We start from the raw sequence: 288,358 nt of genomic DNA, 5'->3' as shown, positions 1-288,358 counted from the left end.
GAGGATTTGGAGGTAAGAAAAACTGGGCAGGCAGTGCTGGCAAATACAAAACCAGATCTAAAATGCTTGCTGTAGTAAAACCTCTGGAGGTAATGTTTAAATATGAGGTCAGCTGGTGCTTGTTATGCAAAGTCTCAGCATCCTTCTTGGATGTAGGCTAGCGCAAGTTACCTGTCTCTGGTTGGTTGGATGCTACCTCGCTTTCCAGCATTTTAGTTTAACGTGTGCATTTGACAGTACTTTTGGGTGGGTTTCCTTTAATAGCCAATAAACACCTTGTCTGTGCCTTGGGCTATTTTCTTGTTGTGAAGGCGCAAGTCTTCAGCTGGTTATTTAAGCATCACTTTCTCTTGCCTTTCGTAGGTGGTGGTTATGGAGGCTTCTACAACAGTGATGGATATGGAGGAAACTATAACTCCCAAGGGGTTGACTGGTGGGGCAACTGAATCTGCTTGCAGCAGATACCCTACCAAACAAGCTAATATGGAAACCACATGTAACTTAGCCAGACTATACCTTGTGTAGCTTCAAGAACTCGCAGTACATTACCAGCTGTGATTCTCCACTGAAATTTTTTTTAAGGGAGCTCAAGGTCACAAGATGGAAACAAAGGAACAAGTAGCCCTATCTTGAAGGTGGTTTTGAAGACTCTATTGCTGTAGTCAGGATTAACTCCCCTCCCACCCATCCCCACCCAGAAACTGCATTTATAATTTTGTGACTGAGGATCATTTGTTTGTTAATGTACTGTGCCTTTAACTTTAGACAACTTTTATTTTGATGTCCTGTTGGCTCAGTAATGCTCAAGATATCAATTGTTTTGACAAAATAAAAATTACTGAACTTGGGCTAAAATCAAACCTTGGCACACAGGTGTGATACAACTTAAACAGGAATCACTGATTCATCCATAATATTACAAAGAAAAACTTATGCGGTAGCCTGCATTAGGGCTTTTGGTATTTGCAGATTTGAAAAATAAAACATCTTGAAGCATATCAATGCAATTAGTTTCTAATGTGGCAAAACTGTACTAAGTTAAAGTTCTGATTTGCTCACTCTATCCTGGATAGGTACTTAGAACCTGATAGCCTTTAATAAGCCATTCCAGTCATGATGAGATGATGTATGGATACATGCATACATTAAAAGCACTGTTTTTGAAGTTAATGCAAGTAAATACAGCAATTCCTTTTTCAATATTTAGGCAGATCATTAATGTGAGCTAGCCAAATGTGGGCAGAACATTACAGGGAACGTTTAAAGGTCTGATAACTTGAAATAGTTTTTAGGAGAATTCATCTATTTAGACTTTTTAAAAATGCCTGCCATATGAAATTGAAATGGTAGAATGGCTGACCATGGCAGTGATTGGTCCTCCTGAAGGGCCTGACTGAATTTTTGGTCTAATAACGCATGCTAGTGTTGATGTTTTTTGGTCAAGAGGGTATGAACAGGAAGAATTATGCAGCAGGCTTTATTTTAATGCAGATTCACATTACTCTGTTCAAGCTGCGTGGAGATGTTAAACTGGCTTACTGTAGACTTTGTAAAATGGCTCCAGAAGAGTAACAAACAAACCTGAGATCACAGAGGTTGGAAATGTACATAAACTGCACAAGGTTTCAATTCTGCTATTAAAGTGCAGTTTTAGTCAGTTTTAGTTGCATAGGTTTCCATTGTATTTATAGTCTGTTTATGCTAAATCTGGCCAAAGATAAGTATTGTCCACCAGAAAAATGCCTCTGCCACTTGGAATTTCTGTGCTAACTTTGTGGCCAGAGCAGTTAACAACTAATCTACAGTGGCATAGGAAAATGGCAAAAATCTCCTAAAGTGCAATAGATTTTTTCAAGTGTATTGTGCCTTGTTCTAAAACTTTTATTAAGTAGGTGCACTTGACAGTATTGAGGTCATTTGTTATGGTGCTATTTCAAGTCTAGGTTTAGGCCCTTGTACATTTTGCCCATAACTTTTTACAAAATACTTCTTTTATTGCACATTCAGAGAATTTTATATATGTCTTGTGTGCGTGTCCTTAACTTCCAATCTTATTTTGTCTCTTGGAGATTGAACGCAGCTTGTTTAAGGAGAAGGAAATAGATTCTAAAACTTATTTGGGACCATGGGAATGATAGCTGGGAAGAAAACTATTTGCACACGACAGATTTCTAGATACTTTTTGCTGCTAGTTTTGTGTAATATTTATTGAACATTTTTGACAAATATTTATTTTTGTAAGCCTAAAAGTGATTCTTTGAAAGTTTAAAGAAACTTGACCAAAAGACAGTACAAAAACACTGGCACTTGAATGTTGAATGTCACCGTATGCGTGAAATTATATATTTCGGGGTAGTGTGAGCTTTTAATGTTTAAGTCATATTAAACTCTTAAGTCAAATTAAGCAGACCCGGCATTGGCAGTGTAGCCATAACTTTCTGATAGTAAAACAAAAATTGGCAACTTAAAATTAAACATGCCAAGGTTTTGATACACTTGTCTTAAGATATTAATGAAACACTTCTAAACACTGATGTGAAGTGTCCAGATTCTCAGATGTTTGTTGCGTGAGTTTTGTTTAGTTGTGTGTTTTTTTTTTTTTTCAGTGAATGTCTGGCACATTGCAATCCTCAAACATGTGGTTATCTTTGTTGTATTGGCATAATCAGTGACTTGTGCATTTTAGCAAGTTTTATCAGCCAGCAATATTTTCAGTTCAGATACAAGGATTCAAAACAATATGCAAGAATGGATTTAAACTTGCTGAATGTGAAAATTGAACTTCAAGTCACTGTAGGTTTAGAATTGCTTATTGTATTAGTTTAGATGCTAGCACTGCATGTGCTGTGCATATTCTTGATTTTATTAAAATAAAAAAGTTCAACTGCACAGTCTACTCATTTGTGAAGCGTCACTCTTCTGGTTTACAAGATCTGTAGCCCAAGTAGTCTCATTCACGTGCAGCTCTGGAAGCAGGTGAATCTAGTGTGGTACACATCAGCGTGATTATAAATGGCAGCTAGGCTTAGGGTTATAGATGTAGCAACCTTAAAATAACCTGTGCCCCACAATGTTGGATACTTATACCAAGTTTTCTAGAGAAGCTAACAAAACAGGTGTGGGAGAGATGAGGAGACAATCTTCTAATTTTTTTCCTTAGGGGTACCAAGTTTGGCTGTAACAACATAATTAAAATTTATTGAACTCGCATTCAGACTTGGTTCCTCAGCCATTTAATGTTAAGGACTTCATCTCACGGTTGTGCCTCTGAGCTTAGCAAAGGTGCCTTGTAGTAGACAGCTTTAATTTTGACATCTTACCTGTTGTTCCTGTTGTTGCTAGGCAGCCTCGTTGAAAAACAAGCATGTGCAGTTCTGTGGGGAAAAGTGCAGTACATGCCCTCTTACCTCTTCTCCTCTAAAAAAGTGTGCCCCCTCTCCCCCCAGTTAGCAAATGTATACCCACACTCCAGTTCTGAATTAGTTTTCTAAAACTAAGCTATGGGATTGAGCTGTAATTAGGCTGGAATGAGGTTAAGTACTGGGATATCCAAGGGGATATAGTGGAAGAAATAGGTTCAGATGTTTCCAGTCTATCTTTGAAACTAGACAAAAGTCTTGCTTCACTTAGACTGTGATTTAGAAAGAACCTGTGTTTAAAGTTCTGTGCTGAAATGACTGTAGAAACTGGTGAATTCCCAGTGAGTAAGGGAGAGGGGAGAACGTAATGCCTGGGAACTCTGATCCACGAAAGTGTGGTGCTACGGATTGAGGACTGGTAAAGGTGTGATGTGGACTTGCAATCCTGGATCCATATAGTGTACATCTGTAAAAGTAATCTTCCCTACTCGGTACACCACCAATCAGTAATGTGTATGGGCTTTGAAGATCCGTGGAAAGGAGGAAATCGGCATGCTTACCAGGATAGCTTGCTGGAGGATCTGCTTTGAGCACGCTGACTGTGGACCACACTAAATTTACCTGCTTTAGACTTGTACTAATTATCAACCTCATCACGCAGGGCTTTGTGTTGTCATGCTATGTCCCTGGATGTGCAACATGCACTTAAGTATCTTCCAAAAGCTCTAACCTGGCTGTTTTTCCTCCCTGTATATCGTGTAGCTAAAGTCGTAGACGTGCAGAACCACAGTTGGGAGAGTGTGAAGTGTTGTGCACTGTGGAGGTGGCCCGTGGGATCTGGAGGTCAAGCCTCGAGTGTAAAGGTTTGCACTTAGCGCTTAAGCATGAGGTTTGTTCCTGGCAAAGGCTGTTGGGGAAAGTGCAGGCGTGGCAGAAGTCATGAGGCAGCTGAAACTGCAGGAGCACAGTGAGGTGGCTCTAGGCCAGACCTGTGAGCAACGCTCCCTGGACCAGGGACTGTAAAGGTGGTGGAATGGTTAGTGTGAAGCAAGGGGAGCTCCGAGTACAAAGTGAGTGAAAACTGAAGGAGGAAGTCTGGTACTAATGTGTGGCGGAAATGCTTAGGAAGATTCTCCTCCATTGAGGCTGGAGGAAGCAATTTACCTCTGGTGGTATGAGGTTGAAACTGGGCTACTGGGGAAATTGCAGGTATGAGGGGTATTAGGACACTTAAGATATTGTGGTTAGAGAAGTACAGAGTATGTTCCCACAGAGGTGGGAGTTTGTACTTTAGTAGTTCTTGGCATGCTGGGCGGCATAATTTTTTCCATGATAAATGGGGAAAGACTTGGGAATGGGTAGAGAAAACTAACCCTAAATTGTAAGGTAAGGAAAAGGGCTGTGAAGTTAAATGGTGAAAATGCTTACTGATTTGTCTTTGGCTGTGAAGCTGTGTTGTATCAGATGTTCAAAATGTGCAGTACAGTCAGTCCTTATCAGTAAATGGCTGCGTATGCCAATAGTGGCAGAGTTTATAGTAAAAATGCTCTAGTAAAACCTACTCTTGTTTCTGCTGGTGAGATTACTGTGACCTGTGCAGATAAGCAGTGGTCTTGAAACAACATCCATTTGACCGGTGACAAGGGGTGGGAGGGATTTAGATTAACGTCCTATCGTGGATTTTCATAAAGGTTGAGAGAGCAGTGGGGTTACTAGAGGGATTTGGTTACTGTTTTGTTAGGTGCAAGCATAAAATCTAGGCAATGATTGAGTACAGGAAGGATGACTTGCGCAAGCAGGATACTGCTGAGACTTTCACCATGGCTATCAAACAAAAGTTGCACTGTATACCTCATTAAAACTGTGTGTCTGTAGCCTTCTGAGTTTGTGAATCCTCATCAAGTGCAGTGTTTACTGTTGCTCATACTGATCAATGTGTTCATGAAAATAACCTGCAGTTAGTTATTATAGTCTACATTGAATTACAATTCTTAAGTGTTGGAGGAGGGGAGTAAAGGAGAAGTCTGCAGTTCCGCTCCTTTGTTGTGAGCTCTTCCACTGTAGTGAACGTGGCTAGATCTGTTGTGCTAGCACACAAGCCAACCTCACAGGACAGTCATAGCTGGATTACTTTTGACGGGAAGAAAATTGCCAAGGCTATAGACATGACATAAAATATTGCATGAAACTATCTTGGTTACCACTTTGTGTCAGAAAACATACCCATACCAATTGGTTCTGCGGTTCTGCCGGCTGTCTTTTTGGTTGGTTGCTTCATTGAATCATTTACCTCATACATAGCATTGCTCATTCGTAGCACTCACATAATTAGTCGCTGGAAAGTGATCTGTATAATTATCCCCTGTTCACAGAAGTATTACTTACCAAGCTGAAGCAACTTGCTGATGGTTAACAAAGCAGGCCTGGACCAGAGCTAAGAATAGGAAAAGTGTCAGTGGTGGTAGGGCCCGTGTCCACTCATTGATCTACCATAATGTGCTCCTCTACTGCTACCCTTAGTTCGTTCTTGGCATTATTTAGGGCGGTCTGGAAAGGCTGTCAGTGCTATGGATCCCTTAAGTCTTGGCTGTCCATTTAGGGTAAGCGTGGAAGGAAATTCTGTTGTATATTTAGTCATTAGGGGCACTGCATCTCTGCAGAGAGTTTTTGTAAGCAATTGAAATCCTGCTCTAAACTGTTTGCATTTTATCAAGACTAGGTTCACTCTTAGTCCTGCCGTTTCAGGGGAAATTTACCATGCGTATCATCTGATTTGTTAGCAAAAAATATTGCTGCTAAAGGAATTACATTGTTCAAATAGATGTTCAGTATGTTCAGAGCACAGATTATACAGTGCTGAATCTGGTTAGTGATCTGTACAGGTTTCAGTACAGTGACAGTGTCACATTACATACTTGGTGTGATGAAAACTTTGTTCCCACTCATGTTTTATACAAACCAGATTTCTCAGGTGAAGTGTTTATCATTGAGGGGCGTACTCTGATAGGCTAGGACTGTAGGCTTTGCAGGGAAAGCTGTAGTACAGTCTGGACTAAATTGATAGAAATCTGTTGGTATTAGATACTCAGTGCAGCAAATGCAACAGTGTGGTTTCAAGGAGGGACTTGAGTACCAGAGTTTTTTCAGTTGCTAAGGTTCTAATCTTCAGTTGGTGACTCAGTGGGAAAGAAGTAGTAGTGATAAATTGAAGAGGAAACAGAATAAAGGGTTAGGCAAAGACCTAGGCATCTGTTCTCAGCTGTGCTGCTGATCTGGGTTACCTGGGGTCAGTCATATCATCATGCTGCAACTGTTCTCCTTGTCTCTTGTTCATCCTGTCAATGTAAGATGTCAACTTTTTCAAGCAAAGACTGCAGCGCCCTATCCTATCTCATCTGTCATCTCACCTGGGACTTCTAGTTTCTAATTAAAACCAATAATTTGCAGGTTCAGCTTAAGAAAAATCACTGCCCAATAAGAGCATGGGAGGCCTTAGCATATTCCTTGATTATTCTACTGTAACAAGACGATGAGATTTCTGATAGCATTTCTCAAATAATTACTTTTGTGGTTCTTTCTAATACAACTTCCATTGTTTACTTTGTTTTCTATCTTTTTTTTTTTTTGTAAACACTTGTTTGATCTTGCAGCTGAAACAAACATTGCTTCTCCTGGTGCTTGAGATCTCAGAGGATCATATGATTGAAAGCATTTCTTGTGAAGCAAGAGAAACACACTTAGGGCTATTTACAAAGAAAGAATGGCCAGAAATTAAGTGGACCGGGAGTCATAATTGAAGCAGTTTGTTAAATACCACTTGTGTGCTGAGCTTAGTCAGATTAGATTGAGGTTATGGGAAGTGTTCTCTGAAGAAATGTAAGAACACTTGAAAGCTGAGGACTGGCTTATGGAAACTACCTCATTGTCGATCTTTTCCAGCTCTCTCCTCTTCATCTGTGTATGGAGAAGATATGCTAGGGACTCTCTAGGTGAAAAGGCTCTATGTGTCCTTAATTATGTTATTTAGGTTGTGTGGGTCTAAGAATATAATGGGAGCATGTACTGGAAAGCTTGCCTGAATTTTCTAATTATATCAGCTGGTCCAAAGAAGGATACATCCTCTCCTCACTCCTTAAACAGCCAAGGAATCTGATAATTAGACCACTGTCAAATCACTAGGTACTTTATGGACAAAATAGATTAATTCCCACAAGGACTCAAGTACTTGCCTATTTTATGTGGATAAATTAAAACGATAGGCCCACCGCAACCACTAATGCTTCTGCAGTACTTCTCACATGTAAGCCTCAGCATGCTTTAAGAAGGAGGTCAGCCTTGCAAGGAAACTGAGACCCAAAGCAGTCAAGCAAGAGGCCAGTGGCCGAATTAGAATCCAGAAGCCCAGCTCTCCTCTAAGAGAGTGACCCCATGTTGCTCTTGTGCAAACATCAGCTTCCTTTCGTGATAACCTGGGGAGCTGGGAGCAGCGTGAAGCACTCTATCTTAGCGTGGGAATTAACACTCAGACCGCAGCCGTTGCGCTTGCCTCGGAAGTTGTTACTCTCTTAGTAGTAGCTCCCTGGGAATCTGACCGGCTCTATTGTCATTTCATATCGGTGTGCGACACCGTTTTCTTTGTCGCAGCGTGACTCAAAATTTTACCGCGTGTCACCAATTCAGCCTTGGAGCTCTAAGGCTCAGGGCTCATGCGTGGGTGCCATCTGACAATAAAAACGGGGTGAGTCGCTTCGCTCCAGTGAGCAGTAGGGGCACCTGGGCTGCCAGTGATTTTGCCTTGTTATTCACTGTATTACTTCGTATGTTCATTTTACAAAGTTGGCACCAATTTATGAAAGTACAGCCTCAGCAGCCTATGCGTACAGTATATGGATTGTAGAGTATATCTGATTTATAGTCCCATCCTGCTCTCAGAAATGTTGTAGAGAAAATGTCGATTGGATTTTTGAGAACAAAAATAGACCTTTAAACTCCAGGTTTGTTTGTTTCCTTTTGTGTACTATACAGGGCTGATTCTGCTGAGGCCTACAGTAGGGTTGCATCATCTTGATTAACGCTCTTGCAAAGCACTTTTCCAAGCTTGAAGGAGACAGTCGGGGCAGTATTTCCAAAGCATCCTGGCTCTTGGCGTACCTTCGCTGCTGTTTTCTTGAAAGTTTCCTGCTGATGCTAAGTGGGAAGAAAGTTAGTTCAGCAGCTTTCACCTCTTCTGATTCGCTGTTGCCTTCCTCCACTGCTTCATGGGGCTTAGTTGAAGGACAGGCCTTTTTGTAAGCCTTGAGGGCAGCGGGTGGTTAGTAGGAGTATTGTTAGCTGCTACTGGCAATGAGGCTTTTAGTGGGTCTACCACCAGTGGGGGGAACTATGTTTGACTGAGTGAAAGCTGGGGCAGCTCAGCCTTGCTGCAGTAAGCTGTGGCATAGGCTTTGCCCTCCGACGTCAATGGCAAAATGGGAATGGGATCAAAGCTTTGGATCTTCCTGCTTTAAAGACGTGGGAAGAGCGTAACAGATCACAGTCTGCATCCTGATCTGCGAGGCTGTGCTGTGGGGGGCTAGGCTGGGAATGGCGGAGATGCTGGCTTGTGGGGGAGGTAGGAGAGATGGCAGCTGTGTGCGTTGGCACTGGTGCAAGCTGGCTGCTGACGCTTGCGGGCTGGCAGGAGGATATGCTCGATCAGCTTTGCGGGTAGAGAAAATGTCCTGGATTAGTTTGTGCTGGCAGGAGCCAAAGCGAGAAAGATACTGTGAGACTGAAGCGATGGATGTGAGTCTTTCCTGGGCTTTCCATGCAGAGCTTCCCAGAGTCCCCCCTGCTCACAAGCTACATACCACATTTTTCCTTTGAACATCTTTATATATCACTGAATTGGTCCTCTCTCGCTACAGAAATGTCTCAGTTTCCTTCCCAATACGGGAGTTATTTAGCCGTTTAACTTGTGGGTGGCTGGTGTTACCCTTCATTCCTGTTGTCCCTCCTGAATGTCAGATTTGTGTTCCCTCGTCTTGGGAGGCGAGGGAAGGCTGTGGCTCTGGGGTGACGCCTCCCACCCAGCTTGATTTAACCTTTGGTGCTGCCCTCAGAAAGAAACAGGTCTGGGCCAGGTTGTGCTTTTCCTTTTCTCCTAGCGGAAAGTTCCCACCATGTCACTGTTTTGCTGGGATCACTGAGAGCCCCTTGGAGTGCTGGCCTGCAATAGCACTGGGCGCAGGAGGGCAAGCAGAGCAGCAGCTAAAATGGAAGTGTTGATGGGTTTGATTTCTGTTCTTGTATATTGTGTCACCAGTGACTTTCAGAGCACATTTGCAAATACGTTGGGCAGCTTGCCTGTAGGACAGTATTACAGTATTAATAAAGGAGCAGGCAGGAAGGAAAAACGTCCAGGTTTTTCCAAGTCAAACTGGAAAAGAAGCAGATAGGGAGTAAGGAAATAGTGATTTCAGCGCAGGAGAGAAATCTGTCAGGCTTAGCAGGGTGATTGCTGATTGGCAAGAGCCATTAAGAGTGGAATACATTAGCGTCAGAACATTTCCATCCCATGTCGCTTCAAGTCTCTGTAGTCCAACTGGTACAGAATGTACATTTGCATTGTGAAGTGCCAGTAAGCCAGGCTAGAGAGGAGCCAGGCTTATCCTCGCTGACTTAAATAATGTAAAACTACTGTCCTTTAGTGGGAAACACTAAAAATTCCAGAGATAGTGCTCAAGCCCCTTTCATGGGATGAGGAATTAATTCAATTTCTAACCCAGTATAGCCAATAGTGAGATTAATTTGTGCTTCAAGTTCTAACATTAATCTTTAATTTAGCTCAGTGCCTCTTCATCTAGCTCAGAGAGCTCAGTATCTCCTGACTGTGCTGTTTTGATCAAAGATGCTGTTCTTCAAGAGCTGTAACCCCCCCGGCCCCACAATCCAACGTAGCAGTCCCAGATACAGACCTGTACTTATTTGCATGAACAGGCCGTCTAGTAAAGATATTTGCTGTGAGTAGCCCTTCTTCCTTTTAAAGGCAGCGTATGTGTGTGGGAGGGTTGGGAGGCATTTACCTACCCTCCCTTTTAGGCACTTGGCTCCCACGTGTGGTCCGTCCCTTGGGCAGCACCTGCTGCCCATCACCTGAAAGCTCCTCTGCAGAGTCCCCCGCCGCGGCCAGGGCTGCCGACAGCCCTCGGGTGTTTCTGTTGAGCCCACTGCTTGGAGAGCTGAGCCTGTTCAATCTTGACGACTTGCAGATGGGAGAGTGCACATGCTATTAGTTTTGGAACTGGGCACTTCAACAGTGTAGGAGTCTTTCCTTTTTAACTGGTGATAATTCAGTTTGCCTTGGACAAGTATTTTGCACGTTCAAATACAACCTTTCACTCTTCCGTTCCAGCTTTCATGTGTTGGTGTATAGTCATGTGTCACGTATATTATGGCTACTCATGTGTTCCTGTGTATTTTGATGGACTGAAGGAAGTTCAGAGGAAATCTGAGGCCCCTGAGCGCACAGGGGTGTAAGGCAGAGGACTGCACAGGTCCCAGGCTCCAAACTTCTGTCTCTTTCATCGTCTCTCACTTACCTTGTTCCCAGGTACTTTGATTTTAGCACCACAGGACTCCTGCCTAAATGCTTTTTTGGACCATCTTTTTATACCTCGTCCCACCTTGTCAGTTGTGGGATACGTCTCCTTTCCGTTATTTATTTCCTTTACCCAAATGGGATCATCTCTCCCGAGGGTGTCACGGTGTGGCAGTGCACATGCCAGCCACCTCTAGCGATGGACTCGTGGGATAACAGGAAACCTGTGCAGGAACACAGATCCCATCTATGATGTCCTGTAGCCTTTTGTTCCATGTTTGTATAGCATCTAGCGGAGTAGCGTCTTACCGGAATTGCTGTGCAAATACATAGGATTACTCATGAGAGTAGGGAGGATTAACTCCATAATTCATACAGATTGATGCTAATCAGAGCTTCTTAGGGAGGACGCTTCACAGCGGTCTCTTAGGTCTGCTTTTCTTCTGATCTCCCCTAAGTATCACCTGTGGGCTTTGAGAGTGTGGTTGGCAAACTGTAGTGAGACGTTACAGACCTCATCTGATGAAATTCCTGTCTGCGGGGAATAAACAAGCAGTATTGCATGTTTTGCTTTAGGAAATTCAGAGGTTAGTGATGTCTGTGTTTTAAACCTCCTCCATAAACAGACTCCAGCTGTAACAGTCCTGGGATCTGCACCCTCTTGCTCCAAGCTGCAATGCCAAAATAGAAGCAGGCTTTTTCCTGGACAGGCTTTGTCCTGAGATGATCTCTCGGTTTGTGAATGTGTTCTGACTTGGCAAAAAACCAGTCGTTTAAAATATTCAGCGTGACAGCTGTGAAACTGTGCACACCATGGTCTGGTGACTGACCGGAGGAGTAACAAGTGCCCTCTGCAGAATGACACAGTCAACGCTGGCGTCAGTTCTGAAGCTCCAGCCTCGCTGGTTTGTGAACACATCACCCCTCGTCTTTTGTAGCTGAGAGATGGAGGTGCAGCATTTGCCATAAGTTAGAAAAGTGAGAGATAAAAGACAAAAAGCAAAAGACAAAAAGCAAAGGTCATAAAATCCATTGGCAGCCTGGGAATGCATTGGTGTTTGCATTGCAGTCTTCTATGTGCAAGGCTAAAATAGGATATGTCTATGTGTAGCTTTATAGGGGCAGAGTGCTCCAGTGACCTTCCTAGGCTGTAAACTTCAGGTTTGATCACGGTGTCTATTTACAGGTAACCAAATATTTGGGCTGCAAAGGCTTGTTACCAATTTGCCCTGCAGCCCATTTTATTGTATAAATGTTGTCTAAATCTCAACATAGACTTCCCTTTTGATGGTGTCGTGGTTTAACCCCAGCCAGCAAAAATAAACCCCACGCAGCCACTCGCTCACCCCCCCTCCCGTGGGATGGGGGAGAGAATCGGGAGGGCGCAAGTAGGAAAGCTCCCGGGTTGAGATAAAAACAGTTTAATAATTGAGATAAAACGAAGTAGAACAGTAATAATAACAATGAGAACAACAACAATAACAGAATACACAAAGCAGGCGATGCACAATGCAACTGCTCACTGACCGCGTGTCATGAACGGGGGGGGGCGGGGGGCGAGGCCCCTCCCTCCCCCCCCCCCCCCCCCCACCTGGTTTTTATACTGCGCATGATGTCCCATGGTAGAGAATACCCCACTGGCCAGCTGGGTCCACCACCCCGGCTGTGCTCCCCCCTCCCGGTGCAAGCACCACCCAGCAACAGCCAAAGCATCAATGGGCCATCAACGCTCCTTTCACACCGAACCCAAAACACAGCACACCCCCCAAGCTACGGGAAGAAGGTTAACCCTGTCCCAGCCGGAACCAGGACAGATGGAAAAGAAAGGCCAGCACTTACAACAAACCCCATGATAGTGCATTTATGACAGTACAGGTTAGACAGATGAGTAACAGTATTTGGAGGAAATTCTGTAAGGTGCTTGGTGGTTACTGTAGACAGTACTGCACTGTAGAATTACATGCATCATTTGTCCAAGTGGAAGTCACGGCTATGCCCCCAGTTTAAGCTCGTATACAGCACTACAGATATTATGCTAGGATGGCTGGGTAGTAACGATGCCCCTTCTCTTCTTTAGAGATGGGTACCTGCAACTTTCACTTATCCTTTCATGTGGACATGTAAGTCCCAGGTGAAAGCATTGAGTTTTCTGGGCTTATCAGTGGATTAAAGTTGGCAAGAAAGTCGAAAACCCAGTATAGGGATGCTGCCCGGTTATGTAGGGATGGGGTCAGGAATGCCAAGGCGCTGATGGAACTGAACTTGGCAAGGGATGCAAAGAATAATAAGAAGGGCTTCTACAGGTACGTCAGCCAGAAAAGGAAGGTCAAAGAAAGCGTACCCCCCCGATGAGCAAGACTGGCAAACTGGCAACAACAGACGATGAGAAGGCTGAGGTACTCAACAACTCTTTTGCCTCAGTCTTCACTGGCAACCTCTCTTCCCACACCTCTCGACTGGATGGACTGCAAGGTGGGGACTGGGGGAGCAAAGTCCCTCCGACTGTAAGAGAAGATCAGGTTCATGACCACCTGAGGAACCTGAATATACATAAGTCTATGGGACCTGATGAGATGCATCCCAGAGTCCTGAAGGAATTGGCTGATGTAGTTGCCAAGACACTCTCCATGATACTTGAAAAGTCATGGCAATTGGGTGAAGTCCTTGGTGACTGGAAAAAGGGAAACATTGCACCCATTTTTAAAAAGGGTAGAAAGGAGGACCCTGGGAACTACCGACCTGTCAGCCTCACCTCTGTGCCTGGGAAGATCATGGAACAGATCCTCCTAGAAGCTCTGCTAAGGCACATGGAGGACAGGGAGGTGATTGGAGACAGGCAGCATGGCTTCACCAAGGGCAAGTCCTGCCTGACCAACCTAGTGGCCTTCTATGATGGAGTGACCACATCAGTGGACGTGGGAAGAGCTACGGATGTCATCTGTCTGGACTTCTGTAAGGCCTTTGACACGGTCCCCCACATTGTCCTTCTCTCTAAACTGGAGAGGTATGGATTTGATGGGTGGACTGTCCAGTGGTTGGACGGTCGCATCCAGAGGGTAGTGGTCAACGGCTCAATGTCCAGATGGAGATCAGTGATGAGTGGTGTCCCGCAGAGGTCCATATTGGGACCAGTACAGTTTAATATCTTCATCAATGACATAGACAGTGGGATCGAGTGCACCCTCAGCAAGTCTGCAGATGGCACCAAGCTGAGTGGTGCGGTCGACACACCTGAGGGACTGGATGCCATCCCGAGGGACCTGGACAAGCTCAAGAAGTGGGCCCGTGTGAACCTCATGAGGTTCAACGAGGCCAGGTGCAGGGTCCTGCACCTGAGTCGAGGCAACCCCTGGTATCAATTCAGGCTGGGACATGAAGGGATTGAGAGCAGCCCTGCCGAGAAGGACTTGGGGATACTGGTGGATGAAAAGCTGGACGTGAGCCGGCAATGTGCTCTCGCAGCCCAGAAGGCCAACCATGTCCTGGGCTGCATCAAAAGAAGCGTGACCAGCAGGTCGAGGGAGGTGATTCTGCCCCTCTACTCCGCTCTGGTGAGACCCCACCTGGAGTACTGCGTCCGGCTCTGGAGCCTTCAGCAGGACATGGACCTGTTGGAAAGGGTCCAGAGGAGGGCCACGAAAATGATCAGGGGGATGGAACGCCTCTCCTATGAAGAAAGGCTGAGAGGGTTGGGGTTGTTCAGCCTGGAGAAGAGAAGGCTTCGGGGAGACCTTATTGCAGCCTTTCAGTACTTAAAGGGGGCTTATAAGAAAGATGGGGACAAACTTTTTAGCAGGGCCTGCTGCGACAGGACAAGGGGGAATGGTTTTAAACTAAAAGAGGGGAGATTTAGACTAGATATAAGGAAGAAATTTTTTACAATGAGGGTGGTGAAACACTGGCACAGGTTGCCCAGAGAGGTGGCAGATGCCCCATCCCTGGGAACATTCAAGGTCAGGTTGGACGGGGCTCTGAGCAACCTGATGTAGCTGAAGGTGTCCCTGCTCATTGCAGGGGGGGTGGACTAGATGACCTTTAAATGTCCCTTCCAACCCAAACCATTCTATGATTCTATGATATGAAGGAACTCTGAAGTTTCTTTTTCTCCCCAAATGAGGAATGTCAGACTATTTTCTGCCTTTCCTCTCTTAAGAATATGGCGTGGGAGGCCTCGGAAGTATAAAATTGCTTTTGCTTAATCAAAAAGACAAGAGTCTTGGAACTTTAATAGAGACATGTTTTCTTCTCAACGGTTCTCAAACATTTGCGCTACATTGGATTTAATGATACAGGAGTTTTAAAAGGGCTGAATAAATCACTTCTTTTGCTGTTCATCAAGTGACACACTGGTGATATAGCCTCCATTAGAGATCTGGTAGACCTTTCAGGAAAAAACAGCATTAAAACCAGGCTGCATTTACTGTGTTTAAAAAATGGCAGTGGAAAAGCATGCCTCAAATACATAAATGTTACTGTTAAACACAAAAATGTCAAATGCGCATGAGGTCTCTTCTATTTTTGGAGACCTCGGTTCTATTCGGTAAATATATTCAGTTACTAGTGGTAACTTGGAAGACACTTAAGTGTGGGAAAGAGAAGGAGGGATAGCTAAACAGAAGGCTGGCAGGGGTTGCAGCTGTGCAAGCATGCGTTAGCTGGCTGAAGCTGCAGCCCAGCAGCCAAGGGATGAGTTTTAAAGCTCTGGTAGGTCACAGCACAGTTTGTTCTTTCTGATTTATGAATCCCACACTTCGAGTATGTCTTTGCTTTGCTATATTAATGGCTTCAGTACCCAGGAGTGTGTGCGTATCTTAATCAGGCACTGGTATATCATCTATGTCAATCATCAGGCAGCAACAATATGCAAATGCACTGCTACATTCCCACCCGCTTTTGCTTTGCAACATGTAAAGCCAGGGGCACGTCACTGCGCCTTCCAGACTGGACCTTAAAGAGGTGCAGTTGTTAATAACTAGTAAGGACACAAATAGCTCTTACTTGCTTTACAGTTAGATCAAGCTTATTTGCATTACCATGCAAACATTACAACCCGTATTTCCAGCACAGTTGCTCAGCTCTCACGCATAGATGCCATCAAGCCAGGGAGAAGGAAAATCAATGATGACAAACATAAATAAAACAATACGCTCACATGAACTGCAAATACATCGCATCTTGTTTATTACGTACAGCTCTGCTGCAACTCCTCCCACTCCATTAATAAAATGTCCTTAAGGTTTCAAAGTGGAAAGCTCAGCAGTTGCTGATGCAAAATGACAGCAGTAGAGTGATGATGATTTACACCACCTACAGATCAAGTCTGAAGGCTTTATTTAAATGCTGCAAGACTGTTTGCACAAGTCTTTGCCCAGTTTGGTGCATGGGAAATCCGGTGGTGAAACAATTTAGTTGCGTTATGAAATCAAAAAGCGTTCTAAAGATGTAAGGCATTAAGTGCTCTTTGTGTGCTGCTGCATTACATTCATAAAATACCCAAGCCTGGCTCTAATGCTCTTTTCACCAACTAACTCTTGGTGAAAAGTATATCAAATAAAACTACAGACAGCCTGGGAGAATGCCTTCCAGGTTCCCCATAAAGGCTTCATACCAATTAGCAAAGCTAGTCCCAGAGAGCACGTAACAGGTTTTACCTTAGAGCTTGCAGATGCTGGGACAGGACTTTGTTTTTTACAATACCAGGATTTACACCAACCATGGGCTTGAGTGATAGGAAGTGCAAGGTTTGCAGTGAGAGCAAGGCAAATGGTATCGTTTAGAAGGGAGGATAAACAAAATTGTTACTACCAAGAAAGTGGGAAGTCAGGGCTGCGTGGGCTGAGTTCTGTCCTTATTTGGCTTCAGGGAATTATGTGATTTTATTCTATGACTCAGAGTTGTTTTTACAGCATTTGCGTCACCCAGAAAAGTTGAATCTGCATAAGACCCAGCGTGTTCCAGGAGAGAATATTTTGTTCTGTAATGTGAACTCACTAACAGACACTGACAGCTTTCATGTTCTGCTTTTTTTATTTTTATTGTCATTCAGGCATAAACTGCAAAATGTCTCAGAGCTATCAAGGTTGTGTTACCACAGCAAGTACGTGCAGTATCAGGGAAAATCCTAACACTTGGAGAATCATTTTACAAAGCAGCAACAGTGAATTTCATTTCTTGAGAGAGCCATAAGCTTTTCGTTTGCCTCCCTCGGCCTCTGTTCACATGTGGAAAAACGCAGCCTATGTATGAAATTAGATAATGTAACCGCCCCCTCAGTTCCACCCGGATCTGACCATATTATTTCACTTGCAGAGCCTCGCCCGTTATAGGTGCCACAAATTAGTCACCGCCCTGAAGTGTAAATGCTTGTGTTTTTCCATCCAGGAGGGTTGTTAGAGGATTTGGCACATAATGCTGTAAGGTGATGGCAGAACTGAAAGTAGGTGAGCTTAGGCATTGGTTTGAAGATGCAGCAAATCCAAGCAAATCCAAATGTAGGGCTTTGAAGGCTGGATCGCAAATGCTGCAGCCCTGTGATGCAAAGTGCTGACCCGATATTGGCTCACTCTGCTTGTTCAGACATGTTCAAGTGTTTCTGGGAAGTTATTTTTGTGCTGGCAGGCTTTATGAGAGATCAGGTGGTGTCTGCCCATGCGGCTCTGCGTTTCTACGAGGCTGGAGATCATTTCTCTTCCTGCAGCTGGCACGGAGCTGTAGTGAGAGTATGACACTGACATAAATGCTGCTCTGCTAATTAGGCAGAAAGGAGGTTGCGTGCCCGCACCCAGCCTGGAGCGTGTCGGTGGCACGGTGTGGATTGGGTTTTATTGATGGCCGTGGAAGAGCCTCAACCTCCCATCCATTGCTCGGGACTGAGAAACAGCTCAGACATAACTGAAATCCCAAGCAAAATGAGTTTTTTCTTGTTCCAGGTGCCTTGCACGTGCCCGAGGGAGGGACGCTCACCTTCTAACCCCCCTCTTTGCTGGAGAGCGCTGGCACCGGACTTTGCCTCTAGTTCACTGCGTCGCTTGTTCGGTAATGAGCTCAGGCAGGAGGGTGCGTCCATGACCCTGCGAGCTGTTTACGTACGGGAAACTTCCCTCTCTCTCACCTACTAAATTTTTTACAATTTTTTTTTTAACAACTGCATTTTGCCAGTGGTCTATTTTTGGCTTTAGCTTTTCATTCACTCGAGTTTTTTCAAGAAAAAAGGCTGAGGCCGAGTAAGGTGCGATCCTCTCAGGCTGCAGCCTGGGGCGGGGGGCACTGCACTAATCTACTGCTCTCTTGTCTCTCCTCTTGTGTCCAGAGGAGAAGAAAATGAAGCTGACACGATTATCAGATAGCTCATTAACGGAATCCCATCAGAACTGGTCACTCCCCAAATTCTTGGTGATTTAATTCCCCCATTTAATTAATTCCTCCCTTAGAAATGATTAGCTCACATTAGAGACTAATTACCTGTTAATTTTCCATTTGATAATTAGTGCTCTTCCAGGGCCTGGTTAAGCTTTCTTGCCTTACATCAGATTTGTTCAAAAGCAGACCCTTAAGTCTTTTGATTTGGGTTTCTATTAATCTTCCTATTTCCCATTTTACGGACGGGGAGACAGGCTCCTTGTAGTCAAGGCGGGGGTCTGATAATGCCGAAGGGGCCTCCTGCAGAGGTGGTTCCCTCCCCATCTCTGCTTCCCCTGTGCCTGGGAGAGACAAAAGACAAAAAAAACCCCCACCTCAAAATTAATTACAGCGCAAAACTTCGACCTTTGCAGCTTCTGCTCTGCTGGTGCCTAAAGTCTCTGGGCCTTGTATTTTTTATCTGCCTGAGTGTTTGTCAGGCACAGGGCCAGGGCCACAGTGTCCTCGAGAGGGGTTGCAGCAGGGAGGGCTGCCTGCCAGGGCTTTCGTGGTGGATGGGGGAATTTTCTTGGGGTCTGGTCTCTGCTCCTGAGGCTGCTTCTGCATTTTATCTACAGATTGGTTCAGTGCAAAATGCAGAAGCTGTGCAGGAAACAGAAGGCGATGCTTCCCCTCCGCTGCCCCCCCCGGATGTGTTTGCAAATCCCGGTCTCCTCTTTCAGTATGTTTCTGCCAGACAGAAGCCTGCTGGCATTATTTATTAATTTTGCTGCACAGTGTCAGGGTTTCGACAGGAGGGGGGGATAGTCCCCTTTTGATCCGTGCTGGCCCATTGCTTCTGTTGGTAGGACACTTGAGGGGAGAGGGTGCTGCGGGTTTGGCTCTCGCCTCTGGTGGAAAGCAGAGAGGTCGGATCTGCCGTTTGTCAGGTGAGCGCTCAGAAACCTTCTGGTTGTACAAACCTTGGGCGATGTTGCTCATGTGAACCACTGCTGTATGCCGTGGAGCACAGTTTGTCCCTGCGCGCTCCCAGGGGAATAGTGGCAAATGCTCTCTTCAGCCTCGCCTAGGACGGAGGTCAGAGCGCTTGCGGGAGAGACTTGCCCTCCTCATGAGCGGCGCTGGGGCTGGGCTCCCTAGGAGAAATAAGGTGGAGGAGCGCAAGGTCTGTGCCCCAGCAACACCTGATGGAGTGTATTTGGACAGGGCTGGTTGGTCATGCACAGGTATGGTGGAGGAAAGGCAAATGCCCAGCTGACTTTTTTATGGAAAGGTAGGCGCATTCGATGCTTAAATAAATACAATTGTTTAGAGCACCCTCAGTTGCTGCCTAAACCTCAAGACTCCCAAAGCGCTTCTTTTCCTAAGTGGATCAAACATTCAGGCCCGGAGCCTCCAGGATGTTTCAGCATCTGTGCTGCTGACATCCCCTGGCTAGTGCCTCATCCTTTTTAGGTCTCTGAAGTGTGAACCGAGCCACCTAAATGCAGGTGGTACTGCCCGGCACAGCCCCAAAGCCGGGGGGGGCGGGTCTTAGACAAGGTGTGTTCGGAACTGGGCTTTGCTGGCATAAGCCAACCTTGCTGTACCGTGTTCCTGCCCTGGCTGCCCGTCCTGTTCCCCTGTGGATGCTACCGCCCCTCGAGTGGAGAAGGACCTATGTGTGCTCTTTTCTATACCTTGTGGCGAGGCCCGATGCTGTAGCCCTTCGGCTGGAGACCCTTGGGCAACATGTAGCCAACCTGTAGAACTGGTGGGATCCCTCAGACCCGATGGGATGCTCTGTCAAAGGCACCTACCAAACATCTACCCGAAATAACGGACTGAGGGTGTCCTGGCCTCGTGCTTTAATTCATCAATTCCACCGTCTGCTCTTTCTTTTTGCAATTTTTAAATTGCACTACTAAAAATCATAGCAGCAGCCCCAAGCAACGAAGTTTCCCTATCCCATTTAAGGGCCAGGCAAGCATTTCTGTTACACCACTGAGCCCATTGCTCTGCTAGGAGAGAAAGATCGTGGACAGGCTGTCACTGAGTGTGCCTGAGCAGCTGCTGCGAACACTCACCGAGCACCAAGGAGGGAGAGGATGTGTTTTGGATGCCCCAGAGGTGCTGCTGGGCACCAGGGTGAAGGGAGGTGCAGCCCTGCATGGCTAGGCACACTGCCCCCTTCCCTCTCCCACACCCTCACGTTCCAAATATGTGTCCCCAGCACAACATGGTAAGTCTCAGAGGAGAAGCATGAAAGCTCTGCCTAAATCAAAAGGAAATAATAACCATAGTGAGAAATTCTGGGTACAACACATGTTTTTTGGAGGGCTGCGGTGTCTTGCAGAGCCCTGCTGTGATTTATTTTTAATGCTGAACGTCTAGCCCTCCTTCGCATTTCCCACAGCTTGGCTTGATCAATGCACTTCTGCAAGCATCTCTCTCCCCCTGCCGTGTACGCGTGGTGTTTACCTCCTCGTTTATTTTCTGTTTCCTACCATACACACAGAGCAGATGTTCCCGACTCTCTGTTATAACTCAAATCGGGCTCAGTAGCTCAAACAACTTGTTGCAACACACTTGTTGCTAAAGCGCAGCTGTTGTAGCACAGCTTTTCTGACAAGTGCAAAGAGGGTTTTCCCCCTCCTTCTGCTTCCGTGAACCCAACACAACCTGCATGGCATCCCTAGATGCAACTTAGAAATGGTTAAGAGATTTGCAGGCTGCAGCTTTGCTGCTATCGAGCTAGCAGGAGTAGAGCTTTCTCTTCACACTGCCAGTTGCTAGGCTTGGGACTCAGTGCCGATCCTATCCAAGAGCGTAGCGTTCGCGCTGCTGCAGAGGAGCTATTTCCTCCATCACTGTTGATTCGATGTCTCAGAAGAAGCTGTTGTGCCCCTTCTCCCTCAGGTACCGTGGTCTTCTGCAGCTGGCAGGAAACGAAGCCTTTTGCATGAGCAGAAGTGTTGTACTTCCGCGATCCATAAATACACCCCAGTGTGGGGGATTTGTGGTGTTTGCCTGTAACATGGCCATGGAGGCTTTTTTGGCAACGCCCAGGGCTGGCACAGCGGAGGTGTCAGCAGGCCATAAAATCACAGCCAGGGAATGCGTGGGAAGCAGAGTATGTGGGCGTAAATATGTGCTTATCTACTGCGGTAGCCATTCCCCTTCCTCCCCCAAGCTCTGCTAGTGTTAATCATCGTAGACCCATGATGCAAAAACTCTGCATACGTCAGGTGGTGGATGTTTGAGTAGCTCCGTTACAGTAGCTGGAGAATCTAACCCCGTTGCAGATGAACTCGGTTGGGGCTTGGAGAAAGCAATGGGACAGACGGCTGCCATCGGCTGCGCCGGCTGCTCCCAGGGCAGCTCCCGGCCCCAGCTCCCTCTCCCCTCCAGTGCGCCCTGGAGCGATGCTTGTTTCTTAGCAGAGTTTCATGCGCTCCACGTTTGGGCTCCCTGAGTTTCTTTGTCCTTTACCCATGACACATCCTTTCTTAGTAGTCCAACACATGTCATTCAGGTGCACTGTACCATGTGGGGAAGCTTTTACTCATGCAGCTGCAGGGAGGAGCACTGGAAACTTTCTTATGCCGCTTTCCTTTGCTAGGAGGGGGCATGGGTGAAAGGTGTGTGGCTATTTGTACTGTAACACTAGCTGGAAGGAGGACTCGGCCATAATGAACAGGTTTTAGTAAGTTCTCTTGCTGTGTTTTCAGCCCAGTCCTTCAGCCCAGCTCTGGACTTGATTATGCAGTGAATGCATTGCCATTACCTGCTCAGGAAGGCATGATAAGTTCATTTAACAAATCTTCCAGATCATCTGTAAGTGTATACTACTATAACCTTCTGTTACGTGTGCTGGTTATTATGTTGTTGAAGTCTATTTCTGATCTGATGATTGGCTCCTTTCCTATCTGCCAACATCTTTGACAGACAACAGAATTATCCTTTTAGATCTATTACCAGGTAATTACGGCTGCTTGGCGTGATGGAGTGCTCCTTGTTACTTGGCGTTCAGAAGTGTTAATCAGGCAGGGGAAAGTGCCACGACAGGTGGAGCAAAAATCACATTGCAGCACAGTTATAGCTGGCCACATCCCTTGATCCAAGAGTCCCAGGGCTTCTGGCTCATTCTCCCCGAGTATCTGACCTGGCTACAGAGCAAGCTCCTGACAGAAGTGCAGAGACAGGTAAGTAATGAACCTGCCCCAAATGTTGATGCTATACAGCGGGGAGAAGGTGGCACTGATCCTGTCACGGAAGTGGGAGAGATGAATCACCAGGAGGTAAATAAACTGTCTGGTGAGGCCTGGGAGGGCTGTTGGCTTGGATAACGTATTGCCTGTTGTGTGTTTAGTGCAGAAAGGCTGTTTCAAAAGAAGTTTGCAGTGCTGTGTTTAAGTTCATTGTGCATTGCCCGTACGTCGCTGTGGAGGCAGCTTTATTAAGATTAATGGCCTCACTAGCCCCTAAGGGGGAATTAAGTGGAGCTCACTGCGGAGCGTCCTTGCCTTCGTGTGTGTACTGTGCAGCCTTCCCATTAGATAACAAGGAACTGCAAGTAGTCACTGCCTTGGGCCGCAGCCTGTGGAGACAAGCAGCTCTCTGTTTATTACACAGAATAGAAATGACCCTGCAGATGCCAAAGGGCTGGGGCAGAGCAGCTCCCCAGCTGCTCCTAAAAGCGGGATGGGCCCGAACCCTCCTGGGGCTCCCCGGCTGTGCCTGCCCACACCATTGGCACCCTTGGACCGGCTTCAGCAGGGAGGGCAGGTTGGCTGGTACAGATGCTGCCAGCCTTGACTTTCCCTGTCTGCTAGCGGGACATGCGAGCAGCAGCTGCCTGCTCAGCCGCACGCCGGGCATGAGCGGTGATGCAGTGCAGCACGCTGAGCCGAGGGCTGCTCGAAGGCAGAAGTGAGGGCAGGGCTCCTCACACCCCACAGAGAAAGATGGGCGATGCAGCCCCTGTTCAGGCTTCACCAGCAGCAGTTTGTCCCTGAAATGAGACGTCCGAGTGTGGCCGGCCAGCTTTAGTTGAGGCCAAGAGTCACAGCGCAGATGTGAGGGATGTAGATTCAAGTTCCTCTTCAGCTTTAGTTAATATAGATCTGAGCCCAGCTTCCCTCTCTCTCTGCAAAGCTGCTCTGGGTATTGTGAGGAGTCAGCCGGTAACTCCAGTGATGCTGTTTTTCAGCATTGCATCCATACGGACATATTGCAATGGGAAGCAGGAACTTGTTTCCCAGGTGAGTGCCCGGCACCTCGCTGCAGAGCAGCCCATGCTGCTCCTTTCTTGCTGGAAAAGTTGCTGTTTGATTAGCATGAGTGAGACATGCAACCACATCCGCAGGGTGGGCCGGGAGAGACCTCGTGAGCTGGTGTAAAAGCCATGACCTGGACAGTCTTGGAGCGGTCTCTGTCCTGCCCTTGCCAGGCAGTGGGAGGATTTGACCTTGATGGAGCTACGCTCCATCCCCTGGGCTCCTTGTCCCCTTTGCATAGGGTCTGCGTGATGCCTAAGTGGGCTGTCGGCAGAGGTTTGGGCTGACAGACAAATACACTAGCTTGTGGTTTGCTGTGCACTGCGTCTACTTCAGTCTCCCTACCCTAGAGTGTGCTGTTCCCTTTCAGAAGATGCTCCTGCTGCAGCTGCGGGCTCCTGGGCCTCCACTCCTGCTGCAGGGCTTGGCCATCATGCAATGGCTGGGCCAGAGCTTCAAATCTGGTGCCCACCTTGACCCTCTCCTCTTTCTGCTGTTTCATTGACTTCGTTTCTTTACCCTCCCTGTGGGTAAGTGGCTTTTTGGTGGCTATTTCTTGCCAAGCACTGCTGCTGGCCGCCTTGTCTCATCCCTGCTTCCTCCTGCTCGGACCAGGCGGTGAAGAGTCCCCCGGAGTTACAGGTGGCCCGCAGCCAGCCGAGCTCCGCTGTGAGGCGGCTACTGGGCTGCTTTACCCTCGGGCTGGGTTTGGGCATCGCGACGTGCCCAGCACCGTCCATGCTCTCAGTCCGTGGGCAGGTGTCCTTCAGCAAACTGTCCCCACTCCGACCAGCTCTGCGACGGCAGCCCGCTGCGGGGCGGCATGCCTGCCTGCCTGCCTGCACCGCCGTGGGGCACGGCTCGGGCTGGGAGGGAAAGCGGGGCAGCTGCTGCTGGTGTGAAGCAGCTGCGGGGCTGGAGCATTCCACACACACAAACCCAGGCCAGCACGGTGAACGTAAAACCAGGAGATGCGCTGTCCGTCAGTCTGTCGTGTCTTGCCAGGGAAGCTGGTCAAAGCTTGGACAGTTTTATGTACACCCAACAGAACAAACCCAGACACTCAGCAGAGGCTGCTGAGGGGAATTAGGGACCAAAATCGGTCTTTGGGGTGAGATGGGTTTATTTCTGAAGGACAGGAGCCATTTTGACAGCCCAGAGGTGCTGTCACCGGTGGCCGCCCTCCTTGCTGAGGACACGCAGGGAGGACACCGCAGGGGGCACCACAGCAACTCTCCCTTCCCTTTCTTGAGGCGGTGTGGGTCTTCTCTGGCTGGGGTGGGACCAGCCGAAGGCAGCCCGACGAGGGCACGGCACAGCAGCCTGAGGGGGGTGGGCAGGCTGCCAGGGGGCTGCAACGCGGGGCGGAGGGCCGGCAACAACCTGCAACCTGCAGCACCCAGGCTGGGCAGGGACCGATGGCCCTGGGCTGGGATGAAATGGGATTCCTGGGCCCTTGGGCGGGGGTGGCGGGTGGCCCCAGGGAGACCCCTCCCTAAGACGCCTGTTGTGCCCTCAGGGCCCTGGAGCTTAATGCCTCAGCAAAGTCCCGGGACCTGAGCCCCAGTCCAGACAAAAACGAAGCCCCCACCCGCAGAAGAAAAGCTGTCCTCTCTTCTGAGGGAGGGAAAGGCTCTTAACTCCTTGCTCTTGAAGTTGGTTGGCTCCTCAGCTGCTTCTGCATCTCCCGTAAGCAGCAACATTGCAGCCGCACCGAGCACTATTTCTGGCAGCGGCGCTGGCCGTGCAGAAGTTGCAAACCCTCTGCTCGCAGCACAGCAGTCCCCACCGCAGAGGACTCCTCCTCCCTGCCCCAAACCTACGCCATCCGGAGCTGTGCACGCAGCGTCGCGGCCGGCTGGGTGACCACCCTACACACAGCCCGGGTCCTGCGGGTCAGAGGCGACAACAGGAGCCCTGGCGAGAAATGCTGAGGCAGCTACTTCAAAGGTCACCCCAGTGACTGTGTGTGCAGGAAAGGCTCAGATGTATAACACAGCTGCTGCTGTGAGAAGAGGGGAAGTATGCACCGAGCTGCGGCCGCTATTGCAGAAGCTCAGGAAACCAAAGCCAGGGGCGGGCAGAGGGGCTCGGGTGCTCTGCGGCGCTGGGACCTCACCACCCCTGCACTAGTCCCGTGAATGCAAGCTGCTCTTAGAGATAAAAAACAGGGGAGCAAAGATGTTCAGCCACTGGAGTCAGGCAAGCAGCTCTGCCTCTTCACTGCTCTAAGGAGGGCAGCGTTTGGCTGGAAGCATCCAGATCCAGCTGACCTAGTGCTGGTGTCGAACGGCGTGGAGATGTCCCCAGAGCTGCACGCCCTCGGCTGTCTTGTCGTCCTCCGTCGGTGAAAAAGGGCCCTGCTGAGGGCCATGATGCTGCCCACAGGTAGGCGGCTAAAGTGGGAGAGATGAGACCTCTCTCACCTTCAGTTACGTGAGATGAGTCCCACCAGTTGTTGTTAGTCAGGCTTTGAAAATAAAGGGAATATTTTAACCTGCAGCTGAATCACTGCAAAAGTGGTCCCCAGTGATCATTTTAAATCATATCAATGTGTATCAGAGATAGGAGCTACATTCAGATCCTTAACCCACTGTCACATGAAATGCCCCTGGCCATGAAGAAGTGCGTTGTTAGAAGCAATCTTGCATTAAGTCTGCTCAGGCTTGCCCTGCAAGGTGGGCTTGTCCTCACTGCCAGCTTGTGAAGCTGTGCCAAGGCTTACGTCCCCAGCACGCACCACCGGAGCAGAGTGGGCTCCTCCAGTCAGGGCTGAATTCTCCAATTCTTTTGGTGGAAGATCAGATATAAACATCTATTTTTTTTTTTCAGTGGCAGCATAGCTCTGCTGCTTCTGGGCTCGCCTCCACCGCTGTGTTGACTTCTGGCTTCTCTGAGTTCCCAGAGATTAAAAAGGGCAGGACAGGTCATGAGGAAGGGCCCTTGGTGGCAAAAAAATTAACAGCGCAGAGCTGCAATAGCAAGGTCTGTAGCTTCCGAGTCCACTTCCAGCCTGGCAGCCACAGGAGCTTCCCAGCACTGAGCATCTGCAGTGTGCTCAACCCTCAGCGTTAACCAGCCATGAGTCATGCTCTAAAAATGTTGAGGTGTGGTTTAAAGCCCAAAGTTGTTTCTTGTAAGAATAAATGCAAGGCTCCTTTATGCACCCTCTGGTATTTAAGTTTTTCTAACTAAGACAACTAGAAACTTCTTCTTATCAGGCCTCTTTCTCACATTGCCATGCCCTTTCAGGACCAAGGGTTATCAGGAAACGAACCAGGATTTGCAAGAGCTAGCAGAAGTTCAGGGGAGGCGCTGGGTGCAGTGCTCTGCTGAAGCCGCTCGCAGGGCGATGCTCCCCGACCGGCTGGCTGCCTGCAGCGGGGGACTTTCCTAGAAACTGTGACCTCAGTGTGTCTCCCATCCCCAGCCCCCCCCCAGCCTTCCCCGCGCATATGCTGAGATGTTGATATCTTCTCTGTGCTGTGGTCTGGAGGTGCGCGAGGCTGCTGCCCATAGATGATGCACAGAGATATACTGCTGTAAGCCTTGGAGCTGCTGCTGCTGGCCAGGCAGGAGCTCCAGGTGTGCCAGCACAGGGTGGCTGGTGAGGCTGTGGGTGGAACATGGGGCAGGACATGGGCTGTTTCAGCCGTTCCTACCTCCAGCCGCAATAGAAAAAGCTGGAGTGGTGCTGGGCTCGATCGCCAGGCCACCTGCAGCCACCGAGCTATGTATGTGGGACGCTGACAGCAGAGCTGCTGTCAGAAGCTCCTGCAGGAGCTAATAATATCTGCGCCAGTCTATGGCGAGGCTGCCTGTCGCAGCAGCTCTCTGAGAGGTGTTGCCTGCCCGCTTTCCTCCAGCTCCTACTGGAGCCTGCTTCGGCAGCATTGCTAACGACATCGCAGCTGCTGATTTTGCAATAGCCACCTACTGCCACCGTCCCCCCACTCCCGAAAGTGATTGATGAGGTGCATACAGCTCCCAGTTTAACAAGCCCTCCAACCTACCAGCCCCCACCCACCCGCTGTACATCGCAGAGGCTCCCAGCGCCCTCCCTAGGGGATGTGTTTTGCCGGGTCCCACAAGAAGGAGGTGGCTCTGCAGATCACAAAAGCACTTTCCGGGGCTCAGTGGTCCTTCATGTCCCATCCCCACCGGTCCCTTACTGTGCATGTAGAAGAAGAGCAGCGAGGCACAGGAGAGCCCCAGAGTCTCAGCAGAAATCTGGTCCCTTGGTGCAGATCAGCCCCTCCTCATTTCTGACGAGCAGGTTTAGTATTGCTGTGCAAACCAAGCAGCAGGCCTAGTCCCTGGGGAGCTGCCGACTGATCACTCGCCAAATTGTCCCCGAGTCCCACGTACCCTGCTTGCCCACTGCCTCCACCCCTTGACTACAGCATGTGTGCAGCTGGGGAGAGACAAGATTTCTGGTACCACCTTTAGGGCTCTGGTAAATGTTGGGGAAAAAGGAGCTGGGAATAGCGCTTCCCCATCCTCCCCCCGCAGTTTTCTCCATGGCCGAAAGGCCAGTGATCTGCTTTCTGCGATCAGACAGGTTGTGGTTTCCTGGTATTCCCAGGGAACCAGGACCTTCACAGGAAACACCAGCTGCCCCAGCGCTGGCGAGGGCCAGGCCGGTGCCACTTCTGTCCCCACAATGTCTCCAGCAGCTTCAGCTCCGTGGCGGAGGCTGCAACGTGCCTGTGCGTGGCTTTGCAAATCTCTTTCCTCCTCCGCGCAAAGCAGCGTGGTGCAAAGTGCAGAAGTGCAAAGCTGGGGGGTTGGTACAACAACGTGGTGGGGAAAGGTATCCTTCAGATAAAACCAGTGCTATATGGGTCACCCCCTTCCCTCCAGCCTGCCCCCCAGCACCAGCCTGCTTACACGCTGTTTAGACAGACACAAAGTTCCTGAGGTGCCAGCCAAATGTCTTAAGACTGAGGGAAAGCCAAAACAAAATAAACCCGAGGTAGCTGGGTGCTTTAATTTGCAGGAAGAGCTGAGCAGCAGCAGCCTGGTTCCCAGCTGAATCTTGCCTGCTGTATCAAGCACAAATTCATCAGGTATTCCATTTCTTGAAAAAAAAAGCAGAATAATTCACTTTTAGAAATGAAGTCTAGAGCTATTTTTCCCTCTGACATGGTGAACACAATTACTTAAGGATGGGAGGCTGAGATAACTCACTTCAGCCCCCATTCTCCAAAGAAACCATCATCATTCTGTCAGAAAAGGCTTTAAAAACCAATTCACATCCTGAATGCTAAAACATCACCACATACAGAACTTGTCCTTATGATTTCCACACACCAGCTGCAGCATCACAAGCAAAACATAGGCAGGGGAGAGTTCATTATTATCAAGGCCATATACATCATGCAAAGCTCTTGTGTTTGCTGACCCTTCTCCCAGTGCTGTTGGCGTCTCCTTGTCTTTCAGGAGCAATTCCCAGCAAAGCAAAGCACACCGGCATCCTGATAGCAGCGTGTGAGCCACGCTGGGGCTGGGAACGTGTGCATGGGGCGAGAGAGTCCCAAGCTGTATCTGTCTGGAGAGCTCAACGAAGGGAAACCGTAAGCCTGCGCTTGCCCCCAAATATAATCCCATTTAGGCTGCACCTTCCACTCCCACCTTCTCTGCCACTGTATAATGGGGAGTGGATTAATGACTTTGAGCAATGCTGTTTGAAAGGCAATGGTCCAATTCTGGGCTGTATTCTTTTTTTTTTGATTGGTGGGGGGAGAGTAGGTTGGCAGAGGGGAGGAAGCATCAGTTTGGTTTGTCTGCAATCCCTGTTTTGCTTCGGGAGCTTTAGAGGATGGACACATTCTTCCATCTCCGCTAATCCTCCTCTGATACAGAGGATTTTCCTGCCATTAAATGATAGCTTGCGAGAAAAAAATGCCAACTTTTCAGAGACTGACTCGTATGGCTAATGGCAGCCTCATGAACAGGAGGGAGGACACAGCCGCTGCCCAGCTAGGTAAGCAATGTATCTAGATGATTTCTGTTGCGAATTTTAGTTTCGGCTGTTTGATGCTAAGCTGGTTACGCTCCTCTGTACCAGCACCTACTGCCTGGGGAGATGGCCAGTCTCTTACTGTTGGTGATCTTTTCCCACCTCAGATGATAGGAACCTGCCCTTGGCACAGCTGGTGGGAAGGATGCGGATGAGCTCGTGAAAAGGTGTAGCACAAAGCTGCAGGACTCCCTGAGAAGGTCAGTGGTGGAAGAAAGATACTCGCCAGGAAGGTGCTGGGGACTTCATCAGTTTGAAAGTGTGTGGGAGAGGAGCTTTTCCCTTCATCTTCCTTTCTAAACATAGAGCTTATTGTGGGAAAATGATGCTGGGAAATGGCAGAGGGTGAAACCTGTCTCTGCTTCTCCTGTGTGCTTTTAGATCCCTCAAGCTCACTTGCCAGACCTGAAATGCCACTAGTGAATAATCAAGGTAATGTTTGCCATCATTTTAAATGGTGAGTATACTCTTATTCTGCATTACCCAGTAGTACATTAGACAGATCGTTTGGAAAGGTGTAGGTTAAATATGCAATTACTGCAATCATTGCCTCTTTACCCTTCTAAAACCTCTGCAAACATTTTTTCAGTCTCTCGCTCTTCCTTTCAAATACTGAATTAACATAGTATTTAGAAGAAATCATCCCTGGGTGGCATTTTGTTTGTTCCTTAATCTCACAAATATTTTTGACCTTACTGCTATATTTCATCCTTTTTCTTAAACACACATCTCATTTGAGCCCCCTCTGTGTCAATGAGTTGGAGGTATCTTCCAGCTGCTGCCCTGTCTGCTCCCACAGTGTAAAAAGCAAAGAACATCCTTCCTGGGGAAGGGGAAGGAGTAAGAAAGGAGAGGCAGGAGTGTTTCATGCTATGTTGGTCAGAGGAGATCTGACCAACAGAGGAGATCTGATCTCCTGTGCTCCGAGCAGCAGCTCTCCTGAGGGTTTGGTGGGGTTCAGATGGAGGATTTTTTCCGACTTTTGTTGCAAGAGAAAGAGAGAGAATTGCCACAAAGACTGCGGTGCTGAGGGGCTCCTCTGAGCTCCTATTGCCAGGGGATTGTTTTCTAGTTGGATGGTCCTCAAGTGTTTGTTTTCCATGTACTGCACAATACAGAGAGAAACACTTGTAAATAGAGATCTTAGATGCGTGCTGTGAAATGCCACTAGAAGACGACCGAGATTTGGCACTAAAAACCCTTGCGTATAAGGAAAACAGGCTAGATAGGCTTGGGTACAGACACTTCCTTTACCAAGTGATTAGAGAACAAGCAGGGAGGGGAAGGAGGGGATTTGGAGGGGATTGCTATGCTGCACACAGCGTACACAGCTGCTGGGGGAGGTCTGCTCCGCGGGCCAGAGATGTGACTGAGCTTGGGGCAGCTGTAGCTAAACACCGAACTTACTTGGGACAGTCTCACATATAGGACAGCCTATACGCATCTGCCCCTCTGGATGTCACCCTGAGTGCATGCACGGCTCTCGTTTTGGCAGCAACTCTTGCATCCATCGTTTCCAGACAGCCACCTGCAGTCAGACATTTGGGAACAGGCAAATCCTTAATCTGTCTGGCCCTCAGTTTATGTAACTGCCTAGCAAAAACAACATATGCCCCTATTTGCAAGCAACAGCGTTGGACTGGTGCAAAGGGTAGCAAACGAGGCAGCCCCTGGGCAGCCTGCACGAAGAAAGAGCCGTCTGAGGCCGGCGCGTTACCCGCTCTTGTCCTTAGGCTCCTCACCTGTTGTCTACCCCCGGCCCTGAGTGAAGGGGACTTTTCTTTAGCCGTGGCTGTTAGATAAGGGCTCAGGAAAAAGGAGAAGAGCATACAAACAAGCAAACAAAATGACAACCTGTCTAAAATCCTTTCCACCTCTCAAGAGTCCTTCACTATCATTTATCCTTGAAGTGATGCTGTTTTGCTAATTCTCTGGTCACGATAGTGTGGCCAGGCTTGATGGCACCTGAATTTCAATAAAGAGGCCACAGCTAAAGTCCTTCTGGGATGCTCCCTCCACATATATAAATCCCTCTTCTACGTGCAATGACCAGGTTGGTTCGAACAGAACCAGGCTGGGTGGCTCCTGGGTTGATGTCTCGTCAATGGGGACCTGCCCAGCAACTAGTTTTGCAAGTCTGCTTGAAGAAGCCACAGGCAGCGTAAACTTATAAATATAGTGCTGTGCATGTTGCCTTTAAAAAGGATGGAGAAAGGGTAGAGCAACTGCAGTTCGAACTGTAGTTTGGTCTGTACATTAAAGCCTTAGAGGCTGCAAAAATAAAAGCTTGATGCTTGCTGAAGCTGATGTTTCCTGGCACATCACCTCACAAGTCTGTCTTAATAAAAACGTCCATTGGGGATACAGCTATAGTGGGCAATCGCTGTGCTGCAAACCGGCGGGGAGAGGCAGCCCGGCTGCTGGGAGCTTCCCTCTCCAGGCCCTCACCAGGAGCGTGGGGGAAAGCCTGTTCCTTGGCCCTTGGCCCCTGGGGCCAGACATGCACGCAGCAGCAGCACCGTGATCCCAGCCGTGCTGTAATAGAGGTGGCTGTTGATATCTCATGTCTCATCGAAAAAAATATAAAAGAATTATGCTTGTGTGGGAGCCAATAAACTGCAGCAGGAAGACCAGTCGGTAGCAACACCACCGCTTCCAGCTAGTGACTACATGGAGAGTTCGCTGGTGTGGCTGCTCATTTTGTTGAGCGGCAGGTAGGATGTGCTCGTGAGAGCAATTGCAAAATGAACTCTGCCTTCAGTTCTTCCTCTCCGATGAATTTATTTTGCAGATGTCTTGTGGCCTGGATGTTTTTTCCGCACAAAAATGCCTGTCCATGGAGGCTGATGTCTCCCGTTCCTTTCGTTCTTCTCTGATTTCTCCCCAAGAGCTTTCTCCTTCTCTTCCTTGTACATCCACCTGTGTGGGACTAACTTGAAAAGAAACCACAGTAGCCACACGCATCCCATGTCAGACTGATAAAAGGACAAAGTGGCTGCTCTCTTTGAGCATAAAGCCCTATGGTAACTGTCTTGAGAATTGGCAAAACAGTAAAAACTCTGCTGGAGGTGCAGAGTATCTCATCTGTGATGAGATCATGAAGAAAGCAGTTGAACAATATCCCTTAATTTTTTTTTCCTCATGCTGTTCTCCCAAAACACAGCGGGAATGTGTTTTTAAACACTGTACTGCATCCGTAGCAGCTGATAGTTCCCCTTGCAGTGCTGCACCAGCTCATGGCTCTGGTGGAGAAACGTTAGGTTGAATGAACAAAGACAAGAAGGAAGCAAAAAGCATGAATTTGAAGTGCCCCAGGCCCACTGCTGGACTGCCAGACTAGCATACACTCCCACCCAGAAATACTGCAACCCATCCACAGCTGCTGGCCTTCAAAGCATCTCTGCCTGCCCTCCCTGGCCAAACCGTGTCCTCCTCAGCTTGCAGAGGGACCAATCACAGAGACATTGAGAAATGCGTAAGCCTAGATGAGTCCCTCTCTTTGGGAGAGAAATTAACCAGAGGTGATGTTCTAGATGACGTTATATATATATACATACACACACACCTTCTCAGAGGGTTTTTTAGGAATCAGCAGAAGATTTTTAGGAATCTTTCATGAGAACTTCTTGGTCAGCACCGGTGTACAAGTAGTGGGTGGCAATTAGCCTGGCTAGAAGGGAGGCAAAGACAGCGTAATTTCTTTTTCCTGTTGTGACTAATGTATTTGCTAACGAGGCATCCTGATTCTCTCCTCCCACGCCTCCGTGGGGACGGCGCGTTCCTCTCTGACAGTGATCCTTTGGGTCCCCCACGTCCACGCAGTGTGGGCCTGCGTGCGGTCCTGCCCTGCCAACTGCGTGTGCACCCAGGAGCGGAGCTGCTCTGTCCTCTGCGATCGTGCCGGTCTGGGGCAGATCCCTAGTGAGTTCCCTTGCGAAGCCTCCTCTATCAACCTGGACAAAAACAGCATCAAGTTCCTCTCCGAGAGGGCCTTCGGGACCTTGCCTTCCCTCAAATCCCTGTCGCTCAACCACAACAATATCTCCTTCATCACGCCGGGGGCTTTCAAGGGGCTGCCCAGCTTGACCGAGCTGAAGATGGCCCACAACGAGTACATTCGCTATCTCCACACGCGGACTTTCACCGCCCTCAGACGGCTGGTCAAGCTGGACCTGGCGGACTGCAACCTTTTCAACATCCCGGACAGGATCTTCATCGAGCTGCCTGCTCTGCAGGAGCTCTTCTGCTTCCAGAACAACTTCCGGAGGATCCCAGGTGCTATCAGGGGCATGGAGAACCTGACCCACGTTTACCTGGAGAGAAACAGGATTGAAGCGGTAGCCTATAACTCCCTGCAGGGCCTGACCAAGCTGAAATACCTGAATCTGCAGGACAACAGGATAAATGTCGTTCACGAGCGAGCTTTTCAGGGCTGCCAGAAGATGGAGTACCTGTACCTGAACGACAATTTGATCAGCGAGCTTCCAGAAAACTCCTTCGATGGTCTGAGGTGCCTGAAGATGCTCAACCTGGGGGGGAATTTCCTCAGGAATGTTTCCAACACCTGGTTCAGGGACCTGGGGGAGCTGGAGGTCCTCTACCTGGACCGCAACAGGATCAACTACATTGAGGAAGGGGCTTTTGAAAACCTCACCAGCCTGGTCGTGTTGCACTTGAACAGCAACAACCTGACGACCCTGCCCTTTTCTGTCTTCCAGCCGGTGTACTTGCTGGGGCAGCTGTACCTCTTCCGCAACCCCTGGGAGTGCGACTGCCGCATCGAGTGGCTGAAGGAGTGGATGGAGAATTACAGGCTCGTCAGGGATATTCCCTGTGCCTCCCCCTCCTCAGTAGCCGGGATTGACCTGATGGACGTGCTCTACGAGAGATCACCAGAAGGTTACTGTCTTGACCCAGTGGAGCTAAATGTCACATCTGAAGGCCTGACCCCAAGTGAAGAGCCTTGGTCTACCACGGAGAGCAAGTTCAACAGCCTTATCTCTAAACTCTTGCTCCAGATGGGTCTTCCCGAAGAGGTGGCAAACGCCACTGAAGTCGTCGGTAACACCACACAGCTGGATGGACTGACTGATGGGGTTTCTTCGGGGGTGGGGGAAGACAGTATTGAAGCTGCCCCCGCTTTTTACCTCCCAGCACTTTTTACAGTGGTTGTTTTGCAGATCAAATAGTCCACGGGCTGCCTGGAACATGGGTCCTGCTTAAGCGCTTAGTCCCTGTACCTACCTAGTCATTAGGGAAAAGTTCATATCGCGGCCTTGGGTACATATCTGGCTCCAAACTCTCCTGGGCAGGTTCGTTGGATCTGGCTCCAGATTCCCCTGGGAGCTGGTGGGATCTGGTTCAAGGCTGGGTCCCACTCTGGGGCAGAAACCTGCCCTGTGGGGTCTCAGAGCCTCCGGGACCCTCGCAGGGCTGTGTGGAAGACGAGCAATGGAAGAACAGCAGTGAGGCTGAGTTTCGCTTAGAGGACGTGCGATGTCCCCTGCTGGCAGCGAAGGGAAGCGGGGTCGGTAGGGGTGGCGGTGCGGTGCTGTTTATTCCGTTGGGCCAACTCCAGTTGACCCAACCATCGACTTCATGAGAGCAAGACGAGGCAGCAAAGCCGGACCCTCTCTTCATATCCCAACAGACGCCCACACCCACGGCGGGTGCTGCTGAAGGCTGGCGAGCTATTCCTGACTGCCACCCGCGTGTGCGGGGGAGCAGGGCCGTCCTGGGCAGCTTCCAGGGACACGGCAGTAGCCCTCGTGAACAGGAGAACAGCCCCTGGGGAGGGCGCCTGCCCCAGGCGGGTCTGGGATGGGCACAGTGTTTTGGCCGTGACTACAGACAGGATTTTGATCCTTTCTCCCCCTGCTATCCTGGCACAGGTGCAGGAGAACCAGACGGACCCATGTTTGTCAAAACATTCTTCTCTGAGGCAAAGCTATTTAAGGTTAACAGCTTACTTATTAGCATTGTTTCAATGTGATTTTATTTTTCAGTGAATGTATTGTTTCAAGGAATATATTGGTTTTATTTGTAGATTATTTCATGGCATGACAGCAGGGGCAGAACATGGTGATGACAAATGCAACAAGGCCCTACTAAATATTTTGTATTTCCACCGCTGATGTGTACCACATGGTGTGTCATATTATGCCGCGCTAACCAACTATGCCGTCATTTTCTTTTATATGGCATCTTACATGTTTTATCTTTGAAATCTTCAATGAAAACTGCTCATATGATCAGAAAGAATTATCATGTTTTATGTATCAGAGCACATTAATAAAATAATTTGATATTTTGCTCACAAAAATAAATCAACAGCTCAAACCTATTTTTTTTTTGAGATCCTTGAATTACCCTGGTGGGTTTTTTGGAGGCTACTCAAATGGGTGCACATGAATGTCCTATTTATGGTCTAGAGCAAATGGCAAGCTGTTTATTGCAGCATAAAGAATAGACACTTTAACTTAGAACACGACTGTGCTTACATTTGTGTTATGTAGCAACGCTTTAAAAAATAAGTGACTATATAGAAATACACTTCCGTGATATTTTAATTATATTAAATCATTATACATGGCGTATCATACTATGATGTACATGTTCATATGAAATGATACAACATATACAATCCTTTATTACTGCTAAAATGTCATGAAATAGGAATAAAAATGGAAATTAATTAAAAAAACCTTTCAAATGTTTTCCTAAACCTTTTTTTTCCCTCAACCCCTGCCTTTTCATGAGCAATTCAACACGAACATGAACTCCACCCCTGCCCCGGCTCGGTCCCTGCGGGTGCTGGAGCAGCAGTGGCAGAGGGGCAGCCACCCTGGCTCACGCTTTGCTAAGGTGGTGGTTCAGTATGGACAACACGTCGGCTAAAAACAAGTGAGAGTAGCTGTCCTCGCCTCTGCCCCGTCCCCCAGTCACACACCGGTGCGTACCCAAAAATGTACGCAAAGGACAGGCCAGCTGAAGATGGACTTTGGGCATAGATCAGCTGAGAAATGCGGGTAACGTACAGATTCACGCACAAAGACTTTTTCTTAGCAGCTCCTGTGCCCTTTTGCATCTGTGATTGTCTGGGAGAACCGGGGTTATAAATAAACTTTTCCAAAAAGGGCTCAACGCTTCAGCAAAGGTGCCTTGGGTCGGGTCTGTCCACACCGGCCGGGCCAGGCCAGCCACGAGCGAGAGTTAATGCCCTCGGCCTCAAGCAGCGCTGGCACCCAGCACCTCTGCGAACAACCCCACGGAGGGTCCCACAGCCCGTAGGGTAGACAGCTCTGGAGAAAGCCAACATCAGCTCACGTGCAACGTGGCTGCACGCTCCTGAACTACCGGAGCAGCTGCCACGGGAAACAGGGAGGCTCCTTTCTCCAGCAAAAAAGCGGCATCTCCAGCGGCTTGAAGAGAACACATGCCTTGGGGCAGCCTGCTTTGGTCTGCAGCACTCTGCCCAAAAAGATCTACTGCTTCCTAGTTAGCACCAGCAATTTCGAGAGGAAAGCTGAGTACAGGGAAAACCGAACCCTCCCTGTTGCGATGGCTCCTCAACTCGACCACAGTTTTTTCCCCAGGGAAGAAAGATGCCAGATGGTTTGATAAATGCCTATTTGACCTGTTCCGTGAACTAAATTCAATGAGTTTGGATTTCCAGGCTATTTATGAATCCATTAATCTTCTTAAGTGCTAAATTCATCTGTGTATTATAAAAGGCTGTTTTTCAAACCTAGTCCAGCCCAATGCTGTAGAGGCATATTATGTTAAGGATGCCTCTACAGGAGCAGTATTTCATCCTGTCAGGGAGGTTTATCAATAGGCTTGGCACAGATGGTGGGACATTGGGCACAAATGGTTGTATTTCACATCCAATAAGAATGGACGTCTCATGAGCGAATTGTTTTTATAACCCACATTTTCATTTTCTGCGCTGAAATACATTAAAGCTGAAGATTGTCTTGCTATGCGGTTGTTGAGTATGGCTTTCAAGTTAATTAGTGCTTCAAAGATGCTTCTGTTTTATCTGCAAGAACGGCAGATCTGAATGTGAAACACCTTAAAATGTAGGTTTTAGCAGAGATTGCGTTGTCAGGTGACGGACAAGGGGACTGTGTATCATACTTTACTGTCTGGCAACGGGGCCAGTGACCTTGGGCATCGATGACTTAAATGTCTCTTGCAGTCAAGTACCCTAACTGCTCACCCCAGAAAGCTTTCCCTGTGCTGCTGTAATACAGCTGTGGCTGTCTAGAAAATGTGTGGCTGGCACCGTGCTGCACGTAATGGGCTTTCAGCTTCCCTGCGGTAACGGGGACAGACTTCATGCTCTCCTGCTCCAAAATCCCGCTCTTTCCCCTGAGCCGAGAGATCAGCAAAGTGCGTTTCCAGCAGTACAGAGCATCTGGCACTTGAGCATTCCGAGTCGGTTAGGAAAAGCCCATGAGTCTGTGCATTGCTCTTGCTCTGCTCCCGTCCTCTCCGTGTCGCTCCTTCCTCGTAACTCTCTCTGCTCAGCTTGGGCAACGTCTTTTGCGTGTGCTTACCTGGAAAAGCAGCAGCCTTCTGGGAAGGACAGCGGAGTATGGCTGCTCAAAAGCCCTGACAGGACTTCCAGCGCTGTGAAAGCTTGGATTAGACTTGAAGTGCCTGGTTCGTTCTTTCATGATCCTTGTTTCTGAGATCTTAGCAAAGTCCACTGATTACACGGGTGATGCCAACTCATAACTACTTTTTTTTCTTTGTTTTGAATGTCTTGATTAGAAAACAAGTTAAATTAGAGATCTGCCTTTTGCATGAGTAGTTTGACATTTTTTTCTTGGACTGGACTCGTGCTGCAAAACTGTGCTTCAGCTGGTAAACCTGCTGCTGCTCGTGACAAGTTCATGGCTTAGAGTCACTTCACAAATCAGTGCTATTTTGTGACTGAGACACCTCCAAAGATGTCACAGCATTGCAGGTCAAGCCCAGCTGAGATGCCAGTCTCAATTTACGCTGGCTTCAGGACATCCATGTCATTGTGCCATGGGCTGAGGTACTCAGAAAGCAGGTTCTGCTCTAGGAGGGTGCAGTGCTGCGGGGCCTGAGGCTGTCCTGGGGGAAGAGGGCAGCAGAAGGGAGAAATCACAAGTACAAGGAGCACTTCATCACTGCACAGGGCCACATCATCCGCCATGCACCCTGAGCGCATGGGCTTAAAAGCGCACCGATGCAGTTGCACTCGCATCCTCCAGCGCCCTGCTCTCCACGCGCTGGTGAGGGCAAACCCCTAATGGCCTGACAGCGGTGGGGTGAGCATTCCATTGGTATTCATGTGGATGTCCTTCAGTTGAAGGGATGTGATTCTGTGCATGGGGGAAGACATCGTTCTAGCTCTCACCCATGATATCCTTTCAGTAGGGTCCCAGGTTATAAAATCATTGTCCTGCACAGACTCTGCAGCCCTGTCCCAGTGGGATAGGAGCTGGTAGGAAACATTCAAACAATTTTTTTTTTGACTGCTTTGTCGGTTTTGATTGCATTGACTGCCTGTAATCTGGAAGGCACGGAAAATGGCTGAAAACATCTGCCAAACTGGTGTCTGTTTGGACTAACCACGAACATTTTCAGCAAAGCCCCATCTGGGAGGATGACGCTGGCACTCTTCAGTCCTGCCCTCAGCGTGAGGTGCTGGGCATTTACTTGAAGCAGTGGGGGGGATGTTGACAAATTGCCTGCTGTTAGGATATACGTCCTGACTGAAGTTCATTCAGAGAGCTGGTGTTCCCAACCAAAGCATCCGAGGTCCTGGGAGAAGGCAATTTGTTTTAACGTATGGTACCTGTTAACACAGTGCTCTTCTCTGGTGCAATTGTATTCTATGCTCTACGACCATTGCTATTAAATTAGAAAGGAGAAGTGGTCAAAGTAAATAGAAAAAAGAAATGACCTGATTTTGGATATCATTGCGTGGTCTCAAAATTCCGCCCTCGTGTTGCATTCCTAGGGGTCATGCTCAGTGTTTAACATGAACATTGGCTTTATGTCCCTTTTTTTTCACTTTAAATTTACAGCTACTGCGAGTAACCTCCTGTGAAATGTAGCTATTATTAGTGATTTTGCTTATCTTGGGGAGTGTTACATTGTTTTTCTGTTTTGGAAAGAAATGTGAAGTCCAGGGTAAGAAGAATCACTGTAAATAAAGATAACTTTTGCTAGAAAGGCAGCAGGTGCCGGCCAGCTGAGAAGTGGGAACTTCATTGCCAGTTTTGAAGTGGGTTGTTGAGTATTTTAGCTAAGCCTTGTCTTTACAACAGCTGGCTGCTAGGTCTTAAAGAATTTTTGAGTTTTCCTCTGATAGTTTTTGTGGTCACAAATTCAAGAGGAACCAAATCCAAAGAATTAAAGTTTCTTATTCCGGAAAACTTCTGTCCTTCCTTTGGAGTATATGAAGCCTCTCAAGAAAATAGCCTGTAATGATCACTGCTTCAGAAGACAGGGCTAGTTTGGGTAAGAAAAAAATACTTACTAGTTACATCAAGCATGCTCTTCTAAATGTCTGCTTTTGTAGAGTCGAGGTATGGGTTTATTGCACAAACACTAATAATACTGGTCCTTCCTTTGCCCCCATCTGAATCTGATAGACACCCGTGGAGTTTGAAGAATCTGCTGCAGTGACTTCCAAAACAGTTTTAAAAGAGCTTTATGGAAAATGTTAACCACGGAATAAAAAGCACGGATAAAAAAAAAGCATCACAAGTATTACTTGAAAGAAAAACACGTAGTTAATTTTTTAAGCATAACAAAATAATACTGAAAATGCATAAGGTCTAAGCAGCAACTGCGTCAGGGGACACTACCAAGTGGCCAGCTGTTGGACAAGCTTTAGATTTTACATGATGAAGAAGCACCTATAGGTCAAAACCTAAACATGCACAAGATCAGCACCAAAAGGTCTCTCTGTCTTGGGGCAAAGCTGGTCTTTCAAACTCTAATATAAAAATATGGCAAATATAGAAATTTCTGGACAGAACAGATCTTGCCCAAAGCTGGATTTTGTTGACCCTGTGGTTAGCTGAACCAGTCTGATCTTGTACTCTGTGGTTAGTTTTAGCCTTGAATGCGAAAAGTTCATTACTTCTGCAGTTTTTCTCACCTTTGACCTTCACCACATCCTTTGATTTTTATTGTACTTCCCTCTTCATCTCTCTCTCTTTTAAGGACTGATTTAGAGTTAATTCTTAACTTGTACAGCATAAATCCTATATTCTCTATGAAAAATCCTAAGGCATTTTAAAAAGACCTAAAAATTCCATTAGGTTTACTATACTCACCCGTCCCATGGTTTACTTTATGTGCATATCCTATTTATTTGCTTTTTGGATTAACAGCTAATTTCACTTTGTGCTTGTTCAGCATCTAAGACGGGGTTTTTGACCTGTGACAGGAGCTTCTTGATGTGGCTATAGGTTTGCAATGAGGAGACAAGCTTAAGGTGACCTTTTCTTCTGCCCCCCGTTGGTTCCCCGTTGGTTCCCCCACCCTCCTTTCCCTGGTTGCAACTGCTTATTCCTGTTCCAAGCCAAAACTTGCCCGTGCCCTCATTGCGCTGCTGCAGCAGAGCTGGCTGTGCTTGGAACTGGATCACTGAAATGTCCCAGTCAAAAACAACATCCGCCCCCTCCCTCTTTTCTGATGGTTAGGAGCCCAACTATTTCAGCTTCAGCTGAATAACGGTTTTATTTTTTTATTTCTGTTTTGCTTAGGCTGAGGGCTGACCCACGGGCACAGGGATGCTGGGGAGAGAGGTCTAGGGAGGCTCGGGCTTTGCGAGGGCAGACAAGGGGACAAGCAAGGTTTCCTTGCTACAAGCAAGGAGTCACCGAGTGCCTGGTGGGGTGAGGATCTGCTGGACTCACAGCAAACTGCGTCATGCGGGCAGGTGTAAAAATATGGGTAGCTCGGTGGGGTTTTACTTCTGGGCTTTTGATGATGAAAACAAAGCTGAGTGCACAATGCCAGGAGTAGGCAAATGGGCAAATGCGATAAATCAGTAACAGAGGACAACTAGCTCTGTGCATATAAATTGGGATGGAGTTGGCAATAGCAATTCCTCACCATGCTGAATGATTATGTCTCAGTGTGCTGTGCCACTAAGATATATGTCAGACACTATGTGGACAGGCACTTTCTTGATGTATGAGACTGGCAAAGAGTCAGAAGACTAGAAATAAATGATAAACTTGCAGTCAGACAAAGCTTGTTGTAAATATCTGTGCTGAAACAGGTGATGGATAGACAAAAAGTAACGCTGAAATTTGCAGATGCAGAATTTTTTTAGGCCAGTAAAGCTTAGAGTAAGTTTTGCTGAATTCCAAATGACTTGAAAGCCAGGTAATTTGGAGCAATGTGATAGATAAAATAGATGCTGACATATGTAAGGTAATACATATTGGAAGACACAACCTGAACTGCTCACAGGCATGGCTGGCCTCTCGGGGAAAGACAGACCTGAGAATTGCTGGTAGATCAACTGACACAAACCAAACAAAATGCTGTAAACAAAGACTGGGACAGGAAAAATAGCAAACGATAATGCAATAGACTGTTATGCCTTTTAGTATTAGACTGTTATGCCTTTTAGTATTACCTCCTGATCTGGAATACGTCCAGCTTATGTCTTGCCACCTCAGAGAAGACATAGCAGAAATAAAGTTTGGTGACAGAAGTAAATGAGATGAGTCATGTAACTAGGATTTCTCATTAGCCAGGACTTAAAAGACTAGCTTTGTTCAGAAGGAAAGACCTAGAAGGTGGTAAGTCTTGTTTAGATGGAGAGACCCAGAAAGTGGCCAGTCTTGTGGGAGCTACAAAGCTCCCTTTGTCTCTTTTGAAAGCGTCTGTGAGCAAGGCAGTTAACCAACGCTGCACAGATCACGGGTAGCGTGGGACGCAAATGATCACAAATTCTGGAGAGGGGTGAGACATCTCTGCTCTGTGCCATGGGGCACAATGTCCTTCACCAGAGGATCCCCTGGGGATGTGGAAGTTCACTTTGATTCATGGAGCTTTTCCACTTTCTTCCTCCTAGCTGTCACTTTTAAGAGTGGAGCTGGGTTTCCCTGTTCTTGGCTCAGGCCTTGCCTGTGGTGGGTCCTCCAGCGACTGCTGACAACCGTTACAACCGAGTCTCCACTGTGGATGCTCTGACACCTGAGGTCCAGCTCAGGACACAGCTGGCCCAAGATTAGCAGAGCGCAGAGGCGGTCCCACTCCCAAGGGCCCGTCAACTCCTTGTCCATCAGGACTGTAATATTTGCCAATCTAATCCTATCGAGGTACCTAAATCTAATTTAATTGGCTAATACTGTTCAGTCCTCCCTGAGAAAGTGAACAAGTATAACAGACCACCAACTGTTTTTAGTCAGGTAACGATATACGCAATGTCTACTCTTACTCCACCGGTACGCACAAGTTTGCTTACCCATCAGCGCGACAGCTGAAAGGCTGTCAGGAGATTTCAAACAGAAATAAACTAACTTTGCAGCTCCATTCAGAGAAACTGGACCTTTGTAAGAGTGCCCTTCGGGCGGGAAAGAAGGTGCCAGAAGAGCAGGGACAACTTTCTAGTGCGCTACACGCTGCGCTCGTAACGGGTTAAAATTCCCATCTCGGGAGGAATTCAAGCAGAAGATCGGCAGCAATCAGCAGCTCTGGCTGACATTTTGTTTCCAGAGTTCCCCGCTGGCCCCCAAATTCCCTCTTGAACGGATGGTTATCCTGAAGCCAGGCTCCCCCCCCTCCTGCTGAAGCTTTGTATGCAATGCCTGGTGCACGCACCTTGTGCTGGCTGCTGGCACAGGAATGAGTTTCGCCTCACACAACCAATTCACAGGATAATGATCTGCATATATGTTCTTTTTTTAATGAAACCTACCTTTGTGGATTTCCAGGCACTCCGTCTTCATTCTAATCTTCTCTTATTTTATTTAGTGCAGGTGGGCGTTCTGATCGTTTACTTTGGTCTCAGTTCACGCAGACACCTTCTCTTTCTAAAAGACTCACTCCTTTCCCTCACTTGTCTCCTACTTATTGGCTCCCGACTAAATGCAGGAAAGCAAGATACCAGCCCCTGTGATGTTGTATTATAACAATATAATTCTAATAAAATTTATTATAAAAGTCAATAGAAACTATAAATTATTTTAAAACCATGAATTTAATATAAAATATATTTTTGTGATTTGATTTTATGTTATGTTAGTGGTGATGCTACAGCTTGAGCAAGTTGAAGTTGAAAGTGATGCTTAGAAAAGGAGATGTGGCCTTCCTAGGTTGGCCTTTGAAAAAATAAATGCTATTGGAATAGGCTAGTAGCCACCAACACAGCAAATACTCTGGGCTAGATATAATGTTTCCAAAATGATGTCGGGTTATGTTAAATTTGTAAAGTCTTACAGCAATAAAACCGTAATTTGTATGTGACTTCACATGCTTTTATTCTACAGTACAGTAAGAGGCCCCCAAGCTTTAAAACCAAGACTTAAATATTTAAAACTTTGGACTTAAACTGAGGATTTAAATGTAAAGTCTCAGCAGTTTGGCATTTATGGCAACATCAATCAATAAAAACCACCACGTAGCCTTCAAGCATTTCACATATGGAACCAACCTTTTTGAGAGGGAAATTTTTTTCATTAAATGACTAAAATGGGACAAAGTGTTTGCTAGAAACAGATCGGAAAACAGTGACAAACCAGCCAGGAGGCAGATGCAGGGACTGCAGGAGAAGGAGCGTTGCAACTGGTGTCACACTGGAGAAGACAAGACAGTTTAAAAAACAATGCCCCAAACCCTCAAAATGGAAATAAAACACAAACTGCTACAAGCAACAGCTATAAATTTACCTACATCCCAGAGACTGTGAGGTCCCGAATTTTAAGCTCTGTGAGCAGCTTCCTTGGCACGATGAAGCCTTCCTGGTGAGTGTCTATGCCAAGCCAAGAAAACCCTCCTCCCTTCTTCCAGCCCTGGGAATTTCTCATCTCTCGGTCTTCGATCAAAGGAAGACCTTACTCAGGATGCTGCCTGTGCAGCTTAGTATTAAAAGGGCTAGTTGGTGTTTAATACCTCTCATTTAAGTACTTACGTCTCATGGTAGAAACCTGCCCGTCTTTAGGGCTCAGTGGACGCCACGCCTGTATCTACAGCACCTACTGAAATCCAGATTTGAGCACCGAATGTTACTGTGATGGGGTAAAATCTCTGACGAAACTCCAAGTTACTTTACATGGAGCGTGCCTGCGAGCGCTGCTCAAGGGCTGGGGGCTGTTCAGCCTCACCGTCAGCTTTAAGCGTCGGAGGAGTTATTAATAACCCGTATATTCTGGTATCGCCTCGCAGCCTTACCTATGCTTGACACTCTAAAACACGTGGTGAGTGTCAGGTCCTTATCCACATGGCTTACAGCCTAAACAGATAGCGAGCGACAGTGCAGGAGAGGACATGCAGGGAGAGGTGAAGTGACTTACCCCGTCGTGCACAGCAGATGACTCCTGGAGTGAAGCACAGCTCTCAGGTTGCCAAATCTGCTGCTCTGTTTCTGAGCCTTTGTCTATTTATTTTCTCTGTAGGCAACTTACCTTTCTCTTTGTTCATTCAATCCTACTATTTAATTTCTATTGACAGGTACCTTATAAATCCAAATCGGGTTGGGTATGAACTCTTGAAGACAGCATGTGGATTACTTAAGTGAGCTTCAGGGATTTTCAAATGACAAGAGGAAAAAAACCTGGTAATTAAAGTCTGAGTTTAGACTGCCTTGCTCTGTGGATTGAAGTCGGTAATTTACAATCACCTTGTTTCTGATCTCTGGTATCTAGAAAGATGCTTGATTTTATTCAGTAATATGTTTGCTGTTGTTGACTGTTGCCCTAGACTGGGGCCAAAGCTCTCGAAGTTCTTCTCTGCTTTAGCAGCCTTGCGACCGGTTTCTTTGGGGGGGCTCTGCTCACAGGCACATGGGTTTCCCCAAAGGATTCCCCAGCAAATGCAAACTTCCCTGCACAGTGACTGTCGAGACATGTCTGTCCTGGGCAAGGCCGGGCTCTCTTTCAGGAGACAACAGACACCAGTCACTGAGCCCTGACCCTGAGAGTCTGTAGGATTTAGTTCTATATACCATTCTGAGCAGCAACGTTACCCTTCCCTCATGCCTGATTACTGCATGCAACCAAGAGTAGAGTTTGTGAGATTCAGGTAGAGAGGATCTCATCGCTGTGTGGATCCTAAAAGGTCCTTTCTAGAACGAGACTCAGCGCGCGAGCCCCACACAGCACCGGAGCCTACAAAGCCACCCATCTGCTGCACAGCTGGGACAGAGGACCGGAACGGGACAGTAGATAGATAGCAACACCCTGTGATCTCCCACTTTTAAGTTAATTGTTTTAATGATCAAAACAGATAAATATGTTAAAAACATATTAATGAAAATACATGGCTAGACTGAATGTCAAAGCTCCTTGAAATTATTGGGAGTCTTTCCATTGCCTTCAATGGATTAATGTCACACTGAAGGATTACAGATCCAAATTACAGCCAGAGGGAAAACGTTGAGCCCAGCAACACATACACAAAAAAATCTAAAGCTTTTTCTTTTCTACCTGAAGTCTTGCTAATTTAAAATCACAAATTGCAGCAAGACAATGTTGGCGGAGGGGAACCCTCAAACTGCCAGCACTAAAACCCTTCCAAGGCAGACCCTGGCAGGGGCAGCTGCTCAGGCTGCTAAAATCAACAAGGTATTTTCCTGAAAGCAGGATCTCTTTCCTCTTCCTTTCCTAAAACTTGGGAAATATCCCAAAGGCTTTACTGAAGTGCTTATTTTGATAAGTGAAAAACCAGAATATTTTACTTTAGGAGAGTCATCATGATTAGCTAACTTGTGAGTTTTTGAGACAAATCTGCTTTTTATGCATTACAGAGTTTATTTGTATGCATTTTTTTTCTAACATTAAATGAAAAAACCCACCAGTTTTCAAAGTTTTCATAACAAACAGAAAGCAACCCTGTGGAATTTATCTTCTTTCACCTACTGGGTGATTTCATAAATCTTTACTGATTTATTAAACAATAATCTTTACTGGGTTATGGTTTTGACACAGAGCTGTTGCTTTTGTTACATCCATCCATCCAATGGCTGTAAGGCAGAATAAGGAGATGCTTAGACATCTAAATTGTTGAATTTAGTGAAAAAGGACTGAGTTTAAAAAACTTAAGTTTTATGTGAGCCTGGGATGGATTCTTCAGCATTCAGTATTATGTGCTGTAACATTATTGTAACCTGTAATATTTACCGTTGATTAAGATAAAATATGCTACAAAACAACTGGTCGATCTCTCCCTCCTCCACACCTCCCTCGGGTTAATATGGAGATAAATCTTCAAAGACCTTTTGTAATAAGGATACTAAGTAATACAAAGGAGTAAGACTCACAGGAGTTTGCCAACGGCTAGGAAAACACACCTTAAAATCAAGTTTCCGAGTGTGATGCCACCCGCTCCCCCTCCCCCCAGTTACACAAAGATGGACCCAAGTAAAAGACAATTCTGCTATTTCGCATCTATTTAAATTTCTTTTCATATGTTCAATGAATTCGTCCCATAGCAGATCTGGGCATGGGTTGACGCCATGGAGTTCCCCCTACTCTGCTGCGTCTCTCTTTTAAAAGCCTGGTCGTGCTTTTGATACATTCCCTGGTTTGTTAACTGTGACATTCAGCACAATCCGCATGTTATCCCTGCTATTTTCAGGACTTGCCCCACCACCATGACCATTTTGTGAAAAACAGTGAAGGCCAAGACTCCATCTGGATGGCTGGCAATGGAGAAAAAGAGCGTCATGTTTCAGCTTCAAGATGAGCTACACTTAAAACCAAGCAAATTCCTCCTTCCCCTCGGGTGCTTCCTTTATGCAAATGGAAAAATTAGCTATGGCTACTGATAAAGGAAAATTTGCAATTACTTTGCTAATACTTAATGTGAACATTTTCAAGGGTACAGCGTGGAACGTGCTACTAGTTCAGTTACCTTCCACACACAAAACCAGGCTCAAGTTACATATTAATCATAAAAACTTATGGTAGAGATGTGGCCAGATTTAATTTGCTTGCTACTGCTCTTCCCATGGCAGCTGCTAAGAAGAGATACAGCAGAATGCATGGACATGCATATACACCCCCCCTTTATTTTTTCTTAGAAAGGTTAAGACTACATGAAAAGTGGTCAACTTTCTAAAATCTTCACTGAGATTACAGATACGGGAAACATATTTCCGAGGTAAGAATTCATTATTTATGTAATGTACAGGTCTGGGAAAGAGGCTTTAAAAGCCTTTAACTCTGAGGCTAAATTGTAAGAAGTCCAAAAGCTTTTGTACTTGCTTCAGTCCAGCTTTCACAGGATTGGAGCAGAAGACTGCTAAAAAATCACTCAAGGGGAAGAAAGTGAAAATTACTGTAGGTGCACTAACTGTGTGTATCAGCAAGTGAAAAAAACCCATGGTAAACATTTAAATGTTGGAACTGTCTTTGTATTTTTTGTGTAGCGTTAGGAAAAATACACTCTCCTCTAACTTAAGCTTGTGCACGCATCCTCATGGTATGCACACAAGGCACAATCATTCAGGAGAAGTTATTTCTGCCCTGCTTGTCTATGATCTATTTCCCGTTGTGCAGATATTTTAATTTATATGTGACTATTTGACATAATGTGCAGCAGTCTCCTTGGTAAGAGTTACGGGTATCTCTACTGAAGAAACTAGTCTCAGAGACAGGCTTACTAAGAAAATGAATATGCTTTACATAAAGAAAGCAGACTGTGTCTGTTTTAGCTCATACTCTATCAATTTAGCTTATAAAAACAGATGACTCAAGTCAGTCGAAAAATGTACTTTTCCTGTAGTTTTCACAAATCCTCTTCTACCAAGTATTTTAAAGCCTGAAATTGAGTTCTAATTGCCTTCATTAAAGATGTTGAGAACTAATTGCAGTGGAAGAGAACGGGACCAGAACTGTTTGCATCTAATATCCCAATCTAGATTTGCAAAAACCGTGAGCTTTGGCAGCATTTCCAAGCATTTGCTTAAATAATAGCACTCTGAAATAATTTCCTTAGAGAAAAGAATAAAAATGGAACAAATATTGAAGTATTTCTCTGTCATTAACTTCTCCTAATGGCTCTAGTATCCAGTTCTTGAAGTATACACTCCAGTTCAACACTGCTCAGGCTGTAATGTCTCATCTTCTATGTTGTCCTTTCAAAATCAACCTTGCTAATGAAGTTTCTGAAGTAGGTAGTGGTATTTTCACTTAGAGGCTAGTGACACAGCATCTTTCTTGACCCAAATCAAATAAAAAGAAAACCAATGCTAAAACATACGGAAGAATTCAGTTTTGGTGATAAGATTAAAAATGACCCTCTGATTTTAAATAGTTGCATGCTGTGGGTTGCATGACAGTGGCCAGGATTGTCTAAACTATATTACCATTTCCATGCAATAATCTTACCACTCTGAGACACTGAATAACCTAGTGTACTTTTATTAAGTAAATGGAAGCAGAGGTTAATGAACATTTATTGGACCAACTTAACACCTTGAAATCACAGGCATCAGTCAGACTGAGAGGCAGCATACTGATAAGATCAAGTTTTCTTTACAAATCTATGAGCCCCTGTACAAAAATAAAGTATAAAAGGGGCAAACAGAAATATTTGTTTCTTCCCAATCCCAGGGCTGCTTCTGAGGTCACATTCAGCATAAATTTAGAGAAGTCCAAGAGGTGCCCTAAATTATGCAGTGATATTTACAGTACTAGGAGGACCCTTCTCCAGTTGGAGATTGAAAAAAAAAAAATCGTAACATCAGCTGTGCACCTGCATGAGTCTTCCCTACGCAAGCGAAGCTTCCAGCTGAATTTATGGCAGCCTTTTGCCCTCTACGTACCACACAAATAACAGAGACGCATCAGAAGGGTTTGGGCAGGGCAGGAGGCAGGTGAGGTGTGGATCGGGCAGACTGAGGAGTCCTGGGCTTGCTCTGCGCTTCCTGGGACTGTGCTGAAACCAGTTCACGGAGCTCACTGGGCTACACTGGGCTGTACACGTGGTTCAGCTGTACTTGAAGCCTAGGGGGGGTTCCAAGTTAACCTTTTGCTATTAAAGGTTCCTATAAGGAAAACAGTCTGTGGTAAAGAGGAGGCAGGACAGTATGCTAACTGATGTGCTTTACACTTTTTGTCTCTTGATAAAAGGCTATACAGTGAGAATAAAACAAACAAAGCTCTCCAAGTTAGTCTTTCTACTGTGTAATACTAACTGAATGGTAGCTCCACTTAAGAGAAAAGAAGTGTATTAGTTACATTAAATCACTACTTATTGTCATCTACATAAGGCAGAAGCACCCTCATGGGCCTTACGAGTTTCCTTCCCTTACAGGCTGGATACACAGAAACTCCAAGAAATTCACATTAACAGAGTCAAAAGTGTGTAGTCAAAACATTTATGGTGGACCATACCCGAATTATCAAAATTACTTTACCTGTTTAATGTCATAAACATTTGAGATGAAGAATGTGTCACTGAAGTCAGATAGCAATGCTCACCAGAGATGAAGTTTGTATTTCTAACATCAGAAACACTCCACCGCGTGATTTTTAGTAGGTGTTCCCATCTTTGTGCTTTACTGGGAAAAGAGGTAGTTTTGAGAGTGAATGAACCTGTCACTTCGATGAGCTCAGCTGGTGTGTAATACTAGCCTTGCAACAGCTGATCTACAGGAACATCTGCTAAGGTTCATCCAGGACTAAAATGACACAGCACGACTACTTGAAAAATTACCTCTTACTCACTAAATAGTTCACAGTTTGCACCTATCCCCTTTTACAGGGGCTAAATTCAGAACAGATGAGCAGCTCCTATTACTCGGATAGGTTCCCTCTTACTCGCTGGCTGCTCGTGCGAGGCCCACACAGGTAAGTTTCTCATCGGTTAGTTTCCAGCGGTCCACAAACTACAAACTCAAGGGACTCGGTTACAGTACGTGTGGTGGGACGCAGTCCCAAAGTGGCGTAGGTGGGTTCAGCGGGGGGGGGGTAAAGCGATGGATCAAGTTCCCTTCTGCGCTGCAGGCTGTGCTGTGAACGCTGCACGGAATAAACACCTTGCCTGCCCTGGCTGGATGGGATGCCTAGGTGGACCTCGATTTCGCCTATGGATTTTCCAAGAATAGAGATCTGACCACCTGACCTGCAGTAGGAGTAGGCAGGAGTAAATTCGCAACCTATGCACTTTATCATAAAGGTTCAGCCTTTTCTGATTACATGTGCAGTGGTCCCAAACAACTGGAAAGGCCCACGGATCAATTACAGCTGATAGTTCAACTTTGAGGATAAATCCTTTGAGAACACGGTCTCATTTTAATACAAACACTAAACTTCATACTACACAACAGCACAGCCAACCAAGCTTTGAAGATAAATCATTTTAAGGAACGCTGTATTTCTGACACCTAAAAAGAGGTGGCAGTGCTTGCTTCTGTTAACCATTCTCAGAAAAAAATGCAAACCATCTGGGCCAGTGAGAGCATGAAGAAGGGAAACAAAACACCGGGTCAGCACATGGTTACATTTTCTTACTTGGCTCTGCGCTAATTCTGAATTAGTGGAACTTGTGCTCGTACAGGCGGAGCAGAGCCCCTGGAACAGACTACAGGCGGTGCCCCTACAAGGGCCTTCCCTTAACAGACTTTAAGAAACCTTTTCTCACTGCACGAGTCACTGAGTTGTTCTTGAAACTTCCTGTGATGAAATGAAGGACCCAAAAGCATTTAATTGTTGAACACATAAAAGGAAGTATATTTAAAATAAAAAAAATTGGTCAGACTGTAGAGTCAATTACCATTTTTAAAGGAATTTACAGGGCTGTTGTAGATGAGTCTTTCGGAATAGTCAGTTTATCGCAATGCCTAAACTGGTTTCTTCATTGCACAGTATTTTCTTTTAAAAGGTGTGCATTTTTAAACAATTACATACATATTAAAAATCAGCATTTCTTTGCTTAAACTTAATTAAAACGTTAATACTCTCAGACAACACAGATCTGAAATGGTGAAACCAGTAATTGCCCCCTCCCACCTTACAACAAATTAAATTGAGACAAAATTACAAACACATTTCACTACATGATTATTATTAATAAAAATCAGTTTTTTTTTTTTTTATAAAGTTGCCCAAAATGCAAGGGATGTGCATAGGTTTACAACTTAGTCAGAATAATATTTTACTTTATTCCCTTGGGTACGTGTTCCCATGAACGGAATGTACTTTGCTGTAGATTACAGGTTTTATCAACACAGATACACCAACGGCATGAACGCTTGCGACTGTCCACATGCATTAAGAGTCAAGACCCAATTTCAAATTTCTAAAAGTTTTACAGAGTTCTTCAAAGAGACAGTATCACATTATCTGGATGTTACACAAAAGTACTTAAAAATACTACCCTAGGAAAAAAAAGCGAAAAAAGGCCTTTAAAATTTATGAATTTGTTTCGTAACCACTAGACTAATTACTTCAAATAAATAAAGGAAAGCAAAGTATTCCAATCCATAAAATCAGACTCTAAAAAGAATGTAGTGTTCCACCCCCAAGTTAAGGTAACAGAATCATATTATTATTACTATTAAAATAGATTATAGAAAGCAGCATCTATTTTGTGCAGTTTTTAGGGGCCCTTGAAATAAAAAGCTATGATTTCCAAAAATATAACATTCCAAAGGACTGAGTAATACATATATTTAAGGATACATTTTATTGAAGTTTAGGAGAAATGATTAAAGAAAAGATACTGTCTCTTTAAATTAGTGTTTAATGTTTTTTCCCCCTCCTCCTATCTATTCGGACATGACAATAATTATATTTTAGGTCACACTACATCTAGGTAGTCTCTAGGGGCCAAGACCTGTTGACACAAGGTCAGTAACGAAGAGGTTTTCCATGTATGAGGTGGTTCCCAGTAAAGACAGATTTTTTTTCAATTCTTTCGTGACCGCTCTAGTAGACCCAGGAGACTGGGACCCACTGCGAGGCTGTACACACAAGCTCGATGGCTTCCTCCAGGTGCCTGATAGTTTCATCAATTTCGTTGTTGATAATTGTTAGGTCAAAGTAGTGTGCATATGTTCTCTGTAAGATTTCAGACTCCTTCTGCAGGCGCTGAAGAGATTCATCCTGTTCGGCGGTCAGAAAAGAAAATGGGAGAGAGAGAAGTTGGATCCTTTCGTACTCTTCTACAACAGCTTTCTAACTCTTGCTTACAGAGAAGGAAACGGGCAAAAACGCCTTAGGGAGGCCTGGGTGGTTTAGATCCCCCACCTAAATCTATGGAAATCACACGGGAGAAATGGCACAACTTCTCTCTTGAAGCTGACATTCAAACAGCACTCAGTTATTAACATCACTTGAGACAAAACACAAGTCTAGCGTTAAAAAAAGCAAGGCAGAGGATGGAAGCTTAGCAAAGCAGCACGGATGGGAGCAACGGAGACCATATATGAATAAAATGTAAAGTGCACAAATACAAGCTGTTGGGCCTATGTCCAGGTAAGAACATGAGAAACAGGAGAGGGTATATTGTCAGGTATCAGCTGTTCCTGGTTTTGGTAATGTTTTCTGTTCAACATCAGTCTTCTGGGTCTACTTCCTTTAATAATCATTTACTGATAAGGAAGCTCTCACTCCGCATTACTCTGCAGTTCCTATTTCAGAGCATGCCATTTCCAGCATCTCTTAGTATGAGATCCTGAAGACGAACCATGCAGCCCGCGCTCACGAAGGGCCAGCGACAGCAGGCTGGTGCTCTCCGTGGCTTTGTGTCCATGTCCTTAGAGAAACAAGGGCATCCTACTTTGTGGGTGCGCTGCTGGACTCTGTGCGGCCAGCGACACTACAGCGATGGGCTTTGTTAGCGAGGTCTGCCTTTCTGAGAGAGCGGGATTGCAAAGGGCTTCTTTCTAGGGCTCTGCAACGATTATAAGTTTGAATTCTCTTCCTGCAAATTCCCTTAGAAATTAAAAAAAATAATTTGCTGCTTTCAGGAACTTTGAAATAGCCACAGGAAAGTAATCAATCCTTCCCGCCCCACAGGTTTGGGATGGGTATGGGGCAAAATTACATATGAACAGTACAGACTCCTGCTGCTCTGTAGTATCTATAGGGTCACCCTACTTGATCAATCAACTGGGATACACTTTATTATAACAGAGTTTTAGGCTGCAGGAAGTACAGACACAGTGCCTATAGCTGTTTTCACAAGAAATTATTCTGGGAACAGAATTTTGTCCAGCTAATAAGAGACTCCCCCCTCCCCTTTTTTCTGTTTAAACTTCCCAATTATTTGTAATTACAGTGACAAATAGCTGTGGAACAGCAGCTTTCAGGTCCTCTGAAGGGAACAACCTGCACTGAGCCAGTTCTCCTTCCCTATAGCTACGAAACCAGCCACGTCTGGAGGAGAAGTTCTGTATCGAAATTACAGTTCTGCTTCTCTCCTGAAGCTGGAGCCTCAAATGAGGGGGCGACGTTGCCTTCACTTGATAATCACTACAAATTTCATTCAAAGTCAGACAAATACTCCTCACATGCCCTTCTGTACAAGGGATGCTCCTTGTATGGACCATTATGCATCGCCAGCGACGCCTGGAACTTCCGTAGAAAATATCAGTGCACGCAAATTTAATTTATGCTATTAACAAATTGGACAATATGGATCAATACTAATATTAAATATTTTTGTGGAACATTTCAAATAGCCCAGCGTCTTTAAGCCAAAAACCTAGTTAGGTAAACTGCCAACTTCTCATATATTCCAAAAGAGTCATCAATTTATAACAAAACTTTTCTGCTTAAATTAACCTACAAAAGAGAAAAAAAATTGTACTTGTCAAGCAGAATATTTTCAGTGCTTTAAACATATCTAGCTAAGATTAATTTTATATTTAAAGCCAGTCTTAGCAAAATCATATTGCACCTTTAAAAGAGTTTTAATCTCATGGCACAAGGCTAACAGAACCTGAACCTGTCCCCTCCCCCCCCCAAAGCCTTAGAGCTGTTAAATCACATGTAGCTTTTTAATTGCTATTCAGATTTCCCATCAGTGTCATCTTTACCTACAAGTATGAGAATGAAGTTTTCTCACTAAAGCATCTATCTTACTGTGACTGACAATAAAAATCTGAAAAACTTAAAGCTATCTCATCTTAAAAAAAACAACTGGTAGGTAGAGAAGAATGAATACTAATATTTACCTTGCACACATAGATGTTGCAAAACCAAGAGTTTCAAAAATTCATTAAATTTTAATATTTTTCTGACTTAGCTTCTCCTAGATCCAACTTTACTGGGATCAAAGTGGGTTGTATTTTGTAATGTCTAAATTTCCTAGCCTATTGGAAATATAAAACATTACTTCTTTCATATACTTTTAGGGGCAATAATAAGTTTGGGATAGGTCATTCCAGCAGTTTTCAAATAGGTTCAAACTTTCTCAAGTTCTGCAAAAAGAAAAGAGATTACAATTCTTGATTTTTGTTTTATTCTGGGACCAAATTTCACCTGTGTTTGTGACAGAGTATCTACTTGCACATCCAAAACCACATCAGACTTGGCTAAGTGTTTCCTCTGTGTCTGTAAGTCCTAAATGCCAAAATTCATCTTCGAAGCTAACACTTCCTCAAAATTTTTGCTGTAGTAATCCTCTCAATTTCTTCAAAATTTCTTAATTTAATTTTGAATAGTGAACATCCCAGATTATTCTCCAAGAAGAATATTCTCCAGCAGTTGTGCTCTCAATAATGTCAAGAAAGAAGATATATATCAAAATGTTCAGCTAGCTGCAGACAGACAAATGAATGGACACAACTTCAATAATTTCACATTTGGGAGCGGAACATCTGCCTTTTCTTCTTCCCTCAGCTCTCATGCAATAGGCATTTTATGCGAGTCTAGCTGCAGCGTGTCCATTATTGAAACAGACTTTTCTTTCCTTATCACTAGAATTCAGTTCGCTTTCCTAAGTTCTTCTCTCCTTCTCCATCATAGCTGGCACAGAAAGGAGTGAAACATGGCTTTTATTCATGAAATCTCTCTCACGTGCATAATGGCCACCAGTGATATCTTCAGTCTCTGAGGACTGGGTTTTTTTGGCCTTAAAGTACATAGGACAATAGCTGCTGCTTGTGACAGTCAAAGCACAGCCTAACAAATTACTAATATTCCCTTCTAAGGCTGTGAACAATGTATAAACACACTATCAGGCCTTTGCCAATTTTGCTCCAACAGAAAGAAATTCTTCTCAATTTGAACAGCTAGTGGACTGCAAACTTCTTAAGAAAAATTCCTTTTATTCTTTGGCTGTAGGAAAGGAGGAAGCATAGCTAAAATTCAGAAGAATTTGGCTCAATGAAGATTTACACATGGCTCAATAAAGATTTAGATCAACTCCTCTTTGCTGCTGGGCAGTCTGGGCAATGGGAGGTAGAAAACAGCTGGAGGAAAGAGGAACTACTCCAGTGTTTCCTGGATATGCTCTCTCCTCTCTGTTTTGGCACAACAATAATCTGTTTTAAGTTTCCTTTGTGATTAGACACTCTGGGAGATTTCCTATATGATTTAAATTGGTTTTGTGCTTTGCAGAATTGCTCATAGTACACTGCTATATTCAGCTGGAAAGCATAATATTTTGTCTCCTAACTCTTGCTGTGTCATCCTTGATTATTGAGATATTTTGTGTGGTCTATGATAGGCTAAAGTGTCTTAAGAGAGATACATTTAAGATCAGGCCTCTGCACTGATTTTACCACAAAGTTCAGATATACAGCTGTAAGAGTAGAAATTTTACTCTCTAGTTTCTTTTTACTAGCAGATAATTTTAGCGCAGATATCTGAAGTAATTATTACGTTAAATTTTTATTCCAATGGCGAAAGTAATGTTGAATGGGAACGAGCATATCTACATTCTAAAACTACCATAAAAATAACCTACTATAAAAATAACCAGGACTACCTTGTCAGCCCCTAGCTGGTACTTACAGGCAATTTTCTGCACCATTTTGGCAGCTATGTACAATTAGTACGAGTGCAGGAAAATGAAAAGAAAAGCAAAGATGAAATTTAAGAAAACATAAGGGGGGAAAAAAGGACAGTCATTTACAGAAGTGTTCTCAAAAAGCGTAAGTAAAATAAACAAAGCAGGATACGAGGATAAACAGAAAGGGATACTCATTAAGCAAATGAACCTTTCAAAAAGGAAGCATGAATGGGAAATATGAAACACATGCTCTCCACCCTTGTTTGCTGCCTTGCAGGATGCTAACACACAGACACAATTTGCATATCTCCCTTCACGCAGCCCAGTAAACCTTGGGAAATAAGATCCTGTATTTGGGTATGGTCTGTTGCTATTACCATTTCCTGCCCCTCCCTTTCCTTAAGTTTAATTGATTCATAAATTAGCATGCTTTATAAGTCTGGCCTCAGTTCAGCAATTCATATGCCTGAGTGAAACCCTGCATGCACAGAGACTAGTCACAAGAGCTTAAAATAAAGACACAGTCTTACAGCATGAATGCAAATATTTAGAACATAATACTTTACTTCTAATATTTCTTTGGCATGAGCAAATATTTCCCCACCACTACTACAAAAGGTACATTTCTGTCCTCTTCCCAGTGTACCATGGAAAACATTTTCTTCCTCATATGAACTGTCCCAAATGTCTCTGCATTATATCCTACAGCTGGAAGATTAGAAGTTAAGTACCACTGGCAGATGCGTGTTGCCAAGGAAGCTTTGGCAATTTGGGAGCTGAGACACAGGTACGGAGGCAACAAACCCAGGCAATTACATAATTCCACAGGGTACCTGACTGCCTGAGCGCTGCTGTAAGCACAATGCTTGCCTGACACATCCCAAGAACGATTCTAGCTATTTTTTAAGTGATGCCATCCCATTTGCTTGCACATAAGCAAATTCAGTGTAGAATACAAAATTCTAGTATTTTCTCAAGATCATACTGATTTACAGCATATGCCAACACCTGCAGTTAGACAAACTGTCACTTCACTAACATTGCAAATTGTGATGTTCTGAGAGATCGTCGTCTGTACACTCGTGACATTTACCAGTTAGGGTATGGGTCCATAAGACACAGTGAAATGACATAACTTACTGCTGTGAAAGTTAAAAGATCCTTCTTTCCCCTCCCATCTCTCTTCCTGGCTATATGCTTTCACTGCTTGTTCTGGCATTGGTGCTTATCAGAGTGAGCCATGGCCAGTGCAGACTGGCAGTGTATGTCCCAGAAGCAAGTTAGAGAGAATCACTCCCTTCAGCAACAGCAAACTAGTAGAATGCCTCAGCTGCCAGTAAAATTGCAGCTCGAGGCCAATATTTTTCACTCTCCACTTGCTATTTTAACAGTCGTTCAGGGTATTTGCATTTAAATATGTTTGTCTTGTTCCTTATTTTCCTGCAAGCCTCTGCAGTGATGTCATAGTTTCATACTTACGATATTGTAATTACATTTCTATAGAAACAGGCTATAGAGACAGGGCTTCTGACTTTATTTTTGCGTGATCAAGGAGACATCTAGGAGATTTGGAAGAGATTCATGGTCAAATCCAATTGATTAAATACCTTAATATCATGGTTTAAGAAAGGCTGAGCAGATAAAGCGTTTGTATAAAAACCGTTTGCCCTGTTATGAGCTAAATGCAGATGCTTGATACCATCTTTGAAATCCGTAGCAATCTGCAGAGCAGATAGTCTATAAAAACTAAGTAGGAAATTCACGATGTGGGCCTCCATGAATACTGAACGTTACTCTGCAAGCAATTACCCCTTTGGTCAAAGCTTCCAATTCTTAGAGAACAGTCTTCGAAATTAATAAGCCTATTTCTGATATATATTTGCTGTATAGAAAAAATACTAAAAGATAAAGGTGGGATGACAGCACAGTCATGCACACTCATTTCTTCAGTTCAGGCCAGCTGTAATCTAGTGCTAGCATTGCAACTCAGAATTGAGTAATTTGTGCTAATGATTTGTCAAGGATTTGGAAATGTATCTTTGAGCTACAGAAGGGAATGAAATAAAAGAATATGTATTTTTAGAATACATCATGTGGACCCTTCAACTTGAAGTTCATACGTTGAATTAGAAAAATCAGTTAATAAACAATAAATACATCTCAATCAACTTAATAATGCTGCCATACAACTGTCTTTCTGCCTCTCTATTTACAGACAAGGAAACAATTAGAGAGCCTTATCTACATATTTAAATCTCATCCTTAATTCTGTCTCTGATAGGACATTAGATTGCAACATGCCATACCTCATTAATGCCTGGGGTAATCGTAGGTGCAGCAATAAAAACAACAAAAGGAGCAAACTCTGCAGTTCTCAGGACCTTCAATGCCTAGGTGAAAAAAAACCCCACATACTTTAGAAGAATCCCCCAACAATCAATGTGAAATAAGTTTAGTCACACAAGCAAAAGATACAAAATCATGATTTACCAATGCTGGTATTTGTTTTTAACTGATCTGGAGTCAGTTAGTAATACAGACACTTAACTTTTTGCATTGTTTTACATTTTTTGGTAGTCAAATCATACATTTATCCTTAATTAAAGTGAGTTTTCAAGACAATGAAAGATTTAGCGTTTTCAGAGAGGCTTTTCCCATACAGTCTCAGAGAGTGCAGAATTCTGTTTGCATTTAAACTGCATGATTAATATCAGGTTAAAAATTCAGTCATGCCATATATAGAGAAAAGAGCCAACTGTATTTTAGAATAAATATTGATTAGAATATCATTTTTTGTCTGACTTTTTCTACCTACTAAGACTTTATTATTATTATTTTCTAAAACAAATGAAAATGTGATGTGAGAGGTTCAAAGTTTTTAAAAAGTCAGCATAGTGAAATTTTTAAAAAGTGAACATAGCTCTAATGCAGTAAATGTAACACCAATCCTCTGAACCAAATCTGTGCAAAAGAAAAGAGTTCTCATTAAAAAGTTTGCTTAGTCGTAATTTACTGACACACAGAGCTGCCATAAGTGAAACTTTGGCACAGATCCAAGCTAGACTGAAGTGCAGGACAGCAAGTAAACATACCTCAGCTGAACTCAAATGGATGGACCAGATAAAGTAAGACTACTAAAGGTCAGTCTTTTTTTGCTCCTTCCACTTCCTGTCTTCTCTAAAGTTGTGTTTTTTTTTTTTTTTTAAGCAAACAAACAAACCCTCCCAATCCATCCTTTTCCCAAGCTAAAGAGGTTTTCATTTCTGCTGCTTGAAGCCCACCTATATATCATCTGTGCCAACCTCCTCTAAACAAGAGATAAACCCTCTATGTGAAAGTCAAGAAAACTCACATAACTAAGAGTGCCCGAGGGAAACCAGGCAAGCTGTGTATGGTAACTAGGAATAAGTCCACAGCCAGGCTGGCCTTAATGAGCTGAGGTGGATGCATGAGGAAGCTGGCTAAGAAAGAGGCTTGCTAGACACATGCTGGAGGAAGTGTAGCAAAGGTGGCTGTTACCAAATGTAAATATATTCTAACAAAGATTAAAATCACTTCTGAGAATTGTAATGCTTCTGAATAATGCAAGTTGAAAAGGTTTATCAAGAGAGTTTGCTTTTAACAGCTGCTCCATTTGAATTAACTATAAATGCTGCTCTCCCTGAAAACTGTTAAATGTGGGATTTTATTTTTCAGAACAGCACCACACCAGCATACTATGTGAACTGTCCTAAATAATTTAGTCAGGTATCTTATTTCTGTTATGGAATTCTAATTTCTTCAATTTTAATTTCTTGAATCCATTCACAAAGAAGAAAGAAGGCAGCAAATTTAAATAGATAACACTGGTCACAATTTTAATTTGTCATTCCTCCCATTTCCTTCAATCTGCTAGAATAATATAAACATCATGTTTGCCCATATTCATGTTGTTCCACTTAACAAAACATATAAACACATCCCTATGAATTGGAGGTCATGACTACATGGATGTTTCAAAGGAAACATATCAGAATTTTCCACTGAAGATTTTATATAATGAATGAACAGACTATTAGTGTTTCTTGAGGGCCTGATTTTCCTTCCTACCCTCTTCCGAAAAGTATAATACCGCAACACAGAAAGGAATTTATAAAGTAACAACACTGATCTGGTCATTGTGCAAACAGGATCAGTATTGGTGATTGACCACCAACGTTTCTGACCATGCTCAATAGTGATATGGAGCCAAGAGTCAGTTAGGAACAAGATTACCCTCTAATACAGCATCAAAAAGAAATTTTTGAAAATATCGGAACATTACCCCTGGCAGGCAAGGACAATCACTTGTTTTGATACATTCCACTGGACATGAGACTAATATACATGGTAAGTAGATTTTCGAGCTAGAGTGGTTGCATACCTAAACTATGAATTTGTTTCTGCTGTATGTTCTTCTAACCAGATGATTACCAGAATTCTGCTTCACAGATTGATACCTTGGTGTTCCAGGGACTTTTGTTCCACATTACTGCATTACTTATCTAGTATGCAATCAATAAAAATAAATATATCTCAATAAAATAAGGTTGAAGAATTTGTGATGAGTCCTATTTTTATATACTTCTAATTAGTTACCTGAGGTTCTACATCAAGTATTGCAATTAATCCCTGCTCGTGGATCTTTCGTATTGTTTCCAGTTTTGTCCCATACATTGCATCCTCATGGCTGCCATATTCCAAATATTCATTGTTTGATATATCCTGCATCATTTGGTCATGCGATACAAAGTAGTAATTTTTCCCATTTTCTTCATCTTTCTTTGGAGGTCGGGTTGTGTCTGAAAACACAAAATACAAAATATTTTTAGTACAAAAGCAATATTAAGCTTATATATGGCTTTTTGTTAGGTTTATCAATACTTATTCACTGAATGATGACCTGTCAAATCACATACAGAACAACGAAGCATGAGCTCGGGGTAGGCAGAATGACAGGGGCTGGGAAAAGCAGGAGTCTGGGGGATGTGTGTTGGGAAAAGCAGGAGATGAAGGGATGTGGAAAAGGTAAAAATCAAAAGGTAACAAAGGAAGAACAGAAGGTCATAAATAACCTTCATCTGGTCAAGACTGTAAGACTCTATCAGCTGCTTTCAACAGCAAACAAAAGCCGGATCTCACAGATTTTATAGTTTCTAAACAATTAAATTAACATCTCCATTTTACCCCAGGTGCCAGTACTGGACCCAATCCTGTTCAACATCTTCATTAATGATCTGGATGATGGGGCAGAGCACACCCTCAGCAAGGACGCCAATGATAGAAAACCGGGTGGAGTGGCTGATATGCCAGAGAGTCGTGCTGCCATCCAGAGGGACCCTGACAAGCTGGAGAAATGGATTGACAGGAACCTCATGAAGTTCAATAAGGGGAAGTGCCAAGTCCTGCACCTGGGGAGGAACAACCCCATGCACCAGTACATGCTGGGGGCTGACCAGTTGGAAAGCAGCTCTCCAGAAAAGGCCCTGTGGGGGGTCCTGGTAGATGCTCAGTTGAACATGAGCCAGCAGGGTGCCCCTGTGGCAAAGAAGGGCTAAAGGTATCCTGGGCTGCATTAGACAAAGTATTGGCAGCAGGTGGAGGGAGGTGATTCTTCCCCTCTACTCAGCCCTGGTGAGGCCAAACCTGGAGTGCTGTGTCCAGTTCTGGGGTCCCAGTACAAGAAAGACATGGACATACTGGAGAAAGTCCAGTGAAGGGGCACTAAGGGACTGGAGCATCTCTCCTACGAGGAAAGGCTGAGAGGTGGGACTGTTCAGCCTGGAGAAGAGAAGGCTCAGGGGGGATCTCATCAATGAGTTCAAATATCTAAAGTGAAGATGTAAAGAAGATGGAGCTAGTTTCTTTTCAGTGGTGCGCAGTGACAGGACAAGAGGTAATGGGCACACACTGAAACACGGGAGCTTCCATCTGAATGTAAGGAAACACTTTTTCACTGTGAGAGTGACCAAGCACTGGCAGAGGTTGCCCAGAGAGGTGGTGGAGTTTCCATCCTTGGAGATATTCAAAAGCCACCTGGACATGGTCCTGGGCAACTGGCTGTAGGTGGCCCTGCTTGAGCAGGGGGATTGGACCAGATGACTTCCAGAGGTAATGATCTCAACCATTCTGTGATTCTGTAGGTCATCTGCTCCTCTCTTCCTCACAGGCATGCTGATATCTTGCTTATCTTTCTTCCAATATTCCCTCACATACAGGTTTACTCTCATATTTTTCCACTATCCCATTTATGTCGGTGACATATCTGAAACACCACATCTCTTCCCAGTCTAATCCCGTATCTTCCAACAACCCCATCATAATTTCAAACAAGGTATCAAAAAATGAAACTCATCTTCTGTTTTTAATTATACCTTTTACCGTTCTGAGGATTAATCAGCAATGTTCTGAGTATTAATTAGCATATTTCAAAAATGAAAAGCTCTATAGAAATATTATAGGTCATGGTTATTATTTTAAGGAATTCAGGAACAATGGATTATATAAATCATACAATATCACTATACTACTCACTGCTGCCTTAGGTCTACTGAACTTACATTTCCCCCAAATCCTCTTCTTTTGTAAAAACATTTCTGTATTTTCCTTTTCTTACTTAAATTCTTATGAGGTTTTCTTCTTCTGAGTGTGAAAGTGTAAGTCTAAAAAGTGGGTGAGGGCCTGATTACTTGTGGTCAAGAGAGATGAAAGCTACTTAGCAATAACATACTTTTTGAGTATATTGCTTCTGCAGACCTATGTGGTAAGAGATGTATGGCCTACTAATCCTTTTAATTAACTACCATTGTGTGTGACATGACCTTTATGATCAGGTTTTCAGTAGGTAGATAATTTCTTCATCAAGCATTCCCCAAAACTCCACGCCCAACTTAAGGCCTATCTCAAAAGCTACCTACTCCTACCACGGTTTTGTAAAAGAATGCAGGAAAAGCAGTAAAATCCATCTCTGAGAGTTGGAGAGAATAAATTTAGTTACCTAGAGTCAGCTGAAAGCCAGATCAGGTTCCCATAATACTTAAAGTGTATGTGATGTATTTTATACGATCTATTTATATCAGTAACATAAGGAAGTAATTTGGGTTTCTAAAGACCAGCATAAAGTGCTATTTTAAATGCCCTAAATGCCTTACATCTGAAAGATCCACATAGGACTATTAGATATAACACAGGAGGTAAAGGAGACCATTGCTATTCTGGAGTGGGGCTGGAGGTCAAGTGATGTCTAAAACAGACATCTAAAGATCATACTGATGCTTAAGCACCTAAATTGCACCCTGATTTGCAGTCTAGTCTTTTTAGTCGTCTTATATAATCAGTGAAGCAATTTCAGTGCTTCCACAGAGCAGGAACCTAGTATGCAAGCAGTCTAAGGCATGGTCATCATGGTATAGGTGAGTCCATTTTAATAGGTATTTGAAGATAAATAACTAGTTGAGCTTCTACCTCCCCACAGCAATACAGTTAGTGTTTGAGAGAGACTGGGTGAAAAGCATACTGTAAAACATTTATTACCCTTTGTTTTAGTTCTTTGTAATGGTGAACATATTTGCTGGGTTACTACTCCCTTCTCCCCATATAGTCTTGTGTCTGTATTGAATAACATAGGTACAATGTACATCACATACTCCCGGCATTGCACTTTTGAAGTGTCTAATCCAGGATTTTAGTGTCTAGATATAAACAATAGTGTGACAAACAGTGCAGTTTCACATTGCTGTTGGGGTGATTGAATGGCTCATGCTTTCCAAAGGGCTAGGTCTTTCTCTTTTCCTTCTGCTGGCACTGGTCTTTGTCTAATTCCTTAGCGAGCAAGCCTGGGGAACTTAAATCAGCAGCAAACTAAGCCTTTTGCCCTTCCAAATACATTTACAGATAAGTTCTTAAAAATAATACTTTTTAGCAACCACAAAATCCTTATAGGTAGAAAAACATCTAAGTGCAATTTTAAAGTAAAGCACTAACAAGGCATAAAGAAAATTAAAGTAATGCATAATAGCCATCAATGTAACTTCTGAGCCATGTATGGTGTTTCTGAAGACAACCTGAAATAGAGTGGACAGATTCAGCTGCTGGATGCTCTTGTTTCAGAATGCCTAGCTTGAGGAAAAAGGGTGCATCTCCAAGAGATCATGTAGTAGGATATGCAATTCCTGCCATGGTATTGGTAGAGATTGTCATGAAGGGAAAACACTCCTGTGCTCTTTGTAACAACCCACTTGTAAGCAGTGAAGTTAATTGCGTTTTCTTTTTCGTATTGTCATCTCTGGAAACTCGAAGTTATTTTAGTATAATACCAGTCCTCAAGGCTAGGCTGTGAAAAGTAATTTAAAACATTCAGATAAAGTACACATTAAAGGTTTCCTCTAAATCCAGTTTATATTTCTTCTCATGGGAATTAAACAGAGTTTTCAATGTTGTGGCTGTTTCAGTCTTACCTGAACTGTAAATGTAAAAGTAACAGAGAAAAATGAAAAATGTTTTAGCCTTCATTCCAAGTTAACAAACGTTGGGGGTAGAGAGAAGTATGCTTAACAAGAAGTTTTGTGAATACTAGGAAACATTCGATGTAAAAGTGGTGTTACTCACTACCCCTCCCTCTGAAAAAAACAAAAGAAGAAATATACCCAGCCCTATCACAGTTCCCACCTTTACGATAGGATTTGTCTCAGCAGAACTGACAGAATGGGTATATTGTTAAGGATGCTACAAACAATTTTGCACTACGTTGAACATTGCTACTTACGAGGAATGGGGTAAGCAAATCTGTCCGGGTGTTTTGTGATGAGTGTATTTTTTATGTGTCTTCTTCCAACACCATGTGCACCTAATCAACAACACAAAAGTGAATTATAAATTTTCCACCAGAAGGGGTTCAAAACTATGCTGTTATGTTCAGAATAATAACTCAAAATTACCTAGTAAGACTAGTGTTTTCCTTTTGAATGCTGGCAGTTTTACTACTTCTTCATATGTGACGAGATCTAATTGATCAAACACTAAAACACAAAAGAAACCCCCACAGGGATAAGAAAAAAAGGCATATTAAGGGTGATAATTAATTGTGCTACAAACTATAATTTTAGCAAGTTCTAGATTTACAATACAAAGTAATATGTAACAGAAAATAAAACCATTTCATTATGCAAATTTAACAAAAGTGTTCATTTAAAAAACTGTTAAAAAGCAATAACAAAGCTACTGAAATGCTCAGAAAAGTTTGCATGTCCTTTCATGCAGTATTCAGCAGACCACAAAAATTAGCTAAAATGGCATGCCATTCATGTGTGTATTCCTAAGAAATAGCAATGTTAAAGAAAAACCTGTAGACAGTGACCAACATGAATACAATATGAGAACATCTATTTACACTAAAGATAGGGATACTTTCATAATCATGTTTTAACACGATCTATGAGAAATGTATAGAAAAGAATGTTAATACTTTATGGTATTTTTCTTCAAAACTACCACCATATTAATTGTAATTAGAGTTCTCTTTAAACACACGTGCTAGTTAAATTGACATGCTTTTAAAACTTGTGACAGAATGAAGAATTCTAACAAAAAGTGATGGCATTACATAAAAGAACCTCCATCATATTTAGGGAAAAATTGTAAAAGTATTATTTCAGAAATCATTTCAACTGCCGTTGAAATTGGATGAATTCCATCATGCCTATCAATCTATTGTCAATTGCCAAGGTATGTAATGATTGACAAATCAAGTTTTGTTCATTAAAAACAGCTTATTCCTCCTGTGCCTAGTAACACATCATCTGTGGTAATTCTTGCAGAATTCTAATGAAAAAAGAAGCCAGGAGGCAGCTAATTGTATTTATAAAGATTACACAAATCAGCAATTGTGAGCAGAATAACGAACAAGAGTTTTCAGTTCTGTATTTATGCGTGCTATAAAAAGAAGAGAGGAGAGACTCCATCTAAAGTATGGGATTCTTTGAGTGTTTCCAAGTCCTAAGTTGGTGTATTCACCTCAATTATATCCCATCCACCTTTCAGGATGAGTCCAGATACATCCCTCTCCCTCTCCCCCTATCCAAAATCCCTTAGGAAAGTAGGCAATGGCGGGAGCTTTAGTTTGCTTGCTCCAGAAGTCCCCAGCCACCAAGATCAGCATTAGGACTGTGGAGCCTACCAGAAATCACATGCTCTTTGTACTAAAGCCCCAGTTAAAGCAGCAAAGGATTTAACTTAATATATTTCTTTTTATAGGGCAGATTTTTCAATTCAACGGCAGTCTTTTTACCCTAGAGAAAAAGTACAACTACTTCAATTTGGTCAAACTACAAATCAGTCAATTGACATATTCAACTCTACAAGACCTTGAAAAGATACAGATATGAAAACTTCCTAGTCCATTTGAAGCATTTTGAATTTCATCCTAAAGAAGAATCTCTTTCAACCTTTCCCCAAATATTACAAGCAAGAATTTAGTAATGTTTTTCTTCCATTCCGCAAACCTACAAACATGGAATTCTTACTACTGTCATTTTTGCACCTTCACACTATTTAAACTAATTAATAATTCATTTCATATTAGAAAGGGCTAAAGATCTATAACATGTTAAACAGTTTTACCATTCTAACCATCTAGGCCTGCAAGTATCTTTTCCCATTAAAAAATAATAAAAAAATCAATCCTTTATTTTCTTCTTGAACAAAACCACATTATGTTAGATACAAACAACAGGAACAAACAATAGAAACAATACATATTAATGCCTTCATCACAAACTAGCAGCATGGAGAAGATGTGTCTCAGTCTACATGGAGTTAATTAATGATTGTAGGGTTTTCAAATGCAAAAGAAAAATGATTAATTTTTTAATATACACAGGATATGAGGAATACAGGGCACATTTAAAGACCGAACTTTAATGCTTCTGTGTTACTAGCTAATAAAGAAAAGGAGTTCTTGAAAGGAAACAGTAAGAAGCAAATAAAGAGGCATTGTCACTTGACAGGTTACTTACATGCACAGAGGCCATTGGGAGTAAGACAGCATGAAAAATGTACAGGGGTCATTGAGATATGGCTCGTAATATATTAGTAAAATAAAAAGTATATGCACAAAATAAACTTTACCATGCAATAGTCTAAACGCAAGGCAGATAAATCACATTAAGAAATGATAAACATATTTTATAAAAGCTTGGCAATTTTCTACATTATGCATAATATGAAGTGTAGTTCTAGTACGTTCTAAAGAGTGTTCTTTTATGAAGTCCTGCAATAACATTTCAGTAAAATAAATAAAAAATATATCTAGATATCACTGCAGTGTATCTCTAGAGCATTTATAAAAGCATCAGTGAACCTAACAATGAAAAATATTTAATTTTTTCTGTGGGCTTTGGTCTAAAACTGACTTTACAATGATAAGATGTATGATTATGAAATTGTTTCTTGAAGGACACAATACTCTAATATCAAGTATGGAGGAAAGAAAAACAGGATGATATTTTTCTTGTAAGGGAAAATTTACCTTTAATTATAAAAAGTAACTGAAATAGTCTCCTCTCTACTTCATAAACTATGTCTGATTTGCAGAATAGTTTAATTTTTAGTTCTAGTAATATCTATATCACACCAAAATCTTAGCTTTCAAATCATTAGCTAGCCACACAAATCTTAGTTGACTATGAAGTATTTTACTAGGTCATTTTTCAGCACCCCAGTTCAGTCTCATCTCTAAGACAAAAATAACAAGGAAGTCCAAATAGATTACACACTGCTAAACCATTTTTTGTACGAAAATATAAAACAATACCAGACGTGAGAGAGTAGTTCAGAGAAGGTAAATTCAGCACCATCTTAGTTAAACTTAACAAATTCATGTGAGCGCCATAGCATTTCAGTGAATCTCTTTATATCCTACATTTGGCGTCATTCCCTGGAATATTACCGGCATCACTTTAATACCTCAAGGACACTAAGATTCATACACGTTTCTAAGAGAAATCTTGATTCCAATGCGTTTTCATTAACTTTTTCACTTCTTAGGGGGAAGGGGAAGTGTCATTCTGAATAGAACAGTTTCTTTTACGGTCATTTTGATAATTTTTAATGTTCATGTTTTTAATTTTTGGCAAACACTGTGCTCTGATGTAAAGTGACTAACAGCACTGATGGTGGCAAGCACTAAGGCAGGCACACTGTGTGACTCGAAGTGCTGTCAGCCTTCTTCAGATTGTCCCCCCTACATCAAGATAGGAAAGTCTAGATTACCTTCCTTTCAGGGATTTAATTGATACAAAGACTTTCAGCTAGTTTTGCTCCTAAAATATTGCCTGCTCCTTCTCCTTCCCTGGCCATCCGCTTTCCTTTGCTTATTCCTTTGTAGCATGCCGAGCTTAGTCACACTGACATTATTAACTATGTAGTTGCACTGTGAACTGTATTAAGAAATGTAATTGCCCTAAAGAAAAAGAATCAATGTTTTTTGCTGGGTTGTTCTTCAATTAATCCCGTTAACCGCATGGCCATGCAAAGTTACACTGGTGCAACTGAAGGGAGTAGCAATGCTGTGGGAATGTATGCTGGGAGCAACAGATAATACTTTAAAACCAGTATTGTCAAAGACTTTAGGTTGTAAAATCCAGTGTATTCTCAACAGTTTTTGTTAAGGTCATAATTAGTAAAACATGGTTTAGTGCTACTGCAATGAGGTGGAAACATTAAAACAACCAGAATGTTAAACCACGAAAAGGAAGGAAGGAAGTTAAAACTTTCAATCTCTACTTGTAAGGGATTTCAGAGTAACAAGTAATTTTATATTTAATTGTGAACATCTTAAATGTGATGGTGAATTAAGGAGTATAAATGACAATTACTGTTCTTTGACTTTCTTAGATTTTATTTTCAAATGACTTTTACATAAACATAAATTCTGTAGTCCTGATACATTATGAGCTCTGATACTGCACACAGATTGTACAGGTAAGGAGAAACGTGAAAATACAGATTTATATTCTTTAATTGGTGCATTCAAGAATGCAACTGAAAAAACCCCAGAAATTAATGCAATATATAAAATACTTTCATTACACTGTTTGGACAGGTATATCAAATTCTAATAAAAATCTCTGCAAGTCTCCCAAGAGACCACAACAACATATTTATCATCACAGTATGTGATATCAATGCAAAAGCAATAGAAACAATTTCAACACATTGAGTATTTTATATTAAAAGAAGAAAAGAACTAAATTCTGCTCAGGAACGAAGGGGTCTTCCTTCTTTACTACTAAAACTAATGAATTTTGCTCAGCAAGGATCTCTTACTCTACCCTTCTATTTTCAAAATTTTCTCCAATTCAATTTTTCAGCAGTCTAAATAGAAACCCAAAACTTAGGATTCACGCAGAAATCACTGCAAGGAGGATAAACTTCCACAGATTGTTCTATTTGGTAACTGTAAATAACACACTGACTACACAATGGCTCTTATTCCACTTCCAGCTGTAATGATTCAAGAAAAATGCCCTTTCATGATGTTTTCACATATATAATTTATAACTATAAACACATATTAACAAGGATGCTACTGAAAAGTCTTCTGTAGATCACAGTACATTTATATAGATTGCAAAATTCATATCCTGTTGGTTTCTAGTGCTCCTTTAAATATAAAACCCCAAACAATGTAAGCCTATATTAGGATATATTATGATGCATTTATTTTGTTGCAGCATGGCTCTCACTGATTAAGCTGTATGGTTAAATAGCAAAGAACAAGCAGAGTAATGTTGGCACAATTAGAATTTTACTTATATTTTCCTAAGTACCTCATTAGGTTTATGTAACAGTGCCAGCTGAACCATTAATGGCAAGATTTAGATTGCAAAAAATTTAACCTGTTAAAGATACTTGCATTTTTTTTTTTCATACCTGCATTGTGCTTTGCCAAATATTTGTCTTTGTACTGCTTTTTTTTCTTTCCAAACCAAGTACAGCTGGCCTGTTGCTCCTGTTTGGTCTTCTCCATGGCAATACAAGCAACTCGCCTGGAGTATGGAGAAGAAAAAATGTTTTTGTTGTAATCAACATATTTTTAAAAAGCCACACAGAATGAATTAGAAAAATAAGACTTTTTAATAGTACAAGAGTACAGTAAAACTTTTCAAAACCTTTTTTTTTGATGACTTAACAGCACTTATATACAGCGGTATTTTGATATAAAGAATATCTTGTTAGTGGTAGATCATTAAAGTTCACAGATCAAGTGAGCATGGGAGGAAGGGTAGCCACTAAAAAGGCTGTAGACCACTTTGCAGCAGATTAGACTGGAAGAGCACGAGGTCTGAAAAGACCACTATGGTCTAAATTACTTCAGATCAAGTTGTGTTGTGTTGTGGAACTGTTTTGAGGTTGATCTTTAGGATGAAGTATTGCAAGTGTTCCTGTTGCAATGCATACCAGTGACTCCCTTATGTCAGAGCTTGCAAGGGAGCTTTTGAGATGGAATGAAATGTCTTTTCTATCTCTGTTTCTCTTCCAGCAAAATCTCCCTTATGTCGTGGTTTAACCCCAGGCGGGGCGGGGAGAGAATCGGAAGGGTGAGAGTGAGAAAAAACTTGTGGGCTGAGATAAAGATAGTTTAATAGAACAGAAAAGAGAAAATAATAATAATAATAATAATAATAATAATAATAATAATAATAATAATAGAATATACAAAACGAGTGATGCACAATGCAATTGCTCACCACCCGCGCTGACTGATAACCAAGTAGCGATCAGTGCTTCCTAGATCACGTCTACCCTTCATATACTGAGCATGACGTCACATGGTATGGAATACCCTGTTGGCCAGCTGGGCTGGCTGTCCTGGCTGTGTTCCCTCCTCCCAGTCTAGCTTGGTAGGAGAGGGTAGTTGTCCTTGACAAGATATTTAGCAACAACTGAAAACATCAGAGTGTTATCAACATTATTCTCATACTAAATCCAAACACAGCACTAGGAAGAAATTTAACTCTAACCCAGACGAAACCAGGACACCTTAGCCAGTCCAGGTGGCACAGGTGCTGTTAAACCCTTTACAACACTCTAGTTCTTTTACATAGCAAACTTTGTATGAAATATTTTGGGCTAGATTATCCATATTGATAAACTTTCTTGAGTTATGGCCATAACTTTCATGGCCCAGGACTTGCTTGCCAGAGTTTGTGCTGATACATTTGAAATATTTACTAAACAGCTTCTGCAAGAGGTTGTTTAAAGGCTCTGCATTGCTTTTGCGGTACTCAGTGCCATTGCTGTTCATTGAATCTGTCATTTAGAAATCTTTGCACTGTGATTTCTTTCTACTTTTCAGCTTTCACATGAAAAATGAAAAGGAGAGAAAACCCCAAACTCCCTCAATAACCTTTGTGCTTGATGTCTTGCTAACACCTTATTTCCTGCAGCACTTGCATGTAAGCAGTACTAATGAAAACACCATTTAGAACCTAAAAGAGAAAGTAATTTGACCCCCTTACATAAACAATTTGTATGTAGCCTTCAATCCTAGTTTCCTATAGTATATCAGAAAGCACAAATAATGTTTACTAACACAGGTGTTTATTTTTCTAATGTAACCAACGTATAAGATTGCATGCAACCCTTACTGCTATGAATAGACAAGAAAAAAAAAAAAATTGCCTCAAACACAAACTGAGGCAATATATGGACTTTTTTTTGGAAAAAGAAAAAATCGTACAAAAACTAGCTACACAACAACGAAAAGTGTGAAAGACAGAAATAAAAGCGAAGCTAAATTCATTTTTATAGAAAACTTAAGTCATACCATTCTTGAAGTTCAGGAGAAGGAATAAGACCTGCAGTACCATTTTTGGAGTTCTCAAGTTTACCCTGCCACCAGTTGTGATCATCTTTGCTAATGATTTGGATAATATCACCAACTCGGAATCTGATGCCAGCTTCTTTGCAAGGAATGAGGTCATCCTTTGCTGGATCATATTCAAATTGTGCTCTTACATATATCTATAAAAAAGTTTATAAAAGACACTGCGATATTATTACTGGTACAGTATTAAGAGTAACAGGTGAAAATTAGATCTGTGCATGTAGCTACACATACTGTTTGCAACAAGCAAAGGAAGAAACAGAATGGCAAAAGCATAAGTGATAGTTGAAAATGAAACAGAAACCCCTCCCCCAGCAAACAATGGAGATATATGATGTTATTTTGAAAGCTCATGTCTTCTACATACTGTGAAACCTGAACAGCAAAAATGAACACATGTAATAAACGGACAGAGTCCCTCAAATCAATATTAACTATCATGAATCATTACAGACTAAAAGCCAGCAGCTTACTGTACTTTCCAAGTCCCATGATATGTTTTAAAAATTTGTACGACAGGAAATTTTATTGGAGAATATAAAGGACTTAGGCTACGTTACTGATCTTTAGTACTTAGACTGAAAATTTAGTGCCTTTTTTTTAGATTAAATAGGAAGTCTTCTGTTGCACCTATCGTATATAGTTACTTGGGAGGAATCTGGGAATTCTCTGCATGGGTTTTTCAGTAAAAGTCTATTCCCGTATAAATGAAAACTAACGATTTGAGTAAGTTATTCTCTAAGCAACATTAATAGAAAGAATTCAGATTCTGACTTCACAATTTAAAATAATATATCAATCCTTTGTGGGTTTAATGAGGTCTCATCCCTAGAAAATAAAAATAAAAGTGATTTCCTGTTTTGGTTGCTAATTACAGCCCTGATGCATCCAAGGATCTTAAAATTGGAATTAAATGTCGTGTCCATGATGGGCAATTTCTACAGTTTATGAACTTCAGACATCACCCTATAGCATCTCAGACAGCCATGTATATTCTACTGCTGATTTTCTTTAGTAAGAATTTTAGTAAAATGATTAATTTTTTTTAAAAAAATTACATTGCAAAGTAATAACCCTCATTTAAACGGTAACAAACACTTTTCAACTTTGCTGAAATTCTGCTCCAAAAATAGCTCTAACTATGCAGCGTTAGCACTGTTCGTGGCACTTTAAAAAGTTAATTTCTATAGTAATCCAATCTGCAACCCAACTTATGAACACATTAACTTAAAATGGCTAATCATTACTAGCTTGTACCTGATGCACTTTCATCTGTTTACAGTGAAAGCATCAGATAATACCAATATAGAAGTCAACTTTTAATATACTAAATCTGACCCTTGTTCTGCTGTGCATTGAGTGTGTGAGTTTAGACAAGCAACCCAACTTCTTTTAATCACCTGAAAAATAGGGTATTTTGAAACTAACTATGTTTATTTAGTAATGGGCTTTCTATGAAGTAATCAGTATTGAACCAATCCCTTATTTGCCCACAACCTTATCAAACATAGGTCTAGAAAAGTAAGCAGTATTTTTACCATCTAGAAACTTCCTTGCTTTTCAAGTCCCTGCTCCAGTTTGAGCCATTATCCACCATATATTGGCTGTTCATGGAACGTTACAGACTTCCTTACAGATAGCAATGTATCTGTTATCCAAGCCCTTACTGTCTTCAAGGATGATAAGCTACCAGAAAAAGATGCTGGTTCAATGGGAAAAGACTCTTGAAAAAAACAGGTAACTATAAATGGTGCGAAGAACACCATCATTCTGATATTGCCTTGAACAAACACTCTTCTCCTGGGAAAAATAACTTATGAGAGGAAAACCAAAACCTAACACAACAGCTTGGAAGGTCTTTCATGGAGCCTTTCCAGGACTACATTCAGGCAGCTGGAAACCTCACAAGACAACAGAAAGTTGAAAGAACCATATAGCTGTAAGCTTTAAAAATGGGAAACGAAGCGAGAGCAATCCATCCTTGTAACAGATATTCCAGCTAACTTAACCAGACAGTAGTATAAAAAGATTGTCAAAGACAACAGATCATGGAGTCCATTGACTTTTTTGAATGGAATTGCAAGAGTTGTTATTAAAACCCTTGGTAGAATAAGAGGTTGAGTTCAGAGGCAGATTCTGGAAGGGCTACATATAAACGGAGCAGTTACCGAAGATGAATCACAAACCACTTGATGGTATGCGTTGATTTGGAGGCTGCAGTAAAAAAAAAAAAAATTCTTAAAACTGCAAAGGGAGTCATAAGTCATAGGGAATCCTCTGTAGAGCCCTTAAGGGCTTTCTTGGAATTCTCTGGAGAGGGAAGATCTTTCTTTGGTCCATGATGACATGTACTACTCTCAAGGTAACAAAGTTAAGGGAGGTTACTGAATCTGGGCCTTAGGACTGCAAATGTAAGAGGCTGTCTTCAGATTTGTCAACTCTTGGTACAAACTGTCCGTAATATTTTTCTTTGAAGAGCTTTCTTAATGTTAGTAATTAGTTATAGACCAACTCAAGCTTTAGAATCTTTGTCAGTACAATGTTTTAGGGTAGAGTATTAGACACTAGCCATACTAGTCTCCTTTTCAGCTAAAATATAAATTTGATCTTTCCTCTAAGATGAAAATCTGCACAGGTCACTGCACAACAGTAAGTCTATTAATGCATTATGAACTAAAACAGCATTTCCAGCTAAATTTACAATGACTTTGTAACTCTCACACATATGGACACATGAAAAAAATGCTATTTTGAATTAGCCACAAACACATGAGTTAAAAAGAAAAATGAAAAAAATGGAACAAATTTTCCAAGCTTAAATGTTTTAGTCCAGCACATACAGAATATGAGGGGGGAAAAGATAAGCAGGGATGTTCACTAGCAGCTAAGTTTACAAAAACTCCCATGGAGGATATCTATTCACCTGTCGTCCTTTTGGTTGTGTTGTCGATGGCAAGTCCTGCAGAATAAAGTCAACCCAGGAGAAGAAATTTTCATTTTACTTTTTAAGGGCATACAACACCATTTGTTAGTGATTCATACTACATTACTGTAAAATGGTAAGTCAGACAAAAGTATAAAGCATTGACCCATGTTTAGAAATATTTTTTTCTTAAAGAAAAATCAAACCCAGGCTGTTTAGCAGCAAGCTGAAGAAAGCAGGTAAAAAGTTTAAGCAGATAGAGAATGTGCTTTTTAATAAATAATTCAGCATCTTCAACACAAAAGCACCGACAAGTGAAAGAGGCTCTTTATGTGAATGCCTTTTCCACTTAATACTTAGTCTTGTTTTTAAAAGAGAAGAATGACTATTATAAATATTAAAAATTTTATTGTTAAAAATGTATAAGGTGATTAATTGTGCTGAGGAATAAGATTGTAACTATTAATCATGTTACAAATTCAATTTAATTCACAAAAATGTCTTAAATTTTTCATCCACAATTATTTTTCATTGTATTAATTAATAAGTACTTTACCTTGTGGCAAATAATTTCTAAGTTGTAATTTTTTTAAAGGAGTTAAAGGAGTAGTTACTCAGTTTCATTTTTTTTTAAGCTAGTCCCACGAACTCATGATACTGACAGCACTCTTACTGAAGGAACTTGTGTGTACAGTTACTACATTGGTCCAAACAATGACAAATGATAAACAACACAAATTTTAACATTAATATACTTTAGAAAAACAGGAGATCAACAGCACCTTTCTACCTGAATACATATGAAACAGAAGTACTTTGTGTTAAAGATGTGATGATAATAGCTTGGTTTGTAGTGCAGTTTAAAGCCACTTCCTTTTGCTTTTCATATCCAGGCAAGGCTCATATTTCACAAAGTATGTGCACGTACCACAACAGCAGAGGGCACACCAATTCGTTAACTCAGATAGCGGAAACCAGTACACGTTCCAGAGGTCTCTCAAAACACAAAACTTAAAAGAGTCTAAAATGTCTTGAAATACCAACTGCACAGTTATTCTTTCTTCAAACACTGCTTCCAAAGTTCAGGATGGAAAGAAAACTTCCACTTTAAACCTTTCCTTAGTTTTGAGGAAACTGCTAACAATGATTTAAGGATGCTTGAAGTGTCACATTACAGTTATTAACATTTAATTCACTATATGGCTTTTAATGAGAAGAATATGTTGGGAAAAACCCTTAAAAAAAGAAAATGGGGAGTTACATATGTAATAACCTTGGTTTTATCAGTTGGACAAAATTTTCCACTGACCACATGGTAAGTATAACAGTAATGGCAGATGAGCACCAACAAAACTTTCACACTTTCTGTGTGGAACTGGAAATCTTACCGAAACAGAATTGTTAGTGCTGCTATGACCATTAGCTGGGGACTGTCTGGATGTAGAGGGGGAATCTCTCTGAAATAAGACACAAGGTTCATTAACAACACAACACTGTCACAGGAACACAGATATATTTAAAAGAACAGTTACATCCACAGCCTTATAACCATTTGCTTAGCTGCTTCATCTGTGAAAGCTTCCACACTACAAACTCCATAAATCTGAAAACTTTTTTCATAGTTTAAGATGCAGGTTTGACATTTTGATGTATCCTAGGTAATAATATTTTTATATTGCCTTAGCAATCAAACAGCTTTTTCATCACTGAGTATTTGGGACCTCTTAGATCTCATGTGGCTGACAATGCTAAAGGTATGATACCATTAGTCATACTGGTGTCTTTGTTAAAGGTAATTACCTGAAAATTATATGCTGAATAATACTTTGAATAGAGTGAGGCACATATTCCAATTTAAAGACACTTCTAAATCTTTTTTCAGCTATGTGGTGGAGGTCAGTGTTGATCAGTTTCTACTCTGTAAGATGCATCTCTCCGCAGTGTCTCAAAGATGCTGAAGCTAACACATGAGAAGGAAGCTGGATACTCTCTTCTCCTTCCTCATCCATTTTACAGCATACTGAGGGTTTTTTTTCATCCAACATTCTTATAGGCTTAAAAACATTAAACTTTGCCAAAATATATCACTTTAAAAAAGCCACCTTTCTTAACTCAGACTACCAGTGTGGTCCCACACTTCAGTGAGGAGACAGCAGACGTGGGGGACATACCGGGAAATTCTACAGAAAGGATAATAGGAATTTCTGACTGGGTTTTGCAAAGGCAAGGAAGTCACTTGTAGAACAATCTTTTTCGCATGCCATTTTGATTGTATAGTACTTAATTCCATATGATCAGATAATTGAGCCATCTCTTCAGGAAATAAAATAATTCAATCATACATTGTGGAAAAAAAAAATCCCCTTTAGCCCCAAAGGAATTTTGGAATATGATATTCCACGTCAAAGGTCAATTTAGGAATGTCTGGTAATTTTGCATAACATCAAGGACAGCAGAAAAAAAGGGCTAGAAGAGTTTTCAAAGAAAACAAAGTTATCCCTGTCATATTTTATCAATACAAGTGCCCTCTGTGAACAAATTAAAAACTAGAATTGGAGCTAAACTGTTCATGCAACATCATTAATCAGGTAAATATTCTCGAACTTATACTGATTATGCGATAGCACTCATAGCTATTTAAAAGCATCAAGAAAAGTTAGAATGACAGGCAATACTTTATCACTCATGCTGCCTGTACGCTTGATGTGCAATGGACTCATGTAGAACTCCTGCACTTTTTTGTGGACTCATTAGATACAATTTCACAGAAAGTTCCATGTGTAGCTATCTAGATGCTTGCTTTGACTTTAACACACTTGAGGACAGATCTGACAATATTACGGCTGTAAAGTCATTGTGATTCAAAGTATGTAGGTCTGTATACTTATGCTACATGCACAGGAACAAAATGCTCATTTGGCTCCCACAACTATTTGCAACACGTAACAGACCGGGGGAAATCAGCTCTAATTCTGTTTACAAAATCACTCCAGCATAACAAGTTTAAAATGTTCAAATGAGACCAAATAAGTTATTCATTACTGAAAAAAAAAAATAGAAAAAAAGAAAAGCCTAAAGGAACCGTTATTCTTTTTTTTGTGTGTACAGGATTATCAGTGTCACCTTTATCAAATAGCAGCTAGGAGATACTTCTTTCCAAAAAAGCAGTGACTTCCTTCTTTTATAAAGAGATTTTCTGCTTACTCTGCAATTCTGTCTCTGCCAATTTCTCACTTTCAAGAAGAAGTGAAAAATTAATTTTACTTTTTTTTCCTTTTGCTTTTTTTTTTTTTAAACCTAGTTTGTTATGATCTGCTAGTCAGTGATGGTTTAGCAAGGGAATGCTTTGGAAAGTGATGCAAGCACCCAAGTCATTTGGAGAAAAATAAGTTTAGAGTAACTTGGAGAATGCCACTATTTCCGGACTCTCTTGAAGGCTTCTCCCTTTGAAGGAAATTTTCTTGGTTTGAGAATGTTTTGATTTGTACTCTTCCAACAATTCTCCACAGAAGACAGCATATTACTCAAAGCAAATGTTCATCATAACATACTGAGGAAAATACACATTTTCAGCGCTATTGGTGATTTCAGTACTAACTGTAAGAAATTAATCTATCAAGCTAGTCAAGAGGCATATGTACAATTTTTAAATAATTAGGCAGTTCAGCCACAATTTCAAAGGCATTTAGATTCTTAATTTCCTAGGGACCTGGTCTTTCTTTCAAAAAATATCACACTCAAATGCTTAGAACTGGACTGGAAAATTTCAGCTTTGGTTGTAAGTTTGTTTCTCCAGTAAATCAGAAAAAGCCCCAGTTCTCCTGGGGATAAGAGCAGAAAAAGACTTGGAGGATCCAATGATTCTGAGTAGTGTAAAAGTGTTATCATCGTATTTCAGTATAACTTGACTATCTAGACTTCCCAATCTTGTCTAGCCCCAAGCCAAATAACAAAACGGCAGTCTTCCAGATCCTTGCTCTTCAGTTCAAGCACCGTAGCTTAAGCCTCAGAGGAAACAATCACAATTATTTCCAAATGATGGCAAAACTAGTTTCCCGTTGATTCCTTGTTATTAGGTGTGGATTATGAACGATAAATAAATGCATTTGAGATGTAATCCTAAAGCAGAAATCAATTATGTCCACTAGATGTGGCCTGATAAAATTAGATATTGACAAGAACAGCTAGATTAATGAAACTGTTGCCAGATCCACAAAAAAAATGAGAGAGACTTTCCAAAAACCTGAAAATACATTTCAATTTCAGTCTTGCTCAAGGAACCTTCCTGGCAGTATTTTTAATACAAATGTAAAAAAGGTTTATGATTATAAAAAGTGTTATAGTCTGAGCACTAATGGAAACATTGCAAGACTAAAGGAAAAAAAACATGGTGATTACCACCAGATTTAAAAAAAAAAAAAATACATATATATATAAAGGCTTTTCTTCTTAATGAAACAACTGAAGTGTTTCACGAAGACAATCTGAAACATAAAGGATGTTTATAAGAAAAGTTTTTTTGTTTTTTTTTTTAAAAAAAAAAGAAAAGTACTTCCCTTACCATTCTCACATATCTGACACTACAAAAAGTTACTTGGGGTGTTTTGTCAGTACAAAGTAAGAATGCAAATGTAGCTAGAGCAAAATGCTTACTCAGTTGGATAAAGCTGAAACGTATAAACAGCATACGCAGTCATCAGCCATAAGAAGAATGTGTTGCAATAATTACTTAAGTTCATATTTATATAAGTCTGTAATTTCCTGGATATCTGAAGTGGAAAACACAACATCCTGGACACTGTGTTATCTAGATATCTGAGTAACTCAGGCCATTTGCCACATCAATGACTAAACAGGTCATCTCACAGTAGATCAGCTGATCAAATTTTTATACAAGGGAATTCATAAGTATTATATTTTCAAGTCTACTCCACAAAATAGAAGTCCTGGCAACTGAATGGAAGGCATGGGTGCAGAAAAAGCCACAAATCCCTAAGAAACTTGAAATTATCCAGTTGAGATTTTGGAAACTGCCTAGTGACACTGAAGTACCATTACATACGATAGGGACAAGACTTGCCTAAATATGCAAAAGTGGCTTAATATTTAGAAAACACCACTACAACATTTCTCCTAAATGCCTACAAAAGAAGAAAAATATGGCAAGTGAAATGCAAATCTCAGTTATTTAAAAAAATAACATCCTGTGCCCCCTCACCTTTGTATATAAAGGCATATAGACAGATTCTATATAAAAGGCAGATTACCTCTGATTCTAGTAATATTTAGTTTTTCTTATTCAAGATTAACAAGATGTTTTGCAATCCAATGACGTGATCATGGTAAGAGCCTCAAAAAAACCCCAATTATGGATTCTGTTTTATATTCCTTTTCTCGTAAAAATATACTATGTAAGCACCAGTCCATGACTGAAGGGGGAGGGGGGAACCAAAGATAAATTTATACTGAAATATTGCCAAAAAATACCTTAACTAGTACGATTATACTAGTGAAGACCCAATATCTCTGAATTTATCCTTCTAGAGAGCATTAGAGGCAAGCTTTTTGTGCCTTAGTAATGTCATTCAACATTCATTTTTAGCCTTTATCAATGGTTAAGAATTTGACTCATCACCTGAATCACAATCCTGAAAAATTCTGTGAAAAAACCTCTCTCTGTACCAAAGGACTAGTGATGCTTTAATAGGATGATTTTCAAACGTTGGCTTTTTGTAACAGTTGAAAATCTAGCCAAAGTCATAGTGTGGCCGAGCAGGTGGAAGAGACTCAGTCACCTCTACTTAAATGAATGCTAAATGCTATGAAGTGTGATAATTAGACATGCTTATTTTTTTTCCTCTGTCTTTGATCACACATTTCTAATTCTGCGTTTTTTCCCAAAGGAAGGTAAGAGTCCATTTTGCTCTGTTCCATGAAATAAATAGTCATGAAGAACCTGAGGACACAGAGCTAAGGAAAAGAGATGACCCGCTACTACTAAAATGACAGCTAATGGTATTAGTTTAAAGCTGCATGCTGAATTATTTTCTCCAAATAATCTTCCCAGCAGGTATATAGTTTCACCAATTTCTGTATTTTAATATTGGGAAGTGAGATATCTTTTATTACTACTGCTATTTACAGCACAGAAGTCAATACATAAATTTGACAGCACACTAGAATTTCTATTTCAGCTTTTTTTTTTAAAGCCTTTGCATTTAATGAAAAACTTTTGCTTTCATATTTATACCTTTTAAGAAAATTGGCCTCATAGGTGAAAATTTGTCAAACCTTCTACCTCTCAAGCCTTTTAGTTCTTGTTGACTTCTATTAAAAGTACAGAAGGCAACCAAAAAGCAGTGATTTTTTTCTTTCAAACAGATTGTTCTGACAATCACAATAGCAGTTTCTGTGTGTTCTAGCATCTGCTGAGACACAAAAACAATTAGGGTGAAATCACAGTTCTAATTAAGATAAGGTGCTTGACTTCAACAGGGATTGTGATTTCACTTTTGGGATTCTAATTTGGGAACTGTTTGCGCAGTTAAGCATGTGGCACAGGAAGACTTGCATGTTCTACATAGTGCATATGCCATCTGTATGCTTAAATTGGAACAGTATCTCTCAAGTAGCCATTTTCTAGAATTTAATTCCCTTCAGTTGCAATCTGGAACATAACTTTGTGAGCAGAAGAGAATTAAACATTACTGTGCAAAAACCGTAATACCAAGTTTCTAGTTCAACAAGAACTAACTCCAAATCTGTTTTTCTTCTGTAATGACAAACACCATTTTCCCATGGAAACATAATATTAAGCCACATGTAACTGTTACAGACAACCATCACAAATTTACCTCAACAGGGTTATACAGAAACAGATTCTTCAATTAACCCTTAACAGCCCAACACAGTAAAATAATGTTTAATGCCTAAAAAAAAAGGAGGATTTTTCCTCAGCTTAAGAAGTTTAATAGACTTCCTGGAGAATGAGTTTAAATTGTAATTTTTTAAAGGGGCTTCCTAAATGCATGAGTTGAGGATCCCCTTTCCTTTTTTTTTTTTTTTGTTTTTTTTTTTTTTTTAAATAGGCTGTAAAGAGTTAGTTAAGGTGCTGATGAGATGAATATGAAGGCAGGGCTGAGTAGGTAGGTGGGACCTACTCGTGTTCCGTTATCTTTGTTGTAAAATTGGTGTGCGTGATCTAACAGGACAGGCAGAAACAATTTCCCAGAAAGCAGTAACATTCAGCCATCAGCAGGCAGTTAGTTACAGGACTGAGGAAGAAATGGGATGGTTCATTAAATTCATTACCTCACAGGATGAAGATTGCGTGCGATAACTTGGCACAATCTTGAAGGTGATACTTCCACGCATTTCCCTCTGCAAAAAGAGAAGCACTTCTTCAAAGACTGAGACACTGAAGATAAAATCGCCAAATCAGTAATGCTTTAAAGGAAAGCACCATAGTTTGAGAGCAGCAGTAGGTTTTATAAAGTAAATACTCAGAAAAGCTAAAATGCTATGGCTCATTTGTCATTTCACTTAGAAACAAACATTTAGGTTGTCTCTCATTAATCTAAAAGATAAACATACATTATTAGTTTGTTCACCTGACCAGCTTTTGAATGCCTAGAACCTACAGCTGTATTTTAAGGTAAGGAATTCACAGATGTGTATGTTTCTTCCATGTCAATCTTTTCTTTGTAGCTATATTCTTGTGATCCACACAGTCTTTGCTACTAAAGTGATATTTTCTTCCCTTTCATCATACATGTTAAATAGCAAAAACATATTCACAGTTTCTGGAAAGCTGCATGTTGCTCTACTAAAGGTAAAAATGTAAAAAATAGTCTTTCATCAGAACAGAACATGGGGTCTGCTAGTTTGCATTTACTGTAGTGTAAGAATATTCATAACAAATAGTAACTGCAGAATAGCAGCAGATTGTGGCAACATATTTGCTCAGCCGTATTTTCTTAAATGACAGGTTGAATATAAGCGCCACCACAGGCTGACAACTGCAGGACTCTATCTGGGCAGAAAGGTAAGCAAATCATTTCAAGTGATCTTGGAGTTTTTCTCCTTTCTCTCTTTGGCTGACTTACTATGAGCCAAAAAGATGTTATTTGCCTGGACTCACTTAAGGTTGTTTATATAGTTCTAGACACAACAGAAGAATTAGTGGTATCATCCGAGACCCCAAGATTAGGGTTGCATGCAGAAAAATTTGCAAGTGTTATGGAATATCAAACTGACTCTACTAGCAAGGCCCAAAATTGAGTTTTCCTGCAAAAAGCCAGACTCTGAACTCAAAATATTTTTTTTTCCTTTGTAACACCAATAAGCATGAGCCACAATAGTTATAAACTGAAAGAAGGGATGTTCCAGCTACATATAAGGAACACATTTTTCCCTATGATGATAATTAAGTGTTGGAACAGGTTGCCCAAAGAGGCACCTGTCCTGTCAAATCTCTGTCTTTGGATATTTTCAAGGCTTAACCAGACAAAGATCTGAGCAATGTGGGCTGAATTCAACGTTGACCCTGCTTTGTGCAGGAGATTGGACTGGAGACCTCCTGAGATTACTTCCAACCTGAATGGTTCTATGATTTATTGGCTTTGCATTTGTGTAGCAATTATACCAACAGCCAAGAAAAGTTTCTTTTCTCTCATAGTATATTCAGTGACTACACTTAGTGTAGATTGAAGATTTAAAATAAGGGCATGATTTTTATAGACTAACTTGGGATGAGTAATAGGAGGAGAGCAGTATTTCTTCTGGTATGTCTACTAGAGACAAGAGAAGAAACTCCTGCATTTCAACAAAGGAAACTCAGACATTCGAAAAAACTTTCTAAAACATAGAAGAATTATACACTAAAGTCAACTGCCCAGAGAGTTTGGGGAACCTCCATTACTCAAGGTTTTTTAAGAGCTGGTCAGACATACATCTGTCAGGATTGGTTGAGTGTCAATGATCTTTTCTGTGGGACTAAACGGAATAAATAAAATGACAGCTGGAGGTGCCTTCTATCGTTCCTACGTATAATGTGCAAAAAAGCCATTACTAAAAAACAGGGGAGAGCCTGTAGAAGGCTTAAACAGCTGAACACAGGAAGGCTTTGTGTTACATGCACATGTGTTACATGCACAGGCTATCAAAAATAGAAGAAAAAGGGGAAGTCACAATGCAATTGCATAAAAGTTTTGTGAAAATAAGACAGGCACTTTTATAAAAAACATGAGAAAGATTTCAGGCACTTACAAGCATTTTTTGTAGTTGTTCTACAGTTTGATTTGCCACACTGATGCCGTTTATTTCTCGGATTTCATCCCCTACGTGTAGCGTACCTGTGGAGTTAACAAAACATACAATTACCTCAAACATGTTTTTACAAATTGAGATAACTGTAAGACAGTACTAATATTCATACAAGGCATAAATATGAAACAATGTTAAAATAAGTTTTTTGGCTAGATTCAGAAAAGGACTTTGGTAGCTATGTATTAGCTACCAAAGACTACAAATCTGTCTTTCAGAGTGCAGTTAATGCACCAGCATGAGAGGCCCAAGCACCCTATAAAGTACATGGGGAAAACATCAGTCCCTTACAAGGACACTGCAAAAACCCATACATTGAAAAGAAAGTCACCTGCAACTAGTCAGCTAGAAACATTAAAAGAGATATTCAAGCAGTATTTTATCAGATGAGTACATAATGCAGTTTGGCTTCTGGACATAGTCTTAATTTTATCTGTCAGACTGCCGTATTTTTTAATTTCTCTGATTTTGATTTGCCACAGTTACAGTATGCATTTTCTGTATGTACCCTTGACTTCAGCTTGAATGTAAATGATTGGTGTGACTACCTACAATGTCAGATGATGAAACAAATATCTACTTAGCTTAGGCAAGTCATAAACTGACCTGCTGAAACTGGGATGGGAATGGCATGCTACAACATGGCTCTAAGACACTACAAAAGCTCAACAGGGAGGAGGCAGTGAATGAATTAATTATCTTCAGGATTAGAAGTAACCTAGGAGGCTGTTTTTGGATGATAATTTTTGACTTGAGTAGCTCAAGCCCACCTAGTTCTCTAGCAGTTCTCCAAAAAAACTTCCATGGTTTATTATTAGCCAGAAGATGTTTTTCATATGTAATGAAATATGACAAGACCATTTACTTCACATAAATATCTTTCTGCCGTATGATTTAAATAATTTGTGCAAGTATTCTTTTCTAAATATTGTACCTAATACAATTACTGTACCTAATATAATTAATCTTACTTGGAAAGCTAGCAACTGGCAAACATTTCCTAAACTAAAACATATCTATGGAAAATTACCTGAAAAAAGTCAATCAACTAGAATCCTGAAAAACCCTTAAAATTCTTTTCCTGAAAGAAAATAGTCAGTTTTTCCAAAAAATACCATGCAAGCAAAACTTTCAGCTGGACAAACGTATGAAAATCAAACTGTGTGCCTGCTAAACACAAGCACAGCCTGAACCAAGGAGAAGAATCCTGAAAAGCTCTGTTGCTATGATTCCCTTTGGGCTCTGTTCTGCGAAACAGAGGCTCTGTGGCAGTGCTACAGGAGAGAGTCCAAGTTTACAAAAACTTTCAGTACTCTCAAGAGTAAGTCCTTCAGCTACATTAAATGCTTCAAACAATTCTACAGGAGCTGATCTGCCAATAGTGAAATTTTAAAAAAGGAGTCATTACAATTCTTCCACTCTTCAGTGGAAAAATTATTACAATTAATAGTTTATTGAATGTGAATGCAACAGCCTTGCATCTGAATTTCAAATTAATCTAGCTCACATCTAGAATATTAATGATCAAATCTCTACTGAAACACTTTGAAAGTTCAGTTTTGGCAGGCTTTCTCAGGAAGGCATTCAATACCCAATTCTTAAAAAAATATTTTAATAAAAACGAGGCTCTGTGTTGACTGTATCATGCCAAATTAAATTGAGTTTGAAGTGAGTGTAATTGTTATTAAACAATAATACTGAATCAGAAAGAGCATATGCCCTCAAATAGTATAAAGATTCTTTGGCATTATTCAAAGTATAAATCTGACGGAATTAAATATTAGATTGAGAATCAGACTCAGCAATATCCCTGTATCAAATCATTTCAATAGTGCACTTAAATAAAATCCCGTCTTCTGGAGCATTTCCCATTTCTGTTACTCTGACAGAAGTGAATAGTGTTCTGTACGTGCCTGAAATGGAGCAGTATACATAAAAGTTGGGAATAAAGCATGGACATTTAGCAGTAGATGGTCATTCTGTTTTGGGGGGTGGATGCATTGATAAACCATAGGAAGACATTTTCAATCTGAGGGAAAAGGCTTTTATTATTTGCAGAAACTTCTTACTCTTTATAAATATTCTCGTTGGAAAAGAGTATTCTTGACATCTTTGAATAATGAGTCTTCAGCACCATTTGTAGCTCCCACGATACCTATGCTTAATCATCTAATTTTGGTTCCTTTTCTATTGGCAGTGCAGTGTTTATTTAGAACTTAAGCTATTCATGACTTATTGATGTATAACACATCTGTAATAACAAAGAATGGATGTATTTCTGGAGTAAATGATTTCCTTCTTTGTCTTTGCAAGTCAGAGTGAAGACAGTTTTAGGAAGTGTGTGCTGTTGCTCTGCACAGAAGTATGAGAAATCCTACCCTATTAGGAAGAAGTCAGAACAAATTCTTGGAGTCCCTATTTGGAAACGTGTTTTGTAGCCAAAAGAAAATTCTGTAGCTTGGAAAGTGAAAGGCTGTGAACGTATAATCATATTTTCAGAAAGTAATCACATACATTTTGTTAGCATTGAATAAATGTTATCAGGGGGTATCAGTGTTTTAAAAATCGGTGCGAGTTTTACATTAAGTCACTCTGAGAATGTAGCATAGACAATGTACAACTGCTGTTTTTCTGGTGAGGTTAAATGGGCAGCCAATAAGTCCTTTCTCTTCTTTGGAAATCTTTTAAAATGTCATATTAGGACCTCTTCTTAAATGCATTTTAAGAATGAATTCACATTTAAACACATATGCCCCCAAACCAGTCAGCAGCAAAAACCCTATGGGTTAAGATACTAAGAGCTGCTGAGAAATCAGGCTATAAGCAGATCCCCTGAAAATAATATTTACAATATGAGTAGTCTAAACAGAATCCACAGGTAAAAAATGAATGGACAACTGAGCTAAGCTGAGGCACAGACACGAAGGTGAAAGCCAAGACATAACTAAAAGCCTGAGATCTAAGATACAATTCATTTACTTATCCTAAAAAAGCAGACAAGTCAACAAAAAGACAATTTTTAATGATGGAAATTGGTGTTTCATTTTCATTGAGCTCAATCCTCTGGAAGGTGCAAGTAGATAGCATCTTTACAAGCCTATCTCCCTACTTCAACTTCCCCACCTTTTGAATAAGGACAACTATAATCAGCAGGACTAGATACAGCTGGCATAGAGATAGGAGGCAGACTTCACAGCAGCTATTATTTTGTGATTGGGAATTGCACAGTTTGTACTTAATATTGCTAGAAATTATATAGTTCCTGTAACCCTCCCAGTAGATCTATTACCTAGTCATTGCTGTTCTTGCCTGGCAGTTTTCCATATAGCAAGAGGAGACAGCAGAAACAACAACATAAAAAACCCCCCTGAAACAAATAAAACCCACAGACCCTGTCAATAGGATTCAAAGACATATTGTGCTCGAGATCACTGTCAACTTACATTTGTGTTGTTCTACTCAGTAAAAATATTCTAAATATAGGTACTTGGAATGAAGCAGTGAAGCATCTAGAGCACTAACAAAATTAGAAACATTAAAAAAAAAAGATGACACTACAGAAACACTGAAGTATATTTCATTTTCAAACTAAACCTATGTGCAGAAGAGCTACCTTAGTTAGATGAAGCACATATAGAATGGGTTAAATTTCCCAAGTTTTTAGAAATAAAAGACACTTTATAATTAAAAAGTAAAGAACAGAGTTCTAATGGGCATAGTTGGATTTTTTTACCCAGTTTTAAGAGGTTTTAAAAGTTTTATTACCCCTATTATGGAACACAGTCATGTGAAACAGTGCTCTGCAGAGGATCACCACTACCTAAGTATATTTGGATGCAAACCTTCTTCCTGTGAATCTTAGAGTAATCTCCTTTTAAAATTCCCTTTTACAAGCCAAATAAATTTCCATTCAGAGGGTCCTCTAAAGGAAAACAGAATTCTATATGAATTGCATCTTTGCTTGTATGAAAAGTTTTTATCTTTCCTGCTTCTTGACAGGTTTGATCATGTCAAGGAGACAAACTGAATATATCAGGGAAAGGATCGCTGTACCCTTTCCCTGTTTCATGTTTCGTCTTCCTAATTACCTGTTCCTAGCTTCTTTTGAAAGAGAAAAATAGGCGAGAAGGAACAAATGATGAAAATTTTTGTGTTCATCAAAAGAAAAAGATAGCAAACTGGAAAAACTAAAGTAACCCTTTTAAGGGTGCAAAGCAAACTTGCAGCTAACAACCTAGCAGGGAAGTTTATCTGTTTAAAGTAGGACAAAGCCCAGCTATTTTTTGACATCTGATCTGGACGCACAAAATGGAAAAAAAAGGAGTAGACTAGAGATGAGAAAAGATGCCTGTCTTCAGGGTTTGCTATAGTAGTGAAAACTGAAAATAAAGATTCAAGTTCTGGGCACAAGAAATATTTTCATTTCACAAATCGTTTTTATGAGCCTCAACATCAAAAGTACAAAGATCCTCAAGAATTGTGTGAAAACATATGGAGAAATTTAAATTTTTTGTTGAACAAAGCTCTTCCTTTTTTGCAAGGAAAAGTACTGTAACTAGTCTAAGGATTTTTTTTTTTTAAAACAGAGGATTAAGTAAGTACAGCTCCAGAAGTTATTGACATTTCAATCTCTCGCTGAGCTATACTCCTGTTATCCTAATTAAGGCCTAAATGAAACATAGTGGGCCCTCATCTCGCAATGCTCAAAGACATCAGCAACTGGAAGGTAACAAAGGCAGTTAAGAGGACTCCTTCCAGATACAGAGGTACACTACTATGGAATAGTAGCAATCAAAATGAGGAGCATGTACTGTTACATGGTTTGTACAAAATGATCTAAATAACTGTGTTTGAAGACAAAACTATTTATGACACATGATTACCTTGCCGGTGAATCATTCCTCCGTGCATAATTCTTGCCACAATGCAATGGTTCAGCTCATTCATTTTTAAAGTGATTCCCTACAAAAAGAAATGTTTATACTCTTAAAATAAAACATTAAGCAGTGTGATTCTTGAGTGGTTAAGAACAGTCACTTTTCCTAAAAGCTTGAAGGCAGGGTGTATATATTAAGGTTAAAATAAAAACTTTGTCACTCACTTAAATATGAGCAATGAAAACAGATGTTATTGATAAGTGAAGATGCAATAATTTAATATATGCACATATAAGATTCTGGTTTGTTAAAAATGTAATTTTGTATTGAAGTGCGAAGTATCCAGTTTGGTTTAAAGCCTAATCTGCTATAACTACTACAAGGTTGTTTTTAAACAAAAACCGCTCTAGTGGTACAGCAGTAGTATGAATGCATACATAACATTTTAAGTTAAGGATATACACAGGAATATAAGATTCTACAATGGCTGCTGAACTATTCCAATTATAATGGCAACCCTACTTCAAAGTGCAGAAACTATCATTAAAATCATTATAATACTGGTCTTGACAGTACAGAGTCAAGAAAAATACTCAGGTACCCTCCATACCATTGGTTCATCTGTGTTCTTCTGGAACTGCACCAGTCGAACTCGTGTTACATTCTCCATATCCATGTCGCCGTTGGCGCTTTCTGGAGAATCTCCGTTTAAGTACGGAGAGGTGGGAGGAGGTGTAACTCTCAGCGCTTCATCACTGTAAACTTCATGTGCCACTACATCATGAGTTTGAAGTAAGGCCTGGAGGAGATTACAGCAACAAAATATCAGACTTCCATCATCTCTGATTGGATGTCTTATAAGTGTTATAAGGAGTCCCGCTCATTCCTTATAAGTATTTTTGAAGCTTTTCAGAAATTAAAGGAAATTCAAGATATTTGTGCCTCACTTTCTATACAGGAACTTTTCCCTTAAAGGAGTCTAAGATAAACTTCAGCAGACTGCAAATGCATACACACATACCTAGCCTTTAAAATCTGCATGAGTAAACCTGATTTTCTATTGTAGATACCTCAATGAGAATGATGCTGCTTTCCTCTCCCCCATCTTCTCGCACCTGCAAGGTGCAGAATTAATCCATCTTTATTTATGTGCGCAGACACAGAATTAGGAAGCTACCTTTCTGAGCAAACTATTCTATAATAATTACCCTAGTAAAATAAAAGGTATTCAAATCCCATGGTTTTTCATTCTAATAAAGACAGACTGGATTGGTACTGACTGAAAGAATGAAATACTGTTTTTTGTTGTTTACTAGCATAATCAGTTCCATATTCTCCCCTTCCCCTAGAGCACGGTCCCAGCACAACCACACTGAGTTCAAAATACCTGACAAAAATTCCAATCTAAACCAACAAACTGCTCAAATACTACTTCATTAGTTTTACTCTTTCTTGATGCAAAGAATGGTACAACACGTAATTGATTAAATGTATTTAAATATCTTTGATAAGCAGAACAACTGACTGTGTAAGAATGCTAAGCTAGCGCAAAGACATGAAGCCTGTATAACTGTAAGAAGTGTAACATAGTATTACAAGATAAAAGTTGGACAAAGTGTAAACATTTGCAAAGCAGTATTCAGTAGTACCAGGTTTTTTAATGGTATGACATTCCACTGTTCTCCAGGATATCTTTAAGAGCCCCGTATCACATCCATTTCACATTTGCATTCAACTCTTAATAATGAAGGTATTATAGCTAGCTTGCTTCTGTCCAAAAACTAAATACGACTTGTACGTGAACATGCTAGTTCTACTCCTGTACTAACTTATCAAGGACCAGAGATAGATCCTGCCTCTATACCCAAATGGACGGGTTTCTCAGATAAGGATTGATAAATCAAGCCTAGTTCTTACAGTATCTCTACAATAGTAGAGATATCAGCCACCACCGCAGTTAGGTCAATCTACATTATAATTAACATCTTGTTAATTTTCATTTCAATGCTCATAGCTCTTAACTTGCAAAACTCATCAATCTTGCAAGTCTTGAGATTGACCATCCAGAATTTGTTTTGGCAGAGAAATCTGACTCTGCAATGTCTTAAATCTTCAATTAAAATGTTTGAGCAGAACATAAACTCAAAAAAGTGATAGAACAACATCCCTACAAGATGTATTTCTAAAGTGGAATCCAAAGCAGAAATGGGATTTTCATGGCCTCTACAAAATCCTAAATTATAGCTGATGTTTCTGAATTTGTGTTAATTTTTGTTAACATATTCAGAAGTCATCTAGTATAATTATGAACCTTTAAAAATGTTCAAGCTAGCATTTCTAAAGTGTGCCATGTTATAGAAGATAACTTCATAAACAGTTTAAGTTCTCTTTCCTCAAGTCGGTTTCAAACTATAGGTGTGAATTCAGCATTATAACGATGGAACAAAATTCCCTAAACTAGCAATGCTCTGCCCACATTCCCTCCTGTTTTCCCAGTGTTTCAAGCCCACTTACACAAATACTATTTTTAGTTAAATACTAAACCGTATCTGCATTTTCTGGTTTTCATCTTATTTTGTCCACCACCTAAGCTCAAACTCGCAACAATTCCTCTGCATTAGTCTATACTACTGAAGCAACATTTTATGTTTAGGGATCTGGACCATATATGTAAGTTAAACCACTTTAATTAAATCAATTCTTAATTTGATTTATTTAACTGGGTGTAAACTTATGTGTGAATCCTCCTATATACATTTAAGGATTTAGCTTAATTCTCATTCTAGTATCCGAAAACTGTTTGCAGTTGTCCCAAATAAGACCAGAGCATCCACGTGCAATCATGCCTTAGCTCTGGCTGTCACAAAAACCATCTATTCTAGGAGTGTGTGTGGTCTTGGCTTTCTGCGCAAGCACTCTTTAACAGAGTAGGATGATCTTCTGTGCTTCCTTCAGCTCAATCTACTCGAAGCTACTTACTCAACTTCATGCACCTGCCTGTATCTGTTATACTCTCCACGCTTTAATATTACATTTCTTATGTAATTCAGGGCCTTACATTTGTTTCACATCAAATACTTGCCTTGCTTTATACTGTATTTTTAGCAATAACATACACTTTGTAGGAGATGAAAGTATGGTAATTTGAACATTTTTAAAGGTTCATAATTATACTAGATGACTTCTGAATATGTTAACAAAAATGAACACAAATTCAGAAACATCAGCTATTAAAGTACAGCAAGCTCAATTTAAATATTGAAAACATTTAATATAAAGACTGCTATTACTTAAAGATATTTGTTTTCATGCATTTCTGTTAATTTAGATTTTTTTTTCCTGTCTCTCTTTCATTTGCAGAACATTATAATCCTGCTGAAAATAAGTTTAGTGAAAACAACTGCTTTCTACTATATCGCAGGATCATTGTCTGCAAGGAACAGCGTAGGAAGGCACATGATGATGGATAAAACTTCAGTATGTAATTAAGTAAAAGTCTCCTAGTACAGCAAACATTTCAATTGCTGCCACATTCTAAACATATATAATAGAACCTTTTACAGATAAAATGCACATTTTTTATTTTACAGATAAAATTGGCACATTTTAAAAACTACTCAAGGTTGTGTAATGGAATAAAAGCTCCTTGAAATTTGTACACAACAAATGAGGTACTTGATAATCTTTTAAAGAATTCTTAAATTAATTATCTACTGAAAGACCTGTATGCAAAATTTACATACATTTCTTAAAATTAAAATGTTAAGCATGTACAGACTAAATTTATAATTTATTCCTGTATCCATAAGGCATACAAGGGTAAAACAAAACTAAAACAGCAAAAAACTTTGAACTCGAAGATCTCAGTCCCAGTAAGAGTACTTACAAACGCATACTTTATTGGCTTTGGTTCTGTAAAGATCTATACATAGTCTAAACCACTAACACTGTGTTTAAGTAAACGAGACAGACTATACTCCATTGCCTTCCGATTAGATAATAATATAAATAATAGTAAAATACTCTGTTATCATACAGGTGTTAACGCACGTGATCCTACTTATTACACCTTATGGCTTCAGTCTGTGCATCAGAGCTCAGGAACTTACTAAGCAGACTATTGCTCTGTACAATGCTTGGTAAAAACATTGAGTGTAGGCTGACAAGATTGTCATATACAATTATCTCCTTTTCTAAGAGTAACTATATTAAAGGCTTTGGCTCTGAAAGAAAGTTTGGCAGAATGCCACATACATAAGAATAATTTTGTAAGGTCTGCTACCTTATAAAAGGTGTGTCTGGGAGCAGAAGTGGGAATGACGGGAGAGGATGGGATTGCTTCTTTGACATCTGGAGACTCTTTGGTATCTGCACCCTAAAGGTATGGTTCCACTGCAACATATGCTGATATAACTGCTGCTTTACATGTTTGTGCCATCCCTCCCTAACCCAGACTGCGTGTTTCTGTCCCCTTGCTCATTCTGGCTCTGGCAGTATTCCAGTTGTCCCTAATTCTTTTTGCTAGCTGATCATTGTTTTGTTGGAGCAGTTTTCTACTAGTTTAGCACAGTGCAATACTGAAGTGCAGTGTCAGATGAGTATCAGAACAACTGCAAGGGGGAGGATGAAACATGGGGAGAAGGATAGGACTCCATCAACGAGCAATTTAGCTTGGGATGCCATAGACTAACTTACTGAAATTACTCCTCATCAAAAATACCTGTTATGGAATTGCAGCTTATTGCTTATAAAAAAATACCTTTTATAGAATTGCAGCAAAAGAATTCTGACCGATGGTTTAAATATATGAGGATATCAGGTGGAAATAGAGATACCTATAAAAGATGATTTCCAACTTACTTTTCCTGTCGCTTGATTTGATACATTAAATTTTTGTATGCCACAACCATTTTTATTGATGCCTACTCTGAAAATAATTTATACTTTAAAAAATGCTCCTTCTCCACTGTACCTAATGTTTTTGCAATACTGTGTGGTAATTACACAAAAAAAGATAAATAAAATGAACCTGTCAGATTCCAAATAAACAAATTGAGTACCAGAGAGTACTGTTCTTGTTCTTTGTGTTTTGTTGGGGTTTTTTTTGTTTTTCTTTTTTTAAAAATTGTTCTTACAATATGGCTGAGTACCATTCTACCTTGTTTTATGTTCTACTTCAAGCAAGTATTCCTGTTAAACGGTGAACCAGATTTGTTACAGACTTCAGGATAGGTATCATCTCCAGGCAATGACGTATCAGTGTATTGCTGAGTACAACATAAAAAGCCAATGTCTGCATTAGCAATTAGTGCAGCGAAATAGGAATGGATCGACAAGTAAAACAATTGGGTTAGTGAGGACCCGATGTACAGACTGAATGCATTGCAGGAGTTTTTACTTCTGACCAGCTTCCATCTTGCCCTGTGGACGGAATGCTCATCAGCTGCTGGATTACACTGGCTGAGCTTCTGATGTACATCTTCGAGTTTAATTTTATCTGAAAGGAGTCTAGTTTGCATGCTTTGAGACTCTTACATGATACAAGCCAAAGCATTGTAAGAGGACAATCAGGAGATTCACTTAAAAAACACACTCCTGATCTGATTTAAAGTACTAAAATAAATGCACCCGAAGCTACAGGAGCCATCAAAAGAACACATCGGCACATGCAGCTATCCAGATTTCATCTTATACCTGAATATGAGGTTGGTTTCAGCTCACTCTTTCCTGGAAATTAGGTTTATCCTTCAGACTTACAGTAATTCAGCTTTCAGGTGAGCAAATTCCACAAAGCCCCCTGCATATAATCTTTGTGTTAGGGAAAGTCAAATTCATTATTTTAAACTGACAATAGTGTATAGCAGATTTAAGCAAACACTTTTATTTCTGAACTTATGAACTTCATCCACAGCATAAACAGAAGAAATCCTTTAAGTAGTTTCAAAAGACTGGACTTCAGTAATTGGAACCAAGTTATTAGGCAGTCACATCCCTGAACAATTACTGCCCACAAATCAGGTTTGTGAAACAGACACGGTAGGAGTTGATATGTAACACAAATTCACTAGACTGTAAAAGCTATTGATTTATTGTAAAATAATGTTAAATAAACACTTATTTTGCAATGACTTCACACATCTTTATCCTAAGAAGACCTTGGGAAAAAGAAAAAGGAGGACCCCAGCTCTACCTATGAACATCCAAAAGGATTTATTCTTCTTTCTATGTGCAACGCAACTCCCCACAAAAAGACAGTCAAATTGCTCCATAATTAGATTACTCCAAACTGCTGACAGTTTTCAGCACAGTAGTGGGGACCAATAGTAGTAGTAATGGAAACTATTTTGCTGTATTGTATGCAGTTACATCACCTGCAGATTTTAGGGAGAACTTACTGAACTTAAGTTTTCTAATATAAAAAAACCCCAACAACCGCCCCCCCCCAAAAGAGTAGCAGTTGCTTACCATGAAATGAGGTTGTGTTAAAATACGCTTTAGCTCCTTTGCATCATTGTTCTCTGGGTAACATGAAATTTCTTCCAATACCTGCAAAACAAGCAGGAGAAATGCCCATAGTAACTTTCTGTTAAATAAAGCTATTAATCAAACAAATGAAAACCCTCACTGGTCAGTCAGAATATCTCCAAACGATTATACAAAAGAATGTTTTTGACAGGAAAGGCCTTAGGAAAATGTGTCCCCCCCCAACTCCAAGAGAATAAAATACCTAATTTCAATTTTCTTTCTCAGAGAGATTAAAGCAGAAATTTGAAGGAAACAGTTGCTCTTTTTTCAATTGACAGTATTCCTCCAACAGCTAAATATATGGAGACAGAAATGAAGCGCTAACTTACAGGTGACACACATCACCACCACCAATTGCTACTTTCACACGCATGGTCTCAACTCATTAAAACAATCAAGTTTAAAAGCAGAATTAAAAATACTCATAAAACCTTCTCTTCACAAATTAAATTGTTAAAGACATCAAGTGTAGGTGGTCCATCTGCTACTCCACCTCTAAGGTCCAGATTTTATAAAATCTGAGCCATACTTCAGCTTATCACTGGGGGAAGGAGGAGGCAGGAGGCATTTGCCTGTAACTTGATACTTTCACCTTTATTTTCCACATGCAACTATTTGGACAAGGAAAGTAGAGTGTTTTGCTTCTGGAAGCACCTCCCATGACTAGCTGCCAGGAAATTTTGCAGAATAGGACTTTGGGGTGTCTATCTGTGTGACTGCAGTTATTACACAGTGTTTTAGTCTTCCTGTTCATTCTATTTTAATAGCACTATAAACAATGTTTTCCTATGACATTACCCCCAACAACTGTACTTATTTTTACTGATAATATATAATACAACTAGATTTTTTTTTACTACTTGCAATAAATAAACAAATAAAATACCATTTGTTAGGTATAAGAACCAAGAACATCTGTGTCTTTTTATCTTTCATCTTAATGTGTCACCTTCATTGCATTTCTATGTCTGCTCTTCTTAGAACTATATATGATAAACTTGTTTTTTCAATTTAAAAGGCTGATACCTAGAAACATATCTTTTTTTCTGACTAAGTAATATATAAACTGAACATGAAAGATATTGCATTTATCGAACAGGAGTGTTCCTTTTAAGACTGCTAGCGTGGCAGCAAAGGCTAAATGATGAAACTGAGTAATATATATAATCCTTACAGACATAAGGGAATTCTGCAAGTTTATGCAACATGTTATGTAACTCAAGTAAGTCACGGTACAATTCCAGAAATAATTCAGATTATGAGCCAGAATACATATCAGTATCTTAATGAAGAAAAAAATGTTCCACTTTAAATACAATCAAACTTTCAAAGTAAAAAAATATTTTAAAGCCATTACCTCTTTGGCTCTCTGTACAGCATCACTTGGAGGATTCCTGATTTGTGGTGAAGATTTTGTGTTTATTTTGTCATAAAGCTGAAATAACAAGAAAACAAACTACTGAAATCAGATGTTACTTTATATAAAGTAATGATGTGCGCTAACAATAGCTTGCTTATGTTACCATGATTAAGACGATTGTTAAACTGCAAGTCCCACAGATGTTTTGTATACCAAATCTAGCAGCTTAGTGTTTTGGCTTTTCATTTTTAAACATTTCCTGATTTGAACAGTGCCATAGATTCAGAGTTCATAGGATGACATGGGAAAGTTCAAGAGGTTAAGACATTCTGCAAACCTCCCATGCTTTTTCCACAGATTTACGGAAACTATATTCTTCTACTAGAAGTGATCCTATTAATCTTGAATAAATGCTGTAAATGATACATTCTGCTATAAAATCAAATTGATCTGCATATCCCACTTCTCTTAATAAATCAATCATCAAACATTCCAAGCAGTAATTTAAATAAACCTCAGAATATGGGACAATGCTCTTGAAGATAGAAAGCTACAAAAGCCTAAGTCTTTGGAGAAGAGAAAAACAAATCTTTCCAAGAAAGAGGGCTCACAAAAAAAGAGTACCTTTTTTTTACTAGAATTTTCTATTGGACAGAAGAATGCCAATGTATCGTATGCCTATCGTAAACCTTCCAGGTTAATTTTTTTTTTTTCAAAAATCTTTTAAAACCCCCTCAACTATGCAAAACACAATAGGAGACAGATCTATCTTCAATTTCAAATTAGAGATAGATATTACAGGCTCTCTTTCACACAAACCTAAAAGATTGTGCATGTTTTAAAGAAATAAATATATACTTAAGAATAAAAAGGCACTGTAATAAGTACTATTTTCAAATAAAAAACTTCTGGCTTACATTTCAAACAATATAAAGATGGTAATGCCTGTAATTAATTCCTATTTATGTTAGACTACTTCTTTGAAATATAAGACAGAAAAAAGATACAAATAGCTATTTTTAGGATATTAGAGAAATTTTTATCACAGTGGGGGCAGTGAAACACTGCAACAAGTTGCCCAGGGAAATTGTGGAATCTCTCAACTTTGGAAATACTCAAAATTCAACTGAAATTCAAAACAGTGTGTGTAAACAAACATTCAAAATACACAAGGGACTCTAACACCTTCAGCAAACCCTAACACTGTAAAGGATGAGTTGATAAGAACTCCCCATTTAGGCTGCTCAGCAAGGCGTTCTCAGGAGCTTCCTCTGAGAAGCTTACAGCTCCATCATTTGGCTGAGGACAGCCTTGGATGTTTGAAGAAGGAAATCCTGTCAAGCTACAGACGTGCCCTATTCTCTCTTTCTCACATGAAATACCATTCAGTTTTAGAAGAGGTGTAAATTGCAATAAATGCAATCCAATAACATCATTTTCCTTGTGCTCCTTAACAATCTAATGCACATGTTGAACATTTCAAGTCCATACAGAAATAAATACAAAAAGAGGAAACAATGTCACTTCCAAAAAACATTGCCTGGAGGACAGTTTTACCACTGCCTTGGGAAAAGAAAAGTAGAAATGTCAAGCTAAATCAGTTTCTTCCACATCCAACAACCTCACCTTGTGCTGCCAAAACACTGCTTTACTCAACAGTTTCAGCAGCCTTGATCACTGTTGAAGTTTTTAAAATAAAGCTTTCTGCTAGGTTATAGTTCAGGAGATACTTTAGTTGCATCCACAATTATTTGGTTTTACCTTTTCCTAAATAAGTAAACAAAACCTATCCAAACTCCAATAACCCCAAATTATTAAGTATCACATTTATACACCTGTTAAGAAACTGCATCAAGCACTGTGTACCAAGTAAAGTGCAGTAGGAGCTGCTGAAAATGCATGATACCCAATACATTGAACGTATTTTTCCAAGAGTCACACACACATCCTATTTAAGATTAATGAAATTACAGAAAAGTTAGCATGAAAATATTTTTATTAGTTCTTTCTAGCAATTGCTTAAAAGCTAAGCCACTGAAGTTGCTGATTTCACTCAAGTTGCTATGTTATTGTGATCCAAAACAACCCGCAGTTTACAGAAACAATTTTTTCTCACTATCATGGGAAAGGACAAGTTATCTTCTGAGACTAAGGAAGGAGGCAAAAAGGAAAGTAGGAAACAAAGTGCCTCTAAGATTGTTTAGAAAAAAATCAAGGCAAAGTTCAGACTAAACAAGGGTGCATTTATTTTTCCATAGCGCCTTCATGCTGAGGTGTGGCACTTAAATTTCATCTTCCAGGAGTGCTACTTACTGAGATCTGCTTCCAAGGCCCCAAACCATTAGGAGGGACTCTGACAGTACTTAAAAGAAAAACCTTCATATTTGCACTAAGACTTAAAGCCTATAATTACCCAAGCCACAGGATCCATTCATTGTTTCTGGGAGTAGAAGACAGCCTCAACTAGAAAAAGGATGTATTTTTGGTAGCTTCAATAGCACAAGCAGATCTCTTCTAGAGAATCTTCTTGGGTACTCTACCTCCAAAGTTCATTACAGTGGAAGGCACTCGTTCCGGTGTCTAATGGAAACACTATGCAAACAGCCTACACCACATTACATTTTTACCATGAGTAGAATGTGTTTTTCTCTAAAATTCTGTTCAACCTTAACTCTAAAAAGCAAGAGGCAAACAAAACCCACAATAAATCTGAAAAGAAACTTGAACCTCTCCAACTTGAAATGCATTTTTAAATTCCTAATTAAAACTAGGGACATTTCATGAAGGTATACTGATTTAAGAAAAAAAGAAATACACTTCCTCATTTGTTTAACTGGGTTACCATCACTTTAACCGCTGCATGCAAGGAAAAAGAAAAGCGTATTTTCCACCCAAATAAAAGATCATACATCTAAGAACAAAGAATACAAGTAATACTTAAAACAGGAGGAACTATCTTGGCAGGGGGAAGGGGGAATCTCAGGCAGCCAGAAAGCATAAAGTCAGCTACGTATGAGTTTCTCCCAGGGAAGACTACAGCCAAATGCCATATCATAATGAGAATATCAATTAAGAAATAAGATTGTTATATGTGTGTGTGGCATGCCCACAACAGATCACTGTTCAATTCTACATTCAAAATACAGGAAGGATGTCAAGAGGCAGAGAGGGCTCAGAAAAAGCTTTCCAAAAAGATCAATCATCTCTCCCACTAGGATATTATAAAATGCTTAAAGAAGACTGAAGTTTGATAATATAAGGGAAATTCAATTTAAATGACAAAACTATCACAGGAACCAAGTAAAAGGAAGTAGTCACAACGAATTCAGAGTAGAATTAAAGCACAAATATCAACATTGCAGGTAAATAAGGGTGTAATTGATTTACTCTCTTGGGAATTTTTAAAAAATCAGAAACAGACATTTTTGAAATGGTATACTGTAATTCAAGTTAGTTCATGGACATTGTAGCTTACAAGGGGACCAAGCTACATAATTAAAATTGCTTCTCCCAGCCACATATTCCATAAACAACAGATTAAGCTTTAAAATTTCAGTGTAAAATTTCATAATTTATTTTGTAATTGTTGGAAAATGATATCTATATCAATAAAACCGGTGTTTTATGAATTATCCTAAAGGGAGCCAATAGCAGCAGTGAAAGATTTATTTTGTGAAGTATGTGAAGTCAAAGAAGATTTCCACATGAGAAAATCCAAATGACATACAGAAAAATGTTGTTTGTCAATTTCTGTACAATATTTTTTCAAACACGCTGTAGATGTTCAGCTAGTTGTTACTATCTCTGTTCTCTGAATTACTTTTAAAACAGGAGCTGACCGTGGCTTTCATCACGTCAAGGTTTCTTTGTCTTTTTATAGATGGGCCACAAATTCTTAGGTTTTAATTGTGGTTCTTGAAATGATGGTGAGCACTGTCTTGAGCTAAAACTGTTTTTAATCCCTTTTTAACAACAAAACAGCTGTACTTATTACTGACATTTCATGTTAGCAACAGAAAAATTTCTTAGTGGAGACAATCAGTATCGTTACCAAACTGTCTTAGTGTCTATTTTCACATCTCGTCTGGAAACAACCTTTTGTTCAGGCCACTCAATTTCTCTCTGGTATAATGCATTATAACACTAAATTATTTTGGAAAGTAGTGGCACAAATTACAATACACAAGACAAATGCAATTATTACACACTGAAGATGGTAAAATGACAAGACTGTTTTCAAATCTATAAATACATACACAGCAATATCCCACGAACCATTTATCTTGTTCAGGTCCACATGTCATTATGCATTTCTAATGCATCCTTAGGAGAAATTAAAATAATATTATGTACAAGATTGTATCAGAAGTACTATTTCTATATTAACTGTTTACGTAGTCAAAGTAAAAATAAGAACATACAACCAAGATACTTATCTTTAAAAACATGTCGAGTAATAACAACCCCAGATAAGCCAGAAACAAAGGAAGTATTGGTACCTCTTAGTACTTGCTTTACGTTTTTATTTTTTCAATATACCATTTCAACAATGCCTTCACAGAATTTTTTTTGGACATTAAAAAAAAAAAAAAGTCTGGTTCTAAAGTGTCTCTTGTTTGGTATGTATTCATATAAACAAAAGGATGAATTCAGGATATTATTTTGTGTCTCTCATTGCCAATTTTAGTAACTGTGTTCAGTCTGGACAGAATTTTTTAGCATTATGTTATTAAGCTTGTTTCAAAAAACACATTAACCCTAACATAACTAGTCTTTACTGGTTACAGAAGATGATTAGAAAAAAACTTTCCACCAGAACACAGCAGAAGCTGGTAAGAGGAGCAAAGCTTATACTATGCATTAATGCACCAGAACTAGTGAAGCAGTCCTACCTTCTTTTCAATCTTTGAAAAAAGACTGTTTTGCAATACTTTTCAAATATTTTTGCACTTAAAAAATATCTATAGCAGAAGCAATTTAGAAGAAGGAATTTACAGCTCCATAATTTGTCTCTGAAAGCATGTGAATTTAGAGTTTTCATTTATACACATTAACAAGCACATTTGTTCCTTTGGACATAAGAATACAACACACCTTCACACGAATGTTTTACAAAATGTTTAAGAAAACTCTGAATGAAACATGTTTGCACACATCATAGATTAAAGTAAACATTAATGACAATTACAGCCAGGCTTTATATACTCCTGCGGTACAGAACACATTACTATGAGCAGTTAGCTACACAATTTTAATCACAGAAAACCAGCCTCTTTACAATGCTGTTGTCTTTCAGCAACCTTCAGTCCTTCAGGGACCACACCAAAGGTGGTTTCTTGTGGAACAGAATTAACTGGATCATTCTTCACTGTCCGCAACAGAATGCTTTTCTATGTAACACCAACAGACTTTCAGCAGGGCAAAATCTGTATCTGCCCTAATGATGGGCTTTCTTTTTGCTGGGACACTCTATTTTGAAGTGATAGCAAATAACTCTCCCCCAAGTAGCCCAACTCCAACAATTTCACTCAGCAATAAGCATAAATGTAACAATTAAAAATTTCTAATAATTAAAAAAAAAAAATTGTTGTAAAATGCCACAGCAATTGTAACCTTTGGAATTTCCAGACTTTCGAATACTTTGGATCTCAGTCTCGCTCCTCAGCACCAGTTCTGCATTGCTACACAGAAAATCAAAAGAGCTTGCTCTAGAAAAGCTTAACAATCACAACTAATATATTAAGAAAACTTGATACAACAAACATAAATTGACATTTTAGCTAATTAACAGAATAGTACTGCTTCTTAAAAAGACAAGTTTTACTTTACATTTTGCATGCTAGAACACAAATGCTATGAAGAGAATACCCACAACATGTCAAGTAGTGTCACTATCAGTAGACCAGCTTTCTTCGTAGGAGTTGAGACTTTTTGCCTTCTGCCTGTATAAAGGGAACTTGTTTCTTTTGATATTTAAAAGCAGACAGCCCAAAGCCTAATCCACAATCAGGCAGAAGAGACAAAACAACAAACTCTTCTCTTCTGACTAGTTTTTCAGATGTGCAGAAATTCCTTTTTAACCATTTCCTGTAAGAGGGGTCAGAATACTGTCTGAACACAACCCCCATTCAATGTCACACTGAAAAGTTTAGATACATGACAACCAGCAGAAATTTAGCCTCACTGCCTGGTCTAATCTTGAATGTAATCAAAGTTAGATCACACAGTGAAATCAGTTAAGTATTTTATCTATCCAAAATCTGTAAGTTTTTGTGATGCAAACGAGAAACTTTTGTTAAAACAAGAGCTACTGAACTGCTAGAGCATAAAACCCCATTATGTTTCAACACAAACACACATTTTGTGAGGATTCAGTTATAATTCAGACAGAGAGATACTGGGTTGCCAACCTCAAATATTAAATCCCTGAATTGAAACATCTAAAAATAACCATTGAAACATGTCCTTATATATTTGACTTTTACTTTCTGAACAATATAACCATATGCAACACAGTGATATTAGAGGACTGTTTTTCATCACTTTTAGGTTTTTGTACCATCTAAAAATTTGCGGGTGGAGGTGCTGCCCCTTGCACAGCAGCTTACTAACAAATAGGCTTGTTGCTCTGTTATCTTTCACAGCTCCCTATCGTGGTACTCCATTGACCCCAGAGGTTTCATGTGCTGCAAGGCTGAAAGAAATCCATGACCTACTGAACGAAATAATATTCACAAGCAGTAATATCAAAGAAGCGCTAAAATTAAAGAGCCAATTAGATAATTGATAGATCACTTCATTCTTTCTTCTGCCAGTTCTGTTTCACATCTCCTCTTCCATGGAAAATGTTATAACCTTCCCATGGGTGCCTCTTTCCTTGGGATTCTATGCCCTCAAGGAAACACATCCCTGAAGATAACAAATCCTACTGGAAAACACACTGAATAACAAGGTCACAGTCAGCAAGGGCTTTATCTTCAACTTCTTTTAAACCCTCTGGTTTTCACTGTTAAGGACTGTGCCTGAGGCTCACAGTTAACCATTTTAGCAGCAGTGACCTAACATTCATTTCCCAGCATAGTTCCACAGCACACGTTACAGTCCCATCCCGTATGAAAGTGTGAAGCATATTTAAGACTCTACTTTGTGACCACTAGAGCATTACAGGTTACAGCCCTCCACAGCTTCAAACTTTTTTGTGTGATACACTTATTGTAGAATAGGAGTACGATCAACCTTTGCATTTAAGTTCCTTACACAGTGACATGCTGTGCAATTAAACAGCGAACAAAACTACTTCAAAAGGTTTCAGGAAATAGTTCATCAGCTAAAACGAAGATTTTCTGACACAGTATTCACAGAAGAAGACAGTCTGAAGCAGTACATTAATTCTGTCTGAACAGACAAGAGTTTGCTTCTGTCATGCCACAGAACTGACAGCTGCCATCTTTGCAGCTTGTTACTTCAGGCACTCAGACTTCCAGTAACCCTGACAGAGGTTATGCTAATTTGAAATACTCAATTTCTTTCTACATATTCACATTCATGCAACACATAAATTATCTTTTATGTAAAAAAATTCTTATAGTAGCAAAGAGAACCCCAAATTTAATTTTCATTATTTATGTGATAGAACTGAAATACACATATTCTTCTTTTACTTTTTTGAGGAACGTTTTATCTGCAAAATGTAGGCCAACTGTAATTTGTTTCTAAAAGTCATCTGCATTCTTACATATTCATAATGTGTTACTTGTAGAACAGAGTTACTCTTGCTGCAACCTGTCTCAGAAATGAACATCAAACCAGATTTTCTTATATCTTTACCTACAACAACAGGTAAGAAAAAATGGTGCCAGGTAAACTCAATCAACCCTATGGAATTTCAACTTTTACTCCAAACTGCTTCCTTTTTTTGGGACCATTCCACATTTGGGCTTCTTCACTTGTTTTATTTTCAATCAAGAACTTAACTTTTGGGTGGGAGAAGAGAGGAGAAGAAACACAACCAAACTGGGTAAAACATTTTTCTCTGTGTATTAGTTCAATTCCCACTGCACACAATTGGCAAACAACTGTCTCCTGAAGAGCAAGAATGACAAATTTCATTGTATTGCATACACAAAACCTGAAATTCTGACCATGCAAAACTGACATACCAATGAAGCTAAATGCCAACTGGAAAATGTTTAATAAGCAAGTTGTTAATGACCACATTTCTGATGCACACAGAGGATACTACATGTTTCTCAGTGGTTATGCCTTACTACTGGAGAAGGAGAAAATATATTAACTGATCTACTTCAAGAAATGCTAGAATAAAATTCCTTGACCCTTCAGTGTGCTATACATGACAACAAACGCTGCCTGTCAGATGTGGTCCTACTGAGTTGCCAGAACAGTATCTCAGTAAAGCACAAACGATCAAGGTTCATTCTACTGAGGATGAGTATAAATTAAGACAGAAGGTGACAGATATGGTACCTGTTTTATTAAGGTGGAACCCTGAAATGATTGTTTGCTTCCTTTGAGAGGGAAAACATCCTCCAACCCCTAACAAGTGCACAGCCAAAGGATTGTGTATGCACTGCCTTCGCAGTAATCCAAGGGGTGAAAAGGAACCCAGAAAGAAATCCTCCTCATCGCCTTCACAGGATCTGTCTATTGGTAGCAATTTGGTTACATGACGGTTGGAAGGAAAGCATACAGCCCTTTGCCAGTGTTGGCAATAGGCAAAGATGCCAAGTGGCATAACATATGTTACCACTCAATATTTTATCATCTAAATCTCGCATTTTATCATCTAAATCAAGCATATTTTGTATGCTTGGAAACACTAGGGGAACTAGAAGGTTAAGGTGTAGAGCACTGAAAAGGTTTTCCATTCTGTTATGTAGCTAAATGTTGGGGTATCTGTTGTATCTATCTTTTCATCAAAACTTAAAAAAGTGAAAATGTATCCAAGTTTAAATTCTCTCAATAGGTTACAATCCTGTAGCGAAACTGCAGGCAGACATGAACTGTGGGGAAATCACACAAAGTTCAATCTGAAAATAAGACTATACAAATCTGTCCAGCTCCATACACCAAATCCACTGTGCTTATGTATGTGGATGTAACCAATTTGTTTAGGACAAACAGCAATTTTAGCTTTTAAAATGATAAAAGAAATACTTCTACTTACGCGTATTACATGGCACATTGCTTTTTGCAGTTTTCATAGAACATAAAATATTTTTACAGTTTGTTCTAAATCAACCTTTGATCTAATTTTATTTTTTAAACTGATACAGTTAAAAGCAGATTCAAAGACACACTTATGTTTATACTAGTTCAGACCACATGGTCAAGTGTCAAGATGTTCAGTAATATCTGACTTGTATGTTCTATTTCTTTGCAAGGGGCTAGCTTTTTACCTTCAGCATACATGAGCTATGAACAAATTTTAGCTCTATTGTAGAACATATTTCTTTTTAGCAGAAACTGCCATGTGCTATGCACTTACACTGTAAATTCAAAGCTTTCACATTTCAGAAGTAAAAGAGCTGAGGAAAGGACTATATTCTTACAAAATAAACTGCAGGGTGTGTGCAGTTTTTTTTCCACAGCTGTCCTTTTAGATTGTGCCTCTTGATTTGCTTCGTATTTACCAAGAAGTCTTTTTTTTTTGTTGTTGTTTGTTTGGTTTTTTTTAATTGTGTCACAGAAGTACTGATAATAAACAGTTGTGCTACTCCTCAAAATCACACAAGACATTATTTCCTTCTATTTAATTTCAGGTGTCCCTAAATGCCTCATTCACATATAATGAATCCAGACTCCAGTATCCGACAGCATTGTATTTCACTATAAATTAGGACTCTAACCTAGTAATTTGTCTCACATTTTAAGAAAAACCCCATATTAATACTCATCACAAAAATTCTGTTGACTGTAGAAGCTGCAGTTCTCAACAAGTGATAGCAGATGTTAAAAGATATGCCAGACAGTATATGTACATAGCTTACTGAAGAGGAAGAGGTTGCAATTTAGCAAAATTCTACATCATATGCAATACATGAAGGTAAACATATGTTCTCTCAAATTGGAAAGTGTGGTAAGTAAAGCCTGGGATTGAATGATCTTAAATAAATACATGCTACACTTTAAAATCATAGTGACAAAACAAAAATTAATTAGACAAGTAGACTGACTGAGACGTTTTCCTACCTCCTCAAAGGAGGTGGGAACTCTTCAATTACTGCTGCCATGAGCTGACTGCAGATATCCAGGATACCCTTCAGTCCTCCACTATACACTACAAGACATCTTCAGTACGCCATCTAATCTTTTTCTATTTCAGGAACTCTTTGCCACAAGTTCCTCCAGCCATTATTTTTTTTTTTTTGGGTCTCAACTCCATTCCTGTATCATAAACAAGATTCTTCTCTGTTCACATTGCAAATGTTTTAACTTCTTTCAGAAAGATGAAAGAAGTAAAACTAGGATGAGATAAAGGTACTGCTTTGCACATAGCAGTACCAAGAAAACAAGCACAGCAGTCGGAAAAATCAACACAATGAAATTCAATAGTCCCAATAAAAAAACCTCTCTCATTCTGGAATGTACCAGTAGTATTGTTATGAGAGACACGGGCTTAGATAATTATTTCACAAGGTACTTTAACAGATTTGTAATTTCAAGGACACAAAAATCCCATTATTTCAATAACATAGTCACTTAATTTTTTTTTGCTGCATCAGATATCTAACTGAAGCTGATCTTAACAAAAACAAGGCAAAACACCTTTTAAAGATGACACCAAGCAGCTGATCAGATAAAAGTAAGCATAAAATACATTGAGGTGCTGGAGCGAGTCCAAAGAAGAGCAATGAAGCTGGTGAAGGGTCTAGAGAACAAGGCTTATGAGGAGTGGTTGAGGGAACTGGGGTTGTTTAGTCTGGAGAAAAGGAGGCTGAGGGGACACTTTATCGCCTTCTACAACTACCTGAAAGGAGGCTGTAGAGAGGTGGGGGTCGGACTCTTTTCCCAAGTAACAAGTGATACAACAAGAGGAAATGGCCTCAAGTTGTGCCAGGGGAGGTTTAGATTGGATATTAGGAAAAATTTCTTCACTGAAAGGGTTATCAAGCAGTGGAACAGGCTGCCCAGGGAAGTGGTTGAGTCACCATCCCTGGAGGTGTTTAAAAGACATGTAGATGTGGCACTTAGGGACATGGCTTAGTAGTGGTCTTGGCAGTGTTAGGTTTACAGTTGGACTCGATGACCTTAAAGGTCTTTTCCAACCCACATAACTCTATGATTCTATAAGCACCAGGGAGAACTAAAACCTCAACACGGGAAGGGCTATAAAAAGAGTAATGGTACATGGACAACACCTTGATACACCCCACAGAATAACCTTTGCCTCTGTCTTGCCCCCCTCCTTCCAATACGGACTAATGACCTATAGCAAGAACTATAGACTCAGGTTAAGCCTAACCAGGCTTCATTCCCAATTCTGTCAGTTGAATGAACTCTTCAGGGTTAGATTACCATCTTGAAGAAAAGGATGCTAATGACCACAAACGTCATTCCAGGGGGATATAGAATCCATATAAAACTAGTTAAATCCACAATGATTATAGAGGGTTGGCAAAGAACACAGCTTCTCACCTGTTTTGTGACACAGAGCATACCTTGCACCAGGAGGTGCTAATGTTGGAGTTACAACTATTTTTGTTTCTCCCTATCCATGTAAATTTTTTGTAATGATATACTGAGAATAAAAATGTAGTGCAATGACCTTATTAGTACAAAGAACAGTCAACATGTACCAGTCAACTACTTGAATAACTGGAAGTAGGAGGCAGTGAGGCCTGACTGACTTCAAAGATAGAAGCATAGCTTACTGGGCTGTTATTATATTGCCTTTGGGTATTTTAATGTAAACTAAGTGTAGACTGAAATATCATTCTGAAGAAAGCTCCCAGCACCCACAAAGCGGAAGTGTTATTCAAGATTTGTGGGCTGTATCTCAGGCACCGTACCACTTCTTTATGTTTGTCATTTCTCAGAGTAAGTCCCAAGCTCCTGGAGAAACAATAAATCCGAGAATCTGAAGTTTTGTAAGAAAAAAAACCCCAACAGGTAGCCCTTATGGTTAAAAAGGTACTGAAACTAACGTGAACTACACTCAACATAAAAAGAGGTGAAGAAAATGTAGAAAGTCAAATATGAAAATGATCCTCTCTACCTCAAAACAGTATCAGTGAAGTTAATTAAGTGTTCTGCAAGTGCCAGGAATACAATTCTACTGTTCTTTGACAGATCAGGGCCCAGTAACATAAAAATACACTGTAATCAAGGGGATTTTTAATTCTACATGCTCAAAAAAAAAAAGTCTACGGATTTATGCTTTTGGAGTAAGTTATGTTGGTGCACACAGACACACACACACTTACACAGACACTCACAGTGACACACCATTGACACAGAGAAGATGACATTAGGCCAAGAGGAATGGGCTAAATAGTACAATTCTCATTTAAAGTACATACTTTATTAAGCTGAATTTCACTTGATGATTCACCACATCAGTACTATGCTTATAAATACTCAGAAATGACAGAACATTAGTTAGAAAGAAAACAGGTTAAGTGCAACAAAGCAACTATCACAGTGTCATGCAATCCGACCCAGAATTTTGCATTGTTGGAAAGTGGTGGATACATAAATTTCTCAAAAATGAATCTTAATCAATATAAAAGTTAGTTAGCTCTTATTTGTATTAGTCTTGTGTTTAAGAGACCCAGTCATATATAAGTGTTTCAATAAGATATTATAAAAACATGGAACAAAAATGGTTTCTTTTAGAAGAAGTCTTCTTTTAGAAGACTAAACATAAGACAAATTCTCTGTATAAATTTTCTCTGTAAGACAGAGAAACAGGAAGAACAAGAAAACAATGAGATGATGCTGACTAGCACAGTGATCCACATATCCCAGGAACAAAGAAAATGAAATGCAAAGATATGAAGGAAGTTGAAAATGGAAGGTATTTTAGAGATGATTATGAAATAATGCACAAGAAATTCTAGAATAGCCTCTGCTTTTAGTGTTCTTTCAGATATGGCCTTCCAGAGAAGTTACCTTTTAGAGAAAACGCACACTGCACTGGTGATGAGGATCCAGCCCACCTGCTGAAGGAATTCTTCAAACAGTTCTCCCTAAGGCTTGGTCAATGTTCTTCTACACTACTTGGGAAAGGAGTTTCCATTGCAGTGTGAGAGACCAGTCCCTCCCACTCCCTGGGGCTGAGCATGCTGCCTCTGCTGGATTGGGATAAGAGCCAGATTTGGTTCCCCAAATAGCAAGGTGCTTTCCTGCCAACATAGTTTCTTTTTCTTTCTTTTTTTTTTTTTAACAAATATTTTCCATTTGTTTTTGTCTTACAAACATATCAATTAAAGGATAATTAAAAATAGGAAAACGAGGTGTTTTAAAAATGAGAAAGGATTATTTCACATAAACATAACACGTTCTGCGGGAGTTTAGCAAGACATATAGCACACATACACTTTCTGATCTGTTTTTGCAAAAGAAATGCATTCATGTTTCACTAAAACATATTCCACTCACTAGTTTTAAAATAATCAGTATTCAAGAGGGCAAGGACCAAAGCCATTCTTATTCAAATCAAAACATAGAAAAATTAGATGATTCATGAAAATATTTAAAATTTTTATACACAGCTGCTGGTTTTATTTTCTTTTCTATATCATATGATAGATATTCCACCACTCTATTCATGATTTAAAAGAAAAGAAGAAGAAAATGAAAGCGTCCTGAAAATAGAAATCAAAATGTCTCTTGCTTTGTTTTTTTCCAAAGGATATAATAGAATTGTTAAATTAATACACTTTGCTCAGAAAAGAGCAAATCAGGGATAAATGCATGAAGAGTTTAAAACATTTTCAGAGAACTATAGTATCAGCCATGGCTGGACAATGCTGAATAACTGATACTTTTACAAAAGACGTTCAAATTACCGTGCCAACGTCTAACATTGAGAGGGTAACAGAACAAACCAAAACAAATCCAGCAGAAAGCTTTAGCCAACCATGTAAGAGGCTAAACTGAGGTCCCCACAACATTCTTTCTAGCAAAAGAGAAAATATGTTTCCTTAAAAGTCTGGACTTCAGGACCAAATCTGTTTGGATGACTGAGTTCAAAAGAAATACTGAGGGAACTCTGAAGTGTGCACGGATGCATTTTCCTTTGAAACATTACCATTAGCAGCAAAGATTCTCTTGAAAAATCAGTATACCTTAAATATATGCACTATGAATATAAATTAAACTGTAAAGGGAAGAAGTGGGTACACATATAGATATACATATAGCTTCTCCAAAATTTATTTAATATCATTTAGTTAAAACAGTATGTGTGTAATGCGTTACGCCAGCAAAAGGTAAAATAAACTTTCTTCAAAGTTCATAACGCTTCTATCACAGATATACTCGCAGAAATAACAACACTTACCTTAATGATTCCATTTATGAAAATAATGTAACAAACTTCTTAAATTAACAGCCAAAAGATATCAGCCTACAGAACTATCTGACTCAGGACAGACAGACGCAGACAAAGACAGTAGCACAGAGAGGCCCCAGTCACACAAAAGCTGATATTGTTCTCCTGCTGAGCGAAAATCCCACTTGTAAATCGAACGACATCTGCATTCAGAATCACCCACAGAAAGTGTCCCTGGAGAGGTGACCAAACTACTTGACTCAACAGAAGAAAGATTTCTCTTGTCTCCTTCAATGTAGGCAGCTGCATAAAATAGCAGCTTCTGGTTTTACGTTTTAGCAAACCTTGCTTCCTTTGATGCACCAATAGAGATGAAACACAATGTGTAAAAACCTTCCCCATTCGGCACAGCCTTGAAGCCCAGTATACTTTTCAAAACAAATAATCATTAAAGTAAAATCTTTTGTCATGATACGGAAAATAGCCAAACACCAATGTCTCCAAAATTAGTAACCTCTTCACATTTATTTCCAACTTCTTTATCAGTACTGCTGACACAAGACAGCAATGCCTCCCAGGATCTCTTTCATGAAAGTCAATAAAAAAATCTTAATCAAAGCATTTGATAAGGCTTCTAAAAATCTGTCAGTGGTAATAAAAAGCTGCTTCACTACTTAAATTCAGTTCTGTTTTTCTGTAAAGTTATTTATATCCTTTACTTAACTTTATTACATTCTTTATTATCTAAATTGGATACCAGAATTAAACAATCTATAAAGCTTTATATAGGCATAAACCCAGACAGTTCTAAGTCACGCACAGGAATGTCCTACAGCATTCACCAAAATTTTGATCATCACATTTCTAACAGAAGTGAGGTAAAAAAAATCTGTCCAACCCAAAGTTACTCTTTACTTTACAAGAAAGATCAATTATTAAATAATAATTTTTTTTTTAGGTAGTGAATATTTCTAAATAGCTGTTTCTAGAAGGCCCTTTTCTTTACTCTCCCCAGTAAACAAAATTAAGCTTTTAATAATGAATTGTGTAACTTTTGTACAGGAAAAAAACACTCAACACAATAGAGGGATTCTGTAAAATTATGAAGAAATCATACAATGAAACTATTCAGTAAGCCCACATCAGGATATGCTGGTGCATTGCAGGATTTGTCCCAAAGTGAATATAAATTACTTTTTAAGTAGTTGGCACCTTTCTCCCCTTGGCTTTGAACAGCTTTGGTACCCAAGTAAAGTGGAAGAGTGTCTTAATATAGCTATCTAAACACATAAATGAATCAATTAAACACAATCGATGGGATGATAGGAACCGTGCTTTCTATGGCCTTCAGAAGTGCCTGTCCTCACAACACCTAAGTTAATGAATTACTGAGAAAGACACTTCTATTTTGTGATCTATATTATCTGAAAAAAACATGTGGGTAACTTGCAGTCTTAACACAAAGATTTTCTAAAAGCAAAAAGAAGAAAGGACAAAGAGTTCAGAAGCAAAAGAAGGTATTTCAGCAGCAGGAGTGAACTATCATCATGTGCCTAATCTAAAAATAAGGATAACTCTTGAGAAAGAGTAGGAACATGAGAACAAATTTAACTGTGGAAAAAGGCCAAGGAAGAGGAACAGTAGTTTTAATGCAAAGTGACAGCAACAGCTTCACAACATATTATAAAATTCCTACTTAGCGCAATGTTAATGCTTTACAGGTGACTTGTTCTGGTGGCCCAAATACTCCGAGAGGAATAAACAGTTTCCCTGACAGAACTTCATTCAAGTACAACTGATGATTTTTTCAGAGTTCTGAGAGAAAGTGGAATAGTATCAATGCATAAACAGAAATTAATCTCCCACATTCAAGTTACTGAAATGAAAAAACTACCCTTTCAAACAATACTGTCTGTAACTTGTTTCAGTCTTTCAAATATGCATTTCATGACATTGCAATCTTCCAGAATTTTATTTTGTATTATTCTAATCAAAGTATCTTTGGGAAGATTTGATCATCCCCCTTCCACATAGCATAATAAAACAAAAATGCTTTTTGACAGTCTTTTGTTCTCACAAATATGTTATTATAGTCTGCATTTAAACATATCCCTTTCTGTCTAAGAGAATGACCGTGAATTGTAGATAGAAGAATGGCAAAATGGTATGAATTCATTGCAGTTTTTTCTTGTTTAAAAGGCTACAGCAGATCATTACAGAAATATTAGATCATTAGTGAAGTACTATGAACCAGACGGATACAGTAAAGAACAGAAAAAAGCAAAAGCATTGCAGAAGCGTGAGTTAATGGTCTGGTAGACCTGTCATACAGCAAAATACTTAAACTAAGGCCATCTGGTTTACCAAAGCCCAACAGTTATATGACAATATAATAATGGTTAATAAATATCTAAAACCTTCCCGCATGAGTGACACAAATGTTTCGGTTCTTATTATTACGCTTATGTTATTCTCTTCCTGTCCAGATTTTTATTTCTCATTCATATTATCTGATCACCTTTCTATACTGCAGCATGCAATATAAAAAGACAGAGCAATTTAAGCTTCTGGAACACAAGTTAGATGAACTTACACTGGGAAAAAAAGATCCATATTTTAATGCAATTTGCAAGATGAGTTGTTGGAGATGCAATTCAGGAAAGTCATGAGTTCCTAATCCCTTCTTCCTGCATGCTTCATATAATTTTATCCAATGACCGTTTAATGTAAAATGCATAAACAGGTATCAAGAACAAAGATTAGACCTGTAGAATCTTGTGCCAGAGGAATGCCCTCATCACTTAACAGCTAACTATCTCTGGCTCCTTGAGTCATATAGGCAGCTATGTTGTGGGAAGCTTTACCAGAAGGCTTATGTTCCCATACAGGCCAGTTCAGAACCCTGCAGCTGGCTCCTCTTCCAGAAGAAAGTATGTGTGGATTTGAATCCTTTGAAGTTGAAGGATGCACAGAATCCAGGTGGCCCACTATTCACCAATCACTAACCAAATTGTAAGAAGTGTACAAATAATCTACCACATTTTAAAGAGTTTGGACACGACAGGAACTATGGCACCATTTATATTCAGCTCATACCCCTGCAAAGCTGCATATAGGAACTAAAACATTCAAGAATTTTCCAGAAACTGTTTACAGTTTCTACAACCATAATCATCAGCAGATCAGATAGCTGGAATGAATCCTATTCCTGTGTGTCTTTCACTGGGTAAAAAAACACAGACATCTTGTTAGAGCTGTGATATTCACTCAGGTATCCAAGCTGTTAAATTTAAGACATAGTAATAAAATGGTCATCATGTATATGGTCACATAAGCATTTTGGTTTGATTGAGGAGCGCATTTTTTAAATGAATCTTTTGATTATGCCCACCTACTATTTTTTGGTTTTCATTGTACAGAGTTACCAGAGCATATTTACTCTCAAATGACACTAAAATATAAGATGCTGTTCACTGACAAGTGGTTATTCAGTCCATAGGACTGCAGTATAGCTAGTATAAAGTAAAAGCCCTCAAAATACACAGAATTGTCAACACTGCGTCCTCAGTGTCAACTGCTTTGCTCTACAGATCTGCTATAGTTACATTGTAGTACTTGCTAATGTGGACATAGCCTATGTCTCTGTGGATTTGGTTCCATCCTGAGCTTTTTCTCAGTGGAATGTATAGATTGCTTTAGAAAAAGTTTGCCTTGCCTGTAAGCAAGTCCTGTTTTCAACATGAAGTATCCATATAACCCAGAAAAAAATCAGGGAAAGTTTCTTCTGCTTCATTTTGACCTTTATTTTAGACCGGAATACTATGTAGACACAGAAATCAATGACAGCATGATATACTTTTGAATTTGTCCTTCAATGAGGATCTCGGCACTCAATGTGAGGGATGGAGTGTAAGCCTGCAGTGATGCTGAAGGTCCCTGTTTTTGCAGAGAGTTGAAGTTGAGCAAACACTTCTACCTCAAAACTATACGTATGTTTTCCCAAATTCACACAATTTTGGAGGAAATACAATGTATTTGCTTGTTAGGCCTTCTTGGTTAAAAAACTATTAGGAAATATAAACAGGATCTCTGCATGTGACAAGATAACAAGAAACTTTGAGAACAGGAAGTCCTGAAGGTACAGAAAGATAAGTAGTATGCAAGCATTTTTCTCTGAAACACCAGCCTACTTGGTTTTCAAAATTATTTTTGCAAAAAAAAAAAATCTGTGAACCATCTGATATCACATTTGATCTGTACGTGTAGCCAGACAGTGAACCATGCTTACAGACAGACAGTGAAGAAACGGGAACCAGATCCTGATTATGCCTACCAGAGGGCACTAACCTGTATCTTCTAGCTTTGTAATTTTTGCACACTTTCTTGTGGAACACCCACTGCTGTCTTATGGAGTAATAGCTCTAATGAACCACAGAATAATACACGTTTAAATGACTGAGCCTATTACATACTGTGTTCAAGAATAGGACAGAAAGAAGTATACCTGTTTCACACAAAAAATGTCATACTTGTAGGAATATCCATAGAAGTGGTCTAAGATTATTACATTACTTAAAAATAATGATAAAGGAATGAATCTGTACAGTTACAAAGTTACAATTCACATTTAAAATAAAAAATAAAATCCAGCCTTTATCAAAAGAAAAAAGCCTATACTGATAAGTTATTTTATCAGAATAAAATGATTCTGATAAATAAAATTAATAGCTTAATTCAAACCAAGTCATTAACGACTTAGATATTCTAAAATATTCTGTATTTATCATCCTAAAATGTATTTGTGTGTAAAGTGCTAGTTGATTGTTACTTTCCACACCTAAATAAATTCATTTTGGTATGAAACAAAAAAAGAGAATACATTTGGGATAAAACAAAATATTATCTAATGAACAACAGATATGGAAACGCATTCAAATTGTTTATCACAGAAAACTTACATCTAGTAGCGTGTGAAGATGCTGATCCTGGAAAACACTGTGAAGAAAATCTAAGTCTTTTTCGCTGCAGTCTGTAAGTGCATGAATTTCTTCCAGGCTGTCCAGCACCTGTGAAACTGCTCCTATGGGGCAATAAACAGGAAAAAAAAGAAAGAATAAAAATCAATAAAGCAAAGACTCACGGTAAACTGAACTTTGGAAAAGGAAACTTTCACTTCATCTGGTACAACTGGAACAGGAACTTTAAAAAGCTGGAGTTTTTGTAGGAAAACTCACTGAATAAACTTCACGTATATCAACAGTGCCCATATATAGTGTAATTATACATAAGAAATGGTTTAACTGAAGAGACGTTAAAACCTGTTTTTATTAAGCTTAGCTTTGTTCTATTTTAGCCTGGTTTCCAACAATGTCTTACGAAGTTACTTGAATTATCTGCCCAACTGCCTGTCCTCACCATTCTTACCCCAACCTTCTCTTTTTTCACTTTTTGAATTGCTGGCCAATTTCAAATACATATGCCAAATCAGTAAAAATTTGAAAGAACCAATGCTCTCACAAATTCTTTTAGAATCAGCATCTGGATAGAGGAGGGAAGAGAGAGAAACACCTGATTGCTGTGTCCTCCAGAGGAGAAAAAAAGGCTGTAACATGAGCTCCGGTTTTTGTTGTGTTTGTTCTGCTTGCCTGGTTATCTCAGACCCAGTTATAGCACTTGCTGACTTTTGACCAGTGGATTGGTGTGGGTCATAGGATGATGGGGATGATTTTTATATGGCGTAAGGGTGAGAAGAGAAGTGAGGTATATGGGGACAAAAAGGAGAAATAGGAGGGATTATGGAAGATGGAAGTCCACGAGGAGAGTTGAAGTCACAGCAGGGAAGGATACAGAAACACAACACAAATCCATAGTCAACCAGCCCATACTGGTTCCTTGTGGAACAACTTGTTTTAAAAATCAGATATTAGTGGTGTCTGCCACTTCTGTGCATTACTAGAATGCTAACTTTGGCTTATCTAAACACCCACAACCCATGTATTCAGGTTTTCCACAGTGGTATAAGCATAGCCAGTGTTAGTCTGCAAAAATGCTGGTGCCTGACAGTTAACCGCTGAATGCGGTTTCATTAAAAATTTAATTCTGTATACAGAATTTTACACATTCTGTATTTTATTAATTTCTCCTTAATATGTTTATTCTGTTTACTTATTCATTTGCCAGTGTTCTTTTTTTTTTTGTCAAGATAGATAATATCTAAAAAATTGCTATATTTCTTGAAATGCCATCCTCCACTGTATGAACAATTCTTACCAGCCTTCCTTAAGTCAAGCCCTTTTGTAATCTACTGCATTTTCAGAATGTAATAAAAATAAAAAACCCAACCCCCTCTTAACGACACAAGGAAATGAGTTAAATTCACTTATTTCTCTGAAAACCTTGAAAAACTCGAATAAACATGGCAAAATACACAAAAACTACTATGTAAGACTTGTGATCTCATGGCTTTGAAGGATGAGTAAGTTACAAGTCTAGAAACCCTTGCATCACATTTAGTACAAATCTCAACCTAGGATTCTCCTCACGGTTCCTTGTGCACCAAGGTTAAGAATGGCAGTACTCCCCTCACTCACAACTCATGGCTCAGGAGCAATAAGACTTCTTAGTCCTCTCCCATTAAATGTGTCTGACTACTTATCTCCAACTGATGTATTAATTTAAGTTATGTTCCCTCAAAAAAGTGGTGGCTGGTCAGCAAATAAAACTAATGGTTTGCCTTATTGTAGTTGCTGTGCATGGGGTCAGGTGCACTGAAGAAGAGAAAAAGCTGCTCTGCCTTTGACAGTGAATAAGCATGCTCAGCTGAAAGGAACTGTCCATATTCCTCTGTCTGCGCCACAGCTTCCACATTGGGAGACACAGCAGGAAACCTGAGAAAATATAGGGACTGGGAATCTGCTGGTAATAGCATGGAGAGATCACAGCTCAGCCTCAAAGGCAAGGCAGAAAAACATTACCTAGGGACCCAAAAGGGACTGCGCTGAGTTTCTTTTAACATTTTCAGTATGTCAATTAAAGGCTGATGAACTTAGAGGCCTTCAAGCCTGAAGGAAAGTGCTTGACTTTCCAGGATGCAGTTGGCAGAAGGAAATTTGTTAGAATTCTTTTATTTCTATTCTCGTCATGCTTAGAGTTTAAACTAATTATTTTCTCTTCTAGCAAAACTTTGTTTTCTGGGTTCAAAGCCCCTTCTGTGTATTTGGAGTGTTTACTTTAAGAAAAACTCAAGAGAAGATTCACTTCAGAGGCTTGGATATCTTAAGAGTCTCTAATACTGCTCAATGCTGCTCATAACCACTAAAACTTGAGCCAAAATCAGAACCAATGAAAAGTATGTTCAAAGTTGTCTGCAGTGCTGTATTACTGTGAAACACGGAATGCTTTGGACCACCACATTATTTATTTGACAGTATTATTTACTTTGGGAATTTTATTTTGTGGAATACTTTCAGGTCTTTCAAATAGAAATAAAAGTTACTATTTTTTAATATTTGCATCTCAACAACCTTTTGAATATCTGGGAATTCCAAAACATTAAGCTTTGTTTATTAGGTCTTTTTTCTCCTGTCCATTGGTCGCATTGAATAGATGGCTGTAAAAGAAAGTTTCCAAGAATATCCTTAACAAATTTGATGAGAAGTTCTGACAGTGACTTTGCTAATCCCTCAAAATCACAGTTCTACCTTATGTTTTCTTTTACCTACAATCTTATGCTGTATCTACTACCATGTCTTTCATGCATTTACAAATAACATGCACCTGCATGAGAAAATGGCACGGTAGCAATATACTGACAGCATGTTATTGCATAAAAAAGTGATAGAACAATTCTACAGGCATTTTTGTGAACACCTAAACTCCCTCTGCTCTAAACTTACAGCATCTGGTTAAAAGCCTAGAAGTACCTTTCAGAAGCGTTTTAAATTCAGATAAAAGATACTATGTAAAAGAAAACTAACCAATCTTACAGCACACCTGTCCCTAAAAAGATTCACATTCTATCATATTTAAGCTAAATTTCTAACCTTTGTGGAAAGTATAAAAGCACTCAATATTTATAATTAAAGCTTGTATCCTCCAGAAATAGGATTTAATCTCTTTTCATCATTGCAAATGCACCCATTTTAGCCTCAGCATAGATGATAAAGGAAGGACTTAAGTGAGTTATTATACAGTCATACAATCTAAAAGTTCAGATTTCTCATGGTCTGTAGCACTTACAGACAGAATCTATAAATATAAAAATTAGAATGATGCATAAATATTAGAAAGCCAGGAAAAAAAGGAAGTTGACTAACTTGACTGGCTTTGTTTGTTTGTTTTTTAAGACTCCGTAAAGTAAACTTTGTTAGAAAATGCTGCTTTCTGCCACAGAACTTTCAAGTAGTCTCTACCACTCATGTGAGATTAATATATACACATACGATCGTGCAGGAAAGGTGGTAATTCCAGTGATTCAAGTAGAAGATGCTTCTCCACAGTAATAGTAACAAAATCTGCACCAAACATGGTTCTGTGAGAAAGACTGTGGTAACTGTGGATCCTACTGTAATTGCACATATGTTCTCAGTGTGCAAATGAGCAGTGATATTCTGGGCCATGCACACAACCTTGTCTTTCTTGTATTCCCATGAGACTACCTAAGAAAGGATGGCTGCACCTATTCACAGTTCCCTTGGGGCTGACAACTCTGAAAAGTTGAAAACTACGGCCTCTCACTGTATTAAAAAAAAAAAGTCAGAATGCTTATGACAGTACCAGTACTTGAAATGTTTTTAGAGTTAGTGGAATGACTTCTTAAGGATGATACCAAATTGCTTCTAAGAAGATGGAGATGAACTGAGTAGGTTTCTGCCTACTGAGGCAGATCTATTATTTGTCAGTTAGAGATATTTGCTTTATAAGGCAGTAACTTGGGATTATTTCTTCAACCAGTGTGTAGTCAAAGTTATCATAGGTATTTCCTGCAGGTTCTGTTACCTCATTTTTGGAGATGGCCATTCAGGAGTAGTTCTCTCTTACAGCTGAATTCTGTCTCTAGAGTCTTTGTAGTTCTCTCTAGAGTCTTTGTAATACCACCTGAAGTTGGTATGGACACTGGTTCATCAAGTTGCAAGTAGACAAAGCTTTGGTAAAATAGAGTGCTGTTATTACATCCTGGTATCTAGCTATTCTGATCTGGAACAGGTGGTTTGGCTAGAGAAACTGAACTTTAGAGGTAGGTAGGAGTTGCTTACTTCTCCCCAGAGGAGAAAAGAGAATAAAAGATAATAATAAAAGAAATGAAGTCTTTAAAATACTATTCCAAGAATTGTCCACATATTCTCCAATAGTAGTATGTCTCCACCACAAAACACCCCAAAAGTTTGCTTTGCTGAGGCTCAGCAAACAAGGCAGGTACAACTGACGTCCTCTCTTATGCAGCAGGCAGTACAGAGAATTACTACCTTCTTTCCATGCAGCAGTGACCTGCAACAGTGTATGACTAAAAGAGTGTTCAGGTAAGAAGATTCAGATCTTGCTGCAAAATGCAAGACTACATTCTGACTACAAACACATTCTGAGAGAGGGTAAAAGAATTCTTTGTTTTATTTTTTTAATATTGAAGATGACAAATGCCCATTTAATTTTTGGTCAGTCACAAACCCTCTTCTGAGCAATGAAAACTTGTTCAAGGAAGCCTGACCTTGTTTAAACACAAAACTATAAAACCGTGACCTTTTTGCAAGTCTCTTGCAATTAGTATTCCAGGAAATGACTCTGCAGAAGACCTTATAACAACCATTATAATAATAACATATTTTTATTAAAGAGACACTAACAAAATCTAAACCCCTTAGATTTGTAGAACTGTATAAAATTAAGTTCCTGACACCAACCACTCATTTTAATCCCGTTCATTCTTATAAACTACCTTAACTTGGATTGCCTTTTCAACTATTCTATATGTTGTATAAATAGGGAAGTACCTATGCCTCGAAGATTTTACAGTGCTTTTTAAATGACTAACCAAATTTGCAATTTCTCTATGTATCGCAATTCAGTCCTTATGCCACTAATCTACAATCAACTCAAGCTGATTTCTCCCAACTTCATCTCTTGGCTGCCTTCTTGTGTGCAGCTGCTGGAATTGAAAATAAAAAACAATCCTGGCTCTCAATGAGATAATTTTTACCAGCTCTGTAATGTGAGATTCAAGTTTCATAGATTTTATTTTTATTTTTCATGTATGACAAATAAAACAAAGATTCTTTGCTCCTGCTTTAAGACTCCAGCAACACTTACACCTTTAAATGACCTATTTAGTGATAGTTGTATAAATCAGTGCCTCCAGTAGTTTTGTTTTGCTGGCATCTGATTACAATACCCTAAAAACACAAGGCATAAATGTGTAACACATTAGGTAATTAAGCACTATAGCAAAATGCTGTGGAAATGAAGGGGTGTCTGTCAGCTGAGGTTTTCAAATCACAATCACATACACATTTAAAATTGTTCGCTTTAGCCAAACATGAAGTCATAGCATAATTATAAAATACTGTGCCCACGTTATATACAAGGCCAGGTTTGCCTTAGTAGCAGTGGACAGGAGTTAAAAATATATAAGAAAGAACACCTCTATTTCCTGTTGGTCCTGTAAAGAAAATACTGAACATATGCTGTTTCCATTAAAGGCGAGAAAAGAATCTTTTACAGAGACTGGACCTTTACACTACTTGTGCTGCTGTCACTTGTTAGATTAAAAGAAAGCCAGCTGAGGAGCAGATGCTTGTCATCACTTTAAACTACATCTGCAAGAATCACTGGAGTTGAGATGCCTCTAACCTCACACAGTAATTTGTTGCTCTTTGCTGTTCACTATATTCCAAGAGCAACTGTCTCTGTAAGGACAGATGACAGCCAAAGCATGTGTATATATATGCCTAAAATAGTTTAAAATAAGGTGTGAGATACATGTTTCAACAGTGTAATTAAAACGAAAGGCAAGTAAAGACTCCATCCTCCTCAAATTTGAGCTATATAGTGTTTAACTACTTCTTCCTTCTTGGACAGAAACCGAACAGCCAAGTTTAGACACTCTCTAAATTTACAAATAAGCTCCTACATGCATGCAGTTCTGTGAATGCTACTGGGAAGCAATTAAGACGGTAATAATACATATATACACACACTCTCTCTACATTTTTTTTTAATATATATATATAGATAAGAATCAGGAAGAGTCTAGGGAGAGAACTAGGAAGATGGAGGTTTATGGAGACTACAGTGAAACTGCAGAAAGACGACGGTGGAATGGACAGATATTGGGATTTACAACTAAATTAAAAAAGGTAAGAACACTTATGGAATAAAAGAAGGGAAAGAAAGGCATGTAAAAGTCAGAGGAAAAAACCAAAGGAAATAGGTGCAGGAGAGAAAAGCAGGGAGAAAGAGGAAAATATCAAACAAAGAAAAAAGGAGGGGGGGGAGAAGGGGGGCAGGGGAGGGGACGAGGTGGAGAAGAGAAAACAAGAGATAAAGTGTTCCCAAACAGCAGCAAGAACACAGAGTAATATATATGGAAATACAAAAAAGGAGGGGCTGAGGGGGAGAGAGGAGGGAGAAACTGATGCTTGATTTTGAAGATAGTCTTCGTTTTATTCCACACGCACAGGGGCACTGTATGTGTGCATGTCTCCAGCTTTCTCCTATCTCCGTAACTGGGACCTTTACACAAAGTTTGCCAATTCCTTTTCCCAGTTATCTCTCACTGTAAAACTAGCCACAAATATGACAGAAGGCAGTCTAGTGTGGTGGTAAAGAAATATGTAATGAGAAGGTTTTGTTTTTCAGACCAGACCTGCACCTTACAAGTAGCACACTCACATGCAACTAAACAAATAACTATTTTAACAAATTAATGCCCTTCACTGTTACTTCCTTAGATACTTTCTTCCTCATTGCAAAAATATATGGAAACCCTCTTCTCACCAGTATGAGGGCAGCACATCCTATCAGTCAGTAAGTTTACTGAAGAAAGTCTCTATGTACAAACAAAAAACAAAAATCAGTGGCAGAGGCTCTGAATGAGGTTTCTTTTTTCCCTCAACTGGGGAAATAGGAGGACAAGGAACAACATCCCCCACAACCTATAAGATCAAAAGAATGAATCAAACAACAACACAACAAAAAAAATCTATGACTTTGATCAGAAATGGAGACATGGACGTATATCTTGCTGCCCTGACCTAGGATGGAAGAAGAACTGAGCCTACAAATCTTGAAATGCTGCAGGAAAACCCCCACTTTTTATAGCCTGTATTTTGAGATGCTGAATTCGTTGGTTTTGAAATGGTTGTGGTTTGTATCAAAGGGTCTAATGTTTCACACCTTCTCTGTCTAGTATAGTCTGCAGGTTTTAGAAGAGCTTGTGCTTTCAATCTCTCACGAAGCGTGCAGCTAACTTGCAGCAGAACCTCCTCCCTACATGTCAATAATATTCCTTCATTAAGGAGACACATATTGGATAGTTATTTAAATCAGGTGTATGCATATACACAATGCATATGCATATATCATGTATCACATCAACACAGAATGATCAAGAAAGTTCATGCAAGGGTATAGCAAGAAAAAAATATATGACTAATACTACAGTATATGTTTAGTGTTAGGAGAAAAAAAAGCCCATTAGTCCAGGAAAACATTCATTTTGGAGCTAAAACGCAAAACCAAACCATTTTTTCTTTTATTAATTTAATGAAAATCAAGTTGTATTTCAGTTGTGTTGCAAATATTGAAAACAAAAAACCAGGTAATTTTAATACTGCCTCTAAACTAGAATCTTCAGAATTCCCTGGAAATCATATTACTTATGGATAATTATACTTTCAAAGTTATAGACAGATTCAGTCAAAACCATACTGGCTATTTTTCTTGAACAGGCAGTATTAAAACTGAAAATAGCAAAGAGAAGAAAGCTGATTTTTAAACATGCAAAGACACACACCATAGCTGAATGATATGCCTTAAAGGAAAACAAAGGGATACCTACTTTCTGCTGCTAGAAGTCCTAGTAGGAAGGCAGCATTTGGACAAACAACAAACAGTATGAAGATTTCAGAACAAGCGATTTATAAAGCTGCAACCTAGCACACTAGTTTAGCCACAAAATAGTATGAACAAACTGACAAGACCCCCCCCCCCTTTTTTTTTAAGTATGGTTTCTATGTGTGAAGCAAAAGGGACTTGCAGACTGGGATGGGAGGAAAACAAACACTTGGCATTGCGAAGGTAGCACATGTACGCAGTGTTAGGTATCTATAATACCAGATTTTTTCCAACATTGGTTAAACTATTTTAAAAAAACTCATGGACAAAAAATGATTTCAAGTAAGGATATTGTAAAAGGTGAACTGACAAACTATTTCAATATACTGCAGACAAAGCGTAACATCATATTAATTAATAAACTTGTATTTACTAATTAGAATTTAGCAATATTAGATTGAAATAATTTTTTTTACAAAAGTTTCAGTGAGAACCATTAGGAGAACCATTTAGAAATACAACCACTTTATTATTGATTTTAATTAACAGTGACTTTATATACTTAAAAGTTTTTGTATTTAAACATACCAGAACAAAGTCTAAATAGCTGAAAAATCATAAAGATAATAATGGAGTATTCGAAACACTCAAACTCATGATCTCAAAACTGATAGTCAGTTATATCTGTAATACTAGATAAGGAATTAATAACAGTAAATTATAAGATGAATGTAAGTTTTTTTTCCAAGCGCTCATACTTAAAAATGTTACACAAGACCGTTTGCAAATATTTATACAATCAGTGGTAATTTTTGCATAACAACAGTATTTTTTCTTCTTCCTCATATATTGCCCATATTTCATGGAATCTAAATCCCATGAAACTACTAACCACTCACTAACTTGTGAGTTAAGCTAGTTCCATCTATGTTGGAACAGTGATCTTGCAACTTGGCCATACATTTGCTGTTTGATCCCATTCTGAAAGACTATCAGAGTTAGCTTTTTTCCCATTATTATTACTTTCAAATTTGAAAATCAAGATCTCATACTGTTAGAACTTTCTCATTTGATATGACAATATAGATTCTAACAAGATAAAAAAGAATGAAAATTTCAATTTACATTCAGCAATCCTGATACAAAATATCAAAATGCATTTATAAAAATGCCATATGAAATTTCTGCCTTGCAGTTTGAGAAAACAAGCTAGGAACACTGATGTGCCTGCCTTCTACATTCATCACCTTACACCGTTACCACAGAGCTCAGAAAGCACATAATTGTTCAGGAAGTACTGCAACAGTGCTATTTGTTAGCCTAAGCTAAGTAAGTACATTTGGTCAGTCAGCCTGTTACAAAATATGCTGCTGTGCTTTCTCTGTGGTCAAACTGAAAGACAGCATTATAAAATGCCTTACAGGAATTTATAGCTGTTTGCAGCAAAAAGCTACTCTGAAACTTGTTAGTCACATTTCAGAATATGAGCACTATAAACTAAGCAATTCAAGCAGGCATTATAGGGGAAAGTCCTTTAACCAAAAGGTAAGATTTGCTTTAATCTAAAAATCAGTTATGCAGCTTTCCAAAGACTATATACTGTCTGCTGGCTTAACTCTAACACTGACTCAGTAGTTCTGAAAATGTGGCTACAAAAAGGTTCTTGGAAATACAAAGTTATAAAAAACCTCTTCAGTTTATTGGCTTTTCTAACTGTCAGCCTAAAAACCTAGACATCTTGAATCTACTTAAAACTCTGAAGTAAACTAAATGGTCTTCCTGAATTCAGCTTCCCAAGTCAAAACGTCAAATAATTCCACAGCCTTTCCGTGGGCTGCTGCAGAATGGGGGGCTGGAGAAGCAAAAGGAAGAAAAATGAAAAGCTTTACACTGGTGATGTTCATTCTTCAGCCTGAGGCATCATTATCAAAACACTTGAAAATTATACCTCCGTACTCTCCATTAGGGGACAAATGGTCAGCATGTGACACAAGCAGAGGAAATCCTCCGTCTTGATCTAGTGTGCAATCAAGTGATAGGAGAGCTAGGGAGGGTGGGGGAGAGGGGTGGGAGTAGGATGGGGAAGGGCAGCAGAGAGCAAACTGATGTGAATTTCACTAGCACCTAATTAATTTCATGGTCCACTTCAAATACTCTCTACTGGGCCAATTTTTCTCATGTGCCAGACTGAGCCTTTAGGGCTGCTGATTGCTAACTTCTGATTTATATTTGTTTCAGTATATTAAAAATATCCAAAACATTCACTGCCTTGGGAAACTGACATTTTACAATGTCTTGAAGACAGGCAACCTGAAAGTCAAATGTTTTACATTCTAACAAAAAACACTTGCAAGATGCTTGTCATTTCAGCTGTTTAGTGGCTTTACTAAAGAAGTTACTGAACACAGCTTATCAGCAGTAAAGTAATGCTTTAGTCTAATAAATATTTATCTAATTTTTCAAAAAATTCTAAAAACCTTTATCATACTCTCTCAAAATTCAGCAAGACTGACTTCTGCCATGTTACCAACAGAATGATGGTGGGATTAAGTTAAGTCCTTCAGAGGACAGTTGGTGAAGAAAGAGGAATTAGATCACCCAGAAGAAGCTGTGGGAACCAAGAATTATTAACACACTCTGTACGAATGAAAGGAAGATGTGTACAGAAAAATACCTGGTTGACTTAAAATGAAATTTATCTGTGCTCATTCCCATCTAAGTTATGCAATTTGCTGACCCTCATTAGAAAGCTCTCTGACAAGAATACCCTTTGTGATTCTGCATCCAAGAAAATCGTCTGACTTGCTACCTATAGTGCCTTCATATCCCAGGCTATTACTCTGGTAGTATAGGAAGATGCTCAAAGGGTCCAGCGATCCCAGGTTCACTGAATTCTGAGGAAGAACACCTCTAGATTAATCTGGAAAAAAGACAGAACTGAAATTTTCTGTTTCTGTGTTTAGAAAGACCTGGAGGAGGACAGGATATACAGTTTGCATAACCTAATAAGCATTTACATTTCTGCATCTTTATCTCAATAGGAGTCCCACCTTTGTCCATTTCTGACAAATCATTTAATTTTAATGGTAAGCTTAATGAAATTTTATGGGAGGATTAAATAGGCAGCAACATTTAAAATATTAAATGCTCTTCGTTAGAGCTGATGATCTGGAATAACATTATGAGATGTTAGGAAGGAAACGTAAATAACCTTAAAATCGTCAATTTTCTACTGCAATTCAAGAGTTTCTACAAACTAGTTCATTTTAGAACCATCACAAAAGCCTATCTTTACAAGCTAGAAATATTTGAAAACTTTATTAGTGTACTTCTGAAGAGGAAACAAAATAGATTTCTGTATCTAGCAATTTCAGAAGCTTTTCTTGCAAGCCTCAGTGTTTATCCTGACATATTAAATATTTTATCAGCTAACGTAGTCAGTCAGGGAAACATCATGAAAACTACTCACTTAGTATAGCTTCCTGATCACTGTGACCTCCCATCAGTGAGATCAACAATGTTATTTTAGAGAATAACTACGCTTTCCTGAGAAATCTAAGCTATTGTTTCAGCTATTTCAGAGATGAACAGTGGATAAGATAACAGTGGATCCAGCACCGATATGCTGTAGAATTTACATGTGTACTGGATTCATGTATTCTGTGAGCAGAAAAAATAGAACTTGTACCTTTGCTGTGTACTGATATCTGCAATTACATCACCCTATGAGGAAGACACATGACCTGTTGATGTGAGACTGAAACTGGAAAGAGGAACTGCAGTTTTTAGATTAGGAAAGTTGCCACTGCCAATCATGTTGGTGGCCCATTCGTTTTATTGAAATGGGGGAAGCAGCTGGAAACAAAAATTAAAGCACTGCAAGTAATTCTGGGTAAAGTAAAACCAACTTATTCTTTCTTTAAAAGAATATACGGATCCTTACTTACAAGTACATCAAGTATTCAAAAGCTGGCTGCCTGAAGTTAAGCCACGAGGCTGTGATAACCATTTGCAATAACTGATCTGAGATTCCCATTCACTTCTGTGGAAATTACAAGCAGTGTGCATCTCTAAGGACGAAGCAATCTTTTAGTTTAAGTACTCAAACTTGAATTCCAAGAAGTGAAATTTAAGAATTTCAACAAAAAAATTTGCCTCCAATTCCTATATTAATAACATAGAAATAATTTATAAAAATTACTTGCTCATACGAAAGAGCAGAAAAGGGACACTTAATATATGCAGTCAATAGTAATTTTCTCACCTATAAAAATATTGGGAACGAGAATTATCACACAGCAGTTCAGCACATGTAATTAAGTTCCTGAAATGTCTTCTAGTAAACTCAGTGTATAGCTAAAATATGCTGCCAATACTATTTAGTTGTTTAGAAAAATAAAAGAAAGAGTCTTATTGGCTTTAGATTTTTCTTAATGGTTTATTTAACTTGATCCTAAATCCTAATTTTAGGTCAGATAGACGAACCCAGACTTTTGCACTGCAAATGTTGTGAGTAATGTTATGTCAAAATTAAGATACGTAACTATGACAGGGCTGTGTTAGTATAGGGACTGTCAGGTTATTTAAATTCCTAAACATGGACTGAGGACAAAAGGATTGCTTGGAGTAAGATCACTGTCCTGCCTAAGGCCCAGCTACGTGCTTACAGCACAGCAAAGGTATTATCTTCCCCTTTGAAGTATGTTGGGAGGTCCTTGAAGTACACATATTGTGCCTCTCTGACGATTTGGGGGTCTGGATTATAGTATCAGAAATACTGTCCAGCGCGCTTTAAAGAGGAGACATCTTAATCATATTGTTCTCTAAAACAGGACATCAAGAAACTCTGGTACATAATGGTTTCTTTTTATAAATAACTATTAGTAAGATACGAGAACCTTGCTCCTGCCTAAGAATTCAAGACAAAATTTCAATAAGCTTTTACACTTAAGTAATATAAAGAGAAATATGAGGTTATAGCACTATTTGTAATTAAATGTACATACAACAAATAAAAAAAATCAGACACAATTTCTATAGAAACTTACAACTGTGCAGAGATTTTCTCTTTATTTTCTCCAGTCACTAACACCATTATGACTGAAAATTATTTATGCTTTCACATTTAAACATTAACTTAATATGCAACTTCATGAAATCATGAGAAATTAATAAATACTTGGTACTCTAGTCAGTATAAAATTAAGACAGGTTGACTGCAGTAAATATACTTTCTGTTAAAATACCTGAGGAGGTGGGGTCTTCAGAGAAGTCTGGCAGCTCTTCAGGGGGGTCACCATAGAAGGAGTTGAATTTGTGGCTTGACACAGCTGCTAGTACTGCCCCCTGAATGAAAATACCCACAAAGTCTAAATTACACAAAGAAGGACTATGAACATTTCCAGACACCTTGGATCACTCAATCTCCTGAGGACTCTTTTGTGTTGACCTTCTCACTGAAGAGTAAATAAGTTTTATAGTCTTCAGCTCTGCTTCACTGTTACCAGTGACCATATCTAACAGATGAGCTGGTCAAACACTACTCTAATAAACACTAAATATATTCTTTGCGAGGGGATTAATGACAACAATTCTTTATGGGAAAGCATTTAAAAATAGTAAGTGTGAGGCATAAATTTCCACAGTACAATGTAAACAAAATAACTAATTTCTTTCTCTTTCCCTCTTACCTAGATGGGGTGGCTTAGCAAGTATAAAAATTCACTCTTTAAAGCAACACAATATGTTGTTATTTGAGAAATTGTCAGAATCTGACACTGACAGCACTAGGATATTTGACATGAAAATGTAATAATCTCAGACTCCCTGAATGAGTGTTACATGGGAAGCCAGAAAAATGGTTATCTGCTCTGACATATATTTACTTGTTCAAGTAAATGACAGTTTAACCACTCAGGTTTTAATGTCGTACAGTTGTGGCAGTAGGCAAAATGGACAACAAATAATTTCAGGAAACATTCTGCAGAACAGTGCTTTGTCTAAAATGGTAGAAAACAAATAACACAGGTATAAAAGCTCTCAGGAGACTAAATACAGTGGCCTCCCCAGGAAGAAATCTGGAAAAGACCTGAAACTGCATCTAGAGCAGGAAAACAGGTGTTATTCTAAAATGTATTAGCTAACATTTTAATGAAAGCATTACCTGGACATACAAACCACCTAAGAGAAAGCGCTGTTTATCATGAACTACGGCAATTGTTGCATCCTAATCATCAGTTGTTTTTGTAGCTACATTAAACTTTTGCAAAGCAGCAACTCAGCGTGTACATCTGATTCTGTGTTTTATTACAAATTATAAAAAAAACCCCTCATGAATTGTAATGCTGCATGTTTCTGTTAAAATTTTCTCAACCTTTCAGTGAATTTAAAAATGTTTCTGTTAAACTTTCCCAGATAGGAACTGAAGGGAAACCATGTTGTTTTGGGCTAAAACGTTAACATTCTTTTCAATACGGCTGAGAAATAATCTTCTGTATAGTTAAACATAAAGGGGATAAACTGAAGAATACATCTTTGCTCTTCTTAAAAAAAGACATTAAACCATTATCATGTTCCTTTTATTATAAACATAACACAATAATAACAGAAGCCATTGTACTATTCTCTCCTCTCCAATAACTCATATTACACAGAATTACTGAATTAATTCAAGATGAAGACTTCCTACACACCTTAGTTGATACCAGACAATTTGTCCTGAAATTTAGTTTGAAAACTATGCACTAAGAAATGAACACCCTTAACAAGACATCATTGCAATAAACAACTGTGAAGGCCTGTTTCAACTTTTTATTTTATTGCTGACTTCAGAGAATAGATTTCTCTTAGCACTTTTAAAATGAATAAAGTATCACACAAAATTCAAGTTACGTAATTATATTGTTTTAACACTACATTCATTTTACCTTTAGTTTTCGTCTTGCATTGAATTTTCTCAATTGTTCTACTGTTTCTGGAAGATGAATCTTGTATGCATAGCGATCTCTCTCCTTAAAAAAACCCACAAAAAAAAACAAAACAAAAGAAACATTAAATACAAGCTCTCAATATTCTCTCGACATTAAGAAACTAGACAAAATGTACCAGCTAATAAGTATCCTAAGGAGAATGGGGAAAACTTCAAGGAAAACTTCAAGAAACTGAGAGGGATTAAAATATTTTGAAAGAATTCTTAGCTTGGGCCAGGGATATTTTCTTTTTGTAATTTTGTTTCCCACTTTGTAGTAAGACCCTAGCATTTTGTTTTACTGTTCTGTTGTTAGTCACTCTGTGGCTAGCATTGAACTTTGAAGCCGGCAAGCACAAAGTAGTTCTGCTTCTTGGGGTTACAAATCCCAGTGAAGCAACGTGTTCAAGCACTCTTCTAAGGGGTGCTTGATACTTCAGGTAAGCTTGGGAGATGGGGTACATGTCCAACAGAGCAGGAAGTGCCAGCTTGATGGCTGGTGACACCAGGTGCTAACTTAGAGGAAGAATTCTCCATTGTAGATGCAGACAAAAAATTTGCCAGTGAACAGCAGACAGTGGGGGCAGAACTTGCAGCAGCTGACTACTTTCTTCCCCTGCCCCAAATCATCACAGAAGCTACATACACTTATTAATGTAACGTAATGTTTATCACATGCATCTCCTGAATCAGAGTGAAATCACTGGCAGAAGTAATTCAGTCCTCTACAGCACTAAAGATGTCTCTGTCTCATGCTGTATTTGGTTGCTATCTATAAATGGTTTAGAAGAAAATTCTGAGTCAGGAGGGAAGGCAGTTTATCGTAGGCAAAAATAAGAGAGGACTGAATGACAGAATGCTGGTCTAAGCTTGGAAAAAAAGTTGTCTCAAACTAAATCTTCTCTTTCCTTGCTTGTCTTTCAACAAATGCCGGCAAATCTGAAAGAGACCACAGACATCAAAAGTGCTGTGCTATATAGGCAGAACTAGCACATTCGCATTACAGAATTACCTTTTTAAAAAGCCTAATCAGCTTAGTTGCTCAAACAACAAAAATGGCAAAGTTTTCTGCCAAAATAACCCTCAACAAAACCCTTGCTTTGGCATCTAAATGTGAGTAAGCTCACAAAGTGAGGAAAAAGTCAAATTACAAGCAGGTAAAACCAGATCACCTGTGTTTACCACAGACTCAATCATTTGAGTATGATCATTTGGGATTCCCAAACATGGTGTCCATTCCTATGCTCTTTGAAATATTTGATGCACTATGTATGCCCCAGATGAACAGTCAGAACTTTGGCTCCTTTTGAGTGGAAAGGTTTGAACCCGCAGTTTCCCAATATTCAGAAGAGTGCCTTAACCACTGTTATTCCCAAGAGGTGCTCACTCCTGCCCTCCTTTTGTAAGCTAGACCATTCTGCAGCTTGGAATACAAAAGTCAGAGCCTGAAAGGGAGCAGAGAAGTGGAAGAACGACTCCATTCACTAGTAGTTAGACCATATACTTGGGAGGGAGAAGAACAACATACAAGCCTGTGCTTCCCAGGTTCTTTTTTTGTGTTTTTTTTTTGTCAATATTGTCTAATGTAGAACATATAAACAGTCCAGGAGCAGACACCAGAATAGCACCCTTTCCAAATAAGTGCCCTGTTTAAGTTAAAGATATTATGACTCTCTCTACCCTGAGCCCACACTATAGAAAAGAAACAGGGGATAACAAAGAAAAATAGTTAATTCATCGGTTTCTGCCAAAGAAAATACAATGCTCTGAACCAGTACTTGCCACCTTTTAAATCTGTAACACACCCATCATTCATAAACTCCTATGTTTAGCACAGCCTATTAACGTGACTGCTGAGAAGCTAGGTGTATATTCTCCTGCTCCTGTTGTTAACCTTCAGAGTCCAGCAACTATTCTTCCACTGGAAGAATAAATTCTGCCACCACTGAAAAATAATTTGATTATCAGATGCCATATAATTTTATGCAGTCTTTGAGCAACACACCACTACATACTTCCTTCACTCTGGTGGGATATTTCAGGAATCTAATGTAAGAAAGCAGCACAAGTTAAGTAGCATAATGTACTGCAATAAACTGCATGGCTACGTGCATAATAGGAAAGAGGTCTAGATATGACTGAGCAAAGAAGGAATCAGAAATTACTCCTCTGGAGTATGAGAGCCACAGAAAGACACGTGAATACCTTCTTCAAGCTTTATTCTACGCAGCCCTACTTCCTATACTCTGATGCTGCCGAAAACGCCTAAGTGAGTTTGCTCTTGCTGTTAAGCAAGGGTTCAAGCCTGGCAATTATCAAAATCTCAGGCTCTAATCTTACAAAGCATTTAAAGCATATTATCACGCATTTTGTACAATGTCATGTCTACTTTGAAAAGTTCAAAGAAACAAAGAAATAAATCTTTTTCTCCCTTAAGATGAAACTGGTACATAAACAGCTGCTTTTACTACCTTTAACCAGGGATGATTCAGTGCTTCATATACTGTTATCCTTTCTGCTGGATCCAGCATAAGCATGCGGCGTACCAGATCTTTGGCACTTTCAGAAATATGGCTCCATTGCCTAGGATTCATCTGATTACAAGCAAGAAAAAAGAAATTAAATTAGTAATAAGAATATAGAAAAGAACCTACTTTTTATGTAAAGTAATTGCAGAGATTTAACAGTGGTTGGTAATTGTAAACATTTTTTCATAATAAATGTAAAAGGAAGTTTCTAAGTTTTTTAATAACTTACAAAATTGTACATTAGTTGCTATTGAAATGTCATAAAAATTGAAAACAGTGAGCACTGTATATCACATAAAAGCTGACATATTCTTGGTATTATGTTATAATTACAGTATAATTTTTTACCTATGCTACATTTTGTTCAGATACAAGAGATCTTTCACTAGAAAAAGAAAAAATAATTAGCCTTTGTCTGACAGTTAACTATGCATATGACAAATATAGAAATTAAATCTACTCCTGAAATCAATTTAAGGAATGGCATGACAGTCTATCTATATCAACCCACAATTTCATACCAGTGATGCTGAGTAAGAAAGGAGTCAGCTAATGCCTGTTGTGAACTACTCTGGTCCTGTCCCACAGGTATCATGGACAGTGGCTCTTCCCAATAAATTCCTTTCAGCTTTACAACAATTAAGCATTTTCAGCCACTCAGGTAGGAAAGCATACTGACATGTGATCAACAATATAAACAATTGCAACAATTTTAGAGCATAAGTGTATCTTTAGGAGACAACAATGTGAAGGATGATTTAGAATATATTTTTATCTTGTGCATATGCAGGTTTGTGTCCAACTAGTCACGATGAGGGACACCCAATAAAACCATACTAAAGTAAGAAAATACTTTCTGTGATAAAGGATTCTATCCTTAAGCTGTTTCTAGTATTTCTTTAATTTATGAAGAACTTCAGTTTTATTTAGATGTTACACTGCTAATTTTACAAGGTACTAAATGAAAATTCACAATTATAACCAGACTCTTTTCAATATTATAATCTGTTCATTTAAAGAGGTCCATTTTATTTAAAATCAGTCTTTATGAAAAATGATCGCTTTAAATTGGAGCACTCAGGAACATTATCTGTCTATGAAATGAACATTTATAGTTGTGATTTGTCATTTCTTTTTCAGCTTTAATGAAATGAAGGTAATTGCAAATTTGCAGCAAGACTGTTTTGAAATCCTTATACTATTTTCACTGAATAGACATATTATTGTGGAAACAGGAACAGAAAAGGAACTGAGAAGACACAGTGTGCTGGCTTTGACTTTTTTTTAAACAAAGAAAAGTTAACTTGTATGCTTCCAGAAGGTTTTAGCTGCTTAAGAGATTCCATAAAGAAATCTTCCATAAAGTGAAAATGGAACGTCTACCAGTCTATGCAATCCCAAAACTAGTGCCATGAAGAAATCCTGCTGTTTCTAGGAATACAAAATTTAAAGAATGAAAAATGTGCTCCTGACCAAGTGCAGTACCACTGCTGTCACTTACATTTTAGCAGACTACTATTAAGTTCATACTTCCTAAACCATATTACACACTATCAGACAGTTTTAGGAGCTTCCACTCTTTAATTCGCTAATACACAGCTCATTATGACCTTGGTTGCAAAGTAGAGCAAAACCGATCTTCGATAAAACTGCAGAAATAGTGAAGTCGAAGCTTTAAATTTGCCTCCATAATGGCTCTAGGATGCTTATGTTGTGAAACAGACTTATCTTGCATGCACAACTTCAGTTGCAAGTGGCTCCTTTGAATCATCAGCTGCACTTTACTACATACTGTACTAAAAAGAAAAACGCGTAACTACACTTTTACAGTAACATGCGTTTTGTTTTAAATCAATGCAATATGATGACCAGCCTTTGTGATAGTTCTTTTAGTTGATTAAAAAATTTAAATGATCTATAAACCTAAGGTAACCTACAGTATGTTATACCTCACAGCTAAACCTTATGTAATGCTACCGAGCTCAATGTACAATTAGGGGCTAGTTGTTGCACCCATTTATTATTTCAGATGAGTAAATATTTCAGTATTCTAGTTCCTAACATTGATACAAAACACAGCAGGAACAAGATAGACTGGAGAGAAAAAATCATCTCTCTTCCTGATAGACAGAATTTCTATAAGCTTCAAAATTAAATCAGGCTAAACACAAAAATCAACTTCCAGAAATTTTACCAGCACAGCTCATCTCACTGGAAAAGGACTCAGGTATACTGTCATTTACCTTGTATTTTCCTTTAATAATGCCTTCAAATAATCTTTCCTTGGTTCCATAAAAAGGCAAACAACCACTTAGCAGGATAAAAAGGATCACGCCACAACCCCAGACATCTACAGGCTTCCCATAAGGTTCCCTTTTTACCACTTCTGGGGCCATAAAATGAGGTGTTCCTACACGTCCTAAATGGAAATAAAAACAAAATTGAGTCAAAGTGATGTGTGTCAAACATGGAAATGAAGAATATCACTGCATTAAACTAAAACAGTTTTAATAAGTTTTGTTCATGGGTTAAACTTTTAACACAATTCTTTTTTCCTTAAGTTTAGTATTTATTAAATATATCCAGTGAGACAAATAGGTAGTTTCCCTTTTGCTTGATTTATACTTTTATAAATTAAGGAATATTCTATCCTATCCTGCAGACTGTGAAACAAGACTTACATAAGAGCACTAAGATTCTTCAGTGAAACATGCCATATAAAAGTAAAAATATCAATTTGGACAACCTTTGAAGCAGGAATTATTTATCCAGAGAGCATGTGCAAAGATACTGTAGAGTTCTAGTCTACACTGCTTCCTTGAAAAAGCTGCCTCTAATTGGCAAGAGCATAGTTTGGTGTGATGCTCTGCCCAAACGTTAGCCAGTCTACTGAAACTGCCAACAAGAATGCAAAATGCAGCAAATATATTGTTCATTTATTTGAAGTAGACAATATCTTATTGCAGATAAAAATATAATACTAATTTGTTTCACAGAGTGCTTTCAATGAGTGCCACACAGTAATGGTTCTGGGACGGTACTGATTTTGGATAGGTAATGAATGTACACCCACGGAAACAAAACATATTTAGTACCAACTAACCTTTTGAGTGGGTAAACTGATTAGCATTACTTTATTCAATTTGTGTGTAACACATTAAGCCAAATAAAAGCAACAAACATTTTACCTCTCCCTATAAATGTTTCCCATTGTAAAGAGCTTTGCTTCCACTGCAAAGGATTTGCAAGAATTAAGCTTTGAATGCTCAGGGCATCACTGACACTTACAAATACTGTAGTCTTTGGACTATCCTGGTTCCACCAAGTACCAACAGAAGAAAAAAAAACCCACAGCTGTAGCAAACTGTTACCACTTGTACGACCTTCATAAATTATTCTTGCTCATTGATACTACAGTGGACTTCAGAGGCTCCATTCAAGGCTTGCAGCACCTTTGTGCTGGCTAGGAGGGTTTACAATGCAGCATAGAGAATCTGAGGTGTTCGCACGGCATGTGTTTAATTCAGTTTGGTCTTGTAAAGGGGCTCTTGCTAGACTAGCTTATCCTGCACACCATTTGAATGCGAGTTAGCTCACAGCACTGGTAACAAACACCTAGGAGACTATCTGGCAGTAGCTTACTCAGTAAAGACCATCCTTCGTTTATATCACCTAATGCAGGAATACAATCTAACCATGCTCTGTTAACTAGTCCCCACTCACTCCTTTTTGCATCTATAAGGATTAAAAAATTGACAAAAAGACAGTAGCTTTTTCACCATACTATATTAAGGAGAAACAACACCATTGTCAAACTTCTTCACCTGGCTCTGTGTTAAACCTTTTCATTCCCAGTTTATGAGGCAATCCCTCTGCCGAACAAATGTTAGGAATCTGCCTGTGACAAAGGAACATTACCTCACCACTAAACTAGGTCAGCGTCTTAAAAAGTCCATGCAGACTAGGCTGACGTGATAGCAAAGGGGCAGTTCCGTCCCAGGCTAAAAAAAAAAAAAAAAAAAAGAGTAAAACAACGGGATGCTGCAAGTCCAGCTCGTCCCTCATATCACTGGGGGAAGAGGAAGGATATTTACTCTGGACAGAGAAAGACAGAGATGGACATGAGGAAAGATTACTAAATTCTTGTTGGTTATACACAATTTATAGGCTTATGATGTATCTTTCAGCCTAACTGATAAACCTCAAAGCCAAATCTTCAAGCTCACAAACATTAGGGGAAGAATTATCTCCTTAGATGACCCAAAGTCTCTCTCTTTTAGATGCCTGGTGATGGGGAAGGGAAGGAAAATTGAAAGTATATATATCCAGTATGCCCAAGTTACTGAGAACTCTGAGGATTTTGCCTTTTTTTTTTTCTCATGTGCCTACAAATCTGTATCTATAAGGGTTTCCTAACTTTTCCCCCCCTAAGATGCCATCATTTGCAACAGCAAAAGCATCAACATTTCCAGCTCTGTATCAGGCTATGCATGTACATAAGCAGCAACTCCTGCCTGTTCAAACAGTATTTGTATATCACTTAAATTGCTCATGCATACCACAGTCTGGAAATCTTTAGTACCGACGACATCATGCAAGACCACAGAGCAGCCTGGCTTACCCAAGTCTTGTTTTTATCTCAGTGATAAACTTCCTGACATTTGGGTGCAGAGGAACCCATTTGCAATTTTGGAGCAGGTGTAACCTTTCTTACACATTGAAAAAAACATTTGTGGTAATAAAGCTTGTTCAAATATTTTTTATCAATATGAATGGAAAATCATATATACTCTGAAGATTCTGCCTTCCTACCAGGCTTTCTAATTGCTGTTATGAAATCTGGGAAGTCTAGAGAAAAGTGATTACTCAAAAGACAAACAACAGAAATCACTAGAAGACAACATTTCACAAGGACAAACAAAGCTAATTAAAAGAGGCATTAAACTTCAGGGAGATATACAGTCGTCTGGATCAAGTACTTAATGAAACTAAGAGTCCTATATATCAAGTTATATCTAAGTTGATTTAATGTGTACTTCCAATAATTACGTGCCACTCCTCTCAGCTTGGGACCTTCTTTGTGTTTTAAGTAAGCAATTGCAGAGATGAACATGGTAAAAAAAGGACTATATGCTGTGAGAAGTAGATCTAAAGGTTTGGGTTTTTTTTTGCCAATGCATTTAAGTCTGCTAGGCATTTGCAGTACAGCGAAGGCTGACCTATAGAACGTCTTGTTCTGAGGAAAATGTGTCCTTGCAAACAGTTACCCATCCTACATTTTCTCCTAAGGTGTAAAATAGCATATCTAGCAGCAACACATGCTACATAAGCAATACAATAGCATTATTGGGTGTAGATGTTCAGGTGTCAAGGTGCTGGCAGCGGGGGGGCTGCAGGGATGGCATCTGTGAGGAGAGGCTGGGGCTGCCCTGTGCTGGACACAGCTGGTTCAAATGGACCCACTGCAGGGCACAGCTGAGCCCAGCAGCCAAGATGGTGATGCCTCAGGGAAAGTGTGTGTAAGAAAGGGAAAAACATTGCCCAGCAGTGAGGAGTATGGGAAAAAGCGTTAGAAACAGCCTGCGAGCAGCAAGGTGAGAGCAGGAAGAAGTGGAAGAGGTGCTCCAGCAGAGATTCCCCTGCAGCCCCTGGAGAGGCCGCGGTGGAGCAGGTACGCTCCGGCAGTCCCTGGAGGACCCTGCACCAGAGCAGGTATCCACCCTGCAGCCCATGGAGGACCCCATGCTGGAGCAGGTGGATATTCCCTGAAGGAACTGCGGTCTGTGGAGGACCCACGCAGAAGCAGGCTTGTCCTGAAGGACTACAGTCCATGGGAGGACCCACGCTGGAGAAGGAGAAAAGTGTGAGGAGGAAGGCACAGCAGAGAGGGGCTGTTATGGACTAACCACAGCTCCCCACTCCCCATCCCTCTGCACCACTCGGGGTTGGGGGATAAAGGAGGCAGGAGCGAAGGAGTGAAGCTGAGCCTGAGAAGCAGAGGAGGGGAGGTGGTGTTTTCATTTTTGTCTTTTTTTCCCACTACCCACATCTATTTGAATTGGCAATCAATTAAACCTGTTTTCCCCAAGTCAAGTCTGTTTTACCTGTGATGGTGACTGGTAAGCAGTTTGCTTGTATTTACCTCAACCCATGAGTTTTTTTGTCCTATTTTATCCCCCTGCTCTGCTGAGGAGGGGGAGTGAGTGAGCAGCTGGGGGGAGTTTGGCCCTTAGCCAAGGTCAACCCACCACACATGGTTATGCTGGTATTAACATACAGAATACTGATTAAATGGGGAGAAATAAGATGAGTCTTCCTCCAAAGATACAGCTTGCTTCTTTCATTTTTGGTTTTCAAATATCACCTTACCTGATTTAATCATGGGCTGTATAAAGCAAGTAATCTACAGTGTCAAGAGAGTATCAAAAGTGCGTATTTTTTTGCTTCCTTCTCCCCTTCAGCAAATAACGTTTCAAATTAAAATTACTTTGCAGAAATTGATAAGCAAGAAAAATCCTTCATTATTTATACGCACTCATAAATATATGCAGAACAGAACAGTTTCTGAGCATTAATCTGCTTCCCTAAATTTTGCAAAGCAGGGTCTTGATGGTGGACAACAATTTCACATTTCCTTTCCCCCTCCACTTCCTGACCACAGGGCTAGTGAATACAAAAATACTTACAAAACTACTGAATATCAACAAGTAGCAAACATAACTTGCAACAGTACACTTATCAAAATTGCAGACAAAACATAATATGCAAGCATTTCTTATGCAGTAGCCATCCACTGCCAGCACTCTGTTCATTATCAATGACCTTCATCATATTATAATTTTTTTCCATAGACACATTTTTTCCTAACAGAACAAGCTTCTTGAGGTTTGTTTCCTACTCTCTATGTGACAATAGACAAATTATAGCCTCTTGATTCTTCAGGGTTCCTATTTTGCTTTATCTGGTGACATCACATCAGAAGGTGAGGCTGCATGTTTACTTAGTACTCAAGAGCTCTTACAGTCAGACTGACAGACTTAGAAGTTATGGTTAAAAAACACTGTCCTCCTCTCATCATCCCAAAATTTCTTTCTCCTCCCTTGGAAGTTGAAGAACTTAGATCACAGGCAGAAAAACTGGATCTTTGTTGCCCTGGCTCAAAACCAGTATACCATAAAAATCCACTTTAATGAACTGCTTGATGTTAAGCAGAAGGACTAAACTAGTTCAGTAACAGGTAACATTCTACACAGCTTTTTAAGACCCCAACAGACTGCTGCTATAAACTAGATGAAAAATGGATGCTACTTAATAGCATGCTGAAAAATCAGTACTACTAAACCTTAATACTCACTTCTAAATTTAAAATGGGAACTCCATAAATACAAATGAAATGAGAAAGAAAGCTAGGCTAACTCAATAAAATCCTGCCATTTACCACTGCTAGATTATAATTAGTGAAAATAATTACAGAATTACTTGGTTTCATAACCTTTTTAGTGCAAATAACAAGATCCTGATACTTTAGATGGGACGATGGTGATGGTGGTGAAAATCACAATTTCATCTCCATGAAAAAGCAAACCCAGAACAAACAGAAACTTAATTGGTTGACACCAAACTGTCCACTTAAACAGGGTAAAAAAATGCATATATATGTGTATGTATGTACTAGAAACTTAAAAAGGCTAAAGTAATTTCTGGGGCAGCTGTCATCCTCGTGACAACTAACCACTTCACTGGGTTCATCAAAGGAGCAAATGATGATTTCGAGGTTATTCTAAAAACTGATCTGAGCAAGGAGTGCTGAGCTGCACTTCTGAGCTGCACTTAGCTCAGGAAAATGAATGGAGTGCACACATGAACTTACATAGATAGAGATTTTTCCTATATTGCAACTACAAGAACTGTAAGGTGAATATCAGTAACAGGATAAGCAAAATCTATAGACAGCAAAGTTTTCTAAAATCATGGATACTCACTGCTCTTTAGACCAAGTATCACTTCTGCTGAAAATTACCTAGTAGAAAATTTGCCTTCTACACATGTCCACCGTAAAATTTTAAAATTGTTCTCAACAGTTCAATTGTTTTAAAATATTTCAGAAGCTTTTGAATTTTCTTTGGTGTTTTGGGAGAAGCTTTGCATCTTTTTGGAGGCAGTGAGAGAAAGAATAGTAAGCAAAGGCATTTTTCTGTCTTTAATAGATAACTTCTGCCTTCCACAGCTCTTTTATTCTTCAGGATATAAGAACACTCATGGATCTATTCAAATGACTGCCCATGAAAAAATAATATTATTTTATTTAAATAAATATTGCATGCATGCATACACAGATACAGTTGTATCTGTATGTGAGAAGAAATCATATGGAAGACTGGAATCAATTTTCTGTCTATGTGCTTCTAGGTTCTTCTTATCTGTTCTAGAGTAGCATTAACTGAAAATCATCCCTATATGAAGACTCAGCAGTGGTATGTATTCAATGTGAGACTTGCCTCCATCCAATTCATTGTAAATAAATGACTACATCAAAGTGTTTGCTGATATAGGAAGTACTCAATGCCTGAATAGGTACAGACATTAGACATATTATTTTTAGAGGTAAGCTTTCTTATCAGCCAGTTTTGAGGCATGTTGGTAGTCTGGAAATTTATAAAATTGCTAATTTTGCTGATTTTTCCTATGGATAAATGGAGAGCTTCAGTCTTCAGGTGTTGTCAACCTGATATAATTCACAAGCACTAAAGATAAATTTTTACTTACCTTTGATAATTTAGTTTCTATGACTCTTTCCATATTATTCCAGACAATAGGGCTATGCTTTCCACAAGAAGAAGAGTATATACAGAGACCCAATCAGATTTTGTCATCCCTAAGGCAGGGGATTGATGACCAAGATATCAGAAGGAGAGTCTTTCAACAGCAGTAGTATCTGAACGATGTATAAGGAAACAACTGGAACAAATAATTTTTAGGAAAAAAATGTAAGGTACTAATAAACATCACCATCTGACCTCTCACAATAGTGTAATAAGAAATATGTTCATAAATTAAGGAGTTTCTAAAAGAGTGGGATGTCCAGAATAATGTGGAAGGAATCGAAGAATCACACACAACAGATGAGATCGGTCAATACTTCACTACTTTTAATTCCTTTCCACATTACTCCAGACAATAGAGATGGTTAAAGCAGGTGTACAGAGAAGATGAATAGAATTTAAAAAAAAAAAAGAAAAAAAAAAGGCAATTCGGCTTCAGCACAGGAGATTGTCTGAAGAAAATGTATTTTAAAAGATGCATCAGCAGACAACTGGACAACTGAATACTAGTGTCCAGAAAACAAACAAAGCAAAGATCACATGTTAACCAGACAAATTATAATAATTGATTCAATGGCCTTTTCGGCCATAAAACTATGTGGAGGAAATAAACCTAAATTGACTTTTAAACACATTAGCCTCCTGTAAGCACTCTCAAATCGACCCAGATGTGAAGTGGAATTTGTGAGAGACAGTAAACCCCGGTTGTATCTTTTAAATAAAACAAAGTCTATCAGAGGCAAAACTTTGAAGAGGCTTACATTTTTTTTATTTTTCAGGAAAAAAAAAATACATAGTGAAATAGTGCTCTTGCTTTGCAGAGGAAAGAAACACTACCATTTAAATGAAAGAAGAATACTAGTGTAGGACCTCAGCTTACAAAAATTTACCTCTCCTTGGAAAACAAAAAAAAGATTTGTTATATCATTCAGACACTGATGATGAAAAGGAAAAAAGTCTATGCAGTGTAAAAAAAACATTTCAAAACTATAATTTTTAAACTGGGGTTTATAAAACCACCAAGAAGATCCAGTTTGGTGAAACACTGGCACAGGTTGCCCAGAGAGGTTGTAGATGCCCCATCCCTGGGAACATTCAAGATCAGGTTGGACGGGGCTCTGAGCAACCTGATCTAGTTGAAGGTGTCCCTGCTCACAGCAGGGGGCTTGGACTAGATGACCTTTAAAGGTCCCTTCCAACCCAAACCATTCTACGATTCTATGATCATTTTTACACTGATGGGAACAAAACAAAAATAAGGAACTTAAAAGATCCACACACCCCCCCTCCAATTCCATAGTCTTATTTGCAGGGAAATTTATGCTAATGCCTTTCTTTGCTATTTCTCTACTAAGTCTAAAAGGCTAGTTGACAAATATCAAGTGTTCTTTGTTCTTCATCTGCTGTATTTCTATTAAGAACATACAAGATGTTTTCCAGTAAGATGATGACAGTTGTGTTAGGGTACCTGAAGATTACTATAGGATTCTGAAGCACCTTATGGGAGCTAACTAATAATATATAAAAATCAATACTGGACTGGATTAGCATCATGGTACCTGTGACATTTTGCTGCTAAAGGTAAAAAGTTAAAAGCAGTTAACTATCCATACATAAGACTTGACAGTTAGTATAGAACCTCATACCATTTAGGTCTATACAGTTATCTTATTTTGCACTAGTTGAAACCAGGAGAAAATAAGTAGATTAAGTGGAGGACTTGTGGACTCAATGGCTTTTGTTTGTTCAGACTTTTATACCATATACTAGCTAAAAATCCCAAGATTTAGCATCCAAGATATTTGATATCTGATAAATCTGATGTCACATTTACTTAAGAAAATACTGTGACAATTCATACCACTTTCTGGAAGAAAAATTGTCCAAGGAAGAAGACAGAGATCATAATGTGAGATTGCTCTATTAAATCACTGACTTCCCAGAGGTTCCACTACTCCAGCTGCATCATAACCATGCAATATGGACTGTTTCCTGTCTACATCTTGTTCCATAAAAGAGTTCACTTATAAATTATGATCTGTAACTACTGTGTATACTGCCAGAATTCCATCTTAAAGTACCTACTTCAATGCTTCAAATGAATACACTTCGCAGAATTTTCCACTTCTGATCATAAGAACTGCAAGAAGAGACCTTCAGAGATTGGTAGCTCATGAAACAACTTCCTGTAACTCAGAAAATGACACACGCTTCTTATTCATTGCATTGCAGCTTATGGGCAAACACAGTGGAACAAAAAGTATTTCCTTGCATTTCCCTTTCTGGTCTTACGAAAAATGAGTTATGGCTATGTCCTTTTTTTTTTTGTACTTACTTAATACTAATTAAATTCCCTTAAAAATAAACTGGGTTGTTAGCTGATAAAATACAGTCATGTTCCTAAAATCTATTCCACAGACATTTTCATTAATGACATGTATGATGTCATAGCTTGTTATCATGAGCTCCCTTACACTTCTGTTAAATAAGCCTCTATCTGCTTGAAAGAACACTGTAGTTATAATCCTTCTAAACAACATAAGTCTATCTTTGGACTTACATCAAAAGATTGGGACTGGTCTACTTTAAATACCTGGGACTTAGTTTAACTTTATTACAAAAACCCCCTTTCCCCCCCAAAAGAATTTATGCACGCTGGAAGAGAGATGTCTTTTGTTAAGTTAAAAAAATTCTGTAGTCCCAAACAAAGCAAAAGCTGTACCCTAGAAGGCAGGCTTCAAAGACACTGAGGGAGAAAATTCCCTTCTATTTGTGTTCTCCTGGGCTACACACAATCTGGTCTTGTCAGGCACAGGTGTGTCAATGTAAAAAGGTACGCAAAATGGCACAAACGCAAATGCATGAAAGTAAGAAAAAACATTTTAGAACATTGGTAACTCCTGAACGTTTTAGATATAGCAACTCCTATTTTAGGAGAAAAATACTACCACAAAAGAGAGTGATCATCATAGATATTGAAGAGCTTTTGCATAATGGCTGGGGTTTTATGCAAGATTAAGGGAAGAGTCCTTACTACAGTTACATTACTTTCAATGTTGACATGCTTTTTCTAAAGGAAAGCTATTCTTTTCTGGTTTAAAAGATAAACTACTCCAAGCAACATAAAATAAAGAAAGAGAAAAGATTTCTGTTCTTGAACACGTGGGTCATCTACATAGGGATTTACACTAGTAATGAATATATTCTGCTAGGGTATCGTGGTAATACACATTACCTAGACAACAGAAAGATTAATAAGTATTGCACTTTCTGTAAGTATAAGGCAGTGTGTTTTCAGTATTGTAAAAATTTTAAGGTGTACTGAGCACTGAAATGGGTTAGAAGCACAGGGGGTTTTACTGTCAGTAAGAGAACCTTAATGCCATAATAGCTTCTATTTAATAGAGAATTTCTTTTTTGATGTGTTAACCACCAAACACAGGAATTGCCATGCTGAAAGGGAAATAATTGACTATGTTAAGCTGAATCAATGTTTTTCATTAAAAATTAGAAAAAGAACGTGAAAGTGAACAGGTTGGTTATTATACTGCTAAAACTTCTCTATAAGGAGAGTTTCTATTTCATTTAGGAGACAATTGAGAAATAAGTAGTGCCTGTAATATATTACTATTATTACAAAAAAAAACTTATCCATAGGGCATATGAATAACTTACTTAAACAAATATGTAGATAAATAATTTTTTACAAGAAATTTGTAGCCCAAATAGTAGTAGTTCAAATAGACAGTATTGTTAACTTTCATATAACACACATGGAGTGATACTGTAAGGCTGAAGAAAAAGTCTTGCAAGTGCTGTGTAGGGGACTGTCTAGTAATAGGCCTTCAGGTAGGACTCTGGAAGGGAAAAGAATTGCCAGATAACAGATGTAGTTTGTGGTATAAAGACTGGAATGGAAGATGAGAAGAAAGAGATAAGGAGTCCGTTAAAGAGAAAGCTTGAAACAAGTAGTAGAACTGAGACCTTCCATAGTATATAAATGAAGTGGAATTACTCTGGGTATCCCTGAAAGCGAGAGGAATTTGAAGCTGAAAGTAACATGTGCTAACGAAAAGGCTACAAATTGGAAATGACAGTTGAGAGAGAGGGAAAAAGAAAAATATGAAGGCAGGCCGATAGGGCAGAAGTTGAGATGGATGAAGCAAAAGATACAGATACAGAGATATATTATACTGATGCGGCTTAAGAAAGAAGCTTATGTAGTACTGCAAACAGAACCAGAAAGGAATGAAAACATTTTTGCATAGAAAAGGGAAGACCAGACCAGTGCTGATAGCTGCATGGAGGCTGAACACATGAACGATGAGAGGGATCACAGAACAGTGAATGGTAACAGGAGAGGAAGGACATAACAAATTTGGGGAAAAACGCAGGATTTTTTTTCCATGTTGAACTCGAGGTTTCTTGCGAGACAGCTAGAAGTCTGAAAGAAAGCACACTGTATCTGACTACCTCCAGAAGAGTAGCTGAAACAGAAGAAATGGGTAAAGTTGCTCAGTGAGAATATAAAGACGAAAAATGAGAGAATCATAAACAAAAGTGTAGGAACTATCACTAAAAAAAGCAGTGGCTGAGGTACAAAAAATTTGAGAAACACAGGAAAAGTAAAGAAAGGAGTGACCTTTTTATTAAGGAAACAACAGCCGCTTAACTGAATGGATATTTTCTTTGAAAAGATGTATCTAGGTCTCTAGGTAATAAGATACCTGGATATTTCCAGGGTATTAGTGATATCTGGAAGAGAATGGAAGCTGTTGGTATGCTTATATTGGATTTGCTTTTTATTTTAAAGATCATATAAAAGCCAAATTGACACAGACCTTTAAGTAATTAGATTAGGAAATCTGAGTTTTTGAAGCAGCATGGTACTGAGAGGAAGTTACTAGTTTTGAAGAAAAAAAATTAAAACTAACAAAATATTTTGTTGTGGTTTCCTACTCTGGCAACGAAAGCATCAGAAAATTGATTGGGTCTTCATCTGTGCAGGCTGATTAAAGCATAACCCTATTGTCTGGAACAATATGGAAGGCAGCTAGAGGGAACAAAATCCACAGAAAACAAAACACACTTAGTCAAAAAATATACATACGTATCAAGATATTGATGTCTTATGCCATACTTACAATGAAATATTAAAACACAGAAAAGAGTCACATGTGAAAACTAGTAAGATTTTGCTATTAAACAGTGTGGCATTCTGACAGAAATTGCCTAAGAAACATAGGAAACATTGAGAATGCTGTAGTAAGTCCTTACTCAATTGCTTTGACATGCATTTCAATCCTGATAGCATTTTTATTTGATTTGCTTTATCAAGCATGGAAGAATTATGCCAAAGGTTGCATTAAAATGGAAAATTCTTTGCTTTTTTTCAATTTTATTTTGATCAAACCAGTGTAAGCTCCTGCTGAGTAACATTTAGAGGGATTTAATACTCAGTATATGTAGGCACAACAATGTTACATTCTTCTAGCAATTTAGATTAACCGTGCGCATTTATAATGTTAACAAAGTGTTTAGTGAAGGATTATTTTTGAGCTCTTGTTTTGTAGGCCAGGCTGTGTCAGAAGAACAAAACTCTGCAGTACAACATGCATAATATTACATAACTTCGAAGGAAAATTTCTTACCTCCAGCAACTAGCCCAGACTCTCCTAACTGAATTGCTACCCCGAAGCCACCAAGCTTTACTGGGGCTGAATTCTCTTTTGAGGCAAGCAGTACACAGTGTGGCTGAAAAGACAAAAACCCAGACAAATTATTATATTATTTGAGAAATACAATTTGCATTTTAGAACTTATTTTCATAAATTTGCAAACAGAAGCTAGAATCTTTGGGATTTTTTGAAAGAATTTCTTAATTTCAGATTTTTTTTTTCCTGGCACGGACTCCTCCTTCTTCATTGGCTTCCCCTTCAAATGCCCCAGGCACAGCAAAATCATTTCAAGACTTAACAGAAATCGCAAGGAACACAAAGTGAATAAAATGGAGATAAAAATTAACACCTATAATTTCTTACCTGGTATTACTTTTTCTTTCACCTTTCACCCATTAGCCTTACAACGTTTCAATTCTCCAGCAGCAACATCCTGCCTATGATACACTTTGTGGGATCTTATCCTTCACACAGACAACATAAAACACTATTTTGAGCCTTAATCACAGAATTCACTGATCACTTTCCAACTGCAGAAAAGAAAAGGAACATCCCTGTGATGTTTCTAATAAATATTCCAGTGAGGGGGGAAATTGTTTAGGTTTCTAAACTGGATTCCAGGCACAGTCTTTCCACTAATAAGAGTGAGATGTAATGTATAAAAATGGAATAGTATTATACAGCAATTTGGATGCATACTGACTGGTGTAAGAGGAAGCAACATACAGACAAAATCTATTAGAATACATTTTAGTATTTAATACATGTAACCAAACTACTGCATTTAATATAGAATGACATCCTGCATTTACTCAAAGCCTCAAACCACATTATTTAACAGGAAGAATGTCAAATTTGTATACTACTTCTTGAGAATATATTACCGCTTAAATTACAAAACTATGAACTGAAAATAGTGCAAAGGAGCTACAACAAGCACAATCTGACTACCTGTAAAGTCATCATCTGTAACCACCCATGTTTTCTTTTAAAAAGTTTCAAGTGTATGCACCTTCAAGTAAGAATGCATAGCCTGTTTACAATCTTCAGAATCCCATAAAAGCTTGATTCCTAAACAGATGATATATTAAAAAAGTTAACATGGAAATTCTCATTTCAAATGCTAAGGAGAATACTAAGTCAAGACAATGTTCTTGAGATGATCATTAAATTTAAGCTACCTTCTATCAGGACTTCTAGAATCCATTTATAAATTTGCATGTAATGTAATTTTCAATCCCTTACCTCCTCTTTAAAATAGTGTTACCAAGTGGTATTATCTCTGAATATTGTATTTCACTTCTGCCTTATTAATGTTAAGCTGCACACTTTGGGCACTTTCACATTCTCTCATCACTGTCATTTTGAGTGAAAAAGATCAACCTCAAATTTCTAACCCCAGGCAAGGAAGAAGGTAGATGGGAGAACTACACCAACATAAGCAAAATGTACCATTTCACTGTGGTGTTGATTTCTCTTCACCCTACATTTGAAAAAGTGATACTATTTCCATGACAGTATTAAAAAGAACCCAGGCTGTATCAACATAATTGTCATCCAAAAAGGAAGCCACTGACACTGCTCACCAAAAACAAAGTTTCTGAGAAAAAAACCCAAATCTCCAATTCAAAGTGAAACTCGGAGAAAACTTTATTATAGTTATATATATATATAGCTATATATATAGTTATTTGCTATATATATATATAGCAAAGCCCAAACGAACAGGAAAATTGATCTTACCAATAGACTAAGTTTTGCTAGTTAAAAATATCTTTAAAAAAACAGTTGCAACACTAGTTAAACTTCCCCTTGTTGGTAATTGTACTGCGTCAGCTGATTCTCATCACTTTCATAGAGAAGCTGGTCCTTTAGCTTTCTAATAAGAGGACTTGCACGTTACTCCTCCCTGTCTTCACCAGCGGTTTTGAAAATCAGCAGAAGTTCTCAATATATAAATGGTAAGTGGCTTCTTTTATATTTAAGCTATAGTAAAACAAATTTCTATTAAAATTTCTCTTAACTGCAAAGGTACTACTGACCTTCAAACCTTTTCTTAAACATAGCTATGTTTAAGCATGCCTGCTTGCTTACAGATGACAAAACTTATGATAGCTAAAAGTCATGTTTCTAGTGTATCTGCAGTGTAATCAATTTTTCTCTGTCTCATCGACATAAAACTTGTCACTCCTTACGCAAGTCACGATGTCAAGCATTTTTATAGAAAAGCAACATAAAGAAGAAATTATAGTAGTAGATAGGTTTCAAGATGTATTTGAAAGCACCATGGTTTTTTAAACAAGCTTTTAAAATTACCTCTTGCCCTGACAATATAAATGCCAAATATGAAAACAGAAATATTTTACAAACTGCTAACATACTGTACAAATTAAATGCAATTTTAAGATCAGCCAACATAGGATGTTAAAATATTTTAGACTGCCTCTCAATAATTCAGATTCTGTATATACATTAGGTCTTACTAAGAATTTTACCTAAAATGCTGCCATTTTCACTGCTGTAGCTATATCACACATTTAAATGTGAATTTGCATTTTTAAGACCTAGCATGCAAATTTTGTTGTTGTTTTTTTCCTGTTACTGCTGTTAGAAAACTAAGATCAGAGTACCAAAACCAATTCTGAAGTTTTTGTGAGATTAGGGGGAAAAACCTTGCCCCTTTAAAAAAAAAATTAAATAAACTTATTTATGGAATCTTTTATTGCTATGACATACAAATTGAGGACAGAAGTTGTATCATTACTGATCAGTCTTAACCATCTCTCTAAACAGTTAATTGTGATTCTACTCTCCTAACCACACTCTTTTTTCATTTTCCTTCTTTGGTCAAAGATGACTTTTATCTTCCAGATGGTACCTTCCTGGTCAAAAATAAGCTTAGTGAAATTAAAAACTTTGAAATGAAAACAAGGAAAACAACGAAAACAAGGAAGATGTGAAAACAATCTGTTACTGCATTAACATGGTTTCCAGCTAATATTAGTTTCTTTGCATAATATTGATTTTTGAACAGTCAAGAAAAGGAAAAAATACTTAAATTTACATGAAAATATAAATTATTAAAATGAAGTACTGTAATAGTATCGACTCATGGTGTTACTTATAACAGATTACATAGCCAAATAAATATTAATTGACAATTGCTTTTGTAACTGAAAGCCAGTGACTTGCATGCAAGAGATCCTAGGTATTAATTCAAAATTAATACTGATGAGCTTAGAATTGTTTTGATATATCTCTATGTACTTTGTATCAACACTGAGAATACTTCACTTAGCTATGCTTAGCCTTTTTTGCACCTTAATTAAAAAGTTTACTGTGTCAGAAAGACTAATTCTAACATCAGGACTTAAAAAAATTATTTGTACTTATAGATAAAAAAAATTAATTTCTAAAATTTGCAGCAAAACATAATAGTTGATTTTTAAAACAATACAAGGCAGTAATAAAGATGTAATTACAAAAATAGTTATCTGTGCGAGTGCTCTGTACCATCTGCTCTTGCCTACTTCATGTGAAGAAAAACAGGGAACCAATTATTCTAGACTTACATTGTATCATGATATCCAGCTGAAAGTCCTTCTTCTACTCAGCTACAGCGATACTTTGGTGCATTTACTTTTTTCAGTTATTGCCTTTTATGTTTATATCACATAAGACTGTATGCAATAAAGCAAGCAAACACGTGAAAATGGTCTCGTGGTGATCTAATTCTTAGAATTTCTCTTTGCATCCCTACAGAACTGCTAAAAAAATCTTCACAAATGATGGCTGCAGCTTCAGCTGATTTACTGACCATTCTGCCGTACAAGGAAGTCTTCTGGAGTAACCTAACCAACCCAGCCATAAATGCCTCAGAAATTCAAAACAATGCCAGTTGTCCCTTAGACGACAACTCACTGTCACTTGTTTTGATAGTTTTTTACTCTACTATTTTTGTCGTTGGATTGGTTGGAAATATTATAGCCCTGTTTGCTTTCCTGTGCATCCATCAGAAAAGGAATTCTATCCAAGTTTACTTGCTAAATGTAGCCATTGCAGACCTTCTGCTGATCTTCTGTCTTCCCTTCCGAATACTCTATCACGTTACCAAAAACACCTGGATGTTTGGACTGATTTTATGCAAGATTGTAGGAACTCTATTTTATATGAACATGTATATTAGCATAGTACTGTTGGGACTAATTAGTCTAGATCGTTATGTAAAAATAAATAAGTCTGTGAAGCGTCCTAAAATGTTAACTATTACACGAAGTATACATATTTGTTGCATGGTGTGGGCACTTGCACTAACAGGATTTATAATAGTAGTTGCACCATCTTTCTTTAAGAGTGAGGACAGCAATTCTACTATGTGCTTTCATTACCGAAATAAACAGGATGCAAAGACAGAAGCAATTTTAAATTATATTATTGTAATTATTTTTTGGATAGTTTTTTTCCTTTTGATACTTTCGTATGTTAAAATTGCCAAGAACCTTCTGAAAATTTCAAAGAAAAGAGCAAATTTTCCCAACGCAGGAAAATACACCCAGACAGCAAGGAATTCCTTCATTGTACTCATTATTTTCACCATCTGCTTTGTTCCTTACCATGTGTTCCGATTTGTCTACATTACATCACAGTTACAAAATCCGTCTTGTTATTGGAAGGAAATCATTCACAAATGCAATGAGGTGATGCTCATATTTTCATCTTTTAACAGCTGCTTAGACCCAGTTATGTATTTCCTAATGTCTAGAAGTGTTCGTAAGGCTGTATTCCAACTTATTTGCAGAAGACTTCATGGAGATTCAGGCCTAACTCTGGAAAGCACTTCAGAAATAAAACTTGGACAATATACACAAGACCGATTCTCTACTACCACTCCCCACTCAAGTTCTTTAAAGAAGAAGTGTCTGATTTGATTGTTTAAATGAATGGATACTAGTTTCTCTCTGTCACTCCAGGACATCAATTTAAGATGTACCAAAGGCCATACTGTACAGCTACTAATCCTGCCTCTTTCTTCCTGTTAAAAAATGAGAAGTCTTACTTCTGTTTGTGAAAATGAGAAGTTACTTTTCAGAAGCATTTTGCTCTTGTTTATCCAAGAAAACAAAATAGGAAGTTCTCAGACATCTTGTGTTGGACTAAACTAGAACACTAACTGTTTATGCAGATTTCCATGTAGTGGTTTGAACTTGTATAAGGAATCTTGTATATAGACATTAATATTACCAACTTGTGTATGTAAATAATAGATGAATTTTGCAAAAAGTAAATTGTGTCCTATTCAAAAGAGCTATATAAACCATTACAGATTTTATGTACTTCTTTGTTTTAATAGGTTTCAAAGAGATCAGAATTTTAACTACGTTTATAGAAGTATTTTTTCCAAGAAAATATTTCAGAATTTAACAGCATATGTGGCTTAAAAATAAGGTGAAGAATATGACTGTCATTAATTCAGTTATAATTCCACAAAATACACTTAGTTTTATTAAACAGCAAAATGAAAATATTCAAACCTCCTAAGCCCCTTATTATATTTTCAACATTTTAACGAATGTCAAGGTTGAACACCTGAGGAAAAGTAAGCAATGCTTTTGGAAAGTTAGAAATTAAAAAAGGAGAAATGACATACGGGTATTTTCAGTTACCTAAGATTTCCTTCAAACTCTGACAAATTTGGTGAATGCAGCTACACAAAGTAGTTCAACAAGGAAAATAAACTCACAGAACTGAGCATAGAGAGCAGAACAGAAAAATTAGCTTTCACGAACACCTGACATATCAGCTCTGATCTCTGCTCAGGCTCAGTCACTGGTCTGCTTACAGATTTCCGAAGCCAAGCATTTCAGCCGCATGACTCCTCCCTAGCACAGACCTTCTCTTTTCACGTGATTAAAATAATCTTGTGTGCTGGTTTTGGCTGGGGTAGAGTTAATTTTCTTCATAGTAGCTAGCATGGGGCTACATTTTGGATTTGTGCTGAAAACTCTGTTGGTAACACAGGGATATTTTAGTTACTGCTGAGCAGTGCTTACACAGAGTCAAGGCCTTTTCTACTTCTCACCCCACCCCACCAGTGAGGAGGCTGGGGGTGCACAAGGAGTTGGGAGGGGACACAGCTGGGACAGCTGACCCCAACTGACCAGAGTTGGGGTCATGACCCTATGACGTCATGCTCAGCATATAAAGCTGGGGGAAGAAGAAGGAAGCGGTGGGGGGCGGCGCTCGAAGTGATGGCGTTTGTCTTCCCAAGTAACAGTTACGCGTGATGGAGCCCTGCTTTCCTGGAGATGGCCGAACACCTGCCTGCCGATGGGAATGAAGTGAATGAAGTGAATGAATTCCTTGTTTTGCTTTGGTTCCGTGTGCAGCTTTTGCTTTCCCTATTAAACTGCCTTTATCTCAACTCATGAATTTTCTCACTTTTACCCTTCCGATTCTCTCCCCCATCCCACTGTGGGGCAGTGAGTGAGCAGCTGTGTGGGGCATAGTTGCTGGCTGGGGTTAAACCACGACATCTTGATAATTTCTGATGCTATGTAAATAGCAATGTAACAACAGCGTCCCATAGATACAACTATATTCTCAGATTAAAACCAAACAGGTTTATGTATTCATGTACAAACAAAAATTTAAAACTGTAACATTGTTTTAAAAAAAAAAGGAGGCCGAAGGTGGGGGTTGTTAGACCCAAAGATGAGTAAAGAGGCAGTTATACGAAGAACAACTTAAATGTCTGGCATGAGAGGCTAGAAAGGTGAACGAATTAGACACTAGATGTTAAGCTCCATAAAATAAGGATTTATTATCCTTATGAACACATACAAGCAATATTGCTCAAGTAAGCTGCTGTAAAGAAGTTGGTTTTAATACAACTACCAGTAACTTCTCTGATGGATCATGTGACTTTTTATGCCAAATCTGTATCAAAACTTGTGGATTTTTACTAATTTGGTACAATATTCTGGTTTTATAGAAGCTACTCATAAAACTCTTATTGAACAGAGTAAACACCAGACTTCACCTCTGCTAGATATAAACTTGGTTTAATTTTTATGTGATTTTACTTCACTCAGTTTTGGTGAAAGTGGGTATAAACGTGTTAAACAAATTACAATGACTAGCCAGTGTAATTTTTTTCTTTTTAAACAATGTTTAACGAGAGAGAATCTTCAAGACAGAGATTCCTACAAACATGTAATTTTCATAAAAGTATGATGGTAACTGCATTTTTTCTTAAACATTTCAGCATACAATTAAGATATTTGTACAATAACTTCCAACTGAGTCTCAGAATAATTGTGTTATATTTTTTCACGATCTTTTATCTATCATCTTGTCATCCTATTACATGTTATTGGCTCTGTATTTGTACAGTGCAAGGAATAGCATGTTCCTTGTCCTCTGCAATTCTCCTATGCAGCATAGTAGTTCTACACAGTTACATCAACTCTGGTAAATCTAGTAGAGTTTATAAACCATCATTTCACAAGATATATACACCATCTCATGATTCTTTCTTTGCTATATTTCTTCTACTGTGAGTAGTTGATTGATGACACTGATCACGGGGCTGGGGCGGCGTGGGGTGGGGAACACAGGACAGGACGGACACGAACAACACAGTAAGGCTTGATCAAAACTTGAATTCTAAAGTTCTTTTGAAGAAAGTGTTCCAGTTATAACAGAATTTTCATTTACAAGGATTGCAATTCATGGACACTGCACAACTGCAAAAATAGAATCAGATCTCTTCAGAAGATCAAGTAATAGTACAGGGCTTCAATACTACAAATTAAAAGCCAAAGGCAAAGAGAAATGTGTTCCACAGGACAAAAACCAGACCACCTTAGTATTCTGGGCATGCTTTTGTAAATTATGTAACGTTTACTTCGTTACTATAATAATATTCTGTAAGCAACTAAATACATAAAAGGACAACAGGAAAACAGTCTTGTGGTACAAGTTCAAGATTCTGGTCCATCGTGTGAATAGTGTTCCATGGGCTTTTTTGTTTTTAATGATTTTAACAGTGAAATCTAGTCAGTATTTTCTTTAAGATGAAAGCCTTAAACGTTTGCATTGATCAGATGTGTCCTACATGACAGCCACTCTTTACAGATTGTAGAGAAGGAGCACCAAGGAAGCCATGCACAGTATCAGCAGACAAGAAGGTTTCAGAAAAAAACATTTTCGGGAGAAATACCGAAGAGTAACACTTTCCCAGGACTACATGTTACACATTTAAAATGTTTCAAAAGCATTTCAACACAGGCTAATCTATCGCTTAAACCAGCCTCTGTACACAAGCAGCAAATATGACCGAAATCTTTTAAAGAGGTTTCAGGAGCTACAGTCTAATGTTTGTATTAGGGAAATCCATACCACCTATAAAGACAAATAAAATTAGGCAAGCTTGGGTGTAGAAGGTACCCTAGGGAAAAGTGAATAGATTTGTTTGAGGGAAGCCATGTACCAGAAAATCAGTAACAAAGGACCTCTCTGGAATTGCTGAGAAGCACTGCGATAAAGGCGATATGCTGTACTTGGACTTCAGCAAGGTCACTTACTAAAGGCTCTAAGAAACCCTAGGATGTTAGATGTTAATTCTTGTTTTAGAACTGGTTAAAAATCGGAAAGGAAGCTTAAAAATACGTGGTCTTTTCTCTTCATGATATTCTCCAAGAATCTGCAAATAGATACATTTACGAACATGTTTAGCACTACAATCTGGAATGAGTGAGAGTAAGGAGATGGCAAAGTTTTCAAACAACACACAATTTTTCAGGGTAGTCAAACCTAAAAAAAGTTCAAGATACAACTTTCTGCTCAACAGCAATAAAAGAGCAAACAGACTGTTAAAATTAGGAGGAAAAAACCTGAGAATTCATCATTGTGCTATTGTATAATTTATATGATACAGATTCTATACAGACTACATTAAATAAATCCAACTCTTCAGCTCAGAAATGAAAATCTGAAAGGGAGCACAACAAGTCTATAACGGCAGGTATTGCACAGAAGAGGGGAACATGTATGACTATATGATCTTTGTCAGAGTGTGACATTAAGGGAGTAGCAATTAGAACAAAAAAAGCAACCCCAAAAAGCAACCAGACAAGTGAAAATACTTATGGATTTCCACAACTATGTAAATCAGTGCTTCAAGATGTTAAAGACCGGATGTATCAACTGGCTCAGAAAGACATTTGAAAATTGTATAGGAAACAATTACTACTGACTACACCCCAAAAGCAGGTATCTTTACTATTTTTTAAAAATATTTGATCCTTACATTTTTTTTTCTCCAATCAATTTTCCCAAATTTGAGGGTAAAATGCCAGGTTCTGCAAAACAGTATTACTGAAGGGCAAACAATCCTGAAGCATCTTGGGAGGTCTGCTGAAAGTTACACTGTGACACTTCAAATGTCAAATGACACTTTAATAGCGTCTCTTACTTCTCATCTTAACTGTGCTTCCTAAGTACTATCAGGGCCAACTATAGCAATTAGTTGAGTCTTCAGCTGAATTTCAATATGAAAATCATTCAGACATCCTCAAATTTCAGCTGGTATACCAAAACGTCATCGCTTTTTTACTATGTAAAAAGGAACGCATATTCTTCATTTAGGATAAATACTAGTTACAAAATGCATATAAAGTATACATGCTGGCTACTCACTTCTATACCTTTTAGACTTGACAAATACATTAATAGCTATGTTGTCATACATATATTCCTTAAAATGAATGGAAAACATAAGCCAAGAAACAAAACTGTTTGCCAGATACAAGTTTATAACTTGAATCATAAACACATCAAAGTGTACCTGGTTTGAGTAAACAGTTGTATTGGTTTTGGCTGGGGTAGAGTTAATTTTCTTCATAGTAGCTAGTATGGGGCTATGTTTTGGATTTGTGCTGGAAACAGAGTTGATAACACAGGGATGTTTTCGTTCCTGCTGAGCAGTGCTTGCACAGAGTCAAGGCCTTTTCTGCTCCTCACCCCACCCCACCAGCGAGCAGGCTGGGCGTGCACAAGAAGCTGGGAGGGGACACAGCTGGGACAACTGACCCCAACTGACCACAGGGATATTCCATACGACATGACATCATACTCAGCAATAAAAGCCAGGGAGGAAATTTACCAGAGCTGCCATTTCACAGGAACTGGCTGGGCATCAGTCAGCTGGTGGTGAGCAATTGGGGTTTTTTTGCATCACTTGTTTTTCTTGGTTTTGGTTTTCTTTTTTTCTTTTCTTTTTTTTTCTTTTTTTAAAACTTATTAAACTCTCTTTATCTCAAACCATGAGTTTTCTCACTTTTACGCTACCAATTCTGCCCCTCAGCCCACTGGAGGGGGAGTAAGCGAGCAGCTGTGTGGGGCTGCCTTAGCTGCCTACTAAGATTAAACCACAACAACCTTTTTTGGAACCCAACATGGGGCTCAAAGAGTTTGAGATAACGACGGATTTGACCAGAGCGTGTAGAGGGAACAGGAGGGAGCATCAGAAGCAGCAGCCTGTTCTGCAGCAGAGCAGCCACAAGAACAGGAGGGGAAAGAGACAGAAATCATAAACAAGTTTTTGCACTTTTACCCTTCCGATTCTCTTCCCCATCCCACCGAGGGGGAGTGAGTGAGCGGCTGTGTGAGGCTTACCTGCCTACCAGGGTTAAACCACAACATCAACTTTCATTTTAAAGTTACTGTAATTAACTGTAATTACGGTTTTAACCTGCAAATCTGTATTTTTCATGAGGGCAGACAAGTGTCAATTGTTTTGATAACATGGAAAAATTTAATTGAACAACCTCCCTCACAACATCACTCAATGAAACCATAAAAGAGGAGTGCAACTTGCATTACTGATAAACAATTGAGAGTCACATTACTCCTGGAACTGGAAAATTCCCATACGGACGCTTTAGTTTAATGCTCTCTCTGAAGGCACATACAGAATCAGGGTGGAGAGGAGGGAGTTGTGTCGCGCAGTACAAATAAAGTGTAGAGAGAAAAAGAACCCATTGATAATGTTCCACCAATCCAAAATATATTTTCAACATATTCTCTGTAGCACTGGGAACCTTCTGCCAGCCTTTTTTCCATCCTTTACACAAAAACCCAACTACTGAGGGCTCTGTGGAATCCACGAGAATGGAGAAGGTGCTACAAAGCTGTCACCATTCACTGCTTGTAGAGTGAATAGGTAGGAAAAATCCTTGCACAGAAATTGTTCACAGATATCATGAGAGTGCGAATAACTGGGGGGGAAGGGACGAAGCTGGAAAAAGCCTTAACATTCAAACAGCACAGAGCGGGAAGTGTAGAAATAAGAACACGAATGGCAGAGAAATGGCTAATTGTATATCATAGTACTGCAAAATGAGAAATAAAATGAGGAGAAAAAAAAAGCTAGGGTTTACTTTATAAGCCTATATGTTTTAACAAGCTGAATCAACTATTTAACAAGCTGAATCAATTATTTAAAATACAGCATGATAATATATTCCGGTATATGGTACTTTCAAAAGTTTATCTTGCTTTTGTCTGTAAATGGTAAGTCCTTGTTCCTTTAAGTTTGCTTACAGAGAGGGGTAGTACACCTTTGCACTGACTACAAAGCAAGGCCAGCTTCTTCATAGAACTCTCAAACCACAGATATAAATGACTGTGCTTTAAAAACAGAAATATCCTTGCTATTCCTTCCACAAATATTCTCACTAGATAAAGATGTTATCACAAGCATGGTCAACAACAAATTAAAAGTCTGATGAAAAGACAGGATCATTTTTGTCAGGGGGTATAGAAATGTTCTTTATCAGCAAGGAATTCATTTCGCAGCCAGAACTCCCCAGCTTGCAGCCAACAGAATCTACCTTTTAAGTATCTGTTTTGCTTTTACTGCCATGGTTTAGGTTTTAATTTTGTTTTATTAATTTTGTGTTTTCACAGAAGCTTAAGAAGAACTGGAAAAGCCAAAAAGCTGTTATACACAAACATATTTAACTTAAAAACCCATAAATTATAGTATGGTGCAGAAAAACACAGAGAAAGCTTCCTATTTGACTATGATGATCAATACAGTTTTCATGTTAAAAACTGATTCCTGAAGTTAAAAGTAAAAATCACCACAACCAATACACAGCCACTGTTTTTTTAGAAGCAAATACAGTTAAAGAGACCTCTGGGAGCTGCACAAAGAATGCCATTGGGGAAAAAATACGAAGTATTTAGCATTGAAGACCTGAAGTATAAAAATGTTGGAAAATAGTTTTTGTTAGTGCTGACAACTTCAAGCTAAGTTTTCCTGCCTAAAAGACATTGTTTGGCTTGTGTTTTGTCTATGTAAAACAACTACCTGGAGCCTGTGAAACACTTAACTTTGCATATTTTATGACAACCAAAGAATTGAACCTATGAGTGCAATATACCCCCATTTCTCTATGTCTAAGGATGCCACAGAATTATACTGCATACACTTCTAATTCATCAAACAACACAAGAACTTTCATTCCGGGTCTATTTTGCTGAACCACAAGGGCAGTTCTAAAACTGCTGAAAAGAAATCATTAGTGAACAGCAAACACAGACCCAGCTCAAACCTGCCAAATATTTTATCTTCACTGATTCAGCATAGTGCTCGACTCAACTAGAGGAGATTTAAACATGAGCTTAGATGATTTTGCTTTGACGGCCACTTCTTACAATATTAAATACATATACTGACTATAGCTAAAATCCTCATTATGTCAAGTCAGGAGAAGAGCTGTGCACACACTGGGTCACCCCTGCACAGAAAGCTGATGAGCAGGCAGAGAAGAACCATGGTGCTCTGCAACAACTCTCCTAATATAGATATCCAACTGAAAATGGTTATTGTGTAGTGCGTCTGTCTTAAGAGTTTATGCAGTCAAAAAAAATTTCAATTTTAATGTTTACAGAAAAAAAATCCCCAACAAAACTAAGCACCAAAAGTCAAAGTTCTAGGCAAGCTACTTGGTAAATAACTTTTTTTTTAAAGCAAATATGGATTGCACTTGTGTAGTAGCCAGTACAGCTTAGAGACTTATCTTGGTATTAAATGCCGTACAGTAGATCAAATTCCAAGTACATGAAATCAAATCTCAAGTTAAAGGCTGCTGCACATTTGATGCATGCTATACATTTATTCAGTATTATTCATCCTCAGCACCCATAGTAGCCATACCCAGGGTTGCACACTTTTCTGTGCCCTGTCCTCAGCAGTTGCCTTCCATCCTTCAAGATGCAGAGACTGAGTGCATCTCTTGGGCCTTCCACAGCACAGAGAGAGCCAGGACTGCCACACGAGCCAGAAGTAACTGAGCTGCTGCCTTCTTCCATCCTACAAGGAGCAACTGCCGCCAACACATTATATACTCTGTTGTACAGCAGGAACAGTCCAGTTCTCCATTTGGTTTGTGACAAGCACAAGGAGATATGAGTTTGACTGGGCTGTCTTCTACCTTCTCAAGCAGGTGGAGGGGAGAGGAAGTGGCCAGGCAGCCTCCAAGTGGATCACTCTGTCATATATGATTATATTACATAACATGCTAGGTATGGGTTATAAGTGGCTGACTGAAGTATCTTTCACCACAGGGAATTTCCCTGGTTTTGTGCTTTTGGACCACAAAATAAGTTGTCTGCATACAATGGCAAAATGCAACATATGCTGCTTACTGGCATATAAACTCTAGTAAAATGTATAAATTAGAAAGTGAGCATGGTTTAAGAGTACAGAAAATATAAATAATTGAGGTGAAGTATGCACATGAAGGTCATTATGAAGAACTTAAGAGTGAATCGCATAAAAGATGCCCTTGTACCATTTGAATATCATCAAATATATTTTGGATAAAATATGCATTTATAAGCTAGGTGAATGGAAATAGTACACAAAAAGAATAATGAAGGTGCTTACTACAGTTTAGAACCAGCTGTAACTGTAATTTCTCGGGTTGTTGTTTTATTTTTTTAACTTATAATATCCCATTTCTTTGTTACTCATCTCACTAATCAATTTCAAATGAAGTCTGAGAGACTGTAATTCACTATAATAATCTATTATCATACGATAATTCAGAAAAAAATGTAGCATTATCTCTTCCTACAGCAAGAGTTATGATCATCGAATTATAAACACTAAAGGCTACAGCTAATAACCAACCGAATAATAATAATTAAAAAAAACCCTGCTAACTGGAATTGCTCACACCATTTTTTGGCATGTCTCCTCCTAGCAAATTTTCGGGATATGCATTCTTGTATCTAAACCTGGATGGAACACCACAGTAACAAGGACTTCTAAGACTACTTAAGAGACTATTAAATATTTAACTAATACAAGACTCTTTCTGTTAGAACAAATTTTAATACATTCAAAAGTCAAAAAAATAAAAACAAGGTATAACTAAATCTGACAGGAACAAGAATTAAAGTACATGCAAACTAATTACAGCACTACAAACTAATTACTAATACTTCACAGCAAGTTTCCCTCACTTAAATTTAATCTTAAATGGGATCAACTATGTAGTCTAAATACAGGCCAGCATACATGTCCACCATTTTAGTAAAAAAAAAATTAATAATGAGACTGAACAATAAAATTGATAGTAGATCACTGAGGTGGATTCTCAGTGTACGTTTAAACATAAATCAAAACTAACAAAACAAGAACATTACTAAAATTGCAGAAGTTTTTATATGGCATCTCCTCTGTTCTCATAAAGGAACTTATTTATAGCTGTTGACAACCACAGATGTATCAGACAGAAGGAAATTCAAAGGTCTCAAGCTCTGCAGAGCTAAACAAAGTTTGACTGATCTGTGATCAAACCTTTCCTGTGGAGGAAAGAAACTGTCCTGTGCACACTTCTGGATGATTTGTATAAAGTACTGTATTTCTTGGACACAGAGTCGGATTTCCCCAACTGATGCATAGAACGCATCAGCTGTAAATTGCTTCCACACCATCCACCACCTGACGAGACATAGGAGGTGTGTTTATTTGGTTACCCATACGAGGACAGACATGGATACAGTATTATTGCATGTGGGCTTCAGGAATAGACAGTCAGCTTTGTGATAGCTCTTGGAGCTGAAGAACAGTTAAATGTCATTGAAAATACAAGTTTTCATGCATAAAATAGGAACTTTTTTTTTTTTTCATTCTGCAAAGTGGGCAGTCCTAAAGAGAATGACAGTAACAATCCCTCCACCCCCAAAAAGAGGAAAGCACTATATAAAGGATTGTAAGGTGTTTCTGTGCCATACCTACATGGCCAAAGAACTGTTACAATTACTCTTCCAGACTATCTCATTCTTTTTATTTCTCTAATGGAGTTGCATCCTGACCTAATTTCAAAGTCTTTTTTGCACAGACAACATCATCTTGTCTGAACTTTAAATGCCTAGCCGCTTGACACTGTAAAAGAGAAGTGTATGTTCTGAAAACCTGCTTATGTTAGAAAGATATTGTCCTTAACTGTACTTTCCAGATTCAAGTATCACCCTTTTCATTGCAGCACTGGAGATAAAAAGGACATCAGACAGAAAAATTTCCTCTCTGCAAAGGAAGGTGCCTGCAACTTGCATAGGTAAGCTTAAAACTACTATTTTGTTGTTTCACCTGACAAAATTTGGGCATTGACACAAAAACGATCATTAGACTTCTAAATGATTGAATTCAACAATTACTTTGTGAATTTAACTCATTGTAATAAAAGAATTTAATACATTGTGGTTCAACAATCCATATGGGATTTAGTGCACACTAAAACGCAACAGCTATAAAAATTAGTTTAATTTGCAAGTTGTCAAACATGGCCTACAGCATAATTTTTAAATATGACTTTTACAATTTTTTGCTATCTAATCAAGTTGGTGTCTGGGCTTTTTATCATAGCTACACAGAATCCTCTTTGGTATGTGAGTTCATTTGCTTACAGCTGTTTCAAAAAAAAATTACTATCAGTCTGTAAGTTTAAAATTAATTTTTTCCATATGCTCTTATATGGAACAAAAGTTAACTAGGATACACTTCACTAAAATAGTATCTGTACAAGAAAATCTCTCTTCGTTACAGGTTAGTAAGCTGAAATGCCAGTTTTTATATGTAGTCATTGTATAGATCTTTGATTTCTTATTTGCAGTCTGGAAATTGAGAAAAGATTGAAAACTGAACTTGGAAAAAATATATTGCAGTTTGCAACAACGATTTTGTATGTTTAAAAATACAGACTGAATTGTTTATGCAAAATGTACATCTAAGATTAGAGCTCTGAACAAAGGAACATTAGATACAGATATCAGCACAAAATAAATGCATCTAACCAGATTCCTGCATCATGCAGTTTAATTTGTACTTAAACTGAGGTACAGGATAGCCTTCTGCATTTCTGCAATTAAAGTAATAATTTGCACTTATTTTGCTTATTTAACTTAAAATAGTCTAGAAGTGGTTTCCAAAGTAGGTTACAGATGTTCCAGAAGATTGAGAAACAAGAAGACCACACAAATTATTGTCAGACCCTAGCTTGAGCCTTCTGTTTCCTCATTTATTTTATTAGATTCTATGCACGTAAAATCTTTGGGGTTCAACATCAGCCACAAAATCTCAGTGGAAGAGAACACTGAAACAGTAACTTCACGCAAACTCAAGATGATAACCCCAGAGGACAAACAGGAGTTAGTAACACTGAAAAGTAGGGGAGAAAAAGGAACAGTTAAAATAAGAGCAAAAAATAAAAGAGATGTTAGATGCACATTACAGAAGAATAATTCTTTTAATTGTGTTTCAGGTCTGACCATTCATTCAAGAAATATCGGCATAAATGAGAAATTCAACATGTCTTCTTCAGCCATCGTTAGCTACTACTGTAGCTCTACCGGTCATCTACTCGTTCCTATTTCCTGCTGGAAGTTTTGGAAATATTCTTGCTGCCTGGATATTTTCCAGGCAAGCACCCATAAAAAGAACACAATACATCTACGTGGTAAACCTTGTCACTGCAAATTTACTCGTATGTAGTACTATGCCTTTTCTGGCTGCGTATTTTGCAAGAGGGTACCAATGGACTTATGACTCTGTAGCATGTAGAATAGCAAATCACCTTGGGACTCTCATTATGCACGTCAGCATGTATGTTACGATTATAATTTTATGTTCAACTGCTCTAAGTCAGTATGCAACACTGAAGAAAAACAGTGATGCACAATACTCTCAAGCAGTTAACAAAAACTTTAACAGATGTGTACTTGAAAAGTTTCGTCAGCCAAAATTTGCTAAATATTTGTGCATCATCATATGGCTTACTGTGCTCTGCATAACGGTAATAGCTATAACATATAATGTTCATGCAAAGGCTATGGAAGAATTTCACAGATGCTACAACATCAGGGTAGAAGCTGGTGAATTTACCACAATGATTGCAGCTTCTCTTGCCACTGCATGTTTTTTTGTATCTTTTATGACAGTTTTGTTGTCATACTATTCTCTTACCAGACATCTGAGTAAAATACAAAAAAATACCTGTATTGGAGAAAAACATCTAATTTACAGAACAGTGAAAAGAAACATTCTTGTCATCCAGATGATACTAACTGTCTGCTTTCTTCCATATCATATTTTTAGGCCAATTTTTTATGTACTGCTTACAAATGACGACTGCCCAAGGTTAAACTATCTAGTGGAAATTAAAAATTTCCTTACTTGTCTTGCTGCTGCTAAGAGTAGTTTAGATCCAGTTATAACCCTTCTGCTAGATAAAACATTTAAGAAAAGTCTGTATGGCCTGTTTACAAAATCCACACCAGAACACCACAAACGTAAAGCTGATATTTTCACCGAAGAGACTCCTGAAATGTGAAGGAATACGGAAAGATTTTAGTAGAATACAAGGAACAATAAACTGACTTGAGCTACCTATAACCAGACTTTGATATGAAATGGTAAATATTTAAATAAAATGATAACGTACTACTTGTATTTTTTTTTAAATTATTGTGCTTGCTACATCAACATTAGCCATAATAAATCCGATGTGTATATCCAAATGAATCCAAGTGATTGATACATTGAACTGCATAATACTCCTTCATCCATGCAACGCAAAAGACATTTTATATTTGACCTATGGACAGTGTTTTCTACCTAAATAATCAAGGAAGAAGGCAGAAACTAGGCTGAAGTTGAGGACCCAGTTCTTGGACACAGGTTTCCTTTGTAAAAAAGACTGACCAAAGCACAGACATTTTCTCTGGAATGGCTGAACCACCTATCAAAGGCTTAAGGAAGCAGGCACAGAGAGCTAAAAAACACATTCAAGATTAACATTTATCTTTTGTCAGAAGTATTTGAGTAGAAGTTTGATTCCTTTTTTTTTTAATGGGGAATGCATCATGAGATACTAAAACACTTTAGTGCCTAAAGAGGAGTTCTTGATGACATCTTATTCTCAAGTTACTGAAAAATGCCATTGTTTACTTTAGCTATGTCCATCACATTAGGATTTTGCTATAGTAACTGTTTTTTCAGGAGTAAAAAACTGTGTTAAGAAATAATGCACTTTTTTAGTTCTAGCCTTCACAGAAAAAGCTTTACTACAGCTTTGTACTGAAGTAGCAGAAATCTCAGATTTAAGATTTAACTAATTTATCACTCTGCTCTGACATTTCCTGTCATGGCCACAGTGTTACTGAAATTACATCTGCAACACAGTGACTCTGAAGAGAAAGTTTTGATGGTGATGGATAACCTGCAGGGGTGAACTATCCACAGATGAAGAAAAACTCTGGTCGCCTAGGATTTTGCTTAGTGTTTGAGAAGAATGGGTTTTATACATGCTCTGTAGCTTGGTCTGGAATAATTTTTCTTGCAGTCTTATCCACGGCAGTCACGCTCAACAGCTGAGGCAGTGGCTTCCTTATTGGTATGCAGCCTTTGCGTACTCAGGATATCGCACTCACCCGAAAGTGCTACATACTTATTCCACTTCAAAAGTGGATTAACATATGCTGCTCCAGAAGGCACCTCCTTCACAACAATGTTTAAATCCAGACCATTTATAGAAGAGTGCATAAAGCACAAAAGATCTACAAAATTGTACCATATCTGAATGTACAATAACATTAACTGAAGAAAAAAAGGATGAAATGCACACACACAGTTATTTCTAACCTCTGGTACTAATTAGGATTAAAAAAAACCCCAGCAAAACAAATCACTGGAATTTCCATACTCCTAGTCTAATCTTGTGAGGTAAAATCTATGGTTTAATTAGGAAGGCATAAATGCTTATTATTTACTGGTATACAAAATATATTTCATGATAAACCTTTAATGATCACTAACAGTATGAGAACAGTGCAAAATAGGAGGTTTTGTGCTTGGGTTTTTTTGTTTGTTTGGTTTTGTTGTTTTTTTTTTTTTAACTGTAGAAGTTAGAATATCATGATGACTTAAGTAGAGATTTCAATTATTTTGAATCATTTCTGTAGAAGACACTTAAGAATGGTCTTTTCCCTTATACAATCTTCTCTGCAACTGAGATCAAGAGGAGTTTACTGAGTGTAAAAAGTGCTAGAAAATACTACCTATTCTGAGAAATCCTATCACTCGCCCAAAACTTCACAATAAAATGTAGTGAGCAATTCTGTCCTCCCAACCCTACAACTGAGTTCCATGACAGGTAGATTAAACCGACCCAAGTGCCAGTAGACAGAAAATATTAGGTCTTCTCTAGGAGGGACCCCAAGAATTCATATCATCTGACAGCTGCTTCTCATTCTGCAGAAGTTAAATAAAAATGCCAGTGAAAAAGACAGAAAAATCATAGGTAACATACAATTTTACCTGTGATAATACAATTTAGTGATTGCTTCTTTCACAGGATTCCCATGTGATGTTTAGCATACAACTTATGGAAAAACCTTAAGTGGGCAGCTTCAGGGTCTAATTCTACAAAGTGCTGTAGAAAAGTTGCTCTGCGAACACAAGTTCTTGAGCATGGGAAGCCAATTTGTGCAGGTGGGTGTTTGACTGTGCAACACAACCAATGGCCAAGTACCTGCAGCAGGACTGAATTGAGCAGTTTAAGTCCTCCAGAAAGCACAGTTCTCCTTAGATGACTGGTTTTAGATCAGTAGCTCCAAGTCTGGGGGAGTAAAGCTGTTTACTTTGCTGTTCTTATAATTTGCACATGCCCAAACTGAGAACCCACTACTTCTGTCCTTCCTTAAAGACATTTTATAGGGAATGCAGTTATTAGGATATCTCAGCAGAGTGCCTGCCTGTGGATGTTTTTCTTAATACAGAATTTTTGATGGTAGCATAGGCTTAAGCCATTCTTTCTCCACTTTTCTAGTCACAACCATATGTTCCCCAGTGCTGCATTTATCAAAAACGCATGAAAACAGATGAAACTTTGGAAACTACTAATCAAATATAACTTTGTGATAGACTCTTAGCAAGATCCCATTCCACCATTTCTACATTGTACCAAAAAAATGAAATATACTTTACTTTTTTCCTATGTAGTCTGTTCAAGATGATGTCTCCTTTAGATTTTTGAATTGCATTGAAGTTTTTCTTGTTTTAAATAGTGGAAAAGCTTTTGTGCTTTACAGGCAATTTGAGAAACTACAAATTGAGTAATGCATTGGTCTAGCATTTGACAGAAAAGTTCATGGAGGAAAAATCCCTCAAAACAGAAAGGCATGAGGGAGAGACAGAGAAATACTTCAGCAAAATACAGCTCATGAGCTAAACTTCTTGCACTGCTTAGATATCCTGGTGCCAACTCAGAAGTTAGCAGGTGACTTGTGAATTGTATAATAAAAAATAAAATAATTCATTTCCATAGCAGGGAACACGAAATCCTAAGGCAAATATGCACAGCACATGCTTTGCAAAGCAGTTTAAAAGACTGCAAGTATCTGTCTACTTTCTGGTTAACCCATTCAAATGTGCTGCATGGGTGGCCAGCTTATCGATCAGAAGATACATGTTTTCTGACTGGCTAGGCAAATGACTGGAATATATAAACCTCCTGATCAGAAAGCATGTAGATGTTGAGCTCTAAGTAGGCCAAGCAGCATAAATATACTTCTTAGCAAAACTGCTTCCGAACACCTAGCAGTCAGCTAACAGTACACTAGGAAAAGGGCACGACAAAACAAGAAATGGGGACTCTGAGATAGGAAGCATATGTACAGGAATGGACATAAATGCGGGGGGGAAAAGTACCGCCTGAAGAAACATTGAGGAAAAAATACTGAAAGCTTTATTCTTGGAACCTCTTAACTTCTGCCTTGAATGAGGAAGTAGTTTTCCTCAGAAAAACATGGCCAGATAGGACACCTTAATTCTACCTCTGCTATTGATTTTGCAACCTTAATAACCTTTTAACAATTCAATATGTAACAAAATCCTCACAAAGCAGTTGCTACTGGATCTCAAGGATCTAATAACTTCTAGAAAATACATAAAAAGCACCGGTTATTACTGACTGTCCCCAGAAAGCATAAAACAGGTTCCATGCCAAAGTGAAAAGAGTAGAAGGGAAGTAATACGCAACAGATTTCTTGTTTTGGATATTCAAAGATTGGAAGGAGAAGATGGTCTTAAAGAACAGCTTCTATTCTGGTTATTTTTTATATAGTTGAATATACACTTGCATAAACATACACAGAGACATACATACAAGCCTTACTCATTTTCTAGATATATCTAATAGCAGAAGTATAAGAGTCTTGAACTCTACTGGCAAAATCCGAAGTGCCTAACTACAAGTAGTTTAGGCAATGAAAGACAGAAGTGGTAACCTAGCGCGCTCTCAGAATTCATATGGTTAATTAAATTCTGTATAGCACATAAATCAACATGCAAATGTATTCACAGGTCAAGTCTCAAGTTACCTGGACCAACTGAGCTTTGTATATGACACACAGCACAGCGCATAACGCTTAGCCCTACTCTCTGGAAAGAGTGTTTTCTGTTCCAGAAATATTGAACTGAATCTTAACAGCAGAGAAAGCAGAATCTGTGTATTTTTGCTTTAGCAGTTTTATCTATTTAGATGATCACATGCTGGAAATAAGCATTCCTACTGAGATAAACCTGTAATAAAAATTTGGGATATCTACATTTAGCCAACAAGCTTGCCCTGACTCCAGTTGCACACCAATCATTTTACTGATCACAGAAACACATACAAGCAATCAAACTATATGGAAATCATAGAACAAAGTTGGCGTATTTGGAGTGAACTAAGGATAAAACTCCAGCATCTAAAGCTCTTGATGTGATTAAATTACTCTTGTATCAGTTATATTAAAAGGTATTTTTATAACAAGATTTCGGCAACTATATAAAATGCTACATAAGCATCACAATATAGGCTGACTGAAGATTGTAAAACCTCTTGATGTTTTACTGATAAAAAACCATTCTGTTGAAGTTATTGCAAAAATGAACAGGTGAAAAAATCTGCAATAAACACTGAAGAAATGCACTTTTTATAGAACACTGTCCTGCTTCATAACTTATACAATGCTTAAACAGTCTATTTCTTCAGCTGAATCACATTCTGCTTTCAGTAACTAGTACAAAAGTCTTCTACCAAGATCAATGTTAGTTACCCTCTAACTAACAGGTAACTCAGTGAAATTATCAAGACAAGATAAAGCAACTTTTCCCACACGCTGAGAATATAACAACTTAAAATACTGAATGCTGAGCAAATGTGACTCCGCTAAATGCACAATGCTACTTTAGGTACTCCACACCACATTACCTGCCATAGGGATTGGAAATACCCAAGTTCAACCTGTTTATAACAAAACCACCACTTTCAGCATTTAAAATCATAATTATTAAAGTAATTCTATAGCACAGAACTTAAGGAAGTTCAATGATTAGTGGTATCCTCTGCAGTTAAGAGTTGCAGAGGCATATATTAATTTTTCTCTTTCTTGAAGAAAGATCCAATGTGCTATAGAGCACATTTTGGTTACTCGTTTTTAGTTCCGTTAAATCTCAAGGTATGCGTTATTGCCTGTAGTAAGTGTGTTGTCGTATACAAGGGAACTCTCTTCAGTTGTATTTATGTTAAGAGAAAAAACACTTTAATGCAGAGTTAACCCAATTTGAAGGTGAAGTAAGAGAAAGCACTATTTTGCAGGACAGAATATAGTGAAGTGAGATTTGGAAGAAAGAGATAAGCCATTTTTCTTCTATTTCTTTGTCCTGTTTTAAAGGTCCTCTCCCACTCATCACTTTTTAATGGCTATATTAACAAAATACTTTCATTAACGTCTAATACTGAGAGCTCAAGAGAAAGTGGCTGACTTAAGTGACAAATGGTACTCAGACTCTAGTAAGGGTTTTATGGAAAAAGACAAGCATCTCATTTCAGACCCACATTACTCCCATTTCCCTTTTTTTGTTCTCTTACATAAAGATAATTCTGTATACGAACTACTATGTAGTAACATTCTATATTGGAAAAGACCCCATTTCAATGTTGCTACTTTCAGTAGCCATCTTCTGGGTATTTCTGACACAGCAAGATTCTGAAAGAACAAAAGGAATGGCTGAGTGCTGTATCACTAAGTTGGCAGAATAGGAATAAATGTTGCGGTAAGGGAAAAAGTTCTTGACGTTCACATTTCTGATGCATAGCTGTCTTGAGTTTTCCACCTTCTTGATTAGCATTTTCTACTTTCCTTATCATACAATCCAACTTCCAACCAGTGAATGAATGCAGGATCACATTAATGAAGGTGAAGCAAAGGTGCAATTGTCACTGATTTATAAAGCCTTTAAGCAATGTTGGAGGGGGTCAAATAATATACAGAGGCTCAAGAAACGTCTGGTCTCACAGAGCAGTGAAGGAAATTACGACAACTACAGGCCATCTTGTGAAAGTTTTCATGTTTTGATTCTGTCATCGGAGCTGAATCTGGAGCATACAGGAGTTTATCACAGGCTGCAGTTGTAGTGCTCCAGAAGCTTTTGTAGATCTTCTCACTTACACAAGTCAGCTGAAGTTTCTGGCACTAGACTACAGCAAACTGAAGTATTCCTGTCTAACTCTTCCTAAACAGTCAAGAGTTAAAGGAGCACAAAAGTGGCTAAAAGACACCTAATTCTTACAGGGACTATAAGGTGCAAATTTTCCTGTGCATCAGATAACGATCAAACATTTTGCTGTTCAAAATAACATTCACCGAAAGCTTAAGAGGGAAAAAATGCAGTATGACTATATCAACCTCACATATTTTTATTAATTCACTTTCATCCATTCAGATAATTTGGAAGTTGGTCACTTAGTCTACTTCCTTTCTAAACAATGACTACAGTGACATCTAGAGCTGGGATATTGCAGTTAGCTTAATATGTTCTACACCTAAACCCTATAGTTGTATTTCTGCACTGCTTTTGCCAAGATGAAACACTGTCTGTTGGTTTAGACTACTTTACACTGATACATTAAAAATTCTTACTCACTCATGTAATTGAACAGGTTTATTTCTCAGGATGGTATTTAATAAAAACAGTGATTTTGAAGTTTTCAGAGTCTGGATAAACTGCAAAACAAATTCCCATTTTACACTCAGTAAGATCGGCCTCCCTCAGAGGCCCTTGAAACTGAAATTTGTTTTCGTTAAAGAACATGGTCCAAAAAAAAAAAAAAATGCAGCTTTCAGGAAGACACAGCAACATAAAGATGATATTAATTCTGAAATTCCCATGTGGTAACAAAAATGAACAATTAAAATAATCTAGAACCTTCAAAACAGAGCAAGATGAGACATTCTACCAGCAATTAAGAGGCTGTCTTTAGAATTTACTGTAAGAAATGAATTTTAAAATACCAAACTTAAAAAAAAAAAAAAAAGCCTATTACATGGAATAATTTTCTTGATTTTAGAAGGAAATGAAAAAGAGATTGGGAAAGGTCTGCAATGCCTGCATACGCAAAACTAAATGACTCCTTAAATGAAAATCATCAGTTCAGTGTCCGTACTCTCTTCCCTCACAGATCACCTGTAGGAGTTTGAAGCAGCTTACCCTCCCTCAATCTTCTCTATTCACTAAACCCCAAGATTCACTTCTCAAACTGCACCATCAGAGCTCGTTAGAATTTTCATTAATTCCTATAGTGCTTGACTCACTTTGGATAAAAGCAAACTCTTAGAGAAGACAAGTAGGAATAACTATCTTAGACAATGACATTAACAAAGAATCTGTATGTTCAAATTGAAGAGTCAAACCCACTTAGGTTAAAACTCCCAATTACTTACATTAAAGTATTTTGGGATAAACTAGTTCCATAAATATCCATAGAACAAAATTCACCAGATCAAAAGGGTATGTACATACACTGTTCTTAAACACTGTATTTCTCCTCCCAACTTGTTTGTATTAGAGAAGTTTTCATAATAATAAATGTTTAAGACTGCTTGCAAAAAATACTGCAACATTTAAGCATGTGCATCTCCTGAAATCTTAGATTGGATGAAGGCTGTCATTATGCTGTTAAAATGATGCCATTAGTCTACCAATTCCAGTTTAATTTATGCAATTAATTTATATACACATTTTCCTAACAAGAAAAAAAGAGGCAAGCAGATTTCATATGAATATTCAAAAACTAGAAATTATACTGACTTTCAAAGTAAGCTGCAATCAAATGCATATGTAATCTGTGAATAAAGACCTCCTAAATGTTCTATATTGATGGAATTAGAGATCAGCTTTAATCTTAGATGACACAGTAACAGTAAACACACACTCAGCAAATATAGCTTCCTTTTCTACAGCTTCCCCTTTCCTCTAAATTACAGAAATCAAAATTTCGTAGTTTGTATTACTGTGGTGAATAAAAAAAGGAATTAAAACCCCTTACCTTCACATCCCTGTGAATTATATTATTATCATGACAGTAACGTAGAGCTTCCAATATCTGTCTCATGTAATGACTGAAAAAACAAAGACATCATACATGACAAACCTGCAGGAAGAATTACTATACACATATAACAAACTAAGTTTTAAGAGTCAAACGATATAAAACTAATCAACCAACTTAACCTTAAATATACAGAGTTTAGCAGAATGGAGTGTGTGTTCATAATAATGAATAATAAAATCTAAAGTTTGAGGATTATTCTGATTGAAGCAGAGGAAAATTAGAAAAGAAAAATCTGCATTTTCCATTTTGTAAAGGTTTCAAATGTTCAATAATCCTGCTTCCTATGACAAGGAAGTCAGGACCCTTCAGGTTTTTTTATAACAAAACACAGAAAGGAAAAAACTGAGTATCAGTGCCTGATTTATCTAGAAAGGGATAGAACCAAGATCTTGGCTTGCTCGATGCAGATTGAAGACTAACTTTTTTCTCCCGTGTCCACAGGATCCCCTAACAGATTACTGACCATACTAGAAAGCCAAGAAAGCCAACAGCATCCTGTGCTGCATCAGGCAGGGCATTACTAGTGGGCTGAGGGAGGCAATCCTTGCCCTCTGGAGGTTCCAGCTTGTTATAGGGAAACATTTTTCCCTAGGAACATAATTATGCACTGGATCAAGTTGCCCAGGGAGGCTGTGGAATCTCCATTCTTGGAGGTTTTCTAGACCCCACCGGACAAAGCCTTGAGCAACATGATCCAAATGCAGCGTTGACCCTGCCTTGAGCAGGAGGTTGAAGTAGAGACCTCTTGATGTCTCTTCCAACCTGGCTTCTATGATGCTAAAAAATCTGGAGTGTCTAGAAAAGTAAACCAACAATCTCATGGGCTTTGAGCTCAATTATCATACCACTAGGACATTGGGTTTTGTTGTCCTTCTGCAATTATATAGACTCTTTGATTTTAGTTTACTTGGTAAATGAAAAGTTGAAGTGACCATAAATAAAGTGATATATATATTTAAAAAAAAAAAAAAAGAGACAGCTCCATCTAGCAAGACCAATAAAACTCACACCTGTCAGGCAAGTCACCTAATGCCATCGTATGAGATATCCATAAAAGGCAAAGACAGAGAATTAAGTATTGGATGTGAAATACTATTTTATTCAATAATTCCACTCAAATATACAACTAGTAAATGATAGAATGCTCCAAAATTCTACTTTTATTATGCTAATTATTGTAATAAACATTCAGACTGTGGAAACAGGATTATTTACAGTATTCCAACAGTTAGCTACCAGGCTGTAAAACAGTATATTCCATTCTTTTCCATTTATCCCGTGGAATTAATTAAAATTATAATACATACCTAGCTACAGCCTCGCTGTACACAAATCCAGCATCTGCTCTCTTCACAATTTCAAAACACAGATCTGCTCCATCCATACTGCAGGTAAGAAGAGAAAAAAATGCTTAAGACTGATAACTACAATCAATTACATAAAAATACCCCCAAAAAATCTATTTATTCCACTTATATAAATCTTACATAAAATACTCCGGATATATGTACAATGCATTACTAACTAAAACAGCATTTAATAGGTAATCTAATAGAATATGGCTTGCCACAGGTTAACCATTTCATGCCTCTCGGGTCATATAACAGTTCTCTCAAAACATTAGCAAAACCAAACATTTCTTCTATTGCTTAAACTGCTCATTGAACAAGGTGTATAAGACAGCAGAAAATCAATGCCCTGTAGAAGAAGGGTCTGCAAGTTAACAATTAATGCATGATATTGTTAAGTGTGTTCTTAAAAGCATTACAAGTGCAACTCTATAATAAAGACTGTAGTTATACAAAAATCTCACTCAAACTGAATTTTAAATGAAGACTTTAAAAAAATACTCTAGAAATGTAGTATAGTCTTTCCAGTTAGCATTCTCATAAGGATAATTAAGGAGCCAAGACAATATTTTACACCTCACAGCCTCACTGAAGGCACCTGAAAACAGTGACAGCACACGTATTATATCACTAGCTCTGATACTTGGTACTTTGCTCCTTTTCTCCCTAATTGTCCGTAGTGTTTCTGATAACCTAACTTCCCACAATGAGTAGTATAACACTTTTAGATGCACGTATATTAATAGTCCTTAGGCTAAAATTACACTACCATTTCTCTAAAAACAAAGCAGCTTGGTATGGCATAACTGCCCTCCTTTTCTTTCTCCTGTAAGTAACCTAAGGCAGATTTATATCTAAAAATGTTCATTGCCTGATGGGGCAAGGAGAAAGTAACAAGAGTTAACAGGAACAATAAAAATCACATATTATAATTCATGCTTAACAAGGCACTTGCAAAAATATTGATTGTAACATGTAATTTTCAGGCTTCACACCTTTTCTTTTTCCTTTCCATTGAAGACTCAAGGGGGAGGCAGGGTGGAACAGAATTTGCAAGGTATCTAGAAAGCGAACATTATTAGGGCCATTTTGGTAAGCTATCCAGAATGTCAGCGTACAATCACTTTTGCTTTGTTACACACCTGCAATGCAAAACTTCTGCTTAGGGAGTCACAAGCAATGTGCAGAAGCTTTAATTCCCAAATAAATCCAAAAGTATCCCCATGCAAAATACACTATCATGTGGATAGAGCACTGACAACTATAAGAGAGACTGGTGACCAAAAGATATGCACATTCATATAAGTAGGTGGAAAAAAATTTCCTGGCCAGTTATTTCGGCACCCGGTACCATCTTTGGATTTAACAAGCCCCACAAATCGAAAACGCGTATTGCCAAACTGCATCAATATATTCCTCTGTAGGTTTTTTCCCCAGTAGTTTTTCTGTCTTGCTCAATTTCATACAGCTAGTCTGCACACATAGCTAAATACCACTCAAACAGAGAATATACTGTGCTGCGCTATACATAGTACTGTATAGTGGCAATGGGGTCAGGTTCAATGAGAACAGCATAAATCAGGATTTAGCTAGCTCACTGGAAGGAAACCCTCATGTCAATCTCCCTTTCAATGCTTCCTCCCAACAGTTTATTTCAGCTAGAGGGAAACAAAATTGAAACCTGAGCAACACCAAGCACTGTAGAATATACAAAATGTATGGTTGACTACCAAAACTTAGGAGGTATCATTCTCAGGAAGCGGCAGAACCCTTTAGAAGACTAATTTCACTCTGAGTTGTTATAAACTACAGATAAAGATCTAGAGGCACTCAAGATTTTTAGCAGTATCAATAGCTGCTGAGACACTGAGTGAAGAGTGTCATTCCTTTACACTAACTTTTCTATTAAACAAGGTGTTTCTAATCAGAATGGTCTTTAATTTCTACCTCCCACTTATACATACCAGCATTTTTAATTTAAATTTTGTAAGGTAAGTGGCAGTTTGAATTTTTTTTGCAAATATTTTTCAATTAGTTTAAATTATGTTGATATTAAAAATGGCTACAGACTGTGAGCAATAATGTTTGAAAGTTTTATTCCACTAAGATGAACTCTGTTGATCTCAAAAGCACAAATATGCGGCAGGTGTATTTTAATCTCTGACTTCAACTGACTACTTTTTCAAAGCAAAATCTTATTTTAAGAGTAGATTTTTCTTCATGTATAAATAGGGCTTGTATCACCCCAATGATGTTGAATTTTATCCGAAAATCTTATGAGACTTTTATCTAGCTGAGGCTGCAAAAGCAAGAGTCAGCCTCAGTTATAACAAACCCCAGAAAATTCAGTGCACAAACAGACTAAAAACTTACCAATATCACAACTACTTAAAAGACGACTTTGCAGAAACTGAAAGGCTTATGTGATGCAAGAGCATTATAGTTTTGAGATACCAATGAAATGAAAGTTCAGGAAGTCTCAAGGTTTTGTAAGGACTATCAGCATTAGGCATGTGAAAACGGTAGAAATAAAAAAATTAAGATAAGTTAAATTCCACTAAAATAAACACACAGAGATATATACATGCTAAAGACATAAGTGGATGATCAAAAAAAGTTGGTAAAATTATAGCACACTCATAATGTGGGAGAGAATCATCTGATGCCAGCGGAGGGCACTCACAGAAGCTACATAAACTGACTCGGACAGTTTATGGTATTTACACTGAAAGTGCCAGCTAAAGCAACTCTGAACAGGGAGTTAACAGACAACACCACCACATCTGAATTGCTTTGGGTATCAGCAGGAACTATGTCCCCCAATTTCCCATATTCTGCTATTGATTTTTCCATATTTTTAGCAGAACTGTGCCTGGATTTCAGCCCTTCGGATAAATGTTTCTTTCCATAGCTCTGATCGGTGCTACTATGCACCTTGAAAATCTTTCTACTATTCTGCACAAAACTAATGATAAGTTGTAACCTGCCCAGAAAGTTTACTCCTGAGTCATATTCAATGCAGAAATATGTTCTGAGGCTAATAGCCACTCTGAAGAATAGACAGTATACTCCAGAAGAGATCTACATTTTAATACTGGGATATGATGGTAGCTTTGAATCTGCAGATGACCTAATAAGATGTGGCCTACAACTTAATTTATTGATGAAGAATCAGCAAGTTTGAGAACGCTGCTTTAGGGAATTGAATTATTACTTTAAAAAAAAAAGACAGACTTGGCATATTGCTCGTAATTGAGTTTACTGAGTTTTGTACCACGTATGTTAAAGGTCTGTGCACAGTGGCATTTTTTCCTTCGGTTGGACAGTGTTTATATACTTGCCATCTTCACACTACAAATAAATTGCCATAAATTAACTTTAAAAATACAGTATTTAATTTTGCTTGAAGCCCTAGTATTCTGAAACCTCTGAAAATTAAGACCAAAAAGTACAGAAACTCTTATTTCTTATATATTGCCCATGGAACCAGGGTTCAGCTCATTCCAGATAATTAAATGATGTTCCTGTCATGGTTTAATCCCAGCCAGCAACTAAACACCACACAGCCACTCGGCTCACCCGCCCCCTCTGCTAGGATGGGGGAGAGATCAGGAGGGCAAAAGTGGGAAAACTCGTGGGTTGAGATAATAACAGTTTAATAATTGAAATAAGACAAAGTAGAACAGTAGTAATAATAATAATAACAACAACAATAATAGAATATACACAGCAGGGGATGCACAATGCAACTGCTCACCACCCGCCGACCAATGCCCAGCCCATCCCCAGAGCCGCGATCCCACCTTCCCAGACACTGCCTTCTAGTTTATATACTGAGCATGACATATGGTATGGAATACCCCATTGGACAGCTGGGCTAGCTGTCCTGGCTATGCTCCCTCCCAGCTTCTCCTGCACCAGTCCAAGCATGGGAAGCTGAAGAGTCCTTGACTAGGTAAGCACCACTTAGCAACAACTAAAACATCAACGCACCATCAACATTCTTCTCATCCCGAACCCAAAACAGAGCACCATACCGGCTACTAGAAAGAAAATTATCTATCCCAGCTGGAACCAGGACAGTTCCTGAGTTTACCTTCTCAGCATCTGTTTAGAGGCTTTTCAGTACTTTAGATTGAGACACTTTTACAACTTTGCTGGCAGCCAAGAGATGGATTTCAGTGCTTTTCATAAACTGACTCATTCCATTTAGTCACAAACAACAGACAAACTTCACTGAGTAATACTTAATTCCTAAATCACAGTGTAGAAGATGATCTGAGGAGGAGTAAGTAATTTTAAATAGGTAAGCTTGGAAACAATTTTCTACTAGTGTTTTCATAGCAATGGTCCAACCTGATTATTAAACAGCATGAAAGAAAGAACATATGCATCCATAAAAAGCATTGGTTTTGGTGGTAATACAAAAGTAGTACTGTACCTAACCTGAAATCTTTAATCCATACTCCAATTTAATGTTAAAACCTCTGTATGTCAGCCAGTATCATGAGGTCATACAAAAGTACTCACTTTATAACACTGCTGTGTGAATTAGTTCATATTTATACAAACTCTTGAAAATACAAGTATATGCATTAACATTTTATATTGACTTCTACCAGTTAATTTTGCTTAAAAGTGGGTCTTCTGAAGCTTTGCTAAAATAATGCAACTTAATAGCCTGTGATAATTAAAGTTATAATAAACGCTGAAATTTCAATGCATCAATGCTCTGAATTCTCAGTTGCTCTGCCAAATTTTGCTACTTACTATAAAAGAGCCAATATTTCATGCAAGATAAAAATCCTGATTTCTAAGTCTGGTCTTGTCAACAGGAAACCCCCAAAGATTGCTCTTTAAGCACTAAAACTAATAAAGTCTGGTTTGCTATTAATTCCTGTGTTCAATGAATTAAATGAAATGAATGAAATCAACAAATATTAAGCAAACATAAGATGAAAACCTGATAACTCTTTCCTCAAACATAAGTTAGCTTTAAATTCTCTATCACTTCCTTTGACTGTAATCAGTCAATAGTTCACAGGCTATCGGGGACAAAAGAGAAACAGCATATCCAGACCAGATAATTGCCTAAACTTTGTGTCCGCAAGTAACAAGGCAACGATGTACTGAATATGCATAACACATTGAAAAAGAACAAAAAAAAATCCCCAATACAAACACAATGTAAACATAAGTTTTATCAAGTCAAAAAAATGTGTCTTTATGTCAAAGATTTTGATATCAGAACATTTAACACTTGGTAGAATTTGGTTGCCTTAAAGCATTTAAAATTAAGAGTTAGTCACTTTAGGCTCCCTTTCAGTCCACAGGAAAAAACAGCACGTACAGTCCCTTTCAGTCCACAGGAAAAAACAGCACGTACAGAGGTGCCTCGGATTTAGAGTGTAATTTTTAAACAGCTGAAGTTAGGACAGACAGAATCTCTAATTTAATGGCTTCTCTAAGTGTATTGTAAGCTTTTCAAAATGAATTTAAAAATTTTTCCTTTCATTGGATATTTTGACAGTCTGGCCCAAACGCTAAACTTAGAAGCATCTGAAACTTTTCTTTCAGTAATCACAGCAACATGTTTTGGTGTGAAAAATACAGATTTTAGTTTCTTCTGATCTTACTTTTAAAAATTAACATTTAAGACTTATTTTTATCCTAGATAATGCATTATGCAAGTATGAAAGAACAGAAGTACAGTAAAGCCATATAAAAGATGAAGGACTACAGGTGAGACTGCATTTAAAAATAAAACCATAACTGGAATCCTAACATGATTAAGTAAAATAATGAAAAAAAGTTTTCAATCCACGAACGAAGAAGCTGTGCTACTTCACAGTACTGTAACAAAGCAGAATAAATAGATAGCATTCATTTTTTCCCCCTTCTTTTTTTCTTAACACTTCAACACAGCCGCATGATTGAATGTATCAACTGTCATTTAAATGCTCATCAGCTTATGCTTAATATAAACCTAAGTAACTGCAACCATTTTAAAGTACTGCTTTTATGAATTTGAGATTTTAAAACTAAAGCATTTTTACATGTTAGCTAGATTAAACGGCAAAGTTATGTGTATATAACAGCCTAACTGGTAAATCTAAATAAGATCAGTTCTTCTAATGTCCCAAGAGATAAATCTCTCTTAAAATGCACTAAGAAAAGCAAAACCACCTACGTGTAGTGGTGAGACAATCTTCTGCAAAAGACCAGATATTAAGATATCTGCAATTCACTCACTACTCATCTATCTGAGCTCTTCAGCATGAAAGGTAAGTCCTCTCAGTCCACATACTTTGCTTATACTGAGGATAAACTGCATATAATGTATGTAAGTCTACAACGTGGTTTTCAGACACTTCAAATGGAGTATTTGCTTTGTTTTAGAAATATTGCAAGTAGCCGACCCTTCTCAAAGTATTCTCATTGATTAAGACCAATGGTCATTAGAAAAAAAAAATGTAATAAGCAATAGAATATAAAAGCAAAAGTGATAGTTATATACCAAACAGAAAACAGCATTATATGTAAAAACAGTGTTCCTCCCCCCCCCATGCGTAAACTATCAAGCAAACATCATGTGACAGAGACAGCACTGTCTAGAATAGCACATTATTGAACAAACACAAAAGAAACCAGATTGCACCCCATTTCATAAATGGAATTTTTAAGTAGCAGGAGAGTTTTGCAAGGCACAGACTTAAAAAAAAGATTGCTTTCATCTATTTTGACACTGTAAAATATATCTGTTTGATGTACTTCTATTGACTACATGCTTATATTAGGGTAAAAGGTCACAGTTAACTCAAGACTAATGTTGGATCACTTGATATACAGCTGTCAGCAAATAACAGCACAGAATGGGAAAGAAAATTGTGACTGTATGATAAAGACTAGAGCTGGCCCTATCTCAGACACAAGGTGTCTCTAGAGTCTCTAATGGATCTCTTCCATCAGTGGAAAGAGTCCATTACCCTTCCAGGGAGCAGCTGGGGTGTGCGTGTGGGAAATCACTTGGCACAGGCACATACTCTCTCATTTATGATGTAATAACATCTCAGTACTTTTAAAATAATAATTTTACTTTAAGAATAAGACTTTCTGGAACAGGGTCTGCTTCTTGCTCTACACATGCACTTCATCTATTACGGCCAACTGCTTCTATGCAGTTTATTACAGCAGTACCTAATGACTAATGGCAACCTACTGGTAACAGGACATGACGGCCCCATTCTAAAGAGTGCTTGAAGTTGTGTATAAATAGTGGTTAAAAACATAGCTAATTTTTTAAATTTTAAATTAAACTTCATTGCTACTGTTCATGTTCATCAGTGCTTCTATGAATTGTGACTTGATTTTTTTAATGTTTACTGTAACAAAAGTTTTCAAAATTGGGCACAGATTGTATTCTTTCCTGAGTGGCACAATCTCTTGTTATCAGATATATGCTGCATTTGCTTATTTAACTTGTACTTTTTTGTAACAATAGATTTGGCAAGATATTCAGGGTCATTTTAGCAGCTGCTCCATGCAGCTCACAGCTTATGAAACAGTAATGGACCTATGTATCATTTATGTGCAACTGATGGCACAAAGTTTTAGGTTTGGTTATTGCATGCATTTCATGTGCTGGACCTGAATTAATTTTCATGCAAAGCATCTGCCAGTTCACAAATAGCCCCTCACCAGGCTGGGCTTATATCTCCTCTGCAGATCTGTGTTGTCTTCCCCTTTTCTGTCATTTCAGAATAACTACATCCTAATAAAATATATTTTATCATTGTAGACAGAACTTAGTTGCAAAGCAGTTAAGTTTGTTATAATAACAGCATAATGAACAGAAAGCAGTATGAGGGAAAATAAGTTACCTATAAATACATAGAAGCTTTTCTACTAACTACAAGTTTCTTATTATGGTCATAATTATATAGTATCACTAATCCAATCAAACTCAGACAAAGCGGTCTTATTCCACAGCACACATGTCTTTTGTTGAATCACTTTACCAAAGCATCCCCTCCAGCGTAACACACTACGCCCATAACTCTTCCATTCCCTGCCACATTTTGAGCACAGGTTTTCCTACTGTCTCATCTTCTATCACTGTTTGTTACAAAAGAGTGATGTCTTGTAGTGTACAAGGGAGACAAGGACATAGGAGTTGGAAAACAATTATTATCCTTCAAATAATTTAGCCTCGTATTTCCTTCTTTCATGTGGCCTGAAGTCAGGTACAGTATTTGTGTAGTAATCCTAATTGTTCAGACTTACTTTTTATGTATACAAACACAAATGATAATAGGCTTGTCATTAAAAAATAATTACTGCTTTTGTCTCATATTTCTGAGCTATCGGCATGATAAAAATAGAAGCAAACCCTTTTTTCCATTTCAAAATCTTGTTAATTATCACAGTATGTCTCCCCAAGGTGTACATAATTATTTCATAATAGGATAATTAAAGTCCCTTGGTCCACACTTTGGGATTTACAAAATAAAAAACAAAGTCAGTATTGAATCAAAACTTACAGAAAGGAAAGCATAAAACAATTGTTTCACACAATCACAAGTTTATAAACTCACTTAAAAAAAAAAAGCAGAAGACTTTCAAGCAACAATTTTCAGCTTTACATCATTTTTTTTGCTGTTACCACCTAACTTTTTCTTTACCTCAATGGTAAAACTAACATGTGAGGATTATTTTTTAAGTGCATATCTGAAGTCAAATATTTGGCTCTAGAGGACACGCCAATTCAACCTAACAGACTGGCATGATGTGGCTTGCTCCAACGTAAGCAGGCCAAATGCATCAGAAAATATAATGCAGGAAGATCAGAGAAATTAAAGAAGTATAAACACATACGCCCAGACACACTAGGAATGTATATATGAGGAACATAAAAAGAAGAGCTGTTAGGTACAGAGAAGAGAAGGAAGACTGAATATGGAAGATGCACAAATTAGCATTCTGCATGTCTGTTTTTGTCCTTCCCAGTTAGCTAAAACCTAACTCAAGAAGGACTAATAATTTTCCCTCAAAGAAGAAATTTAGGGCGATTTAGGGGCTGCTCCCCCTTTTGTTTCTGACTGTAGATTAAAAATACCTGTACACTGCTGAAAAGTCATGGTTTTTTCACCCTTCCATATGCCAACAGTAACTAAACTCTTAAATTCAAGCTTCCAAAACATATCTTTTAGACAAATGCCTCTTTTCATATGATGTGAACAGGTATATCGATTTACAAGAATACTTAAATACTCTTAAAAGCTTTACTTTCTTATCTAGTAAAGGAAAAGCAGTGCTAAAGAAACAATAGTCTGGAAAAAACCAAGCAAAACTTCACAACTGGAATAGAATATCAGCAGTTATCCAAAGATGATGACTATCAGCAGATTTTTAACTCGCTCTCATGTACCCTATTAGGGACACAGCAGCCATCAACGAACAGCATGTCTGCCCTTAGAAAGCATGCTATAATTAATCAGCCTAATTAATTAGGCTAATTAATTAGCCACTTAGCCGGTGTGACAACTTTTTTTATTTGGAACAACCTGTACTTGCCAGAAATAAGTATTTTCATAGCACTCAAGATTTCTGAACTACAAAACAAGCAGGTGGAAGCAGACACACTTTTAGGATTTTATTTAGCAAATGACAACAAAGAAAGGTAAAATCAAAGAGAGAAACTTACAACTCAAAGACCATATAAAGCATTCCATCTGAGCTGTATGTCTCCAATAGTTCAACAATATGAGGATGCTTCAGCATGTGACAAATACTGGCTTCCCTCTTCAGATCTGTGGAAGATAATAAGGTAGTGCATTAGCTATATAATCAAGCTGTTGAATACAAGAACAATTTGAAAACAATTAGAAAACAGTGTTTGTAAACACATACACATCTGAAATTTCTAATAAATTCTTTAATCTTTATAAAGAACACTGCCGAGATGATATTTAATTATTCTCCTTCAGAACTTAAGTGTGAAATTAAGTTAAAAAACTCACATAGATCTCAAAATATAAATACACAAAACTTAATAGGCTTTCTTGATTTGCCCTATTAATAAAATATCTCCGTGGTCATAATCTGAAGAACTGTATGGTAATAAGTTCCTTTAATGCACATATGCAGACTACACCAAGAACTTCATCCTAAATATCCAACATCACTGTGAAATTATCTCCAAATACAGAAGACAGGTTCTTTCACCACACTACAGAACTATGAAAACCTGGAGGTCTCTAGTCTGATCCTTCTACTCAAAGCAAGGTCAACTTGAGCAGGTTGCGCAGGACCACATCCAGTTGGGTTTTGAACATCTCCAAGAATGGAGACTCTACAACCTGTCTAGGAAACCTATACCGGTATCTGATCACCCTCATAAATAAAGAAGTTTTTTTCTTATGTTTAAATTTCTTAGACTTTACTTCTTTAATAGTGATGTGTTGTTTTTTTTTTTAAATCACAATATATGAAATGACACTGGCATAAATTTTAACCAGCATATATTAGCTTGTATCTCTGTCCTAGAGAAGAGGGAGAAAAGCAGAAACAGTTGTGAACAAAGAAAGAGCAGAAACCACTGTGACGTCTCTCAAAGCTTGAGATTTTGTTTTTAACCGAACAACACTTTTACTTTTTCTGATCACAAATCAATCCTTCTGCTAGTATAGAAATGCAAACTGCACTGAATTAATTTTCTTTCTTCTTTGTTGAAACTTTTTGGTATTTTTGTTATTTAATCATCCTTAAACTTTTTTTTTCCTTTTAACTTACCAGTAGTATTCTAGAAAAATAGCAAAATCCTGAATGTATAGCCTTGATGATAATTTAAGAGAGGAAAATACCAGTCTGTATTCTGAAGTAGGCATTTTACTTTTCCATTCTCATTCCATACAATTGTTCATTGTTCAAGAATGACCTACATATGTATTTATGGGGAAATATAAATATGGTTTCTTGGTTTGAGAATGCTTACCATATTGTTGTGCTACACTAGGAAGAAATTTAGAATGCGCTATTTTATATGTGCCCTATTACATTTCTAACATGAATCAATAACATTCAAGAATACAAGCAGTGAGATGAACATTCTTTCATGTGAAGGTTACTCAGATTTATGCTAGACTTTCGATCTTTTAGTCACCTATAAATTCAGAAGAAATGCTCAGAATTTGGAAATTACTGAATTTTAATCCAAGAAAAATTTTCAGATTCACAAAGTGCAAATTTTCTTACTAGAACTTTCTTATTACACTTGCATTATGTGCTTCCTCCCTCACATCCTTTTAATCTAAAAGCAAAATGAGCAGAGCAACCCCTTAGAAACCATTATGTAATGTCGCCTTAGGAAGTGCAAAAAGAAGCAAATAACTGTCTCTCACTGATGCAGAGGAAACTTAGATAAAGAAAATAATGTAAAATTTGTCCTTTATACAGAGTTTCTACCAAGTAAGAAAACAGCAGTATGTCTTCCACTGTTGAAAATACTCACATATCCGTTTTTATACCACCTTCATGCAGAGGAACCTCTAAAACCATATTGTAACGTTCCCTTCCATCACGCTTAGGCATGATGATTACCACCTCTTTTCTAGGCAGTGAGGTTCTCCTTGTCTTTCACTTAAGTACACATCCAGTCTTTCCTAAATAGGATCACAGGTAAGCATACCGGCGGACAGCATAATAGAATGAGAATAGGCGCTTTTATTTTGTCTCTTACTGTATAATGACTTTAATGCTACCACACTTCACCATCGTATCCGATACCTATTTTAGATGGAAAACAAAGTGAAAATCTCATAGGAAACTACAGAAAAGTTCTGCTTTATTTACGGGTAAAAATTATGTTCAAAATAGTTTATTCTGGCCGCTTACTTTAATAATTTCTTGTGGGCTTTATTTATATTTTGAAGGGAAGTAGAACTGTGAGGAAGAAAATATATGCTGCCATTTACCTTGTTCCTTTGTGTAATATTGCATGAGTGAAACAATTGCTCACAGACTGAGCATCAGCAGGAGAGGAAGGAGAAACAAAGTGGAAAAAATCTCCAAACAGGAAAACAAACGAACAGAAGTCACAGAACAAGGTTTTATACGACTAAGGGGTCTTGGGGCTAAAAGCAGAACAAAGTCCTATTTTAAAAACAGCAGGGACTTGTTTAACAGTAGACCTAGTAAAGAAGAAGAAAACTAGGTATAAAGAGACAGACGAGCACATACCACATTGATTCAACAAAGCCACAGGGCAGAAAAGAGATAACGGATTCTGAAGTCCATTTGGACTGTGACCCAAATGTCTAAATATGTCATGTTCAAGACTAGTAAAAAGGAAAGGGGAGGGAGGAGAAAAGGCTGAGATGGCACATATATTTCATTGTTTCATCATCATCTACTCAATCCTTTATCAAATGCTTTTACCAGACTGAATTAAATTTCATCTCCACATGTTCCTCAAAAGGTAATTAAAATCTCAAGCGCCTACAGATACTATTGCAGTTCTGAATACAACATAAAACCAAGCAATGTTTGGCTGCAAAGAGGTGACTGAAGATTTCCTAAGAAAAATCCCATCATTATCTTGTGAGCTACCGTATTATCTGTAACTTATGATTCTGAATATAACATTGTATGAACTATTTGCTAACTGCTGTTAAGTTTTCTAAACCTCTGCTGAGTATTTTAGCCATGTCGTGTAGTAATAAAGGCCCTGCACATCCCATACCAAAATAAGCCTTTCATATTCCAAACACTTAAAAGAGCTTCAGGACAACTTTAGAATCTGCCAATGGAGTAAGTCAGCTTTTAAGCAGCAAGAGGTGACATGTACCATTTACTAATGGTTATGTATCTCATATTTAGAACAGTCTCCTTCACTAGTAAACAAAAGTTAGCTAAAAGAACATACTCTAAGGCAAGACAAGGTATTAGAATCTAAACCAAACTGTCATCTTTTAATTGCTGGACTATTTTACTTTATATATTTGAATCCTTTTCAAACACTTCGTCTATTAATTTTTCTTTTCTTGATATGGCTGAAGAAATGACTTTCCAGTCCATTCTTTAAGCCTTCTCTGTTAGTACTTCTTTCAAAATTAAACATTAATGACAGCAGCGATAATAAATAGAACAGCAAGGTTTAAAAGCACAAGGTTTAAAAGTTTCTCTGCATGAAACTGCATGAAAAGTATTGTTAAACAACCAGAAATAGGGAGAAAGATGTGGTGTTTCATTTAAGTTGCTTAGCACACAGTTTGATACTTTACATCGTAATTTAAAAAGCATTTAAAAGCTGTCATTTTACACTATCGTTACTAATAAACGTTCCAGAATTTCAGCCTGTTTACAAAACTGTAAAGTTTTTTTTTTTTTTAGCAACTGGAGACATGTTCAAGTTTCCATTTATACATGGCTAATTATTTAGAGAGAGTCACTGAAGTTGTTAAAATGGCATGAAAGTTCAGACTTCTAAGATGGAAAAGGGAATTCCCAGCGATAATCACCAGACGAGAAAACACAGCCTTGTCTTTGGATAGCGACACTGAAAATGAATTGCTGGAAGCACTAAAAAGATAACTGCTCTAAATAATCGTAAAGGAAGATATGTCAGTCTTCGATAGAAAATATAAAACATGAGCATCACTTAAAATTTCCATGGGAGTTAACTACCTAATATCCTAAGCAGCTCTGACAATTCTGGCAAACACCTAATTTCCTTTCAAAATCTGATATCCAAGGTTTTAAAACATCTCAAATATACTGAACATATTTTGAAAGTATGCTCACAGTATCCTACAGCATGGAAGAATTAGATGTTCTCTAGCAGCCTGGATTATAGCACCATTTTAACATCTTAAAAGTGACATGCACAGACTGTAGCAGCCACATTTTTTTGGGGGAAGGACGGCATCAAGTTTCTTAGCAAGATGGAAGACATACGTCATTTTGAAACATAGAGCATTCTGATTTTCCAGGTTCAGTCTTTTAAAGGATCAGTTCTCCAGCCACAGCTTGGGTATGACAGTATTTTAAAAGGAAGTACCTACATCAGTAGTAAATTTCCTGCTTAAAACGCTTCTATATATTTTGTACAGTGAGAATATGATTATATATAATTTAAAAAGATGTGGCAGTACTAAGTTTTAAAAGGAAATCAATATGCTTTTTTCATTTGGTTGTGTCATTCTCACCTACCATCCTTTGGTGCGCATCATGGAGAAGCTGCTGACCACTCCAACTACAATTCTTCCACATACAACTAAACTGGATGATGGGCTTCGGAAATGTGCCTGATGCACTCCAGTCTTGAACAGGCCACAGGCCAGACTAGTCCTAGTTCAAAGTAACCCCCTGAAGCATGTATAAAGCAGACACTGAGACCTCAGCACCAATTGTTTCGCTTTACAAATACATTGTTTTTTGTCTTGTGGATTAGCCTTGTCTAGCTGCTAAACTCCCACCCAGGCTCTTGCTCACTCTCTGCTCTAAGCAGGGCAGGGGCTAGAAAATACAAAGAACAGGAACAAAATAGCTCATGGGTTGAGATAAAGACAGGGTGATTTCTTACCAGTTACTATTGTGGGCAAAATAACCTTACTTGACAAAGTTAACGTAATTTACTGCCAATTAAAATAAATAAATACTTATTCATTTCGGTAGAGGGAATCAAAAAGATAAACATTAAACCAACGAATTTCCTGCCCCCTTTCCCAGGCTCAACTTCACTCCTTCACTCCAGACTCCTCTATCCCCCAACTCTGAGTGGTGCAGGGGAGAGGTCATGCTCAATATACAGTGGTTCCTCTCTGCTGCTCCTTCCTTCTCACACCTTTCTGCTGCTCCAGCATGGGTCCTCCATGGTCTGCGGGGGATATCTGCTCTGCCATGGTGAACCTCCTCCTTCCCTGATCTTGGTATTCCCTCTTTTTGTTCCACACTCCCCATGCCTCGCTCCAGCGTTTCCTACCCTTCCTTAAACATATTTTCACAGAAGCGCCATGCACGTGGCTGATAGGTTCAGCTTTGGTCCGTTGGAGCTGTCTGGAACCCGCTGTGTCCAGCACAGGCAGTCCCAAGCCTCTTCCCACGAAAGCCGCCCTTGCAGCCTCCCATTACCAAAAACTTGCCACTTACAACACAGGTCTGCTCCATGTTCTAGTAGCCAAGACTGCATTAGACACCATGCTTCAAGGGGCTCCAGAGGAGTTGACTACCTCCAAGCTGAGCACACCGCTATACGCCTCTGCCTCAGGACAGCACGTAACAAGCACACGACACATCCTGCACAACAGCAAACTCTAGTATAACCAATCATACTGTACTTGAGGTCACACTTCCAAAACCAGGTGAACTTTCAGGGCAATACTAGCTTAAAAAGTCTCCCTATCCCCTTTCTGTTTGCTCATTCTTGCTCCTCTGTGAAAATTACTTTTAGGCTTTATTATTCTAATAATATAGCAAGGAAGTTATAAAAGCTCTCAGCACAGCCAACATATTGCAACAGGAATGAGCAGCTGGAGGTTGGAACATCCTATACTGACATTGGCAATGAAACTCCTATACAACAGAACCACAGTGATGTTTCTGCCCCAAAGATGTTTGATTTTTTTCTTCCACGAGAGAGTATTCTCCTTTCTCTTAATTAAAACCGCACTGCCTGCCCTCCTGGGATATGTGACCGACTCTCATCACACAGATACATCCGACCAGTTAATGACTCCCTGCCTCAACAAGTAGTAAAAGCTTTCTTGCCTCCCCTCCCACACACTTTGGGGTGGCTAAAGCTCCACGGTAGCCAAGCTGATTTAACTGCTGGCTGTTTCTCCCTTCATCCCACACACATTCTTGCCCTCTGTTCCATTGTGCAGCAGCCTGGAGCTCGTCACACCACACACCAAACCATTTCAGTGTTAACTCAGTAAAACAACGTTCATTTTTTTCCCCACTGGCTCAGTGTCATGCGGTCTTAGCATGTGAAATGGCTTAGTGAGCAATCTCAATTATAGAAGCTGGCTTAAAAGAAAGGAAAGGAATATGGAAGGAGAAAGCAGTGAGACTATGAAAGCCAGCACTTGGAGCTGCTTAGGATGTTGCAAAACACAAGTACACACCTTTCCCTGCAAAGTGTCTCCATCATCACCAAGTCTTTTATTGTGCAATCAGTCTGTACCTTAACAAACATACTTAAAACATACACCAAAAAGAAACAAATGCAGATACCTTGTGAATGGCCCTTGATGAAAACACCACAGTAATCAACAATTACAATGACAATGTAAGACAATCCATCTTCAGTTAGTATCTTTTGTTTTAATGCTTCTGTAGCATTTGGAAACAAAATGATGACATGAAGAAAGAAAAACAAAATGCAGTTACAGCTAATACTTAACAACCTGAGCCCCCAGACAGAAACCTACAGAAATCTCCTTTTCGTGGAATCAGACTTTATAGATGCTCGCTAAATTCTGAATAACTTCCATTTTCTACTCCATTCTTTCTCAGTGTTTGGACATAAATATAAACATGTTAATGGATTTTTAGCTGGGGCTGTGTGTCTTGGGAGACTTAAAAGGCAATTTTCCTTCCTCAGTTCATACTCTATCAGCTATGAAACACATGAAAGTGGGTGTGAAAAAACACTTTCTTTTTCTCACATGACTTCTGATACGTCCACCAGACTTGTCCAGAGTCACATATCTGACAGACACGGTAAGTTGGTTTGCATGGTTGCGACCATGAAAGCAAACCTTCCCTCCTTTTACTAATTTCCTCATTTTTATTGGCATACAAATAAGCAATGCTTCATAAATAAAACAGTGTATTTTAGGTAATGAGTCAACTTGAACTAATAAAAATGTTTAAGGATGTCTGAAAGAATATTAACAGCTGCCTATTGCAGATAATTAAAACCAAATAATTTAATTTCATTTAATTAAATGATAATTCTTAGCAACTTTTTACAAAGCACCCACCACAATGAAAAAAAAAATAATCTAATCTAGTCTTTCGCAAGCAGGAACAAAGATTAGATAAGCCCGTATCTCTCCTCTAAGATTTTCTACATTCTACATCCTCTCGGTTAATACTCAACAGCATGTTCAGTGATATAGGGGAACAGAGGAAGAAGAGGGGAAACACAGAAAAGTGAAATGAACACTTCCTAGTTTATTTTTTTTAGATGCACAATCTGTATTTCAAAACACTATTAGTAGTTCTCCCTGCTGCAAAGTAGCAGTTTGAAAAGTGTTTCACAAACTCAAGTAGGGACACGATAATCAGAAGTAGTGTTATAAACTCCATAAATTAATTTAAAGAGGAATAAGGACAGTTCTCTCTGTCACAAGTTTGGACTTCCAAACAGAAGTGGAGTTGCTGCTGGAGACATTTTGGAACCTCTGCTGTAAAATCTGAAACACTTTCCTTTTCTCCTAACATTGCTCTGTTTTCAATAATGAATGAAAGGAAATTGAAAATAGTAATTGACTCTCAAGCCGTGATCAATCAAATTATGAAAGTGGGTTCACTGCTGATAACCATATTACATTAAATCCCATGTTCCCACCTGTTATGCAGCACTGCATAATAGTCTGAAACCCAACACCTTCTCAATTACCATAGACCACATGTTGTTACACTACAAGCCACAATTTTAAACACTTTGTGATACCATGAATTCTTTAACAGAGGGAAGTGGAAGGGTATGTGCAGCAGCTGATCTGTCAGAATACGCTGTGAAACTTCTTTAAAAAATGAAAAACATAAAAAACCAGTTAGACACAAGGTGTGTATTTGGCAAAAGAATGCTACACCCTGGCTGGAGCACTGAACTGGCAAAATGCTCAGCTCTAAGGTCACAATGGTCTTCTTTATTGAAATGACTGGAAGGTCATCATTTCATAAAGTTACACAGATTGTTTTTTCTTGTAGTGAAAACTAACTGATAAACACTTAAAACTAGCAACCCCATTAAAAGCAGCAATTGCTTCCTCTTCTGTCACCTCATTCTCCCCTCCTGCATCATCTCTCCCCTTCATGCTAGTGCATCTGCTTGTGCAACTGCATGATAAACAGAATCAAGGAATTGATGTGACTGCAAACAATCTTTTTTCCCCTCCCCTTAGAGCTATTTTTCAACCAGGCTGGTTCTGGATAGTTCTGGGTAGCTGTACAAATACTTATGAGCACAATAGCACAGCAATAGAAACAAATAGCCAGATTACAGCAGCATTGCTCATCTCAACAGCAGCACTGGCTTAAAATGTTTGACAATATGGCAAATCACAACTGTCTGTAACACTGCTGTCCTCCTCCAAAATACTAAAGAAGTCAGAAAACTACGAATACTAGATTTCACAGTATTATCAGGAAATGCTAACTTGCAGTAGCTTTATACTTTTGTACATTTAACTGAAACTCAAACTAAAATTGAAAAATGAACTTGTAAGTCAGGTCCTTTTTCTCTTTCCTCTCTGTAATTTCCTATGTTTATGCATCTCCAAGTCAACATGCGTGCCTACAGATTTCTCACTAGGTGGCAACACAGCTCCTACTTTGATCTGGTCTGTAGTCAGCAACTCAATACAAAAGGTGGCTTGCACTTACTTAGCCGCAGAGAGCTTTACGTTTGGCCAGTTTTATACCATTGATCTGATTAATAATGATTACAGTTCAGACCTAAGAACAAAAAAAAAAGTACGCCACCCTAAACTAATTAAGGTACACCGAGGGCTAAGCACCCTTTTATCCAGATTCTGTGGAAGACCATTCTCTCCCCTACACCTAACAAGCTATTCAGAGCTGATGACCACACCAGTAATCTACTACGCCACACACATCGATAATTGTATTATACAACCAGAATACATTTAAACAGAGTTTGCTGCTGTGAGCCAGAAGTTCTTTGTTTAATCCACAAAACTATAATAGAGCAGTGTGTTTATTGCTTTGAAGTCCAGCAAAAAGCTTTAGAAAGCCAGAACTTGCAAGTAGTTAAGTTTAAATCACTGGAATTTCTCTTTTTTAAAGGTTAATCACACAGGGTGGGTTTTTTTTTGTTTTTGTTTGTTTGTTTGTTTGTTTGTTTGAGGGGATTTTATTTTTGCTGCAGGGTGTGTGTGTGTGCGTGCATGTGTGTGTGTGTGTGTGTGTTTTTTCTCTTCAGCCTTTGGCCAGGGCAATACAGGTAATGTATACCTCAGAATGTACTAAGAGCATCATTATCAATGTTAAATTCAGATTGGCAGAAAATTTTTACACCAGACTTTGACACGTCTTTAATATATTGGCCAAAATTCACTTAGGCAGATCAGGTTCACCAAAGGTTAGACTTTGCAGGCCTTTACATGAGTTTTTCGTATTCATGTACTAAAATGTAATGACATTACATCGAGTAAGTGCCCCCAAAGGCAACGGAACATTATCAAGAAAAGAATGTTACTTGATCCTGAAAAATTAAAAGCTGTTTCTGTTGCTGACTATTATAATATTTGCAGTTTTCCTTTTGTTTGAAATGTCTTTTCTTCTGTGGCCTAGCCTTCTCCTGAACATAATGACAGTGAAATTTACTTTCTGATATTAACAAAGAATCTCAATTTTACTGGAAGAAGTCTGGAATTTGAAAGACACAAAGGAAATCTATTCTTATCAGATTCAGCTAGTCTAGACAAATTGTCCCTAACTCCTATTCTAGGAAGGGTTAAATAATCCCTCACACTGCGGCTGTTGAACACTAACAGGCAGAAACAGAGCACCCAAAGGCACTCAGAAGAGGGAATTGACTGGTTAAGATGCTTCTCATACTGACAAAATTTACTTGTTTGTTTGTTTGCTTGCTTTGATCAAAGTTTCTTTGGTCTTGAACTGCTGGGCTCTGCAGAGCCAATACGAAACCAGTTGGTCACTAATGCCAGAAAATAAATTTTGCCCATATCAAATCTAGAAAATCCAGGCAAAAACAGTATCTAAAATATCAGTCTACTCCGATGAAATTAATTCTACAATGTCACATAGCTCAGTGAGTGACAGCGTTTTAGTTGTGGTAGCTGTGGCATGCAGGACAGGTCACTTTACAGTTTTTTCTCAGTTAGGTAAGATAGCACAAGCTGCATCATATGCTGCTGTACTGAGACAGCCTGAGTACCCTCCACAGCACACTGAACTCTAGGACAAACAGCATCTACGGTGATCTACATCTACACTGCGAAGACGCACACTGAGTAATAGATAAGTATCCAGCAACTTTTAAGGATGATACCAATTCTGTCTAGGAATGGACAGGACTGGGAAATCCTGCAGCAGAGTGATGCCTGCATGCTGGAGAACAATTACCTTAACAAAACTTGTTTTCTGGTTCAGTGACAGAACAATGTCAGGAATCAGAAAACTCTTCCCAAGCAGTAGCAATTGAGGATAAGAAAAAAGTTAGTTTTTGTTTGCTCCACTTCTGCACATGCTTCTCTTTGCAATTATTACCAAAATTCATACAACATTTTTTTCTTTTCTTTGTTAACTGACACATTGTAATACAAGTTTTGTAAAACAGGTGTGCATGTCTTAGTTCAGTAATAAAAAAACCACTACAGAGTGTATTCTTTACCAGCACTTTTAGGATTTAATGCTAAGAACCAACAAAGTTTTAACTAGACTTCTTGTTACTTCCACATATTCATAAAATACTTTAAAATACTGTCTATTAAGGTTGTAGTGCTTTAAAGAGCACATTTTCCCTTTTCTGTTGTGCAGTTGCAATACTCCTCTAAGTCTCTGAAACCAGTGCCCTTAAAATACATCCCCCCTTTCATTCCACAAAAATCAAATGTTAATGATGAAACCAGTGCAACTGAGCTCAAACTTGTTTCTAGCAACATTCAAGTAACAACTCTAGAAATAAGGTTTTAACTTGCCTAACTTGTCTTGGATTGTACAACAGGCTGAAAATACTGCAACATTTTACAAATAGTCACTTATGCTTTTCTCTGTAAACTAGTCAAAACTGACAGAGGTAACATATCCCCATAAAAAAACCTACCCAATGACAATTTTGCCTATGAACTGATTTGAATCCTTTTGCAATTAAAGGTCATCTGAGAAATATTTTCTTTCATAATATTCACACACTTCTCATGATATTTAAAGGACAATTCCTCTTCACTAATACAGACACAAAGAGCTTACTTCTTTAATCTCACCCAAGTGTTAAGAAAACAGTTTTTTTTTCATTTCCTCTCTATTTTCTGGTGATGAGCAAGGAACAAAAAATATCTAAAACTCACACTTAGCAAAAATTGAGTTAGAAACAGTTTGGTCACCTAATCCAATCTGTGAACTTGGAAATTATATCAGAAAGCAGGAGATACACGCTTGGAAACAGTACATCTGTATGGCTTTTTAACTAATTTCTGAGGGAGTTTCCCACTGCCTCTGAAATTCCACGTGATGCCAATGGCAAGAACCACATAGTAATATATAACAATTTCCTTCACTGTTACAGTGTATTTTGAGGGACTGGCATCGATCTATAAAGCCTTGCAGTAACCAGCTGGGGATAATGGATTGCTCCTCCTGCTTGACAGAGCAAAGATTATTTAAGTACTTACACTCAGAGTATTTGCATGTAAAACACTCTCAGAAGTGAACGAACCTTCTTCAGATGTTAAAAGGCTTGACTCAAATTTTTTCCAACAACTAACCTGTACTATCTCACTCCTGCATGCTTAGCATGAGATCAATTTTCTTTCTTTGGCATCCAAATGTGCAGTGATGATCAATTAGAGTAAGAACAGAACCTTATAAATTCTGCCCATTTTTCTTGCTCTAAGGTGCAAGAGCAACAATAAGCTTGCATATATATTAAATGGTCAAAGCATATGTACACTATTATATTTTAGAAGTCCACAGAAGTAGAATAACTGATAATAATCTGTACCCTCTCTGCAAAAGAGAGCTTTATAAGAGCACTGGAAGAAACAGTTAACAGGGTTCTTTTGTTAAAAGAAAGAATCAAATTTCCTTTCCTCACAAGTTAAAATTAAAAAAAAAAAGATTAAGTATCTGTCTACATTAAATACCACTAGGATAAAGAATATCATTGATGTGATGGGGTACTTGGAAATGTAAAACACAACAGTCACATAGGTCACCTGAATTTAGAGAGCCCTGACCCTTTCCACAGATTCTTTAGACCACCTTTTCTGTCTGCACAACAAAATCAAAACCATGTCTTAACATGGCAACACATGACTCTCAGGCTGAATGCAGCATTGTCCAGATCCTGAAAATAATCTGAAGCACAGTTAGTTGCACAAGATGTACTCCCCACCCCTTCCTTGAAGGAGGAAGCTAATACTAATTTGAGCCTGACTTCCCTTCCCTCACAAACCTCTTCTGGTGAAACAACCTGTTCCGTGTGTCTCACGCTGCACAACCATGTTCTCATTTTTCCAGAGTACTGCACTAGGCAGAAGACGACAAGAAACTGAGGCAGGGAGGGGTGTACTTGGCACTATAGGAAGTAGATGAGTTATGCACCTGTGACTTTGACATAAAAAGTCAAATTTGCAAATCTGTGAGCTGTTTATGCAGGTTGTATATGCATCTGCAATAATATCAAAAGCCAGCTCAGGTCTAGCAGAACTTATTAGCTTAAATGCAGTATATGCAAAACAGCTCTCCTGCTTCAGGGCGTGATGATACAGTATAGTCTCTCCCAGTCAATACCTGAATTAATAAACCATGATGGACTTGAGCTAGCTCCATGTAAGGTCACTTGAAAGTCACAGTGACCCTGATTCTTGAGGATTTATTAGCCCAGCTAAACACAAGCTGTGGATATGCTAATAAACACTCCCAGAAATGGAGTGCCAAGGAAATGGGGCTGGTACCCTCCAAAGGGTTAGTTCTGGACTGCTGCTGAGCTAGAGCTCACACATCTCAACAGATACAAGCACATTGTAAATGTTTTGCACATCCACATGCTTTCTAACACATCCCACTGTACCTGTATTATTGCACTACTTCTTTCTTAATAGCTACAGTACCTCAGTCTCCATTTACCATAGAGAAGTAAGATTTGGCTGCTTAAATCATCCTGTTGCATAAATCTTCATCCATGAACAACTAATTAGGGAAATAAAATGGCCTCAGAGCACAGAGAAATTCATACAGTTTATATATATACTAGGTTTTCCACATACTCCAGTCAGTTTGGAAAGCCTATTTATAATTTCTAGGTAAGTAGGATTTCTAAAACACAATAAACTGCATCATTAAAAACATTCTTAAACCAAAAAAAAATTAATTAAAGCTCTCAACACATTTTTTTAAACCTCTAAACCTTTAGCATTGAACCTGAGCTTAAAGCTTTGAACTTTTCAGCATTCTTGAGATGTGCTTTATTAAATTAAATAAATCTTTCATCTTTTGTTTTCCAAATGCCACAGAAAACCATGGAACTGGAATCCATTTAAACCTTTTATTACCACAAGGAATATTATTCAAGGGATGTTCGTGCCTACTTAAGAACAATCATAGACACAAAAGTGCCATGTGTTGCCAGCAATGAATACTGGAATTGAAGGCTGGTGAAAGCAGACAACGACCTATCTGTCATAACCCATTTTTAAGAGTTTTTGCAAAAATACCTGTACCAAAAGTCTAAGAAGTTATATGCCATGTTAAACTTTGAGGACAGTTACAATGGCCCATAGATTTTAATTAAAACATTGACTGAACTTTAACTTACTGTATGTAAGTATAAATGTAAATATAGCACAAATGTAACAACCATTTGTCCTACAGACTTTTTTCTTTGTTTTGCTGCCTTTTAACTGCAAATTTATTTTCAAATTCCCAAAATACTGATAAAATTCACATGATAAAAATGACATAAAACCAGTTGCCTGCTAATAGCAATGAAATCTGATTCATCGCCTCTAATTTGGAAAAGGATTTTAATATACGAATCTATTATTTACACATAATGCAATCAGTAAGCACAAAAAACTTGTAAGAAAATTTATTAAAACTTCCATTTTCTAATTTTAAAAGTTCAAAAATTTTCTTCCGCTTCTTGTATACACATATCCCTCACTACTATAATACATTTTCAGTACAATCACCTAATACTGTAAGTTACAAGACCTTCAGCAATAACTGATCTTTGAGTTGGACTTTGACCACTGTTTGAGTGGTTAAAATCTGTTGAAGAATGGACTTGGACATTGAAATAAAGTATCAGCATAGTATCAGATGAAAGGGAAAAAAATTTTGCCTTTCAAGATCTAAAGAGCTATGGAGTTGCAACAGGATCCAACAGGGACCTGCCCAGACAGCAGGCTTAAGAAAGAAAGGCCTAGAACAGAGCTTGCTTGTTTTTACAAGCTCTTTCTTGTACTCCTGATACATGAAACACGTCACCCTTTTCGGAAACAGTTCAGATGGATAGAATAAACTCCATTGCTGTAACAACCAAAGCAAACCACCTGACCTCAGAACACAGAACACTCTTCTGGGTTAGCCTTTGTGCAAAAGCCTACAGACCAAATGACAGTTTGAATGAATGAAAATGAAAATGTCAGTTTACATCTCAATAGTGGAAAAACTACGTAAGTTACTCCACGCAAAAAAACCTGCTCCTTTTCCTGTTTTAGCACATTGTTACAATGGCTGCCACATTATGGCATCACATCAAAATGCAACATGTAAATCACCCAACGCCCAGAAGCAAATCCAAAGAGCAAACAGGGAAAGCATTCCCATCTAGATCACGCTAGCAGATGTGAAAGGACAATTGCCCAGCTTTAACTCTCTGCCAGTCAGTGCTACCAGAATGCATGCCTTACAATTACAGCAAAAGAAACATTGCAAAGACACTTCTTTTTATTCACTTTTGAGCCTAAGCAGATGCTAAAGGAATTTCAGAGCAGTAGGAGGGTGGAGAGAAGAGAGCAGACGTCAATGTGCACATAGGCTTCACTGCTCAAAGAAACTTAGGAATAGTTTTTAAAAAAAAAAACCAAAAAAACCCCAGTCCTCATGAAATTAGGTGGGTTTTTTGGGGGGTTTGTTTGTTTGTTTGTTTTTTAAATCAGTTTTGAGAGACTCCAGGAGCTTATAATCACCATTTCTTGGAAGTGGAATCCCCTCAAACTGCAAGACCACCTCTGTCAAGAATGGACACTTAAGCACAGCATATTGCTTCCTTAAAATGTGAACGGAGCTCCAACTGGCTGTTTAGCAAGTATTAAGGTTGAAGATACTAGTCAACAAGGCAACCAACGTATTTTCTGCCTTAAGAGTGTATTTTTACAATTGAAAAGTTGTCCATCTTGACAGTGTTACAGCAGATCTTTATAGCAGCCATTATTCCTCTCGAGTCAGTATGTGGGAATGGATATTCCTATAGATACATCAGTGCTAAGAGCATTGGGCCTGCCTTAAGAATCTGGTCTTGTTATTACTCAAAAGATTCCTCTGCAGGTCTGTGATGTAAAACATAACTTCTCTTTTGTGCTCTCAAAAAACTGTACTTCTGTGGCAAAAGCTAACATGCTGTTTTAGGTGGAATCCATCTTTGGAAGAATACTTGAGGAAACACCGTATCTTTAAAGAACAGCATGAGAAGCATTAACTGTAGGGAAGTTCATCCTCCCCATACCACTTCAGAGAACTGACAGCTACACAGATCACCATTTACACAAACAAGTAATAACACATATCACATTGCACAAAAATTTAAGTGTTGCCCCACTGTAGTCCTTAAAACCTCTAAAGTCTGTGGGGAATTGGGTCCTTTCTCAATACGTTCAACTTTTCCTATATGCAAACGTCTAAGTGAACACCAATTAACTTCCTATTAACACATGACAAGAATTGCTGCCAGACAGACTCCATCCAACTATGAAAGAAACAAGATTCCTTAAGCTCTCACAGCCCCAGACAAATGCAGTGGAAATTTCAAACTGTAGGAATACTAAGCCAGAATCTAGTCCACTTGGCGAGGTAAGGAACTCTTACCTCCCCTGTAGGAAAGATCTTCATTAATAACAGGAAGGGCAAAACAAAACTATGCACAAGTGCCACACAGCATCTACAAAACGTAAGTGTGGCAAATGTGGGGTGATGCACAACTCAGAAATTCTGTACTAACTGATACAGAAGGAGGACAGAATCTTCTGAGACAGATGAAGCAAAGCCTGAAATCAGCATTATCTCAGCAAAGCCAGTGCCCTCAAGTGTAGCAGTTCCTACTCTTTACAAATAACCTCAGGCCAATAAGGTTATTATAACTATATTATATTATTATAACTGGGGCCATTGTATTAATTTATTTTTTGGGCCACTGGATCGTGAATACAGCCAACAAACTGAGGAAACATGTACAGGAACTGAAGGTCCAAGGCTTGGACTTACTAGAAAGAGTAATCAAAATTTCAGAAGAACAAAGGGTAGCAGAATCCTCTTCATCTGACATGACGTTCTTCAGAGGAGCTACTTCTCTTGGGCAAATCCAGCAATAGGTTGCAAAAGGCAAAGGTGATAGTGAAGAACAGTGCGGAGAGCAAGGGGAAAAATCAAGTTACTGCAACGTCACATGAGGGTACAAATTTGATTCAGGATATGAACCTGCCTTCCTATCAGCAAACAAACTGTCACCACAGCATGACTAGCTCTAAAGCTCTGTTCTACAACATAATGTTTCTAAATACTAACCCAGAAGATACCCAGTTTTATAAAGAAACTCTCTCTCCCCATCAGTTTTTATATCACTGAAGAAACTGATTTTTGCAGTAGTTGGCACTATATGGAAGAGCTAAAAAAAGAAAGTTTTCAAAATGTAAATTATTCTTATAAAAAAAGAGAATAGATATTAAAAGTTTTTTTTTTCCCAAAGATTGTTGCGTATCTTGGCACATGTATGTGTCTTCAGTCCTCAAACTGACATTTGCAGCTCAGATTACCATGCCCTGAAGCTGTGAGTAGCTTTGACTGTTAGTAAGCACAGCTCATAATTCCTCAAAAGTTCTTACAAACTATACTCTATAGAGGGAAGTTATTAAATACAACAGAACCAAGGTAGAAATTTCTCTTATGTTGTAACACACAAAGGGATAAGCAAGGAACAAACCAGTACCCTGCACAGCTGTATTTCCCCTATAATCAACTTACCCCAACATTACCTGACAACAGCAAATGTCTTCAAATAGGGCAGTGAGGAAGCAAGACTGGCAAAGACCAAGAAGAGAAAAAGAAGAGCAAATTCATACAAATTCATAAAAGAGCGGTGGAGTGGATGGGTGGATGTGTGTATTAGGCGTAACTGGTGAGGTGTTGGTAGCAGGGGGCTGTGGAGGTGCCCTCAGTGGGAAGAGAAGAAGGGCTGCCCCATGCCGGACACAGCCAGCTCCACAACAGACCCACCACAGGACACAGCTGAGCCCCATCAGCCACGTGTGGTACCTCTGAACCAGAGACTCTGTGAAAACATGTTTAAGAGTGGGCAGTAAACACAAAAAAACCCAAGAGAAAATAAAAGGAACAACAAGGCCAGAGTGGAAGGAGTGAGGAGCCAGAAGAAAAAAGGAGCAGGCTGGAGCAGGAGAGGAGAGCAGGGGCTGGAGCAGGGCAGCAACCCCGAGCAGGGCCAAGAGGTACAGCTCCAGAGAGGCTGCTACTGCTGCAGCTTGTGCTGACCCCATCTCCCGCCTGCCCGCTGCCTCTTCAAAGGCAGCTACGTGTGGCCAGGGGAATGGAGACCAGGAAGGGGGGAGGCAAGGGATGTTTTGCCTAAGTGTGTGTGTTTGTTTCAATACGAATCAGTAATTAAAAGTTTGTTAACTGACAATAAATTAAATTGATTGACATTCCCCCCAAACTAGTAAACTCTTCTTTTGGCCATGTGATGGGGGAGGGAGGGGACGATGACACAAAAGCAGTAAATACCAGTTGAACTCGTGCCTTCAATAAACCAGGCAATGCCCTTAAGGAGAGCCAATCATACAGATAGCTCCGCACTCACAAAACAAACAGGACATGACCAAAAATAGGAAATTGGGGGGAAAAAGCCTGGTAGTCCAGACAATTTCTAGAACAGAATGCATATCTTCAAATCCTTAATTGATATTTAGTTGCTGACCAGTCCTACCAGATGGACAGTAGCATAGATAAAGATAGCAGCATTGATAAGATTTGAGGCTTTTTACTCTCCCCCCTTGTTAATGTTACCTTGTACATGCACTTTCTCCAGCTAGCCTGCTTGCTTGTTATTTAAGGCAAAAAGAAAAAAAAAACAATGCCTATCAGCTATTTAGGAAGGAACTGAGGTAGCAACCACAGCTATTTACAAGACATGCTCCTACAGTTCCTACTCTAACCCCAGCTTGCACTGGGGTTAAACAGAGTCACTGGTAGCCCTTAGACGAAGTGAACCTCTCTTCTGTTTTCTAAGCATCCCACACCGGTTTATCTCAGATTCTAGACTAACACACAACATACAGAAATATTTTCCTCTAAAGACAATATCAAAATTCCCAGCTGAATAAATTAAAACTACGCTCGCTTACGCTTTCCCCTTAACAAGGTAATTCTTCTTTAACCCTAACAGGTTTCTAAATAAGGCGCATTTAAAAAAAGGAAGCAAACCAACCAACAAGAAAGCAAAGACTAGGAGACTTAGGGTGCAAGTCCTCTGTTCACTTTTTTCCCCAACTTGAGTTAAAGTAAATCAGTCCAAAGGTCAATAAAGTACCAAAGCCAATGCAAATGAAGCAAAAGGACTGCATAGTAAGGAACCTGGGTTGAAGAAAGGGGGCTTTCCCTCTGCCTTCAACAGCCAGGAGCTGTTAAATCAGCTCAGCCGGTCTTATTGAGGGCGGGAAGGGGAGGAGATGCAAAGCAGTGAGACTCACCCACACACTGCACAGATGGTAAGTGGCATCTAATAATCCTAGATGTCAGCATCTTACATTTCCAGGGCATACTAGTTTCTTTACTGGTTTTCCCCCCAAACAGATAAGCTTTTGAGAGACAGGGATGGTAGGTGCCCTATCACTCTGCAGTACAAGAACAGAGGTTCTTGTACAACTACATCATCAGAGATGAAAAGCTTCTTTCCAAACACGTCAACCCCACCTGTCCAGCCCTGTGCTGGAAACACAGGCTCCAGTTTGGCGCAGCTTTTCAAAGAGAACTATGAGGACAAAAGAGAATACAGCCATGATAACCTGTACAGACCTGAAAACAGTGATGTGTAAACACATACATATTATAATAAACATTTATGTGGTGGCAACCTGGATTCAAATACTTATTTGATTTGGGAAAGGAAAAAAATCTACCTTACTCAGGCAAAGTAGTGCTTCATAAGCCATTTTTATTATTTATGATGCTACAAACTAAGGTGATATTTTCACCAGGACCTGCAATTGTTAATTGTCACTATACCACAGGCAATGTTAAAAATGACACATATTAAGAAATCTACCATAACTGGTTCTGTCACAGTAGATCAAACAATATATTTTTTAACCTTTAGTTATTTAGTCAGTCTTTTGGGAAACCAGAGGAAATCAAGAAGCTTGGGTTTTGTATCGCTGACTCTGCTAGTAACTTTCTGTGGAACTTGGAATATATCTTTAAAGTAATTTCTCAGTTCTGTAAAGTATTAAAAATAAATCCTCATGTAAGTGCCTTAACAAATGCTAAGGCATTCTGGAAGAATAAAACATTACTTTTTAGCATCAGTCTCATTTGCAGTCGGGCTTTTTCTTCTACAGCAACTTCAAAAAAGAAATGAATTTGACCACTGAATATTTTAGGCAAAATAAATACAGAGAACAATCCCTTCCCCCAACCAAGAAACACACCGTAAGTCTTAGGCATGTATGAAGTGATCTTAAAAACAACCTCCAAGAAAAATCTCCGTCACAGATTTTAAGTAAACTAACTATAGATCACAGTATTTTTATTTACATTGCCAATTTACTTACTGCATATATTTGTAGGGTGGATTCATATTAGGAAATCAAGTACATACAATACATTCAGCGTTGAGTAGGCTATCCAGGTGTCCGTGATAAGTGTCTTCATTAAAATAAATGACTTGTAGCTGGAAAATGCCATGCCAGTAAGCGCTGTTTCAGAGTGCTCAGACTGCAGTAATACACGAAGCTAAACAGGTCTCTCCCCTAAAGCCTTTGGCACTTAAAAAACCCAAAATTGCTAGGCTATAACCCTAAGAAAATGCAAGTATCTTGCAGTGCTTAGTTAGATATGATATAATATTCACATCCTTCTCTCTTCTAGGTGGTTCAGTGATTGAAGTGTTTTAAAAATACATCTTCCGTTGCATTACTTTGCAGTGGGGAGAATGACAGTTGTCTCAGTCAAATTCTTAGTTACTGGTTATACATGTAGTAGTTTTAAAATGTAAAATTAAGAAGATATTCAATGCAGTATTAAAGATAAAATTGAATTCATATAACGTAAGTGCATTCAAGTTTTTTTAAAGTGGATATTTAATCTTAAATTTAACTGTATAGACAATCACTTACTGTTTGTACCTAACTTCTTTCATTCTATTAAAATAATTAATATACTGGAAGGCAGCTGACATGATAATATTTGACATGGTAGAACTAGAATAGCAGATAAAATGTAGAAAGTCTTTAAGAAACAGAATTAAGTTCATAGGTCTCCTCAGGACCTCCAGGATTTTGATTTATTTAAATCAAAATGCTTGTCTTCATTGAGAAGCTAAAAATCTCCAATATTCTACTCTATCTGTTAGCCAAGATCTTTTCTTTAAACTGTGAAACAGGAGAGCTTCCAAACAACAAATATTTCCATCTGCTTTCATATCAGGTAGACTTAATTGTTTATCTTAACATTTTTTTTTCTTTTCTCCAAAGATTTTTTTTTACTCAAAAAGATTACACGACTTTTTTTCTCCCCTACTGAAGCAACTCTTATCCTGGAAAACACAGCCATCATTTGACAGTGCTTACAACTGGACTAAACCATTGACTTACACTCAAGAAAAGCGGATACCTTTGCATCTGTACAAGTTAATATGTACTAATGAGATCTAAGTATTTAATTCTCACAAGCAACTGACATACTGACAACTTCCTGAACCTCATACATTTAGAACTTTCTTCTCCTCAAAGTATATCCATTCTCCCACATAATGACATACTACGGAGATCTCTCAACTTCTATATACTTCATGTATCAGTCATAAATATTTGCTGATGCACGTTAGAATGAAAGTTTCCATGAAGATCAGGTTTGTCATTCTAACATGAAAAGCAGTTCTAGAAGAGTGATATTGCACAAGGATCATTATTTATCATATCACAGTGACATATATTTTTAGATTCACAAAATAACAAAACCCAGAATTTAAGAGTCAAAGAAGGTTCTCTTTGGATCAATGAATTAACAGAAATTGCAGTTAATCTTGAGTTTTGTTGATTGCACAAACCAGAACAGAATACATGCTTGCACACAAACAGAAAATATTTGAAAATACAGCTGATGCTTACTATTTTCCCTATGTTTGTAACTAGCCTGAATTATGGCAAGCACGGTTAGAAGCCTATTTCTGGACTCCTGGCAAGAATCATGATTCGTTAGACAAGTAAAGACTGCTTACAAAGACAGAATCATTTTGGAAATGATTTCTTTTCATTCTTCAGAACAGAAGTTGGACATACCTCATGCATTTTGTAAAGAGACTAAAGACAACAATGTTTAAGAATGAAGACTTGAGAGCGTTCTCAAAATAAATCTTTTAAAAAGCATATTTCCAGATTTCTTTGCAAAGGGGGTGAAGAAACACACCTTTGTCATTTGGCATTGTAGCGGTAAAAGCTCCAGGCATTACTTGCTACTTTAGGAACACCAAAGCAGGAATATCCTTGCTTCCCCCTCCAACCTACATTTCTTTTTCAAAAAACTTGCTTTTCTCTAACTCCTCCTCAAAGAGTTTGCTTTCTTAAGCAAGAAGGCAGCTATAATTAAACTAGGGTTTTAGAAAAGAAAAATGTTGTTAGGTTATGTGATAAAACCTCATCTGCACACCCACAGAGAGACAATGATGTGTAGGGCAGGGGGGAGCCCAAATAAAAGCCTGCTCTGCTGCTCCCAGGTCCATCGCAGGAGAGCCACCCACTCAACAAAGAAGTTATGAAGCTGCATTTATAGAATCACAGAATCGTTGAGGTTGGAAGGGACCTCTGGAGGTCATCTGGTCCAACATCCCTGCTCAAGAAGGGCCACCTAGAGCCAGTTGCCCAGGACTGTGTCCAGGCAACTTTTGAATATCGCCAAGGATGGAAACTCCACAACCTCTCTGGGCAACCTCTGCCAGTGCTCGGTCATGCTCACAGCAAAAAAAGTGCTTCCTGGTGTTCAGATGGAGCCTCCTGTGTTTCAGTTTGTGCCCACTGCCTCTGGTCCTGTCACTGGGCACCACTGAAAGTAGCCTGGCTCCATCCTCTTTGCACCCTCCTTTCAAATATTTGTACACATCGAGGAGATCCCACTTGAGCCTTCCCTTCTCCGTGCTAAACAGTCCCAGCTCTCTCAGACTTTCCTCAGATGAGAGGTGCTCTAGTCCCTTCATCATCTTGGTTGTGGCCCTTCGCTGGACTCTCTCCAGTATGTCCACGTCTCTGCTGTACTGGGGAGCCCAGGGCTGGACACCACACTCCAGGTGTGGCCTCACCAGAGCTGAGTAGAGGGGAAGGATCACCTCCTTCCACCTGCTGGTAACACTCCTCCTAATGCAGCCCAGGGCACACTGCTGGCTCCTGTTCAACTCAGTGTCCACCAGCACCACCACAGGGCCTTTTCTGCAAAATGCTTTCCAGCTGGTCAGCCACCAGCATATACTGGTGCATGGGGTTGTTCCTCCCCACGTGCAGGATATTGCACATTTCCCATTGTTGAACTTCATGAGGTTCCTGTCAGCCCGTTTCTCCAGCCTGTTGAGACCCCCCTGGATGGCAGCATGACCCTCTGGTATATCAGCCACTCCTCCCAGTTTGGTGTCATCTACAAACTTGCTAAGGGAATACTCTGCCCCATCACTTTGACCATTAATGAAGATGTGGAAAAAGCCTGGACCCAGTATTGACCCGTGGAGTACAACGGTAGTTACTGGCCTCCAACTAGACTTCGTGCCACTGATGAGCACCCTCTGGGCCCAGCTGTTCAGCCCGTTTTCAGTCTACCCCACTGTCTGCTCAACCAGCCCATACTCCTTCAGCTTCTCTATGAGGATCTTATGGGAGACAGTGTCAAAGGCCTCCTGAAGTCTAGGTAGACAAAATCCCTTGCTCTCCTTCATCTATGTCGTGGTTTAACCCCAGCCAGCAAAAATAAACGCCACGCAGCCGCTCGATCACCACCCCACCCCCCCCCGGTGGGATGGGGGAGAGAATCGGGAGGGCACAAGTAGGAAAGCTCCCGGGTTGAGATAAAAACAGTTTAATAACTGAAATAAAACTAAGTAGAACAGTAATAATAACAATGAGAACAACAACAATAACAGAATACACAAAGCAGGCAATGCACAACACAACCGCTCACCGACCGCCGACCGCGTATCACGAACGGGGTGCGAGCCCCCGCACACACCTGGTTTTTATACTGAGCATGATGTCACACGGTATAGAATACCCCATTGGCCAGCTGGGTCCACCACCCCGGCTGTGCTCCCCCCTCCCGGTGCAAGCACCACCCAGCAACAGCCAAAGCATCAATGGGCCATCAACGCTCCTTTCACACCGAACCCAAAACACAGCACACCCCCCAAGCTACTGGGAAGAAAGTTAACTCTGTCCCAGCTGGAACCAGGACAATATCCACCCCTTATTCTATACCATCTACATCATGCCCAGGTCTCACATTTTCCCATACATTCCAATTAGTCACCGCTACTTTTCCCTGCCTTTTGATATATACACACACAGAGATATCATTCCCTTAGTCCATGGGCCATCCCTCTAAAACGTCCGTTGAGTTCATGTAGTCCATGACTTCGGGTTCCACCTGTCGTAACAGTCTTGCAGGGCAGGAGAGATGGTGTGTGGTGTTGGGCTCTTGCATGCAGAGGCCAGTTCTGGGCACTCGTCCGGTTCTATCATTGTTGCACCTTGCTCAGTTTCATCGGAGTTCATCCTACATTAATCTGGGTGATTCTTACTGTAATACTGTTAATATGGCATATGGTAACCATAAAAGTGATGACATACAGTACTATGTAATAACTAACATTGTACAATTCAGTTCATTGGCTATTTTCACCCAAAATTAAATCCCCTTGAGGTACACACCGGACTTCCCCATCCTTTCTCATCACCCACCAAGTGCACCCAGGTCCCTGAACAAAAGCAATCCCACGGATGGGTTTTCCCTTGCCAGAGGCAGGAGCAACCCAGACTGTCTTCCCCAGCAGATTTCTCATATGCACGACAGGGATTTTATCCCCCTCTACAGCACGTAAGGGTTTGGATTGGGCAGGGCCAGCTCGAGTGACAGATCCCCTAGTGTTGACTAACCAGGTGGCCTTTGCTAAATGTGTGTCCCAATGCTTGAATGTCCCACCGCCCATTGCCCTCAGTGTTGTCTTTAACAGCCCGTTGTATCGGTCAATGCTTCCGGAGGCTGGTGCATGGTAGGGGATGTGATATACCCACTCAATGCCATGCTCTTTGGCCCAGGTGTCTATAAGGGTGTTTCGGAAGTGAGTCCCGTTGTCTGACTCAATTCTTTCTGGGGTGCCATGTCGCCATAGGACTTGTTTTTCAAGGCCCAGGATGGTGTTCCGGGCGGTGGGTTGGGGCACAGGGTATGTTTCCAGCCATCCTGTGGTTACTTCCACCATGGTGAGCACATAGCGCTTGCCCCGTTGGGTTTGTGGAAGCGTGATATAATCAATCTGCCAAGCCTCCCCATATTTATACTTCAACCATCGTCCCCCATACCAAAGAGGCTTTACTCGCTTCGCTTGCTTGATTGCAGCGCATGTTTCACATTCGTGGATAACTTGTGCAATAGCGTCCATGGTTAAGTCCACCCCTCGATCACGAGCCCATCTATATGTTGCATCTCTCCCTTGGTGGCCTGAAGTGTCATGGGCCCACTGAGCTATAAATAATTCACCTTTATGTTGCCAGTCCAGATCTACCTGAGCTACTTCGATCTTGGCAGCCTGATCCACCTGCTGGTTGTTTTGGTGCTCTTCACTGGCCCGACTCTTGGGTACGTGAGCATCTACGTGACATACTTTTACAGTCAGGTTCTCTACCCGGGCAGCAATATCTTGCCACAACGTGGCAGCCCAGATGGGTTTACCTCTGCGCTGCCAGTTGTTCTGCTTCCACTGCTGCAACCATCCCTTCCACTGCATTTGCCACCATCCATGAGTCAGTATAGAGATAATATACTGGCCATTTTTCTCGTTCAGCAATGTCCAAGGCCAGCTGGATGGCTTTCACCTCTGCAAACTGACTCGATTCACCTTCTCCTTCAGCAGTTTCTGCAACTTGGCGTATAGGACTCCATACCGCAGCCTTCCATCTCCGATGTTTTCCCACAAGGCGACAGGACCCATCCGTGAACAGGGCATATTGCTTCTCGTTTTCTGGTAGTTTGTTATATGGTGGGGCCTCTTCAGCACGTGTCACCTCCTCCTCTGGGGATATTCCAAAATCTTTGCCTTCTGGCCAGTTCGTGATCACCTCCAAGATTCCTGGGCGACTGGGGTTTCCTATTCGGGCCCGTTGTGTGATCAGTGCGACCCACTTACTCCACGTAGCATCAGTTGCATGATGTGTAGAGGGGACGCTCCCTTTGAACATCCAGCCCAGCGCCGGCAGTCGGGGTGCCAGGAGGAGCTGCGCTTCAGTACCAACCACTTCCGAAGCAGCTCGAATCCCTTCATATGCTGCCAATATCTCCTTCTCAGTTGGAGTGTAGTGGGCCTCGGATCCTCTGTATCCCCGACTCCAGAACCCTAAGGGTCGACCTCAAGTCTCCCCTGGTGCTTTCTGCCAGAGGCTCCAGGTAGGACCATTCTCCCCGGCTGCGGTGTAGAGCACATTCTTTACATCTTGTCCTGCCCGGACTGGCCCAAGGGCTACTGCCTGAACTATCTCCTGTTTAATTTGTTCAAAGGCTTGTCGTTGCTCAGGGCCCCATCTGAAGTCGTTCTTCTTCCTGGTCACGTGATTAGAGAGGGCTTACGATCTGACTGTAATTTGGAATATGCATTCTCCAAAAGCCCACAATGCCTAAGAAAGCTTGTGTTTCCCTTTTGCTAGTTGGTGGGGACATGGCTGTTATTTTGTTGATCACATCTGTTGGGATCTGACGACGTCCCTCTTGCCATTTTATTCCTAAAAATTGGATCTCCTGTGCAGGTCCCTTGACCTTACTTTGTTTTATGGCAAAACCAGATTTCAGAAGGATTTGAATTATTTTCTTCCCTTTCTCAAAAACTTCTTCTGCTGTGTTGCTCCATACGATGATGTCATCAATGTACTGCAGGTGTTCTGGAGCCTCACCCTGTTCCAGTGCGGTGTGGATCAGTCCATGGCAAATGGTAGGGCTGTGTTTCCACCCCTGGGGCAGTCGGTTCCAGGTGTACTGGACGCCCCTCCAAGTGAAAGCAAACTGTGGCCTGCACTCTGCCGCCAAAGGGATGGAGAAGAAGGCATTAGCAATGTCAATTGTGGCGTACCACTTGGCTGCCTTTGACTCCAGTTCGTATTGAAGTTCCAGCATGTCCGGCATGGCAGCACTCAGTGGCGGTGTGACTTCGTTCAGGCCACGGTAGTCTACTGTTAGTCTCCACTCTCCATTGGACTTTCGCACTGGCCATATGGGACTCTTGAAGGGTGAGCGAGTCTTACTGATCACTCCTTGGCTCTCCAGTTGACGAATCAGCTCATGGATGGGGATCAGGGAGTCTCGGTTGGTGCGGTATTGCCGCCGGTGCACTATTGTGGTAGCAATTGGTACCCGTTGTTCTCGGACCTTCAGCAACCCCACAACAGAAGGATCCTTCGAGAGACCGGGCAAGGTGGACAGCTGTTTAATTTCCTCTGTCTCCAGGGCAGCTATACCAAAAGCCCACCGATACCCTTTTGGGTCCTTGAAATACCCTCTCCTGAGGTAGTCTATGCCTCTCTCGGAGGAAAAGGTATAATTGCTAATGGTCTCCATGAGGTGGTACCCCAAATACAGAAACGGCTTCATTATGAATCCCAAATACCAAATAACCCCCAATGCCAGCGTTTTAGTAACAAATCTCCCAGGCAAAACATCATTAATCACTGCAGAGCACAACAGACTACAAAACCCAACTCCAATTTTTAACAGGTACAGTAAAAACAAGAGCATGGTGCAGAACAAATTAATACGTTACCAGATATAAATTCCTTAATATGCTCTAAATAATCTGTCATTATCTCAACCCTTCGAGCCCCACGTTGGGCGCCAAAAAGGACTGTCGTGGTTTGACCCCAGCCAGCAAAAATAAACGCCATGCAGCCGCTCGATCAGCACCCCCCGCCCCCCCCGTGGGATGGGGGAGAGAATCGGGAGGGCACAAGTAGGAAAGCTCCCGGGTTGAGATAAAAACAGTTTAATAATTGAAATAAAACTAAGTAGAACAGTAATAATAACGATGAGAACAACAACAATAACAGAATACACAAAGCAGGCAATGCACAACACAACCGCTCACCGACCGCCGACCGCGTATCACGAACGGGGTGCGAGCTGCCCCACACACCTGGTTTTTATACTGAGCATGATGTCACATGGTATAGAATACCCCATTGGCCAGCTGGGTCCACCACCCCGGCTGTGCTCCCCCCTCCCGGTGCAAGCATCACCCAGCAACAGCCAAAGCATCAATGGGCCATGAAAGGAGCACCCAAAACACAGCACACCCCCCAAGCTACTGTGAAGAAAGTTAACCCTGTCCCAGCTGGAACCAGGACAATCTACCAGGCCAGTTGTTTCATCTTGAATGTTTCTCAAGTTGGTCAAGCATGACTTCCCCTTGGTGAATTCATGCTGACTACTCCTGATTACTTTTCTTTCCTTCATGTGCCTGGAAATGGTTTCCAGGATTAGTTACTCCATCACCTTCCCAGGGATGGAGCTGAAGCTGACTGACCTGTAGCTCCCTGGGTCCTCCTTCTTGCCCATATTGAAGATAGGAGTGACATTTGCTTTCCTCCAGTCCTCTGGCACCTCTCTCAATCATCATGATCATTCAAAGATTATCCAGAGTGGCCTCGCAATGATATCTCTCAGCTCCATCAGCACTTTTTTGCCCTGATGGAATGGACCCACGTTGGTGTAAATACACTTAGAGGCAATGAACACCTTAACAATACATGATCCTCTTAGGTGCTTCAGGCCTGTTTCTGATTGACACAAAGCAGAGAGTTCTTAGACATCTCCTCTACACATATATGGAAGTGCGTTGTAAAGTGAGAGAAAAGATTATAGCAATGTTACTTCAGGAGCACTTTTCAATCAATTATGATTACTTTTTAAAAAATCCAGGTCAACTGCATACTCAATTATATAACAAAAATAACAGTTAAATTATATATTATCTGCTGTATAAATTCTGTTTAGTTTAATTACATAATTATTTTGCTATTATATGTATTCTAAGAATTTCAAGATAAAGCAATATTTTCATTAATACTCTAATATGTTATTCTTAGAATGAATAATTATTAAACTGACAGTCAAATACACTTCATATAATTGCATTTTGAAACCTATAAAGGGTACCGTTTACATTTATAAAATTGGGAAATGTGTTGACTAATCTTGCTGCTCAGCTGTATGATACCACCCTCAAAAGCAGTTTCACTTTAATGTTATGTAAAGACCTACCTAATCTGGCAATGCGCAACTAGTCCATAGTAGTTTCAGCCACTGAATATAATAGTCATTTTTACAATGTTGGCACTACAGTGAAACCAAGAACAGATAAACAAAATTATCAGAGCAATGTGTAGCCAAGTAGTAAAGATTAAAAAAGGGAGGGAAGAGAAGGGATGCGCTCCTCCAAAGCCATTGTGTGCTCAGTACTATAGTAAATCCAGTAAGAACAGATATATATTAAAGGCAAGGGACTGAAGTCATACAGCAAACAAAGCTGTCCTTGTTTTGGAGACTGATTAGGAGGAATAAAGAAGCAATTGCTTGCAACGCATAAAAACTCAACGATTTTCCTTCTATTTAAGCAGTAGTTCATAAAAAATTAGGTAAATATTCTTATGTGCTTTAAAGTGGGTGTAATAAATTCACAAGCTATGCTTTCCCTTTTGAAGATGGAAAGGGAACACATTATGTCAACACTGCTCCAGTGAATATGCCTGCATCAAATTTCAAGAAATTTTATGTTCTTGAAATATAATAATACCATAGAGTTGATCTTTATTACTCTTTGCTTATGATCTGGATGAAAGGCCGTATTTCCTTATAGAACTTCTTATTTGCTTCCCTGGACCAATCAAATTCGTATGTGAGACTCCAAAAGAGGTCAAAACGATGATAATTTGATCAGTGACACTTAGTATCCCACTCCTGGAAGCCTGTATCTGGGCTTATGTTAGAAACAGCACCAAAAAAGGCCCCTAATATATAACACACTATTTTACACTTTTTAAAAAATTACATTATGTGAAGTGTTGCCCAACATTGAATTCTGTATTTCCAATCAAAAAAACACATGCACCATTTCTGCAGTTAACTGACTTCCAGTAGCAAGAAAAAAATAAGGAGTCCTGAAAAAGAAATCCTTGTTATGTTTTCATGCATTCCTGTGATTCATTCTTTCTCTTATATGGTTAACATCCTTCAACACTTATAGAAATGTCTTCTGGGGAAAAAAGCCTGGTTCCATCTCTAATGTTATATTTCTGCAAAGAAGTATTTAATTCTAATGACACTTTTTTTATGAAAGTTATAGCAGAACTGTAAAACAGTTAGTCATTTATGAAATTTATATGTACAAATTAGTTGAACTGAATTTATAACCAAACCAGCTTATGGCTTCTCCAGAAAAAAGAAAGAAGAAAACTCAAATCCTTGATTAAGTTAAAACAACGAAACCCCTCAGAAAGGTTTAGGTAACATTTCCTGTACCAAAACAGGAACAGTTCTACCCATGTGTGAAAGAAGTAGAACTAAGCTAGGAACTACGCATTCCCCAGAAAGGTAGACTCTTGAAATGACAAACATCAAAACTGGTTTTAAGCATCAGTCTTCAAATCCTGTTGACAGGCACAAACTCTAGTACAGGTCCCTTTCATCATGACCTTGACACCCTTTTTTTTTTTATTTTCCTAAAAAGCATTCTTTTTATACTTGATTTTGTATTACCATAGCTATGTGGTAAATTCAAATGCTTCCTACTTTTTTACCCCAACCTGCTTTATTATTTGTACAGCATACACAGAAACTATAGCAGTATTTAGAAGACCAGCAACATAAACTCCATGACAGGCAGCTACCGACATTTTAAAAACCTTCACTTCAAAATTCCATATTAGTGCATTTGCTTATTAACAGAGGTATCACTAATACTATGTGATTTTTGCAGTCTATAAAGAGATGTCTCAACCTTTTCAGTACCAAGACATACACACTCAATGAATTTTCAAGAAAGCTCCTGTATAATAGAGTTATATCTGCAACACTGCTATCACTAAATACTTTGACTAAGATTTCTCATAGGGTTAAAACAATAATAAAAGAAAAAACAAAGTCAAGCTGATGCAGCTTTTCATTCTCTGAAATAGCCTCATATTTTCTACCTTCAATGAAAGAAAACCTATAATGGTGCCTTCCTCATATTTTCACTAAATCACAGAAAATTGCTGGTGGTAAATGACCTCTGGTGGTCATCCAATCCAACCCTGACTCAAAGTGAGGTTACTGCTAACATTAGATCAGGACAGTTGTGCCTTCATCTAGCAAAATCTTGGAAACCTCCAGGGACAGAAGTCCTATTACCACTCCGGGCTACCTGTACCTACTGCACTACCCTCCCAGTGGTTAAGATTTTCCTCATGTTCAACCCGAACCTTCCAAGCAACGATTTCTGGCCATTACTCTTTGTTGTAATAGCTGTCACTGTTAAAAACAGCTTGGCTCTGCCGTTTTTGTAATTCTTCAAGTAGCTGTAGACTACTATTATATCACCCTCTTAGCCTTCTTTTCACCAGACTAAACAAACCCAGCTCCCTCAACCTCTCTTTGCTCATCATGTGCTGTAGGGTCCTGACTATCTTCATAGTCCTTTGCTGGGACCTTTCCAGTTCTTTAGCATCCCTCAAATTGTGAAGCCCCAAACCGGACAAAATAGCTCAGGTGTGGGCCCAATAACGCCACACAGAAGGAAGTAACTTCCCTTGATCTGCGAAATATGGTACAACAAAGAACTGACAACTACCAGAAATTCCAGGTAAGTTGCTGTTTCCAAATCAAAGGCAGAGCATCACTCACTCTTTCTTCAAATCCAGTCTACATATGGTATAGTATCATAAAATTTGATGACATACAGATTTGTAATTTTTTTTTACTCACAGACTTGAGCTTAACATTGACACTGCATTTTTTGCTTAAACCTTTGAAAAAACAGGGCGGGAGGTGCAGAATCTTACACACTGATACTTTTGAAAAAAATAACTTGTGATTCATCACAGCCTTCCAATATCAAAAGGTTAAGATACTCTGTCGTGGATCTTTACTCAGAATTAAACAATGCCTTTCAAATGAACTGCTCTGACAAAGTGATTTAAAAAAATGCAAGTGTAAATAAAGAAGAAAAAAAAAAAAAAACAACAACAAAACCAACAAAAACCCAACAGGGTAAACTATTTAAAGAAGTAAGCAGAACAAGAGTAAGGTCTCAACTGTAAGAAAATCACTCACAACCTGAAAATATGTCAGGGAAAAGATCATAGAATCATAGAATAGTTTGGGTTGGAAGGGACCTTTAAAGGTCATCTAGTCCAACTCCCCTGCCATGGGTGGGGACATCTTCAACTAGATGAGGTTGCTCAGAGCCCCGTCCAACCTGACCTTGAATGTTCCCAGGGATGGGGCATCTGCCACCTCTCTGGGCAACCTGTGCCAGTGTTTCACCACCCTCATCGTAAAAAATTTCTTCCTTATATCTAGTCTAATTCTACCCTCTTTTAGTTTAAAACCATCCCCCCTTGTCCTGTTGCAACAGGCCCTGCTAAAAAGCTTGTCCCCATCTTTCTTATAAGCCCCCTTTACTGAAAGGCTGCAATAAGGTCTCCTCGGAGCCTTCTCTTCTCCAGGCTGAATAATCTCAACTCGCTCAGCCTTTCCTCATAGGAGAGGCGTTTCATGCCCCTGATCATTTTCGTGGCCCTCCTCTGGACCTGCTCCAACAGGTCCATGTCTGTCTTGTGCTGAGGGCTCCAGAGCTGGACGCAGTACTCCAGGTGGGGTCTCACCAGCGCAGAGTAGAGGAGCAGAATCATCTCCCTCGACCTGCTGGCCACGCTTCTTTTGATGTGGCCCAGGACACGGTTGGCCTTCTGGGCTGCAAGCACACATTGCTGGCTCATGTCCAGCTTTTCGTCCACCAGTACCCCCAAGTCCTTCTCGGCAGGGCTGCTCTCAATCCCTTCAATCCCCCAGCTTGTATTGATACTGGGGGTTGTCCCGGCCAAGGTGCAGGACCCTGCACTTGGTCTTATTGAACCTCATGATCTGTGGGTTCTTTGTAGAAAAAAACCAAACTGATGCCAACTTTCAAATTTTTTTTCCCCAATGAAATAATTTTGGAATTATTCTCCCAAAATGGATGATCCATAGCAATACCAGTTTGGTTCAATTATCTTGCCCCTCTCAGTGCTAGAAGTAGTCCAAAAACTATAGTCAAAACACTTCTTTCTTGGCTACAATTTTGCTTGTCACAGACAAAAATTTTGCAGAGACTGTCTTCACAGCCTGCTTCCAGTAGAACTAGTTGAGGATCTAAAGGAAACCGGAATCTTTCCTTATCAGCTCATCTATTCAGCTTCACAGTGGCTTGCATGTATACAAACCTGTAGAGATGCATATATCAGCCTAACAAATAAGGTCTAGCCTATTAGAAGGTTATGGAAGTAATAGTAATCACTTTCTTTGTGAGGACATTTCTATCAAAATGAGTTACAGACAACTGAATCTAATATACGATGAATTAAATCTTGAAAAACAACTTCAAAGAGACATGCACTGTAAGCACAGGGCACTGTCCTTTAAATTGCTTTAAAAAACAGTCAGCATGTTACAAGAGAGCAATCTGACATTAAGAAAAGGCACACAAATAACGTATATTGACTTTTACTAAGTAGTAAGGAACTGATCACCATTCTCTTCCTGAGAAATAGTGTATGCACTTATAGATATTTGGTGTTAGAACAGCTAACTAAACGCAAGACATGCAAGCCATGCAGAGAAAAATAAAAGAAAAAGAAAATGCATGGGATGTGAAGAGAGCAGCAGAAGAAATGGACAGTAAAAGGTAACTATGGTGTGAGCTGTAACAAATTCAGAAATAAGGAACATGCTTTTTACACTTTTCTATACCACAAGTTCTGAGTACAGCAACTAAGAGCTGTATTTGAAAATATGAGAGCATCAAGTACTCTTCCACATGAATCCTCTAAATTGAACTGTACAAAATAGTCTTTTATACCTAAAAATACTCAAGCTTCACATTTTCTTATGTGTATTTTGAATTTTTTGTATCTCTGCAATATGAATGCATAGTGAACTGTAGTAGAATCTGTCATCATGTAAAATAGCCAACATTAATTCAGTAGATCACGTGGCCACTTGAACAGTGACAAGGTGTCAATATTCTTCATTAATATGGTTGAATTACAACACTACAGAGATTGATGACACACAGTATGCAAGACCATGAATACTAATACTTAAATCCAATAGAATTTAGCCTAAATTAGATTTGTTAGCTGTCAGGCATCGTTACATAGCATTCATTTTTTTTCCTATTACCAAACCACTGCAGAGATGCACACAGACAAAAATCACTTGAGATGTCTGTGTCTACACACTACATGTATTGAGCAGCCTTATGTAAAGAATGCTATACTAGATAAAAGTTTGCCTTGCAAGCTAGTGGCTTCTCTATCATATATCACAAATCTTCACGACAGTACCAACTGATAAACACAGATTAGCCTAGAGAAGCATCAATTTTTCAAAGCTTAATTGCTTTTGTTACTGCGGTAAGGCAGATACCATTAATGTAAGACATTAGTATAACTTTTTTTTTTTTGAGTTGTTTAGACTAGCAAATAATCTTTCTTTTAAAAGGTATCCATAGTCAACCTCCTTGCAAGTTAAAGGAATTCAAACATTGTAATCAAAAAGTCTTAAATTAACGTTTTTAAGCACAGTACTATTAAATCTAAATTTTCTCCCTAAATAGTATTAAAGCTATATTGCCACACAGATTACATGTAGACTGTTGATACTAATACCACAGACTCACAGAATCATGTAGGTTGGAAAGAACCTCTGGAGATCACCTAGTCCAAACTCTTGCTCAAAGCAGGTCAAAGTAGATCAGGCAGCTCAGAGCCTTGTGTAGCCCAGTTCTGCACATCTCTAAGGATGCTCTCCACAATCCCTCTGTGCAACCTGTTTTACCATTCACAGAGTGATTTTTTTTTCTTGTCTCTAATTGAAATTTTCCATGTTGCAACTTGTCCACACGGCCTCTTGTTTTTTCACTTTGTGCCTACATGAAGAGTTTGGCTCCATCTGCTCTATATCCTGCTATTAAGTAGTTGAAGACAGCACTAAATCTCACTTCAGCTTCTCTTCCTATGGCTAGACAAACCCCGTTCTCTCAGTCCACCTCTGTTGGAACCATGCCAGTACATCATTGTTTTTCTTGTACTGGGGAAACCCAGACTGCACACAGTGCTCCACATGTGGTCTCACAAGGGATGAATAGAGAGAATAATCACTTCCTTTAACTTGCTGGCCCCACTTTTACAACAGTCTACTATGCAGTTGGCTGCCTTTGCCACAAGAGTACACTGCTGGCAAACGCAAATACATTACAAATGATGAAGTTCTTACCCATAAACACATTTCATCCCACATGGGTACTTATGCGAAAGCACTCAAGAACAGAGACTTTTCTGATTAAATCTTAAGTGTGGAGGCATATTGGGCCCTTTACTTCTCAGCACTCTACATGTATGAAATTAATGGAAGGAATTCAGCTCCCTCAGATGCAAAATATCCTGTTCTCCCACTCCTGTGCCTCAGAGAAAGACTGGAGGTGGAAAGTTGTACAAAAATAGCCTTCAAGACCAAAATGGTCTTGCAGAAGGCAAAACTTTGAGGTAAAGAATTTTCCTAAGGATTAATCTTACCATTACATTCCAGCTTATACTTTAACACAATTTACAAATACAGCTTCCTCCCAGGTAAGTTTATTTTATGCAGGTACCACCATCGTGGCTGCCCACCAATGTGTTTAAGGAATGTCATATCAGAAATAAGCCAAACAAATAAAAAGATTTAAGAAAAATAAAATCTTTGAAAAAATAAACCTAGAACCTGGACAGAGGAGAGGTCCACAAAAATAAAAAAAACCCAAACCAAAAAGCACAGAGGAAAAATAAAATAAAGAGTACACAAGCCAGAAAGAGTTTGTGGAAAATATGCTCAAATTCTTATGTAGAGTTAAGGACTTGCTCCACGTTCACTTATTCAGCTTATGGTCTTAATATTACTAATCTAACCCTCAAAACCAAAAAAGCCAACAATCCACAACCAAAAACACAAAACAAAACAAAAACCCCCCACTAAACCCAGAAAATGTTTATGATCTGTTAACTCAATGACCTGCCAGCTTGAATTATATCAATATAACACCAGTGGAATTGAAAAAACAAAATTTCTTAGTATACTCCCAAACTTTTTCTTTAGACCCAGGCAGCAAATACAAACTATCAACAGCTATCCATTTTTTCAGTGAACCTGTAATTACTGTTGGCTTCTCTTTTCCTCCTAATAAGTCCCTACTCTTTTGTCTACTATTTCTCCCTTTCAGCAATTCCTTCATGGCCCCAAAAAGTTGAATTTTGCTGCCATGGAGCAAGGAAAGCGATACTCCACCAAAGGTAGAAATGTGTCCTACCATCAGTAGTTAAGATGAGGCTCAGAAAAAGACTAGAATATGGACAGAACTTCTTTAAAAGATACCACATCATTTTAGTAAAAATACACTAGCTCAAAATGCAATGGTTTTGGTATAGCCTGCCAAACCCATAATGTGGCTATATACAAGCTGAATGTTATGGAAAGCGCGGCTCATATTTTGTTGGAGGGCTAGGAAAAAGAAACTAGCAATGGTGTTATCAGATTTAAATGAAAATCTTTGGTAAAATCTGAAGCAAGACCTGAGATTTACCTTGTAAATCAAACTAGCCATTAAGGCTTAAGATACTATTTGTTATAATTACCAACAAAAGTCATTGACCCTTTTTTGCTGCTGAACTTGGGTTCATAAGGACTTAGATGGCACAAGTGGAATGTCCAAAAACCATTACTGTACAGAAGAATACGATCTCCAGCAAAAATACAGACCGGACATGGAATACACAGTGATTGTCATTCAGTTACCATGCTCTTTTTCATATAGTGTAAAGGAAGCACTTTATGCACACGAGTTGCATATTCAACTTAGAAAAGACATATTGTTTTACCCTAAAATAGGAAATGTTAAGAGTTACAGCCTTTTATTTACACTGTAGCAGTTCTGCAGCATTGTTTTAAAATCCTGATTATATGAAAAATGTATACAGTTCTTTATATAATTTCGCATACTTTATTCGCAAGTTTTTACCCATTTTATAGCAAATTATTTGCTAAATCTAGAATAGTAAAAACAATACTTCCTTTGTATGCTTTTTTGATTCAGAATTTTTTTCTTTAAGAAATTCACATTCTTTAAAAAAAAAAAAATCCAAACAGAAATAACAATGGCTTAGAGTTAATATAGACCTACTATTCTTTCTAATATTTATTATCACAACGGAATAGTCGTAAGAACTACTGAAGATTAGAAATGTATGCACTAAGTTAAATCAAGTTAAATTTGAGATATAAGACCTTGTTTTAAAACTTCTACAAAATATAAAACAGAAGGATCTTACAAAGCAAGCAAACATAGAAAAGGCTGACAAATCAAAAAAATCTGTCTGCTTAGAATTTATTTAATTGTTCGTTCTTACCTTCTGTGCTTAATCCAGGACTTGAAGTGAATTTTGCTACATCGACAATCTTTACAGCAAACTGTTGCCCTGTTTCCCTGTTGATACATCGCCGCACAACACTGAATGGACCCCTGAAACACACACACACAGAAAACAGCAATAAATAAACCATTCTCTTTTATGCATCGAGCTACAATTCCGTTATTTCTAAACAAAGTTTAGATTCCAACATTCAAGTGTAGTATTTACACAGCTTATACCTCTCATCCTTGCTGCCCATTAAATGTAAAATTAATAATTTTAACTACAGATTAGTGTAAAGAACACCAAATTAGTTTTGTATTTTCCTATATTAAAGACACATTCTCTTACGCAGCCAGTTTAGAAAGGTTATACTTTTAGAAATCTTGTGTAATATACTGACTTTATTATTAAATTTTAAGTGGACTTTATTTTGATGCATAATCCAAATAGGAGAAAAAAAAGTAGAGGCGAGAAACACATTCTTGCTTTCAGTCCTAACCTAGAGTTTAGAAATTACTATTTGAAACAACTGAAAGGAAAACAATGATAAGAGTAACAGAATTGTTAAGTTATGCCGTTTGGTTTTATTTGTTTGTTTTACACAAACTAGGTTTATTTTGAGCTTATTTGACATAGAATCATAGAATAGTTTGGATTGGAAGGGATCTTTAAAGGTCGTCTAGTCCAACCCCCCTGCCATGATTTACATCACTAGATATAAACAACCTCCATTACAATACTTCAAAATTCTACAAAAGCTTCTAATTTTCTCTCATCTATGGCACTTAAAGAACCCCCACAAAAGTTACAGATAAAAAGATTTATTAAAATTAGTTCAGACACATGTTACTATTGCACTCAACTACTAAACAGCTAGTTATTTTTCAAAATTGAAGTTACATTTGCTGAAACACGAGTTAGAACAATGGCAACCTTTTAAAAACCATCACCGCTAATATGCATTTTTGGAAGCTTCTTTTAGTAGATAAGTACTCGGTGCCTTGACTTAAAATATGGAACCTTACATCCAATGTTAACAACAAATAAGACAATCAGATAATTACGGTAGGTCAAGCTTTCAAACATGAAAAATTAATAGGTTATAAAAACAGAATAGGATTGTTTCAAGACTGCAATAGTTCTGGCAAATCAATCCTTTTTTACTGCTACTTATTTAATGACTGACATGATAGTTCTAAAGAAATCCATTCTAAAGTCTTCTCAAAAAGACATAAGGGAAAATTTGAGGATGGAAACAGCCTTTGTTCAGAAGTTCATGTATTGATTGAACATTCACCTGCCGAGTGAAATAAATGCTTAAATATAGCTTAAAAGACAAATTCTTCCATTCAAGCAGTGAAAAGTTAGTTTACAGGTTTCTGAGCAATGAGATTGCAAAGCAACACAATTCTCAAAATAAAAGGTTCCCTGAAAAGGGAGAAATGTCCCTCTGAGAAATGTCCCCCCCTACTTACAAACCTTTATAGCTGGCTTTTGGTATTCCTTTATATACCAGATGATTCAAAGAATGTAATTCATCACACTACCAAACCCGTACCCTCGTAACGAAAATGAAATTTTTGTACTCTTGAAACAACATACTTGCAAAGATTTCTTGAAATAGCATCATTTCTGACACAGAACATGAATACCAAAACCAGTCAATGAATCACAATCTAAACATTCACAAACAAGGAAAATATTTATTAGCACAACTATATACGCATAAATTATGCTGATGCACTCAAACAGAACTAACTATACAAGAAAACACGTGTTTTTTTCCCCTCTCTCCTTGCTCCTAACATACAATGAAATTTCCCATTCTGATAGCTATTTTCTCCTCTGAATCCACACCCCACTATTACTTATATCTAGTCTTTTACCAGCAGTTACCACAGATATTTTTAAAAAGATGTTCAATTAAGACTCTAATACATAGAAATCCACTTACATCTGCAAATGCGAAAGGCTCAGCTGACTTCATTTGGCATCTAAAGGACTACAGCTATTGACTTGGAATCCTCCCCCCACATTTCAAAAGGTAGTTTTAATTAAAAAGGCCCATTTTATATAGATCAGTGTCACCTCATCCCAAGTCTCTGCTTACTCTTTTAGCATCTGTCAAAGTATATTTGCTTTAAAATCATATAACCACATTTAAATTATGGTAATTTAAAAACATTTCAAAACCTAAACCACAGCTTTGGAATAACATTGGTAATACTCATTTTCATTCATAATTGCCATAAATTACTAGAAACTAAACGTATTTCATTAAAATGATCCTTTTTCTTTTCCTTCTCATTGTTTTTTCCCCACACCAAGCCTTTCTGAAGACATTAAATAACACTTTTAACATAATCTGATACAGAATGGTAGATCACTAGAGTGTAGAGACGCCTGACAAGACCATATCCTTACTTATAGGTAGACCCCTGACTGCTGTTCATTCACATAAACTCTATGAATATAAATATTTCTTGCTGTTGACTAAGCTACTTCTAGATTTCCTGGTTTCATCAAGTCTGCGCTGGAGTTTGCCCATCCACCTGAATATGTGTACATACTTTGAGCAGACAAGGAGAGATAGTTAGAGGAATCATAAATCAAAAAGGAGCATACAAACTGCAGCTCCAAGAGGGATCAGACTTGTGGTCACCCCTACTTTTCTCCCTCATAACCATGACTTATTTTTAATTTGCATTATGTATTAACATTTTAGAACTGATTTGAGTGATTTGCTTCCTGCATATTAAGTCTAGGACAAAAAAATTAAGCATTTTATTAAGTTCTGTAACAAAAAGCGTACAAGAGACATCCATACAGTCTCAACCTTTATGGCCATATTGAAATTTAGCTATGGTTTTAACAGAGCCTTCTCTACTTAGAATGAGGAATGCCAAAGACTCTTAAGTAAATCAAAGGTGCTGTAAAGCACAGAAGACAAGAATTCAGTGATGCCCACAATGAACTCATTCTATTAAAAAAATACACCAATTAAGTATTTTGTGTAGAAATCAAAAGATTTTTAAACATAACCTGAAGATTCAGCTATTTACAAGCCTCAGATTTCCAACTTTTTCAAAACTAGATCTCTCATATTCAAGCCACAGACAGCCTCCAAGTAGTATATGTTATGACAATACATTAGATGAATACATTCCAAGATAATACCAGCACAATGAAGGCTTGAATTTTCCAATTTTAGGTAATTTTAAAACACTCATGAGAGGTGCCCTCATCAATTAAGCAGACACCATCACTTCCACGTGCCAATTAGCAGAAAGGAACTTTTAAATAAATTATGGTTGCAGTTAGCTTTTTGACTTTTTCCTCAGAGCTGCAATGAAACACAGAAATTTTACAAATAAAGTTCTAATAGCCCATGGTGATACTGTCTAATCAGATTCAGAAAACAAAAATCCGTGCTTCCTAACACAGTAGTTTCAAACCTTATTTGCTTATTTGGAAGTTAAGTAACAGAAGTCTTTCAGGCCACCCTCAGTCTCAGCACTAAAATCACACTCTTCTCAGTCAGGAAAAGGACTACAATATTTCATCTCTCAAATGAGACAAGGAGCTATTCAACAGTTGTGTCTGCCACTGGGGAAACATATCACATCCTCACTAAATGACAATTTCTACAGCTCATTTTACTAACCCTGCAGCTCAAATTATATAGATGTAAAATACAGAGGTGATGCAGATAGAGGAAGGAACAACTGTGATTCTAGATACAGATCACCAAAACTGTTATAGATAGATCAGACTACTTATTTGTTTATTTATTAAAATAGAGGAACTGAGTTAAGTTGCATAAGACTTCATCTTGTAACAGTCATACAAGCTAAAATTATAATGTAGTGTGTTTTATATTTAATTTCTCTCTGTGCTACCCTTAACAGACATACCTGCTGAGATACGCAAATCTTTGGTTTCAGACCCATCCTCCTGCCTCCCCCCAAGCTTTCAAAATCTTTCACTGCAGTTAGCATGCACACAGCAGACTACACTAGCTCAAAGTATGAGAATGATTAAAATACGCAAGTAGTAAGGACAGATTATTTTTTCACTGATATTTTGTCAACATTGGCACATTCCAACACCTGCAATACTTTGAGTCCCACCTGCAATGTATACCAAAAAGCAAAATGTATGTTCTTAAACTGAAGTTGGGATGCACATTGATTTTTGCTGTCTACTGCAGATGGAAATCAAAGTGTTACAATACATTATTAAGGAGGTTATTGATTACATGTAGGCCATAAAAAAAGTGGATAGGAACGCTGAAGAGGTGCCTCATAACCAGTTCTTTTTATGCTTCCAAAATTTCGAGTAAGCAGGGCAGGTCCTGATGTAACCTTAACCCTAGTGAAACTATTTTCTGGTGATTAGCTTTACTGTCTAGCACAGAACAGTTAATTGTGTATCAGCTAGACACAAACCTGAAGAAAATCAATTATTAATTACTCTCTCCTTCAGGAGTACAACACCTGAATTAGAATAAAATCCTAAAAATTTGAGATCATCAAAGCCTTTTCTATCATCTCCTTCACCTTAAATTATTTTACTTGGTGTATGTCATTAGGACTTCAAGGATAAAGATCATAAGCCGATATTTTGCAAACTTTATTTTTTTTTTATACTAGAATGTTATTGGTTTATCTGTCTGTTCTGCTTCCTTTACCCTTTCCTCCAACCCATGTTAGTGTGCAAGAATGAGAACTGGTTGTGATTAAAATACACCTTGTTGATTCCTAACAAGCACAAATACTTGCAACCGGTAACTACAGCCTGTTCCCTTCCCACGTCCTGAATGAACTAAGCTGACCTGTGGGAATGCAGTTCCTACTGACGGATGCTTCAAAGACACGTTCTGAACCCCTATGCTTCAGAACCCCCAAACTTGAGATTTTAAGTCATTTACATACCAGATCACCAAGAATTTGCTCAATATCTCTCCCAAGTGAGTTGCAATTTTTTTAGGAACTTAATGTAAAACAATGCATTTTAGCTCTCAAATTCAGTTTCATTAATTTAAGTTTAAAAAAAAAAAAGTAGGTAACACAAGTTGAACATTTTGTCAGTAAAACCAACAATAGTGAACAACATCTCTTCCAATGAACAGTGCTCCTTTAAAAATGAGCTTCCATTTAGAAGAAAAGGCCTTAGATTCCTCTTCCTTATTTAACAAGGCTTAACTACGCAATAGAGGTCTTAAAGTTACCTTTATTCAACATTTTACATGGAAGATCAATGTTTCCTAAAAGGGATTATGTCAGTTTGTTGCATTAAGATACTATAAAAGTATACAGATAAAGTCACATAAGAAAAGACATATATACCCAGATTTTAATATTTTTTTTCTTTTTCATTTAAAGGCTGTGCATTTGCTTACCCAAGCAGCAGACAACACTGCTTTGTATTAATGTGGTTAATACTTCCAAAACAACTGTATCCAAACTGATGAAAGTTGTTGGAAAGAAAGCAAATTACAACCACATTTTAAAGAGATAGATCCCCTTCCCTCTTCACTCATGCATGCCATTTATAATATATACTTGTTCTTTAATTTTCCCTTTGATTGAAGTGAACCTCTTTTGAAAATTAAATCTTTCCAACATTAATTAAGCCTGCAGTTAGTCACTATATCAGCTCATTTGCACATGGAACTGCAGCTTAAAACAGTGATTGAACCTCTCTGTGAACTAGCACATTGGATTAGAGGTATCCACTTTTAAAAAACCATCACCAGCAATGTTGGGTAGTCATTTTTTGTTCTATTCTCAAAGGGAAATTTTAACTACTGCATTATTATGACTGTGGCACAGAAGAACATTTGGGTTGAAGATCTGATACTTCTTTAGAAAATTAGATATCCCAGTACAAGTCACAAAACTGAGTTCCCAAGCAGCAACATTTCTATCACAGGTACGCTTCAACAGTTCACATCTTCAAAACCAAGTCTGTGTTTTAAATCAGCTTTAGGATAAAACATACAAAGAACAAAGCACAAGACAGCAGTTCACTGTATCTCAGCCCAGTATGAATATATACTTTCTAATATTAATCCAACAGAAAAAAAGAATATACAGAGTACTGAAGTTGTGGTTCTAAGGTAGGAAAAAATAAAAAAAACCCAACTCACACGTCTTCCTTTGCCTTCATGATCATTTTTGTGAGACACGATCACTTAAACACCTTTGAAAGTACTCAATCATGGTGCTTACATAATATTTGAGTACAATGTAGATTATCTTTACTAATGATTTTGTGAATAATGATATAACGGGAGAAAGGCTATTGAGTAAAGTGGTAGGGTTTGAAACAAGTCATTTAAAAACTGAAACCAAAGTCAAAAGATTTGGAAATGGCAGGCATTTTTTAAATAATAGCATTTAAAGAATTTATAAAATATTAGCTAAGTGATAAAACACAATTTATAATAAATTATTTTTACAGCTTAAAAATATTAGCTACTGTCTCTTTTAAAGGCTTAAGCAAGCTTTTACACATAGGAACAAAAACTTCAGGGAAAATACTTGTCAAAAAAACCTGGAGTAACTTAAACTTCAGTTATTCAATGCAGAAATACCTGGTGGGGGATGAGGGTGGGGAAACACGCTAAAAAAAGCATAGTCATATCAATGCAGTGCACTGTAAGAGCTAATTAGACACCGAGAATGACCTTATCCCTCAAGTCCTTCTACTGTCAGAAGCAACTCCAGTCAGAAGCAGTAGTTGCCAGTGTGGACCAGAAACCCAGTCACAGTCCTCCTTCCAACCTACTGCCCTTCTGGCAGCATTCCCCTCATTGCAGTGTTATTAGAATCCACTTTTTCAGCCTTCCTCAAAGCCTTGTCTGACATAGAAAGGGAGGAAATGAAAACTAAAATTGAAAAGACCGCCACGCAATTATGTTCAGCGCCAAAACCTTGGCAGAGCTACCCCAGCAAAAAAAAGAGAGCAGACAGGAGGAGCTTCCAGCCTTTTTTCCTTTTTTTTTCCTTTTTCCTTAACCATTTCTTTCCTTTCACTGGAGTAGCCACTCCAGTGCTTGTGAAAGGGAAACACTCCCCAAGAAAACCTTAGGGTATTCTTAGAATTAGGCGACATACTGAAAAAATACTTACTTTCAATTTTAAGATTTTCTTGTATAATTCAGAAGCTTGTTTACATATTTTTGTCACTATAAAAGCAAAACACTAGTAGAAAGAGATCTCTTCTGCTACCCTGTCTTTCCTATCTCCAACCTGCGAGGGGGGATAAGCTATCCTTAACTTATCTGTAACCTCTATAAACAGAAATGGTAAGTTTGTGGCCTGATTTTTCTTCTTATCAAGCAAAAAAGCAAGAATGAATTTATCAACCATTCTACATTTTAATATATGAGCTATCTATCTACCAAATTTCTTAGCATCCATATGCTATAAACAGATGCTAATATGTAAAAATATCTTTAATGTATCTGCATTTTGTAAACAACTCTTATTTTACATTGATTGGCTGGAATATTGAGGGGATGGTAAAGGAAGAACATCAAGATAAGATGCTCACTAGATTCTCTATTCTATTACCATGAAATAAAAATTTCAGCATCAGTCACGAACAGCACTCTTCACATGCAAGCTATTCAGAAAATATTTTTATGTTCACATATGCTACAACACCCTTCATTTTCAGAATTCCACAGTTATCAGTTAACACTGTCCTTATCCTTGTAAATTCTCCCATTTTATTCATAGACTCATAGAAGAATTTATGCTGAAGGGTACCTCTGAAGGGACATGCTTAATAAATTTTGTCAGAACATCTACTTGTTGCTATCAAAAATGATACTACCATGTTACTTTTTTTTTTTAAAAGAAAACAGTAGAAACTACCTCACTCTCTGAAAACAACCATTTACAAATAATTATTCACCTCAGCATACAGACAAGCAAATTCTGCTTTCAATAATTATTGTAGCAATAGGTTTCACGGTCTTAAAAGACTTGGTCTGAAAGCTGCAGCCATAGCAGGAATAGTAATAGTAAGTGTACTTTGTTAAGACCTATAAGCTTTTTGGAACAAGAGTAGACATCAGTTGCTGGGCAGCTTTCCGAGGGGCATGCTTCCACATGAAGGGCCACATGATACATACAGAAGATTGAAGGGTTTTTAGAGCAAGATTACAGTACATCATTTCAAGTCCATGTTTGGATGATACTGAAGTATGATGACTGTCTAAAACAGAAGCAATAGCTATTGACATAGAACAGCTCTTCGAAGAGACTGTCCTCAGACCTTCCTTTACGTCCTATTTTTCAACTCATTAAAGGACATTTGCAAGAGAAGGGTCAAGACCTCAAATTCAAGTAACTCCTAAATAGCCTTCTTAAAGAGTTCAGGCTCTTGGCTCTATGGGTTCCATTTTTAGCTCATTTCTTCCTTGATAATCTGTTTCCAGTGATTCACTACTAATTTGCTTTTGCTGCAAGATTAGACATTGGACACCATTTTCACTTTCCTAAATCAGTACATAGGTCTAAAATGCTATGCTAGCTGCCTCAGTCTTCAAGAAAGTGACTGATTATGTGTCCCGTTTCCAGACGGATGAAAGAAGGAACAAAAAATTATTTATTTAAGGCATGTATGTACTAAGCATACACAGCTAAATTATGAGACATTCTCTTAACTGAAATATAAGTAATTGTAAGGGTCTCAGAAAAAGGTGCTGTTTTTTAAATGTTGGTGAGAAAGAAGAATGAAAATTGGTTTGTTAAGCTGAGATGAAACATTCTGTCCCTTCGTCAGTAAAGAACTCAAGGAACTGATGACAAACATGACTCTCCTCTCTCTCTGGTTCACCTTAAGGTAGGTGAGAACCTACATTTCATGCAAGAAGTGATTTAGGGCAGGTGAAGACTGGTAATCAAAGCACAAAATCTACTTCTTGAACAGGAGAGGGGGGAAATAAGGAGAGCTTCTTCACTAATAAACTCCCACTAGAAATACTGCAATAAAAGCATGGAATCAAAATCCCCCAAATTTTATTTTTACGCTCTAGCATTCTGTAACACTTCACAGAAAAATACAACACACCAGCAGCTGAATCAAGAGCATCGGTTCAAAAGTGTTCAGAAAAACTGATGCTGTTCTCCTAACAGACTCCTTTAATATCTGACCAAATCTTTTACCCCTTTCTCTTCTTTGTGAGGAAAGACCTAGTGCACAAGATCAGGAGGCAGTGAAGGAAATCTGGAAAAAAAATTACAAGACTATATTAGGTATGAAATCATTCAACAGTGAGAAGAAAAGCAGCGAGAATGAACAAATGTGTTAAAAAGAGCACTTCAATCACAGGAACAAAAGGGAGTATATTAAAAATAATAGCTTTGCCTCCAAAAGAATAGAGCAAGGTTGGAGAGTATCTTGAGTCTCATCAGCCAGATACAATGATCATTACTTTTCTCTTTTCCCATTCAGAGAACCTTTTTATCCCATTCATGTATTAACACAGCTTTGTTCCATCTCAAGCTGTGGCTTCACCAGCATTTCTTCTGCAGCAGTACTGGCCAAACCAGCAATGCTTCTAGCTATTGTGTTGTCCTGAAACAGCTTTGGCATGGTTACACTGAACCAAATCAGAGAAGAAACAAAAACCACCCAAATACCCCACACAAACCACTTCTCCCTTTTTTTACTGTGTTACTTTTCATCCAGAGCTGTTGCTTGATTTGACTTAAAGCATGGCTATGCAAAGAGGTGTGTCAAGACAGTCAAAACCAGGAACAAATGGCTAGGATAAGGGGGTGCTTAAGCAGCACTGCTGCTAAAAGTGAATCTAGTCTCAGACCACAATGACTTTTCATATGGTACCTGTAGGACCTGCACTAATGTAGCATACGTGCAATCATGCAATGAAGCAAAGGAACTCATCTAACTGAGAAAGTCTTAGGTAAATCCACACATATAGCTGGTTCCACTGTGCATATTTTGTCTTGCAACTACAAATGCTTTCAACAACACATAGCACAGAGAGCAAGATGAGAAAGAAGAATGGGAGTATGTCAGCCACCACTGTTGCCAAAAATTCCTTCATGAGATTACACCCTCAGGTGAACTTACATGCATTAACTGCTGTCTACAACCAAAAGGAAAAGACTTACCTTCTCTTCCTCCTGCATGGTGGTTCTATTTTAAAGTTCCGCTTGAAGATTATTAATGGCCACTTTATATCTATTAGTCCTACTAACAAAACTGAGCTTACATACTACTTCCTCTTCTCTCTCTCTCTCTCTCTCTCTCTCTCTCTCAGATTTTGCCAAGCCTAGCAGTGCCAAGCACTTTTTAATGACAGGTTCTGTCATTTCAGAATTTCTTCCCTGCATCTGTTCCAGTTTTAATTTTTTTTAAAAAAAGCAACCAGAACTGTGAGTAGTACTCCAGATGAGGTCTTAGCAGAAGTTTGCACAAAGTTAATGACGCTTTCTTCTCTGCTGGAAATATCATGCCTGGTACAATCCTTGCTTTCTCCACACCTACATCACACGACCACCTAGTACAGCTGCATACTTCTCCTCAGTTGTTTCCAACCAACCAGCCTTAGCCTACCCCAAAGCCTGTTACTAGTTTTTCCATTCTCAAGTGGTGGATCCCATATTTAGAAGTAGATAATTTCCACTACTATAGCCTTTGGTTTTTTTCCGTTCTGGATGATGTCCAGATCCTCCTTTGCAGCAATTATCCTCAAACGTTGCATCAAAAAAAACATAGTCTAATCAGTACAGTTCAATTCAGTGTTTTTTCTTTTAAAATAACCTGACTGACAATCCAAAACTGACCAGTGAGAAAACTTCATTTTTTTCACTATTTCCTCTTTGAATGCCCTGTTTTCAATTCTTCTTTAGTCCATTATGGAATACTTCACATTTATCATATTGTAATTTTTTTGTTTGTTTTAAAGAAACCAGTAACCCAAACTACAAAAGGGAAGTGAGAAGGAAGCACTAGTAGATCTGACTGATAGAAGGGGTTTTGTCATTGCTTGGAATACACCACCACAATTCAGCTGCCTCAACACTGCTGCGATACAAAAATCGTAAGTTTCCTACATGTACATGAGAACGGAGAAAGGTACAACTAACTTGCATGGGCCTCTACAGAAGTAGAGAAGAAATTTAATATTTTTGTTGGAAATAACCTCCTTTAAATACTGTTGTTATACCTGTGGTAACATATGACAGTTCCTCAAAATTAAAAATGTGTCACCTTTATACTGTAATATATGCAAAAGGTTCAGAGATTCTTTGAGGGCCTCTCTCTTCCCTATATCTGACTAACAACAAAACTCCCATTTAATTTGCTAGCACTACATAACAGTTAAGTCTCAAACTTGAAAGATAGCAATGGTCAAACAAAACAATGTTTTTAAAACACACACATATACTAGAAATCGGTACTTCCCACAAAACCAATACCTGATTCTAAACAGAATTTATTCTGGTAATCGGTTCAATCAAAATTGCTTCCTGTATAGCTCAATATTTAAATTTTGCATTTAAAAAAAAAAATCAGTTCAGTTTAACTGTCACTTAAAACCATAGCCTCAAGGATATTTCTGTCTGCATACCAATTCACAAGACCCTTTGGAACCAATAAATAGAAGTTATTGAGGTCAGTGAGAGAGACCAAGTTTCTAAGTGAGAAAGTTCTCCAGTACGGCACTGACCAGTAAAGCTAAATTATCCAAAGAATCTTGATCCAGACAGACAGCTTCCTGTACTTCTTACAGGAGTTTGGCTTCTGAACTGCCAAACACCTTCATGTGTTAGGAAAACGAAAAGTATACTGAAAAGAAAGTCTGTCTTGTGTGTCTCAAAAGTATGCAGATTAGTATTAAATTTCATAAGTTGTCATCAAGATCATATATGAAGTGAAGGAAAACATAAACACTTGAGGTTTTCTTTTAAAGATGTTGGAAGACTTCTGATATTTCAGAAATCAAATTTATGACTCAAATCATCAGCCTTTAGGGTGATTCATAATATTTTAAATTATGGAAGGATTATGGGATTTATTAAGAACATTCAGATGAATATTGGGAAAAAACTTCCTGGTTATGATATCCACAGAAGGTTGTTGAATTCTCTCTCCAGGGAAGAAATGAATGAATTCTGACTTCTTGAAATCTGAAGCTTTCAACAATGTACTGGAATGAAAAATCTGACACAGAGAAGGTAAGAAAATTTTGTTTCTCTCTTCCATCTGGATTTATTAGATTTCTGAACAGTAGTTCCTTGTATTTTTATAAATTTAATGCATATAAACTGCTATTCAAAGTTAGGGTGGGGTTTTTTTTTAAATTTTTTTTGGTACAGATTGCATTTCAACAGCCTAGATATCTCTATGAAAAAAATATTAGTCTATACCATTTGTACTAGTTCAGTCTTTTTCTAAACCTTAAGTTACTTTTCAGTAGTTTATTTAGAAATGTCATCTCTCTCACTAACTTCAAAAATTAAAGATGTCTTGGAAAACGTTAATGCAGCTACAAGAAAAACCTTTAAAACTAAATAGGGTTATTTACTTTACTAAATATTTGAAAGGTATATTCTTACGTAAGTATAATAGGAATATTAACCACTGTTGTCTGTAAAAGTAACAAATACCCTAAGTATTTAAACATGAGATACCAGCTTCCTGTAAAACAATTGTTAATGAATTTTAAATTCAACTCTTTTCTTCATGTGCTAATTTAAAGTTAAAGGTCTCTCCTTAGCATGATCTTGTCATTAGAAAGACTTAACCATACAAAATATCTCATAATAACTACAGGACAATTATTCCTATATGAACTATAATCATCTACAACACAATTATTAATACACATATAGCATAATGTATTGTATGATCATTTCACAATTTCTTTGTGAAAAACCCACAACATTATTTTTCTAATTTCTAAACATTTAATAGAACTGTTAACAGCCTGAAACTAAATGTACAGCCTTTACTTAAAAGCCACATTTAATATTTTTCCTTTTTTTTTTTGTTAGAAAAAAGGAAAAGCTGCCTGGATCAATTTCCCAGTCAGCTTTGAGACACAGTTGTACTAAAGTCTGCGCCAGTACCAATGTGAAGATAGCACAGGGGTGCTAGCAACCTGCCAGAGGACAAGGTTTTTTTAAAAAGACCAAACAACAAATTATTCCTGGAACTATGAAATTAGCAGGAATCAGAGCACTGACTCCATCTCTGCATGATCATGTAAGGTGCACACACCGAAAAATCCCACACTCCTGCAAGTGATTATTTGACCTTGGGACATTGACAAAAATAGGAAGTTGAATTCATGGTCCAGGTCAGGAACAGCATCTGACATTTCACCAGTTTCCAGCTGCCCTTTATTTATTTTATTCAAGGACTGAATAGTGACATGAGGCAGGTGAGCAACACCTTGGATCCAAGAGTAGATCTCAGTTTGTTTCCTTACATATTCTCTCACCAACAAGCAAAAAGTCAAAGTATTCTTTCAGTTACATCATTCTAAACTCAAATCAAACTAAAAGTGATTTCAACTGCAGTAATAAATGCTGTGGTCCCTGATTTGGACCACAGAATCAAAGTAAATTACTGTCTCAAAGCACCAAACCACCTGTGCACTGATGCTCAAAAAAAAAAAAAATTAAAAAAAACCCCAAATGAACTAGTGACACTGGTAGAAGTCCTAAAAAAGAATTAGGAGACTGTTCAGTAACAAACTTGCTACTGCCTATTTGAGGCATTCCCAAGCTTAGCTTGCTTGGCTGCCACAAGTAGCTGGTGGCAGCTACTACTGCTGTCACCAGAAAGGAGCCCAGCAGTAGAAATGCAGCTTCCAGCTTTGTTCTAGGCTATATACACACGAAGGAGTAAGCACATATCCACACCAACTTCCCTGTGTTTTTAAAAGAAAGCAAAAATAGAGAATTTAGCTAGTACTATGGTTTGAAAGATGGCACATTCTCGGAGCTATGAAAAATTTCCAGTACTCAAACAGTGAGGTTACAAATTTGAACAAAACCAGGATTTAAAATTGCCAATTGCTTTTGGACTAAACGTATGAACATGTGTGCTACAGAACCCTACCATAGCACCCTCCTGCTTTATACCAGAAATGTGATTGTAAATTTAAGTCTAACCATATTTTTAGATGAACTAGGGCTATACGAAACAGAACCAGAAGTAAACTGCTAATAAGGGCAACATTTAGGAAAAAGTGAATGAGGAGAAAAGTGCTGGCAGTTGAGGATGGGGGAGAGGGAAACGGGAAGAAGGAATCAAATTATGATTATGATACTATTTTTTCTTCATTATGCTTCTCTAGTCAATAATTTAAAGAGAGACAAAAAGAGAAAGAGGAGTGCTATAGATCGCAGAGAATACAGAGAGTATTGCTCAACCACAGAAAGCAACTTCCCGTTGGCAGGGTTTTCAAATAATTGTACAACCCCACTTGTAAAGATGTAAAAATATAAGTACCTGACATCCAATACTTTGGGTCAAACATGTACAAGTAAAAATCAAAATCCACCCTAAAACTACCCCCAAAACTTTAGTGAAAGTTTATGATGGTATTTATTCCCTTCAAACACCCATCCAGCAGCTTTTAGGTCATACTAACTGGTTGTGTAGCTGAAGTTGGCAACAAGGATTTATTTGGCTTTTAGGAGCATGGGATCCTTTTTCCCCTGGGAAATCACCAAAACTAGATGCCTTTCTGAAGTGCCCATACAATAACTCATGCCACATGGGGAATTAACATGAAGAGTCAGAGGTCTGTGTGCAGGTGCAGGGCTACAGTCTCATTTGGTTCACAAAAACATGGGCTGGCTCACACAACTGGAGTGTTGCAATGGGTGGATACAAGGCTTTAGAAAGGACAGCTGGGATAGTAAGGAGAGGGAGTTGCTCTTTATGTAAGAGAGCAGCTTTAGGTATGGAGCTCTGCCTTGGGCCTGATGAGGAGCCAGGTGACAGACTATGGGTCAGGATTAGCATACAACCAATATGGGAGACAGACCTCCTGGACACATTTCTTTTTATGCAGTCCAGAATATGATTGGCTTTCTGGGCTGCCAGCGCACATTGCCAGCTCATGTCCAATTTTTTGTCCACAAGTACCCCCAAGTCCTTCTCGGCAGGGCTGCTCTCAATCCCTTCATCCCCCAACCTGTATTGATACCGGGGGTTGCCCCGACCCAGGTGCAGGACCTTACACTTGGCCTTGTTGAACCTCATGTGGTTTGCAGAGGCCTACTCCTCAAGCCTGTCCAGGTCTTTCTGGATGGCATCCCTTCCCTCTAGCACACCAACTGCACCGCCTAGCTTGCTGTCATCTGCAAACTCGCTGAAAGTGCATTCAATCCCACTGTCTATGTCATTAATGAAGATATTAAATAGTACTGGTCCCAGTATGGACTGTTGAGGGACACCACTCATTACTTGTTCCCACTTGGCCATTGAGCCATTGACTATAAGTCTTTGGACATGGCCATCCAGCCAATTCCTTATCCATCTAACAGTCCATCTGTCAAAACCCACCTCTCTCCAATTTAGAGGCAAGAATGTTGTAAGGAACTGTATCAAAGGCCTTACAGAAGTCTAGGTAGATGACATCTGTAACTTTTCCCTTGTCTGCTGATGCAGTCGCTCCATCATAGAAAGCCACTAGGTTAGTCAGGCACGACTTGTCCTTGATAAAGCCATGTTGGCTGTCTCTAATCACCTCCCTACTTCCCATATGTTTTGGCATATCCTCCAGGGGGTTCTATTCCATGAAGCAGATGAGGTCTTTTTCAGAGAACTGGAAGAAGCCTCATGTTTGCAGGCCCTGGTCCTCATGGTGGACTTTAAATACCCCAATATCTGCTGGAGGAACAAAGCAGCAGTGTGCATGCAATCCAGGAGGTTTCTGGAGTACTGATGGTAACTTCCCAACACAAGTGATTGAAGAACCAATGAAGGGAGATGACCTGTTGAAACCTCACACTTACAAACAAGAAAGAACTCAAAAGATCAGGGGCAGCCTTTGCTGCAGGAGCATGAGATGGTGGAATTCAGGATCCCAAGAAGAAGGAGCAAGGCAAAAAGCAGTATCACAACCCTAGACTTTAGCACAGAAATGTGAGCAGGAGAGATACCTTTTGTAGCTTACTAGCCCATGTGGGTAAGCATAAAAAAATCAAAGAATGACAGCAAATACAGAGCAATAAAAGAAAAAACTGATGTCAGAAAGTAGCTTTGACATCTTGCAATACCAGAATTAAAAGGGAATTTTAATCAGGCTGTTTGGTATTTAGTCATCTAAATACAAAATCTACTTGTTCAGGTAACTGTCAGAATAAAAGTTTTGCTCCCAACTCAGCTGTATATTTTAGTTTCCAACTTACTTTAGTATCTGTGGCATCCCCAGATAAACTCTTACAATAAATTAGAAGCTCAGCAATACCCCTGCAGACGGAAGCTTTATTGGCTGATAGTACTAAACTAAATTTCACATTAAAATGAACATGTGGCAACATATTTAGAGCAGTGATTCTTGCATACCATGAGGAATTCCTATACCCAATTCCCTGGCAAAACTGCTATAATATTCAAAACACTCGCTCAAAATAACAGCAACTTCAAGGAGATATCCCAGCTGGATCTAGCCTTTCCATGGAGTTTCAGTTGAGGTAATTGAATGAGTACATTATTAATAATACAAATTGGCACAGATATACATGACGCATATACACAAGGCACACACAAGCCTCCCCCCATATATGTACACACACACAGAGTTAAAATGCGGTATGCCAAAGCAATTCCAATCTATGTTCAAGTCAAGTCCTTTGCAAACACTTTTGAAAACTAGTTTTCATCTCTGAAAATACTTAATTTGAGACTGAATTACTGAGCCATCATTAAATAGCTCAGATCATTCTCCTATATTTAATTCTACTGGAGTTCTTATTCTGCAAAGCCCAAGTATGCAAGCTAACTCACGCTCAAAACAGGAAGTCACCAGATAAAGTTATTTCATTCTGAAAAAAAGCCTGATAAAAGCATCATTATAAGTTTTAAGTTTTCAGTTCCGTCCACTCTTGCATAAAAGGCAGATGTCTGAGGTATAAGTTTTCACTACCTTAAAGTTATATATTTTAATTATTGTAGCACACCACCACAAAAACATCTGGTGTAATGGGTGACAATGAGGCAAGACCCCAATAATTTAAGACCTGATATTAAATTTGATAGTGTTCTGTAGCATTTATCAATGATGTAGTTGCTGGTCAGACAACAATTTAATCCATCCTGCAAAAGTTATAGCTGAGAAAAATTCATCAGTCACAGATCTTAATTTGCTAAAAGACAGAAACGTGCTCATGTCTATGAAGAACCTCAAGGTTTAGCTTCACAGAACAGCAAAAAACAATTCAGCAGGATTGACTTTGATACCTCTTGTCAGACTGTTAACTGATAGAACCTCTTTCACTAGCTTTCCTACGTTCTTTACTCTTTTCACCCATTAGCTAAAAATCTATGTATTAGTACAAATAGAAAAACAAGGATAGAAATTTTCGTGTTTCTTCAGGAAAGTTAAAAAAATTAAATCCCAATAGAACTGTAAACCCAGTGCATTTCTGAAATTTACCTTTCCTCCTGGCAATTACTGCTGTGTAATTCTCAAGAATAACTGTCTTCAGCACACAGAAAACTCCACTTCTACAAATTGCAAGCTAAACAGCAACACAAGGAGCCCGTTCCAGTTTTGCAAAGTCTACATTCATGATTTATAATAAAGACTTTCTTTATTGTATTTTAGTCAAGCACAGATTTGGATTTTTGGTTAGAATGCAGAGTTATATCCCATCTCCTCTGTTTCCCTATCCATCTTTCCCATCTATTGAAAAAGGTTTAGCTTCAGATCACAATCTTACAAAAGACAATCCTACACAAACATTTTTATGTTGTGCATTGTATCTTTATCTAGGAACACTAGGCACTGAATTTAAGTTAAAAAAAATTCCTCTACAGACAGCAGAAATGAAACAGCAGAATACATTTAGAATACAGACTATTTTCAACAATTGATAGGTATTAAAATCCATAGGCAAGATTTAAAAAAAAAAAAATTATCTGAGTACTGCAGAAGGCCATTTCTGAAGATCTTACAGAAAACGTGTGCTAAAGGCTTTGAAAATCAGTTATGTTTCTGTGTTGATATGCATACATATTCACAAGAGCACACTGTAGATATGCAATGATATCTGGTATTCATGTTTCCTCTCCCCAGGTAAACCCTTGATATCGGTTACAGAAGAAAATCACAGGGGACATTGCTCCTTCACCTCTCAATTCTTCAGGAGGCGTGAGTAAAATGTAGAGCTATAGAAGTTTGCCATCTACCAATATTTTATAGGAGAATCCCTGTATTTTTTTTTAAAATGTCTCTAAAAAAAACCCGAACATTTTAAAAGCTACATCATAATCTGCCTAAATTAAGTTTCCAATTGCTCTACTGAGAGCAGATAAGACCACTTTGGGGGAAGAAAACAGCACTTTATGGAGTTTTTCATTCAGAATTTAAGCAGTCCTGTGATACCAACAGAGAAAAAGCTAGCTCCTGTGCCTTCACATACACTGGGAAAGAAATACGGATATCACAAATTTACCAATAAAGAGAAAATACAAATGGATGATGCTCCTTTTCTCAGTGTGTTCTACTCTTCTACTGTTTGCAAAAGTTTTGTTGAAAGCTATGAAAACAAATAGAGCTGCCTATACAGCAACAGATTAGAATCTGCTCAGACCTCCTTCATATTAGGAGAACTTCGTAGCAAGCTCTTAAAATTCTTCTCCTCTGTACGGTCATGAAGTTTGACAGAACCGTGACAGTTCTTCTGTTATCCACCTTGCAGCACCCAAAACTACCATATTTTCTACAAATCTTTAGAAAAATCTTCTTCAGTAGTCAACTAGTGTTGCCTTATTAATGGAGGCACTTCCTATTTGCAAGAGCTACAGTTTCAGTATTTTTTTCCCCATATATTCTACATATTTATAACATAATAAAAGAGTTCTCAAAAAAGTGAAAATAGGAAAAAAGTTAGTCATAGGTTATCAACTACGGTTCCTGGAAATGCATTATTTTCAACTTTAAGCTGACAGCTTGCCTTACACATAACATCTTTCTTTGCACCTTAAAATCAACATAGGCCACACCAAAGTGGTTGAACATTACAACTGTGACTGAATGACAAAGTTAAATAGTCTTCACAATTCAATATAAGGCACAAAAACATTCACGCTGTATCTGAACGGAAGTCTTTCAAGACTGGCTGCTTTCCCAGCAACCTTCCTTCCCAAGAGTAACCAGAGAGCAGGTTATGCATTAGAGAGACTGTAGGAGCAGCAGTCTATTAATAGCTGTCAGGGTCCTCTAACCCCCTTCTACAACTGTTCTGCCAAACACAGAATGGGCTATTTATAATAAAATGCTGGGCATACTGAATCTCTGCCTATACAGTAGGTTTGACAGTCCTTCACCTCAGTCCCATACGTAGGTATTGCAGCAGGACAAGGACATCTCCTTAAGGCAGGAGCGTGCTGAGAGATTCAAGCTGGCTGCGAAGCCAAATTCTCTAGCACATAACTATTCTCCTTCTTCACCAACTGTCTCTGCTACACTTGATTCATAGCTCTACCAAGCAACAAGGGTTAAAAAAAAAACTAATGAAATTGCAAATCTTCACAGTTCAAACAATTATCAACAAGTTCAACCAAGATTAACACCTGCAGGATATCCAGTTCCTCTCTGGAGAACATCAATCAGTTCTGTGTTGCTTCTGGTGCTTTAAGACACAAAGACTGAACTAGATTACCCGTAAGAAATTTATTTTCACACATAAGAGATCTTTTTTTAAAATGAGTTTTTGAAATGCAAGTTCCAGGTTTGGCATGCATCTGCAGCGTTTATCACTACCTTGCCTCTATAACCATCTCTCTTCTGCTGCTGACAACTGGCTTTTGCAAGCACTGTTCAGAATTTTTTGCAAACATAGTTAAATATTAATAAAACGATTTACGGCCAAAGCATATTTAGCCAATTAGCTATCCAGAAATTTACAACAAAAAGGTTATTCCTGAATATGTAATTAGCAAAGCTGAGAATGTAATGCTTATGCATGACTTGGTACTATGACATTTATCAAGACTAAAAAATACACTCTATGTTTTATTATTTAACAGTTTTGTACATGTTAGAGTTCAGACTGCTTCTTTGCACCTAAAATACAGATCACAAGTGCTTTCATTTTATTTGAAAGCATATTTCCTGCCCTCAATGCATCAAGTAACAAACAAAACACAAACTTACTAAAAAAAAAGGTATAAACATTTTAATACATGCCTTACTGTAGTTTAAATGCAATTTAGGTACCCTATTGGGTCAAAAACAAATAGCAACCAATTAAAAAAAAACAATTACTTAACATGAATTTGCAGCACAAGCAGACAGCTTTCCATGCTAGACAAGTATGCACCCCGTGTACACACAAGCAGACTATTTTGGCTAGACTTCAATGACTCTTCCCTGTGCTCTACTGCACCTCTGGACCTTTTTCAAGAGCAAGAAAGTTGGGCAGATGCCAAAAGTGACTTCAGCTGCCACCTGGACTACGGCTTGATGATTGCTTTAAGATGAACCTTATACAGGTAGTCATCAAATGAGAAAATCCTGTCCTTCCAGGCATGCACTTCTGCCCGGTTCTTTGTATTGGCATAGGCAGTTGTGTGGCCACAGGAATGAGACAGGTGAGAAATGTGCCTAGTGAAAAACAACTCATCACAAAGAACCGAGCTTAGGTGAGTTGGTTTTCAGTTCTCTTCTGGTCACTGGAAGGATCACCTCTTTCAGAAACAAATGTTACTTCAATTAGCTTGAAACGAAGAAATGAAAGCGTAACTTGAATGCTTGTCAATGTTAAAGGACAAAAAATTGTCAGCAGAACCAGACAGGTCTTAAAAACATTTGAAGAATCCTATATACAAACCAGGTTGGGCTTCTCTTTTATACTGCTACTCTCTTATTTTACACAAATTAAAATTACAGCGACTGCTATCACTAAGATTACTCAAGCCAGAAACTTAATTATGAAAGTAAAGCTAAGATCTCACTGATATAAAAGCAAAATTGACATTCCAAGACTTCTTTTCTGTCAAAAACTAATTCACTTTTGCCTAAAGTTTAGATGCAAAGAATTAACCTATCATTCAAAACTATTTTTAAAATAGCTGAGAATCACATAATACAAAACCCGAAACAAAACCTTTTTGCTGTTCCTACAAACAGCTATTAAAACAGTCATGAAATCTTAATATGTTTTAGTATGCAATCAGATGATCATTTAGAAAAGCTATCCAAAACCTGTATTTTGTTCTCAATTAGATTACCCACACTGCACATCTGCAATTATGCAAGTTCAGAGGTTATTTTAGCCATAACACTTTCCTGAAATAATCTTGCAAGTCATATGCCAAATGCAACAAAAGGAAAATAATTTTAAGTGAGCAGTATTTGGTCAATCTTCAATATATACTACTACTTAATAAGCTTCCTAAACGATCTCCACAAAAACCTCTTCGTTTAAAGCAGAAGCAAATATTTAAAACAATCCAGGGTTATTTCCCCACAAATTTCAGACGACCTACATTTTCTACAGCTGTTTCCACATTTGCTTTTTCACTGTACAATGTATTTCACAGGTCGGAAGGGACCTCTGGAGGTCATCTGGTCCAACATCCCTGCTCAAGAAGGGCCACCTAGAGCCAGTTGCCCAGGACTGTGTCCAGGCAACTTTTGAATATCGCCAAGGATGGAAACTCCACAACCTCTCTGGGCAACCTCTGCCAGTGCTCGGTCATGCTCACAGCAAAAAAAGTGCTTCCTGGTGTTCAGATGGAGCCTCCTGTGTTTCAGTTTGTGCCCACTGCCTCTGGTCCTGTCACTGGGCACCACTGAAAGTAGCCTGGCTCCATCCTCTTTGCACCCTCCCTTCAAATATTTGTACACATCGAGGAGATCCCACTTGAGCCTTCCCTTCTCCGTGCTAAACAGTCCCAGCTCTCTCAGACTTTCCTCAGATGAGAGGTGCTCTAGTCCCTTCATCATCTTGGTTGTGGCCCTTCGCTGGACTCTCTCCAGTATGTCCACGTCTCTGCTGTACTGGGGAGCCCAGGGCTGGACACCACACTCCAGGTGTGGCCTCACCAGAGCTGAGTAGAGGGGAAGGATCACCTCCTTCCACCTGCTGGTAACACTCCTCCTAATGCAGCCCAGGGCACACTGCTGGCTCCTGTTCAACTCAGTGTCCACCAGCACCACCACAGGGCCTTTTCTGCAAAATGCTTTCCAGCTGGTCAGCCACCAGCATATACTGGTGCATGGGGTTGTTCCTCCCCACGTGCAGGATATTGCACATTTCCCATTGTTGAACTTCATGAGGTTCCTGTCAGCCCGTTTCTCCAGCCTGTTGAGACCCCCCTGGATGGCAGCATGACCCTCTGGTATATCAGCCACTCCTCCCAGTTTGGTGTCATCTACAAACTTGCTAAGGGAATACTCTGCCCCATCACTTTGACCATTAATGAAGATGTGGAAAAAGCCTGGACCCAGTATTGACCCGTGGAGTACAACGGTAGTTACTGGCCTCCAACTAGACTTCGTGCCACTGATGAGCACCCTCTGGGCCCAGCTGTTCAGCCCGTTTTCAGTCTACCCCACTGTCTGCTCAACCAGCCCATACTCCTTCAGCTTCTCTATGAGGATCTTATGGGAGACAGTGTCAAAGGCCTCCTGAAGTCTAGGTAGACAAAATCCCTTGCTCTCCATCTACCAGGTTAGTCATTTCATCTTGGAAGCTTCTCAAGTTGTTCAAGTCTGACTTCCCCTTGGTGAATCCATGCTGACTACTCCTGTAGTATCCTTATTTAATTCAGATCAATTTCCAATCATTTACATAATCCATCACATCATCCTCTCAAAAAATGAATGCAAACTGACAAAAAAGACCAGTAACACTACAATATGTGTACTATACAATGCATTGTACACGAAATGACAGTATTTTGTCCTGCTATTACAGGACAACCCAACTACACATTAAGTCATCTCTTCACACGTGTTGACGTCACTCATAATCAGGTTTGTGTGAGTCTTGACACACATCACAGCAGAGATCTGGAATGTCACAGATCAAAAGCTGTTTGTCAAAAGCTGTCTGTCATCCTGGTACAATTGAGTTGCATGCATACACAAAGGAGCACAGAACAGTTTCCCTGGGGAAATCAGAGTAAGCTACCATCCCCATCAATTTTTCCAGATGTTAAATTCCCTGGTAAAAGTTACCATATTTACATCTGTCAAGATAAACTTCAAGGTAAACAGAACAAAATTCTGTAGTCTCTTTTCAACATCTAGCCTGGCTAGATTGGTACAGTGAAAGAGTATTGAGAACCCAAACGTTCACACAAAGTGTTTTCAGAGGTTTTGCTCTGAACTAGCTCTATCCTGGTCCCATGGATTAAATACCCATTAGTAGCTAGAGAGTATTATGTTCACCTTCAGAGCGCATTATTTAGTTTAGTTTAATTCAAAAAGAATTCACTTCACACACTCTGAGATCACTCTATCATATGAAATGCAGCAAAGCACATTAAGATTGGATGACCAAGGGACTCAATCATCTTAAAAGAGCACTCATGACCTGAAATAAAACACCTATATTGCACAGCAAATCTGCTGATTTGAAAAATATTTTTCTGTTACAAAGAAATTTAAAACTCACACTGGAAATATGAAAAAAATACATCACATACTTAAAAACAACCTACAGTGCAATCAGAAAGGGATTTACAGTGTTGTATCTTTCTTGCATATTTGTTCTTGGGGAAAGTGTATGCTAATTTTCATGTATTAAATTGGTAAATTCTGAAGTGTTTAAAAATGTTTTGACAAAGTTCAGAGAAGTAGTATGGCTTACACATTTCTGATAAAGTCCCGTGTTAAGAGCCATCCTCTTCTCTCAAACACCATTAAAAGTTAAACTATGATATACATTGATGTGACTTGGAAACACTGAGTCATACCACTGTGAGGCAGACAACTGGGAAAAAAAAAACAAAAAAAAACCTAAAAAAAAAAAATCAGACAAATGAAAAATTTTCACAAATAATAAAATTTCAATTGTTTCCCTTTGAAGAATTAATATAAGAAGTGACTGGAGAGTTCAGTATGCTCTATCTCAAATTTATTTACATCGCCTAATTAATCTCTTGGTTTTCCCTTTTTTCCACAGAATTCACAAGGGGAACACTAAATTAACTTTAATATTTAAGCACTTTTGCAGCAGTCTTCTAAAGGTACTCTATCATCAGATGCACCATGTAATCTATGGGCAGAAATATCGTTACACTCTCACATCTCCACTGTTATTAGACCTCAAGAGATCAAATCTGGTTATCTGTACTCCAACTCTTGTACATGTAGTTAATTTTTGCTATTTTATGCCCCCCCCCTTTTTTTTTTTAATTAATTCTGACTGGCTCTCCACCTCCTCCCTCTGTAATCACACCAACCTGCAGTTTAGATGATTTAGGAAAACAGTATTTAAAATACTTACCCATACTGTACTTGTTACAGATAACCTGCTACACAGCCTGGAACATCACATTTGTAATTGCAAGCAATAATTAAAGTGTTTACTTCAGCTAATAATTTTGTATGCTCAGATGGTAGAAGTTAGAAATTGACCTTTGAACTGCTGCACAGCTAAATAAGAGACAACCAAAGACCCACTTCCAGACTCTAGGTGAAGCAACACCACCTGGCTCATATGTACATTATTTACAGCTAGCCAGCTCTACAGAAGTTTTTTTTTTGAGAGAGAGAGGCAGTGGGAGCAATCAAAAACTAAGCCATGGAGAGAGCTAACAACTATGCAACTTAAACATTTGGATTTTATACTTGAACTTATTTACCGGCTATTTTTTAAGATCGCAGGTATATGCCCTAATAATATATATAGTTGGACCACCTAGAGGGCAAGATGCATGCAAGTTGTATGGAATCTATTCACATTCACTGTATCAGTGTAAAAAATAGATATATTAAGATAATTTCTTTTACTGGCTCACACTCTCACTGTTAGTTAGTAATGTTACTATGTTGACAACCAATACAGAAGAAGTTTCAAAAAAAATGACACTTTAAAAAGTTAGTGGAATTTGTTTAACTGTACACTACAGAAGTTCGTAGAAGTTTTAGTCCCAGACATTGCTGCTCAAGTTACAGACTTAATCTGCTTTTTTTTAACCCCCAGTCCACATCAGGATCTGTGAGAATCTGCTACCAGCAGAGGAGATGTTTCAGCTAGGATGCAACTTAAATACATTCCGCAAAACCAATGAAATCAGTGTACAACTCAATCTGTTCTTCAGTTTGAAAGGTCAGACTCCAAAGCTATCAGCAAGCTACTGTTACCAGTGCTCAGAACAAAACCAAGGTATTGTACTGAATGCTTGACCAGCTTTAAACTGTATAGGTATGTACAGATAATACTACTAACACAGTAATGTTAGAATGGTGGAAATTTAAAACACAGTCTTGTTTTGTTAATAAAAGCAATAAGCCAAATTTGCTAGATATAACATTTCTCAACTTATAAGCACAAGTACCAGCAGGGCACAGTTTTTGATAAAAAAGATGCAACTCATTGGAAGAATTTTTTATAGTGAAAATATAAACCCTAAGTTATCTGCAAATAACCTTAAGATACATTATGTTTACTTCTATGTATTTAGAAAAGACAATACAGAATTCTATTTGAATAAGGGGTAACTCAATTTACCCAAAGTATTTTAACTGCAGGAATAAAGTAAGCCATAATCCAGAAATGGTGAAATCTACTAAATATCTGTGTATCTGAATGATAGCCTTACTGTTACCAATATTAAAGAAATTAAGCAAATACTCCTAGCAGTAGTGTAATAAGCTTAGACCATAACAGCTATGAAAGAATAGTGTTTGCAGGAAACAGTTATGTAAGTCCTACTCATACAGGTTTAAAAAAGAATTCAGACAATACTTCCTCTAATGAGTTCTGACAGTAGAGTTCAATGTAATTCTAATCCCATAACAACATGCATTTTACTGATTGCATTCCAATTTTGTTAGAATATTTTAGCATGAACAAGCAGTTATTCTAACAATATTAAATTCCCAAAACACACACAAAGCATAAGGCCTAGTTTGTTCCAACTAGTAAAAATTCTAGGCAGCCAATAGCTTTGTCTCAGAAACAGAATTAAGTAGCTCTCATTAACTCCCCAAATTTCATAGACAGGAATGATTACATCAAACGACACAAAGCGGGGCACTCTCTCCTCTGGTCCAGTTTTAACCAACCACGTGTCAATGACATGGACATGCTAGAAAAGCTACACATTGTTACACGGCCTAGACAGGTGCACTCTTCGCTGGGTAAAGAACTGGCTGGACGGCCGAGCCCAGAGAGTTGTGGTCAACGGAGTTAAATCCAGTTGGCGGTCGGTCACGAGGGGTGTTCCCCAGGGCTCAGTACTGGGGCCAGTCCTGTTCAATATCTTTATCAATGATCTGGATGAGGGGATCGAGTGCTCCCTCAGTAAGTTTGCAGACGACACCAAGTTGGGCAGGAGTGTTGATCTGCTGGAGGGCAGGAAGGCTCTGCAGAGGGACCTGGACAGGCTGGATCGATGGGCTGAGGCCAACTGTATGAGGTTCAACAAGGCCAAGTGCCGGGTCCTGCACTTGGGCCTCAACAACCCCAGGCAACGCTACAGGCTTGGGCAAGATTGGCTGGAAAGCTGCCCGGAGGAAAAGGACCTGGGGGTGCTGGTCAACAGCTGGCTGAACATGAGCCGGCAGTGTGCCCAGGTGGCCAAGAAGGCCAACGGCATCCTGGCCTGTATCAGAAATGGTGTGGCCAGCAGGAGCAGGGAGGTGATCGTGCCCCTGTACTCGGCACTGGTGAGGCCGCACCTCGAATACTGTGTTCAGTTTTGGGCCCCTCACTACAAGAAGGACATGGAGGTGCTGGAGCGTGTCCAGAGGAGGGCAACGAAGCTGGTGAAGGAGCACAAGTCTTATGAGGAGCGGCTGAGGGAGCTGGGACTGTTTAGTCTGGAGAAGAGGAGGCTGAGGGGAGACCTCATCGCGCTCTACAACTACCTGAAAGGAGGTCGTAGTGAGGTGGGTGTTGGTCTCTTCTCCCAAGTAACCAGCGATAGGACAAGAGGAAATGGCCTCAAGTTGCGCCAAGGGAGGTTTAGGCTGGACATTAGGAGAAATTTCTTTACTGAAAGAGTGGTCAGGCCTTGGAACAGGCTGCCCAGGGAAGTGGTGGAGTCCCCATCCCTGGAAGTATTTAAAAGACGTGTAGATGAGGCGCTTAGGGACATGGTGTAGTGGGCATGGTGTGTTGGGTTGACGGTTGGACTCGATGATCTTAGAGGTCTTTTCCAACCTTAATGATTCTATGATTCTATGAAAAGAGGAGTTTAGAGAATCATAGTCTGCATATCTAACACAGAAAATAAGATGCCACTCTTAATGGCCACAACAAAATAAAGTCCTTTGCAGAGCAAAGTAGTTTAATCTGAGACACATTTAAAACTAAATACATAGAAATAAGTTCTGCACATATTCCTTATGGTCACCATATTCACTTAATGTTATTTCATTACTTGAACCACTGTAGAACTTCCATACACATGGAACGTGGCTCTTAACACAAAATGTGTATTAGTTTGGGGGGGGGGAGGGGGACGAGACTATGTTGTGTGTGTTCGTGGGGTTTTATGTTGTGGTGGGGTTTTGTTTTGTTTGTTTTGGTTTCATTGTGGGATGGTTTTTTTGTTTGTTTAGGTTTTGTTTTGTTGTGGGTTTTTTGTTGGTTTTGTTTGATTGTTTTTAAACAGACTAACATTTAGGTCACAGTTCATGCACAGGAATATTATACAAAGCACTTTTAATCATGCTTTTAGAAAAGCATTTCAGTATTACTTTGAGTTGTATTTTAGCTGTTCAAGATGATGTATGGAGATCAGTGTATTATAATATACAATATTAGTATCGCAATTTTTTTACAGCATGTAATAAAGAAAGTTACTTGGAAAACGTACAGGAATTCCACAGGCACTTCAATGATAGTTAGCTGTTTGGTACATATTCCCATCTACTTTTATGCAGTGTATCTCAAATTATTCTTCAGTTTTGAACAGAAAGATTAACAGATCCATAAGGAATGTAAGTAAAGCAGTTACACGTAAAGTTATAAAGAAGAAAAATTCAGAGCTAAGAAAGTTGTCAAGAACATTGTCATTTTGTCTAACTTACACCATCGTGCTTGCAATCAAAAACAGTAGCACTGTTGTTTATATTAAAGAATCACTGCTCACTGGTAGCTGAATTGGAAAATATTTCATTTCTGGTTTCACTTATTTGAAAATGATCTGGTCATTCATAAGTAGTATCTGCTCAGGCCACAACCTTGGGTTTAGAGAACCTTAAACAAAAGAAATGAAACCACTAAAATTACTGTTCAAGCACTGTGCTATAAAGCATTACTTCATGCAGAATAAACTCACTTAAACATTGCCAGTAAGTTACACCACTTCCAAAACAACAGAACCTGATTAATTATAATACTCGTTTGCCTCTGCTAGTGATGCTCTGTCATTAATATCCCTTACATATGTATTTTGTACACAGATCACATTGATGATACAATGTATATGGTAAAATACATCAGTTCGGGGAAACATATAAAACAAACAACACATAGTCCTACGTTTCTTGGAAAAGTTCAAGCCTCACAAAATTTCTAATATGGTTCAACTTTAAGTACATGAAGTTCCCAAGACAATGCAAGAAAGCAATGACAAACATTAATTTTTCTCCATAAGGTTCTAAGATGAATCTTCCAACAAATTTGTATTCAACTTTTTTCAAAGAGACACTATTAGATACCCTATAAATTATATTTACATGCATACAGACTATACACTACAGAACACAACTCTAGAATACTGTGCATGGTGATATCAATGTAGAGCCACGCCTGAGAAATTTGTATCTTTTTTATTTCTCACTTATCTAACACTAAAAGAAAATGAAAGTTCTAAGTAAAATGCCCAAATAATACATTCTGCAATTATTAGTGAAACTAATTTCTTTATTTGACTCTGTATTTGCAAAAGCAGTACTTTTCAGGATTGAGAGGGGAGGGGAAATATGATCATGAAATTAATTGTCTTTATGTACCAATATTAAAAGTCTTTGCTACAATTATGTTCCAAAACAGTTTTGTTATAGAATAATAAAATTTTCTATATCATGGCTGGCATTAAGGCTATAGCCATCTCCTTAAACCCCAAACAAATTATGTTCAGAGGAAATGCATGCATGCATTAATAACACTCTCTGCACAAAGGAACACACATAAAACCCCCCAACTTTTCGCAAATTGTTATTTGCTGCCATGCTAGTTATTTTTCAGCTCACAAACATAACGACATACTATTAGTTTCCCAGCTGTTAGTTTCAGTAATTTTGTTTTAAAATTTAAGTTCTGTGTGACTGGGTTGGAAATCAGAAACGTGACTAATGTCCTAAGAGGTGAATACTTCTAAGCAAGTGGCTACTACAGCTAATTCCAGTATTAGGTACAAAAGCAAAACCAGCTTACAGACAGCATATAACCGACAGTCTTCAATACTACTGACAGTTAAACAGAAGTCTTGGCACTGTTAATCAAGAAGCTGCTTTGCCTCTCATGAAATTCCTCCTTCCATTTGTCACTGTACTGTGCAGAAAACAAGACATGCTGCTTTGCATAAAACAATTACAGTGTACAGTATATAATCTCCAATGCATATCTTGCGTTTTTGTTTTTACGAATAATGCATAATAGAAAGCAATTTTGACGCACTTCAGCCACTTCTGTATATGTATGTATATTCATTTTAAGCAGATTCAGAAATGAATCTAAACATACATTCTTTAAAGACCTAATTATTTATCAAATGCCTACAAGATAATTTAAATGAGAGAACTAGCATCATGCTCTCCTGAAAACGATTTTTAAGTTCTATCTCTCAGTAAGAAAATTATTTCAATCTGACCCCCCATTACCTTAACATTTCTCTAAAAAATTCTATTATGTATCTAAAACAGTCCAAGTGGTATCTGGTTTCCCATTCTAGTGCAGCAAATTTTGAGGACATTCCTTCCAATTACCTTATTTGTGCCCTAAATTGAGACACATGCTCAAGTATAATTTAACTATGGGAAGGGTATTTTAAGTTTACTCTTCCTGAGTAGCAAGTTTGGAGCAGGTGATCCTTTATGCTCTTTTACATATCAAATTTTTACTTATATCTTTTTCAACCACTGGGGAAATTATAAATTATATCAATTGTGATGTGTTAAGTGTGGTATACTCAGAGAAAAACAGAATACTCCTTGGATATTTGATGATAAATTTATTCATCTAATTACTGAGGTAGCACAGGCATGCTGTTAACTCTTGAAGATTTTAGAAGAGCTAAAATCCATCCACTAGATGGATCCAGCCCCCTCCCTCTTTTGCCATGACTATAAATTTTACTTCTTTTCTTATTCATTTTCACCATCAAAAAGAGGTCCATTTAAAAAATGAGCTTACTCACCAGGTGGGTCTCCCAGACATACACAGCTCTAGCTGTAAAGCCACATAGAAGCCTGTTTAATGGCCTGCGGCCAAGGACTGGCTTTAGATCTATTTATAGCATAAGCAAGGTGAAGGCCAGATAAATCTTACTAGCCTATTTAACAGTTTTTTGAAGATTTGTTTATTTAAGATGCAATAACTTAAAAATAACTGCATGAGCCTCAGTTCCTTCAAAACATTTTAAAGCTTAAGCAACATCCTATTAAGTTTGTTGCCAACACTAATCTTGAAGCCCTTCACACCTTTAATAACCATAGAGTATCTTACATTAAAGGATGTCATGAATTCAAACAAACTGAACAATCATAGCAAACAAGCCATTCATTACATCACCTTCAAGTAAAAGCCTGTATAGGCATACTAAATCAGCAAGACAAATTCAAGAACTAATACCTTTTTGTAACCGGATTTAAAAAAGCTAATTTTGGTACTTGGCACTGGGTCTCAGAAACAGGAGAGAGGCTTAAAATCACAGACCCACGTGGCTAAAACAGAGAAGGGTAAACGTTACTGCTGCACAGATGTCATTGCAGGCAGAAAGATGCAACTCAGAAAAAAAACAGAAGAACGTGATGAAAAGATTTAAAAAAAAAAAAAAAGAAAAAAAAAATATTCTGAACTCAGTGTATGCAATGGGGTGAAAAGGAAGATACTTGAACAGCATGCCAAAAAAAGCAAAGAAAGCTCTATTAGAATCACTCCTGGCCACAAGAAACACAAATTCTTGATTCACAATTAAGAAAAGGAAAAAAAAAAAACAAAACAAAAAAGGACAAGCAGAACTGACAACTGTTTATAAACTGCAAGCAGCTGGGCACATTTTCTTACAGGAAATAAAACAATTAATGATGACCCGAGTTTAGCATGTCTCACTTTCAATGTGAGGTGTATCTTAATATAACATCCCACTGGTTTAACATTTCTATTTAAATTCCACTATCATTTGAAGGGGAGCGAAGGGGAAATCAACTTCATAATTAAACAAAATTAAATAATGGTTTTAAGTTAAGCTCATTTTCTTCCACTCCTGTGCAGAAGGATATTCACTTCTGGTTTAGTAAAGATGGTCCAATGACCTAGTCAAATGCTACATTAATTTAGCAGAGACTGAAGTGGAAAAAAGAACTACCTTGTACACATGTGTTCTCGCCTACTGCTATTATCTCCCTTCTCTATAGAAGTCCACATGGAAAACCTACGAGGAACATGCATATTCAATCATGTTTCTCTGACAGATGCAGTGAAAGACTACCTTTGAAAAACATTCCACTTCTTGCTTCTGTTTATAATGCAAAATGAGAGGAGGCTGTGAAGCCACTAAAACTTTAACAATAATTAGGTTTACTAGCACATAACCCCATGCAAACCTTGTCCATGCTCACAGCTTCCATTATAACAAACCTAACTAGAGTGTGGTGTTCAGAAGGGGGAAAATATTAGGATCCTTCTTAGCGATAGCACTACTGTCTTACACCTTTTTAAAGAATGATTTATTTCAGTTCTGTTACTAGCTTTACAAGAGCTAAACACAATAGTACCACGCTGTGGGAGAAAGCATCATCATACACACACAGTGAATGAGGCAACAATTAGGAACTGAGGCATCACAAGAAATGTTTCCAAATGTTTTGGAAGCTGTGTGTGCCCCCCCGGTTTAGAAGGATATGAGGTCTGGAATGCTGTCTGATAACTTTCAGTACTAAATGAAAGATCCAACTTAGGATGACAAACTTAAATTTGTATTACAGTCAGATTTTCAACATCTTTCTGATCAGAGTAAACCTGAGCATGTAGAACTGTGCATCCCATTCCCACTATTTTTATAAACTGCAAGATATTGAATATAGTTTCAGAGTCCATTCCACTCTCAGAAACATCAAAAGCAGCTGCCACATGCAAACCTGGGTTGGATCCAATTAAAAATTCAAGGCTTCGGCCTGCTGCTGAGGAAACTTGCCACACAGCTTATAAAAAACATGAGATATACCATCTATTTCTCTAAATCGTGTACATGGAATCACAGAATGGTGGAGGCTGGAAGGGACCTCTGGCGGGCATCTGGTCCAACACCCCTGCTCAAGCAGGGCCACCTCAAGCAAGCTGCCAGGGACCATCAACTTTTAAATATCTCCAAGGATGGAGACTCCACAACCTCTCTGAATAACCTGTGCCAGTGCTCGGTCATCCTCACAGTAAAAAAGACTGTTTCCTGATGTTCAGACAGAGCATCCTGTGTTTCAGTTTGTGCTCACTGCCTCTCTCACTTCACTCAACCTCCTGGCAACGCTCTCCTAATGCAGCCCAGGATACTGTTAGCCCTTCTTTGCCACAAGGGCACACCGCTGGCTCATTTTCAACTTGGTGTGCACCAGGACCATCACACAGGGCCTTTTCTCCAAAGATGCTTTCCAGCTGGTCAACCCCCAGTATGTATTGGTGCCTGGCGTTGTTTCTCCCCACGAGCAGGACTTTGTATACTTCCCCTTGTTGAACTTCATGAGATTTGTCATGGTTTAACCCCAGCTAGCAACTAAACCCCATGCAGCCGCTCGCTCACCCCCCCACCTCCGGTGGGATGAGGGAGAGAATCGGGAGGGCACACGTAGGAAAACTCACGGGTTGAGATAATAACAGTTTAATAAGTGAAATAAAATGAAATAGAACAGTAATAACAACAATGATAACAACAATAGCAGAATATACAAAGCAGGCAATGCACAATGCAACTGCTCACCGACCACAGACCGCATGTTACGAACTGGGGGCGAGCCCCCCTCCCCGCCCTCCCCCCGGTTTTTATACTGAGCATGAGGTCACATGGTATAGAATACTCCGTTGGCCAGCTGGGTCCACCACCCTGGCTATGCTCTCCCCCACAGCTTCCCCTGCACTTGGCAGGCATGGGAGGCTGAAAAGGAAAAAAAAAAGTCCCCGGTGCAAGCACCACCCAGCAACAACCAAAGCATCAATGGGCCATCAACGCTCCTCTCATACCAAACTCAAACCGTGGTACACTCCCCAGCTACTGGGAGGAAAGTTAACTCTGTCCCAGCCAGAACCAGGACAGGTTCCTGTCAGCCCATTTCTCCAGCCTGTTGAGACCCCCCTGGATGGCAGCATGACCCTCTGGTATATCAGCCACTCCTCCCAGTTTGGTGTCATCTGCAACTTTGCTGAGGATACACTCTTCCCCATCGCCCATATCAATGAAGATGTGGAAAATGACTGGACCCAGTATTGACCCCTGGGGTACAATGGTAGTTACTGGCCTCCAACTAGACTTCATGCCACTCATGAGCACCCTCTGGGTCAGTCTTCAATCCACCTCACTGTCTGCTCATCCATCCCATACTCCTTCAGCTTCTCTATGAGGATCTTTTCGGAGACAGTGTCAAAGGCCTTCCTGAAGGTTAGACAGACAATATCCCTTGCTGTCTCCTCATCTACCATGATTTTTTTTTCACAGGGGGAAAAAAAAAAAAAAGATGGAGATGTGCCAGCTGCAAGTAAGGACCAAAAAAACCTGGCAAATCTAGCATCTGATTAAATTTCCAACATTTGACTTTTGAGGACAAGCTGAGGAAAGTGAGCTGGTAGAACCTAGACAAAAGAAACCTTAACAGGGTACCTAGCAGTAGTCTTTCAACACCTAAGTGTTATCGAGAAGATAGAGCCAAGCTCTTTGCCAAGGTATACAGTGGAAGACTGTGCCACAACAGTCAAAGAAAAACAGTGAAGGTTCCATCTGGATACAAGGTAAACATTTTTCCCTAGGAAAATAGATCCTGGAACAGGCTGGCCAGGGAAATTTTGGCTCTTCATCCTTTTCTAGACCCAACTGGACAAAGTCTTGAGCATCCGCTTCAAGCAGGTCGGAGTGAAGACCTCTCAAGGTCCCTTTAAACTGATTCTATAAAATCGATTTTACGTTATGTTTGCAGTGGCCTAACAGCATACATGTAGTAAGCATACACAGCATAACTCATTCATTCCCGAAATCTCATTCACTTATCTAAGTCTTCAGGGTTTTTTGTTTGTTTTGCCAAAAGAACAATGCAACACAGATCTTATTTATCCATCCTGCTGTCTCTGGACTGATGGGTCACCATATAGGAAAGAAAACTGCCACAACAACAAAGGCTTAAAGAGATATTCTTCATTTTCTCACCCATAAATCTTCAGACATTCAAACAAGCCAGCAGCAAGAGACCTTGTACTGCATTCATACTATATAATACATAAAGCATCTCCAGTCTCATTAGTCTGAGGCAGAGAGTTGACAACCACCTGCTTCTTTCCAGCAGCATAAAAGACAGAAAAAATCCGTGAGGAGGAGGGACAGAGCACCATTTCCTATTGTTGACTGAATATAAACAACTGTCTGATTGACACAAAAAACCCCCATCGTCTGACTACATCCATACACTAGAATCTTCTTTTTCAGTGACAGATAAGACCATCACACAATTCTATAGAGACACGGAAAGCTGAGTGGCATCACAGTATCTTGCATATTTTTAAGAAGGAAATGTAAAAATTACAATGCTTGATTTCTGCTAAGCCAATATACAAAAATACTATATGAGCAATGGTTAGATTTTGTATTATATTTATACAGAAGGTTCTTTTACAGAAAAGCAGCACTTAAGTAGAAGGTAATTTCCAGGTTTATATTTGTAAAATGGGTATTTCTATATGGCCTTCCAAGACATCCTTCCAAGAATGTTTAATCAAGTGCTCTTTCTTTGTAACATGCCATCAACAATATCAGTACTGCAAGCTGAATTCTATCTGTTGGTAACCTTGTACAATCCTATCCTTACTCAAGGAGACTGAAAGGATATTATATAGGAAATCATTGCCTGTTTAACAACCATATGCTGAGTTCTACCCAACTTATTCAAGTCTAGACGGTAGATTTAAAAAGCCGCTCTGATTATAGTATTCACACTGCACCTCAGTGTGGTGGAAAGGTGGAAAGGTGGAAAGAGTCACACTTGCTAATTTTAAGAGTCACACTTACTAATTAGTCCTGGCTAATTTTAAGTTTGCAACACTAACAGGATTATTTTCTTTTTTTTATTATTTTTCTTAAACCAATGACTTACACGCATCATATGGAAATGTTAACGAAGAACAAAATAGAAAGAATCTCAAGAAGTGCAGAAACTTAATTCTTTCAGAAGAAAGAAAATAGAAGTACCAGTATGTAGCTAAAAGACATCCACAGGACTCAGAATCATAATGTTAACATGGCATATTGAGTACTCAGCTTCAGGAGACTAGAAAAAAACAACACAAAAAACCCCCAAAAACAGAACACCAAAAAAATCAAACCAAACAACAAAAAACAAACAAAGTGTCCTCAAGATTTAAAAAAAGTCTGACTATCAAAAGGTAAAAAGTCTTCTATTTTCTGCGCTGTCTGAAAATAATAGGTCTGTCAACTGGGAGTGAGTCACCAAATTTTGTCAGAAAAACGTCTTCAAGCTAGGTTGTACCAACAGATAAATATATTAATAATATTTTAATATATTAAAAATCTGTATAACCTTAGCATAATGTTATGGAGTTTGTATTAAAAAAAAAAAAACTTTTACTAAATTGTGAATTTATATGTATTCACCATATAGCTGCAGTAGGGTGCATGCATACAGGATCAGAGAACCCAAGCTGGCACAGAGCTGTCAAACCTAGCTATAACCAACTGTTGTTTCCTCTGTTAGAGTTGAAGCATGCTTTCATCCCTCACCTTGGCTGTTTATGCAATTGTTCCCTAACCTGCTTTAGTCTGAATGACCTAGGTTAGCAAGCCACAATATTTGAAACATTTAAATTAACCCAGTTCATTTAAAATGAAAGGAGCTGTGCCGTAAGCACTGAGGACAACAGGGAAGAAAGAGCAAGAATGAAGACTCAGGAGGAGTAGGTTAATCAGTTAAAATATACGATTAAGAAACAGAGAAAATATAACTTGAGATGGCTGACAAAAGTCAACTGTTACCACCCACAATTATCCCCTGTGATTCAATTCAGTACAGTTTCTGAAGTAAACATTTTTGTTCATAGCTTACTTTAACATACTAATAACCTCTACTCTGTTTGCTCATGTGGCTAAATGGCACACAAATAAAGAAATAAATCACTGTAATTAAAAAACATTCTACTTAAAAGCCACCGAATATTGGAGAAAAAATTGATAGCAATAACCTTGTCAAACATTCCAGCCCTTCTCATGAATCAATCTTTACACCCTTCCACCTACTCCGCTTTGCTAAAATGGTCTCTCTCATGTCCGATTATCACCTCACTGATCCTAATCTTGCCTTTCATGAGTCTCATCTCACTTCCATTCCTCTTCCCTCAGACCTTCTCAGGCACCAGCTGCTGTTTCTCCACAACCTTTAGCTCAGCTGGGATGTTTTCCCTCTCATCTTTACAAACATTCTGTTATTAACCTGTAAATTAATTTCTACTTGCTGCTCCTTTTCCCTCCCTCAACCCATTTTCCCTGTCCTTGCAGGCTGGCATTCATTCACATATTGTTCTCCTCTGGTTAGTTATTCAATTTCATTTTTCAAACACAGTTCCTTATTCCTTTCTTCCTATCAACCTACTCTACTCATCCTTTTCTCTTCCTCTTCCATTCACCCCTGGTAGGAATCTCCCTCAGCAGCTTCCAGTTCCAGCTTCTGTTCCCCCTTTCTCATCCTGCAGCAACTCAAATGCAATCCTGAGCAGAATGGGGCTGGAACATGCTCCACTTAAAAACCAAGCTTCCAAAATCCAGTTGGCCAAGATTTCAATGCTTCCTGCTCCCTCTCCTTCAGGAACAAAAAAAGGCATAACCCCAAGAAGTTATGCATTTATTTTAAACCAGGATTTAGTTTTTAAACAAAACATGTATGTTTTCACAGCCTGTTATAGGAGTCCTAAAATTTGAAGTCCTTCACTTTTCAAACATACATAAATAATGAATCAGTCTTATATTTAGAAGTTGCTACGAGAACTCTAAGAATTCTTATTTTTCTGGTGTATCAACCTTGTATGTACCAATGGCTGCTTTTTCATACTTTTCCCATAAAATGTTATAATACTGTAATTCTTAATGAGAAAATGAGGGGTTTTTTTTACATTTTAAATTACCTCTATTCTCTAGAGCGTATTTGCTCTCTAGAACATATTTGCTTGTTCTTTTCTACAGTCTTCATTTCTTTGTATTTACCCTCCTTAAAGAAATTTTGTATGTTGAATCTAGAATGCAACTATAGCTAATTTCACAGAATTCTAAGAACTTAAGTTCATGTCATTTAAATATTGACGTCTATTCTATATCTTCCTTTTCCTAAGATTTCTTCTTAAGTTGTTAAAGCTGTCTTTAAGACGATTAATGAAATTCTTCAATTTTTACCTTTACTACTTTAATTATGATATAGCTTATGTCTTTTTATATGAGTTAGAACTAAGTGTTTTATATTATTGCTTACAATACAGTTCACCTGAAAAACTCATTAAACCAATCTGAGTCTCCAAAGGAAAACAAAACAAAACAAAACAAAAACCCAACAACCAAAAAACAGCATTCATGAGCTGAACTGTACACAAACAGCCAGAAGCAGCAGATCATACTTTTATGGATACACTGAAATCCTAGACAGCTCTAACATTTCTCCTGCTCCAAAGACTTAAGTACTCTGCGTTACAGCAGCACTGAACATATAATGCTGTATAAACTGCACTAGAAGCTCCAACCTGTACAGTGCAGGTCCCTTCACAGGCAAGAATACAATCTAAATTCCCCATTATCTGTAGTCCTGTAATAGTGTATTCTTCGGTACAGAGTCACCCAGCTAGAACAGCAGGACTGTAGAGCTCCACATCTAAGTTTGACTTCTAACTCATCCAAACTCAGGTCTCCAACAGCCAGGGCTGGTGCACTAACCATGCACTGGACAAAAGGGAGTTGCTTCCTATTCTCCCCCCCCGTCCCCACTTCCCCAAATTTTGATCAAAACTAACCATGCTTGATGAGCTCTGCACCGAGTTTGAGATATTCTAAAACGGCCAGAGGTGACCTGAGAAACTTTATGTAAAAACATTCAAGGGTTGAGGACAAGTTTTGCACTGTTGCCTTCACTGCTGCAACACAACAGAGCTCAAACCGATCCTACGCAACTACCTGGGCAGACCAGGAGATCTGAGCATGAGTTTGTAGACTTTGCTGAAGCACATTGCTAATTTATTGCTTCAAAATGTAAACATCAATTATTTTCAACACCATGTGAAATTAAGGTACACATGAAGCTTTAAATAAATAAATAAACAACAACAACAAAATAATAATAATAAAAAGTGAACCACAGCCTACAACTGAGGCTCTGCTAGGCTTCTGAAAGCAGAATTTGGGCAAAATCCTTGGTCTAAACGTAGCCTTGAATCAATTCCGTTTTACACACAGATGTATATTTTTCCTGGACATGTCTATTCAAGCAGTGACTGGAACTTACCAATAATTTTAGAAAGTACATTATATGACTAAAGTCCATTCTGTGGGAAGAAAAATTAAATGACACTTTAGAAATATTAAGCAGGTTTTTTTTTTAATGTAGAACTTCATCCCTAGAAACTGCATATTTACTGTTATCAGGTCCAAAAGCCCAATGATGAACTCAATGTCATTAAACCACAGATAATAATCCCTTCAGTTTGTCACAATATAAAAGCTCAAACTTTTAATTTGCTTTTATATCTTATAACCCATAAGAGATGTGAGTATGTTTCAAAAACATCTGCACTGGGGATATTGGGAAAAACAGAATCGTTTCAGTCATCTCAAAGCAGCAAAGGCAAAATACTAATTAAGATAAAACTCAGCAGCTCAATATGAGTGATAGCTACAAAAAAAGCAAAAATTACATCCTTTGACTGGACAGAACAGCATGAAAGTATTTCAGCAGGTAGTTTTCTCTCTCCAGTTACATTTTTAATAAAAAGGTTTGCAGATACTACAGTTAGTGCATCTACCTGCCTCAAGTTTGGGTGCAGACAAGGCTCAGTCTTGGCAATGAGTAAGTGGCAAAAGAGAACTGAAGCATGTATCCTGACTGCTGTTGAAAGCCTTCTGTAGAGATGGTAGCAAATGATAAATCTGACACAGCCTTCTGCAGAGATGCAACTTCAGTACAGCTGCAATAAGTAGAAAAAAGTTCCAAGCCTGTACTGCATGAACCTTCACAGCTGGAATAAGGCTGAATACTGAAAGGAAGGATTTACTGCCAAGCAGTTTGTACAAAACTCCTTTCTTTTTTTTTCCCAACATATTGCTATGCCTATGCTTTAAAAATAAGCAAATGAACAAACCCTTTTCCCCCCCCAGACAGTTATCAGCTTATTCTAAAACTCTCTTGGGTAAGCTTAGGCCATATTTCAGAAGTTAATATACTAATTAAAACAAGGACTTGCAGCAGCTAAGTAAACTTTTCTTTAATCAGTTTGTCCAAGTATTCATTTCAAATCTATCCTACCTTGCAAAAACCAAGTCTCATTTACTTCTACCTGAAGACCCGGTGATACGTTAGTAGGAAGTAGGCAGAATGATGGTCACTGCTATTATCTGCTTTTTCTCTCCACATTCAACTGAGAAGCAGCTGAACAGGTCTAGAACTGCCACCTTAACTAGCCCTACAGATGAAATTAATGGAGATCCCATTTCCTGATTCTCAGTGCAAACACATACTACAAATTGAATCAAAGCCCCCTTCCTCATTTTTAGGTTAAAGTGCAACTGAAAGAAATAAAGCAATCCTCTGCATATCTCTTGAGATTCAAATCTTGCTTCTTTTCTCCCCTCTGGGACCAGACTTGCAATGCAGAATAAACATGGTCTCCTCTATAGCTAGGGTATTTTCCCTCTGAATACAAAGAAGGTGATACCTCCATTTGTAATGGAAATCTTACTCAACAACAACTGCTACAGCCAAAACCAGATCCTACTATGGCCAAAACCAGAATATATAATCCATGAAAAGAGTGCTCTAAGATATCTAGAAATCATTTTACACAGTTCTCGAATGTCATAGTTCAACCATATGTCTAGGGTAGCAGCATTTTTTTTTTAATGGTTGATGCACACTTTCAAAATTGATTATTTCCGGTTGACTGCTCATTTCCTACCATAAGGAGAAAGGATTCCCTTCATAAGGTTAGAAAACTCCACATTTACAGTCTTGTCCTTTCTGCAAGAATCTACCCCGAACATAGCTTTAAAACCATTACTTTATTATTGAGAGTCTAGCCTGAATGTGGCTTCAAATACAAGCTGGAGGAAGATTATGCCAAACTAAAAGAAGTTTTTTAAAATATGTATATTCAAAACTGCTAATGATCTCCTGGTCCTTTTAGCATCTCCTCCTCTTCCTGGGCCTTTTTGGAACATTCAAGGAAAGTTCTGGCCTGGTTCTTAACAAAATAATTTCTACACATGGGACAGTCAAGGGATAGATAAATCTTTTTACTACATGAACTTCCTCTGTGACAAACTAGATTCCAAATACCATACATTTCATGCATCACTAAGGTAGCATCACTGAAAGGGAGCCAACACCAAAAGCCCGTTTCCTTACTAATGTTTTCCAGCTCCAAAGCATGTCACGTGACAACCACATATAATCCACTGAGAAGCAGAAAATACTTGCCTGAGAGGTAAAAAAAAAAATTGTATCATCTGTACTTTCCTTCTAAAAACAAAGACATGTAATCTTCTTTCTGATAAACTAGTTTCCTGGCTTAACTCTTTTCATGAAGACACATGGTTGTTCATACAGCAATTTGCTTTCCAGTGCTCCCTGATTCCTATCCAGGTAAAGACGGAAAGTTTTAAGAGTAATTGCTCTGTAGTTGGAAAACTGGCCAAAATCCCTGAAGAGAATGACGCAGTGGGAAACTTACGAAAGGGGCAGGGGGAGAGAGAGGGGCACTCTTTTTAATCCTGATTTTTTTTTCCAGTCTAGTTTAGGCCCCAAAAGAGTAAGAACATGAACAGAAATGACAGGGAGGGGGGTAACACATCTGAAGGAACACTGCCTGACAGATTTTTTTAGAACTTCATTGTATACATTTTACTATGAAATGTAAAAATCTTTGAAAGTGAACATTTGCACAGAAAGTCTTTTCTGTAAAATAATTCCTATTTTACAGAATTACCTATGTAAATCTGTAAAATTTTCATATACTACATAAACATTACAAAGTGTTTACATAGACCAACATGGTCTATAATTTAAGTAAGCTGTTTTTTTAAATAAGCTGTTTTTATGACAACTCTCGGACTACAGTTAGCATCTTCTACTACTAGACAGATTTTCTCAAGAACATAAATCGAGAAACCATTTTAACTGATGAAAAAGCATATGCTAAACAATTTTAATTAGCAAGTCACCCCCAACATAATACTGAGAAGCTGAACTTGATTTTTTCAGTCCACTCTGAATGGCACCAAACATTCATAAATACACTGACAGTTTTGGATATTGGATCATTCTGAGCCATATCAGCATATTTACACTGTTGATTACTAGCTTGCTAATACTGAGCAATAGCCCTTCCCAACCTACCTGTTAGAAAAGAGGAGGTAACAGATCACACATGCTTTAATGAGAAACAGGACTAGGGAGCATATAGAAAACATCTGAAACAACTAAAAACCTCCAAAAAATCCCGCTAAAAAATAAGGGATACTTTCACATCAGATCAATACTGTCCACTTTCTCATTCCTACTGTATGCATTAAGTATGCCAGGATCAAAAATTTGCTCCCGAGCAAGATACTGACCACAACAGCTCAGCTCATATCCATTAAAGCAAACAAGAATACAGGGTTTTTGCATGTTTCGCAGGGTCTTAACTCCAAACAAGAAAAACACTTAATTAGCACTTGGTCAAATGTGAATTTGGACTTACCACACCTCTGTGCATTTGAGCCACTCCAAAGATGCTGATCAAAAGATTTTTGCATGTCATTAAAGAATACTTTCTGAAGGTTTATAAACAACAAATTTCCAGATAGCATTTAAGCTGATAGGATGGAATATCATATTTATGTTTACTAGAAGTGAAGGGGGGGCGGGGGGAATGAAGAATTTTACCACCAGCCCATGTACATGTGGATAAAGTTTAAAAAAAAAAAAAAAAAAGAAAAAAAGTACAGTGTCGATATCATCTCTCATTTACTAACACGGCAAGATCACACCCCTTCAAACGAGCTGACTAGCGTAAGGTTTTCCACAGAACACATACACTCCTGCAGAAGACATGTTACAGTTTCAGACTGTAATGACTTTCTCCTTTCCCTTGGAGGCTTATATTTCTGGAAGTAACAGGACCTTGAACATGGGCAGTAGGCACGCAAGTTTCCATTTCCTGAGATTTCAAGAGTTATCCTGTAAAACAGCAGCAGCTTAACAAAAGTAGCAAGGATCAAAAAAGAAGCATTTTTTAATTGTTCTTTGAGGACCACTCCTCACCCCCCCACCAAAGCCACAGAGATTAGATAAAGTACAAAAATGTGAAAAATATAAAAAATATTTTCTGCTAGTTAAAATATACAGGAAAGATTGGAGTAGGTTTGTACTTATTAGGTATAAAACATGCTTTGTGTGCTGAAAAACCCATCTTATGAGGAGCGGCTGAGGGAACTGGGACTGTTTAGTCTGGAGAAGAGGAGGCTGAGGGGAGACCTCATTGCGCTCTACAACTACCTGAAAGGAGGTTGTAGCGAGGTGGGTGTTGGTCTCTTCTGCCAAGTAACCAGCGATAACCACTTCTCTTCCTTGAATTCTAGGCAGAAGCAGTGAAGGCACAAAACTTTACCTTCTCCGTGCTGCAGAGGCAAAGTCAACCTGCTAAAAGAAAAGCTCTTTCCCCTACAGCTTTTACAAATACTGTGGGGACGGGAAGCATCACATATTAAATACCTGAACTGTCATCAGGACTTTCAGGAGACAGTTACAGAATAGGTTACTGTGTACCACTCCCTCTAAGGAAAAAATCCAGGTTGCAACGCTACGGGCTGCAGTTGGCTGCAGATTCAAAGATCAGACTATAATAATGACACTTTTTCAAAGGTTCTGGTTCTTGTAACTATGAGAACTAGAGAAACTTTTTGTTAGTTTTGATTTCAGAAACTGAAATCGTAGTTCAATTCTGCAGCAAGACAGTTTCCATGGGAGCCAAATTATGATTGACAGACATCCTACAGTCTGCTGGAAGGCCAGTGAGTCTGAAGAAAACTAAACGAGATTTCAGTGTATGCCAGCACATACAGTGTGAAACAATGTATAACAGTCTTGATATGAAAAAGAAATGGAAGGCAAAGTGGGGAAAAAAAGCCAGAAAGAAGCTTTGACAAGGCTACCGAGGAGCTTTATATTATAAAAAAAATGCTGAAAGAATGAAACTCTTAAAAAACATTAAGATATATTGACACGCAAATTGGTACTGAAATGTTGGTACTGAAGAGACTAGCAAAAAATAAAACTGTTCTATATTCATTAACCAACCAACAGAGAAGGCACAGTCAGATTCAGTATAATCTTTTTTTCAAGATATTCTGAAAGCGTTCAAAGGTGTAGGAAGAAGGAAGATGAACAAAACTCCTTTTTACAAAAGTTATAAATATGCATAGAAGTGGTATAAGACAGTATATTCATCTCTAAACCCAAACTATAATCTGTCTGAAATATCTCTCAAAATTACAGAAAGTAAGATTAGATACTTAAGGTATTGTATCATAGTAAGAACAGTAACAGGAGTGTGACTTGCAAATTTTTAACAGTCAAAATGAGAGCAAAAAGTGCTAGAAGTTTGCTTATTAACTACAGCTGTATCTGAAGATGAGGCAAGAAAAAATACAAAATATTTTCCTTTAGAGAAACTCCCTAGTGTTTTCTGAAGGAAATAAACACAGGACACAACTATCTTCCTCATTGATACAGGCTTTACAAAACAAACCCTTCTAACAGCAGTCAGTCATGAAATCCGGCCAAAATTTGTCTTTTTAAGAGTACAGAAGAAAATGTAGGACCAAATAGCAGCTCAAGATAAATTACATCAAGAAACTAGAGATGGCAGCAAAGTCTCAAGCTATCAACTGAGAGTAAGAGAAAAAGTTTAATGAAAAGGAAAGTTCTGAATAATTCTTACAGCTTTGCTCAAACAGTAAACATTTCAAGCTGTTGTTTTTTTCTTTTTTTCCTTTTTTAAAGGGTGACAAAAAAATTGGAAACCTATTAGAAAGAAAGGGTATAAAGCACTGGAAGGCTTTATTTTTAAATGCAATGACTTCACGGATCAATTTTTAGCACTTATCAGAAAAAGCATTTTAAAACAGCTTTCAACAATATATGCATGTTTAAATCTACCATGTATCAATATTCTCAGAAGTCATCACTGATTTCTGAAAGTTTCAGCCATCTATCTGAAACCACTTTTCAGGAAGGTATTATTCTCATGCTTTCCCCTGGCTTTGCAACTGTAACAAATCCTGAAAAGTAGAGTATAGGCTCAGTTTCAGGAAAAGAATTTTCAACTCTTAGTTTTCTGCAAGACTTTACATTTTTAAAAAATACCTTAGGAATATGGGAAACTAAGCCCTAACTTGAAAAACGACAAATATTCAGGGAAAGAATCACAAAAGTTGCACAAAGTGATCTCACCTTTCTGCTAAACTGCATCCCTGAGAATACTCTAAAATTCTACACTTCTGAGTTTGGTGTTTAATTCTAAAGCAAAAGGATCCTAGCATATTGAAAAGCATTGTCAAACAGCAATGAATAGCTCAGTATCTCACAACTAAGGAGAATACCCAAACCAACAGTTCTGCCATGTATTTTACCTAGCTACTAACTGGGACATGTTCTCAGATCCAACCTGCCGGTCCATGCCTGGTGCAGCAGCAGTGCTACTCACTCATCAGCGCTTGGAACATTCACTCTGAAATTGGGAGGCACATATTCAAGTCCTTCCCTAACACACAGCACATGAAAAAGCACTCACCAGGCTAGAAGATATGGGAAGCAAAGGTATTCTCAACATTCCCATCTGATGTTTTATGGAATCACTTCATATTCACCAGATGACTAAGAAGGGAAAAGATGCATCCATGATGACCATACTCACTAAGCAAAAAAGAAGAAATCTGATTCTCAGTCCCTGTTCTGAAAGAATGGTAGGTATTTCATACACGCAACACAAGGAAACAAAGTCTACAGCCAGCAATCTGTTTGAAAACATCCCTAACCAGTAGAGCAAACAAACAATTCCGACTTCTGAAAGCTTCAAACGAAGAAACTAAGAATCCAAGAAAGATACAGCTACAAAAGTTGAGAAAGTATCCTGTTTCAATGGCAGCTATGAAGTACTGAATACTTTCCAATTGGAAATGCCTGCAGCTGATAAAAAAAAAAATTGACACACTTGAGATCTAAGATTAGAGAACGAGCTCCTGATATTTTAAGCACCTTGTTTACTTTATGCTTTTAAAGAGAATTGAACCTTAAGAGCTGAACATCTGAGAAATCCAGCCAATAGGTAACTATTTTTTCCACAGAGGAAAGAGTAAAAACACACAAAAAAAATCTTAATCTAATAGCTGTTACTGAGCAAAACAGTTCTGTCCGACCTTCAGTTTTGAAAGCCCCTTTTGTTGCTTTCATCTCTGTAGTGCTGAAGCTCTGGAATTAAGATGTTTGCAGGAACAAACTAAGGAAGAGATTACCTCTAGTTTGGGGCTGTAGAAAGGAAAACTGTTTTCTGTAAGCAGAAGTTGATACTTTTCAATCTAAACTTGATCTAGTTATACTAACACAGAACTTTAAAAAAAAAAAAAACAACAAAAACCAAAACACAACAAACAAAAAAAGGTAAATATTTTAGTTGAAACAAGTTCATGATCAATGCAATACATTTTAAATTTAGGTTTAGAGCAAAACAAAATCTGAAAAAAAGACAGCTCAGGAAAATTTTGGGTTTGAATTTCTTGAATTTTCCTAAATATGCTATCACTACTTTTGCACACAATCACATCAGAATCAGAAGTAACAGACTTAGATTTGGTTCTAATAAAAATTAGAAGCACTCGCAAACATTAAGCATGCTTGCAGTTCAGAGTACATCCAACTGCTAATATTTAAGTCCTGAAGGACTCAACAAAATACATGCACACTTAAAGAGCATCTATGTTGTAAGCTAATATGCTTCAAACAGTTAATTCAAATATTCAAAATACAAAAATCCCAGATTTACAGTTGCCTTCCTAAATTTAATTTGACTCTATTGTGTATCCAATTTAAATCCTGAATGAGGTGAGATCTTGACGTAAAGTTAGTGCTTGGTTTTAATTACGGGGAATGTCTATGTGTAGAGAAAAAAGGAAGAAGCAAATTAAGAACATAAAAGCAACTAAGTGTGATTTTTTGTGTGTGTTAATAATTAATTGTTAATTTGTAACTTATTTTTTTCCTTAAAAAAAAAAATCTCTTTCCCTTTTTTCTTCCCGTTTCCTTACCATTTTCTGGATTATTGCAGGAAAGAGTTTGGAGGTTATCTTCCTGTTTATTATACAAAAAAGCCAAACATGCTTTAAAAAACAACAAAGCATTTTATGATATGGCCTAACTTAATAGTTCATTGTTGTCAAAGGAGAGGAGAGGTCCTGCACACCTTATCTCTCTGTATCCCTAAGTCTTCTAACTTGAGCTAGCCCTGACTGCATTGTAGGTCTAGTCAAGCCAGTGAAAACAGCAGAAGAATAACCCATCCAACAAGTGAACATTTTTGTAGTGCACCTGGCTTATATAGATCAGATGAATGCTAAAGCTGGCACAGAGAAAGGGTGGATCACGCAGGGCAGGGAAGCACATAAAGAGAGCAAGACCTCCCTCTTCCAGCAGCAGCAAACTTAATTCAGCTCACATCCCAAAATTGCACTCATATACTCCCACAGTGCCTCCCACAGGGCCAAAAAGAGAAAGGCTACTACCACCGTGTTTACAGAACCTACGGACTAGCTACAACTTAATACAGCTCTCCTTCAGGAATCATTATATACTTAAAGAGGCTGCAGGATTAGGGAGATGCAAGATTTCACCTCAATTCCCACCCTGGTTAGCTGCTCTGTACAGCTAGACCAGTGCTGACCAGACAGATGTTTTCTCTAACCCATCTGAACCCAACCTACCTGGTCCTGCTGGATTCAAGTTCAACCCTGGCAAACCTAAAGAGCTCCACAAAGATCTGCTCTGTTCCAGGAAAAGTTACTAGGTCAGATCACTATTGATGCAGGAAAGATCCCATCACTGAAATACATCATTCCCTAAATTTTTTGTAATCTTCCCAGGCTACCCTCACCCCCACCTTCTACATCATCTTCTCCTAACCAGTAATAGGGGCTTAGGGGGGTGGTTTGGAGAAGGGAGATGAGATTACCTCACTTGCTTCTTCACTGTCCCTTCCATTTACAGGTGTATACATCCCTCTAATCCGGTGTAAATTAGAGTTTTCCCACTGTTCAGAACTGTTCCCCTCTGTTCAGTATCAGGAACAACATCTAGAGCCAAAAAAAAAAGGAGAACAGTGGGCAGCTGACAACTCCATTTGGAGCAACAGCTGCACGATTTCCCTGGAGCAGGGTGGAAGTAAAGTAATAGGAGACCCTTTTGGCTGGCTTCTCTAAGCTAGAACATCAGGAACGCAGCCAAAGGTTTTTCTCATGGATCCTCTCCTCAAAAAAAAATTGGGAAAATAAAGAAGATAGAGGAACATGCCTGAAGATCTTGTCAGGACAAGTTAAACTTCCCTTTAGGAGAAATAGTAAGAACTTTTTTCTCTTTGTTTGTGTTTTTTGTTGTGTTTTGTTGGTTTTGTTTTTTTTTCCCTCTGGACAGAGTAATACAGTACTCCATCAAAAAGGTAGAAGAGTTGAGGAGAAGTTTCAGGGTGACAAAAAACGATGAACTGGGGACCACCTTTGTAAAGGCTTTTTTTTTTTTTTTCTTCCTTAAAGACAACAGCTCTAATACTGGGAAAGTCCATAATGAATCCTGAAGGCACATAAGAAAAATGGATACTTTATGTACCCACATAGGAAGACATCTAGAGACAGATTTCATAAAGTTCTGAGTATCTTAAAGGCCACTGTACCCGAGAAGCCTCAGCCTCACTACAGCTAAGGCTTTTTTCCTTACCCCTAGAGGTCTTTGGATCAAAAATTTCCAAATGTGAACTACCTTCCAAACCCTGGTAACAGTGAGTTTAAATGAAGTCACGAGTTACCTAAGAATTATGTATTCCCTAGAAAAGGCACACCTGAAAATTGTAAGGATTTCTCAATCTCAGCTACAGCAGAACTGACACCTTGATGAGATAAAACTAGTTTTTCAACTTAGCTGAAAGCACTTCCTAAACAACTGAACGGAAGCAGAGCACATTTTATACCAGTTTAAATGCCGTATAGGACTTATACCCCAGCTTCCAAAAATTTTGTTCAGAGGCAAGCTCTTTACAGCTTTCTTAATTCACATATCGTAGGAAATTTACTCAATATTAAATGCTAGGAGTTAACTGCTTATATCCACACTCTCCAGGAAAGAAAATAGGGATGTTAGTCAAAAATGAAATCGGAGTACCTGCAAGCAGTTACACATACCATTGGGTAGCCAAAGAAACAGGTGAAGAAGCCAAGTGAAAATCTGTTTAACCAAATGCTGTTTAGAAACCTCTGGTGGAAGGAACTTAAGGGGCACAAAATGAACTTTGTAAGTATGTAAGAACTATGCATCAATTATAAGTGTCTTCACACAGTGAAGACGTGTTTCAACTACTGGTTTCTGAAAAAGCTAAGTCAATATAGAAATTGACAATACAAAAATTCTGACAAATCCTAAGCCTGGAAGGAAAGTACAGCCCCACTGTACCTTGAATATTGCAATAAAAGACAGAAGGTATGTAGTAACTTTCTGGTTACCCCTTCTTACCCTATTCCAGCAAAAAGCTATGAAAGTAAAAGAGCAAGGCACTTGTTAACCATGGGATGGTCACTTCTGTCATTTGAGAATACATTAGGAAATAGTCCTTGGTCCTTTTAGTCCTAAATTTTTCATGTAACAGTTTTCTATTCATTTATCTGAAAAGATGCCTTTGCTTCTCATACAAACTGTAGTGAAAAATTAAACCCTTGTTATAATGCAAAAGTCTTTTGGTCAAGCTCCAAAAATTATTCCAAACCTTATTTAGCTGTTTTCATCTCAGAAAAACAAAGATTCTGGTAAGAATGGGGTTTAAACACTAGTAACACTATTGTAACCGAAACGCCAAAACTTGCTATGCACTTCTGTTTCCGACAAGGGAGGCATTCCTTTTACCAATAGACATCTCCCATGAAACGTTGTAAGTCACTCTGAATACAGCAGAAGTTTATTAAAAGAAGTTACTAACCCACCTCTCTAAAATACAGTTCAGTTTACAGCTACGTTGAAGTGCAGGCTCTCTCTTCCCATGCTTCGGATGCCTTATCTAGGTATCCTCTTACATGCTTAACTGATATATGCAAAGAAAAAGAAAAGGGTTTCTTGGGGTTCTTTTGGTGGGCATATTAGCTAATTAGTACACTATCTTAAGAGATCAGTCTAACTTTTAAAATGACTAGGGATAATTCTGGCCATGCATGTAATATACCCTGTACACACATTCTCACACTGTATATTAAAAAAGGTACTCACTCCTGGAAAAAGGAGAATTCGTAAGAGGATGGGGTTTTTTATTAAGTCCGTAATTTGGCATAAACTTTCACAACAACCACTTTCAATTCTGAAGTCACCATTCTTTAGATGGCACATTTAATATGACTACAGGTTACTGAAAAGTGATCTTTGGAAACATCATATTAGAGTTAATACTGCTCGATTACCTTGCATTGTCATGACATCTGTATAAGAGATTATAAAATCAGACAGAGGGTTAAGTAGGTGAGTGAGACATAAAATATGGGTCTTTTCTTTCTCTAATATTTCTTTATCCTGAAGCATTTTATCTCAAGCATTGTGTTTGAATTGAAATGATTATCAGGGATCACTTGGGTCCTAAAGCCTAGTCCCCATTCTTAAAGGCAACAAAGTTTCATACTATTTTAATGAAAAGATCAAACTCTTAACTTAGCAAATCTTCAAGACAAGGTAGCTTTTTTTTGTCCCACAACTTCTTACAGACAGCTGCTCCAGAATGTCAGTAGTAAATTGGTCTAAAATCTTCTAATTTTCAGCCTCAAATTACTCGGGACTAGTCTGCACATCTGCTCTTCTCATCTGCTCATCTGCTCTTACCTTCAAGGGCTTCCTTCTCTTGGGTGTTTAAGCACAAAAACATATTTGTAAAGCCCTCACACAATCTTTCTCAGTTTGCATTTTCCTAGATCAAGTTCCTTCAAACTCCCCTCTTAAGTAAGCCTCTACTTCCCAATCATTACAGTCATCTTGTTCACATCATAAGGATGTAGGCAAGAATGCAGTTGCTTATCAAAACAACACTACAAAAAGCCACACAAATGGAAAGGAGAGTATTGATTAAGATGTTGTACTCTGCAACTAGGTATATTAATTCCATTCCGTGTTCAGCTACAGTTGAACCTCTTAAGTAGAAACAGGTCACTATTACAGTTAAAATCCATAGCACAATAACTTAGCTAAGGAGATATTCTAGCAACTATACACTTCAAATAATCTACTGTTACTTTCCTGAAGTAAGCACATTATGACCTCATGCTTAAATCAAATATTCATTATAATCTGTTCATCTTAAACACTGTAAAACAGAAAACAGCTGAGAATGGAATACTAGTGTACTAATAAAACAAACAGTACTAAGAAACTCAAAAGCTAAACTAGACAAATAATTTTCCATATGCCGAAGACGTTCCCTTCCCTCTCCCCCCTTTCCAAACAGTGAATACATACTACAGTTACTTCACAGTTTCATTTGGTTTGTCAAAATTATACCCATCAGTTATTTGGATCGGTTTTACAGGAGATTCAAAATTTCAATGATGTACTAGAGAAAAAGTACATTTGAGAGTCAACACTATTCTCATTCCTGTGCAGAGAAAATGGAGGCAATAATGAAAAACAGTATCACTGAAACCATCAAAATACTTCTAGATAGTTCTGTTATCACAATACTTAGAATTATTAAAATATTTCTTGGATAAGGAATCCATGAGCTCTCTCCTCCCTTTCCTAAACACTCCCAGACCAGGGCATAAATCCAAAGCATCTCCATCTCAAGATAATAGCTCAGGATGGAACTGCAACCACCATCCTCTTGTCTGACTTCAATGGGATACAAGCCTTCATACTTTAATGCAAAAAAATCCCCTGTCCCACTCCCCGCCCCAAGACTTTGCATCCTCCCCTTGCATATCCTGCAGTGTTCCAGCGGCGCTGGTAGGCTGCAGAAGAGAGGAACACCTGCAGGCTCTACGCACTTCAACTCCTCTTTGCTAGATGGAAGAGCCCGAGCAGAGAGAATCATCCCATCACAGGGGAAGGAGGGATGAAAACAACCTAAAATCCTCAGTGTGCAGTGCAGAAAAGGACTAGACTGAACCCAGCCATGTTGCAGAGAACATCCTGAAAGCTATGATAGTATTAGCACCAATCATTGCATTATACTTCGGTATTAAAAATACCAACGACTGCATTACTATCATACACAATGATTGCACATATATATGGTCCACAAGTGGAAGACAAAGTTACAAAAATTTACAGTTTAAGTGACTATTAATATGAAGACTAGTAATTTCAATTGTGACCAACACCCTTTTTAACACAAATAAACTTTTATCAACTTTATCACATAGTATTTACAACTTAAAAATTTGGAGGAATTTTTAATCAACCTACAGTCCTACTGTTAGAAAGATCAGACAGTCTCTATGGTACTCCTCTAATGCTAACATAAACCAACGTGAATCTTAAGAGGTACAGAAAATCAAAAACAGATAATGTAAAATAAAGTCCTTGCAGAACAAGGATTCTATCTATCATAAAAGCCATGCTTCAGTCGTCTAGATTCAATACTAACTAAAGACAGGCATCCTCTCTGTGACATACAGAAAAATACTGCTATGTGTATGTGGAGCTCCTATGATAAACTCAGAACAGTTTTCACCTCAGATGAATACCCAAGATGTTTCTACTCTACACCTTCTACGTTTTATAAAGTACTCAATGCATTTTGAATGGAAATTTTAATAAAAAATAAAGAAGTAAACTTAGCACTATTATCTGTGAACTGTCAATCAAACGCAATATACACGGAGAATCTCTTCAAAGTTACCTGGAAGCAAGTTTGGAAAAAAATGCCACACGTGGGGTTTTCATCACTGCCAGTTATCCCAAGATACGTTAACACATTTTTGAAGGCCAATATAGAAATCCCCAATTTACTTCTTGCTTGAAGTGTGTTTGTGTCAGCCAAGTCTGAAGACAAGACAGTAACCTAGAATGTAACACATCTGGTAAAGTAAAACTACATGACTAATGTTAGTGTCATAAATGCCACTTAAAAAGTTCAACAAGAAATTCGGATTATTATTCCAATTTTTATCTTTATATAGCTTTCAGCAAAGGAAATATATGCAAATGAAGATTTCCCTTAATTTTTTTTCTAGAGGAAACATGAACTAGAATTTCTGTCTATCCCTCCTGGCCTTTGTTTTCTCCCACACCCATTCAAAATGAAAAACGCATGCTTGCAGAACTTAAACACATTAAATGCCACATAATAAACAGTTTATCACTGTCATTCCAATCAATTCATTCATATACTATTGCATTGTAATTGTTCCACACTCCAGTACGCCAAAAGCTATTACCACTGTGTTTACACAAAGTAAGTATTACCAGTTTATTGTATGTAAAAGTGTTTAAAGTTTATCCTAAAGATCAGAATACACCTCAACAAATTGGTCTGCATACTGTCAGCTAAGAAACTATCTCCTTTTTTCTCTAGCAAATTGCATGGGAACTTTGGGACTTCTCTTAGGCTAAATATTCAGACATTTTACAGGCAAAGATCCCTTTCCCACACCCCTCATGAAAATACCTTTTACTACCTTAAATGACAATGGTAACTACCTATTTAGGAAAGATAAATTACATGTTTTAATATTTCATGTGTCTGAAATGCAAATCAGGGCCAGATGTGCTATTTGCAAGAACTAAATTACTGTATCAATCAATAATAAATCACAGGAACATGCAGACATTTAGTGGATGTTTCACTGAAAGATGTTTAGCAAGATGCATATGTAGCAATTCAAAGCAGATTTACAGCAGCTTTCCTCAAGTTGCTTAAAGACAAGAAAGGTGGTACCCAAAATCTCTAAGCTAAATAAAAATGCTACATCCCTGGTTCCTTGGAAGTCGGCTGTGCAGTATTGCAAAGAAACAGGAATACTACTTATACAACTGTACATGAAATTGTGTGTTTATTTTAAACGTTTTTTTAGAGGACCGATATGACATCTGTGTGGAAAAGCCTGAGCAATCACAACGAGCTATCAACGCTTCACACCACCACTACTGCTATTTTCAGTGATCCACTCTGTTTTTGCTACAGTGCTCTTGGCATCATTATGCTACTGTGATTCAATATTTATCTGTTAGATCTAGTTACATCACAACACTATCTATACTACCTAAATCTCATCTGGAACTTCTGTAGCTAATACCTAATCCACAGTTTTTGAGCTCTCTCTTCAAAATTCTCCGATCACAAAACAAAAAGTCATTCGAGATGTGCAAACATCTGGACCCCTGTGAATCATCCATTCTCTAAAAGGGCGTGTGGTCATGCATAATCACTGCACCTTCTTTCTAACGGTAATCAGGTATGAATAAAATAGTGTGTGAACTGCAGTGGTTAGCATAAAACCACTTGTGAAAGGAGTGTGCCAAAAATTGTCTTCAAAACATATTTAATAATAGAGTTTTGTTTCTCAGCTACAGACGCTCCTCAGCAACAACCACCATCAAGGTAAAGCAATCGCTTACCATTTATAACAGCAAACAAGGTCCTTTAAGCTTAATATTTTTAAAAGTTGTTTATGTTAAGAGAAAGGTAGTAATACCTTGTGAAATGACAGAACCAAGCGCTGAAACTTCTGCTGACAACAAAGTCACCTGCTAAGTCCAAGACTAGCATTTTTGGTATAATCTTGAGGAAAGATTAATTCCAGAATATTTTTCGCCCTAGCTTTGAAAGTAGACAGCATTTGATATAAACGGAAAAGCATACTGGTGGAGGCCGGACAAGATAATACATCCAGAAAAAATTCTTTGTTTATAATCAAAACATGGTGACCACTTATTCTCATAAAATTCATTGTTAGGAAGAAAGAACTGCAAACATACTGAACAGTGTCACTACTAAGGCTTCCACAGCAATCTCCACTTCAGAACCAGAAACATACAGAAAATTTAGGAAGTCACAATATTGCTACATCTTTCACGTCCACGTTGCAACACAGACACAACTACAGAAAATACGTGAAAGATGACGAATAAATAAAAAACGGTTTTCGAAACCGGGCAGTCACAAAAATATGGAGGGGGGACGGAACGGAGTTCAGCTTTAATTCTTTATCACCGTCTGATTTGGGGGATTCTATGCATTTTCTTGTGCGATTACACAGATCGAGACTTGAACTGTCATATTCGTCCACTCGACAACAGCGGTTACCCGAAACAGGCAGCTGGGGGTACCGCAGCAACTACCTCAACTCCTAGGTTTGATATGAGCCTCGAACATGGGTTTAATAGCAGTTGCATAATAAGACTCAAAAGGCCAAGCGCTCCTACTGCCTTACACATTTCTCTTTCCACACGAATGAGAGTGGAGGGAAAGATCTGGACGAAAACCGAGCACTACCCGAGCGTCACTATTACTGCCACGAACAAGCTGGTTATTATGCAGCAAAGACGAGGAAAACCCAACACCTGGCGCACAAATATGCAGACACACAGTGAATAGGTGGATCTACGGAGAGATATCTTGCCTTTCCCTTCCCCAATAGGCAATCCTTGATGGGTGTGCCAGGAATGGGATATAGGGGGGAGGAGAAGAAAAGGGGTGGGAAGTGGTTGCCGCTTGCTGCAGCCAGCCTGAGTGATGGTTAGGTGGTTAATCATGGTGGCTGAGGAAACATCGGGTCACTTCGCCCCCTTCCGCCTCCCGTGCAATAACGAAGGTGGGCAGCGCGGCGGAGGCACTCGCCCTGTCACCGCCACCAGCCAAGGGGGGACCCGACTCCCGCACCGCCCGCACGGACCCGCTGGCGGCGGCGACTCAGGTGGGTGCCGAGCAGAGCATCCCTCTCCCCTCCGCGCCTCGCCGGAGGGGCCGGGCACAGGGGCACCGCCGCCCCCTCCCCCGCTCTGCCCGGTGGCGCACACGCCCGCCCTGCCCTGCCCTGCCCGCCTCCCGCTCCCCGCGGGACTCACTTGCCGATCACCTCGCAGAGCTCGTACACGTCCTCGAACAGCACGTCGTCGTCGGCCATGGTCCGGGCGGGGGGGATCAGCCCGAGAGGCGGCGGCCCCGGGGAGGGGGGGCGGGAGGGAGGGAGGAAGGGGGGACGAGGGAAGGGGGAGGGGGGGCCGCGGGCACGGTCCCCGCCGCGCGGCGCGCTCCCCTGCCGGTCAGCGCCAACCGCCACCACCACGGTAAATCCCAACCGCTACGGCAGCTCCCGCCGCCGCCACCTTCCGGGGGCGCCGCCGCCACCCGCCCGGGGGCTCCCGCGGCCGCGCCGGGACTCCCCGCTCCTCCTCCCGCGGGCCGCAGCCGCCGCCGCCGGTCCCCGCGCGTGTCACACACTCCGCGACCCCACCTTCCTCCGCCCCCCACCCCCCTCCCGCCCCCTCCCTCCCCCTCTCAGCCGGCTACTCCCCAGCGGCAGCGGGCGGGCGGGCAGCTCCGGCTAGCGGGGCGGCGCGAGGTCCATGGAGGGGATCGGCGCGGCGCGGCGGGGAGAGGGGCCGGCGGCAGGCGGCAGCGCCGTCTCGCTCCCTCGCCGAGCGGGCGGGCGGGCGGGCGGCCGCGCGCTCCCGGCCGGCCGGGCGGGCGGGGGGGGGGGGGAAGCGCGCGCCGGGAGGGAGGATAATAGTGGGAGGAGGAGGGGCGGGGAGTTGCAGGCGCGGCCGTTGATTACGCTCCCAGGCGCGAGGAGGAGGAGAAGCAGCAGGAGCAGCAACGGCGGCAGCGGCCGCGATAGGCGCTGGCTTTACTGGAGGGAGGGAGGGCGGGCGCGCGCGCGCTCAGCCGCCGTCACGCAAAGCCGTCACGGCGCGCGCGCGCGCGCGGGGGCGGGCGCCGGGGCGCGCGCGGCGGCAGGCCGAGCAGGCGCGGCACGCACGCACGCACGCGGGGGGCTGCGTTCGTTTCCGCTCCCTTTCTCCCCACCTCCCCCCTCCCCGCCCCGCCAGAATCGCGCGCGGGGCCACGCCCACCATCCGTTTGGGGGGTCGGGGCGGGGGGGGGGGGTCGGTCGGGCCGTTGTGCGCAGGCGCGGGCTGGGGTGACGTCATGGCGCGGGGAGGGGGCTCGGCGGGGCGGCCGCCGGTGCCGGCGGCTGTGGTGCGTGAGGGCGCGGCCGGGCTGGGGCGGGCCGGGCCGGGGGGAGCGGCGGCGGCGGCGGCGGCGGCGGCGAGCAGGGCTCAGGTACCGGCCTTCCTTATCTCCCCGGCCGCCCGCCTGCTGAGCGCCAGCGGCTCGCCCGGGGCCGGCGGCAGAAGGACTGGCGGCCCCGCCGCGCTGAGGCCGCGGGGGAGCGCGGCCCTGGGGCTAGGGGCGTGTGGTGCGTAGGCGGGTGCGGGAAGGGGCGAGGGGAGCCGGGAGCCTTGCCGCTCTCTCGAGGGGTCGCGAAGGCCGCTGCTTAGGTAGAGGGTCCGGCGCTGCAGCTGCACGCACACGCATGGCTGTAGTGACGGGCGGCCCGTCTCGTTTTCACGAGCTCGACTGTAATAATAAAGTTCTGTATTATTCTGTGCAAAACTGGGCTTGTGGAGCTTTGTCCAGGGGCGGTTAAAGTGCGTTTTGGTTTTTTTTTTTTTCAGGAGGACACGAGTATTTTCTGGAGCACAATTTGAACCCTCTTTCTTATTAGGAAAACAGTCATCGTATTAGCCCTAAAAGTAGTGAACTAAAAGAACCCTTTAGGAGTGCTCTTAGATACACTCTTTCAGTTGGGCAAGTAGGTCGTTGCTGTCGTTTCTCTTAATAGCTACTTGAAAACAACATCCGAGACTTTGGTGAATTTCAAAACACTAAGTACTTACCTGATACATTGTGTTCTGTGATTTTTAGCATGTTGCACAGAAAACTATATACAAAAGATAGATGTAAGTTGCATGTGTGTGCTTTTCCAAGTAGTGAATTAGATGGCTTGTAGAGGAAAGCAAAGCTCTTTTGAAGGAATTAGTCAGGAACTGTTGCAGTTTACAAAGTATTTATTTTTGCCAAAGTACTTTAGCACACTTGCAACTTCTTAAAACTCATTAACGAAAGTAAATTATACAGTTGTTCCCCACACACAGAAAAAACCTGTCAAAGCAGAATTATCTGATGAAATGTTTTAAAGGTTAGCTTTAAAATGCAGAGCTGATGACACTTCACCAAGAACACCTTGTTCCTGTCTCCAGATGAATTCAAAAGAAAAAAATAAATTAGGAAAAGCCGTGAAAATAATTACATCTATCTATCTCCTGCACAATGGTAGCGTGTAAGGTGAGAGACATTCCCGTGAGGCTGTGCTCTGTTTCATACAAACCTTTAAAAATATTTAAACACCATCTGCTATTTGGAATGCAAACAAAAAGCCAATATATTTAGATTGTTCCCTAAGTTTCACTCAGCTAAACATGTGGGCAACCATTTTTTCCTTTTGCGAGGCCATCAGGCTGAGTACCACACAGGCCTGACAGTAGTAAGTTTTAGAATGTGGGTGAGCGCTCACTTATATTTTGAGCAGAAATTGTCATCTGACCATACGCAGAGCCATCATTAGAAGTTAATAAGAAAAAGATACAAAAATGCACGAGGAAGAAAAATGCTCATAACAGATCCCTGCCGGAGCTGAGTCAACTGCTTCTACCACCCTAGCAGCGTCGCTTCACGGAGGTCTGGCCCTCCTCTGGATGCCAAGCGCTAAGAGTCACACCAGGCCATGTCACCCAGGTGTGACAGATTAAACTGAGAACAAGGAATACAAGCATCGTACATGGGGGGCCAAAATATTGTAATAGAACAAACCCTTTAAGAGCTTTGAAGGGCAGTTGGCTACGTTTTGACACGACGCGGCACATAAACATGCTTTTTCTGCTAATGGAGGGGGTCTTGGAGCGCAGGTTGGAGAGATAGAGTTGTTGTGGGAAGGTAGTTTCTTGGAAGACACTGAACAAAATGGGCTTTCCCTAAGAGAGGTGGTTCATTCCCTGGCATCTAGCCTGCTTGAAGGGTCCTACTACCTTCCAGTAAAGAGGGTAGCAGCTGTTTTTTTCATCTAATGGGCAGAGCTTCCTAGTTGTTTGTTTGGTTTTTTTTTTCCATTCTGGAGCAAAGAAGACACGCTTGTTAGAGCAGCTGTAGCATTCATTGCTTAGGCTGGCAAGAAGCGAGGCAAATCTATCAAAGCCTACAGAGGTGTCAGTTGTCCACATTCAGTGCAGGGGGCGGGGTGAAAACGGGTGCTAGCTAGTGTTTCAGTTGCATGAGAAGAATCTGTCTGAACTAGGATTTGCGTGCAGATCTGTATCATAAAAAGTTGCATACTGAACCAGCAAAAGCAGCAGGGATACCACTACATCAGCAATTACTAGAACAAATGAGAACTATGCTGTAACTCAGTTTCAGATTGAATGGGCTCAAGGAAATATGAGCATTAATTTGCCAAGTTTGCCAGCAGCCAATACCCAATATTTGGGTATCCAAATATTGACCATCCAAGCAATGCATATACAGATATGTTTGTGATCATGAATTTCAGCCACAAGGTTGAAAGTAGTCATTCCCTTTCCCTTTCACCGGCAGGCATTCTTGATTTTCACGCGTGTATCCAATACATCTCCTTATAGATTCTGGTTTTAATTTAAAAGTTTAAGGTTAAATTCTGAAATATGCACATCCAGCATCTTATTAAAAATTATGTAACAATAATGTTTGACAATCAGACAGAAGAAACTTTACACTTGAGACCTGGAATGACTTACTGGCAAGGACAATGATTGGTCTGAAAACAGTTCAGGCCATCAGTTGTTTCAGGGCCAGGCGAGGGACTTCTTCATAGGGAAACAGCAAGAAAAGGACACCGACGATTCACAGGAAGGAAATGCTTTACAATCCCTAGTAGCCTTCCCCGAACCACTGCACGTGTTTGAGCTGCCTGTCTGTCAGATTCTGAACTGCCAGGTTAAGATGGTGTGTTTTTAGGCAAACCACTATTGTTGTTTAATTCAAAAGTTTATTTTGAAGTCCTAAGAAATAGCTGAGTGTGGGCTTGGGCACTAGAAAACCCATTTCTTCGAATTTTATGGGGTTTTCAAGTTTTATTTGGCTGTGGTCTTCGCAGGGTGTGCACATGTGGTCTGCACACTCTTGGTGAGCCACAGGGCAGGTAAGTTGTTCAAAGGTTGTTTATGGAACCATAGTTATCAGTTAGCAGTTACATCCCAACAGCCTTTATAGTGTTTTCATTTAAAAGTGTGATGTAAAATGTATGTGATGATGAACAAGAAATTTTAAGGGTATGACAGTGTTCTGGAATCCAAAAGATGGAGGAAGCACCAAATTCTGTGCCTCAGATTGAAAGTATAACAGGGCCCTGGGTAGTTTGATCTGTAACCCGGGTGTTAATTCACTCCCTCTGACGAAGTTTGAGGGTGATACTGACACTCAAGATGAGTATGAACTGTTAGTACTTCGTAAGAGAGAATACTGGAGGCCTACCAGATTTCTGACAAACTGCCTATTTTTTAGGAGTGCAAATTCTATGAACTGAAAATAGTTCATATTTTGGGCAACAGAAATGTATTTTGGTTGGAGTGAAAAGAGGTTATATTTTGATCACAACAGACACAGACGTTTTCAATCCTTGTAAAAAATGCTGGTCAAAAGAACCCTAGAAAGCCATCAGCTAACCCCGAGTAAGTCTGGATAACTTCTTACAACAGTATATAATTAACTCAGCTTGGAAATCTGTGTGGCAGGGCAGTCTGCAGCTGCAGAGCTCAGGGGCAGCACGCTGCACAAGTCGTGCCACACCGTAATTAAGGAGGCCGGCTTTCCCACGAATGCGTGTCCTAACAGGTGAATGATGTTTGTCTAGGAAGATAAATCTCCAACTGCATTTTTCTCCCTAGTGGAGAACTTTTTTTTAAGTTCCTCCTCGGTGTCAATTCTGCATTGTTCAATGAGAAGTGGACTTTCACTGCCACCCTTCCTCACTGAAGACACCATCAGGTCTCTTTTCTGCAACCCCCTATCTTCAGAAGACAGTTGGAGCTTATCTCTGGGATCCGTACCTTGCCCCCATCTAATTCTGTTGAAATTGACCCCCAGGTTCAAAAGTTCCTGGGGAAGACACAGGCTTGTATGTATATGTGAACACGGCAAAACATAAACGTCATTTCCTCAGGCAAGCGGCTAAGAGCTGCCTCTTTTGAATGAGGAATTCTTTTTCACTGCCCTTCAGACACGGTGACCACATCACCCGGGCCAGGCACTCGGCTCACGCTGACCCAGCCACCCAGCTGGGAGAGAGTGCCAGGTCGAGTAATCAGCCAGGTCTTGGTCAAGGAATGGTAAGGGAAAAAGTCACGTTCCTCATCTGTAATTAGACCGTAGTCATAATTAAACATAAATTACAGGAACACTACTGAAGATAGGTGGTAAACTAAACCAAAGCTGAGCCTCTCTGATGCCACCAAAGAAGCTCACGGTCACCCCCCAAAATCAATTTCCAAAGGTGAAACAGTCCCAGGTGGGAACAGCTGGCAACATCAAAAGAGAGGGGAAAACTTAAAAATGACACAAACCCCTACTTAACGGAGTTTCTTTTTTAGTTATTCCTTGCCGTTCTGGTGATTTTTCCCTTCCTTGTGTACCTGTGAACAATCTTGATTGGATTACTGGAGATGCTTATTTCTTTTCTCCCCAGTTGCAGCTTTTCCTCATTGATGGGTATGGATTAAATAATAAGAATTGCGGAGGAGATCTCTCCATGATGCTTTTATTGAAACTTTTTTAAATTAAGGAGACCTTGCAAGATGTACAGGGGATAAAACCAGGTAATAAAAACAAGTCAAAATTCCGGTTATCTTTTCATCATTGTCTTAAACAGAAATTTGCAACCATATGTTGCCGTCATGTATCTATATACAGAAAAATAACTAAAAATCACATCATACGAACAATATCAAAATGCTACATACTAGCACTGAAATAATAAAAAAAAACCCTTATATTTTCCTTTCATATCTTTCTTTCCTTCTCTCTTACATTTCTCACCCTCCTACTATCTTTTGTAGAAACGTGTTAAGCTCTTTTGAGTAGACAGGTGCCACCCTAATAGTTAGGAACTCCAGAAGGGCCCCGCAAAGCAGAGTAAGTGCCCAGAGGAGCTTTGGTGTAGGTAAATGGCAAGGAATACTGCATCTAGAGGAAACCCTCGTCTACGCCATCCCTGCGTGATGCTGAACTTGGCAGTTGCAGCTCTGGAAAGAGACCTTAGGCTCACCTTGGCAGTTCTCTGAAACCATTGCTGCAGAGTGCAGTGACGGTCAAAAAAAGCCAGTAAAATATTGGGCATATCAGGACAAGCATGAAAACAAGGCAGAAGGTGTCATTTTGCCTCCATATAAAGCTCTGGTGCACCCACGGCTGGAGGGCTGGGACAGTTCAGGCCTCCCTGTCTCCAGAAGGACACAAAGGAATGTGCAAAGGAACAGAGAGAAGGGCAACGAAAAGAAACCAAGGATGAGCCATCTGCCTTGCCAGGAAAGGGCAAAAGGCTGGGACTTGTCAATTTGCAGAGGAGACACCTGAGGTAGGATGTGGTCAAGGTTTACAAAATCATGAAGGTGGTAGATAACATGAAGGCAGAACGGTTGTTCACCAAATCCGGCAATCCTAAAACTAAAGGGCCCTCAGTAAAACAAGTAGGGAGGTAGGTTAAGACAGATACATGGAAGTACTTTTTTTAAAAAATATACACACAGACTGGATAGTGAACTTTGAGAACTTGCTGCCACAGGAGGCTGTGGACCTGGTACCAATAGTATCAGCAGGTTCAACAAGGAATTAGACCATTTCAGGGATGACACATCATTATAAACGAATACTGGAAGGAATAGGCAGGGGTGTGCCATGGAGCACCCCTAGTACAACAAACAGATGCTGGGGAAGTGGAAGGGGAACTGACTGCAGATAGTGGCTAGGCTTTCATGCACTTTCTAAACTATCTCCTACTGCCACTGCTCTGTTTTAATTTTTAAAGGTGTAAATACAGTCTTTCACTACAAATTATGCAGTCAGCTTCACATTCGGGGAAATCACGAGAGTCAGCATACCTGGAATGCAAAAAATATCCTTACCCAGGAAGGCCACGTTATTGATCTCAGTCTACCCCCGTTGGGTAAGTAAGGCTAGATGGACCCATTAGGGCATTTCTTACATCTCAGCCTTTTAGTTTCATCCTATGTTTCATTTTTCATTCCCAACTTTGTCCTTTATTTTGTCCTCATTCTGCCACCAATTTATTTTCCAAACCCTATTTATAAGGTTTGAGATACCTGGCTTTTCTTACCGCATTTCCCAGATCACTGTTTCTATTAATGTGTAGTAATACAATCCAAAACCTGACAAGGCTTACAGTTGAAGACTTGTAAGACACAGCTATAGCATTACCACTTATCCTATAGCCTCAGGGTAAGCCAAGCTTACCACACTTTATAACTTTAGAAGAGAATACTAATTCTGCAAATAATTATTTGCCAAGTATTCCGTCCTCCTTCTTGTCATCAAGCTTTTTTTCCTTTCCTCCTGGTTTTCTCAGCCTGCTTTTTTTTTCAGGTGGGGTATAGCTTCACAGAAGAGAGCAAACACGGCTCTGCCTGGCCACTTAGTTACTCCCCGCTTCCTTCTCCCTCTTCCTTACGCTTTCCCTTTCTGAAGTGTTATGCTGACACTGCATGATTATTCACACCCAAACCTGGAGGCTCTTTTATCCTTCAAGAACAAAACCACCTGCAATGGAAGGAGTTCGTATCGACTTCCTGATTCGGACTGGCCAAGCTATGATTGCTAAAGCTTCTTGTAATTCTTTTGCCTGCAGAAATCCAATTCATAGATTGTTTGCAACAGATCTTTGACATTTAGCAGGGAAAAAGTCCTGGAGGGCAAAGATGCATGCTTTTCTGTGTCCCATGAAATTCTATTCAGGTCTGACAGAGGGAGAAGGTGGTAGAGAAATAGCCTTTTTTCCTATGGCTTATGTTGGCAGCAGCGCTCTGGCAGCCGCTCG

At 39.1% G+C, this 288,358-nt stretch overlaps 5 protein-coding genes across 7 annotated transcripts in view; 4 read left to right on the top strand and 1 right to left on the bottom strand.

The window, feature by feature from the left end:
* DDX3X (DEAD-box helicase 3 X-linked) overlaps positions 1-701 on the top strand; it is a 16,986-nt gene extending 16,285 nt beyond the window's left edge. Inside the window, exons 16-17 of the mRNA XM_075173957.1 lie at positions 1-12; positions 364-701. The exon at positions 1-12 is cut by the window's left edge and continues 116 nt beyond it. Coding sequence (XP_075030058.1) covers positions 1-12; positions 364-446 — 95 coding nt within the window. The 3' untranslated portion in view covers positions 447-701. The remainder of the gene's footprint in view (positions 13-363) is intronic.
* A 27,586-nt stretch (positions 702-28,287) lies between these two features.
* NYX (nyctalopin) lies at positions 28,288-36,682 on the top strand. Of its 2 annotated transcripts, XM_075173947.1 has the most exons (3): positions 28,288-29,777; positions 29,959-30,009; positions 33,370-36,682. In XM_075173947.1, the coding sequence occupies exons 2-3, from the start codon at positions 29,988-29,990 to the stop codon at positions 34,764-34,766; spliced, it is 1,419 nt and encodes a 472-aa protein (XP_075030048.1). In that variant the 5' UTR covers positions 28,288-29,777; positions 29,959-29,987; the 3' UTR covers positions 34,767-36,682. The 2 variants fall into 2 exon arrangements, with proteins under 2 accessions (XP_075030048.1, XP_075030043.1); XM_075173942.1 differs by having other exon boundaries at positions 28,288-30,009.
* A 14,780-nt stretch (positions 36,683-51,462) lies between these two features.
* Positions 51,463-280,416, bottom strand: CASK (calcium/calmodulin dependent serine protein kinase). Of its 2 annotated transcripts, XM_075173997.1 has the most exons (26): positions 280,284-280,416; positions 223,904-224,016; positions 186,250-186,355; positions 176,505-176,582; positions 175,132-175,204; positions 149,156-149,258; positions 136,926-137,101; positions 134,626-134,748; positions 132,114-132,197; positions 130,434-130,533; positions 117,099-117,220; positions 97,623-97,700; positions 96,206-96,286; positions 90,351-90,539; positions 89,747-89,825; positions 84,807-84,892; positions 82,851-82,919; positions 76,928-76,996; positions 75,540-75,575; positions 72,557-72,753; positions 70,660-70,775; positions 65,667-65,747; positions 65,495-65,575; positions 61,330-61,532; positions 59,019-59,102; positions 51,463-52,856 (listed from the first exon to the last, which is right to left on the bottom strand). In XM_075173997.1, exons 1-26 carry the CDS (start codon positions 280,340-280,342, stop codon positions 52,680-52,682), a joined length of 2,763 nt encoding a protein of 920 aa, XP_075030098.1. In that variant the 5' UTR covers positions 280,343-280,416; the 3' UTR covers positions 51,463-52,679. The 2 variants fall into 2 exon arrangements, with proteins under 2 accessions (XP_075030098.1, XP_075030108.1); XM_075174007.1 differs by lacking the exon at positions 76,928-76,996.
* On the top strand, positions 151,063-154,927 carry GPR34 (G protein-coupled receptor 34). The gene is made up of 2 exons (XM_075173939.1): positions 151,063-151,143; positions 152,945-154,927. Exon 2 carries the CDS (start codon positions 152,968-152,970, stop codon positions 154,108-154,110), a length of 1,143 nt encoding a protein of 380 aa, XP_075030040.1. The 5' UTR covers positions 151,063-151,143; positions 152,945-152,967; the 3' UTR covers positions 154,111-154,927.
* GPR82 (G protein-coupled receptor 82) lies at positions 164,191-167,227 on the top strand. The gene is made up of 3 exons (XM_075133712.1): positions 164,191-164,660; positions 164,746-164,817; positions 166,021-167,227. The coding sequence occupies exon 3, from the start codon at positions 166,054-166,056 to the stop codon at positions 167,086-167,088; it is 1,035 nt and encodes a 344-aa protein (XP_074989813.1). The 5' UTR covers positions 164,191-164,660; positions 164,746-164,817; positions 166,021-166,053; the 3' UTR covers positions 167,089-167,227.
* Positions 280,417-288,358: the final 7,942 nt, after the last annotated feature.

Source organism: Calonectris borealis, chromosome 1 (assembly GCF_964195595.1).
Source record: "Calonectris borealis chromosome 1, bCalBor7.hap1.2, whole genome shotgun sequence".
Classification (NCBI taxonomy): domain Eukaryota; kingdom Metazoa; phylum Chordata; class Aves; order Procellariiformes; family Procellariidae; genus Calonectris; species Calonectris borealis.
The sequence above is the reverse complement of the archived record's forward strand: the minus strand, read 5'-3'. Positions and strand labels throughout refer to the sequence as shown.

What these genes read in the sequence shown, in the direction of transcription:
- NYX (XM_075173942.1), top strand. Translation starts at nt 29,913, where the DNA reads ATGGCAGAGGGTGAAACCTGTCTCTGCTTCTCCTGTGTGCTTTTAGAT. An exon ending in GCCACTAGTGAATAATCAAG is followed by an intron (nt 30,010 to 33,369) that starts GTAATGTTTGCC and finishes CCTCTCTGACAG; the next exon opens with TGATCCTTTGGGTCCCCCAC.
- GPR34 (XM_075173939.1), top strand. Translation starts at nt 152,968, where the DNA reads ATGATGGCTGCAGCTTCAGCTGATTTACTGACCATTCTGCCGTACAAG.
- CASK (XM_075173997.1), bottom strand. Translation starts at nt 280,342, where the DNA reads ATGGCCGACGACGACGTGCTGTTCGAGGACGTGTACGAGCTCTGCGAG. An exon ending in ATCTTCACACGCTACTAGAT is followed by an intron (nt 97,701 to 117,098) that starts GTAAGTTTTCTG and finishes TTGTTATTTCAG; the next exon opens with CTTTATGACAAAATAAACAC. An exon ending in AGAACACAGATGAACCAATG is followed by an intron (nt 89,826 to 90,350) that starts GTATGGAGGGTA and finishes TTCTTTTTGTAG; the next exon opens with GGAATCACTTTAAAAATGAA.
- GPR82 (XM_075133712.1), top strand. Translation starts at nt 166,054, where the DNA reads ATGAGAAATTCAACATGTCTTCTTCAGCCATCGTTAGCTACTACTGTA.